Source organism: Giraffa tippelskirchi, chromosome 7 (genome assembly GCF_054371585.1).
Source record: "Giraffa tippelskirchi isolate mGirTip1 chromosome 7, T2T-mGirTip1v1.2.pri, whole genome shotgun sequence".
NCBI classification, from domain to species: domain Eukaryota; kingdom Metazoa; phylum Chordata; class Mammalia; order Artiodactyla; family Giraffidae; genus Giraffa; species Giraffa tippelskirchi.
Genome location: NC_137281.1, coordinates 134,825,656 through 135,114,013, shown reverse-complemented (window position 1 = coordinate 135,114,013; position 288,358 = coordinate 134,825,656). Strand labels below are relative to the sequence as shown.

The 288,358-nt window shown below is 38.5% G+C and overlaps 1 long non-coding RNA gene and 1 other non-coding gene across 2 annotated transcripts; both read right to left on the bottom strand.

The window, feature by feature from the left end:
• Positions 1-96,022: 96,022 nt before the first annotated feature.
• Positions 96,023-282,021, bottom strand: LOC145513442 (uncharacterized). Its single transcript, XR_014059398.1, has 7 exons — positions 281,905-282,021; positions 173,411-173,547; positions 171,864-171,927; positions 126,685-126,947; positions 124,231-124,356; positions 123,098-123,259; positions 96,023-96,179 (listed from the first exon to the last, which is right to left on the bottom strand). It is a non-coding gene; the product is annotated as an uncharacterized LOC145513442 (long non-coding RNA).
• Positions 205,728-205,799, bottom strand: TRNAQ-CUG (transfer RNA glutamine (anticodon CUG)). Its single transcript has one exon. It is a non-coding gene; the product is annotated as a tRNA-Gln (tRNA).
• Positions 282,022-288,358: the final 6,337 nt, after the last annotated feature.

Below are 288,358 nucleotides of genomic sequence, written 5' to 3'. Positions count from 1 at the left end.
AATGCTGAGATGGATAAATCACAACTGGAATCAAGATTGCTGGGAGAAATATCAGCAACCTCAGATGTGCAGATGATATGATTCTAATGGCAGAAAGTGAAGGTAAACTAGAGAGCCTCTTGATAAGGGTGGAAATGAGAGTGAAAAACCTGCCTTGAAATTCAACGTGAAGAAAACTAAGATCATGGCATCTTGGCCCATCACTTCATGGCAAATGGAAGAGGAAAAAGTGGAAGCAGTGACAGACTTGATTTTCTTGGGCTCCAAGAAAAGACCACTGTGGATGGTGACTTCAGCCATGAAATTAAAAGACACTTGCTCCTTGGAAGGAAAGCTATGACAAACCTATGATAGTGGGTATTAAAAAGCAAAGATAACACTTTGCCAACAAAGGTCCATATAGTCAAAATTATGGTTTTTCCAGTAGTCACTATGGATGTGAGAGTTGGACTATAAAGAGAGCTGAGTGCCAAAGAATTGATTCTTTTGAACTGTGGTATTGGAGAAGACTCTTGAGAGTCCCTTGGATTACAAGGAGATCCAACCAGTCAATCCTAAAGGAAATCATTCCTGAATATTCTTTGGAAGGACTGATGCTGAAGCTGATACTTTGACCACCTGATGCGAAGAACTGACTCATTTGAAAAGACCCTGATGCTGGGAAAGATTGAAGGTGGGAGGAGAAGGGGATGACAGAGGATGAGATGGTTGGATGGCATCACTGACTCAATGGACATGAGTTTAAGTAAACTCCAGGAGTTGGTGATGGACAGGGAAGCCTGGCGTACTTCAGTCCATGGGGTTTCAAAGAGTTAGACACGACTGAGCTACTGAACTGAACTGGTCTTTATACCATTTCTATTCCAGTCTTCTTTTCCCCTTTCTATTACCACATTAAAAACCTGAAATATCAAGAGTGGAAATATTAAATTTTAAACATTGGGAGAAGGAATGTGGAGTTAGTTTTCTACCTTTAATACAGAAAACTGGTTATTACGCTTAATGTATTGATGTGGGGGAGGGAAATAACTTTAAGATGTTAATATAGCTTTCTATAATTTAAATATAATTACCAAATACCATTCCTTTAGCTATAAGGATATATGTGTATCAGCTTCACCTTTAACATTTATCCTGCTGGCTTCTACCTAGAAAAGTTTTCAGAATGCTCAAAAGCATTCTAATCAGTTCCCACGATTAGAGTTCTCTTAATGGACTTAAGCGCAATGCTAAAGAGAAATTAACTCCCTACCACTATCTTTTAATGAAAGTTACTACTTAATTTCAGGAAGACTTCTACCACATTTCTCTGCAGCTATGATGCTACTCTACATTTTTAAAGAGACTTCTCCCTGTGACAAGAATCTGTGGAGGCAAGTTCTTTTAGAAAAAGGTATTTGACTTCCAACAGGGAAGAAGATATGAGGGAGATATGAGAATCATGAGTCCATATAGTGAGCATAGAGCCACTTATTTAGTAAAGCTAGGTGGCAGGACTCTTTCAGAACTATAGAGACAGAGTTTTCTAAATCGCTTTCCCTGACACTTAACATTATTACTAAAGTTTTGCCAATGTTTTAAATTTAAAATTTAAAAGTTTTCTTTTTGGATGCAAAAGAAAAATCTATTTCCATCTTGAGAAATTATTTAAATATATCTCAGATGTGAAAATGCACTTCTGCATTTACTATGGTGCAATGTCCTATGCAAAAAGTGAAGGCATTTAATATCACCACAAATCTTAGTGTCTTTCATACTATTAAAAATAATTGCTGTAGGAAAGTGTAAAGATGATAATTGCTTACAATCTCACTCTGCAATTAGCCAGGTTATATTTTATGGGAGATCTTTTGAAAAAGACAAAGAGTGAAATAAAATATGAATATATTTCACATATTCAGTTTTTCTCTTACTTCTGTCATATATGTATTTCAAATTGTTGTTATTCAGTCACTAGGTCCTGTTTGACATTTTGCAACCCCGTGGACTGCAGCTTGCCAGGCTCCTCTATCCTCCACTATCTCCAAAAGATTACTCAAATTCACGTCCACTGAGTCAATGATGCTATCTAACCATCTGATCCTCTGCCACCCTCTTCTCCTTTTGCCTTCAATCTTACCCAGCATCAGGGTCTTTTCCAATAAGTCAGCCCTTTGCATCATGTGGCCAAAATATTGGAGTTTCAGCTTCATCATCAGTCCTTCCAATGTATATACAGGTGGATTTCCATTAGGATTGACTGCTTTGATCTCCTTGCTGTCCAGGGATTCTGAAGAGTCTTCTCCAGCATCACAATTTGAAAGAATCAATTGTTCAGTGCTCAGCCTTTTTTATGGACCAATTCTCACATCTGTACATGACTAATAGGAAAACCGTAGCTTTGACTATAAGGACTTTTGTCAGTAAAGTGATATCTTTGATTTTTAATACACTGTCTAGGTTTGTCATAGCTTTCCTTCCAAGTAGCAAGTGTCTTTTAATTTCATGGCTGCAGTCACCATCCTCAGTAATTTGGAGCCCTGGAAAATAAAATCTGTCAATGGTTCCACTTTTTCCTCTTCTATTTTCCATGAAGTGATCGGACCAAATGCCATGATATTAGTTTTTTGAATGTTTAATTTCAAGCCAGCTTTTTCACTCTCCTGTTGCACACTCATCAAGAGACTATTTAGTTCCTTTTCACTTTCTGTCATTTGAGTGGTACTATCTGCATATCTGAGGTTGTCGATATTTCTCCTGGCAACCTTGATTCCAGTTTTTGATTCATCCAGCCTAGCATTTCGCATGATGTACTCTGCATAGAAGTAAAAAAAAGCAGGGTGTCAATATAGAGCCTTGTTGTACTCCTTTCCCAATTTTGAACCAATCAATTGTTCCATGTCTTGTTCTAACTGTTGCTTCTTGACTTCCATACAGGTTCCTCAGGAGACAGGTAAGGTGGTCTGGTATTCCCATCTCTTAAAGAATTTTGGCAATTTGATCTCTGGTTCCTCTGGCCCTTTAAATCCAACCTGTACATCTGGAACTTTTCAGTTCATGCACTGCTGAAACCTAGCTTGAAGAATTTTGAGCATAACCTTGCTAGCATGTGAAATGAGTGCAAATGTATGGTAATTTGAATATTCTTTGGCATTGTCCTTCTTTGGGATTGGAAAGAAAACTGACCTTTTCCAGTCCTTTGACCACTGTTGAGTTTTCCAGTTTTCTGACATATTGAATACAGCGCTTTAACAGCACCATCTTTTAGGATTTTAAATAACTCAGCTGGAATTGTGTCACTTCCACTAGCTTTGTTCAGAGTAATACTTCCTAAGGTCCACTCAACTGCACATTCCAGGATGTCTAACTCTAGCTGAGTAACCACACTATGAGGATTATCTCATTCATTAAGGCTTTTCCTGTACAGTTCTGTGTATTCTGGCCACCTCTTTTATCTATTCTGCTTCTGTTAGACCCTTACTGTCTCTGCCCATTATCATGCCCATCCTTGCATGAAATGTTCCCTTGATCTCTCCAGTTTTCTTAGATCAATCTCTAGCCTTTACCCATTCTAACTTGTTCCTCTGTTTCTTGCATTGTTCATTAAAGAATGCCTTCTTATCTCTCCTTGCTAGTCTCAAGAACTCTGCATTCACTTGGGTATATCTTTCCCTTTCTCCTTTGACTTTTCCTTCTCTTCTTCCCTCAGCTATTTGTTAAACCTCCTCAGACAACCACTTTGCCTTGTTTGCCTTGTTTTTTCTTTGGGATTGTTTTGGTCACTGCCTCCTGTACAATGTTAGGAACCTCCAACTATAATTCTTCAGGCACTCTGTCTACCATATCTAATCCATTGAATCTATTTGTCACCTCCACTGTATAAGCATAAGGGATTTGATTTAGGTCATATCTGAATGGCCTAGTAGTTTTCCCTACTTTCTTCAGTTTAAGCCTGAAGTTTGCAATAAGGAGCTTATGCTCTGAGCCTCAGGCAGTTCCAGGTCTTATTTTTACTGACTGTACAGAGCTTCTCCATCTTTTGCTGCAAAGAACATAATCAATCTGATTTTGGTATGGACCATCTGGTGATGTTTATGTGTAGTTGAGTTCAGTTCAGTTCAGTTGCTTAGTCGTGTCCGACTATTTGCGACCCCATGAATTGCAGCACACCAGGCCTACCTGTCCACACCAACTCTCGGAGTTTACCCAAACCCGTGTCCATCGAGTTAGTGATGCCATCCAACCATCTCATCCTCTGTTGTCCCCTTCTCCTTCTGCCCTCAATCTTTCCCAGCATCAGGGTCTTTTCAAATGAGCCAGCTCTTTGCATGAGGTGGCCAAAGTATTGGAGTTTCAGCTTCAACATCAGTCCTTCCAATGAACACCCAGGACTGATCTCCTTTAGGATGGACTGGTTGGATCTCCTTGAAGTCCAAGGGACTCTCAAGAGTCTTCTTCAATACCACAGTTCAAAAGCATCAATTCTTCTGCACTCAGCTTTCTTTATAGTCCAACTCTCACATCCATATATGACTACTGAAAAAACCATAGCCTTGACTGGGCGGGCCTTTGTTGACAAAGTAATGTCTCTGCTTTTAAATATGCTGACTGGGTTGGTCATAACTTTCCTTCCAAGGAGTAAGCATCTTTTAATTTCATGGCTGCAATCACCATCTGCAGTGATTTTGGAGCCCAGAAAAATAAAGTCAGTCACTGTTTCCACATCTATTTACCATGAAGTGATGGGACTGGATGCCATGATCTTAGTTTTTTGAACGTTGAACTTTAAGCCAACTTTTTCACTCTCCTCTTTCACTTTCATCAAGAGGCTTTTTAGTTCTTCTTCACTTTCTGCCATAAGGGTGGTGTCATCTGCATATCTGAGGTTATTGACATTTCTCCCAGAAACCTTGATTCCAGCTTGTGCTTCCTCCAGCCCAGCGTTTCCCATGATGTACTCTGCATATAAGTTAAATAAGCAGGGTGACAATATACAGCCTTGACGTATTCCCTTTCCTATTTGGAACCAGTCTGTCGTTCCATGTCCAGTTCTAACTGTTGCTTCCTGACTTGCATACAGATTTCTCAAGAGGCAGGTCAGATGGTCTGGTATTCCCATCTCTTTCAGAATTTTCCACAGTTTATTGTGATCCACACAGTCAAAGGCTTTGGCATAGTCAATAAAGCAGAAATAGATATTTTTCTGGAACTCTCTTGCTTTTTCAATGATCCAGCAGATGTTGGCAATTTGATCTCTGGTTCCTCTGCCTTTTCTAAAACCAGCTTGAATATCTGGCACTTCACAGTTCACGTATTGCTAAAGCCTGGCTTGGAGAATTTTAAGCATTACGTTACTAGCGTGTGCGACAGTTTGAGCATTCTTTGGGATTGGAATGATAACTGACATTTTCCAGTCCTGTGGCCACTGCTGAGTTTTCCAAATTTGCTGGCATATTGAGTACAGCACTTTCACAGCATCGTCTTTCAGGATTTGAAATAGCTCAACTGGAATTCCATCACCTCCATTAGCTTTGTTTGTAGTGATGCTTCCTAAGGCCCACTTGACTTGACATTCCAGGATGTCTGGCTCTAGGTGAGTGATCACACCATCGTGATTATCTGGGGTGTGAAGATCTTTTTTGTACAGTTCTTCTGTGTGTTCTTGCCACCTCTTCTTAATATCTTCTGCTTCTGTTTGGTCCCTACCATTTCTGTCCTTTATTGAGCTCATCTTTGCATGAAATGTTCCCTTGGTATCTCTAATTTTCTTAAAGAGATCTCTAGACAGCTGAGTGTCATTTCTGCTTTGGTCTAGCCACCTCATTCTTTCTGGATCTATTAGTAACTGCCCTTTGCTCTTCCCCAGTAGCATACTGCACACCTTTTGATCTGGAGGGCTCATCTTCTGGTATCATATCTTTTTGCTTTTCACGTTGTCCATGGGGTTATGCAGATAAGAACACTGGAGTGGATTGCCATCTCTTCTTCCAGTGGACCACGTTTTGTCAGAAATTTTCACTATGGCCTGTTCATCTTGTGTGGCCCTGCATGGCATGGCTCATAGTTTCATTGAGTTATGTGAGCCCCTTCACCACAACAACCTGTGATCCATGAAGAAGTATTTCAAATTGTATTGTAAATGAAGAATTTTGGTACCTCTATGTCAGAACCAAAATAATTTTCATTCATAGTTACAAGTGATAGCTTATATAACTGATAGTAAGCTCTTATATTTATGTTGTTTCTATTGCTCTTTTTAAACTTTGATGGTCATTTTATTTTCCATTTTCACTATGTGGATTTTTGTCTATTTGTGCTTATCTTCATATATGTGAAAGGAATATAGATAGTCTTAATTCTACTAGTTGTTACCTAAAAAACCCTACAAATCCATGTGTCTTGAAAATAGCACAGTAAAAAATGAAGAAGCACACTCCTGCATAAAAATGTTTTCATTTATAACAATTCAACTAAGTTACTGGATCTTTTTATTATTTTACTCTTTTATTAAAATATAGTTGATTTATAGTACTATATTAGTTTCAGGTATACAACATAGTGATTCCATATTTTTATATATTATACTTCATTAAAACTTATAAAATATGACTATATTCTTTGTGTTGTACAAAATATTCCTGTAACTTATTTATTTTATACACAGTGGTTTGTACCCCTAAACCTTTACCTCTATCTTGCTCCTCCTTTTCTTCTCTCTCCCCCATAACCACTAGCTTATTCTCTGTGTCTCTGAGTCTATTTCTGTTATATTCATTTGTTGGTCTTATATTTTAGAGTCTACATATAAGTGAAACATAACAGTATTTGTCTTCCTCTGTCTGACTTACTTCACTAAGCATAGTACCTCCAATCTATCCACACTTTTGCAAATGAAAAAATTTCATCAATTTCTATGGCTGCAAAGTAATCCAATGTATATAAATACCACTTCTTTATCTATTCATCTGTTGATAGATACTTAGGTTGCTCTCATATCTTGGCTATTATAAATAATGATACTATGAACATTAGGGTGCATGTATCTTTTCAAATTAGTGCTTTCATTTTCTTAGGCTATAAATACAGACGTGGGAAGCCTGGATCATATAGTAGTTCCATTTTTAGTTTTTTGAGGAACCTTAATACAATACTGTTTTTTATAGTGGTTGCACCAATTTACATTCCCACCAACAGTGTGGAAATGTTCTCTTTTCTCCACACCCTCACCAGCATTTGTATTTGTGGTCTTTTTCTTATATTTAAAATAATTTAAATGAAGGGTAATGCTTTACAATGTTGTAATTGTTTCTGCTGTACAACAATAGCAATCAGCTATAAATATATATATATATTTATATATATATGTATATATATCCCCTCTTTCTTGAGTCTCCCACCCATCCCCCCTCCTACCCATCTAGGTCATCACAGAGTGTGGTCTTTTTGAGGTAGCCATTCTGACAGATATGAGGTGATAGTATTTGATTTTTATTTCTCTGATGATTAGTGATAGTGATATCTTTTCATGTGCCAATGGCCATCTATATGTCTTATTTGAAAATGTATCTATTCAGGTTTTCTGCCCATTTTTAATTGGGTTATATGTTTTATTAATTTTTCTTTAGTTTTACAAGTTGCTTATACATTTGGATATTAACCCCTTATCTGTTATATCATTGGCAAATATTTTCTCTCTTTCCATGAGTTGTATTTTCATTTTACTGATGGTTTCCTTTGCTGTGCAAATGCTTTTTTCATGTTTAAGTATGTTCTACTTGTTTTCCTTTTATTTCCTTTGCCTTAAGTAGATTAAAAATATTATTACAGTTTATGTCAAAGACTATTCTGCCTATATTTTCTTCTAGGAGTTTTATAATTTCTGATCTTACATTTAGTTCTTTAGCTTACTTTGAGTTTATTTTTTACATGGTATGAAAAAATATTCTAATTTAATTCTTTTACATGTAGTTTGTAATTACAATTTGAGTAATTGCATTATTCATTTCTGTTTGCTTACTTTTTATTTATTCCATATTCTTGGTAATTGTATTAACTGCGTTAATTATTTCTTGCATTTTCTCTGTTCTATTTTCAAGTGTTCAGAACATCTTTCTTATCATTATTCTGAATTATCTTTCAGGTAGATTGCTTATTTCCTCTTTGTTTATTTGGTCTTGTGAGTTTCTACCTTGTTCTTTCATTTGTGGTGTATTTCTCTGTATTTTCATTTTTTCTGACTTGCTCCACTTGAAGTCTCTTCTTCCCAGGATTTAGGGTTGTACTCCTTCTTCCTTTTGGTTTTTGCCCTTGGAGCGAAAGGTTGGTTGAGTGGTTTGTGTTGACTTCTTGTTAGAGGTGACTTATTCCTGTATTCCGGAGAAGGCAATGGCACCCCACTCCAGTACTCCTGCCTGGGAAACCCCATGGACAGAGGAGCCTGGTAGGCTGCAGCCCATGGGGTCACGAAGAGTCGGACGCGACTGAGCGACTTCACTTTCACTTTTCACTTTCACGCACTGGAGGAGGAAATGGCAACCCACTCCAGTATTCTTGCCTGGAGAATCCCAGGGACGGAGGAGCCTGGTGGGCTGCCGTCTATGGGGTCGCACAGAGTCGGGCATGACTGACATGACTTAGCAGCAACAGCAGCATTCCTATATTCTAGTGGAAAGAGGTGAGGTGTTTTTTTGTTTTGTTTTGTTTTTCTTTTTTATTCCTCTGATGGGCAGTGCTGTGTGAGGCGGTGTATTTTGGAGTGCCTGTGGGACTCTTGTCTGTTGATGATTGCTTTTGTGTTTTTATCTTTCTTCTTGTTTGGGTAAAGTGTCCTGGAGTGGATCCTGTCAACAGCTGGGTGATAATAAGTTTTGTGTACAGGTGTCAAAGTTCTCAGTAATTAATAGCCCCTGGGGTTAGGAGTTCTCTGGCAGTCTGGGATGTTGGACTCAATGCTCCCACCACACTGGTTCAGGTACAATCCTTGGTCGGGGGATCAGGCTACATAAGTCACTTGTTATGGGATTAAAGGGGGTTAGAGCAAACACACCAAGACAAAAAGCAAAACATGACATGAAATAAAAGGTGGATGCAGATAGATGGTAAATATAACATCAAGCAGGTAATTAACAGAAATAATGGGACATATACATACATTTCCAAACACATAGTTATAACTAAAGTATTCTAAAGATAAGAGTACAGGAGATTTCCTTGGTGAACAAGGGAAACCAAAAGTGATATCAACCAATCAAAAGCAGAGCTAATTGATGCTCAATCTAGAAAACTGAGCCTGAGCAGAATGCCAACCAGGGAATATAGCAAAGAGAGCACACAATTTAACTTACATGGTGAAAAAGAAAGAGGGAAGGGTAAAAGGAAGAAGAAAAAGGAAAAAAGGAGAAGGGAAAGAAAAGAGAAAAGGAAGGTATGGAAGAGAAGATTAAAAGAGAGATAGAAAAGAAAAAATAGAAACACAAAGATAAATAGATGCATGTGAAAAAGATTTATATACATTCAGGAATAGCTACAGCCAGTACTATAAGAAAAGCAGTTTAATATATCAAAAACAAACTCAGAAAAAACAGAAAAAAAGGGTGAAAGAAATATCTTAAAAAAAATTTTTAAGAGGAAAATTCCACAGCACCACAAAAGGCTAATGAGAAAGCAGAAATATGTAGGAGGAATAAACAGCATGATTTAAAAGAGAGAAAAAAAAAAGTTCTCAAGATTGTAGTTCTTCTTGGTTGTTGAGTCTGCCCCTGTGGATGGGGTTGGGTTAGTGTCCTGTGATGTTTTCCTGGTTGGGGGAGCTTGTGCCTGTGTTCTGTTTGATTAAACTGGATCTCCTCTCTCTGAAGGGCAACATAATGTCCAGTAGTAGGTTTTGAGGGTGTCTATGGGTTCAGTATATCTTTGGGCAGTCCTTCTGACTTTTGCAGTGTTAGACATATATATTTCCGCAGCCTCATCAAAGTGGCCCACTCAGCATATCTTCACTGCCGCCAGCCCCCTACTTGGCTCTGGAATCTTTGCCGGCCCTTCTGTCCCCTGGTCCTGCCCTGCACTGCAGGCTGAAGCTTACTAGGTAGGGGCTTGTGTGGCTCTTTTCTTGTCTCCTTGACCCTGCTCTCTTCATCATGGAGACTTGTGTGGGCTTCCCTCAGCCCCTTGATCTTGGCCTCTGCGTCTCAGGTCTGGTGTGCACTTGTTTCAGCTTACCAGGCCCTCCCTCTGTGTTGCAGGGCTTGTGTGTTCTTCTGTCCAGTCCCCAGGCCCACCCTCTGTGCCACAAGGTTTGTGTTCCCTGTAGAGGTTTGTATGCTGTGCCTCTCTCATTACCCCGGGCCCGCCCTCTGTGGAATGGGGTTTCTGTGGGTTTCTCTTGACTCCCCATGCCTGCCATCTGGCCAGGGCTACAGTCCTGGAGCTGTTTATGGGCTGAGAAATGCAGCCTTTTCTGATTTCTGCCCTCTAGGTCCCTGCTTTGCCCAGCTTTCCAAGATTCCACAGCTCCCCCTTGGACCCACCTGTGAGGGAATTTCCCAATGCACAGGAAATCTTCCTCCTTCATGACTCTCTCCTTCCCTTGGGGCACAAGCTGCTGTCTAGAAGTTCTCCATCTCTTCCCTTTTTAAATCTCCATCCTCTCTCCTACCTCATTCCAGGGATCTTAGTCTGCCCCACAGGAGATCCAGGGTCTTCTGCTGTCACCTAGAGGTGGCTTTGTAGGAGTTGTTCCACTTCTTGATGAGATTTTGATGTATTTGTGGGGAGGCTGGTGATCTCCTGGTCTTACCACCCCCCACCATCTTCTTCTGTCTCCCTCCTATGTTTACTTTTGTAACTAACATTTTACCAAACCACTTCAGTTCAGTCACTCAGTCGTGTCCTAATCTTTGTGGCCCCATGAATTGCAGCACGCCAGGCCTCCCTGTCCATCACCAACTCCTGGAGTTTACCCAAACTCATGTCCGTCGAGTCGGTGATGCCATCCAACCATCTCATTCTCTGTCGTCCCCTTCTCCTCCTGCCCTCAATCCTTCCCAGCAGCAGGGTCTTTACCAATGAGTCAACTCTTCCCATGAGATGGCCAAAGTATTGGAGTTTCAGCTTCAACATCAGTCCTTCCAATGAACACCCAAGACTGATCTCCTTTAGGATGGACTGGTTGGATCTCCTTGTAGTCCAAGGGACTCTCAAGAGTCTTCTCCAACACCACACTTCAAAAGCATCAATTCTCTGGGGCTCAGCTTTCTTCACAGTCCAACTCTCACATCCATACATGACCACTGGAAAAACCACACCCTTGACTAGATGGACCTTTGTTGGCAAAGTAATGTCTCTGCTTTTTAATATGCTGTCTAGGTTGGTCAGAACCTTCCTTCCAAGGAGTAAGTGTCTTTTAGTTTCATGGCTGCAGTCACCATCTGCAGTGATTTTGGAGCCCAGAAAAATAAAGTCTGACACAGTTTCCACTGTTTCCCCATCTATTTGCCATGAAGCGATGGGACCAGATGCCATGATCTTAGTTTTCTGAATGTTGAGCTTTAAGTCAACTTTTTCACTCTCCTCTTTCACTTTCATCAAGAGGCTTTTTAGTTCCTCTTCACTTTCTGCCATAAGGGTGGTGTCATGTGCATATCTGAGGTTATTGATATTTCTCCTGGCAATCTTGATTCCAGCTTGTGCTTCTTCCAGCCCATTCTCATTATGTACTCTGCAAATAAGTTAAATAAGCAGGGTGACAATATACCTCCTTGACATATTCCCTTTCCTATTTGGAACCAGTCTGTCGTTCCATGTCCAGTTCTAACTGTTGCTTCCTGACCTGCATACAGGTTTCTCAAGAGACAGGTCAGGTGGTCAGGTATTCCCATCTCTCAGAATTTTCCAGAGTTTATTGTGATCCACACAGTCAAAGGCTTTGGCATAGTCAATAAAGCAGAAATAGATGTTTTTCTGGAACTCTCTTGCTTTTTCAATGATCCAGCGGATGTTGGCAATTTGATCTCTGGTTCCTCTGCCTTTTTGAAAACCAGCTTGAACATTTGGCACTTCACTGTTCATGTATTGCTGAAGCCTGGCTTGGAGAATTTTGAGCATTACTTTACTAACGTGTGAGATGAGTGCAATTGTGCGGTAGTTTGAGCATTCTTTGGCATTGTCTTTCTTTGGGATTGGAATGAAAACTGACTTTTTGCAGTCCTGTGGCTACTGCTGACCTTTCCAAATTTGCTGGCAATTATGAGTAAATTCTGGGGATCTAGTGTATAGCATGGTGATTATAGTTAATGATATTTACTATATACCTGAAAGTTTCTTAGTAAGTAGATCTTTACAGTTCTCATCATAAAAAAAATAGATAATTATGTAAGGTGATGGAGACATTAACTAACACTATTATAGTCATCATTTTGCAATATTTATGTGTTTCAAACCATCATATTGTACTTGTTAAACTTGTGTGATGTTGTATGTTAATTATATCTCAATAAAGCTGGAAAACATTTAATTGGGTATACAAACTTTGAAAGCACCTAGTACAGATATATGTATATGTGTATATATATATATATATTCCCTGGTAGCTCAGCAGTAAAGAATCCACCTTCAAAGCAGGAGACACAGGAGATGCGGGTTTGATCCCTGGGTCTGGAAGATCCCTGGAGGAGAGCATCTCCAGTATTCTTGCTGAGAGAATCCCATGGACAGAGGAGCCTGGCAGGCTACTGTCCAATGGGTCACAAAGAGTTGGACACAACTGAAGTGACTTAGCACACACACACACACATATATATATCTGTATATATGATTGCAAGTTTTATTTTGTTGTTTGAAGGCTATGATTTTCAATGGCATAATTTTAATGGGGCTCTCAAAATTCTGATGCAGACAAGTATTAAGTGAGTTTTGCTGATCTCCGCACCTACCAGAAAATCCAGAGGAGAATTTTTGTCTAACATTGTTAAGAATAAAAATCTCATATAATGAAATAAAGGGTGCTATTAAAATTAGAAGAAATAGTATAGACTAACTTTTAATTTCAATGGTTACATAAATATGATAATTCTGTAACTCCAGAGTGTTTACATTTAGGCAACTATATGCAGTATAAATGAGCCAATGATTTAGGGGAGCTGATTTATCCATTTCAATGCGACAGATTTTGAACTTAATGGGATTTTCTTATTATGTCAATGTTATAATGAGAAAATCCACATACAAACAAGAAATCGTAATTGGAGATAGATTAACATGTATTATAAATAATTACCCCTAGGAATTAGGGGATTGTCTTGTAAATATTAGGGGGATGTCTGTGTAATGGAGGAAAGCTGATATCACAAGGAGGTCTGACATCCATTTTTTTAGTCTTTGAATTGTGAAAGTGCTTCTGTACTGTTGGAGCAAAGTTCTTGCCTTGAACTTCTGTCTCAAGGGGCATGCTTGGACTTACCCATGATCCAGTAAAGTGGAAAAGTGGAGTCGCTCAATCGTGTCTGACTCTTTGCCACCCCATGGGCTGTAGCCTACTAGGATCCTCTGTCCATGGGATTTTCCAGGCAATAGTACTGGAGTGGGCTGCCATTTCCTTCTCCAGGGGATCTTCCCAACCCAGGGATAGAACCCGGGTCTCCCGCATTGTAGACAGACGCTGATCCAGTAAAGGAAGGGCTAAACTCTCACAGCCTTCCAGTCTCTGCTCCAGCGTTAGAGCCTGCATCTATTTTGACTGACACCAGTGCCATTGTTCAAAATCATTCAGTACAAAGGAGTGGACCTGCGTTGTTAATCAGAGGAGTTAAATTTGTTAAGCTCTTGGGTATGTCCATATGACATGATCATAGTGTATAAATAAAGTAGGCACTCGTGCATTTACATTTTCTTTTCTCTTCTACCTAGTAAAACATGGCTGTAAGGGGTGAAACATTTTAAGCACCAGGAAATGATAGAGCTAATTTTCCCGGTTGGAGTGGCTTTTGTAAATTGGATAGAATTGCTAGGCATTGAATCGAAAACCCAGATCACTGTGCTTACCACTGTTGTCACCAAGGAAAACAGAGACTATCTAAAAGGTGTGAAATAAGCATAAGTGGGAGTCAACAAGGATGATCTTTTTTTTCTTTCCCAGTAGGACAAATCAGCAGGAACATGCCATGTGCTAGTTACAGGAATAGCTGATGATTTTATTTTCCTCCTAACATCTTTTACATATTTAGATGACATATGTTGTTACTTATCCTGGTGAGAGCCTTTTCACAAAGTTTATTCAAGGTGAAGTTTCCTAGTTTAGATACTAACTCCTACTTCTGTTGGAAATCTGTTCTAAGATCATTGTAATAAAGTTGCATGCCAGTCTAAGAGATTTTGGAAAGCAGCCAGGAAGAAAGCAATACAAGTTACTGAAAAAGATACAGCTTAATGATTTTTGTTAATGGTTTTTTTTTTCTGAGATATACATTGCAATAGAAAAATATAAGAGCAGGAAATCACTTTAGTACCTTAAAATAAAGCTTTCTCACTAAACTACCAGTCTATGGTAGAAATGAAATGAGCACCATAATTTCTTCAACAGAAACATATGTTAAGTACTTACTTGACTGTGGGAGTATAGAGAAAATGACAGTATTTCATATCTAATGCAAACTGGATAAAGTAAATATAGGTCTGTTGTTGGGGAATCTATTGGACAGATTAACAAGCTGGCAAATTACATTTTTCCCACTTGTATAGAATTTAAATTGGGAAGATATAAATGAAGTTCTAGTTAGCTGCTTAAATCTTTATACCTGGTATAACTGTATACCAGGGGTGTCTTGGTCTCATATGTACACATGCCTGACTCCACACATACACCTATAGCCAGCTCTAGCAATATCTACAGTCAGATTGAGAAGCATGGGGTCAATTTTTATTATCGATATCAAAAAGCAACTTTTGAATTTAATGTCTAAGTGGAAGAGTCAAGTCTATATTTAGATTTCAGATCCAGTTGAAAAGACAGCATTACCCGAAATGATGAATTTCCTAGATTGCTTGCTATTTATTCATTCTTACCAAGGATAAGAAAATCATTGCAGAGGAAATGAAACTCAAAGTTTGCAAGATGATCTAATCAATACTTTCCTTTTGCCCTCAATACATTTTTTTTTTACCAGTACCAGTAAAAAGAAAACATTCCACAAATGTGGAGAAGTTATAAAGAACCCCTGAGGTGTCCCCTTGGGCCAAGTTCTAATATTACTCCAGAATTCAACTATTGGGATGACATTGCTAAGTGATTTACCTCTTAGATTTTTTCCCCATTAGCTTAAGATTCCTATGTTGAAATGCCATGAAATTTCTAAAGTGTCCTTTTTTTTTGACTTGTAAAAATGCCTGTTCGTAGTCAAACTTCACCATATCTAATTTATAACTGAGATTTATATTTATTTTACATACTAGTCTCTGCTGGATCCAGTGTCATAGATTCAGAAGTGAGCAACACAGTCCTCCTTCAGTTTCTGTGACCATACTGTAGGCAAGAAAACGCAGGCCAGTATTAACAACAAGAGGTTTAACAAGAACCGCACCTCCTGTGTGTATTGTCTTTTTAATTGCATTATGATAAATTTCACTTAATCTTCAACATCAATTTTATGAAATTTTACGAAAGGAGTATCGTTAATATTGGGCTTCTATGGTGGCTCAGTGGTAAAGAATCTGCCAGTGCAGCAGATGCAGGTTCAATTCCTGGGTCAGAAAGGTCCCCTGGAGAAGGAAATAGCAACGGATTTCAATATTCTTGCCTGGGAAATCCCATGGACAGAGGAGCTTGGTGGTCTACAGTCCATGGGATTGAAAAAAGAGTGGGGCATGATTTATCGACCAGACAATAACAACAACCAGCTTAATATCAGTCCCATTTTGCTTCAGAGGAGTGATGTAATTTGCCCAAGGACACTCTGCTGGTAAGGGAAGAAAAATCTGGAATTAGAACATGACTAGTCTGATCCCAGTGCTTGCTTTTGACCTTTCTGTTCTACTGCATTGGTAGAGCATAACTTTCCCTTTCTGCATCTCATAGCACTACTACAGAAATAAAGCACTTATGAGTCTTTTGAGGGTGCTCCCCTCTATTCTTCTATCCAAATGCAAGGCTTCCATTTTGAAATAAATATTTGGAGTGACTCTTGCTTGTCTTTTCTCTTCCCACTCTGTCCCTCAAACCTACAAAAATGTTTAAATCATTCGGTCCTAAAACATATCATTCAATCTTCTTCCTCTCCTCCACTGCTAGCTCCCCCGACTCTTTGCTCTTCCCTACCTGGGTTCTCACAAGGCAAGTCACAGTGACATGCATCCCATTTTACATCATCTGCTTCTTCTTTACCCTTTGACAGTCAGGCTTCTGCTTCCTCCACTTTATGGGAAGTGCTCTGTGGAGCATGACTAATGATCTTCAAATAAAATGGCCTTTTCTCACTGCTTGTACTTTCTGAACTTTTCTACAACACAATTTAATTTCCACCATTTATTTTGAAATTCTCTTTTGAGATGCTGTATGATCATGGTTCTCCTGTCTAAGGCAAGAATCGACAAACTGTGACCCACAGGACAAATTTGGCTTTCTGCTTGTTATTTGTTGTTGTTCAATCACTAAGTTGTGTCAAACTCTTTGTGACCCCACGGACTGCAGCACGCCAAACTTCCCTGTCCTTCACTTTCTCCCAGATTTGCTCAAATTCATGTCCATTGAGTCAATGATGCCATCCAACCATCTCATCCAAAGCCCCCTTCTATTTTTGCCCTCAATCTTGACCAGCATCAGGGTCTTTTGCAATGAGTCAGCTCTTTGCATCAGGTGGCCCACATACTGGAACTTCAGCATCAGTCCCTCCAATGACTATTCAGATTATTTTCCTTTAGGATTGACTGGTTGATCTCCCTGCTTTCCAAGGGACTCTGAAGAGTCTTCTTCAGCATCTCAGTTTAAAAGCATCAAAGTCTCCTGCATTGTAGGCAGATTTGTTACTCTCTGAGCAACCATGGAAGCCCACTCTTGTTATTTAAGTAAATGTTTATTGGAACACAGCCATGTGTGTGTAGTGTCTGTGGCTGATTTCATACTACAATGGCAGGCAGTAGTTGTAACAGAAGGCTTTATGAATAACAGAGCCAAGAATATTTCCTAAAATATTTCTGGTCATTTGCAGAACAAATTTTATGACCCCTGCTCTAAATGATCATTTTAGATTTTTCTATATTCTTTCTGTGCTATAAATGTCTACATACCTCAAAAGACCATTTCTGGATCTTTTCTTTTTTCTATACCATGTTCCACAGAGAATTCCTTTTCCTAATTCTATCCCAACTTGTCTGCAGTCACTATCCAAATATCCCTCTAGTCCTCGGTACTCCTTGAAGCTCCAGACCTGCACCACATTTTTATCTGCCTTAAGGACACTACCACATAAGTGTTTTACTAACACCTGACACTGGAATATGTACATAACCTTTCCCGTGAGGAAGGTCACCTTCTGATCTCCACCAGTGTTTATTAATGATGCCACCAGCCATCTGTTTTTACCATAATGTGTATAATTTACAAAACACATCCACGCTTTTATTTAAGTCCTCCCCATCATTCAGTCTTTTTCACTCTGCCCTTGTCTCTTCTCCTAGATTCTCACATTCATTAAATTCCTCTACCTCATTCGTACACTCACCCATTGCCTTATTCAACCCCTTAAAACCTTTTCCTAAAAAATGACAGCTCCTGTCTCCCTCCACAGTGCTTGACTCAACATTTCAGAATTCATCATTTTATTAAGGGCAGTTGTGATTGGATCTTTTCTCTGGTTGGTAAGCTTCAGTTTCTATTGCTTATCAAATGGTGTATCTCATTCATGAGCCTGCCATTCATTTGTACTCACCTAACCTTTCCAGCTTCATCTCTATTTCTCTAAGTGCACTTTACATTCCCACTCAACTGGACTGCCCCATCTCCCCAGAACACACTCACTTCTCCACATCTTTCCAGTCTGCTCCTTCTGTCTAAAAAGTCATTGTCTTATCTAGTCAGATCCAGTTATTTTAAGGCCCTTTTTGAACATAATCTACTCTATTCAAGTTTTGCTAAACTCTCCAAACAAATGAGATCCACTCTTGCTTTGAACATCTACAGATCTGGTATTACTCTTTTGTTTGACTGTTGCATTTTCTTTTCCTATTAGTATACATTTGTGTATTTATTTCCCTTACCACACTCAAGGTCCTGCTGTTGGGGACTAGGTCTCAACTATCAAGAAGCTCCATTTTAACCTATAGACAATATAGATAAATCCAAAGGAAGTCACCTTGAATTTTTTCCATAGCAAGTTTCAAAAATAAAAATAAATAAAGTATAAATTCAAATGCATTTGGAGGACAAGTACTGTTGAAAAAATAAAGTTCTTTCACTTTCCATTTCAATTTTCCTTATCTGTACAGAATGTATAAGTTTACATAATAAAACCATGTTCTCAAAATGGCCTCACATGGTTAGCAATGTCAATATGCCAGAAACATGGTCAAATGTCCAGAACTTGAGGCTTAGGAGTCCCATAGTTGGATGTGAAGAAGGCAGATACTACCTACACGCTGTGTTTCACCATGGTGCTCTTTTTTTAATGTTATGTGAATGTTGGTGTTTTCTGTTAGATTTTTCTCAGGCTTTCATTTTACTATTGTCATTAGGTCTATCTATGCTTATGAAAGCTGAAAATATAAACATCATCTAAAAAGCCATATGTCTAGTAGATCTGCTTCACCAAATTGGATAAACATATAATTTTATGCCTTTATATTTCCAGTTGATTACTAAAGCCCTTACCTAACCTTAATGAAAAAAGGTCACTCTGGAAGACTAAGTTGTACAAAAGCATTTAGGACAGGTAGTAGAAGAAACAGATGGTCTAATTAGTCTGTTTACAACTGTTATTACTTCTTATGCCATGCAGTTTCACTGCAGAAACCTGGTCTATTATAACCAACTCGGCAGCTGAGTTCAGGCCTCTATAGATTTCATTCATATACAACTCAGGCTGAGGCACTATTTCCCAAAGTTCAGCAATATCTCTTGGTATCTGAATTGTAAGAGCCTTTTGAATCTGAACCATATTATATTATATGACTGTATTGTATTTGAACTAGCTTTTCCCACAACACATTCAAGTTGCCCTTCAGGTCTCCTTTTGAAGGGGAAGGTAGAGTAAGATGATCTTGAAGTTACCAAGAAATGTAGGCCACACCTGGAGAAGGGAGGGGAAGTTAGGTGAAGTTTAGGATAGAGGTCCACTGTGAGAGCTCTATGTATAGTGGATATTGTTGCTGTTCAGTCGCTCAGTCATGTCCGACTCTTTGCTACCCCATGGACTGCAGCCTCCCTGTCCTTCACCATCTCCCAAAGCCTGCTCAAACTCATGTCCATTGAGCTGGTGATGCCATCCAACCATCTCATCCTCTGTTGTCCCCTTCTCCTCCTGCCTTCAATCTTGCCCAGCATCAGGGTCTTTTTTAAAGAGTCAGCTCTTCACATCAGGTGGCCAAAGTATTGGAACTTCAGCTTCAGCATCAGTCCTTCCAATGAATATTCAGGATTGATTTCCTTCAGCGTTGACTGATTTGAGCTTGCAGTCCAAGGGACTCTCAAGAGTCTTCTCCAACACCACAGTTCAAAAGCATCAATTTTTCAGCCCTCAGCCTTCTTAATGGTCCAACTCTCACATCCATACATGATTACTGGAAAAACCATAGCTTTGACTATACAGACCTTTGTTGGCTAAATAATGTCTCTGTTTTTGAATATGCTGTCTAGTTTGGTCATAGCTTTTCTTACAAGGAGCAAGTGTCTTTTAATTTCATGGTGGAAGTCACCATCTACACTGATTTTGGAGCCCAAGAAAATAAAGTCTCTCACTGTTTCCACTGTTCCCCCATCTATTTGCCATGAAGTGATTATTGGCTGTTTTATTAAACTGGGGTCAGTTGGATCTATGGGGACCCACTTCCACTTAGAACGATTCATAGACAGTTTCCTATCATTAGTCCTTTCATATTAATCTCGTACTTGGTACTCTCATCTCTCACAATTGATGTGAAATATTAAAGTGCTTTGTGGATAAACTGCATCTACTACAGATGAAATTCCATAATAAAGATTTACTAAGTTTCAGGTGCTATGCAAAATTTTTTATATGTGTGATCTTATCTAATCCTTAACACTACGCCATAGTAGTAAAAGCATTGAAAAGCACTGAAAGCTGAGCGCCGAAGAATTGATGCTTTTGAACTGTGGTGTTAGAGAATACTCTTGACAGTCCCATGGACTGCAAGGAGATCAAACCAGGCAATCCTAAAGGAAATCAGTCCTGAATATTCATTGGAAGGACTGATGCTGAAGCTGAAACTCCAATACTTTGGCCACCTGATGCGAAGAACTGACTCATTGGAAAAGACCCTGGTGCTGGGTAAGATTGAAGGCAGGAGGAGAATGGGATGACAGAGGATGAGATAGTTCGATGGCATCACTGACTCAGTGGATGAATTTGAGCAAGCTCTGGGAGTTGGTGATTGACAGGGAAGCCTGGTGTGCATGGGGTCGCAAAGAGTCAGACATGACTGAGCGACTGAACTGAACTGACTATGCCATAAGTTAGAACTTCTCTCCATTTACAGATTTCATGGAGATTTCTCCATTACAGTTTTACGGAGACTGGTGAAATTTGCTGACTCAGCCAAGGTCAATGTACAAAGCTATTCCTAGTGGTCTGCAGACATAGGTGAACCAAACTCTGCCCCAGTTTAGGGTTTTGTTTTTGTTCTTTTAATCTTCAATTTGTCTTGTATTTTGGACAGAGCACTTCAGTTCAAAAGTGAGAAGGACTTGTGACCTCCCTTCCAGGCATCATGTGGGATGGTAACTACATTAATATAAGCATTCAGAAACTGCCTTTAAGCAGTTCTCATTAGGGACCTAATTAGGCATTTGATCAGTCCTTGTAGTTGACAGTGGTGTCCCTTATTCAATAGTGTAATTGATGGTGGCTGGATGCAGATGAATCAGCCTTCCTCATTGCTCCTACAAACTTCTGCAAGTTCGTTAGTGTCAGGTTTGGTGGGCTAAACAATGTCTCATCCTCCACCACAATGCCACAGAGAGGAAATGAGTATCAAGGAAATATGTCCTTCAGAAAAGCTTTGTAGGGCAGGATGACAACCAGAGTCACTCTCACAATGAGTAGAGGAGCACAGCCCATGGCAGGAGAGAGCACATTAAACACTAGGATGTGGTGGAAGAATGACTTCCAAAGCCAATAAGTAATAAATTTCAGAAAAAATTTGTAGGGTGGCAATTAGAAGAGGTCACACTGTACTTGTTAAGTTAGGAAGGACAGAGGTATTATAAGACTGAAGAGGTAGAAAAGAAAATATCAATAGAAGGAAAGCCTTTGGTATGCATCAGGGTGTAGCCTTATTTTTAAATCCAATAAACTTTCTTATTTTTAATACTTAAGTACTGGAAGAAATGGCAGGGATATGAGTAGAATAAGGGTGGTTTGTAAAAAGGCTGAAGAAAAAATAATTTGAGGCAGAATGGCAAATGAGCGGGTTTTATTAATACCTGATTGCTGGCTGGGCTGCTTCCAGTGTGCATGATTCTTTCACTCTTGACCCTCACAGTCGATCTGTCAGATAAAGAGAGCAGAGAATCTTAGCCACATTCTGAATGTAAAATGAAAAAATGGAGAGACTGGAGCTGAATAAGAGTACGGATGACTTGATACTTCTCAAGACACTGCAGCTCATTAACTCATTTTTTCCAAATATCTCAGGCATTTCATTTTCTGTTGCTGTTAATGGAGTCCATGTCCCTTCACCAATGCATATCCACACAAATAATTGGGAACCTAAACAGAATCAAGAAAGAGAATGTTGAAGTCTGTGATCAAAAGTGAAAGCAATGATTAGCTGGGCTGGAGTTTAAATACTCAAACCCCAAACTCAAAATAATATGCTCAATGCAGTCTCTTCCATACTGGAGTGAAATAGTAGATAGAAATGTCAGCTTGGCTAAAATTTGTTTAATACAAAAATGTCATTAACTAGTTTATGAAAAACATCTTTCAGCATTGCTGTCAAGGTGTTTCAGAGGATTTAACTCTTCAGGTTTCTCTATGTGTAAGTACAGTCTAAAGCTTATTGAATAGTCTTTTTTTTTTTTAACCAGGGCATTCTATTGTCCTTTGTATGTGGGGGAATATCCATTAAAGGGGAACAGCAAGATCATTTACAAACTGGTGATAGATTGTGATAATAAGTAGGGTTGGCACAGGATCCCAACACAGTCCCGGAGCTGACCTGGGCTCCTCAGGATGCCATGGGGAGCCAGGCTTACAGTTGATCACAGGCTTATCTGCTGTGTACTTCCCTCCCCTGAAGTTTAGTGTGTCCTCTGTCCTAAAGGCTTCTATAGGGAGTAATTCCCAAGTGATATTAATTACATTAAAGGAAAATGCTAGAATTTGATAAGAATCTTCTATTCTCAAAATTATCTTGAAGTTTTCAAAAGCAAGAAGGGCAATTGAGAACTAAAGAGAGAATGAAGGAGGAACTGGAGGGAGTGCCTGAATGGTGGGAGTTAGAGCTAAGTCCTAGCCATGTAATTGGGCTACAATCTGCCTAAGAAACTCTTAACATGAAACCATCTGCCATGCCTTTGGGTAAATGACATCTTTTTCCCCTGTTATTGTTGAACTCAAGGCAAGGAAAACAACAAATGAATGAAAGTCTGACTGTTACTACATTTCTGGTAGTGCTTATCAATTTTGTCCTGTTTTCACATATTTAAAGGGAATCCATACAAGCAATTTCCAAAGCAGGAGAAATTCAACTTGACAGAACCCCTAAAAATCTCTGCCTCATCAGGGAATTTTTCTTTTTTCCTACAGAGAACATTACTATTTTGGACTCATCGTATGTTTTAGTATTTTAATCCTGATCCTGATTCTGCTGGGCAGGTCCTGAGTCCAGTTCTCTGCTCTGTTTTGTGTGCTGAATATGTTTGGCGCTTGCTGGCATTATTACTGTTAACAGTAAACTTGATGGACGTATGTCTGCACAGAGATTATCAGTCAGATTCTACTCAGAATCATCCAATTAATGAGCTATGGAGCTGGAATGCAGGAGATGGTGGGAGTGACAGAATGTAAACATGTAGACAGAATGTAAACATTTAAACATGTAAACAGAATGTAAGTCATGTAAACATGACTGAGAGGAGGCTAAAGAGTCCTACCTGAGATAGTTCGTGCACAGGCAGGGTACTAGAGCAGCCTAAGACTTCACCATGTAGAGTTGGAAATGTTCTGGTGTTTTTATTTCAAATTGGAAAATTTTACATTTGCAAGTTCAAAAGTGGCCTGGTTCATTTTTGTCTTATTAATTGGCATCATTTTAAAAATGACAAAAGTGGAAAGGGTGTTTCATCAGTGAGAGTCAGATCTCAGCCACCTTTTAGATTAGTGTCCGTGGCAACAGCACATGATTTTTGTCATGTTGGTTCAAAACACCAACTGAATATGATGAGATCAGAACTGTTTTAGTTGGGTGTCTCACTGTTCTGGTTGGAGGTTGCATGGCAGTCTTCCAAGAGCTCTCTGATAATTAAAGCAGCTCTATTCTTACTTCTTTATAGTGTGAATTTCTATTAACAGGAGAAAAAGGCCCATGTAGAACTGTCCATGGTCCTGACAAAGTTACTTATACAGAAAGTGCTCAGTGAAGTTCCCTCAGCCCCCAAGCATTAGGTTACAACTCAAAGTATAAAATATGTATGAGTATATTTTGTATATCATATGAGTATATTAAGTAGAATAGGCAACATTACCCTGCAGAAGAATTATAAATAATTTATTCACACACTTTGCCCTCAAGGATGTGGATCATAACTCCTTGCTCATTAGGTGTGACTCCACATAGTGACTGCCTTCCAAAGAAAAGAAGTAAAAGAATAACTTTGCAGTGAATAAACCTGATAAATACTATCTTAGCCACATGATCAAGGTTAACATCAACAGTAATATGTCATGCAGATATTATGTTCCCTTGATATGACATCATGAGAATGGCAATATACCACTGGCGTCTTCCTTCCAAAAACTCTCAACCCCAGTCTAATCATGAAGAAAACATCAGACAAATGCCAAGTGTGGGAAGTTACACAAAATATCAGTATTCTTCGAAACTGTCACAGTCATCAAAAATAAATTCTGACAGCAGAGAGGAGCCTAAGGAGACATGATGACTAAATGTAATATGGTATCCTGCATGGGATCCTGAAGTAGAAAAAGAAAAGTAGGTAAAATCTAAAGATGTCTGAATAAGGTATGGACTTAAGTTAATACTAATCTATTAATATTGGTTCATTAATTATTAAATGTGCCATACTACTATAAGATGATAATATTAGAAAAAATTTGATATGAGAACTCTCTGTACTATCTTCAATTTTTTTATTAATCTAAAACTTCCAAGATGAAAAGTTTATTAAAACTCAAAACTTAGAAAAAGGTAAAACAAAAGGTGATATCTTACTCTTCAAGTAAGTAAGTAATTATCCCTTCTTTCATCAGTTCAGTTCAGTTCAGTCACTCAGTCGTGTCCAACTCTTTGCAATCCCATGAACCGCAGCATGCCTAAAAAGAAATATAGGAAAATTAAGACCTTTATATATAATGCTGTGAATTTGAATTTTTGTAACCTTTTTAAATTCAAAATAATAGTGATATATAATGTAGTGTATACTGATGTATAGTGTATACTGATGAAAGAAATTAAAGTAAAGAAAAGAACCTATCATGATGCCAAAGTCCCCTGCCCCCATGGAATCCTGCTTTTTAGGAGGATTAATTTCAACTCTTATTCTTGAGTTTATCACCATGTCTGGGATTTTACATATTGACTCTTGATTTGACAGATCAGGAGAACATTCACTTTGACTTCTCAACTCTTTTCATTTTTTCCTATCTATATATTTTTATTGCTGTTTTTAGTCCTTCATCATTCACCTTTGTGACTTGGGGTAGTGCACATATATATTTCTTGCTTTTTTATGTGTCATTCACTTAGTTAATGACATTGTTAGCACTGTTTCCTTTTATCAACTCTCTTCTTTTTTTCCACTTCTCATCATTTTATTGGAATATTATTTTATCAATATTTTTAATTATACAATAATACATGACCTCTGTTATTTTTAATTTCAGAATGTTACTTAAATTTAAAATCCTGTAGATGATATGGAGTTCCCTTTGATACAACCCTGATCTGTCTCCAATCCTGATATCTTTTCTGCTTTCACAAAAATAACCCTTAGCAGTTTGATGTGTCACTTTCCAGATAGTTTTGTATGCATTACTATGCCTATATATTTATATTCTATTTGAAAATATAAAATAGTGTTTTGAATGTTTTTAGTTTTCCTCCAATTCTATAGCTTGTTTTTGTATTATTCTGAGACTTTTATTTTTACAATTAATAGTGTGTTTTTGATACCTAACTTATTAAATGTGGAAGTGTTTCAAGTTTTCCCCTACTACAGTAAATATTCCATAGTATACTTACATAGTGCTATTCTCAAACAGCAAGTGTTTAGGTCACTTTAAATTTCTTTGTTATTACAAAAAATACTGCAGTGACTATTTCAATATAGACGTTGAAACATTCACTTTGATTTCTCAACATGAACTTTGACTTCTCAGCTCTTCTCATTTCTTCCTACCTATGTGTTGTACACATGTGTACATGGTTTTCTATGTTAGGTATGAAAGATGGTATAACTGAAGCTTGGGGTAAGGATAAGCATGTATTAAATTATCCATGGATATTGCCAAAGTTGATTTGTTCCTACTTTGTTAAGAATTTTTTATCTAAGTGAATATCCTTTTCTTTTATTGTAATCTCATTGTGAGATTTTGGTATCTGGGTTATACTTGCCTCACAGAATATGTCAGGAAGCATTTCCTTCTCCTACATTTTATTAAAGAGTTTGCATAAGAGAGATATTCTTCATCCCTTAAATACTTGATAGAATATATCATTGAAACCACCTAGAAGGAGAGTTTTCCTTTTGGGGAGGTTTCTCATAATGAATTAGATTTCTTTAATAGATTTAAAGTTGTTCACATTTTCTGTGCTTCTAGGGGCTGTTTTGATAAGTTGTGCTTTTTGAAGAATTTGTCCACTTCACATTTCATATATGTTATTGGAGTTCCTATGAGAAGCTTACTCATGAATCCTTACTTATCCTTTAGTGTCTATAAGACCTCCAGTAACATTCCCTATCAGCAGATTTTCTTTTTTTTTAATATCTCAATAGTCTTGTCAGAAATTTATCAACTTCTATTAATCTTTCAAAGAATCAATTTTGGTTTTGTCAACTTTCACTATCGCTTACTTTCTATTTTATTGATTTCTGCTCTTAATAATGTTTTTTTCCTTCTACATCTTTCTATTAAATTGATTCGTCGTTTTAGCTTCTTAAGATACAAATTATGATCTGTGATTTTAAGCTTTTATTTTTTGTAAAATTATTATTCAAATTTATAAAATATTTCAGAGGCACTAATTTGACCTCGAAGGCCAGTGGGATTTGATCTCAGAACTTCCACAGGATTTGGGAAACAGACTCTTGGGGGCACAACACAACCTTGTGTGCACCAGGACCCAGGAGAAAGGAGCAGTGACCCGACAAGAGACTGAGCCAGACTTGCCAGTGAGTGTCCAGGAGTCTCCGGTGGAGGTGTGGGTCAACAGTGGCCTGCCGTGGGGTCAGGGCACTGACTACAACAGTTCTGAGAGCCATGGTGTGCTTTGGAGCCCTTTTGAAGGAGGATGGCAGAAAGTGAAGAACTAAAGAACCTCTTGATGAAAGAGAAGAGTGAAAAAGTTGGCTTAAAGCTCAATATTCAGAAAACTAAGATCATGGCATCCGGTCCCATCACTTCATGGCAAATAGATGGGAAAACAGTGGAAACAGTGGCAGATTTTATTTTTCTGGGCTCCAATATCACTGCAGATGGTGATTGCAGCCATGAAATTAAAAGACGCTTACTCCTTGGAAGGAAAGTTATGACCAACCTAGACAGCATATTAAAAAGCAGAGACATTACTCTGTCAACAAAGGTCCGTTTAGTCAAGGCTATGGTGTTTCCAGTGGTAATATATGGATATGACTGTTGGACTATAAAGAAAGCCGAGCACCAAAGAATTGATGCTTTTGAACTGTGGTGTTGGAGAAGACTCGTGAGAGTCCCTTGGATTGCAACGAGATCCAACCAGTCCATCCTAAAGGAGATCAGTCCTGGGTGTTCATTGGTAGGACTGTTGCTGAAGCTGAAACTCCAATACTTTGGCCACCTGATGTGAAGAGCTGACTCATTTGAAAAGACCCTGATGCTGGGAAAGATTGAGGGCAGGAGGAGAAGGGGATGACGGAGGTTGAGATGATTGGATGGCATCACCGACTCAATGGACATGGGTTTGGGTGGACTCCGGGATTTGGTGATGGACAGGGAGGCCTGGCATGCTGAGGTTCATGGGGTCGCAAAGAGTTGGACATGGCTGAGCGACTGAACTGAACTGAACTGAATCATTGCTAGCATTACCCCTACCATAGTTTGGCCTCTGGCCAAATCACAGGGAGGGAACACAGCTCCACCCATCAGCAGAAACCTGGATTAAAGATTTACTGAATATGGCCTTGCCCACCAGAGAAAGACCCAGTTTTCCCCACAGCCAGTCCCCCCACCCCCAATCAGGAAGTTTGCACAAGGCTCTTATCCTCATCCAGCAGAGGGCAGACAGAATGAAAACCACAATCACAGAAAACTAATCAAGTTTTTCACATGGATCACAATCTTGTCTAACTCAATGAAACTATGAGCCATATGGCATAGGGCCACCCAAGATGGATGGATCATGTAGGAGAGTTTTGATAAAATGTGATGCACTGGAGAACAGAATGGCAAATCACTTCAGTATTCTTCCCTTGAGAACCCCATGAACAATATGAAAAGGCAAGAAGTTGACACTGAAAGATGAGCTCCCCAGGTTGGCAGGTGCCCAATATGCTACTGGAGAAGAGTGGAGAAATAGCTCCAGAAGAGGAGAGGCTAGGCTGAAGTGTAAAAAGCATCCCATTGTGGATGTGTCTGTCAGTGAAAGTAAAGTCTGATGTTGTAAAGAACAACATTGCATAGAAACCTAGAATGTTAGGTCCAAGAATCAAGGTAAATTGACAGTGGTAGGTAAAACTGGAGATGGCAAAAGTGAACATTGACATTTTAGAAATCAATGAACTAAAATGGAGCAGAATGGACAAATTTTAGTCAGATGACCATTATATCTACTACTGTGGGCAAGAATCCCTTAGAAGAAATAGATTATTCCTCACAGTCAACAAAAGAGTCCAAAATGCAGCACTTGGGTGCATCTCAATAACCACAGAATGACCTCTGTTTGTTTACAAGACAAACTATTCAGTATTACAGTAATCCAAATCTATGTCCCAAACACTGATGCCAAAGAAGCTGAAGTTGAACGGTTCTATGAAGACCTACAAGACTTCCTACAACTAACACCAGAAAAAGATGCCCTTTTCATCATAAGGGACTGGAATACAAAATTAGGAATTCAAGAGATACCTGGAGTGGCATGCAAGTTTGGCCTTGGAATACAAATGAAGCAGGGCAAAGGCTAACAGAGTTTTGTGAAGAGAATGCAGTGGTCATAGCAAACATTATCTTCTAACAACACAAAAGATGACTCTACACATGTACATCACCAGATGGTCAATACCAAGATCAGATTGATTATATTCTTTGCAATCAAATATGCAGAAGTTCTATACAGTCAGCAAAGCCAAGACCAGGAGCTGATTGTGGCTCAGATCATGAACTCCTTATTGTAAAATTCAGACTTAAATTGAAGAAAGTAGGGGAAACCACTAGACCATTCAGATGTGACCTAAACCAAATCCCTATGATTATACAGTGGAAGTGACAAATAAAGGGATTAAATCTGATAGAGTGCTTGAAGAACTATGGATGGAGGGTTGTAACACTGTACAGGTGGCAGTGACCAAAACCATCCACAAGAAACACAAAAAGGCAGAATGGCTGTCTGGGGAGGCCTTACAAATAGCTGAGAAAAAAATGAAGCAAAAGGCAATGAAGAAAAGGAAAGATACAACCATCTGAATGCAGAGTTCCAAAGCATAGCAGGGAGAGATACTCTTCCTAAATGATCAATGTAAAGAAATAGAGGAAAATAATAGAATGGGAAAGACTAGGGATCTCAAGAAAGTTAGAGACACCGAGGGAACATTTCATGAAAAGATGGGCACGATAAAGGACAAAAATTGTATTGGACCTAACAGAAGCAGAAGATATTAAGAAGAAATGAGAAGAATACACAGAATAACTATACAAAAAAGATCTTCATGACCCAGATAATCACGATGGAGTGATCACTCACACAGAGCCAGACATCCTGGAATGTGAAGAAAAGTGGACCTTAGGAAGCATCACTACAAACAAAACTAGTGGAGATGATGGAATTCTAGTTGAGCTATTTCAAATCCTGAAAGATGATGCTGTGAAAGTGCTGCACAATATGCTAGCAAATTTGGAAAACTCAGCAATGGCCAACAGGACTGGAAAAGGTCAGTTTTCATTCAAATCCTAAAGGAAGGCAATACCAAAGAAAGAGAGCAAGGAGAGCAAGACAGCAAGGAAGCTTTATAGTGAACAGAAAGGAAAAGCATGATCAATTCAAGCATGATCTAATTGGGGGTTATGGCACAAGGGAGATGAAATGGGCTATCTAGCAGCAGAGCTTCTTTCCTTTATGAGGTATGATTGACAGACAACATTGTATTTCAGATATACAACATTTTATTTGATATTTGTATATATTACAAAATAGTCATCACAATTTAGTAAACATATATCACCTTAAATAGTAACAGTCATTATCTTATCATAAGAACTCTTAAGTTCTACTCTCTTAGCAACTTTCAAATATTCAACAAGGTGTTAACTATAGTCACTATGCTGTATGTTACATCCCAATATCAGAACTGGAAATTTATCCCCTTTAATTCCTTTCAGCCATTTTGCCCATTCCTCACCCTTCACTTCTAGCAACCACCAATCTGTTCCCTATATCTATGAGCTTTTTGTTTTCTTTTAGATTCCACATGTAAGTAAAATCATACAAAATTTGTCTTTGATTTATTCCACATGATGCCATCAAGGTCCATCCATGTTGTCACAAATAGTAAGATTTCATTTTTATGGCTAAATAATATTTCAGCGTGTGTGTATGTGTGTGTTTGTGTGTGTGTGTAATATTTTCTTTATCCATTTATCTGTCAATAGATATTTAGGTTGTTTTCATATCTTGGCTATTGTAACCAATGCTGCAATAAACATGGGAGTGCATATATCTTTTCCAATTAGTGTTTTCATTTTCTTTGAATAAATACCCATAAGTGGAATAGTTGAATCTTAGGGTAGTTCTATTATTAAATTTTTTCAGGAATCTCCATATGTTTTCCAGAATGGTTGCACCAGTTTACCAGCACTGCTCTTTTCTCTATGTTGTCACCAATGCTTGTTATTTCTTGTTTTTCAATAATAGCCACTCTAACAGGTATGAGACGATATCTCATTGTGGTTTTGATTTGCATTTCCCTGATGATTAGTGATGTTGAGCACCTTTTCATGTGTGTGTTGGCCATGTTAATGTCTTCTTTGGAAAAATGTCTATTCAAGTCCTCTGTCCATTTCTTAATCAGATTTTTTGCTATGAAATTGTATGAGTTCTTTCTGTTTTTTGGATGGTGGTGGTGGTTTAGTTGCTAGGTTGTGTCCGACTCTTGCGACCTCATAGATATTAACCCCTTATCATTTAGAAATGTTTTCTTCTTTCAGTATATTGTCATAAGACTTCTGACATGATTGTTTGAGGAACACTCTGGTTGGTCCTGGGTTGGAAACAAGGACAAAATATAGAGAAATCATTGATCAGGCCCTGAGTGTTCTGGGTCTATTGCAATAGAGGTAGTATCTGGTTGGCCAAAAACTTCATTTGGATTTTTCCATAACATCTTATGTAACATTTCATATTACAGAAAAACTCAAATGAACTTTTGGCCAACCCAATAGTTTCAATTGGTTGCTGAAACTTTGGGCAGAGTTCTGTTGTCATACATTGTCTGGTCATTTGTTATATATTTGGTCCCTCAGCTCCCTCTTTGGTCATTCTCACAGTTGTGAAAATTTGACCAATTTAGGGAATAATAGAGATTGAGAACTTCACCATTTAGCAATTATTCAGTTTCTCCAGAGTCAACTGTATTTCGAGGTCTTCCTGAGTTTTTGTTGTTGTGTCTCCATGGTGACCTGTCATTAAAGAATAGCTGAATGGAGCCATTAGAGACCCTGGGTAGCATGCACCAGATGAACATGGTGATGCTATGACAAAAACAAAACAATAATCCTGTAAAACGTTTCAGAACCAGGAACTCTAATTTCTCAACATATACCAAGAGAACAAATTTGATAGGACATGAAGTTCAACATAAGCAAAGGAATGTTTTTGCTTAGGTGTTGGATAGCATGTTCTAACTTATCTACTTCACTGACCCTAATACAGCAAGAAATATTTACAGTGGGATAGATGCTGTCATTATTAGCCAAGAGGAAATCTAGATTCTCCATCACTGTTTATATCAATGAATTCAGCTAACTGGTAGCCCATTCAGGGAAGAAGTGATATCATTAATAACTTCAGCCTGAGTTTTTTTATTTTTAATGATTCCTACTGTTGGTAATTGAGTTAGACAAGGCTGTGGTCCATGTGGTCAGTTTGGTTAGTTTTTTGGATTGTGGTTTTCATTCTGTCTGCCCTCTAATGGATAAAAATAAGAGGCTTATGGAAGCTTCCTGATGGGAGAGACTAACTGAGGGAGAAACTGGGTCTTGTTCTGATGGGCGAGGCCATGCTCAGTAAATCTTTAATCCAATTTTCTGTTGATGGTGGGGGGTGGGGGTGAGGGGGGGATGTGTTCCCTCCCCGTTGTTCAACCTGAGGCCAAACTATGGTGGAGATAATGAAGATAACGGCGACCTTCTTTAAAAGCTCCCATGCATCACAACCACACTCAGTGCCCCCCAACCCTGCATCAGGCCACCATTGACCCATGCCTCTGCCAGAGACTCCTGGACACTCACAGACAAGTCTGGGCCAGTCTCTTGTGGGGTCACTGCTCCTTTCTCCTGGGTCCTGATGCACACAAATTTCCAGAAAAACATCTACTTCTGTTTTATTGACTATGCCAAAGCCTTTGACTCTGTGGATCACAACAAACTGTGGAAAATTCTTAAAGAGATGGGAATACCAGACCACCTGACCTGCCTCCTGAGAAATCTGTATGCAGGTCAAGAAGCAACAGTTAGAACTGTACATGGAAAAACACATTGGTTCCAAATCGGGAAAGGAGTATGTCAAGGTTTTATATTGTCACCCTGCTTGTTTAACTTAAATGCAAAATACATCATGTGAAATGCCGGGCTGGATGAAGCCCAAGCTGGAATCAAGATTGCCAGGAGAAATATCAATAACCTCATATATGCAGATGACACCAACCTTAAGGCAGAAAGGGAAGAAAAATTAGAGAACGTCTTGATGAAAGTGAAAGAGGAGAGTGAAAAAGTTGGCTTAAAGCTCAACACTCAGCAAACTAAGATCATGGCATCTGGTCCCATCATTCCATGGCAAATAGATGGAGAAACACTGGAAACATTGAGAGACTTTATTTTCTTGGGCTCCAAAATCACTGCAGATGGTGACTGCAGCCATGAAATTAAAAGACTCTTGCTCTTTGGGAGAAAAGCTATGACCAACCTCGACAGCATATTAAAAAGCAGAGACATTACTTTGCCAAGAAAGGTCCATCTAGTCAAAGCTATGGTTTTTCCAGTAGTTGTGTATGGATGTGAGAGTTGGACTATAAAGAAAGCTGAGCACCAAAGAATTGATGCTTTTGAACTGTGGTGTGGGAGAAGACTCTTGAGAGTCACTTGGACTGCAATGAGATCTATCCAGTCAATCCTAAAGGAATATTCATTGGAAGGACTGATGCTGAATCTCTAATACTTGGGCCACTTGATGCGAAGAACTGACTCATTTGAAAAGTCCCTGATGCTAGGAATGATTGAAGGCAGGAAGAAAAGGGGACGACAGAAGATGAGATGGTTGGATGGCATCACTGACTCGATAGATGGACATGAGTTTGAGTAAGCTCTGGGAGTTGGTGATGGACAGGGAAGCCTGGTGTGCTGCAGTCCATGGGGTCACAAAGAGTTGGACACGACTGAGTGACAGAACTGAACTGAACTGAACTGAACTGTTGGTAATACTGCTGTGATTGCTTGAATAAACAATGAGTCAGTAACACCCCCAGGCTGAGTCCCTGAATAATCAAGGAAGGCTCTGTTTTGGAGTTTACTTCTGAGCTGGAATTTCCAGACTTGGTTATTTATAGAATGAAGGCTTCTGTGTCCAGATAAATCTTAGAATATTCTTCCTGAAGTGCATTAAATGTTAGTCTGAGGAAACAGAACCAGACATCCTGGTTATCAAGGAAGTAGCATCTGATAATTCCATGGAGAACCAGGGTAAATAGTAATTGTTCAAAACATGAATTCAGAACCAAATACATTAGCTGGGTTACATATTTGAATTCTGATAGCAAGCAATTGGCTTATTGCTCTATGAAGGTTGTTGAAGTCAAATTAGAATCACCTATGGTTGAATAGATTGCACTAATGTATTCTTTTTCTGAAAGGGAGGAACATTAGCAAAACCATAGATTAATTTTTAAAGGTCATATGTCCACCTAGGTGCAAGTGAATATACTGTCAACTCTAGCTCCCTATGGTTTCATTTGATTAGACTGGAATTACCCAGAGGTTTTTATAATTGGGATATGGTGACAAATGATATACCCAGCAGTTACTAAGTTAACAGTAGCTAGAGGAGCCTGGCGGGTGGCAGTTCATGGGGTCCAAAAGAATCAGGCATGACTGAGTGATTTTCACTTTTTGAGAAGAAAATGACAACCCACTCCAGTATGCTTGCTTGGAAAATTCCATGGACAGAAGAACTTGGTGGCTACAGTTCATGGGTCTCAAAGAGTCAGATGACTGAGCACACACATACATACAGTTTGAAATAATCTGATACAGGCCTTACAATGAATGTAATCTGACCTAACCATTAAAATAGAGAGAGAAAAAGAGTCAATATGGGTGGACAACAACTTGTTGTTGTTCCATCACTTAGTCTTGTCTGATTCTTTGTGACCCCATGGATTGCAGCACTCAGGCTTCCCTGTCCTTCCTCATCTCCTGGACCTTGCGCAAAATCATGTCCATCGAGTCAGTGATGCCATCCAACCATCTGGTCCTCTGTCATCCCCTTCTCCTCCTGCATTCAGTCTTTCCCAGCATCAGGGTCTCTTCCAGTGAGTCAGTTCTTTGTATCAGGTGGCCAAATTATTGGAGCTTCAACTTCAGCATCAGTCCTTTCAATGAATATTCAGGCTTGATTTCCTTTAGGCATTGATTCTTTAGCCCTCAGCCTTCTTTATGGCCCAACTCTCCATACATGAATACTGGAAAAAATATAGCCTTGACTATAAGGACCTTTGTTGGCAAAGTAATGTCTCTGCTTTTTAACATGCTGTCGAGTTTAGTCATAGATTTTCTTTCAAGGAGCAAGCATCTTTTAATTTCATGTCTGCAGTCACCATCTGAAGTGATTTTAGAGCCCAAGAAAATAAAGTCTCTCAATGTTTCCATTGTTTTCTCATCTATTTGCCATGAAGTGATGAGACTGGATGCCATGATCTTCATTTTTTGAATGTTGTTTTAAGCCAGATTTTTCACTCTCCTCTTTCATTTTCAGCAAGAGGCTCTTTAGTTTCTCTTTGCTTTCTGCCATAAGGGTGGTGTTATCTGCATACCTGTGGTTATCATATTTCTCTCTGCAATCTTGATTCCACCTTGTGCTTCACCAGCCTGGCATTTCTCATGATGTATTCTGAATATGTTAAATAAGCAGGGTGACAATATACAGCCTTGACATACTCCTTTGTCAATATGGAACCAGTCCATTGCTCCATGTCCAGTTCTAACTGTTGCTTCTTGACCTGTACACAGGTTTCTTAGGAGGCAGGTAAGGTGGTCAGGTATTCCCATCTCTAAAAATTTTCCACCATTTGTTTTGATTCACACAGTCAAAAAGGCTTTAGTGTAGTCAATGAAACAAGTAGATGTTTTTATGGAATTCTCTTGCCTTTTCTATGATCCAATGGAAGTTGGCAATTTGATTTCTGTTTCCTCTACCTTTTCTAAATCCAGCTTGCACATCTGAGAGTTCTTGGTTCATGTACTGTTGAAGCCTCACTTGGAGAATTTTGAGCATTACTTTGAAGCCTGTGAAATGAATGCAATTGTGTGATATTCAACAACTAAAGATCTAGAAAATGAGAAGAATGATTATAAGCTGATGAAAAATAAAATAGGAATTAGACAGGGATCTTAGTCTGATTTTTGGAAGCTTACCCACTATTGGAGATCATCTGCTTATTTCAAAGATATGCATCTTCCTGTCTACTTCTGAAGGTCAAATACCTCTAGGCTAGGGGATCTCTGCAAATCCTGAGTTTGAATCCTCAGTTGGACTAGTCTTCCAATGTGTGATATTCTGGATTGTTACTTAAGTTGTTAGCATGAATTCAAGGATAGACTCTACAGAGTTTCATGGCTGTATTGTTGTTAACAATACTTCCAACAAAGTTCAAGAGCACAATTTTTCTCTGATGTGTTTTCAAGCAGATAAATCTCGTGGTTAAAGATCATATAGAGGTTGTTTAGGAAGATGTTGGAGGGCAGTCTTAATCTGTTTGTGGTAGGAATGGGTAAGTAAATGAGTCCCTTGCAATATTTTTTTTTTTGGCATGCTTGTATGCAGCAAGAAAGAGTCAACTATCAGAGAATTCCCTAAACACATGGTTCATTATAATATCTACAATGTCATGTGCTCCTTGATATCTTTGAGTACTATAGGAGCCCAAAGGCCTAGCTATGAGCTCTCCTGCTCTTTCCAGATATATCCCTCCTTGTAGAGGAGGAAAAGCCTTGAAGCCTTGGCTTCAAGGAAAGCCTCTCTTCCCAGCTAGTTCTTATCAGCTGGAAGAGCTGCAGCCCATCCAGTCTTCAATTTAATGAATTTCACCTCCCTGATAGCCTGTGAAATTATTCAGACAAGCCAATCACGTGACTTCCTGTGGAATTATTCTAACAAGCTGATCACATCCTCCTGCAGGAACAAAGGGTCTCCTAACCTGCTTGTCACTGCGAAGCCTGCCTCCCACCACTCCTGACTGCCCTCTGTTCCCAGGTCAGCTGTGGTACGGCCCTGCATAGAATGTGATATCGTCCTTCTCCAGGCTGTGAGTATATATAACTAATAAGCTGCTGCAAATCTCGTTTTTCAGTGCCAAGTGTTATACATTCAGTCATCTCATACTATTGGGGGTAGAGGATCCCTCCTTTGCCAGTGAGGTGACTAGGAGGCGATGAGAACCTATGGGCCTTCTAGTTACCACTTCATAGGTGGCAGATAACCGTGTGTCTCTGAGGGCCATTATGGTTATGAAAATGCTTTTGCTGAGGGAGCTCAAGGGTTTCTGAGAGTTGCCTAATTTTATTTACTGTTACCATTTGTTCTTTCAACCTTTTCAGATTACAATTGATAAAGGAGGTATGTTTTTGGAGGAAGGGGTTAAATATTAGAGTTGTTTTGGTTTTTTGTTTTTTTTTTTTCCCTGTGACATATCCTTAGTCACTTAATATAAAAGTCACTATACCTTAGGTTGGAAGTGCAAAACCAATCAGAATTTTAGTAACCATAAGGGAGGTAGCTCTTGGACAAGAAATAGACCAAAAAATAAATAAATAAAATCCTAAAACATATTTTGGAAGATGGAAGCTAGTTTAAGGGGCTTCCGACTTCTACTGGAAGATCTACTGGAAGATGTTTAAAGGGCCCTTGTAGTTCTTGCTCTAACTGCAATTTTTCCAGGATTATATTGTTGACAGGTATTTCCTTAACTGACAAATAACTTTATCTGCCTTTTTTAAGTTCCCTCAGCAGTGTTGATTTAAGATAGTAACCATGATGATGATGAGTAGTTTCACAAACAAATGTAGCTAATGTTCATTGAGATCATCTGTTATCACCAAGTGGCCATCTTGGGAGACCCAGAGATGGTCTGAGTGAAGGGTGCAACCACATTTTTTTCATGTTTGGAATCAGGAGTCATTTTTTAAATGACTCCTTTGAATCTCTCCATGGATTTACCCTTTGAGAATTTATTTAGAATCAAAACCTTAGGTAAGGCTGTCTTTTGGGTACAATCATCTGCTAGAGCCTTTCTTTTAGGTTCCATATTATTTCTGTTTGCATAGGTCTCAACTTTTATAGTAGCCGTCTCTCTAGCAAGTAAGAGTATAGCTGCAAGAAGAACCATTAGTGCAAGTAAGGATCCTAGAATAAGCTCAACAGAAGCATCAACCACTTTTACAGCAGAAGTTACTGCTCTAAGACAGGGGGTTAAACCTTTGCAACTCGGTCAAGGGTGAGGCTATAGTAAGTAGTGGATTTTTGATGGGTTCTCATAAACTAACCTCCTAAATGCTTATCCAGATTGCTCATACATAAGTAGACATAGGTGCTTTTAGTACTTCTGGATATCTAGGGAAGTAAACTGTTGTTGAAAAGCCTTCTTCAGGCTATCAAAGTCCTGTTTACATTTGGGTTCTCAAAACAGAAAGTGACTATTACTGAAGATTTAGTCAATTAATAAAAGGTGTTGCAATTTCAGAAAAATTTAATCCCCACAGTCTGCCAAATCTAGTTAAACCTAGAAATCTTCTCAATTATTGTTTTGTGAGGGGTCTGGGAACGTTTGGGTATCTTGATTAGGAGAGAGTGAATCTCTACCTTAGTGGGTTATGTCTGAAATAATAGACTGAGTTTTGACAAAATTGTAATTTCTCTTTTGAAACTTTGTCCTTTTTCTGTTATGACTGAGAGCAAGTAAATGGAATTCTAGTTACAGGCCATTTTTTCCTAAACAAAGTGGGAGATCCATCTGCATATTGTATCAGAGCTAAATCACAAGGGAAATTTTGATAACTTCTAAATCTCATTTGAGGTCCTAGGAAAAATCAGAGGGGGTTTCAGTGAACCCCTGGGGCATGCTTGTTCAGGTATATTTTTGTCCTTTCTTGGTGAAGTAAAAAAGATGTTGATTTTCATGGTTTGGGAGCACACAACAAAGATCAATTAACTATAATGAAACAAATAACTTCAGATATAATTGGCAACAGATGTTTATTTGGGTTAGGTACTACTGGGAGTAGAGGAATAATAATTTAGTTGGTGAATGGCCCTGAGATCTCAAAAAGATGTCCTCATCCTTACTTGCAGAGTAGCAACATTTAAGAACTAGTCCAGGATCTGAGAATGCCTTGGGACATAAAGCTTTCAACTGTAGTTGAGCCCTTCTTTTGCTCTGGCTTCAGGGAATACTGAAGAAGTTTGGGCAACAAAGTAATGGATCTCTATGAACTTCAATGGGTTCTTCTCTAATGAGTTTTCTATTTCAGTGGAATTTTTAGTACATAGAGTGAGGTATGGTGTCAAGAACTTTATTTTGAAGATTCATCAAATATAATGGAGCAAGCAAAGATATATCCAGAGCAGGAACTGCTAGATTATGAATGAAAGAATCCTCTGATCTCTAGAAATAGCCCCTTTGGCGTGCATTTACTATTATACTTGTATTTGCAAAATAAGTCTCTCCGTATGAAATTTTCAGGTGTGGAATCACAAAGTAGGAAGGAATGTTTTTCAATCAAGGGCCAAGGGTTAGAGTTAAGGGCTCGGCAATAGAGAAAATCTGTGGGTTTTTTGAAATACTTGCTGCCTGTTTCTATGTTTACTCCTGGGAAGAGGTTGAGCAATGATGTTAGACTTTAATGAAAAGTAGCAGTTGTATTTACAAGGAATTGATGAGGTTGACTATCCATATTCATAGTTGATGCACTAAGTATTTGAAGGGTTAGACAGGAATTGGATGTGTTTTTCCTTTCATAGAGCATTCTCACTGATAGAAGTGGAGAGATTTTGCTTTATTTTGTTTTTTCTTTTGTCAGATGGAACAATCTCTTTTTTAGTGTCCCTCTGTTTGCAGTATCTATAAGCATCCTTGTCGATAGGTGATTGGTTGGGAACTAGACCACCTAGCTGATCTGAGGGACCATAAGGTTATTTTGGGTGCTGTCTTGTTTTTGTTCCAAAGTCCTTTCAAAATGTTCTGCCAGGTGTTACAGTGAAGCACCATGGTGAGCACAATATAAATGCAAGTGAGCAAATATAAAATGAAAAAGATACCATCTCTGTTTTCCAGGACCTTAACATCTAACAGATGTATTGTAAAGCTTTTTAGTTCAAGGAAATGCAGTATGGACAGGTGGATTCAGATCTTGATCAAATATTTAGACTTGGGCTGAAGAAGTAGGCAGGCTTGATGGTCAGAAAACAAGCCATGTATTTGCTGTAAACGAACATGTAATTCATTAAAAAAAAAAAAAAGCTATCCTAGTATGACCATAATGTGTTCATGCTCAGATGTATCTTTTCTGTTTTTTAAATAAGGTGTCTCATGCCATGGACTTTGCTTTTTTTCAGTGGTTCACATCCAGAGGTCTTTTTGCTTCTCAAGGGACATTTGGTATTTTCTAGAGACATTTTTGGTTATCACAATTTAGAGGTAGGAAAGGAGGGGTGGCTAGTGACATCTGAAAGGTAAAGGCCAGGGATTCTGAAATGTGAAGGACACTCTCTCCCCAACAGGAATTATCCAGCCCAAAATGTCAGTAGTACTAAGGTTGAAAAGATTTGCTTTGTTTAGAAAAGGTGCTGAGATTCTGGAAGCAAATCTCTCAATCACCTCTTTCCTGCCTACTTTCCAGTGCCAGAAGGATAGCTTGTGAGTTATTTTAATCTCATGCAATTTAGAGTGGAGGCTGGGCTGGGTGGGCCAGAGGGATCAGGGGTGGTATGGGGTGGGACAATGATGACTTCTGGACTAATTTATTAACAGAATAATTTAATTATTTGAAAGGAAGAAGAGCTACTCTGTAAGACCTAGGTTACCATAGTAGCACATGGCTTCAATCACTCCTGATTAATTTCCAGCAATTAGAATAAAGGGTAAGCCTTTACTTAAAAATCTTGTCATGAAAGAAAAATAGCATCAAGTGAATTATTCTAAGAAACAAGGTCTTGACACAGTCAATTTTAAAAGTTGGAATTTGTTTTAATCCCATGCCTGGCTCAGAAATGACAATGCTGTGGCTGTACACTGTGAGAGCCCCCTTTCCATATGCTTAGGATAAAATGATTACTGTTGGCATCACTGGACCATCTGTTGCTGGAATTTCAGACTGTTAAGGTGAAATGGGCTTAGAGTTACACCAAGGAAATGAGAGACTCTTTCGTTTTTATTCTATTTGTGTGCTCTATGTATTTACTTTAAGCTGCTGAAAGAGTAGAAAATATTCACGCTAAATTTTCAATGCCTGCTAAGTTGCTGTCTGTATTTGTAACAGATTGTCAAATCCCAATAAGTGTTTATATCCTTGGTGCCATGGGTAAGGCTATTTACACTTTAAATGTATTACTTACTGTTCAAATTTTGCAACAGCTCTAGAAATAAAACACCCACAAGCCATAATACTAATATCTCTTTAACCAAATTTAATATTTTGGTCCAGTAGTTTTACACAAATATATGGCCTAATATGATTGTGTGCTATTTTTTGGCACCTACTTGTAAGAAATCGATTGTTCTGCTTTTCCCCAGGTTTTATAATTATTACTTTCTATCTGAGCTTTTTCTGAAGTAGAATTTCTGAATTCTTGGGGAAAATGCTTTGTTTACTACACACTTGGCTGATTGGATCGCCTCTCCTGAGTAAGGGCAAGACCTATTGCAACACTCTATGCTGTGTTACCTCTGAGCTCTGAATATCCAGACATGACTTATAAGAACCAGAAAGACTATTTCTGTTCAGTATACTTTCTATAATTGCTATAGTTCTTAGACAAATATGTGTTGAGTGTTTTGTGGCAGGCTTTGTGTTGTCCATGAATAAAAAGTGAACACCAGCATATAGGAACCCCATTGTCTTGTTTATTCACTAGTGTGATTGAAGTTGGGAATAGTAACTGGATCTGAACCTGTAGATCCTGCCCTCTCTTTTCACCATGCTGATTATACCACTGGCAAACAGAATACATTTTGGGGTTTTCTTTTTCTTTGATTCCTATTGCCTGCAAGATCCCCCCTCAGTTTTTCATGAAACCAATTCTCTTTAAAAGAAAAAAAAAGCCCAGAGATTTAGTGTTTCCATTACAGAAAGCCACCTGACAAAGAACCTGCCTTAGATGATCTATTAAATATATTAAACCTGTTGGATTCAGAAGTAACAAAACATTTTAATTCAAACTTTTATAGTTTGAAGTGGGTGATGATTGCGTCTTTGCATACTTGATTTGAAACATGTAGCTGAAAGGATGATTAACATAGTCAACTGCCTTATGAAAAGCCTTTCTAGCAAGTGAAATATTTATACATAGGTATTCAGGATGCATGGTCTTATCATCCATTAAAGCATATCCAGATGCCTCTGGTGCCCAAGTTACAGCCTCTCAAACCACCTCTAATTTCAGCCACAGTGCTAGCTAATTTCAGTGTCAGTGCTTCATGCTGGCAACCTCCTATCCTGAGGACTTGGTGCATTTTCATACTTGCTGCCACACAGCCTACCTGAAGCCAGGGGAGTCTGCTTCTCCTCTCCCAAGTCTATTTTCCTGGCGTCTTCAATTTCCTTTCCTTGCCTGAGATCAATTTCTTCCAAAACTTACTGCCACCCAAGTTCTAGTCTCAGGTGCTACTTTCAGGAGGAAATAAAACTCAGCTCTCAATTTGGAATTTTTGTGTTTGCCTACTGTATGAAAATAATAAAATTAAAAAAAATGATTTATTTAATGTATTTAAGGTTCAGAGATTTTCATAGCTTCAGCCTGGCCTTACCCAACTTTATTTAATTATATAGGTTATTATAATAATATGTTTGACTTTGGATTTACATGAAATCATAGAAAGAAAGCTTGTTCGTTTGGGTTTGTTTCTCTTCTCGTCTCTCAACAGACTCGTCCTGTTTTTACATAATTGGAGACATGGAGCTGATTTTGGTTAGGGCTTTTACAAACTAAAATCATCATGGTTTAAAAAAAAGGGGAAATAGTAGTGGAGTTGTGGTCATTGAATCTGACCCTGTATAGTAAGTGATTCTTATGCTGAACTGTGGCCTTATTAAGACATCTATGCTCTATTAGGATTTATGGAAATAAATTCAAAGTGAATGTGAATGTTCACACACCATTCTCTAGGGATGATATGAACTCTGAAGTTCAAAGGCTATAATACCCAATACAAATCTGGGATTTGTAAGCCTTCTTTCTAACATTTATATCTACTATTTCTGGTCTTTAAGTAAAAAGGGAATATAAAGAACAAATTTCTTATTTGGTCATAAGAAGTTATTTTTAATCAGGGACAACTTTGAACCTGAACTCTTTGATATATAAATGAGATTGAATTTCCTTGCCCTTCACATCTCTAGAGGGCTCTTTCTTTTTACCTGATTGTCATATAAGTTAATTGCCAGGAACTCCCAATCCCACCATAAACTCAGGGAAGTTCCACATTAGACTAGTTAATGCATCCAATGACTTCTGATGTGCTTTACATGATACTTTTAAGACACATGGAGCTTGTTATATACTATCTCCTAAAGTCCAACGAGTCCATCCTAAAGGAGATCAGTCCCGGGTGTTCATTGGAAGGACTGATGTTGAAGCTGAAGCTCCAATAGTTTGGCCACCTGATGTGAAGAGCTGACTCATTTGAAAAGACCCTGATGCTGGGAAAGATTGAGGGCAGGAGCAGAAGGGGACAACAGAGGATGAGATGGTTGGATGGCATCACCAACACAATTGACATGGGTTTGGGTGGACTCCAGGAGTTGGTGATGGACAGGGAGGCCTGGCGTGCTGTGGTTCACGGGGTCGCAAAGAGTTGGACACGATTGAGCAACTGAACTGAACTGAACTGAAAGTCCATTTAGTTGACTTCATTGTAGGCAATAGGTGACCGATTTAGTAGAATTTAATCCAAGGTTTTCATGCCGGGTGAGTCCATCTACTGTGCACCCTGACTCAGAAAATATTGCACAGAATGACTGGGTATGGGTTAAGGATAGGCTTTATTGGTAAAACACAAAATTCATATAAATCAAGGGTGACCAGGAGAAAACAATACACCTTTTCCTCATCTCACAGTGAGGTATGCTGAAACCAGGGCTCTGGATCCTTACTTGTGAGTCTGTTCCTTGGGTTGAGACCTTCCTTCCCCCTCAATGCCCAATACTGTGTGCAAGCCCAATCACGGTGTGCAAGCACAATAGCAACTTTCTTGGAGAGAGGATGGACTGCTAGATGTAAGAAGGCTGTATTTGGAATACTGAGTTTTACCAGAAGAGCCCATAGCCTCACAGCATTCGGAAACCTTGAGGCCCATAGGAAATTGGAATCCCTTTCTGGAAGAAAGGAGCCTCTAACTCTGTGGAGGACAGAGTTTGGTGAATCCGCTCAGATTGAAAGCAAGAACAATGCAGATCCTATCAGCTCTTTGTCCAGGGCAGCCAAGATCTCTCAGAGGATGATTCTTGGACAATCCTCTTTTATACTGGAAAAGCAAGATTAAAGGTAAAAACAGGTCTACCTCTAACCAGAAAGGTGTTTCCCCTTACCAAACAGTAGTAAGAGCTGCTGCTGCTGTTGCTGCTAAGTCTCTTCAGTCGTGTCCGACTCTTTGCGACCCCATAGATGGTAGCCCACCAGGCTGTGCCATCCAGGCAAGAATACTGGAGTGGGTTGCCATTTCCTTCTCCAGTGCATGAATGGGAAAAGTGAAAGTGAAGTTGCTCAGTCGTCTCCGACTCTTAGCAACCCCAGGGACTGTAGCCTATCAGGGTTGGGATTTTCCAGGCAAGAGTACTGGAGTGGGGTGTCATTGCCTTCTCTGAGTAGTAAGAGCACCCAGTAGCTAATCAATCCAGCTGAGTCAATCCTGACAACCACTGAAGTGCAAGTTACATTGGCATGACTATAATAGTTACATTGGGATGACTATCCTCCCCCTGCCTCAACTGATGTCTGATGTCTGAGGACTCCTTTATCTGATACTAACAGATATTTCATCTGTTTTCTTTGTGGTAGTGTGTGAATGGCAGTTCTTAATTTATCCTTGGACTTTTAACCTATGCATGCATTTGTGAGTTTCTTTTAAAGAGCATATGGTTGGGTCTTGCTTTTTAAATCCAACCTAACAATATTTTTCTTAAAATTGATATGTTTAGAGTTTAGACCATGCACATTTAGTGTAAGCATGATATGTTTGGGGTAGAATATACCACATTGCCAGCTGTTTTGCTATTTCTCTCTGTTCCAGCTATTCTTTTTCTGTCTTGGGATTACTGAACATTGATTATGATTCAATTTTATTTCCTTTATGAACTTAAGATTTTTCCTCTTTTTGAAATTAATTTAGTAGTTGCCCTAGTGTTTATAAATACAGTTTTAATTAATCTGACTCTACCCTCAAATAGTATGTTCCCATTTCCTCCCCGCCAATCCTTTGTTCTATTGTTGCATACATACTACTTCCACATAGATTATAATCATACATTACTACTCTTTTATTTAATTAGACAGTTTATTTTTAGAGCAATTATACATTTAAAATGATATTTTATTCTATTTCCAACATTCCTTATTTATTTGTGAAGCTTCATATTTTTGACAGATCCAAATTCTTTTGCTGAAGAAAGTTTTAAAATTTATTGTGGAGTAGGTCTGTTACCAACAGATTTCCTTAGTCTTTGTTTGCTGAGTAAGTTTTTCTCATTTAAAAACTTGTATGTATGTATGTATATATATATAATTTCTGCTGGTCTAGAATTCTGAGTTGACAGATTTTTTTTCCCTTAAAAGCACTCAAAGGAGGTCCTCACTTCTTTGTCTTTTTGGTTGCATGCTATTTGACAATAAATCCACTGTAATCCTCCTTCTTATTCTCCTGTAGGAAATATGTCTTGGTTTTTTAGTTGCCTTTAAGGTTTCCTCTTTGTCTTTGGTTTTCAGAAGTTTGAATATTTCTTTGTCTTTGGTATTAGCTCAGCATCTTGGATCTTTAGTTTGATATATATCATTAATTTTGGAAGAGGCTTAGCTGTTATTTCCTCAAGTATTTCTCCGAACTTTTTATATCTCTACTCTTTGTGGGATTTCAATTGCATTTATGTTAGAACTTTTGATATTTTTCTACAGCTCTTGAGTGTCCTACTCAGTTTTTTTTAATTCTTTTTTTTTCCCTCTCTTTATTTCAGTTTGAGTAATTTCTATTGACCTATCTTCTGGTTCACTGATCTTTCTTGACTATATTCATTCTACTTATGAGCCTTCAAAGGCATTCATTATTTCTATCCGTTTCTTTTTCATTTCTAATAATTCCATTTGATTCTGTCTTACAGTTTCCATGACTGCTGAAACTACCCACATGATATTACATGTTGTCTTTCTTTTCAACTAGATCTTTCAACACATTAGTTATTTTACATCCCTTGTTTGATTCTAACATCTGTGTTATATCTGAGGCCTCTGCTGATGATTACTTTCTCTTGTGGTGTTTTACTTGCCTTTACATGTGTCATATTTTTTTGTTGAAAGCTGGACCTCTCGTACAATAGGGAAAGAGATACTGAGGTAAATATCTGAGGTAAATATTTTTTTATGCCTGAAGACAAGTGTACCTTACTTTCTGCTAGATCTTAGTATGGAGGTTTGTGTTAATCTTGACAGTAGTTACTCTGGATTTGAGGTTTTTTGGTTGCTATGGTTACCACAGACCTCAAATTTTTCCAGTGATACTTTTGTTCACATTGTGGGTTGCTTTGTAAGAGATTATTTTCCCAATATCTGCTTACTCTTAGTGTCTTCCCTTTGGGCTGCGCCCTAGAGAGAAGCTGTCTCTTGCTATTCTCCCACCTGCATTCCACTGTTACTATTAATTCATGTTTGTTAGCCTGCTGGTTGATGTTTGCACAGAGGAGGATTTTCTGATGTTCCAGTTATGTCTATGGCTCCTGAAATTACTGTGGCCTTGTGTTTCAGGAGTTTTGCATTCACAAGTATTCCTGACTCCCCTTCATACCTATACCCAGGTTTGTCATGTATTTCTATCCCTTCCACAATGTTTGAGCTTTTTCTCTTTTATTCTTTTTCTCCATCTTCACTGGGCTTCTACCAGTGTCCTAATACTACAATTATTGTTCTTTGACCCCAGTAAATTAAGGCTTTTGTTCCATAAGGGATAAGAGAGAAATTGTTCTGGGAAAGGAGTCATCAGGTTGGCTGCTGTTTTCCTTCCTCAGCCAACATCAGGAGGAAAGCTTTTCCACAGTCTCCCATATTTTCCTTTTGAGTGCTCCATGGGTTTATGGAAAATGAGTCTGAAAGTGTCAATCCCCCTCTACTTGTGGCTCCCAGGGCTTCATACTTTCTTTGGAGCCTTCAATTCAGTACAGTTCAGTTCAGTCGCTCAGTCACGTTTGACTCTTTAAGACTACATGGACTGCAGCATATCACACCTCCCTGCCCATGACCAACACCTGAAGTTTGCTCAAACTCTTCCATTGAGTCGGTGATGCCATCCAACTATCTCATCCTCTGTCATCGCCTTCTCCTCCTGCCTTCAATCTTGCCCAGCAACAGGGTCTTTTCCAATGAGTCAGTTCTAAGCATCAGGTGGCCAAAGTATTGGAGTTTCAGCTTCAACAAGAGTCCTTCCAATGAATATTCAGGACTGAGTTCCTATAGGATGGACTGGTTGGATCTCCTTGCAGTCCAGGGGACTCTCGAGAGTCTTCTCCAACACCACAGTTCAAAAGCATCAATTCTTCAGTGCTCCGCTTTCTTTATAGTCCAACTCTCACATCCATACATGACTACTGGAAAAACCATAGCTTTGACTAGATGGACCTTTGCTGGCAATGTAATGTCTCTGCTTTTTAATATGCTGTCTAGTTTGGTCATAACTTTTCTTCTAAGGAGCAAGTGTCTTTTAATTTCATGACTGCAGTCACCATCTGCAGTGATTTTAGAACCAAAAAAAATAAAGTCTGTCACTGTTTCCACTGTTTCCCCATCTATTTGCCATGAAGTGATGGGCCCAGATGCCATGATCTTAGTTCTCTGAATATTGAGTTTTAAGCTGATTTTTTGACTCTCCTCTTTCAGTTTCATCAAGAGGCAAGAGACTTTTTAGTTCTTTTTCACTTTCTGCCATTAGGGCGGTGTCATGTGCATATCTGAGGTTATTAATATTTCTCCTGGCAATCTTTTTTTTTAATTAGTTTATTTATTTTAATTGAAGGGTAATTACTTTACAATATTGTAGTTGTTTTTGCCATACATTGACATGAATCAGCCATCGGTGTACATGTGTTCCCCATCCTGAACCCCCCCTCCCACCACCCTCCTCACTCCATCCCTCAAGGTCATCCCAGTGCACTGGCCCTGAGCACCCTGTCTCATGCATCAAATCTGGACTGGCGATCTATTTCAAATATGGCAATATATATGTTTCAATGCTATTCTCTCAAATCATCCCACCCTCGCCTTCTCCCAGAGAGTCCAAAAGTCTTCTTTGCATCTGTGTCTCTTTTGCTGTCTTGCATATAGGGTCATTGTTTCCATCTTTCTAAATTCCATATATATGTGTTAATATACTGTATTGGTATTTTTTCTTTTCTGACTTACTTCACTCTGTGTAATAGGCTCCAGTTTCATCCACCTCATTAGAACTGATTCAAATGCATTCTTTATAATACCTGAGTAATATTCCATTGGGCATATGTACCACAGCTTTTTTATCCATTCATCTGCCGATGGACATCTAGGTTGCTTCCACTTCCTAGATATCATAAACAATGCTGCCATGAATATTGGGGTGCATGTGTCTCTTTCAATTCTGGTTTCCTCAGTGTGTATGCCCAGCAGTGGGATTGCTGGGTCATATGACAGTTCTATTTCCAGTTTTTTTAAGGACTCTCCACACTGTTCTCCATTGTGGCTGTACTAGTTTGCATTCCCACCAACAGTGTAAGAGGATTCCCTTTTCTCCAGCACTTATTGTTTGTAGGCTTTTTGATAGCAGCCATTCTGATCGGTGTGAGATGGTGCCTCATTGTGGTTTTGATTTGAATTTCTCTGATAATGAGTGATGTTGAGCATCTTTTCATGTGTTTGTTAGCCATCTGTATGTCTTTGGAGAAATGTCTGTTTGGTTCTTTGGCCCATTATTTGATTGGATTGTTTATTTTTCTGGAATTGAGCTGCATGAGCTGCTTGTATATTTTTGAGATTAATTCTTTGTCCGTTGCTTTGTTTGCTATTAGTTTCTCCCATTCTAAGGCTGTTTTTTCATTGTGCTTATAGTTTATTTCGTTGTGCAAAAGCTTTTAATTTCTATTAGGTCCCATTTGCTTATTTTTGCTTTCATTTCCATTGCTCTGGGAGGTGAGTTATAGAAGATCCTGCTGTGTTTTATGTCAGAGAGTGTTTTGCCTTTGTTTTCCTCTAGGAGTTTTATAGTTTCTGGTCTTACATTTAGATCTTTAATCCATTTAGAGGTTATTTTGGGGTATGGTGTTAGAAAGTGTTCTAATTTCATTCTTTTACAAGTAGTTGACCAATTTTCCCTGCACCACTTGTTAAAGAGATTGTCTTTTCTCCATTGTATATTCTTGCCTCCTTTGTCAAAGATAAGGTGTCCATAGGTGTGTGGATTTATCTCTGGGCTTTCTATTTTGTTCCATTGATCTATATTTCTGTCTTTGTGCCAGTACCATACTGTCTTGATGACTGTAGCTTTGTAGTATAGTCTGAAGTCAGGCAGGTTGATTCCTCCAGTTCCATTCTTCTTTCTCAAGATTGCTTTGGCTATTCGAGTTTTTTTTGTATTTCCACACAAATTGTGAAATTATTTGTTCTATTTCTCTGAAAAAGATTGTTGGTAGCTTGATAGGGATTGCATTGAATCTATAGATTGCTTTGGGTAGTATACTCATTTTCATTATATTGATTCTTCCAATCCATGAATATGTTATATTTCTCCATAATTTGTGTCATCTTTGATTTCTTTCATCAGTGTTTTATAGTTTTCTATATATAGGTCTTTTATTTCTTTAGGTAGATTTATTCCTAAGTATTTTATTCTTTACATTGCAATGGTGAATGGAATGGTTTCCTTAATTTCTCTTTCTGTTTTCTCATTGTTAGTGTATAGGAATGCAAGAGATTTCTGTGTATTAGTTTTATATTCTGCAACTTTACTATATTCATTGATTAGCTCTAGTAATTTTCTGGTAGAGTCTTTAGGGTTTTCTATGTAGAGGAACATGCCATCTGCAAACAGTGAGAGTTTTACTTCTTCTTTTCCAATCTGGATTCCTTTTATTTCTTTTTCTGCTCTGATTGCTGTGGCAAAAACTTCCAAAACTATATTGAATAGTAGTGGTGAGATTGGACACCCTTGTCTTTAGGGGAAATGCTTTCAATTTTTCACCATTGAGGATAATGTTTGCTGTGGGTTTATCATATATAGCTTTTATTATGTTGAAGTATGTTCCTTCTATGCCTGCTTTCTGGAGGTTTTTTATCATAAATGGATGTTGAATTTTGTCAAAGGCTTTCTCTGTATCTATTGAGATTATCATATGGTTTTTATCTTTCAATTTGTTAACGTAGTGTATAACATTGATTGATTTGCAAATATTGAAGAATCCTTGCATCCCTGGGATAAAGCCCACTTGGTAATGATATATGATCTTTTTAATATGTTGTTGGATTCTAATATGTTGTTTGCTAGAATTTTGTTAAGTTTTTTTTGCATCTATGTTCATCAGTGATATTGGCCTGTAGTTTTCTTTTTTGTGTGTGGCATCTTTGTCTGGATTTGGTATTAGGGTGATCATGGCCTCATAGAATGAGTTTGGAAGTTTACCTTCCTCTGCAGTTTTCCGAAAGAGTTTGAGAGGATAGGAGTTATCTCTTCTCTAAATCTTTGATAGAAGATTTACCTTCACCTGTGAAGCCATTTGGTCCTGGTCTTTTGTTTGTTGGAAGACTTTTGATTACAGTTTCGATTTCCATGCTTGTGATGAGTCTGTTAAGATTTTCTATTTCTTCCTGGTTCAGTTTTGGAAGGTTATACTTTTCTAAGAATTTGTCCATTTCTTCCAAGTTGTCCATTTTGTTGGCATATAGTTGCTGATAGTAGTCTCTTATGATCCTTTGTATTTCTGTGTTGTCTGTTGTGATTTCTCCATTTTCATTTCTAATTTTGTTGATATGATTCTTCTCCCCTTTTTCCTTGATGAGTTTGGCTAATGGTTTGTCTATTTTATTTATCTTCTCAAAGAACCAGCTTTTAGTTTTATTGATTTTTGCTATAGTCTCCTTTGTTTCTTTTTCATTTATTTCTGCCCTAATTTTTATGATTTCTTTCCTTCTACTAACCCTGGGGTTCTTCATTTCTTCTTTTTCTAGTTGCTTTAAGTGTAAAGTTAGGTTATTTATTTGATGTTTCTCTTGTTTCTTGAGGTAAGTTTGTATTGCTATGAACCTTCCATTTAGCACTGCTTTTACTGAATCCCATAGGGTTTGGGTTGTTGTGTTTTCATTTTCATTCATTTCTATGCATATTTTGATTTATTTTTTGATTTCTTCTGTGATTTGTTTGTTATTCAGAAGTGTGTTGTTTAGCCTCCTTATGTTTGTATTTTTAATAGTTTTTTCCTGTAGTTTATGTCTAATCTTACCACATTGTGATCAGCAAAGATACTTGAAATTATTTCAATATTTTAAAATTTACCAAGACTTGATTTATGGCCCAGGATGTAATCTATCCTTGAAAAGTTTCAGCGTGCACTTGAGAAAAAGGTGAAATTCATTGTTTTGGGGTGAAATGTCCTATAGATATCAATTAGGTCTAACTGATCTATTGCATCATTTAAAGTTTGTGTTTCCTTGCTAATTTTCTGTCTAGTTGATCTATCCATAGGTATGAGTGGGTTATTAAAGTCTCCCACTATTATTGTGTTGCTGTTAATTTCCCCTTTCATACCTGTTAGCATTTGCCTTATGTATTGCGGTGCTCCTATGTTGGGTGCATATATATTTATAATTGTTATATCTTCTTCTTGGATTGATCCTTTGATCATTATGTAGTATCCTTCTTTGCCTCTTTCCATGGCCTTTATTTTAAAGTCTATTTTATCTGACATGAGTATTGCTACTCCTGCTTTCTTTTGGTCTCCATTTATGTGAAATATCTTTTTCCAGCCCTTCGCTTTCAGTCTGTATGTGTCCCTTGTTTTGAGGTGGGTATCCTGTAGACTACATATATAAGGGTCTTGTTTTTTTATCCATTCAGCCAGTCTTTGTCTTTTGGTTAGGGCATTCAATCCATTTACATTTAAGGTAATTATTGATAAGTCTGATCCTGTTGCCATTTACTTTGTTTTGGGTTCGAGTTCATAAACCTTTTCTGTGTTTCCTGTCTAGAGAAGATCCTTCAGCATTTGTTGAAGAGCTGGTTTGGTGGTGCTGAATTTTCTCAGCTTTTGCTTGTCTGTTAAGTTTTTGATTTCCCCTTTATATTTAATGACATCCTTGCTGGGTATAGTAATCTGGGTTGTAGGTTTTTCTTTTTCATCACTTTAAGTATGTCCTGCCATGTCCTTTTGGCCTGAAGAGTTTCTATTAAAAGATCAGCTGTTATCCTTATGGGAATCCCCTTGTGTGTTATTTTTTGCTTTCCCTTGCCTCTTTTAATATTTGCTCTTTGTTTTTGATTTTCATTAATTTGATTAATATGTGTCTTGGGATGTTTCACCTTGGGTTTTTCCTGTTTGGGACTCTCTGGGTTTCTTGGACTTGTGTGACTATTTCCTTCCCCATTTTAGGGAAGTTTTCAACTATTATCTCCTCAAGTATTTTCTCATGGCCTTTCTTTTTGTCTTCTTCTTCTGGGACTCATATGATCGAATGTTGGGGCGTTTAACATTGTCCCAGAGATCTCTGAAGTTATCCTCATTTCTTTTAATTCTTTTTTCCTCTCTGCTTCATTTATTTCCACCATTCTACCATCCACTTCACTTATCCTATTTTCTGTCTCAGTTATTCTACTGTTGGTGCCCTCCAGTTTTTGATCTCAGTTATTGCGTTATTCATTATTGATTGACTGTTTTTTATTTCTTCTAGGTCCTTGTTAAACATTTCTTGCATCTTCTCAATCCTTGTCTCCAGTCTATTTATCTGTAACTCCACTTTGTTTTCAAGATTTTGGATCATCTTTACTATCATTATTCTGAATTCTTTTTCAGGTAGACTCTCTATCTCCTCCCCTTTTGTTTGGTTTGGTGGGCATTTATCATGTTCCTTTACCTGTTGAATATTTCTCTGCCTTTTCACTTTGTTTAGATTGTTGTGTTTGGGGTGGCCTTTCTGTACGCTGGAAGTTTGTGGTTACTCTTTATTGTGGTGGTTCCTCCCTGTGGGTGGGGTTGGACGAGTGGCTTGTCAAGGTTTCCTGGTTAGGGAAGCTTGCATCGGTGTTCTGGTTGGTGGAGCTGGATCTCTTCTCTCTGGAGTGATATGAAGGGTCCAGTAGTGAGTTTTCAGGTGTCTGTGGGTTTGCTGTGACTTTTGGCCACCTGTATTTTAATGCTCAGGGTTATGTCCTTGCATTGCTGGAGAATTAGCATGGTATGTCTTGCTCTGAAACTTGTTGGCTCTTGTGTGGAGCTTGGTTTCAGTGTAGGTATGGAGGCTTTTGGATGAGCTCTTGTTGGTTAATGTTCCCTGGAGTCAGGAGTTTCCTGGTGTTCTCAAGTTTTGGATTTAAGCCTCCTGCCTCTGGCTTACAGTCTAATTCTTACAGTAGCCTCAAGACTTCTCCATCCATACAGTACCAATGATAAAACATCTAGGTTAATGGTGAAAAAATTCTCCACAGTGAGGGACATCCAGAGAGGTTCACAGAGTCACATGGAGAAGAGAAGAGGGAGGAGGAAGATAGAGGTGACGAGGAGGAGAAAGGGGGGAATCAAAAAAGAGAGCGCGCTCTGGCCAGAAATCAATTCCCTATGTGCTCTCCACAGTCTGGAACACTCAGAGAGGTTCACGGAGTTACATGGAAAAGAGAAGAGGGAGGAAGGAGATAGAGGTGACCAGAAGGAAAAGAGAGGGAGTCAAGAGGGGAGAGACCAATATAACCAGTAATCAGTTCACTAAGTGTTCTCCACAGCCTGGAACACCCAAAGAGATTCACAGGGTTAATTAGAGAAGAGAAGAGGGAGGGAGGAGATAGAGGTGACCTGGGGGAGAAAAAGGAGAGTCAAAAGGGAGAGAATAGTCAAGCCAGTAATCACACCCCTAAGTAAAAATGGGTATTGAAGATTAGATACTTAAAGGTACAAAATTGATAACCAATACCAAAAAGCAAAGATTAAAAATCTAGAGTAGAGGTTAGACTCTCAAAAATACAATATTAAAAATACAATACAAAATCACAAAAATTATAAAATATATATATATATGAAATTTGCTTTAAAAATATGGTCTTTTTTTTTACAAGGTAATAGGTTATAAAAATGAAAATTAAAGGAGTAATAAATAACTTTAAAATATTAAAAATGATACTAGTAAAATATATCTAGGAATTCCTCTGGAGCTGTTGAGGGCAGTGTGGGGTCAGTTCAGTTTCAGATAGTTCCTTGTTCCAGCTTATACTTCTTCTCAAGGTTTATAGGCCCCTTTCAATGCTTAGTCAATGCTAACTACAGGATTTTAATCTGTTGCACCTGTCACTTCCAAAGCATTTCCCTCTTTGTTTCTTTTGGCTTCCTCTGTTTGCAAGTCTCTTCAGTGCCTAATTTCGGCCGTGACACAAGGGGGTGAAGGTGGTCACTTATTTAGGTTCACTTATTCAGTTGTGCTGTGAGGAGGGAGGAACACTGCAAACAAATATCACTGGCATGTGTGGGGAGTGCTCACAATGTATGGACCACACTGGGTTTGCCCCAGGTCACAGTGCCTGTGCTTTCCCAGTCTACACTGCTCAGGCTCCAGGTTTCTCTGCAGGGGAACTGTCCAAAGTGGGCCCTGGGTTTCGTGCACTTCCTAGGTCTAAGCTGCTCAGGTTCAGGTTCTCGGGTACTCCACAAAGCACAGACTCGGTTGGGCATGCATTTTGTTCCCTTCCCAGGTCCGAGCAGCTCGGGCAACCAGGTGCTTGGCAAGTGCACCGTCCCAGGTTGTCTGTGCATCTTAATCACCTCCCCAGTCCCAGCCACTCAGTTTCCTGGGTGCGCTGCAAGAGTGCCGTCTTATGTGTGCCATGTGTCTCCTCTGGCGAGCTGATCTCTGGCTGCGACCCTCCTGGCAAATGTCAACCGTCCAGGATCCCAGAAAGATTTGGTTAGCAACTGGGAGCCTGCTCACAATTTGGTGGAGGATGCCATTTCTGGGGCCCAGATTGCCCCTTGCCTTCTGGCTCTGGCTGTTGTCAGCCTGACTTTCTGCCTCCGGTTGGAGGATGGGTCAGTCCGCAGTCTGCTAGGTCAATCCTATGTTCTGTGAGCAGGTCAGGCTGTGCCTTAGGTTAGAGCTTTTTGTGGGAAAGTTCTCTCTCTCTCTTTTTTTTTTCTCTCTCTCTGGCTATCCTACAGTTTGGGTTGCTATCTCACATTAGCTCCCTCAGATTGCCCTCAGGGCATTCAGGTCTGGTCCTTTCCCTAAGCATGCAACCCACGCCTCCCTGTTCAGCCCCCACTTGCTGGTGGCAGACGCGAGTGTCTGGACTATTTCTATGCTGGTAGTTGCGATTTAGCACGTATTCTTTGGGTTTTTCTTTTCTTTTTTTTTCCTCCTGGTTATGTTGCCCTCTGAGATTCCAAATCTCCCCCACAGACCCGCCAGTGAGAGGGTTTCCTGGTGTTTGGAAACTTCTCCTCCTTCACAACTTCCTCCCCTGGATGGGTCTCCATCCCTAACTCTTCTGTCTCTCTTTTTGTCTTTTATATTTTGTCCTACCTCCTTTCAAAGAGAATGGGCTGCCTTTCTGGGTGTCTGGTCTCCTCTGCCAGTGTTCAGAAGTTGTTTTGTGGAAGTTGTTTAGCATTCAAATGATCTTTTGATGAATTTGTGAGGGAGAAAGTGGTCTCCCTATCCTATTCCTCTGCCATCATAGGACTGCCTCTTTCTACTGGCAATCTTGATTCCAGCTTGTGCTTCCTCTAGCCCAGGGTTTCTCATGATGTACTCTGCACATAAGTTAAATAAACAGGGTGACAATATACAGCCTTGACGTACTCCTGTCCCTATTTGGAACCCGTCTGTTATTCCATGTCCAGTTCTAACTGTTGCTTCCTGACCTGCATACAGATTTCTCAAGAGGCAGGTCAGGTGATCTGGTATTCCCATCTCTTTAAGAACTTTCCACAGTTTGTGGTGATCCACACAGTCAAAGGCTTTAGCATAGTCAATAAAACAGAAACAGATGTTTTTCTGGAATTCTCTTGCTTTTTTGACGATCCAGCAGTTGTTGGCAATTTGATCTCTGGTTCCTCTGCGTTTTCTAAAACCAGCTTGAAAGTCTGGAACTTCACAGTTCATGTACTGTTGAAGCCAGGCTTGGAGAATTTTGAGCATTAATTTACTAGCGCGTGACATGAGTGCAACTGTGCTGTAGTTTGAACATTCCTTGGCATTGCCTTTCTTTGGGATTGGAATGAAAACAGGGATGTGCTAGTCCTGTGGGCACTGCTGAGGTTTCCAAATTTGCTGGCATATTGAGTGTGGCATTTTCACAGTATCATCTTTTAGGATTTGAAATAGCTCAACTGGAATTCTATCACTTCTACTAGCTTTGTTTGCAGTGATGCTTCCTAAGGCCCACTTGACTTTGCATTCCAGAATGTCTGGCTCTAGATAAGTGATCATACCATCGTGATTATCTGGGTCGTGAAGATATTTTCTATATGGCTCTTCTGTGTATTCTTGCAATCTCTTCTTAATATCTTCTGATTCTGTTAGGTACATACCATTTCTGTCCTTTATTGTGCCCATTTTTGTATGGGCATATTTGCATAAAATGTTGCATGAGATGTTCCCTTGGTATCTCTAATTTTCTTTAAGAGATCTCTCATCTTTCCCATTCTATTGTTTTCCTCTATTTCTTTGCACTGATCATTGAGAAAGGCTTTCTTATCTCTCCTTGCTATTCTTTGGAACTCTGCATTCAAATGGGTATATCTTTCCTTTTCTCCTTTGCCTTTTGCTTTTCTTTTTTTCACATCTATTTGTAAGACCTCCTCAGACAACATTTGGCTTTTTTGCATTTTTTTTTCTTGGGGATGGTCCATTCAAGTATGATCTAAATCAAACCTCTTATGATTATACAGTGGAGGTGACAAATAGATTCAAGGGATTAGATCTGATAGATAGCATGCCTTGTGAACTATGGATGGAGGTTAGTAACCTCATACAGGAGGTGGAGATCAAAACCATCCCAAGAAGGAGCCTACAATTGACCTTTAGTTATTCATCTAAGGTTTTACCTGAATGCTTCTTCCTGGCCAACATGTGGAATATGTGCCTCAGATGAAAAATTCTTAGGTCCATTTTCTCCTATAGATGCCTATCCTTCTCCAATTTTTTAAGTTAGTTGTTTGATCTGTGACATCAGTTTATTTAATGTGGTCAAAACAAGTTATTAATTAGCATTTTCCCAGCTTTTTAAGTGTTACAAGTGTAGGAACAATGTTCTTTTCAATAGTTCATTTCTCTGAGCTAAAACTGGAATCACCAATGTCTATTGGAAAGTAAAGCTCAAAAGTTTCCCAATTCTGAGCTTGGTAGATCAATAAAACACATAGATCAATAAAACAGAACAAAGAACTCAGACCCACACAAGTATCCCCAACTGAGTTTTTTAACAGACACAAAAGCAATTCAATAGAATAAGTATATCCTTTTCAAGAAATGACACTGCAGCAATCAGATATTTATAAGCAAAAAATGAACCTCTTCCTAAATGTCATGCCTTGTACAAAAATTACCTTAGCATCAATCATGGGATAAAATGTAAAATGCAATGCTAAAATTTTTATTAAAAATACAATAAACTTCAGATTTTAAGGCTAGCCAGAGAATTTGTAAACCAGATACTAGAGAACAATCCATTAAACAAAAATTGACAAATTGGATCTAGTCAAAATAAAACTTTTGTTCCTGGAAAGAAGTTGTGAAGAGCATGAAGAAATAAGGTACTGACTCAAAGCAATTTTAAAATCTCATATCTAATGAAGACCTTGTATATAGGCTAGAAAGAATTCTAAAAACTCAATAAATTAAAAAGTCTATTAGAAAAATGGGTCAAAGAAATGAGCAGACATTTTACTAAAAGGCATGCAAATGAATAGCCCTGTGTAAAGGTGTTCAACATTATTAGCCATTAGGTAGATGCAAATTAAAAGCATGATGAGCTATCACTACAAATCTATTCAATGGTTAAAATGAAAAGTATAATGATATCAAATGACACAAAGTGCAAGAATTTGCAGAAATGAATCACTCATAATTTACTGATGGAAATGTAAAATGATAGTTATTTTAGAAAACAGTTCTGCAGTTTCTTAGAAAGCATGCATTTTCCATATGATCAGTCTTCCCTGGTAGCTCAGCTGGTAAAAATTCCACCTGCAATGAAGGAGACCTGGGTTTGATCCCTAGGTTGGGCAGATCCCCTGGAGAAGGGAACAGCTACCCACTCCAATATTCTGGCCTGGAGAATTCCATGGACAGTATATGTCCATGGACAGGACTATTCCATAGTCCATGGAGTTGCAAAGAGTCAGACATGATGAGCGACTTTCACTTTCACTTTACCATATGATTAGCAATTTTATTCTAAGGCATTTATTTTAAAGAAATGAAAACTTATGTTCTTACAAAGACCTGTATTTAAATGTTTATAGCAGCTATACTCATAACAGCCAGAAGTAAGAAGAATTTCAATGTCCTTAACCTGTGAATGCTTAAATTGGAATATATACATTCCATAGGATATTATGTAGCTATGACAAAGTATGAGTTATCAACAGAGGCAACAACCTAGATCAATTTCCAAACAATTATGCTGAAAGAAAAAAGACAATCTCAAAAAGTTATATACTGTGTGATTATATTCACATACCATTATTGTAATTAAATATCAATATTATGGTGAAGAACATGTTAGTAGTTGCCAAGTGTTAGGAATGAGGTTGGGAGGTTGGTATGGCCATAAAGGAATAGTAGGAGGGAGATATGTCTGATGGAACAATTCCATACCTTGATTATAGTGTTGGCTACACAAAGCTACACATATGACAAAATTGCTTAGGGCTATATGCGTATGCTCACGCATATACAGGCACACACACACACATGCACAGTGAAATGGGTGCATGTTGAAATCTGAATAAGATTGGTGGATTGTGTCACTGTCAGTTTCCTGGTTTTGATACTGTGCTATAGAAATGCAAGGTGTTGCTATTGAGATAAGTTAGGTAGTGTGCCAAAGAGCCTCTTTTACTTTTTTTTTCGTAATTTCCCCTGAATCTTTAAGCATTCAAAATAAATAGTTAAGAAAAGATCAATACAAATTATATAAATTATTATTTTACAACCCATTACCTGTTGTGTATACTTTTAATCATGAAATAAGTAATATAATCTAAAAGTTCATTTCCACTGAAAAGACTAAAAAATTATGTAGGTTTATTACAGTATAAATAGCCATATAATGTATCTTACACCAAGGAAAATTATTCAAATGTCCAAAAGTGTTGAAAATTCAAAAGAAACATTCCCAAAGGCTAATTAGAAGATTTGAGTAATTCAGTCAAAAGAAACCTTTAAAGATAGCTGAATTAAAAATCTAAAGTATTTTCAAATCTAGTGCTGGGTTTATAAAGGTGTTAAATACTTTGTAAAGTAAGCATCTGGTTAGAATATGTGGAGAAGATAGAGACTGATTAGAAAACAGAATAAGGCAAACATTTAAAAATATTGATAATATATAAAGATTAGATTAAATATAATTCCCTTTGACACTTGATTTCCTACTCCTGACAATTTCTAAATAATACCAAAAAGACTGAGGGCTTCCCTGGTGGCTCAGACTGTAAAGAATTCACCTGCAATATAGGAGACCAAGGTTTGATCCCTGGGTCTGGAAAATCCCTTGGAGAAGGGAATGGCAACCCACTCCAATATTCTTGCCTGAAGAATTCCATGAGCAGAGGAGCCTGACAAGCTACAGTTCATGGGGTCACAAAGAGTCAGATAAGACTGAGTGACTAACAACACAAATTAACCTAACATTTCTTGAGAATGAATACATAGCTTTTAAAACAAATTTTATAGATGCATAGTTAATTTACACTGTTGTGCTAATTTCAGGTATATATCAAAGTGAATCAGTTACACACACACACACACACACACACTTTTTTAGATTAGATTCTTTTCCCATATAGGTCATTGCAAAGTATTTGAGTAGAGTCCCCTGTGCTACCCAGTAGGTCCTTTATTAGTTATCTATTTTACATAACGTAATGTATATATGTCAATTCCAATCTCCCAAGTTATCCCTTCCCCCATCTTTTTCCCCCTGGTAATCACAAGTTTTCCCTTCTGGGAATCAGAAGGTAATTCAGCAATACATGAACCGTAAACTTCCAGATATTCAAGCTGGTTTTAGAAAAGGCAGAGGAGCCAGAGATCAAATTGCCAACATCCGCTGGATCATCGAAAAAGGAAAATATTTCCAGAAAAACATGCATTTCTGCGTTATTGGCTATGCCAAAGCCTTTGACTGTGTGGATCACAATAAACTGTGGAAAATTCTGAAAGAGATGGAAACAACAGACCACCTGACCTGCCTCTTGAGAAACCTGCATGCAGGTCAGGAAGCAACAGTTAGAACTGGACATGGAACAACAGACTGATTCCAAATCGGGAAAGGAGTACATCAAGGCTGTATATTGTCACCCTGGTATTTAACTTATGTGCAGAGTACATCATGAGAAACGCTGGGCTGGAGGAAGCACAAGCTGGAATCAAGATTGCCAGGAGAAATATCAATAAACTCAGATATGCAGATGACACCACCCTTATGGCAGAAAGTGAAGAAGAACTGAAGAGCCTCTTGAAGAAAATGAAAGAGGAGAGTGAAAATGTTGGCTTAAAGCTCAACATTCAGAACACTAAGATCATGGCATCTGGTCCCATCATTTCATGGCAAATAGATGGGGAAACAGTGTCAGACTTTATTTTGGGGGGCTCCAAATCACTGCAGATGGTGATTGCAGCCATGAAATTAAAAGATACTTACTCCTTGGAAGGAAAGTTATGACCAACCTAGACAGCATATTAAAAAGCAGAGACATTACTTTGCCAACAAAGGTCCATCTAGTCAAAGGTGTGGTTTTTCCAGTAGTCATGTGTGGATGTGAGAGTTGGATGGTGAAGAAAGCTGAGTGCTGAAGAATTGATGACTTTGAACTATGGTGTTGGAGAAGACTCTTGAGAGTCCCTTGGACTGCAAGGAGATCCAACCAGTCCATCCTAAAGGAGATCAGTCCTGGGTGTTCATTGGAAGGACTGATGTTGAAGCTGAAACTCCAATACTTTGGCCACTTGATGTGAAGAGCTACTCATTTGAAAAGACCCTGATGCTGGGAAAGATTGAGGGCAGGAGAAGAAGGGGATGACAGAGGATGAGATGGTTGGATGGCATCACCGACTCAATGGACATGGGTTTGGGTGAACTCCAGGAGTTGGTGATGGACAGGGAGGCCTAGTGTGCTGTGATTCATGGGGTCGCAAAGAGTCGGACATGATTGAGCGACTGAACTGAACTGAACTGAACTGATATATATATATATATATATATATTTGATTGCTTTAAGTTGCTGATCTCTTAAGTTCAAATGTGTTTTAAGATTCCTAAATTTTTATTCTTCCCACAATATTTACTGTTTTTGACATCATGTCACACATCATGTCACATCATTTCCACACAGCTACTAAGCAGTAAATTCAGGATTCAACCCAAGTCTAATTGAAAAGGCAATGTTTTTTTTTCTTTTACTTGCTACAGAACCCTTCACAATGCGGTCAGATAGAAAGCCTTCAGTGGTATTTGTTGGCTAATGAGTACTGTGAATTTTATCTTCAAGTGCATTAGTTCAGTAATTTGAGTCCCCTAGCCTAGGGCTCATGTCAACTGCCATAGTAACAATGAATACACATGAATCAGTGAAGTTTTTCAAAGCATGTCAATGCTACAGCCTGTGGTTCAACTGTGATCACCACATCCTGGGATTTTCTTACAGAACACTCTGTAAAAAACCAATGCAAATTGGAAGTCTTTCTACCAGAGACAGATATAAATCTGCAGGATCCTTTTTGGCCATGGTTTTCCCTGTGATGAGCCATCCTGCAAGCTTCTGGTGCTTGATAGCATAAGAGCTAATCCGACATCAAATTGAAAATGACTGAGAACTCACAGTGCCAGCATAATTGCAGAGTGAGGCTGTTTCTTCCCTATTTGTACAAGGGCCAACACTGAGCAGTGACTCAGAGGCAGCAGGGGAAGTGGTACTACGGTGAGCCATTACTGTGGTAGGAAAGGGTCTCTTCTGTGTTTTCACATGGACACAGCATCTACTTTCCAACTGAACTGACAGTGTAATCAATGAATCACTGACAAGTTCTCACTTACTAACTTGATTGAATGGTCATTTCAGTAGGACCACTTAACTGGCTATGTTGTGGGCAGATTCACGATTCTAAGTATTAATACCACCCTTCCCAAATGTAAACACATCCCGGCATCTGTACCACTGACAGGTGGCCATTCCCTGCCGTGTCTGTTGTATGTGTATTTAAGAACATATTTAACACATACCTGCTTCTGCCATAAAGACAGTTGTATATTCATGACTTTGAATAAAGAATGAACAGTTCAAAATGGTTAAAAGGATAAAGAAATGACTCCATTTCATCAATTTAATTCAGCAAATGCCTAATATTAAATGCCTAATATATACCAGACAGACTTCTACCAGCTCAAGATAAAGATTTGCAAAAGATTAGATATGAATACTTTACTCACAGAGTTTATATTCTCCTTACTAAGGTATACTTTCTCTTCCCCCCTTCTAATTTACCTTTTAGTCTCCCCCAAGACTGAAAGTTATGGGAGAGACTCTCCAAAGAACAGAGTAGTATCTAAATGAGGAGGTCATATTTCATAGAAGATCAGACTACCCATCTTAGACTCAAAGCAGATATGGGTTTGAAATGTGAATTAAATCTCTCCTTTATAAGCTCTGTGATTTTACACAAATATCTTAAGCCTCCTGAGTTTTAGCCTTTATACATATATATAAGATTATTATTCTAATTTTAAAAAATAATAGCTCAAAGAGTAGAAATAAGGTTTATAGAAGTGTACAATTGAAGTGCTTAGCCCAGTGAGTGGTATATATAGGAAGTATTCAATAAATGTTAATGATTTTAAGTACAAATGCTTACCCTCTGTGTGCTTTGGCACAATAAGAGTATTTGTGTAAAGCCTCTTTCTGATTCTATCCTTGCCTCTGTGTTGCATAGCAGTGCTCTTCCTCCAACACTCCCCACTGTGCAAGGTGTGAACCAAGTGCTTGCAATGATTACAGAAAATAGGTGCGAATTGTTCAATATTTATGTGCTTTAACTAACAGTGTCCTCTTCTGAAGTACATTAGCTCTCACACAGTTTGAAGCAAAAATAATTGATGGGGTTGAAGAATCAAATGATCCCCTCTTTTCATCCTTAATTAAATATTAAAGACAAAGCCTGACTGATGCAAGAGATGGCTGCTTTTGGCCTATGCTTTCAGTGTTACCAAGATAAAAAAGGAAATCAAAGGTTTAAAAAATGGTGCTGATTAGGAAGTTGAGTCTACATTTCAAGGGCCTGTGAACATCCAAATCTCAGTTGTTCTTTGGGTGGAGAAGTCCTTTCAGTTTATGGTTGATATTGCTGAATAAATACACATAAGTTTGAAATTATTATGGTTTCTTTTTTAATAGTTTTATTGAGTCATACTTGAGATATAGTAAATTGCACATATTTAAATTGCACAATATGATAACTTTGGACATATGTATACACCCTTGAAACAATCACCATGCTCAAGATAATGAACATCTACAACTTCAGAAACTATTTTCCTGTGCCTCCATTAATGCCACCCTTCCCTTTCCTGTCCCCAAACCTCAGGCACCCAGTCAATAGCCTATTTTCTGAGAGATTAGTTTGTACTTTTCAGATTTTTGATAAGTGAAATCATAAGCTCTGTACATATCTGGATTTTAAAAATCCAATGTAATTATTTTGAGAATTATCCATGTTGAGTGCACCAATAATTAATTCAATTGCATTTTTGTTGTTTCTCTTGAAAAATATTTTTATTTCATTTTTATTTTATTGGATTATAGTTGATATACAACAGTGTTAGTTTCAGATGTACAGCAAAGTGATTCAGTTATACCTGTGTTCAACAGTTCATTGCTTCTAATGCTACATAGAATTGGATGCATATGCTGTAATTGATCTATTAATATTCACCTGTTAACGGATATTTGAGTCTTTGACTATTACAAATTAAGCTGATTTGAACATTCATATTCAGTCTTAAATTAGAGATATGCTTTAATTTCCATTGGGTAAATTCTTGGGAGTAGAATGGCTAGATCATAAATTGTGTGTTTAGCCTTATAAGAAACAGCTGAACTCTTTTCCAAATTGAATGTATCTTATTAAATTTATACTACTGGTGTATGAGGGTGTTAGTTCCTCTTCATCCTTAGCAAACTTTGTATCATCTGTCTTTTAGCTCTTTTAATAAATGTGTAGTGGTATCTCATTGTGGTTTCAGTTTGCACTTCCCTACGGCTAGTCATGTTGAGCATCTTTTATGTTTATTGGCCATTCATATAATCTTCTTTGCTGAAGTACCTGATTATGTCATTTGCTTATAATATTACTGAGTTGTTTGTTTTCTTAAGGTTGAGATTTAAGAGTTCTCTGTATAAGTTTGAAAAAAATTCTCTATCAGATATGCGATTTCCAAATATTACCCCCATCTATGGATTGTTTTTCATTCGCTCAAATCTTAGTTTAAAAAAGTGCTACTTACTGATTATAGATTATGTCTTTGTTGTACCTAAAAACCTACCATAAAGGTCACAAAATTTTTCCTATGTTCTCATCTAGAATTTATGCTTTAAACTTTTCCATTTAGATGTGTGATCCACTTTGAGCTAATTTGTGCAAGATGTAAGATATATGTAGAGGGTTTTTGTTGTTGTTACTATGTCCAATTGTTACAGTATACTTTGTTGAAAAGAAAATTCTTAATCTTTTCAATTAAGACCATCCTTAATTGAATTAGTTTTGCAACTTTGTAAGAAACAAGTTGATGATGTCTGTGTGAATCCGTGAATCTATTTCTGGACTCTGTATTCCTATTCATTAATAGACATTTCTAAACTTTTGTCAACACCACACTTTGTCTCTCTTTCTTTATACCTTAAATGTCTTACAATTTTGTCAATTATATCTTAATAAAGTTGAATAAAGGAGAAAATTTTAAAAGTATTTGAAAATATGCTTAGTAATTAAAATGTTTTAGTAATTTTACAAGCTAATAAATAAGGTTTTCTCACATTAAGAGAAAAATGAATTTACAACTGTAAGGCAGAGTGTTTGAGTACATCATGACTCTATTAATGGTAACCCTACGTAAATTTGGGTGTATCGTTTGTTTGTTTTTTTTTTTTCCCTTGCTTTCCCAAGTTCACTGTGAAAATCAAATGAGCGAATACATAAAATGCTGAGAATTTTAAAGTGCAGTATTACTAGGATATTATTATTATTACTATTCTTTTTTTCTTCTAGTTTTATTGAGATATAGTTGAAATACATCACTGTATAAGTTTAAAGTGTACAGCACAGTGATTTGACATAGAGATCATGAAATGATTATTGCATGATAATAAAAACAATGTTTAGTGAGCATCTAACTCACATATATAGAAAATTAAAGAAATACAAAGTGTTTTCCCTTGTGATGAGAACTCTTAGGGTTTACTCTCTTAACAACTTTAATTTATAACTTATAGCTGTGTTAATTATATTTGTCATGTTGTAACAAGTATTGCTACATCAGCTTGCATTCCATTTCCATAAAATACCTTTTTCCATCACCTCACTTTCATTCTGGGTATTTTTATAACTGAAGTGAGTCTTTTCTAGGTACTTTATGTATGGGTCTTGTTTTCATGTCCATTCAACCATTCTGTGTCTTATGATTGGAGCATTTAGCCCATTTACACTTAAAGTAATTATTGATATGTATTACTTATTGCCATTTTGTTTGGGGATTATTTTTGTAGCTCTTTTTCTGTTCTTTCATTCTATTCCCTTGTGCTTTTTTTTTTTTCTTTACTGTTATGTTTGGATTCTTTTCTCTTTTGTCTGTATGTATCTAGTATAGATTTTTGCTTTTTTGTTGCCATGAAGTTTATATGTAAATATAGAATACACTGTGTGGATCACAATAAACTGTGGAAAATTCTGAAAGAGATGGGAATACCAGACCACCTGACCTGCCTCTTGAGAAATCTGTATGCAGGTCAGGAAGCAACTGTTAGAACTGAACATGAAACAACAGACTGGTTCAAAATTGGGAAAGGAGTACGTCAAGGCTGTATATTGTCACCCTACTTATTTAACTTATATGCAGAGTATATCATGAGAAACACTGGGCTGGAGTAAGCACAAGCTGGAATCAAGATTACTGCGAGAAATATCAATAACCTCAGATATGCAGATGACACCACCCTTATGGCAGAAAGTGAAGAAGAACTAAAGAGCCTCTTGATGAAAGTGAAAGAGGAGAGTGAAAAAGTTGGCTTAAAGCTCAACATTCAGAAAACTAATATCATGGCATCCGGTGCCATCACTTCACGGCAAATAGATGGGGAAACAGTGGAAAGAGTGGCTGACTTTATTTTTCTGGTCTCCAAAATCACTGCAGATGGTGATTGCAGCCATGAAATTAAAAGACACTTACTCCTTGGAAGTAACCTAGACAGCATATTAAATAACCTAGGAAGTAAACTAGACAGCATATGCTGACCAACCTAGACAGCATATTAAAAAGCAGAAACATTCCTTTGCCAACAAAGGTCCATCTAGTCAAAGGTGTGGTTTTTCCAGTGGTCATGTATGGATGTGAGAGTTGGATTATAAAAAAAGCTGAGCGCTGAAGAATTGATGCTTTTGAACTGTGGTGTTGGAGAAGACTCTTGAGAGTCCCTTGGACTACAAGGAGATTCAACCAGTCCATCCTAAAGGAGATCAGTCCTGGGTGTTCGTTGGAAGGACTGATGTTGAAGCTGAAACTCCAATACTTTGGCCACCTGATGCAAAGAGCTGACTCATTTGAAAAGACCCTGATGCTGGGAAAGATTGAGGGCAGGAGGAGAAGGTGACGACAGAACATGAGATGGTTTGATGGCCTCACTGACTCAATGGACATGAGTTGGGTGGATTCCAGGAGTTGTTGATGGACAGGGAGGCCTGGCGTGCTGCAGCTCATGGGGTCGCAAAGAGTCGGACACGACTGAAGCGACTTAGCAGCAGCAGCAGCAGCATGCCTATTATAAATTTACATACACATGGTGGTTTTTAAATTTTAAAATTTGTTACAGTTTTCCATTGTAGCTACCTAGGACTATGACCTTGTATCTTGTGTTCTTGCTAAATTTACTTACAGGTTCTAGGAGACGACCTGCAGCTTCTTGGAATTTTCTGAGTATAAAATCACATTATCTGAAAATAAAGACACTTCTTTCTTTCTTTCCTTCTTTCTTTCTTATATGTATGCATTTTGTTTATTTTTATTGTCTTGTTGTCCTTTGAGGGCTTTTTATACAGTATCAAAGAAGATTGGGGAAAACGAGTATCCTTACCTTTTCCCAAACTTAGGGGGAAAACATTCAGCATCTAACCATTCAACATGATATTATCTGCAGGTTTTTATTTTTAGCCCTTTTTAATATTTACTTGTATTCTTATTTTGCTCAGAGATTTCATTAAGGGAGAATTAAGAATTTTTAAAAATTCTTTTTCTGCATCTATTAATACATTATGTTGTTTCTTTACTTAGTCTATTAATATAGTTAGTTACATGAAGAGCTGACTCATTTGAAAAGACCCTGATCCTGGGAAAGATTGAAGGCAGGAGGAGGAGGGGGTGACAGAGGATGAGATGGCTAGATGGCATCACTGACTCAATGGATATGAGTTTGGGTAAACTCCGGGAGTTGGTGATGGACAGGGAGGCCTGGCATGCTCCAGTTCATGGGGTTGCAAAGAGTCGGACACGACTGAGTGGCTGAACTGAACTGACTTTGATTTTTAAAGCAGAAAATTTTCTAAAATTTAGAAATTGCGTTTTTGGTATGATTCCCACTTTGTCATGCTGCTGCTATTGCTGCTGCTGCTGCTGTTGCTAAGTCGCTTCAGTCGTGTCCGACTCTGTGCGACCCCATAGACGGCAGCCCACCAGGCTCCGCCGTCCCTGGGATTCTCCAGGCAAGAATACTGGAATGGGCTGCCATTTCCTTCTCCAGTGCATGAAAGGGAAAAGGGAAAGTGAAGTCGCTCAGTCGTCCGACTCTTAGCGACCCCATGGACTGTAGCCTACCAGGCTCCTCCGTCCATGGGATTTTCCAGGCAAGAGTACTGGAGTGGGGTGCCATTGCCTTCTCCGTTTGTCATGCTACTCTTTGCTTTTAGTGTAATGCAGTTTCTGATTGGCTAGTATGTTGTTGAGAATCGTTGTGTCTGACTTATTGAAAGATATTGGCTATTAGTCTAATTTTCTTATAACGTTTCAGGCTTTAGTATTGGAATGTTGCTGGGTTGATAAAATGAGAAAGTGTTCTTTCCTTTTTACAGAAGACATTTGTAGAATCTGTACTATTTCTTGCTTAAATGTTGAAAGAATGTGTCAGTGAAACCATCTGTGACTATAGTTATCTTTTATGGAAGATATATAGCTATACATTAATTGATTTCATCTATACAAGACTATGGGTTATTTATTTCTTCCTGAGTTAATTCAGGAATAGAAATGGTCTATTTCATATAAATTATTGAATTTATCAGCATGTATTAATTTGTAATATTCCCTTATTCTTTTAAGTTTTGTAGGATCAATAAAATTTTCTCTTCATTCATTTACGGTACTAGTAATTTTTTTCTTATCCTGGCTAGAAATTTATAAATTTTATTGAACTCTTCAAAGAAAAGCTTTTAGTTTCATTGATCTTGTTTTTTACTTTATGTATACCTTTAAGATTTTGCACTATTTCCTTCTTGATGCTTGTTCTAGGTGTAACTGCTCTTCTTTTTCTCATTTCTTAAGGTTTAAACTTAAGTTATTGATTTTATATCCATCTTGTTATCTAATATATACATTTAATGGTGTAAAAGGTCCTAAAAACTGCATCACACACATTTGGTATATATTTATTTTTATTCCATTGAAAATATTTTAAAAATTTCTTTTAGTCTTTTGCTTTTGAAAGAGTTTTGAACCATAAGTTATCTAGAACTGTATTACTTGGTTTCCAAATATTTATGGATTTTTGCAGTTCTCCTTTGCTTTCTAGTTTAATTAGTTTATCTGTTTATCTCTAATTTAACTCCATTGTGAACACATTTTCTGTTCTTGTATTCAGCTTTCTATTAATGCCAATTTAGTTTATTTCATTGATAATTTTGTCCACATGTTTTCTATCCTTAATGATTTTCTTTATACTTATTCTGTCCATCACTGAAAGAGGAATTTTTACAACCACAAGTGTAATTGTAGGTTTGTCTATTTATCATTTCAGTGTTTGCTTCATTTGAAACTCTGTTGTTTTCATAAATATTCATCACTTTTTTATATGTAATATTTTTAATTCTGCAATTAGTAGGTCTCAAATTATTATAGCCACCTCAGTTTTCATTTTCATTAGTGTTGAAATGGTGTATGTATTTCCACCTCAGAACTTTTAACCTGTTTTTGTAGACACACTATGATGGGTCTTGTTCCTTTATCCAGTTTAATAATTTCTCTCTTTTAAAACTTTAGTATAGACAACTTTGTTATATGTAATTATTGGTATTGTTGGATTCCACCACATTTCTGGTTATTCTGTGTCACTTTCGTCTATAGTGTTTTCTGTTTTTCTCTGCCTGATTTCAAATTAATTGTATGTTTTTATTTCAATTAACCTCCACTATTGACTATTATCATTATTTATACTTCTTGAGAAAACTAATTTTAGAAGTTGTATGGTTTATAATTTGTTGTTATTTAGTTGCTAAGTTCTGTCTGACTCTTTTGCAATCCTGTGGACTGTAGCCCAAAAGGCTCCACTGTCCATGGAATTTCTCAGGCAAAAGTACTGGAACAGATTGCCATTTCCTTCTCCAGGGAATCTTCCTGAGGCAGAAATCAAACCCACGTCTCCTGCTTGGCAGATGGATTCTTTACCACTGAGCCACCTGGGAAGCCCATGGTTTATAATACATATCTTTAATATCACAATTTTCCTTTAAATGTCATACTTCTTTATGTATAGTTAATAACTTACAACAATATATATTTAAATCATTTATGCAGTCTTTTGGGCAATATTTTATATTTTATTTTTGTATCTGACACAAATCTACAATATATTGTTGCTATTTTTGCTTGTATGCTCAGTTGTGTCTGATTCTTTGTGACCCCATGGACTGTAGCCCACCAGGCTCCTCTCTCCATGAAATTTGCCGGGCAAGAACACTGGAGTGAGTTGCCATTTCCTACTCCAGGAGATCTTCCCTACCCAGGGATCGAACCCACATCTCTTGCATCTCCTGCAATGTCAGGTGGATTCTTTACCGATGCACCACGTGGAAAGCCCATTTCACCTTAGACAATTATCTCTTAAAACACTTAATAATGAGAAAACAATACAATTTTATATTTACATTTATTTTAATCATCATTAGAATTCTTTATAATCTTTTTGTAGACACAAATTTATGCCTAGCATAAATTTCCTGCTGACTGAAAATATTTCACTAAAATATCTTAAAGCACAAACTCAAAGCAATTCTTATTTGATTTTTTGAAACAGCTTTTATTTTGCAGTCATTTTTGGAATATATTTTTGCTAAACATAGAATTCTCAGTTGATGGTTTTCTTTCATTGCTTTAAAATATCACTTCTTTTTTTCTGGCTTGATTAGTTTCTGACAATAAGTATGCTTTAATTCTTATTTTTGTTTCTTTATAATGTGTCTTTTTTCCTCTAGCTCTTTTGAAGATTTTATTTTTAAATTTTGGTTTATTTAAATATTTCTGGTTTTGGCCTTCTGTGAACTTCTTGTGTATATAGTTCACGTATTTCATGACTTCAAAAGTCTCCAGTGATTTGCTTCAAATACTGATTTTGTTCCCTTCTGTAACTTTCTTCTCCTTCTCAAATTTCAGTTACGTATGTTAGATTATATGATATCATTCCACATCCCTTGAATTATCCCAATCTCTTTAAAAAAACACTTTGTTTTCTTTGTGTTTCAGTTTGGGTAATTTCTGATTACCTGCCATCAAGTTCACAGATTCTTTCTTTTACTGTGACAATTCTACTGACAGGTCAACCAATGGGAGGGAATTCTTTATCTTAGTTACCTGATCATCCTCATCACCATTACTGTCATCATCATCACCATTTTCCCCAACTGCTGCTGCTGCTGCTGCTAAGTTGCTTCAGTCGTGTCCGACTCTGTGCGATCCCATAGACAGCAGCCCACCAGGCTCCGCCGTCCCTGGGATTCTCCAGGCAAGAATACTGGAGTGGGTTCCCCAACTGGCTATATTATATAATTCAAATTGAAATGCACTGGAAGTTCATGAAGAAAATTTATACTTTTACTCAGATAGAAACCTGACATCAAATATGTCAGATTTTTTTCAATAAACACTTTTCTACCTGCTTATGTACAGAAATTATTCAGATAGCTCTTATTTTTAACTAGATAATACTCATACTTTTACAAATGAATGTGCATATCTTTTAGTGTACACATATTTTAACAAATACACTGGAGGAATGGAATTTATATAACTTAAGTACTCATGCCATTCACTAGAGTAATGCCCAGCTTACACTGGCATTCCTATTAATGACATATAGACTCAAGACTTTTTCTCATATAGCATGGCAAGCTACTTATAGCCAAGAATCTTTCTTGTTCTAATTTTTCTATTAACTGTTATTTCAATGTTTATTCAAGCTAGAGAATACTAAACATGAGTATTTTTATTGAATGAAAGATTTTTTAAATTCTATACAGATTTACAATTATCAAAATTTTCACATATATGATTTCATATAATCCCACGTGTTGTGCTGTACTTTGTTGCTCAGTTGGGTCTGGCTCTTTGAGACCCCATGGACTGCAGCCCACCAGACTCGTCTGTCCTTGGGGATTCTCCAGGAAAAAATACTGGAGTGGGTTGCCATTCCCTCCTCCAGAGGATCTTCCCAACCCAGGGATCAAAACCAGGTTCGATTGGAGGCTGATTCTTTACCAACTGAGCCACCAAGCATGTCCAAGTATACTGAAGAGGGTAGCCTTTCCCTTCTCCAAGGGATCTTCCCAACTCAGGAATCAAACCAGGGTCTCCTGAATTGCAGGCGGATTCTTTACCAGCTGAGCTACCAAGAGAGCCCATATAATCCTATAATAACTTTTTTTCTTTTACCCCTATATTTCTCCTCTCCTCTTCCCTCTCCATATTGGTAATCACTAATTTGTTCTCTATATCTGTAAGTCTGCTTCTTTTTTTTTTTATTCACTGGCTTGTGTTTTTTTAGATTCCACATATGTGATACCTGTCCTTCACTGTCTCCTCAGTGACAGTTTGTTCAAACTCACATCCATTGAGTAGGGGATGCAATCCAACCATCTCATCCTCTGCCGCCCTCTTCTCCTCCTGCCTCCAGTCTTTCCCAGCATCAGGATCTTTCCAATGAGTTGACTCTTCGTATCAGGTGACCAAAGCATCAGAGCTTCAGCTTCAGTATCAGTCCTTCCAGTGAATGTTCAGTGTTGATTTCCTTTAGGATTGACTGGTTTAATCTCCTTGCTGTCCAAGGGACTCTCAAGAGTCTTCTCCAGAATCACAGTTCGAAAGCCATCAATTCTTCATTACAGAGCCTTCTTTATGGTCCAACTCTAACATCACACATGACTACTGGCAAAACTGTAGCTTTGACAATAGGGACTTTTGTCAGCAAAGTGGTATTCTCTGCTTTTTAATATGCTGTTTAGGTTTGTCATAGCTTTTCTTCCAAGGAGCAAGTGTTTTAATTTCATGGCTGCAGTTACCATCTGCAGTGATTTTGGAGCCCAAGAAAATAAAGTCTCTCACTGTTTCCATTGTTTCCCCATCTATTTGCCATGAAGTGATGGGACTGGATGTCATGATTTTCGTTTTCTCAGTGTTGAGTCTTAAGCTAACATTTTCACTCTCTTCTTTCACTTTCAGCAAGAGGATCTTTGTTCTTCTTCACTTTCTGCCATAAGGGTGGTGTCATCTGCATATCTGAGGTTTTGACATTTCTCCTGGCAATCTTGATTTCAGCTTGTGCTTCATCCAGCCTGTCATTTCACATGATGTACTCTGCATATAAGCTAAATAATCAGGGTAACAATATACAGCCTTCACGTACTCCTTTCCTGATTTGGAACCAGTCTGTAGTTGCATGTCCAGTTGTAATGTTTTGCATTAACGTATCCCTAATTCCACTCAATAAGGACTTCCCTGAAGCTCAAACAATTAAGAATCTGCCTGCAATACAGGAGACCCGGCTTTGATCCCTGGGTCAGGAAGATCCTCTGGAGAAGGGAATGGCAATCCACTCCAGTATTCTTGCTTGGAGAATCCCATAGACAGAGAAGCCTGGAGCTCTACAGTTCATGGAGTCACAAAGAGTCATACACACTGAGTGACTAACACTTAATTCCATTCAATTGACTGAGATATTAGATTTCTTATTCCAAATGCTCAGTAAGCTGCTTGAAATCAACTATTCTTGCATAAAATTTTTCTCTTAAAATGAAAACTGCCATCATCTTGATACTGCTCCTATCGGTGCACATTCTTTTGCTTCCCTTCTTTGTTTTTGTAATTATGAAATTTTTACTAATTCTGGTTAAAATCTTGTAGTACTCTTTTCCTTCCACTTCCCACCTAGCCCACATACATGTACCTTAAATGATAGTGTGATAAAAAATAATTTACTTTAAAATTGTAATGCTTGGTTTCTTGGAATCTGCCAACTTATTTCAATGAAAGTCATAGAGTGCTTACCTTAATAGTTTTTATTTGACTACATGGATCAAAGAAATTGAACGATATTCATTCTATTAAACAATAAAAGAGAACTTTTTAGGGACTCAATGCATAAATAAAGAAGCAATAGACCCATTGCCTGCCTCATCTCCTGCCTTTTGTTTCAGTAGCAGGATTTTCCTACAGCAGTGTGATCTCCTTTGAGTAAAGGCTAATAGCATTGGGTATGATAGTAGAGTTGCTTTTGTAAATGTGAACAAAGTTAAGGCAAAGAGTAGAGTCACGTATCAGGTGTATCATCCAAATAAAGCAAGTGACTCTTCAGCATCGCAATTCCATGACCATGGCCAGTAACTCTTATGGTCATTTCTGACCATTCTTTTTATTGCAGTCAGTAGAAGTTCATATTTTCTAAGATGACCATAATAATTTCTTCCATCTGGCCAGCCATTCTTTCTGCAATATAATCTTGCTACTTCATCATGTGGTGGAATCTAATTTTCTTCCACTTGAATCTGAGCTGCCTTCAGTGGCAAACTTGCTTGTTATTGAATGCAGTGGAAGTGATGCTACACGAATCTCTAGTCTGAGTTTTAAAAGCTTTGCTGTTTCCAATTTAGTTTCTTACAATGCTCACCCTACAACTAATATCTCTCTAGACACCTTTTCTTGGAACCCATCTGCGATTGCAAAATAAATCTCAGCCACATGGAGAGACCAGTGGTTGGTCCTCTTGGTAAAAGTCCAGCCTTTGAAGTATCTCGCCCAGTTGCCTGATAGAAGTGAGAAAACCTCCAGATAATTCCTGTTCACAGCTATTTTCTCAGGAATTCAGGTGTTCCCACCTGAGACTTTTTACCCTATGAAGCAGAGATATGTCACCTATGTAAAATTCTTGACCTACAGAATCTGTGAGAAAAATAAAATGGTAGTTGATTTATACCACTCAATTTGTTGGTTGGTCAGTCATAAATACATGGAGAAAAGCAAAAGGCCTGATCCTTAGTAGCCCATCTCCACAATTTTATTTTATATAAGACATTAACTTATTTCTTATTGGCTAACTTAACACTAAGACCTGTGTATTTGAAGCAGAAATAACTTTTAATTGGCTCGAATGAAATATCTTGCTTAGCAAAACAAAAGACAAGTACTTTTGCTGGCTTATCACATGTGCTACCTAAAAGACAGCACTCTATTTTTTCTCATCTTCAGAAACACAATAATCACAAAAAGTACTTAGACAATTTTCTAAATGACAGAGTTTGGTAAAATTTATATAATGATTCATTGACCAGTCATTTCACTTAGGTGTTATTACCGTTAATAAATAGAACTGACAAACTATCTCTTTAACTTCTTTCCAATCCCGTTTTTAGTGCTCTAGACCAAGCCCCCATTACCTCACTGGCTCTATTGCGGTAGCCTCTTAAGAGTCTTCCAACTCTGCCCTTCCTCCAGTGCAATTTATCCTTCACACTACTTTTAAAGATAACTATTTTACTCAGTTTATAGTTAACCCTTTCTCTTGCTTACAGTTCTTTCTGTTCCATGTTGGAGTCTCCTATAGAAGAACTCTGATCCATTAAATGAAACTTATGGAAATTTAAACCATTCCTTTCTTCTCTCGTCTGGTTCTAGAATATTAAAGCCATGATTCCTAAATAATCTCTAAGAATTCAGCTCAAATCACTGTAAGAGACAAATATTGCATTCCCTCTTTAGATGTATGAAAAGAAAAAAAAAAAACTCAAAGTTCAAAAGAAGAGTAATATGAAAAAAAAAATTGTCATCAAACTAGATGTAAATTGAGACTCACTGCTACAGAGAGAAAAAATTTACAGAAACATATTTTTCCGAGTTTTATTTCTAAATTAACAATTAGTTCAGAATAGATTAATTTTGATAATTTTCATACTGTATGTAAATTGAATTATACTATAGATGCTTATATATATATTTTTCTCAAATGTGTGTGTGAGAGATCCATAAGTGTAAATTATTCACTCTAACTCCTTTATATCTTAAGAGAGCAAACTGCTGCTCTCAGGCCAGATCTGTTTTGCTGTTTGCAGTTATTTAATTTATCTAATCTTTTGATGAAATATAGTTGTTTACAGATGTACAACATAGTGATTCAATATTTTTATAAATTATATTCCATATAAAATTTATAAAAAGGGTGTCTTATTTCCCTGTGCTGTCCAATATGTCCTTGTTGCTTATTTATTTTATGCATAGTATTTTGTATATAATTCCCTATGCCTATATTGCTCCTCCCCTTTCCCTCTCCCCAATGATAGCCATAGTTTTTTCTTTACATCTGTCTGTTTCTGTTTTGTTATATATATAGTGATTTTAAATTTTTTCCATATATAGATGATAGGGTAGAATATTTGTCTTTGTCTTCTTATTTCACTACACATAGTACTGTCTAACTCCATCCACATTGTTGCAAAAGGCATAATTTTATTCTTTTTATGGTGCTTTTTAGTCACTAAGTCACATCTGACTCTTGCTATGCCCATGGACTGTAGCCCACCAGGCTCCTCTGTCCATTGAATTATCTAGGCAAAAATACTGGAGTGGGTTGCCATTTCCTTCTCTAGGGTATATTCCCAACCCAGGGATCCAACCCAGGTCTCCTGCATTGCAGGAAGATTTTTTTATCAACTGAGCCACCAGATCTTTTGTATTCTTTTTATGGCTGAGTAATATTCCATTTTGTATATTTACCATATTTTCTTTATCCTTTCATTTGTAGATAGGCACTTAGGTTGCTTCCATATCTTGGTTATTATAAATAATGCTGCCATGAATATTGGGTGCCTGTATCTTCTAAAGTTAGTATTTTAATCTTCTTTGAATATATACCCAAGATTGAGATGACTGGGTCATATGGTAGTTCTAGTTTCAGCTTTTGAGGAAACTCCGTACTGTATTTAATAGTGGCTGCATCAATTCACATTATCAGCAACAGTGTACTAGGGCTCCCTTTTCTCTACATCCTCATCAACATTTGTTATTTGTTTTTGATGATAGCCATTCTAACAAGTATGAGGTGATATCTTACTTTAATTTCCACTTATCTGAGGATAAATGATATTGAGCATTTTTGATGTGCTTGTCAGGTATCTGTATATCTTCTCTGGAAAGTTGTCAATACAGGTTTTTAAGCCATTTTTAATTGAGATTTTGGTTTTCTGATATTGCATTGTTTAGCTTATTTACTTTGAGCATTAGCTCTTTATTGGTAATATTATTTATAAACATTTTCTCTTTTTCAGTAGGTTGTCTTTATATTTTATCAATGATTTTCTTTCCTATACAAAGATTTTAAGTTCAGTTAGGTCACATTTGTTTGCTTTTGCTTTTGTTCCTTGTGCCTCAGGGGCTAGATCCAAAAAGTACTGGTAAGATTTATGTCAGGAAGTGCTCTCCCTACGTACACTTCTAGGAGTTTTATGGTTTCTGGTCTTACATTTAGGTCTTTAATTCATTTTGAGTTTAAATGTGTATTTAATGTGAGAAAACATTCTAATTTCATTCTTCTACATGTAGCTATACAGTTTTCTTGGCTCCAGTATTTGAAGAGACTGTCTTTTCCCAACTGCATAATCTTGCCTCCATTGTCATAGATTAAATGACCATAAGTAGGTTTATTTCTGAGCTCTCTATTCTGCTCCATTGACCCATATGTCTGTTTTTGTACCAATACCATTCTGTTTTGATTACTGTGCTATGTAGTATAGCCTGAAGTCAGAGATAAAGTTCAAAAACATGACATCACTAATTTGTCCTTTTTTCTCAAAACTACTTTGACAATTTAGGGCCCTTTGTGACTCCATATAAGTTTTATGATTATTTGTTCTAGTTCTGTGAAAAATATCATCAGTATTTTGATAAGAATTTCATTAAATCTGTAGATTGCTTTGGATAATATGGATATTTAATAATTTTAATTATTCCAGTCTTTGAATATGTGATATCTTTGCATCTGTTTGTATCATTGTCTATTTCCTTTATCAGTGTTTTATAGTTTTTAGAACATAGATCTTTCACCTCCTCAGTTAAGTTTATTCCTAGTTATTTTGTTGTTTTTGATGAGATTGTACATAGGATTGTTTTCTTCCTTTCTTTTTCTGATAATTTATTATTAATATAGAAAAAACAGATACCTGCATATTCATCTTTTATCCTGCAAATTTACTGAAGGCACTTAGTAGTTCTAGTAGTTTAGTGTGGAGACTTTAGAGTTTTCTATATATTGTATCATTTCATCCATGAATAGTGACAGTTTTGTTTCTTCTCATCCAATTTGATATCTTCTGCTTCTTTTTCTTGTTTTATTGCTGTGGCTATGTCTTCCAATACTATGTTAAATAAAACTGGATAGAGAGAATATTCTTGTCTTGTTCTTGATTTTACAGGAAAGGCTTTCAACTTTTCACCATTTATGTTAGCTATGGGTTTGTCATAAGTAGCCTTTATTGTGTTGAGAAACATTCTGTCTATGCCAACTTTAAGTTTGTATCATGAGCAAATGTTGAATTTTTGTCTACTGTTTTTTATGCCTCAATTGTGATTTTTATCCTTTTAGTTAAAGTAGTATATCACATTGATTTTTTTCTTTTTATGTGTAGATACTGAATCATCATTGCATACCCAGAATAAATTCCACTTGATCATGGCATGTGATCCTTTTTACATATTGTTGAATTCTGTCTTCATTGTTTTTTTTATATATTTTTGTCTTCTAATCTTTGCAACAGCTTAAGTAGCTAGTCCTCACCTTTAGTATATTAATTGCCTTTACTGGTGTGGTTTTTCCTTTCCCATACGTACTTCCTGTTATAACCTTTTTGCTTCCATTTAGACCATTTAGCATTTGTTTAGGGTAGGTTTAGTATTGATGAACTCTATTTTTTGCTTACCTGAGTTGTTAAGCTTTCCTTAAATTCTAAATGATAATCTTGCTGAGTAGAGTATCCTGGGTTGCAGGTTTTTCCCTTTTAGTATTTTGAATATATAATGCCACCTCTTCTGTCCAAAAGAGTTTCTGCAGAAAAATCAGCTGATGACCTTATGGGATTTCCTTGTATATGACTCTTTGTTTCTCTCTTATTTCTTTTAGAATTCTCTCTTTAACTTTTGCCATTTTAATTATGGTATGTCTTGGTGCTTGTCTGTTTGGGTTTATCTTCTTTGGGACCCTCTGTATTTATTTTACCTGGATATCTGTTTTGGTCGGGCTTGGGAAGTTTTCAATAATTTAATCAAATACATTTTCAACCCCTTTTTTGTTTCTCTTCTTCTGGGACCTCTGTAGTATGAATGTTGGTACACTTGATTTGTCTCAGTGTTCCCTTAAACTATTCTCATTTTTATTGTTTTTATTTTGCTGTTATGATTGAATGATTTTCATTATTTTATCTTTTATATCACTTATGTGTTTTTTGTGTCATTTAGTCTGCTGTTCATACTTCCTAGTGTGTTTTTCATTTCAGTTATTGTATTCTTCAACTCTGACTGATTCTCTTTCATATTTTGTTGTTCTTTGTTCAAATTCTCACTATAGTGAGACCACTATATGATTTCTAACTGCTAATACCCAGGCAGGTTTCGTATTTTTGCACCATCCTGTTGTACTATTTTCTAATACTTCTCACACTTGGGCACACACAAAATAGTACTTGTATAAAAGTTGGCTTAAAGCTCAATGTTCAGAAAACTAAGATCATGGCATCTGGTCCCATCACTTCATGGGAAATAGATGGGGAAACAATGTCAAACTTTATTTTTTGGGGCTCCAAAATCACTGCTGATGGTGATTGCAGCCATGAAATTAAAAGACGCTTACTCCTTGGAAGGAGGATTATGGCCAACCTAGATAGCATATTTAAAAGCAGAGACATTATTTTGCCAACAAATGTCCATCTAGTCAAGGCTATGGTTTTTCCAGTGGTCATGTATGGATGTGAGAGTTGGACGGTGAAGAAAGCTGAGTGCCGCAGAATTGATGCTTTTGAACTGTGGTGTTGGCGAAGACTCTTGAGAGTCCCTTGGATTGCAACGAGATTCAACCAGTCCATCCTAAAGGAGATCAGTCCTGGGTGTTCATTGGAAGGACTGATGTTGAAGCTGAAACTCCAATACTTTGGCCACTTCATGCGAAGAGTTGACTCATTGGAAAAGACCCTAATGCTGGGAAGGATTGAGGGCAGGAGGAGAAGGGGACGACAGAGGATGAGATGGTTGGATGGCATCACCGACTTGATGGACATGGGTTTGGGTAGACTCCGGGATTTGGTGATGGACAGGGAGGTCTGGCGTGCTGCAATTCATGGGGTCACAGAGAGTCGGACACGACTGAGTGACTCAACTGAATTGATAACCCACTTAGATAAAGCTACAAAGACAGTAAAGGAAGACATCTTAGAGCACGTATTATAATACCCATATTCATCAGTAATTTTTCTGAGACTGAAGGTATCATAAAACAATTCTGTTTTATATTTATTCAGAAGTGTGACTTTGGGCAGTTAAAGTCTCTAGCATATTAGAGGAGAGAGGCTATATATTTCCGCCTTCCAACCAAAATTTGAATGAGATAAGATTTCCATTGATGTAAGATCAACATTTGCATTTATTATACTACAAAAATATTCTATTCTCTGACTTGCACATTTCCTGAGGTTAATTTTATGTTTGTCAAGACAAGAGATCACAGATTTTTTCAGTTCAAAGAAACATCACTGATCCTCTTATAGAAAAGTTGAATGCTTCCAAAGTTGCCTAACTATTTAGTGGGGACAAAATAAAAAGACCAAGAACTAAAATGCATGTCAGAATGTTTGAACCCCAATCTTTTCATTGTATTTTATAAAGTATGAGTTTTGCTAGTTCAAAAAAAAGTAGTATTAAGTAGTCCTCATGGTGCATCATTTGAGAGGATAGCTAATGTCAATGTTTATACTGCATTTTTAGAATTTCTGATTAAATTCAGAGCCTATTCCTGCTTCAGGAGCAGGCTAGTTTCAACTTAAATCATAGATGTTTGATTAGGGAAAGCATATGTAACTAATCTACACTTTTTTTTTTTTTAATAAATTTATTTATTTTAGTTGGGGGCTAATTACTTTACAATATTGTAATAGTTTTTGCCATACATTGACATGAATCAGCCATGGGTTTACATGTGTTCCCCTTCCTGGACCCCCCACCCACCTCCCTCCCCATCCCATCCTTCTGGATCATCCCATTGCCCCGGCCCTGAGCCCTTGTCACATGCATCGAACATGGAATGGTGTTCTGTTTCACATATGATAATATACATGTTTCAATGCTATTCTCCCAGAACGTCCCACCCTCACCTTCTCCCTCAGAGTCCATAAAATTGTTCCATGCATCTGTGTCTCTTATTCTGTCTTGCATATAGGGTTATCGTTACCATCTTTCAAATTCCATATATATGCATTAGTATACTGTATTGTTGTTTTTCTTTCTGGCTTACTTCACTCTGTATAATGGGCTCCAGTAATCTACACTTTTTAAATACCGCATTTTCATTTCCTAAAGCAATCTTCTGGTACAAATGTAGCTGAAGCTGGTACAACTGTTTTAGGCTAGAATTTATTAGACTTAGGAACTCTTTCATCACCTCCCAGGAGGCCACTGAGGTTGCTAGTAATTGTAGAGAACAGATTTACCCTGGATCAAAATTTAGATGTACTTAAAATTCATTGTAAAATCATACTGCGTTTTAGAGGTTGAGTGACTCTAACTGCTAAATCTGGTTAATTATAATAGCCCACAGTCTTCTCAAGCTATCCTACAATTAACATCTCTTTCTTGGCTTTGCAAGTACTGGATGGTTAAATTATGTTTATTTTGTGATCGCTTTCCAGAGGCAGAAGGGTCTTGCACTTATGTCAAAGTTTAGTTTGAATGTTGAGATTGGTGACAACAGATTACGCTAAGAGGGTTTGAAAAAGTTTATTACTCTCCTATGCTGGTGTCTGGGTGAGAATAGAACAGGCTCCCAAGTAGGTTCAGAAAAGCCTGAGAAGTGAGAGAATAGCACTGAAACATGTATATTATCATATGTGAAATAGATCTCCAGTCCAGGTTCGATGCATGAGACAGGGTGCTCAGGGCTGGTGCACTGGGATGACCCTGAGGGATGGGATGGGGAGGGATGTGGGAGAGGGGTTCGGGGTGGGGAACACATGTATGCCCATGGCTGGTTCATGTCAATGTATGGCAAAAACCACTACAATATTGTAAAGTAATTAGCCTCCAATTAAAATAAATACATTAAAAAAAAAAAAAGAAAGAAATGGCCTGAGAGAGCAGAAATAGGAGATTGGCTTGATTTTTATTGTAACTAGGATGTAAAGCTGAGCTGAGGTTTCCTGCATGTGGCACAGGCCTTGATTGGTTTGAACTTCTCATCAGGGCCAAAGGAGTAGCACCTTAACTTTCTTATCAGCTTGCCTAGATGTGGGACAGAAGAGGAAGGGGTCACCAGTAGGACTTGAAAAGTGCCTGCAGGCAAGCATCAAAAATGGAGTCAGACTATATCAATTTCATAACTTTTAAGTGACCACCAATACATTTAGTACTAACTGTACTAGTATGACTAGCAAGATGTAAAGAACTTATGGAGAAATACACTCTTTACCAATTCTGGCTAACCATATAAGAAGTACCAGAATATATTCTTGGTTCTTTTTCACAAGGCTCTGAAGCAGAGAACAGTATCATCCTTAGACAGGGGTAGGTTGGCCCCTGTCCCAGCCCTGTGCTTTAAAGTGCCTTCCTCTTTGAGTCCCTCCTGGCACCTTGTACTGGCCTCAATCAGCAGTGCTGTCTATGCAGCAAATCCCAGCCCAGTCCAGGGCCCATGTGTTAGGATGCTCTCCAACCCTCTACCTCAACTCCTAAAATGATTAGCTATCCTAAGAGCTTTTGCATCTTGTCTCGTTGCCAGTATTCTTTTCTTGGAATTAAATGATGCTGACCAACTGAATTTCAGTGATTTGGTTTTTTACTCATGTCAGACCAAGGGACAGAAAGCTCAGGATTGTGGGCTAGTGGTTGTCCACTCCTCCATGTAGGCCTTGAGCTGTGCCTGCAACCTCAAGGTCTCAGTCCTCTATGTTCATCAGTATTGCCTCAGGTCTGCAGTACCTAAGAGTGGCAGAGGTGGAAGCAAGTGTCCTTTACCCCATGTTGCTGGCACCCAGGAGAGTCACCCTACCCCTTCTGCAGGCTCTACACCACTTACAAAGCATTCTCCTGGAGTGGACTTATCTGTGTCCTTTGAGGACTTCTGAAACCACAGCTCTGCAATGTCAATGGGCCCTGGTGACACTGTGAGTGGTAAGTCTTGCCAGATGAAAGACAGACTTTCCTTGATTAAATGTGGCCACTTGACTCCTGTTAACCTCTCTTCCCCTCTGGTGGCAGTGTGTGGAAGGCAGGGTTGTGATAAGCAGTGAAAAAGATCATATTCTTGGAATGTAGTGGTTATGGCTAAAGAGTTTAAGAGAAGACATGGTTGGAAAATATCTTCTCCTGCCTTTTGGCTATAAAATTCTAAATGGCAAATTTAACAACAGAAAAATAACTTATACTCTGAGTAAGATTTGCATTTGTGGTTTTATAAAAAAAAAAAATCAGTAACAACCTTTGAAACAGTCCTTGGAAGCCAATATCCAAGGGTGGCATGATGAAATGAGGGCATTTCATGGTTAGAGATATTACTGGTGTTAGCTAGATGGTTTGAATTGCTTGCAAAGGCAAGCAAGCAATTCAAGACAGTTTCCTAAAGCTGTGGCTTCTTGAGTCAATAGTATTGCTATCTTGTTCTTGTGGTGGTAGATATGAAATTAGTTGGAAATAACACATTGAATAATAAAAAAAATGAAGAAATGGTTTCTGGACCTAAGTAGAATGACATAGCTCCTATACTCTAGAAAGAATCTCCATATGTACTGACTAGACAGTAAGCAAATACATAAGTACTACTCTCTATTATTCTATAATAAATCACTATACCTCACAAGTACCTGCTGAAACTCTGCAAAAATATTTTTCTAGGACCCACCCTGTACCTTAGAAATAATTCTAGAGAGCAACTTCTAGCAAGAGAATTTGCTTTAGGGGCTTTGTAACAACCTAGAGGGGTGGGATGGGGAGGGAGATGAGAGGGAGGTTCAAGAGGGAGGGGACATATGTATACCTATGGTTGATTCATGTTGATTTTTGGCAGAAACTAACAAAATCCTCTAAAGCAATTATCCTTCAATTAAAACATACAAATTTTAAAAAAGAGAATGTGGTGTATAAACTAGTAAGTCTATATTGTCAATACAAAAAATAGGAAAAGAGAAGTTATCCATTCCTACTTAGTAAAATAATATGAAGTGAGAAGTTAGTAGAATATGCTGCTGCTGCTGCTAAGTCGCTTCAGTCGTGTCCGACTCTGTGCGACCCCATAGACGGCAGCCCACCAGGCTCCGCCGTCCCTGGGATTCTCCAGGCAAGAATACTGGAGTGGGTTGCCGTTTCCTTCTCCAGTGCATGAAAGGGAAAAGTGAAAGTGAAGTCGCTCAGTCGTCCGACTCTTAGCAACCCCATGGACTGTAGCCTACCAGGCTCCTCCGTCCATGGGATTTTCCAGGCAAGAGTACTGGAGTGGGGTGCCATTGCCTTCTCCGTTAGTAGAATATAAGTGATATCAAAATTTTAGTATCCCTTCATTGGCAGCAGGGTGAAGCCCATTGTGAAATGCACACCAGAATGCTTACATTCATGTATAAAGCAGGAATAATAACAAAATTGATAGGTGACATATGTGTACAAACTTTCAGAGTCCTCATTTCTCAAGGGTCATGCTGAAAGGAAAAAATGGTATAAAAGATTTATCTTCAACTCCAATGTCTTTTATTTATCACTTTTTCATAGTCTTGCATAATTTCCATGAAAAATAATTCTGCACTTTTCAACTAGGATATTTACAAAATTTTTAAGCATCACTTTACTCTGTCATTCAAGAATTTTGTGCTTTGATCCAGATGGTACAAATGACATGGTTCCTAGGGTGAAAAAATAATTTTAAAAATCAATAAGAGATGCATTGTTTACTGGTAGATAAAAAATGGTCTAAGATATTGACATCTTTATTCTTTCAATTCTTTGTTTCCTGGAATTTTTTCTGTCTAATATTTCTATGCAAAATTGACATCCAGAGAATAAGTAGTTAATATTAGAGGAATATTCTTGTCATTATTATTGAAATAATTGCAGATTAAGGGAATGGAAGAAATATATTCTTAATTATGCTCATTATCATAAGTAAAATTAATCAGCCTAGTGTATTAGAATAATAAAACTTACAGTAAAATTTAACTGCTATAGGAATCATTCACATGGAAATACAAATATTTTAGCTGGTTAGATATAGAATTGAGGCATAAAAAAAAATCACACCATGCTGACAGATTATGACACGTCAAAAAAATTAAAAATCATAAAATCGTTGTCTGATTCCTTAACCTTCTTTAAAAGAAAAAACTAAAACACATATATCACATTGTGTGATATGTATAGTATATATCATATATATCACAGTGATGCTGCTTAAATTATCCCACAAAAGAACACCTTACTACATATTTAGAAGAATCAAAATACTTTTATTACACTTGTCATATGCTTCCCTACTGGCTCAGTTGGTAAAGAATCTTCCTCCAAGGCAGGAGACCCAGGTCAATCCCTGGGTCAGGAAGATCTCCTAGAGAAGAGAATGGCAACCCACTCTAGTATTATTGCCTGGAGAATTCCATGGGCAGAGGAGCCTGGCTGCCCACAGTCCATGGAGTCACAAAGAGTCAAACATGACTGAGAGATTTTCACTTCACATGTATTCATTATGCAAAAAATTAGAAGAAAAAAAAACACATAAACAAAACTAAATTTAAACCAGCCACATCTTCCCACAACCCATTTTGTAATGTTATACCTATTACACATGTGTATTTGATGAATAGGCACTATTTATTTTGTATATTTCATTTGAGGTTGTACAACTGACATTTTTACTCATTACATTAACATCTTTCCATGTAAATTATATGTATCATTAATATCTTACATTATCACCTTCAATGGTTTATTGAGTTTCCCTGTACAGGTGTGGTAGTGCTGTTCTTCAGTCACTAAGTCATGTCTGGCTCTTTGTGACCCTGTGGACTGCAGTATGCCAGGCTTCCCTGTCTTTCACTATCTCCCAGAGTTTGCTCAGGTTCATATCCATTGAGTCGGCGATACTATCTAACCATCTGATCCTCTGCCGCTCTCTTCTCCTTTTGCCTTTTATCTTTCAGAGCATTTGGGTCTTTTCCAATGAGTTGGTTCTTCACATCAGGTGGCCAAAGTATTGGAGCTTCAACATCAGTCCTTCCAATGAATATTCAGAGTAGATTTCCTTTATGATTGACCAGTTTGATCTCCTTGCTGTCCCTTTCAAGAGTCTTCTCCAGCATCATAGTTTGAAAGTATCAGTTCTTCAGTGCTCAGCCTTCTTTACAGTCCAACTTTCACATCTGTACATGACTACTGGAAAATCCCTAGCTTTTACTATATCGATCTTAGTCCTCAAAGTGGTGTCTCAGCTTCTTAATATGCTGTCTAGGTTTGTCACAGATTTTCTTCCAAGGAGCAAGCATCTTTGAATTTTATGGCTACAGTCACTGTCCACAGTGATTTCAGAGTCCAAGAAAATAAAATCTGTCACTGCTTCCACTTATTCTCCTTTATTTGCCATGAAGTTATGGAACTGGATGCCATGATCTTAGTTTTTTGTATGTTGAATTTTAAGCCAGCTTTTTCACTCTCCTTCTTCACCCTCATCAAGAGTCTCTTTAGTTCCTCTTTGCTTTCTGCCATTAGAATGGTATCATATGCATGTCTGAAGTTGTTGATATTTTTCCCGGCAATCTTGATTGTACACCTGTATATGTGTAATATAATTTAATTATTTCCTTTTTCTGGGAAATTTGGACCATTGCCAAATAACCTTGCACTAAAGATCATGAAAATTTATCTGTGTTCACTTGTTTGATCTTTCCTTATGATAAATTCATAGAAAAGAATTTGTTGGGTCAAGAGGTAAAACATTTTGAAGACTTTTGACACATGTCACTACTTTGTCCTCCAGAAATATTTTTTTCTGGGTTCTCATTCAGTTGAGAGATATGATTCTTGTATGCCTAACTTACCATTTTGTTTTGTGAATAAAGCTATTTTACGATAAGCTATTTTATGTTCTGGATTTCTCACTGATTCTTTGATACTGACTTCCAAATTTTGATATATCAGTTCCTTTATTATTTTTCATGTTCTTATCTGGAAATAAATACTAATTTATACAAAGAAAGGAAATCTGCACTAAATAATTTATTAAAAATTAAACATTTTTGAAATGAAAATAATTCAAGTTAAATTGATATGTAAATGCCAATGTCAGCATTAATAGTGTCTTTGGAAAAAGCTTTTATTAATAATATTCTATATTTTTCCAATTGAGTTTGTAACAGCTAGTATGTAACTTTCATTCAGAAAAAGTCTTGATAGTGGATATCCAACTTTTATCAAGGTTTAAATTTTAAAATTCTCTATTAAGTTTTAAAATGTTAACAGTAAAATATCCTAGATTTAACCAGTTCAGTCTTCTGAACCATCAGTCTAAGAATTATGTGTCAAGGGCTTAATGTTACTGAAAAGATAATTTTCTGATTCTGTTGGAGCTCATAATTTATTATTCAGTTAAAAAATAAGAAACTGACATGCAGATTTTTTAACAGTCAAATATTTTTGAAAATTAATGAAAACAAAATGAGCAGATTTTAAGTTTCAGTGCCATCTGTTCAGAGATCTGAGTAACATGCTTCAAAATTAAATTACTAAATAATGGTTCAAAGATATTCAAATTCTGAGATTTCCATTACTTGTTTTAGCTTTTTCCATTCTCAGAAGCATTTTCTAAGAAATTAGGTTACTAGGAATTACTAAGAATGGCTCAGGTTTACTGCTGGTATTTTGGTTTGAAGCAACTTTTCCTCAATAAGAACAAATTACAGTTCTGCCTAATATGTGTCTTATGACAGAATATTGATAAGGTTTTTAAATAAACATATTTGGGAGAAAATTGCCTGGAACAAGCAATATTTAAACTAGCCAGATAAATTCAGGACTTCTGGTTATTTTGTGTGTCTGGTTTCACTTTTCACATCAGAGTCAGTTAGCAACAGGACAGAAGTTCAAGATTCTTTAAGCAAGACTTCTGCTGATCCTCTTTAGCGTATCAATAGATGCAGAATGAGAAGGGGTCATGAGCTTCAAGCTGCTTCTTCTCCTTCCCTGTGCACTCACACAAGTGAGTATGTGCACACAGATATGCACAGATGCATACACAGGCTCTACCAGGCAGATCCTGCACATCTCATTCAAGTGCCCCCTAAAAGAGCACAATGATGCTTTTGCTGCCTTGAGAGAGGGCAACAGAGAGTGTCCTAATTAAAGCACATAGGAAAGACATATATGAGTTGGTCCACATGATATTTGTTTTTAAAAATGGCAAACCTAAGTGAAATCAGTTAACAGACTTATACAAATGTAACATTTGCAATATTTTACTGGTGATTTTGAATTTTATTAAGAGCCTTGTCAGGTGATTTTGAATTTTATTAAAAACATTGTCAATGGATGAGGGCTCAAGAGATCATTAAATGTGGTGGTTTAGTCGCTAAGTCATGTCCAACTCTTGCGACTCTGTGGACTGTAGCCCACCAAGCCCCTCTGACCGTGGGATATTCCAGGCAATAATAATGAAGTGGTTTGTCATTTCAAGAAATTTTATCTAATGAATATGAATTTGTTACGTAGTTAGAATAGGAAAGAGTCCAGAATGGCAGTGGCTAAAAGACAAGGAAGGGAAAAGCCCACGAAAATAGAACAAAGGAAGGTCTGAGGACCAGAGTGAGGACCTCAGGTAAAACAAACAGCACTCCTGGCTAGCCCAATTTACACAGGGCAAGCCCAGGGGGGGGAGAAAAAACATAGAAAGAGGAGCCAAAGGGCTGGGGGTCTCTCGCTCTCTCTCGCTCCCTCTCCTCTTTTCGTCTTTTGTGTCAGCACACCCTCACGCCTCCAGGATGCATTTTCCTTTATTTTCTAAATAAAACTGAGCTGTAATACGGAACTGTAACACTGGTCCATCCGAGAGTTGTGACACTGGTCTGTTCAAGGGCTGTAACTGTGACCCATCCGAGGGCTGTAACGCTGGTCCGTTGCTTCAAATTTTTGTTGTGATGAGACAGAACCAAGGAAATTACACACTCCCCTGACATCTATGGTGCCGTTTCTCCGATTTAACCTGGCTGAAACAACTTTGGCACGCCCCCGCAAGGAGGAGGCCAAGCACAGCAGGAGCCCAACTCCGGAAAGCTCCCCCGGTAGGAGCTGAACATGAAGAAAACACAGCGCAGGTGAAGTGACAAGAAGCCCTACGTGCTGGAAACTGGGACAGCGAAAAATGAACTCAGCAGAAAACTCATGCGGCTCAGTCTCAGATTCCAGAAGACCTCTGGTTAAGGTAGGAGGTCCTCATTCCTATGGCTAAAAGGACATACGCCTAACAAAATCTTAATTCCTTTACAATCTCTTGTTTCTTGTTTTCTTGAACCCCCCTGTGAACAGGTGAGCAGCAGTGGGAGTAATTGAGGGACTGTGGCAGGGCCTACTCCTCAGTATGTCCCAAAGGCTCCACTATCTGCTGGGCCCCAGTAAGCTGTTACCCAAGCCGGTGGGGGTTCTTCTGTCTTTAATCTTTGTGCCAAGGATCAGGCCAATGAAAACTGTGAGCACAGGTCAGATAGTTAGCAGATTTTCCACCGGATTATGAAGGGGATTCCTCAGCACGTTTTTCCCACTGCAGTTTCCTCCCGTCCTTCAGCTCCTCTCTCCTGGGACTTGAGCCCAGTAAAACCCATGATGCCTGGATTCAGGATCTAATGAAGCTCAGGCTCTGATATCTCATTGCAAAGATTCAGTTAGAGACACAGCAATAGGTAAGAGGTGGATTTGTTCAGATTCAGAGAGAAGCACACTCCACAGGGTGTGGGCCATAACAGAGGGCAAGTGCAGAGGCCATGCAATGTGGTGTGGCTAGGTTTTGCAAGCTGAGTGAATTCATATGCTAATGAGTGGGGGGATCATCACAACCAGTGGGGAACCACCCACTCCTCCGTCTTTTGACAGTGCCTTGGAACTGTCCTGTCACCTCTGGGTGTGTCATTTAGCTTGCAGATTGGGGATCAAGGTCTAGTTGAATTTGACTTGTCATCTTGGACCCATTTGATTTTAATCAGTTTATGTTATATCCTTGTGCTAAGTAATTCTTTCAAAAGTTGTGCCCTGCCCCCTTTGCTCCTTTTTCATGCTCTTTTCCTGAGCCCCATCCAGACCCACAATGTTGCCTCTACAATCTTCTGGAGGGACAACCAGAAAATAGCTGGCCCTTGGGAGGGAAATTCTGTATACTATCCAATCCCTCTAGATACTCAGGCCTTCATCTTCCATGTTTTCTACAACATATGCAACATCAGCATCTCTCAGTGAACCTGCTAGGGAGGGAGACAGGCACAGAATGCCTGTTAGAAGTCCATCTGTTGGCATCCCTTCAAAGGCAATTGGGCTTCCAGGGATAATGTTTGCCACTTTGGAAGTTAGCCCTGCAGGCTGTTTGGGTCCAAATCCTTACCACCCTTCTAAAGTTACAAACAAACCCCCAGATCAAATCTCCACTCCACTTTTATGTCTGTTGCCTCTTATCAATTTGTTCTTAAGCCACTTATTAACTCCTACAACCAGGATCCTGCCCCCTTGTAGGCAACATTGCTCCATCCCGCCTATTACTAAAATAATCTTAATGCCCCTAACAGGGTCAGATAACCCACTCCTTTGTCATTACTTCTGTTATTACCTAAAGTGGGTCTATGACAATGAAATGTTTACCATTGGAGACACCCTAACTTGCTCTTATGGAGGACTAGGGGAGGAAATCAGTGAATTACATTCTCTCAGAGCAGTAAGAGGATAAGTCTTATGACTGTTTCACCAGGTTCCCAGTCTCAGGGCACAGGCTTGGATTGCTTTACACCATGATATCTATTCCTATATGCAGTGAAAAAACTGGCAATGAGTTAAAACTACAACCCCTTAATACTACCCAGCACTGGTCATGCTGGAGACCTTGGCGATGCCCAACTCCAGCCCAGGAGTCCTAGAGGTCAACCTGCCTCAACCTGCCTAGAAATCCAGTCCCCAGAAGGTTGTTATGCCTCAGCCTGCTTGGGGATTCATCAGCCTGGGATCCCAGGAAGTCGACCTGCCTAGGAATCTGGTCTCTGGGAGGTTTTCAAGCCTCAACCTGCTCAAAGATCCACCAGTCCAGGGGGTCCCAGGAGGTCGACCTGTCTCAACCTGCCCAAAGACCCAATTCTCGGGAAGCTGATATGTCTTGACCTGTCTGGGGATTTGATCTCCAGGAGGCTGTCACGCCTCAGCTTGCCTGGGGATCTGCAACCTGACCCAGGGATGCCTTGCTCTCAGGTTGCAACAGTACTGGGTAGGATAAGTTTCAAAAAGACTCACCACTAAGGAAGTCCACCCATGGAAATAGAAGGAAACCTATTACTTGTGGGACTATGCCCAGTCTCAGCAATAACTCAGGAGCCCAGTGAGAATCCCATTGCCTTTCTGGAAACGCTAAAAGAGGCCCTCCAAAAGTTTACCAATCTGGACTTAGGCTCTTATGAGGGACAGGTGATTTTAAAGGACAAATATCTGCCCCAATGTACATCAGACATCAGTGTAAAGTTACAACAACTATAGCAGTAGGACCCTGCTGCCTCTTTAGATGAGATGGTCCGGACAGCCACCAATACCTTTTATAAGAGAGAACAAGAGAGGGAGGCCAAGGCCCAGGAAAGGGAGAAAAGGAAAGAGACAAGGCATGCCCAGATGCTGGCAGCCCTCCAGGGAAGCTCTATGGCAAACCCCGAGTCCTTGAAGGACAAGGGACGAGGCAAAATGCCTAATCTGTAGACAGGCGGGGCATTGGGCCAAAGAGTGTCCAAACCGTGACAAGTCTCCTAAAATGGCTTGCTACAAATGCCATCAATTGGGACATTGGGCGGCACTCTGACCTCGGGACCCAAGAGCCTCAAGGTCAAGCGCCAACCCTTCCCTCACGATGGTTCAACAGGACTGAAGCAGCCCACTCCAGCCAGCCCACCTGTCACTGATAACTATCACGGGGCTGGAGCCAAGGGTGCAACTGGATGTGGCAGGTAGGTCTGAGAATTTCTTGGTTGACACAGAGGCTACCTACTCTGTCCTGACCTCCTACTCTGGAGCCTTCTCCTCCCAAACCTGTACCATTTTGGGTGCTATAGGAAAACAGTTACTAAAAGATTCACCTGAGCACTTCTTAGTTGCTGGGATGGACAATCATTTTCCCACCAGTTTCTGGTGGTTTCTGCGTGTCCTCCTCCCTTCTTGTGAAGAAATCTCCCCCTGCCTTTGAAATCTTACAGCTATTAAAATCCTGATAGAAGATGCTTTAAAACTCTCTTTTGAGGGCAAATTAACTTGTTACCAGCCACCAAGTGAAACAGCTCCTAAATGGGAGAGGCCATTTATGGATGTCTGATCAAAGAATCCTCAGATATCAAGTAGTGCTGATGGAAAATCCAGGCCTCACTATATCCCCTTGTGAGGTTCTTAACCCAGCCACCCTCCTGCCTACACCCAAGGGCTCTCTCCCCTTTAACTCTTGCCTAGAAACCTTGGACCCCTGGACAAAATCCCGAGAGGGACTATCAGAAGATACTCTGACCAATCCTGAGGAAATCTGGTACACTGATGGAAGCAGCTTTGCCTTGGATGGAAAAAGAAGAGCTGGATATGCAGTAGTCTCCAATTTTGAGACCATAGAGGCTAAACCTTTGCCACCAGGGACTTCAGCCCAATTAGCTGAGCTCATAGCCCTGACTCGAGCTTTAGAGCTAGGAGAAGGAAAAAGAGTAGCCATTTACACTGACTCCAAGTATGCCTTTCTGGTGCGGTGCTACATGCACATGCTGCTACTTGGAAAGAAAGAGGCCAGTTGACCACTCGAGGGTCCCCAATCAAATATGATGATCAAATCCTTAGACTCTTGGAGGAAGTCCATCTGCCCACTGAGGTTTCAGTCTCCCACTGTAAAGGACACCAAGAAGGGAGCATGGAAGTGGCACGAGGGAATCGAGCAGCTGATCAGGCAGCTAAGAGAGCAACATTACAGAACAATGACCTAATAGGGGTTCCCACCTTAGTTCCACAGACTAATTTGCCAGAAACTCCTTCATATACTGAAGGTGAGACTCTTAAAGCTAAGACTGAGGGCTTTCAAGATCATATTGGGTAGTTCCAAAAGGAGGGACTCCTTTTTCTGCCTGGGAACCTCCAATGGAAGTTGGTTAACTCCTTACATGCAACCATTCATTTAGGGGGAAAGGCCCTCCAAAGATTACTGGAAAGGTCCTTCAGAGAAACAGGGCTCCAAATGACTATAAGGCAAGTGGTCTCCTCTTGTTCCACTTGCCAGTTAAACAACCCTAAAGGAGCTTGAAGACCCCAGCTGGCCCAGCCTGTCTAATGACGTGGGACCTACCCAGAAGAGGACTGGCAGATGGACTTCACCCAGATGCGTTTCTCAAGGGTATAAATACCTATTAGTCACGATAGATACATTCACAGGATGGATTGAAGACTTTCCCACACAGACTGAGAAAGCTGAGGAGGTGGTAAAAAAATTGCTCCATGAAATCATTCCAAGATTTGGTCTGCCCAAGTCATTACAAAGTGACAATGGGACAATCATTTACTTATAAGTTCACCCAAGGGATCTCTAAAGCATTGGGCATTACTTACTATCTCCATTGTGCCTGGAGGCCTCAGTCTTCAGGAAAAGTAGAAAGAGCCAACCAATTCTTAAAATCGGCTATAAAAAAGATAACCCAGGAGACCTCCCTGGGATGGAAGGAGGCTTTACCAATAGCTCTCCTCTGCACGGGTATTGCTCCCAAGGAACATGTTGGTCTTAGTCCTTATTAGATGCTATATGGGAGACCTTTTGTTTATGTCAATGACCTCTTCCTAGATCCAGAGGCTCAGACCCTCTGGTCTTATACCATGGCCATTGGGCAATTCCAACAGAATATATGCTTATGGGGAGTCAACCAAGACCTAAAAGATTCTAAAGAGTCACCACTATATGCTCCAGGGACTCAAGTCTTAATTAAAGTCTGGAAAGACGGGTCCTCAAAGGCTCAACTCCAGCCCACATGGAAGGGCCCCTACCCTATAACACTTTCTACCTCCACACCAGTCAAGGTACCAGGACATGACTCCTGGATTCACTACTCACGAGTCAAGCCATGGAAGACAACAGAAGAGCACACTCAATACACCTGTGAGCCCCCAGGAGATCTCAGATGCCTCTTCAGAACTACAAATGAGTGCCATTCTAATGAACACCCCCAAAATTAAGTTTCTGGGGATAAGATTTTCCAGAACAGCTCTAAAGAGACAACACAGCTTGGGAGGGGTTGTATTCCAAAACAGACAGACAGATCTTCCGATCCCTGAACAAGGAGGGATGAGCCATCTTGAATAAGACATATTGTTTCTGGGTAAATACTTCCAGCTAAGTTAAAGAAAGTCTCACAGACCTCAAGAAAAACATTCAGACCCGACATGATCTCAAAGAACAAGCTGGAGAGTTCTCTGGGTGGCTTCAATCTCTCTTTGGGGGATCTTCCCAGTGATAGAAATTTGGATTTGGCTAACACCCACTGGTCCTTAGTATCACCATATTGATGCTACTTATGATTGCTCCATGCGTTATCAATTGTCTAACCTGTTTTGTCTTTGCCCAGGTCAACAAGCTACAACATGCAGTGCCAGTTCAACAAGGATATATAAAACTATAGCCAACCAAAGAAAATATCACTCACCCTTGGATGGACACCACTATAAGGACTCTTAGGCCTAAGACTAGCAATCTGGGGAGGCCCAATGCCCCTCACCGCCCCAATTCAGCAGGAAGTAGCCAGAAAGACCTCAACACCCTTATTCCCAAAGAATTGGGCCTCCTATCTCTTAAGAGGGGAATGTTAGGTAGTTAGAATAGGAAAAAGGAGTCCAGAATGGCAGTGGCTAAAAGACAAGGAAGGGAAATCCCGCGAAAATAGAACAAAGGAAGGCCTGAGGACCAGTGTGAGGACCTCAGGTAGAACAAACAACACTCCTGGCTAGCCCAATTTACATCGGGCAGGCCCAGGGGCAGGAGAAAAAACATATAAAAAGAGGAGTCAAAGGGACGGGGGTCTCTCACTGTCTCTTGCTCTCTTCTCTTCGCGTCTTTTGGGTCGGCATGCCCTCATGCCTTAAGGATGTATTTTCCTTTATTTTCTAAATAAAACTGAGCTGTAACATGGAGCTGTAACACTGGTCCATCTGAGAGCTGTGACATTGGTCTGTTCAAGAGCTGTGACAGTGGCCCGTCCGAGGGCTGTAATGCTGGTCCGTCGCTTCAAATTTTTGTTGTGACAAGATAGAACTGAGGAAATTACACACTCCCCTGACAAATTGAAAGTTTCACAAAATTATTTCAAGATAGCTACACAAACACATGTAAACATTTAAGTTTGTAACCTTCCTTCAAGCTTATTTAAAATGACTTAGAAGTATATTAAATCATTTTGACTGCATAAGAGGATGCAAAATAAGAAAAGTAATTACTGTAGATTAAATAATGGCATATGATTCATTCCCATGATTTTTGAGTGATGTACTCTAAAATTTGTATGCAAAAGATTTTATGTGTGTTAAATTTTCATTTGCACTGGAGACAGTAAAGGTATTTGTCAATTCATGAGCATATTCTAGGTAATTTCCCAAACGATACACTTCTAATTACAACACTTTGTTAAATCATGTTGTGCTTGGTCCCATGGCACTCCTGCTCTGCTGGTGGCATCCGCTTGAATTACTTCATTTGCAAATGTAAGGCGGCTGTTTTATTAATGGAAACTCCTTCTGTAATACACTAAGATGAAAAAAAAAACACTGATTCACAAAAGAAATAAAATTGCATGACAAAATATTTTGACAGAGTGAAGAATAGAAAAGTAAAAGTATAATAGGAAAACTCTTCACTCTTGTAGCCTCTCTCATAGTTACTTTATCACAGTAATATTGAACATTAATACTTTTAGAAGCTTATTTCTTTTTAATGTTGAAAGAGTAAGTGAACTAAAGATGTTTTCCCACTATAACATGCTGAGTACTGGAGACCTGGGAGAGCAATCAGTAGGAAAATTTTTGCTTTTTCCTCTTTCTAGCTCATCAGGGTTAAAATAATTCTCTGCCTTTGTTTTGTTCTGTCATTTTGTACATAACCAGCACATATGGCCAATCCTTGGGAGAGTGGCACGTTTAGGGCTGAGAAAGAGGGATTACTTTGTTTCTGCTCTATAGCAAATGGCAAGTAAACAACTTGTAATTCTTGGGCCAATAGGCCTTTTGATGTGTTAATACCATATCTGTGTTACTGTTGGCATAAGAGATACCAATGTAAAATGAAAAATCCCAGTGTATTTCATGACTTGACATTGCAGTTTTGATAGTCACTGGGATATGTTAAAGTCTTCATTTATTCACTTTCTTTGTTCAATATTGTACCATTTTAAAGATGAGAATAATGTTAAATGTGTAACATCTATTTTGGACATGCCTAACTGATATCATCTTATTAAGGTCAGTGTTTTAGAACCAATGGGAGAATAGAATCAAATGTGATGGAAAATATAAATTAACTTCTGATAAAATTAATATAAATACTCCAAATTTATGACATTTCATGCTGATTATTTTCTGTGCTGACTGAAGAATATTGCACAATGTGAGAGTTGTAAGCTAAGTTTTATTTGGGGCTAAATGAGGACTAAAGTCCAGGAGGCAGTCTCTTGGGTAGCCCTGTGGTTAATGTATGTATGTATATATATATATATATATATATATACACACACTATATATATATATATATATATGATTAAAGTGAAGGGGGAATACATCCAATCAAGCTTTTCTAGATAGGCAAAGATGTAAGAAATTGGGCTTATAATAATAATTTTATCCTGTAAATACCTTTCTGAAGGTTGGTTCTGTCAAGTTTTTCCTAGAGCACAGAGTGCCTCATTCCTGATCTCCACCCTGAATTTCTTTCAGAGTGTGTTAAAGTCAGCTAGGACAGTGGCTAGTAAGTTCATTCTTGCAGAATTTTGTGTGTGTTAAGTCGTTTCAGCCATGTCTGACTCTTCGTGACCCAATGGACTCTAGCCTGCCAGGCTCCTCTGTCCATGGGATTCCAGGCAAGAATATTACAGTGGATTGCCATTCCATCCTCCAAGGAACCTTCCCAACCCAGGAATCGACACTGCCTTTCTTATGTCTCCTGCATTGGCAGGTATGTTCTTTACCACTAGGGCCACCTTGGAAGTGGTAAAACACATACATACAATGAGTTCATTCTTGCAGAACCAGATGACAAACAATAATTTTTAGTTGGTAAATGTCTACTACTTACAAGCTCTATCCCTTATTTGCAGTACATCCTTGAGAAAGCTACTGAACCTCTTTATGTTGCAACTTCTCATCCATAAAGTAGAAAAAATAATTATATCATATAGTTGTTGTGATGATTAAATGAGATAATACAAGTAACCAGAAGAAAAAGTCAAAGAGGAAAACATGATCAATACAATATATTCAGTTTTCTTCTAAAGTTCCTGCTGTTATGTGCTGACCCAGTTTGATTGCCTCAGGAGCAAGAACAAATGTGTGAGTTACATGAGGATGCAAACGTGCTCTCTGAAAGGTCACTGAAATACTGCCCAAGTGACCATGTGATCTGAAGAGAAATAGGGCTTTATGGAATGTGGCTTTTTGCAGTGTTGACTCTTTCTGCAGGTTTAAATATTCTTCCAGACAGATCATATGTTTCTGGATTTAGGAAGCAACAGATGGCAAGTACCATACTGTTCTAGTTAGTGAGGAGTGGTGTACATTTTCTTAGCTCTCCTACATCTCAAGTCAACAATAGATTGTGTCAGCACTTCATGAAACAAAATTTTTCCTAAGGAAGAAGAAACTATGATATAGTAAAGTATGTATTAGCATAAAGGCATAAGTCATAGTCTTGTGGGAATGATATTCCTAAAACCTCTTCCAATTTTCTTTTTTTTATAAAATATAAAATAACACTAAAGAATAGAAAGATGAGAGTTCAAATCAAGCTGTCTGCATGGAGCCCATGAGAGCACTAGATATAGATCAACTTCAGAGAATAGAGATAAGATTTTCAAACCCAGCCTTTGGTTAAAATCATGATATGAATGATACTTATCATTTAGACTTTTCATAATGAAGTACCCCTTTTGTAATTCGTTTTTAGTATCCAGAACCCTGAAGTATTATTTATCTAAAAGTCACAATATTAAAATGAATATTGAATAAATGACTGAAGTTAGGACAATGTAAACTGATTATATAGAGGCCACTTATTTTTTCCACTGAGAATGAAAGAAATAAAGGACAAAATAGAATAAAATAAAAATGTTCAAGTGGCCAAAATTGTTTTTCATAATGCTTGTAGGACATTCACCTGATGACAGGCATAAAAGCTTAAAACCATTCAACTCAGGCAAACAAAGTACCGATTTATGTTACAAAGGAAGGATTATGGCACTTTTTTTTTCTCAGTAGGGAAATGGAGCTTCTGGTGAAATCTCCATCAAGAAATTACTCCTGAATACAACCCCCATCCATCTTAGTACAAATCAAGGATGGTACATAGACACAAAAATAAATGAAATCATTTCCAGGAAGTAAAGACAGAAGGCTGACTTTTACTATTAGTTTTTTCTTTTGTTGGGCATGGACAATGTTAAGGACTCTTACTTAAAAAGAGCAAGTAAAGAAAGATTTTAAAAATTGACCAATAGTCATACCCCTTGAGTCCTTGCTGGACAAATCATCAAAGCATAGGAAAAATTATTTGGAGGATAGACATTTCGGTTAGCTGGGAGTGTTTACTTTTTTGTTCAGGTAGTCATGGAACAAAATATTTATGTAAGAATATCTGGCTCATATATATAAACATTTCAAGTTAACTATATATTTAACCAGCATCTTAGAATGTAGTTTCAAAAATTCTTAAACTCATATGATGTTGATGAAGTTATCATTAGCTAATCTGGACATTATATCTAGAGTGGATAAAAACAGGCAAACAATATGCTTTATATAATATTTCTTAACAAAGCTTATTTCCATATATAGGTGCTAGCATTTTTTTTTTTGCCATTTTGAAAAAGGACTCATTACTTAAAAGGACTCATTATTTTGATTTAAGAGGTCTGCTACTCTTAAACCAAAATTCACAAATACTCTATATGTGGTTCCAAATATTATGTGGATTTGAACTGAAAAACTACTGAAAATGGAGGTGGGGCCTTTTAGTGGTGAGTACAAAGTCATCTCTATAAGTGGCCACTGACGTTGAAGGAGGAAAGATGAGAGGCAAGAGAAATTATACAAACTCAAAACATGGCAGGATGGGGACATTAAATATTGAGGCCAACATTTCATGTGTACAGCAGTTCCTGAAGACATCAGATTGAGCATCACTCAATCACTAGGAAACATTTTAAATAATATTGGGATAGTCTATTCATCATGAAGACAAAGAACATACATAAAACTATAACATGATAGAAATGAGTTGGCACATTGTTGTTTACAGGTTAGTTAGAAGAAATAAAGCAATTACTTGGAAACTACAAACTACCAAAATTCAACCAACATGAACAATGCCACCTGCATTGCTGTATATTCATCAATAAAAACCAAATTGTATTTAAAGGACCCCAGAGAGAAATCACCAAGTACAGCTGATTTCACAAGGAAATTTTACCAAAGATTTAAAGAAGAATTACTACCAAATTAACACCTATTCCTCAAGAAAACAGAAGAGGATGGAACACTTCCCAACATATTTTATGAAGCCAATACCCTAATAGCAAAATCAGACAAAAGGGTGAGAGCATGCATACAAATACACACAAAGCACCAGTAACCACAGAACAATATCTCTCATGAATTTAAGCCAAAATCCTTGACAAAATATTATAAAGCCAGTGGGATTTATGAAAATATTAAAATGTATAAAATTAATACCAAATATTATAAATCCAATGTATGAAAATATTTAATATTAAAATATTAAATCACTACAACAAAGTAAGTTACTCCAGCAGGCAATATTGGTTCAATTCTAGAAAAACAATTAATGTAATCTACCACATTCAGAAATTAACAAAGAAAAAAAATCATATGATCATATGCATTTATGCAGAAAAATCATTTCACAAAATTTAGTACCCATTCATGGTAAAAAGAAACAGAAAAAAACCTTCAGCAAACCAAGAACAGAGGAGAATTTCTTCAATCTCATAAACAACATGTACACAAAAACTACAGCTAGCAGCACACTTAATGTTGAAAAACTGAATTATTTCCCTTTAAGATTAAGACAAAACTATCCACTCTCACCATTCTTCAGCAAAGAATTAGAATTTCAAGCCAGTGTAGTAATGTAATAAAAATAAATAAAAGCCAATAAAATATACCTAATGTTTTACAATAAATGTTAAAAATGAAGTATAACCTGTAAAAATTAGAAATCACTTTATTGTATCCCTGTTGACTCAGACGGTAAAGAATCCACCTGCAATGTGGGAGACCTGGGTTCAGTCCTGGGGTTGGGAAGATCCCCTGGAGGAGGACATGACAACCTGCTCCAGTATTCTTGCCTGGAGAATCCCCATTGACAGAGGATCTTGGCAGGCTATAGTCCATGGGGTCACAAAGAGTCAGACATGACTGAGTGACTAAGCACACAGCACAATATTTTATATATATATATATATATAAAGATTAGATTTGGGAAAAGAAAATAGAAAACTGTTTCTATTTATAGACACATGATTGTCTGCATAGAATATTTGAGGTATCTACCAAAAATTCTTGGAATTTGTAGGGTCAGCAAGGTAATAGGATGAATGATCAACACATAAAAATCAGTTCGATTTCTATTTACTAAAAAAAAGCAATTTGAAACAAAAACTAAAACTCCAGTATTGTTTATAATTGCTCCAAATAAAATTAAGTATTGATACTTATGTACTAAATATAAACATATATTTCCTATATGATGCAGCAACTATACGCTTGGGCATTTGTCCCTGAGAAATGAAAATTTATGTTCACACAAAAATCTGCATATAAATGTTCACAGTAGTTTTAATGCTGAGTAATTGGAAGCAACCTAAATGTCCTTAAATGATGAATGAATAAAAAAATTGGTGCATTTATACCATGAAATGGTATACTTCAATATAAAGGAAGGAACTATTTGCATAGCAATGATCTTGGTGAATTTCCTGGAAATTTCATTGAGTGAATAAAGCCAGTCTCAAAGGTACAAACTGTATGATTTTATTTATATAATATTACTGAAATACAATACTAGAGAAAGAGAACAGATTAGTAGTTGCCATGGTTTAGGGATACAGAAAGGGCAGTGGTCGTGGCTAAAAGTAGTAAAAGAGAGCTCTATGGTGATAGAATATATCGGTTGATTGTAGTAATGGTTGCACAAAGCTATATATGAGAAATTAATAAAAACTGTGTAACTCTATACATACACAGACATGAGTATATGTTATGCCTGTGAGACCTGAATAAGATGGTGGATTTTACTGAAGAGAACATTGATTTTGTATGCTTTGTACTCTTTGTACATTTTAGGACATCTTTCTTCATTCTACAATTAGTGATTGAATTATAGATTAATTGAATGAGCCTTTTAAAATTTAAGGATTTACTAATGATTATATCAAGATTGCTGGGAGAAATATATATCAATAACCTCAGATATGCGGATGACACCACCCTTATGGCAGAAAGTGAAGAACTAAAGAGCCTCTTGATGAAGGTGAAAGAGGAGAGTGAAAAAGTTGGCTTAAAGCTCAACGTTCAGAAAACTAAGATCATGGCATCTGGTCTCATCACTTCATGGGAAATAGATGGGGAAACAGTGTCAGACTTTATTTTTTTGGGCTCCAAAATCACTGCTGATGGTGATTGCAGCCATGAAATTAAAAGACGCTTACTCCTTGGAAGGAAGGTAATGGCCAACCTAGATACCATATTTAAAAGCAGAGACATTACTTTGCCAACAAAAGTCCGTCTAGTCAAGGCTATGGTTTTTCCAGTGGTCATGTATGGATGTGAGAGTTGGACGGTGAAGAAAGCTGAGCGCCGAAGAATTGATGCTTTTGAACTGTGGTGTTGGAGAAGACTCTTGAGAGTCCCTTGGACTGCAAGGAGATCCAATCAATCCATCCTAAAAGAGATCAATCCTGGGTGTTCATTGGAAGGTCTGATGTTGAAGCTGAAACTCCAATACTTTGGCACCTCATGCGAAGGGTTGACTCATTGGAAAAGACCCTAATGCTGAGTAGGATTGGGGGCGGGAGGAGAAGGGGACGACAGAGGATGAGATGGTTGGATGGCATCACCGACTCGATGGACATGGGTTTGGGTAGACTCCGGGAGTTGGTGATGGACAGAGAGGCCTGGCGTGCTGCAATTCATGGGGTCGCAAAGAGTTGGACACGACTGAGTGACTGAACTGAACTGAACTAAATGATTATATTGATTATCATTCTCAAAGCTATTGTGTTACAAATAGTTTAAATTATGAGATAAATAGATAATGTAATCTAAAAGATCCTTTGCCTTGAAAAGCTAGAAGATCCAAAGATGTAAAAGATTGATTTTGATTTAAGTAGTCATGGAGCCTATTTTGCAAAGAGAAAAATAATATGAATAATCAAAGTTATAGGATTTTCAAAAAAATATTTCTGAAAGGTGAGTTAGAAAATGTAATTCAGCTGAATGGAAACCCTAAGCCTCTATGGTAGCCAAGTTAAGACTGTGTTTTGACATCTAGCTCTGTTAAATGCTTTGTATATTAAACATGAAAAAAAATTACAAATAATTGGAAAAGTAATTACTAATAATTGGAAAAAAGAAAACAAAAGTAAACATTTAAAATCTAATTGATAACTTTTATCTATTTTTAACTTCTATTTTATATTGAAATATAATTGATTTACAATATTATGTTAGTTTCAGGTATGCTAAGTCGCTTCAGTCATGTCTGACTCTGTGCAACCCCATAGACGGCAGCGCACCAGGCTCCCCCGTCCCTGGGATTCTCCAGGCAAGAACACTGGAGTGGGTTGCCATTTCCTTTTCCAATGCATGAAAGTGAAAAGTGAAAGTGAAGTCGCCAGTCGTGTCCGACTCTTAGCGACCCCATGGACTGCAGCCTACCAGGCTCCTCCATCCATGGGATTTTCCAGGCAAGAGTACTAGAGTGGGGTGCCGTTGCCTTCTCCGGTTTCAGGTATATACCAAAGTTATTCAGTTACACATATAAATAGTGAAAGTGAACTCGATCAGTCGTGTCCGACTCTTTGAGACCCCATGGACTGTAGCCTACCAGGCTCCTCCGTCTATGGGATTTTCCAGGCAAGAGTACTGGAGTGGGTTGCCGTTTCCTTCTCCAGGGGATCTTCCCAACCCAGGGATCGAACCCGGGTTTCCCTCATTGCAGGCAGCCGCTTTACCATCTGAGCCACCAGGGAAGCCTGCATATATACATATACATACAAATACAGCTCTTCTTTTCAGATTCTTTTCTCATTTGAGTTATTATAGAATATTGACTAGAGTTCCCTGTGCTATACAGTAGGTACTTATTGATTATCTATTTTATATATAATAGTGTGTATATATTAACCCCAAACTCCTAATTTAATCCCTTCCCACTCACCTTTCCTCTTTGGTAACCATAAGTTTGTTTCCAAAGTCTGAGTCTATTTCTGTTTTGTAAGTAATTTCGCTTGTATCATATTTTTTAGAATCCACATATAAGAGATAACATATGATATTTGCCTTTTTATATGACTTACTCCATTTAGCATGATAATCTCTAGATCCATCCATGGTGCTACAAATGGCATTACTTCTTTCTTTTTTATGACTGACTAATATTCCATTGTAGGTCTGTACCACAACTTTATCCATTCATCTGTCAATTGACATTTAGGTCATATCCATATCTTGGCTATTGTAAACACTGCTGCAATGAACATTGGTGGTTTAGTTGCTAAGTTGTATCCAACTCTTGCAACTCCATGGACTGTAACCCTCCAGGCTCCTCTGTCCATGGGGTTTTCCATGCACATGAACATGAATATTAGGGGCATGAGTATTTTTGATTTATGGTTTTCTCCTGATATATGCCTGGGAGTGGGATTGCTAAATCATATGATAGCTCTACTTTTAGTTTTTTAAGGAACTTCCATACTGTTTTCCATAGTGGCTATGGCAATTTACATTCTCACCAACAGTGTAGTCGGATTCCTTTTTCTCCACACCCTCTCCAGGATTTATTCTTTGTAGAAATTTTTTTTAATTTTTATCTTTTATTGAAGTTAAGTTGTTGTATAATGCTTCAGATATACAGCACACTGTTTCAGTTATATATTCTTTTTAAGATTCCTTTCCATTATAGTTTACTACAAGATATTGAATATATTGTGGTTTGTGAACTTTTTGACAATGGCCATTCTGACTAATGTAAGGTGATACTTCATTGTAGTTTTTATTTGCATACCTCTAAATAATTAGCTGTGTAGCTCAACTTTTCATGTTCTTCATGGCCATCTGAATATCTTCTTTGGAAAAATGTCTATTTAGATCTGCCCTTTTATTTTTTTTTTTTTTTGGATTGGGTCTTTTTTTTTTTTTAGTGAGAGCTCCATGAACTGTTTGGAAATTAATCTCTTGCTGGTTGCATCATTTGTGGGTTTTCTCCCATTCTGTGGGTTGTCTTTTGATTTTTTTATGGCTTTCTTTGCTGTGCAAAAGCCTTTAAGTTTAATTAGGTCCCATTTGCTTATTTTTGTCTTTATTTTCATTACTCTAGAAGGTGGATCAAAAAATATATTGCTCCAATTTATGTCAGAATGTATTCTATGTTTTTCTCTAAGAGTTTTATGCTGTCCAGTCTTACATTTAGGTCTTTAATCAATTTTGAGTTTATTTTTGTGAATAATGTTAGGGAATGTTATAAATTCATTCTTTTACTTGTAGTTATCCAGGTTTCCCAGCATCATTTACTGAAGAGACTGTTTTTTCTCCATTGTATATTCTTGTCTCCTTTGTCAACCATCATTTGGCTTTAGATTCATGGGTTTATTTCTGGGCTCTCTACTTCATTCCTTTGATCCATATATCTGTTTTTGTGCTAATACCACTCTGTTTTGATTGTTGTAACTTTGTAGTATTGTCTGAAGTCTGGAAGTTATGTATCCAGCTTCTTTTTCTTAAGAATTGCTTTGTCAGTTCTTGTCCTTTTATGATTCCATATAAATTTAAGATAATTTGTTCTAGTTATGTGAAAAATGTTTTTGATAATTTGATAGGGAAGGCAATGGCACCCCACTCCAGTACTCTTGCCTGGAAAATCCCATGGATGGAGGAACCTGGTAGGCTACAGTCCATGGGGTTGCTAAGAGTCACATACAACTGAGCAACTTCACTTTCACTTATCCCTTTCGTGCACTGGAGAAGGAAATGGCAACCCACTCCAGTATTCTTGCCTGGAGAATCCCAGGGACGGCGGAGCCCGGTGGGCTGCCGTCTATGGGGTCGCACAGAGTCGGACACGACTGAAGCGACTTAGCAGCAGCAGCAGCAGCAGCATTAACTCTGTAGATGGCTTTGAGAAGTATGGTCATTTTAACAATACTAGTTCTTCCAGTTCAAGAACAGAGGATATCTTTCTATTTCTTTGAATGATCTTCAGTTTTCCTTTATCAATGTTTTATAGATATCAACAGATAAGTCTTTCACACCCTCAGTCAGGTTTATTTGTAATATTTTAGTTTTTGATGTTATTTGAAAAGGAATTGATCTTTTGCTTTCCCTTTCTATTTCATTGATAGTATAAAGAAATGTAACAAATTCTGTGTTTATTCTTATATTCTGAAATTTTGATGAATTAATTTATGAGTTTTGTGTGAAATCAGGGTTTTCTATAATTATAGTATATGTCATTTGCATATAATCATAATTTTACCTCTTCTTTTCCATTTTGGATACCTTCATTGTTTCTACTTCTGTCATTGGTATGGCTATGACTTCCAATACAATGTTGAATAAAAGTAGTGAGAACGGGCATCTTTGTTATGTTTTAGATTTTAACAGCAAGACTTTCAGCTTTTCATCATTGAGAATTATATTGGCCTTGGGTTTGTCATAAATAGCTTTTATTATTTTGATGTAGGTTCCCTATAAACCCACTTTGGTGAGAGTTTTTGCCATGTTGTATTTTATCAAGTGTTTTTTGTGCATTCATTGAGATGATCATGTGGTTTTCAACTTTTCTTTTTAGATGTAGTGTATCACATTGATTGATTTGTGTACATTAAATCATCCTTGTGACCCTAGCACACATATAACTTGATTATGGTGTGTGATCTTTTGTATGTATTTTTGTATTCTGTTTTCTAATACTTTGCTGAGATTTTTTGCATCTATATTCATCAAAGATATTGGCCTTCAATTTTCTTTTTTGATATTGTCTTTGTTTGGTTTTGTTATCAGGATGATGGTGGTTTCACAGAATAACTTTGAGCATGTTCCCTCCTCTTCAATCTTTTGAAAGAGTTTAAGAATCAGTATAAGTTCTCTGTATGTTTGGTAGATTTCCCCAGGTGAAGCCATTTGTCCTGGACTTTTTTTGCAGGGAATTTTAAAATTACAGATATTCTATTTCACTTCTAGCAATCAGTCTGTTCAAATTATGTATTTCTTCTTGATTCAGTTTTTGTGGACTGTTTGTTTCTAGAAATATGTCCATTTCTTCTAGGATGTCTAATTTGTTGGCATAAAATTGTTCATAGAATTCTATTATTTTTTTGTTTTTATTTTTGCAGTATTGGTTATTATTTCACCTTTTTTATTTCTTATGTTGTTGTTTACCTTTTTGAAAAACCAGCTCTTAGTTTTATTATTTTTTTATATTTTTTAAAATCTCTATTACCTCCCTGATCTTTATTATTTCCTTCCTTCTGCTGAAGTTAGGTTTTGTTTGTTCTTTCTCTAATACTTTTAGGTTAGGTTATTTATTTGAGATTTTTCTTGTTTTTTAAAGGAAGGTCTGTACTCTTCTTAAGAACCTTTTTTTTTGCTGCATCCCATAGATTTTGTATGGTTGTGCTTTCAACTGTCATTTGTTTCAAGGTATTTTTAAATTTAATTTTTGATTTCATCATTGAACTGTTAATTTTTTTCAGTAGTGTATTGTTTAGTCTCCATGTAATAGTTTGCTTTTTTTTTTCTAGTTTATCTTTCTGTGGTTAATTTCTAGTTTCATGCTATTGTGGTCAGAAAAGATGTTTCACATAATTTCTGTCCTCTTAAATTTGTTGAGGCTTGTTTTACATCTTAGTATATTATCAGTCCTAGGGAATGTTCCATGTGCATTTGAAAAGAATTATGCATTTTTTAATGTAATGTTCTGAAAATATCAATTGTCTTACTGTTTTATTATCATTTAGAATTATCAATGCCTTAATTATTTTCTGTCTAAAAGGTCTCTGCATTGATGTGAGTGGACTACTAATTCTTCTACTATAATTGTAATCCTGTCAATTTCTCCTTTATGACTGTTCACTTTTTTATGTATTTAGGCATTTCTATATCCAGTACATATTTTTTTTAATTTAATTTTTGCCATTTATTGATTTTCTTCCCATGCCATGAATGTGGGTGCATACATGTTAACAAGTAAAATAACCTCATCTTGTATTGATCCTTCTATCATTATACAGTGCCCTTATATAGCATCCTTCTCTGTCTTTCTTTATGGCTTTGCTTAAAGTCTGTTGTGTCTGATTTGGATACTGATACCCCTGTTTTTTTGGTCAATTTTATTTTCATGAAACATCTTCTTCCATCCCTTTACTTTCAACCTCTGTGTGTCCTTATCCCTAAAGTGGGTCTCTTGTGGCAGAATATTGCAGGCTTTTGTTTTCTATACAATCTGCCACTCTATATCTTTTAATCAGAGCCTTTCATCTCTTGTTATTTAAGGTAATTATTGATAGATATGTATTTACTGCCATTTTAAACCTTGTTTTCCAGTTGATGTTGTGTTTTTTCTTTGTTCCTTTCTTTTTTGTTTTTCCCTTTGTGGTTTGATGGCTTGTTCTTATAATATGCTTGTGATCTTTTCTTACTGATTTCTATGAATCTATTGTATTTTTCTGATTTGTGATTACTCTGTTTTTCAAGTATGTTAATGCTTTAGACTGGTAGTCATATAGGCTCAAACATAGTCTAAAAAAGAGTACATTATTTTACCCTCCACTCTCACATTTTATGATTTTATGATTTTTGATGTCCTCTTTTATATCTTCATGTTTATCATTTGCTGTTCATTGTAGTTAACATTGCTTTCACAAAATTTTTTTTTTTTTAATCTGTGTACTGACACATTTAAGTAACTTACCTTCCAATTGTGATTTTTCTCTTTCCTGTAAATTCTTGCTTCTTTTCTATTTAGAGAAGACCATTCAATATTTCTTTTAAAATACATTTAGTATTGTATTATGATATTCTTTTAGGTTTACTTGTCTGAGAAACTGTTCCTCTCTCCTCTATTCTAAATGATAATCTTGCTGAGTAGAGTATCCTAGGTTGCATGTTTTCCCTTTTAGGACTTTGAATATATATTGCTACTCCCTTCTGTTCTGCAACATTACTGTAGAGAAGTCAGCTGATAGCCTTATGGAGGTTCCCTTGTAGTTAACTATTTTTCTCTAGCTGCATCTAGAATCCTCTTTTTAATTTTTGCCACTTTGATTATAATATGTCTTGTTGTAGGTCTATTTAGGTTCATCTTGCTTGGAACCCTCTGTGCTTCCTGTACCTGGATATCTGTTTCCTTTAGGTTTGGGAAGTTTTCACTCATCATTTCTTCAAATACAGTTTTGATCCCCTTTTCCTTCTGGGATCCTATTATGCATAGCTTGGGATGCTTTATATTATTGTATGTGTGTTAGTCGCTCAGTTGTGTCCGACTGTTTGTGACCCTGTGGACTGTAGCTCACCTGGCTCCTCTGTCCATAGAATTCTCCAAAATATTGGAGTGGCTTACCTTCCCTTCTCTGGGGGATCTTCCCAACCCATGGATTGAACCTGGGTCACCTGCATTGCAGGCAGATTCTTTACCATCTGAGCCACCATGGAAGCCCCATAGGTGTCATAGATTGCTTTCTTTCTTTTTTTTTTCATATATCTTTCTATCTGTTCTTCTGAGTGAGTGATTTCTATTACAGTAAGTCCCCTACATATGAACAAGTCTCATTCAAGAGCATATTCATAAGTCCAATTTGCTCATAATTCCAACAAATTTAGCCTAGGTACCCAACTAAGAGAATCAGCTACATAGTACTGTACTGTAATAGGTTTATAATGCTTTTCACACAAATAATACATAAAAAGCAAATATAAACATTTTTAATCTCACAGTATAGTAGTTTGAAAAGCACAGTAGTTCAGTACAACAGCTGGCATACAGGAACTGGCATCAAGTGAACAAGCAAGAATTACTGATTTGAGAAGGGAGAAGGGATGGAAGATGGTAGAGCTGAAGGATCATCAGCAATAGGAGATGGAGGACAAGTTGCATTTTCACTCACATCTGACATAGATGGCACAGTTTCTAGTTCCTTGCTGGTTTCAATTCTATGTGCTCTCTTAAAAAACCAATCCAGTGATATCTAGGTAGTTGTTTTTGTTGTTCAGTGGCTCAGTCATGTCTGACTCTTTGCTACCCCTTGGACTGCAGCATGCCAGGCTTCCCTGTCCCTCACTATCTCCCAGAGTTTGCTTAAACTCATATCCATTGAGTTAGTGATGCCATCCAACCATCTCATCCTCTGCTACCCTCTTCTCCTCCTACCTTCAATCTTTCCCAGCATTAAGGTTTTTTCCAACAAGTTGGCTGTTCCCATCAAGTGGCCAAAGTATTGGAGCTTCAGCATCAGTCCCTCCAATGAATATTCAGGATTGATTTCCTTTAGGATTGACTGGTTTGATCTCCTTACTGTCCAAGGGACACTGTCTTCTCCAGCACCACAGTCCAAAGACATCAATTCTTCAGTGCTCAGCATTTTCCTTTTTTTAAATCTATGTAGTAGCTCTTTCATTTTCTCATCATTGATGACAGGGTAGCACTGGACTGAGTTCTGAATGGCTGCTGCAACATTCATGTACCATTCTATGTTCAGGTCCTGTCCTCAATAACTAATAATGCTCCCTCAAGAAACAAAAGCCCCTTGCCATTTCCTGCATTGTGAATCTCTTCAATTTTTCAGTTACTTCTTCTTCCTCTTGTCTGTCTTCTTGCCCTGTGCTCCCAATTCCAGCAGGTCTTCATTAGTAATGCACATTCACATCTTTGAAACTTCATAACTTGAAGGTTCCTATGTAGGGAACTTAATGTGTTCTATCTTCTAGATCACTTATTCCTTCTTCTGAATTATCCACTTTGCTATGTATTGCCTTTAGCTCAGGTTTTGCTTCAGCAAATGAGTTTTCTAATTTTAATTGGCTCCTCTTAAAGTTTCTAGTTCCTTTTTTTACAGTAATCTGCATTTCTGCTAATAGCCTTTCTTAATTCTTCAGTAATTTCATTGCTTCCTTTTTGAACCCAGGATCTAGTAGACTGGAGAGGTCTGTTTCATTATTGTTTCAGAATTCTCTTTATCTTTTAATTGGAAGTGGTTTCTCTCTTCATTTTACTTATATTTCTCTAATTGTATGAATTTAGGAGAAACAATTGTCTACTGTGGTCTTGAAGGACTGTTTTTATGTGGGAGTGTCCTTGTGTATCTTCTGTGAGTTTAAAGTTTTGATCAAGGCCTGTTTTTAGTGTGAATGCCTGCCTCATCTTTCCTCAGTGTGTGTTCTCCATAATCCCCTTGACAAGGGGTGTGAGTACTGTTGTGGTGACCAGCTCCTGCACTGAATGTTGAGGTCAGGCCCCTCTATACTGTGTAGTTGTCTTAGCCCTTTCATTGACAGAGTCTGCTCCCTAGTTGTTGGGTAGACACACTCAGATGCATTTCTGAACTGTGGTGTGAGTTAGGTGGAAATGAAATTCTTCCATTGGAAGAGAAGCCACTGATTATTATTCTCCAGGAGGTGTACACCAGAAAGAGCACTCTGTGATGTTGCCTGTCACCCATTGTGTAGGCTCACAAAATACACTGTTTTTTGCGTACTGCTCTCACCCTGGCTCAACCATGGAAATTCAGGCAATTGGCCTTGGTGTCCCTCGAATTCTATGCTCATAAAGCCACTAGCACAGATCTGTTAAAACAAAACTGCTGAGGTCAGGCACCTAGACTACTTAGTCATGCACCCAGACCCATCATGGGGGTTACTGAGTCAGCCCAGATCCCAGCCTGGCCTTTGCATGCATGTACCAACAGTGTTTGCAGCCACTGTCATTGGACCCAGTCATGGGAGCACTACCAATCCACTCAGATGTCCTGCAGGAACTGAGTTTACAAAACCACATGTAGTGTGTATGTCCAGAGATCACACAGCCTTTAGGGCACTCAAATTTCAGCCCTGCATCTGAAGTCATGCATCCCATGGGTATCAGCTTGGATTTCAGCCCTGCCTTTACATGTGGGCAGCATGCCAGTGCTTGCAAGCTCCCAGAGTTCATAGATGTGGAGCTGCACCCTTTGTGAGCACTTTGAGAATGAGGCTGCTATAGCAGGCTCCACCCATCCCTTTGGGCATGCACATTAACGATGGGACTTCAGTGGTGGATCTGGGCTCTTTCCTGTACACACCTCCAGTTTTGATTGGATTGGACCACACTTTAGCCATGGCAGCTGTCTCGCACAGATAATCCCAGTCTTCTCCCTGGGTCTGTCTACTGAAGTTGGAGTTTAGCACTCTGTCCTTGAGCATACCAGCAGTCATGCATCCCAGATTGATGGTGGCACAGAACCCCCGTGCTGGTTTCTCTGTTTCGCCTGCCGCAAGCCAGCTGCTGTGCTCACCTCTGAGCCTCTGAAGCTTCCTTTCTGTCTTGGCTTATCTCCCCACCACTGAAGGGGCTTCTCAAGGTGAGGGAACATTTCCTCTTCATAGCTCCCTCCCAAGGGACAAGTCCTGTCCTGATTCCTGTTTTTGCTTTCATCCTATCTCGTCACATGGTGATCTTTCTTGCATTTTTTTGTCTTTTGAGATTCTCCCCCAGCATTCAGTAGGTATTTTGTGAGAATTATTCCACATGTAGATGTATTCTTGATGTATTTGTGGGATGAGGTGAGCTTCACATCCTTCTATTCCCCCATCTTGATCTGGCCCCTCAAGCTTTTAAATACACTTTATACAAACTAAAAATTAAAACCCATGTTTATTAATACCTTACTAAATAATGAATTATTTTTGTTCATTCTTAAAAATAATTAAACTATCTTCATTGTTGTTCAGTTGCTAAGTCATGTCTGACTCTTTGCGACCCAATGGACTGCATGCAGCATACCAGGCTCCCCTGTCTTTGACTATCTCCTGGAGTTTACTCAAACTAGTACAAACTATTTGCTAAATTATCTTATAAGTTTGTAATTAGTAGCTGCATTGTACAGATGAGAGAGCTAAGGCTCAGAGTATAGATGTCTTACCCAATGTCACACAACTACTAATTAGTAGATACAGAATTCAAACTTTAGTGTGATTCCAAAGTCAGTGTTCTTTTTAACACAGTATGGTCTTTTTTTTCTTTCTTTCCTACAGAACCATTTTCTGGGAGCTATCAGAAAGAAAGTTCTCAATGATATTTCTTGTTTAACAAGCATATCTCTTGTAATCGTGAATTTAATCTTTAAGTGCAATTGGGTCAACAATATGGACTAGGACTAAGAAAGCCAAAAATGGTGAAATAAGTGTGTAAGGAAATTAAAAAGGAGGAACTGAGCATCTTAGGTTACGATATCTAAGTGGTATCATCTGTTTGAGAAACATGTATAAACAGGTAAGGTTCTGTTTCTGACCTTATCTTAGAGAAGACATTGGGGAATGAGAAGACTTGTATACAGGGTTTCTGGAGAGGAAGTTCCCTGTTATGTATTAAAAAATATTCCTTTCATCTTTTCTACACTGCCTGTGTTCAAAACCAGCTTGCTCTTTACTGGCTGAGTAACTTGTATAAGTTTTGACCTTTTTAAGACTCAGTGTCTATAAAACTGAGGTAATAATACGTTAGTTCCTCAAAAATAATTTTTACCATTAAATAGCATAATGAATTTTGGGAGAATCACCTAACAAAAATTCAATAAATGATGATGACATTGATAATAATGATGATAATTCCTTTCTCCTCCCAAAATGTATTTCTTGTGATAGGAGCACAATATTTCAGAATTGAGAGCTTGCAATGTAAACACATAGGTGTCCTATAAAGGTGAACTATGGCTAAAATAAAGAACTTCTTGGGGTTATCCCTCCTTCCTTGAACCAATCACCTTGATCTCTCTTCCCCAGACAGTACTCACATTTCTCTTGGGACTGTCTCACTACTAACCTGCTTGATTCTTCTAGGTAATTTAAGATGCTCATTCTTTCATATATAATGAGGCATACATTGCCATTTCTAATTAAGGTATTGGTTGGTAATCAGGAGTTCTTGACATAATGAAATACAAACTATATCTTATAGTAGGAATTTGACATGCTTCAAAGTCTGCTGGTAATAATGTTGGTATTGTTTGTTTCTGGTACTGTAAATATAACTGACTTAAAACCAAAATGAATTTATTGGTATAATATTAAGTAGCTCATAGGATCTTTGGGTGGAGAAGGAAATGGCAACCTATTCCAGTATTCTTGCCTGGAGAATCCCAGGGACAGAGGAGCCTGGTGGGCTGCCATCTGTGGGGTCGCACAGAGTCAGACATGACTGACGTGACTTAGCAGCAGCAGCAGGATCATTGGGAACACTGGAGAACTAGACTTGGGAAACAGGCAGAAATAAAAGGAGGATAGGCAGCAGGAACAGACATACCAAAGAACCTATCCATTGAGACCACGGCTTCTCTTACATAGATCCTGTAAGATCTGACATGATGTCAGCACTTGTGCTATTATATGTGAATGTCACTACAGAAAATGCTTCTGTTGCTATTATATATGAATGTCACTACAATCAATGCTCATCTGTACAATGCAACTGCCCCAGGCATTGATGTCTCTAACCCAGCCACAGCAGCTGAAAATAATTCTGTATTTAAAATCTTATCAGTACATACAAAAAGCTAGAAGACTTTGATGGGAGAAATTGAAGAAGGCACACATAAATGGGAGGATATATCATGTTCATGGGCTTCCCTGGTAGCTCAGTTGGTAAAGAATCTGCCTGCAATGGAGGAGACCCTGGTTATATTCCCCTGGAATAGGGATAGGCTACCTACACCAGTATTCATGGGTTTCCCTGAAGGCTTTGCATTGATCACTGAGGAAGGCTTTCTCATCTTTCCTTGCTATTCTTTGGAACTCTGCATTCAAATGGGTATATCTTTCCTTTTCTCCTTTGCCATTCTCATCTTTTCTTTTCTCAGCTTTTTGTAAGGCCTCCTCAGACAACCATTTTGCTTTTTTCATTTATTTTTCTTGGGGATGGTTTTGATCACTGCACCCTGTACAATGTCACAAACCTCCATCCATAGTTCTTCAGGCACTCTGTCTATCAGATCTAATTCCTTGAATCTATTTGCCACTTCCATAAACGTAAGGGATTTGATTTAGGTCATACCTGAATGGTCTAGTGGTTTTCTCCACTTTCTTCAATTTAAGTCTGAATTTGGCAATAAGGAGTTCATGATCTGAGCCACAGTCAGCTCCTGGTCTTATTTGTGCTGACTGTATAGAGCTTCTCCATCTTGGCTTGCAAAGAATATAATCAATCTGATTTCAGTATTGACCATCTGGTGATGTCCACATGTAGAGTCTTCTCTTGTGTTATGGAAGAGGGTGTTTGCTATGACCAGTGCATTCTCTTGGTAAAACTCTGTTAGCCTTTGCCCTGCTTCATTTTGTATTCCAAGGCCAACTTTGCCTGTTACTCCAGGTATCTCTTGACTTCCTACTTTTGTATTCCAGTCCCCTATAATGAAAAGGACATCTTTTTCCAGTGTTAGTTCTAGAAGGTCTTGTAGGTCTTCATAGAACTGTTCAACTTCAGCTTCTTCAGCATTACTGGTCAGGGCATAGTCTTGGATTACCGTGATATTGAATGGTTTGCCTTGAAAATGAACGGAGATCACTCTGTCATTTTTGAGATTGCATCCAAGTACTGATTTCAGACTCTTTTGTTGACTATAATGGCTACTCCATTTCTTCTAAGGGATTCTTGCCCACAGTAGTAGATATAATGGTCATCTGATCCTCAGTGATCAATGTAAAGAAATAGAGGAAAACAATAGAATGAGAAAGACTAGACATCTCTTTAAGAAAATAAGAGATACTAAGGGAACATTTCACGCAAAGATGACCACAATAAAAACAGAAACAGTATGAACATAACAGAAGCAGAAGAGATTAAGAAGAACTGGCAGGAATACATAAAAGAACTATACAAAAAAGATCTTCATGACCCAGATAACCACGATGGTGTGATCACTCACCAAGAGCCAGACATCTTGGAGTGCGAAGTCAAGTGGGTCTTAGGAAGCATCACTACAAACAAAGCTGGTGGAGGTGATGGAATTCCAATTGAGTTATTTCAAATCCTAAAAGATGACACTGTAAAAGTACTGCACTCAATATGCCAGCAAATTTGGAAAACAGCAGTGGCCACAGGACTAAAAAAGGTCAGTTTTCTTTCCAATCCCAAAGAAAGGCAATGCCAAAGAATGTTCAAACTACTGCACAATTGCACTCATCTGACTTGCTAGCAAAGTAATGCTCAAAATTCTCCAAGCCACGCTCCAACAGTACATGAACTGTGAATTTCCAGATGTTCAAGCTGGATTTAGAAATGGCAGAGGAACAAAAGATCAAATTGCCAACATCTGTTGAATCATCGAAAAAACAAGAGAGTTCCAGAAAATCATCTATTTCTGCTTCATTGTCTACACCAAAGCCTTTGACTGTGTGGATCACAATAAACTGTGGAAAATTCTTTAAGAGATAGGAATACCAGACCACCCTACCTGCCTCCTAAGAAATCTGTATGCAGGTCAGGAAGCAACAGTTAGAACTGGACATGGAACAACAGACTGGTTCCAAATTGGGACAGGAGTGTGTCAAGGCTGTATATTGTCATCATGCTTATTTAACGTATATGCAGAGTACCTCATGAGAAACGCTGGACTGGATGAAGCACAAGCTGGAATCAAGATTGCTGGGAGAAACATTAATAACCTCAGATAAGCAGATGACACCACCCTTAAGGCAGAAAGTGAAGAACTAAAGAGCTTCTTGATGAAAGTGAAAGAGGAGAGTGCAAAATTTGGCTTAAAACTCAACATTCAGAAAACTAAGATCATGGCATCTGATCCCATCATTTCATGGCAAATAGATGGGGAAACAATGGAAACAGTGAGAGATTTTATTTTGGGGGGCTCCAAAATCACTGCAGATGGTGACTGCAGCCATGAAATTAAAAGACGCTTGCTCCTTGAAAGGAAAGTTATGACCAACCTAGACAGCCTATTTCCTGGAGAAGGGCATCATAACCCACTGCAGTATTCTTGCCTGGAAAATCCCATGGACAGAGGAGCCTGGTGGGCTACAGTCTATGGGGTCGCAAAGAGTCGGACATGACTGAAGCGACTTAGCATGCATGCATGCAGATAGCATATTAAAAAGCAGAGACATTAGTTTGCCAACAAAAGTCCATCTAGTCAAAGCTACGGTTTTTCCGGTAGTCATGTATGGATATGAGAGTTGGACTATAAAGAGAACTGAGCATCGAAAATTGATGCTTTTGAACTGTGGTGTTGGAGAAGACTCTTGAGAGTCCCTTGGACTGCAACGAGATCCAACCAATCCTGAAGGAAATCACTCCTGAATATTCATTGGAAGGACTGATGCTGAAGCTGAAACTCCAATACTTCGGCCACCTCATGCGAAGAACTGACTCATTGGAAAAGCCCCTGATACTGGGAAAGATTGAAGGCAGGAGGAGAAGGGGATGACAGAGGATGAGATGGTTGGATGGCATCACTGACTCAATGGACATGAGTTTGAGTAAACTATGGGAGTTGTTGATGGACAAGGAAGCCTGGGGTGCTGCAGTACATGGGGTCACAGAGTCAGACACGACTGAACAACTGAACCGAACTGAACTGATGGCTCAGACAGTAAAGAATCCGCCTTCAATGTGGGAGACCTGTGTTTGATCCCTGGGTTGTGAAGATCCCTTGGAGAATGGCACGGCAACACACTCCGGTATTCTTCCCTGGAGAATCCCCATGGACAAAGGTGCCTGGTGGGCTATAGTCCATGGGGTCACAAAGAGTCAGACATGACTTAGTGACTAAGTATACATTATGTTCATGGATCAGAAGAATTAATATCATTAAAGATCCATTTTGGCCAAAGTCATATATAGTTTCAATGAGATCTCTACCAAAATTCCAATGGCATTTTTTACAGAAATAGAAAAAAAATCCTAAAATCTGTATGAAACCACAAAAGACCTGGAATAGCCAAAGTAATCCTGAGAAACAAGAATAAATCTAGAGTTATCATACTTTCTGATTTCAACTGTGTTACAAAGCTATAGTAATCAAGGTAGTATGGTACTGGCACAGAAAAAGTCATATAGATCAGTGGACCCAATCTGAGTGCCCAGAAATAAACTCTCACATATGCAATCTAATATTTAACAAGGGAGTCAAGAATATATAATGAGGAAAAGATAGTCAATAAACAGTGTTGGAAAAACTAGATATCCACTTGCAAAATAATTTAACTGGACCTCTATCTTAGTATTACTTACAAATTACTAGAAATGGATTAAAATTTAACATAAACCTGAAACTATAAAATTCCTAGAAGAAAAGATAGGGGAAGGCTCCCTGACACTGGAGTTGGCAATAACTTTTTGGGGGGGGGGGTGACACCAAAAGGATAAGAAACAACAACAAATAAGTAGGGCTATATAAAACTGAAAAAATCCTTCTGCACAGCAAAGGAAATGATCAACTAAGTGAACAAGCAGTCTACAGAATAGGAGAAAGTATTTGCAAACCATTTTTCTGTAAGGAGTTAATATCCAAAAAATATAGGGACTCATGTAACTCAATGCAAAAAAAAAAAAATCTGATTAGAAAATGGGTAGAGGCCTGAATAGATATTTTTTCCGAGAAGTATAGACAACCAAGACACATGAAAAGATGGTCACCTTTTTTTTTTAATAGGAAAAATATAAATTTAAATCAGAATGAGGCATCACCTCACATCTGTTAGAATGACTGCCATTAATAAGATAAGAACTAAATGTTGGCAAGAACCTTTACAAAAGGGAAACCTGTGCATTTTTGGTGGGAATGTAAATTGCTGCAGCCACTATGGAAAATAGTATAGAGACTGCTCAGAAAATTAAAAATAGAATTTCCATATGATCTAATATTTGCACTTCTGCCTATATATCTCAGAAAAATACAACTGGAATCTCAAAAAGATATAGTTCCCCCATGTTCATTGCAGTGTATTCACAATAACAAAGATATGAAACAACCTTAAGTGTCCCCCAATGAGTGAATTGATAAAGATGTAATATAGTTAGCTAGCTAGCTAGCTATAGATTTAATATTATTATATATAATTTTATTCAGGTATGAGAAAAAAGGAAACCGTCATTTGTGATGAAATGGATGGATCTTTAGGGCATTATGCTAGGTGAAATAAGCCAGATAGAAACTGATTATATGATTTCACTTTCACATGGAATCTAAAGAAAGCTGAACTTCTAGAAACAGAGGAGAATAGTTGTTGTCAGGGATGGTGGGGGGGCGGGGGAGGAAACAGAAATTGGTTAAAGGGTGAAAACTTCCAGTTAGTTATAGCATAAATGAGTTCTGGGGATCTAATGTACAACATGGAGACTATGGTTAATACTGTTTTATATACTTGAAAGTTGCTAAGAGAGTAGATCTCAAATGTTCTCACCACACTTAAAAGTAGTTATGTGAGATGATGGAAGTATTAACTAACTTTATTATGGTAATCATTTCACATTATATGCGTGTTTCAAATCATCACATTGTACACCTTAAACTTACAAAATATTATATCAATTATATCTCAATAAAGCTGGAAAAAAGAAATTCTATCAGGATGTATCAATATCTAAGCCCTAGTCTAGTTTTCAAGCTCTAGCTACAAGGAAAACTGGCAGCATAGTATCTACTTTTTGCAGCTTCTATGGTGAGAGACAGTCGCCTTCCACAACATTAATAAGATGGCGAATTCTCTAAACCTAAGAAGAAATAAGATGCTCAGAACTCTGGCAAATCTCCACTGAGAAGGGTAGAAATTAGAGGCCTGTGAGACAATAAGTCTGAAAATTACAGCACTTAGGTTCATTTATACCATTTTTCTAGATTCCACATATACATATTAATATACAATATTTGGTTTTCTCTTTCTGACTTATACTTCACTCTGCATGACAGACTCTACAAATCCACATCTCTACAAATGACCCAATTTGCAGCAAAACTAACACAAACACAACATTGTAAAGGAATTATACTCCAATTAAAAAAAAAAAACTACAGCATTGTTAGTGCTTACCCTTAGCTTCCTCTACATGGCACATGTACTTGTAACTTGTTTCTTATAGTAATATCCCCTATTAGAAGTCTTATTACAATCTCAACTACACAGTTGACAAATAAGATTCAGGTGTTTTTATTTGTTGTTGAAGGTTAGATTCTCATTGTGTCTCTTAATTCACTGGTGCTTGTGTAGAATGAAATATGAGGAGGAATTGAAGCAGGAATTAATGGATAGATTTTGAGTACACAGGAGCTGAGCTCAGAGAGCCTCCCTGTCATCTGATTGTATGACTTTGCAACAACATTTAATCTCTCTTGGTCTCAGTTTCTTTCTCTATAAGGTGGGAATATTATCACTCAACTTGAAAAAAAAAAAAAGGTCCAAAGATAAAAAGATGATGTTCTTAAACTTCTGCTATAATGTCTAATATAAAATAAAATTCTAAAAAATAGCAAATGGTAATCTTTCTTTCCCCTTCCTTAGAGAGCCATTGGCTATAAGGGCTTTAGTGTGTCTGTGATGTTTAAAATTATTTCCCTTGTATCTTCCTGTTTCACCTCTTTCAATTATTTGTCATTATATCTACTAAGCTTATTTTATAAGCTACTATTGTTATAGTCAGCCATCCAGACCATTTATTCTTCTGGTTGGACAGGAGCAAAACCATATCCCTAGCACCTGGGAGGTCTCTTGCTACAAAAAGAAAACAACGAAAAGGAAAGAAAATGAGAACTGGGCAGTGATGTATTTTGCAGCTCTGCTAGTGAGTAGCACATCAGTAGAACTGGACAGAACTAGCAATGCATTACCGTTCAAGCTGGTAACACTTCATCCAGAAAAATACACTACACAAATCCTTGTACTTCTATTAAGTGTAGTTGCATTCTTGGGAAGCTGAATGACAATCTGAAACCTTCTTCTCTGATTAGCTAGGTAAGAAAGCTGCCCAAGGGAAATAAACTCACAGCAGCGTATTCTCTTAAAAGTATAAAGTGATATAAAGTCAACACGTGTCAACAGCATGGATTGAATAAAGATGTAAGAATTCTCTCCGGATGACCCTGACCATTAAGATAACTGCAAGGCATGATATTTCATCATGTAGATTTGAATTTAGGAAATAACTTTTATTTCCCCAATTTCTGCTAACAGCATTTCCCCGATTTCTGCTATCAGCATTTGAGAGAACCAAAACAGTTGAGGATAAGCCCTGACTTGTATAAACTTGAAAAGGAAATAAGATGGTCTGCTTTCAAGCACTTACAGATTAAATAATAGCTCTCAGAATATATGTTAACTTGGGTCCTGTTTATACTACTATTGCCAACCCAAAGTTCTTTCACTCTTTACAGTCATTTTGCCTTCAAGTAAGAGAGACAGTACTTAAAAACAGAAGGTATGTGAAAATGTGTTCTTGTATGAATTGTAGTCTGCAGTTATAACAGTGTCTCTTACTCAACATGAAAATTGGAATTCTCAAGGCAAAGGATTTAATCTAACAAATAATTATATTTCTCAATAGGACTATAAAGGGAATTCTAATTAATGTGCTAATAGCTACTCCCTATTTACAGGGCATTATCCCAGGTCATGAACTGTAACAAAGACACATGAAAATTAATGTTCACAAAGCAGAGAAAGAATACCTTTCATTTCTAGAACTCTGCCTGTGACACTTTTCAACAAGAGAGATTGTACAAGAAGTGAGTCTTTATAAGTTACCTTCCTGAAATCTGATCATAGGATTAGTTAATCCTTGTAAAATAATTTTAAGCTACCGACATAACTCAGAGGTCCTCTGAGTTATTCCATTTTCTCTTGGAATTAAAGAGTCCTGAAATCTCACTTCTTTGAGACTCTAGAGGTCAACTAGCCCATTTCATATCCTACATATGCATCTTGGACACATCATTGTTTAATTACCTGGATTTATCCAAGGCTAAGCATCTGAATAGCTCTTATAGCAAAGTTTCCCAGTATAACAATCTAATCATTAGCATGTTTTGTTTTAAATTATTTTCTTGAAATGTAGCATGTTTCTTTATGTTCTAGGTTCTGAAGCCACTTAAAAGAAGTAGGGATTCTTTTTCCCGTGACAGCTCTTCAATTTTAAATTGATATCATGCCTGTCTCATCTTAAACCACACATCCCCCTTTCTTTCAAATGTTACTGACATGATCTGGTTCCCTAGAATTAAAGAATCATGGGTTGGAGGATATGTTAGCTTAGATAATTCTGACCGAAGTTGCAACTGAAACATCTAAACGTCTTGAGGGAAAGATTAGAACATTTTCTACAATACATCAGTATGACCAGACCAGAGAGGTAAAAAGACCTGGAGAGGTAAAAAGAAAAGATACTTGGTGGGTTTTGCCCTAGGGTCACTTGTCTATGCATAAGAGACAGTTGAGACACTGAGCTGTGCTTCTGGGGACCTCAAAAGTATAGAGAAGCAAAACTCAATATCTGGGACTCACCAATGGTGCAGGTTCTGATAAATGTCCTCTCTCTGGTCCTGAGTGCTATCCAGTGAGAGCAAGTGTGGACTGGGAATAAGCAGGCCCTAGAATGGTATGCGGTCAAGATTCAGATCTTTCAAGTGATCTAGAAAATCTTAATACTTAGGTTTGTATTGAGATGGTTCTGGACCGCTAGTGCCACCAAGCATCAAATGAAAATATTTCATGAAGGAAATGAAAACTATTCCCTGGAGGAAAACATTATCATCTTAGAAACCAAATTATTTCTACAAATAAATTTTCAAATATAGCTTCCAGTGACTACTTTAAAATAACTAGTATATGAGGAGATAAGGTAATATGAGAAAGAAGCATAAGATAGACAACAGAAATATAGAGGTTAGCATATCTGAAGTCTCTAGAGAAACAGAACCATTAGGTTCTCTCCTCTCATATATAAGAGGAGATTTGTTATAGGAATTGGCTCACGTGGTTATGCAGCTGAGAAGTCCCACAGTCTGCCATCTGCAAGTTGGAAAATCAGGAAAGCCAGAGGTGTAATTCAGTTGAAGTCTGAGGTCTGAGAATAGGGTGCTGATGGTGTAAATCCCAGTCTGAGTCTGAAAGCCCAAGAACCAGGAGCACCAGTGTCTGAGAACAGAAGAAAGAAGCCTCAGCTCAAAAGCAGATTTGTCTTTCCTCCACCTTTCTGTTCTATTCAAGCCCTCAACAGATTGAATGATGCCCACTCATGTTGGGGAGGACCATCTGCTTTGTTTGATTAGCAATTCAAATTCTAATCTCTTCCGAAACACCCTCACAGACACACCCACAAATAATGTTTTACCAGCTATCTGGACACCCTTTAGCCCAGGCAAGCTGACACAAAATTAACCACCACAATTAGAGATATTGAAATTATCAGGTGAAGACTGTAAAAATAAGCACTTTTACTATAAACATGTAGATAAAAGCAAAGTAAAAAAAAAAAAAAAAAAAATTGGCAGGAAAACAGAAACCGTAAAAAAAAAAAAGTGATACTTTTTGTTTAAAAAGAGCAACAAAAATAAATTTCTAGAAATGTAAAATCAGAGAACATTGAAACAGTTATAATAGTATCATTTATATTCAAGAAGGTAAAGAAAACTGTAAACATGTTAAAGAATGACAGGGAATAAAAATCCAAATACAACTTCTAGAGGTGAAATATCCATGATTTAACTCCTTGGTTCCCCTATCCATGTATTTTCCTATGAAGAACACAGCACCATGTAGAGGTCTGTAATGTTTATGCTACATCCTGAAGGATGGCATCCCATCCTTTCAGAATGTTACCTCTGAGCTGATAATACAGTGATGCTTTTGGAAGGCCTTTACGGAGCTCTAGGGTATTTGCTGCTACTGGGTTGTGTAGTATGTAGTCTAAACAGAGGACCCTACAATGGATGTGATCCTATGATGGCCAACTCCCAATTCTCCTTTTCTGTAAAGTGGGTCCCTTAACTGGATGCCATGCTTTGTGGATTCTATGCCTATGAACAAGGCATTCTGTAAATCCTAGCCGTTAGTATTGGCTGAGGCTTTGTGGACAGGAAAGGAAACCATGTACATAGAGTACTTACCTCTTTCTGTTAAGATGAACCATTGGCCTTTCTGGGATGGAAGAAGCACAGTGTAGTCGATTTGTGCCAAGTTGTCAGTTGGTCTCCTTCAGGAAGTTTGCCATATTTGAGGGTCAGCATTGGTTTCTGTTAATAACAGGTAGAATACCCAGGGGAATCAATAACTGGATTTGTTTTGTTAAGAAAAGTCCTTACTGTACTTCATACACAGCTCCAGGCTCTGCTAACGTGGCATCACTTACATGTGCCAATAGTGTTGGTTCAAATGTGACCAAGAGAAAATGCCAACCAACATCAGTGGTCTAGGATATTGACAACATGGTTATCCGTGGTTGCCCAGTGTGTTTTCAGTGGTAGATGCTTTCTGGTGGATGCTGATAACTTAGTGCCCAATCCCATCTGTTCACCCATATGTCTCTACAGCAGAACTTCTTATCTCTGTTCATGTAGTCTTTTCTCTTACAGGTCTCTGACCATTCAGCCAGGCCATTAGATACTGACCAGAAATCTGTTAGCATTCTCATATAGAGTCACTTATTCCATGGAAAACGAATGACCAGGTGTACTGTTTGTGGCTCTGTCCTTAGGAAAGATTTTCATCTTCAGTCTTTCAAGACCACACTTGAAGGAGGCTTTAATGCAGCCACTTTCCATTTTTTCCTTGTACCCACTTACTAACCCAACTTATTCTAAACTAAATTTGACCAAGGATATGAGTTGGGACAGGGGTTTTGGTCCATCTGTGTCAGGTGATATGAGAGCATGTATACCTATTTATATAGTTTATTCATGCTCTCTGGTCTTCCTTGGGCTCAATTTGAGGTGTACATTTCCATCTTATGAAAAATTGAAGCTGGAACTATCCAATTTCATGATGTGGGGGGAGGCTTCTAACAGATCCTGCTTATGATGGATAGTCTCATGGTCATCCATTTTCTCTCTTCTCGCGTCAAACTTACATATCAGTATTGTTGTTGTTCTTTGTTGTTTAGTCACTAAGTCATGTCAGCTTTTTTGTGATCCCACGGACTGTAGGACCCCAGGTTCCTATTTCCATGGGTTTTCCCAGGCAAGAATACTCGAGTGGGTTGCTATTTCCTTCTCCTGAACTTCCTGACCCAGGGATCGAACCTATGTCTCCTGCATTGGCAGGCATGTTCTTACCACTGAGCCACCAGGGAAGATGCGTATCAGAACCATTTCTCAAAAGGTATATAATTCCCTTTCTCCAGAATCCTAATGGTCTTGGTGAGTGATGTGTCTTCAGTATTCTCCCATGGACACAATCTTCCACTGTGCCTTCTGGTTTCACTGTTTATTCACACCATCATGCCCGTGTCCCTTTATTTTCTTCTATTCTTTTCTTCTATATGATAGGGCAACTCAGTCGTCTCCACTTTGGCCTTTCTTTATCCAGTTTTCAGATAACTTCCTTAACAATGACTTTGTTTAATCCCCTGTGATCGCTGCCCATGCAATACTCTGAGAAATTGCCTCAAATTGATTGTTGCTTACCCCATCTTACATTCAGGATTTGTTGAGCAAGGTCCTTCAAAATCCAATCCCAATGATACTCACCTGGATACTTCCAGTGTATAGTACCTAATTCTTACCCTCCCCTTTGGCATATGGCTTTTACCTTCCCTTCCCAGGCTTAATACCTCAGCAGGCTGATGCTGGGATTTAACCCAATTACTTTCCTAGCTATCTGGAGAGCAGACGGAGGTAGCACTTGTAGAAGAAACTGCTGCTTTGCAGAGAGAAGACTCTGCAGCCTCTTCTAATGGAGGAGAAATACTAGCTGTTACTAGAAAAGGGCAGATGCCATCTGCAAGCCCTGTGGGACAACCACCCAAATATTCCCATCCCATCCCTTGTTGCAGGGTTCTAGGCTTTCTCAACCAGGACCTTACCCTTGGCATTGCAGATCCACCTAGACTGAGGATTCAAATATCTGTGCTTTGTCACTTGATCAAATCTTCAGTTTGCTGCTAAGAAGTGTCTGCTCTTCTACCAGTGAAAGTGAACGTGTTGGTCGCTCAGTCGTTTCCAATTCTTTGAGACCCCATGGACTGTAGCCCGCCAGGCTCCTCTGTCCATGGAATTCTGCAGGCACAAATACTGGAGTAGGTTGACATTCCCTTCTCCAGGGGATCTGCTTGACCCAGGGATCGAACCCAGGTCTCCTGCATTGCAGGCAAATTCTTTACTGTCTGAGCTACCAGGGAAGGCCTCTTCTACCAGAGGAGGTAATATTTTCTTTGTAGGCTACCAAAGAGGCTCTTGTTTTAGACATGAACTGCTTATTAATGGCCTTCTGTTTCTCATCTCTCTACAGAGAAACAATACAACATTGTAATAACCAACCAAGTTTGGTTATTATTATAGGCATTGCCCACTGTATTGCCCAGTGCCCTCCTCTCACATGGCTATCAAATGCCTGAATCATCTCACCTGCAAAAGCCTGGATAAAGCATTGACCCTCCACGAGGATATTTTCCTAGGTCATCACCAGTGAATGGTACAATTGAGCACCAGTTGAGCTGTCTGCTCGTGCCAGGAACTATCAATATTCTACTTAGTATGATGTCCTCTTCACTGCTGGACCTTGAGTGGTCTTAGTATGAACATAGTTGGGAATCTGGAGGAGCAGTAATTGGAGTCATCAGTCCGTCATGGTCCTTGTGGCAGGATTTCTGACCGTTGTGTTTACATGGCTAGAGCACAAGACAATATATTAAATTGTTTGATGATATCTTATTATTGGGCTTCTCTGATTGTTCAGACAGTAAAGAGTCCGCCTGCCATGCTGGAGACCTGGGTTCTATCCCTGGGTTGGGAAGATACCGTGGAGGAGGGAATGGCTACACACTCCAGCAGTCTTGACTGGAGAATCCCATGGAGAGAGGACCCTGGTGGGCTACAGTCCATGGGATCTCGTAGAGTTGGACACGACTGAGCAACCAACACATATACACATATCTAGTATTATTACCAGTGCCACAGGATATAATCTTTCCTAGTCTAGTTTAGAGTTTGTAAATACTCTTTTATAATCTCTTTATTGACAGTGGGCTTTAATTTCCTCCACACAAATTTTTTTGGTTAACATTTCAAAATGGAGATCCCTTTCTTTAAGAAGGAAAAAAAAGTGTTGTTTTGTCTCTTTATTTGTTGTCACCGAGCCTACTCTTTTATCTGTGTTTATTTCATGTAAAGCACATGGCTCCTATGACATTGCATTGTAGGGATCATTGTTCCTCTCTCAATAGGTAGATAGACAGACATTTTTAAAAAGCAGTGAGTCTTTGAGAGTTGAGGGAAAGAAGAAAAGATGACTGTGACTTGGCTATCATAGCTATAAATCTTCTTTTTGAGGAAAACTTTTAATACTCACACAGGCTTGTAGAACTATCATGGAGTCAATGTCAAAATAAAATTAAAGTAATTTCTTTCAGTGGTCAGACCATCTATCATTCAATACTACAAAGTTAACAACAGCAACTGGAGTAACCATGAAAATCCAAGAAAAAAATTTTAAATGAAGACAAAGTGGGGGAAAGAAAGCAAAAGCTCAAGTGTTTTTAGTTGATAAATGTTCCTCGTCAAAAGAAACATTTAACTTTATAAGAGTGTGCCACTGTATATTATTCATTATGGAGGACAGGATCCAAGAATTTGGGAGCAATTACATTTTCCTCAGAGTGTATTTATATGTATAATTTAATGTAAGGAGCCAACACTGGATATTTTTGAATTCTATTAAAAATTTTAGAATATCAGAAATTATACCATTGTAACATAGCCATATTGTATGACATTTCACATTTTAGTTTTAACTAATCTTTGCTTTACTAATGCAATATTGTTTATCTTGAGGTTTAAAGGTCTTTTAAACTTAACTCACAAATGCCAGTTGCTTGAGGCAATTTATTGTCTGCTTTTGTTCTTGTTTTAATATGTGCTCTGTATGGTAGGGATGGTTGACTATTTGATCACCAGGTCATTCTCAGTTGATTTCTATAAGGACAGTAACCACTTTTCTATTAGAAACTTCATATTTGGGGGGGGGAGGGAAAAATAGACTTAGGATCTATGGATCTATGGCTACCAATATCTTATTTAACAAAATTTCTCAAATAGAAGTTGGCTAATTCAAGAGTGATATTTTCAGACTTCTGAAATGTTCTCATATTCTGTCGAGACTGTTATGTTTCCTCATAATGTCTGACACAACTCTTTCCTTCTCTGATGAACAGGTTTTAGAGCACAGTAACCTACTGTTAAAAATTAAACCATTAGAGAAGCACAGCTTGCCTCAATTCCTCATGTCACACAAAAGGCCAACTGGGTAGGCTGAGTGAGGAATCCTTCTCAGAGAATGACATGCAGTCTGAACCAAACTGAAGATTAAAATAGCTAAAACTGATGTGAATAAATTATCATAATAGGTTTGCACAGCTTGTTAGCTAAATTCTTAGACAGTAAAGTCCATGTTATATACTTGTTCTACAGAACTTTTGGTTGATTCAGAATTGTTTTTAAAGAAAGCTATACATTTTGATGGGTATTTTAGGAGCATTTCTATCTATTCTAACAAGACCAAAGTCACTTACTCAAACTGCATAGAGGCACTTGTTAGTATTGGAGAGCAGAAATTTTTTTCCTTTGCCCTGGGCTTACACTAAAATCTAGTATCTTCCAAGACTGGACTCCCAGACACAAAGAAGGCTAGGAAAAATAGAATGCATTTCTCAGTGTGAGCCACTCTTACAAGGAGCACTTTCTATTTATAGTGAATCATTTGTGTCCGCTCTTTAAATAAAAGGCAGCAATTTGCAATGATGTGGCTTGGGTTTGCCTTGTTTAGTGGCATTTATTTTAAAAACTCAAATCAATATTCATGTGAAAATACTTGTGCACATTAGGTTCCTGTTGGGTGAGCTGCACTGTTTAATAATTAATATTTGCTGCCATGTCACTGAGTTAATATGTTTTGTGTTATAGAATACAAAGTTACTTTAGAAGGTAAAAAGGAACCATTCCATTGGGCTAGACAAGTGAGAGGGGCCAGCAGTGAATTTACCTGGGTGATAGAAAGAACCCAGGGATTAGCGTATTATTATATTAATGAGGCTCACTCCATCCGGAACTCTTGGAGATTTGTTGCTAAGCAATACCCACTACAGCAGTGCAAAAAATATGAAAACATAATTCAGTTATGGAAACAATAAGAGCCCTTACTGTTTCCAAAGGAGGTTGTGATAATGCACAATTTCAGGCCAAAACTATTCTAGAGCTCACACAAGTGTTGCTGAGCTGCAGCAAATTATTCAGATTTATGAGGGATTGGTGTGAGATTAGCAAGAACTTGATGTAAAATCAGGTTAAGCCTCATTGCCATCCATCACTCCCCTGGAGCATGAAAACAACCATAAGCACAATAACATTACAGGGAACCACACATACATAAAAGATTTATCTCACCAGTATAATGCTATTAGATCACAACCGGGTTTAAAGTTCATTGTTTGTAGATAGGATATTTCATTCAAATAAAATTGTTTCTAAAGTGAACAGGCATTTTCCACAAAATAGAACAATATTAAAGACATCAAGTGGTTCAATATTTTAATTTTACATACATAAATGTGTTTCTTTTAAACAGCAAATATTTTGGGCACAGAACTCAAAATTACTAGAATTATGTCTGAGTTAATTTTTAGGATCAGTTTTTCAAAAGGGGGTATACTTGGTTTGTATAATTAAGTTATTTGGAGGCTGAGCTGTGGATTCTCTTTAATGTATTTATAATATCATAAGTTCTAACTAAGAGTAATGAGTTTATAAAGAGAAATTAGTCCCTGAAGGGGGATATATTGGTATTTATAGTCATGCAGGGTCTATCTGAAGTGTGTTGAGAGATTATGAGACGTGCCATAGGGACGAAGGATGTTATTACTCGGGCCTGTTGCTCAGATGTAAAATAAACTCGGCCTCCTAGATGGCTGAATGTTGAAGTTCTCTCTAAATGGGAATGATCCGTTTGTACTATTATATATGCTTTACATCTTGTAATCATCCCTACATGTAAGCCTGCCCTTTGTTAGGGTTATTAATGGTTTCAGATCTCTCAAATACTACTATTCTCAGAGAGGGAATTACTTTCTGAACTAGTCTAGAAATTTTTGTTGAGTGCCTTAACTCTATCAGGATAAGTAAAATAATTGTGCTTTTGTACTTCTACCCACATGCCACCCGTGTTTATGCGGGAAAATGTGACATTGTCGTTTGTCTCAGGGGAGAGTGGTTAGGATTATATACTTCTGGCATCTATAATCAGTTTCAAGAGTTCACTTGAAAGAGGAATTTAAGAAGAAGAGTATATCAGTCACCAGCATATCCATCACCCAGACTGGGGAGAGATCTCTGAGCTGGGGAAGGGTGAAGTAGAGTTAAGAGGGGAAGTAGGAGTTCACTTTGAAGTTTTTCCTCACTCCCTTGGGAGAGTTCTGATAGAAGGAAGCACAGGGGGAAAAGACCTAGTAGTTGAGAATCTGAAAGTAGAGGACTATGTATCTCCAGACTTATTGGATCTCTGGTAAAAAGTAGCCTCATTGAAGTCTCATATCTTAGCATGAGGAGGCTGAAACTGCTGTCATGTTTCTAAGAGAAGAGTGAGACCTCACTGACAAATGCATCTTCTGCTGCTTCAGGAAGACATGGGTGTGCAGTAAAACCATTTCTGAAGAAAAGCTATGACAAATCTAGACAGGATACTGAAAGTCAGAGCCATCACTTTGCCAACAAAGGTCAATTTGGTCGAAGCTACGGTTTTTCCAGTAGTCATGTACAGATGTGAGAGTTGGACCATATAGAAGGCTGAGCACTGAACAATTGATGCTTCTGAATTGTGGTGCTGGAGAAGACTCTTGAGAGTCCCTTGAAAAGCAAGGAGACCAATTCAGTCAACCCTAAAGGAAATTAACCCTGAATATTCATTGGAAGGACTGGGGCTGGAGCTGAAACTCCAGTATTTTGGCCACCTGATTTGAAGAGCTGACTGATTGGAAAAGACCCTGATGCTGGGAAAGATTGAGGGCATGAGGAGAAGGGGTGACAGAGGATGAGATAGTTGGATGGTATCACCGACTCAGTGGACATGAGTTCGAGCAAACTCCGGGAGATGGTGCAAGACAGGGAGGCCTGGAGTGCTATAGTCCATGGGGTTGCAAAGAATTTGACATGACTTAGCAACTGAATAACAGCAATTCCTGGGAAAGGCATAGAAGGGCTTAGGGAGAACCAGCGATCGTGAAGAATCCAGTGGTCAGGTGTAGGAGAGAGCAGAGAGGCATACATGACCAAGGCTGGCCAGAGGCTGGGTGAGATTCAGGGGGACTCCACAGGGATAGAGGCCGAAGAATGGAGTCCATGACCAACATTTGTGTTCCTCACACAGTGCCCAGCCAGGGAGAAAGACAACAAAAACCTCTGCTCCTGAAGGGGAGGTTATATCCCAGTTATTGAGCAATTTCAACTTGGAAGTATGTATAATGGAAATAAGTTACTTCCCTCGCCCCCCAACAACCACTTCCAACTTCATGAAGACAGTTAGCTCCTTTGATAGGCAGAGCCTTCAAGAATATGTAAAAATACTTAACATTTTGGTCATGCAATTTAAAGCTTTTATTTTCACATGCTGCTTAAAACTTCCTCTCCACTCTATCCTCCCACACCTAATCAAAGATTCTATCAAGGGAGAGGAATGGAATATGTCTTATTATTCTCCTCAAAGCCCTGGGTTTTGAAGTAGAAGAAACCATGATGTAGGTTGGGCCAGCTCCTTCTCCCACTCTCCTCCTTCCCTCCCCTCCCCTCCCACTCGTCCCCTCCCTTTCCCTTACCTCCTCCTTCATTCCTTCCTTACTTTCTTCCTTCCTTCTTCATTCCACCCCTCCCTCTTTCCTTCCTTTTTCCAGTGGTCATGTATGGATGTGAGAGTTGGACTATAAAGAAAGCTGAGCACCGCAGAATTGATGCTTTTGAACTGTGGTGTTGGAGGAGACTCTTGAGAGTCCCTTGGACTGCAAGGAGATCCAACCAGTCCATCCTAAAGGAGATCAGTCCTGGGTGTTCATTGGAAGGACTGATGTTGAAGCTGAAATTCCAATACTTTGGCTACCTGATGCAAAGAGTTGACTCACTGAGAAGACCCTGATGCTGGGAAAGATTGAGGGCAGGAGGAGAAGGGGACGATAGAGGATGAGATGGTTGGATGGCATCACCGACTCAATGGACATGAGTTTGTGCAAGCTTCAGAAGTTGGTGGTGGACAGGGAGGCCTGGCGTGCTGCGGTTCATGGGATCGCAAAGAGTCAGACATGACTGAGCAACTGGACTGAACTGAACTTTGCTTCCTTCCTTTTTATCTTTTCCTTCTTCCTGACCTTCCCTTCATTCTTTCCCTTTCTTGTCTTTATTTTCTTTCTTTTTCCTTACTTTTCATTGCCTTCCTTTTCTCCATCCTTTTTTCAGTAATTTCTTTCTTGTTACATATAATACAGATGATCATGCGTCCTGGTTTGCTAGGACAGCCCTGGGTTATGCCTGCAGTCTTTATGTGATAGTGCCTGTCCATCACCCACTTTACTATCAAAGGTATATGAGTTTTGATCACTAATTATATAGTCAGGCTAAGTGATACACATAAGGAAAAGTGAAAAACAGCATAGATGCATGAGTCAGTGAACAACCACAAGATAACAGTTGTATAGGTCCTAAATAAGTTAAGAAATAGAACATTGCCTGGTGGCTCAGCATTAAAGAATACACTTGCAGTGCAGGAGACATGGGTTTGATCCCTGGGTCAGGAAGTTCCCCTGGAGGAAGAAAGGACAACCCATTCCATTATTCTTACTGGGAAAATCCCACTGACAGATGAGCCTGCTGGGCTTGAGTCCATGGTGTCATAGTCAGACATGACTGAGCATGCTTGCAACCCCAAATATTTGGAAAGCTTCCTTCCATTCTTCTCCAAATCATTATAAAATGTAACCACCACCCTTACTTCCAACACTATTATTAGTTTTGTTTGTTTTAAAATTTGTATAAATTTGTTCTTTTATGAGATTCATTAATGTTGCTGAGTACAGTTAGAAGGCATCCATTTTCACTGTGGTGTAATAGTCCATTTGATTATGCCACTTTTTTTAATGTATTCTATTTAAGGCAGTCAGGTGATTTTTAGTTTTAGGCTATGATGAATAATGCTGCTATGAACATTTATATACATATCTCTTAGTATAGAGACTTCTGTTCAGTAAATACCTAAGAGGGGAATTGTTCAGATGTAACATATGAATATCTAATGTTAAATAACTTTCCAAAGTGGTTGCTATTATATAATAATGTAGCTAATTTTTTGTACATTCATGCAAACATTTTTTGTTTTTATTTAATTCTCAAACAATCCTTTCAGAGATGCGTGATAGACAGATATACGGATAGATAGATAGGATTTACAAATGAGAAAACTGAGACTTAGAAATATTATATATGATACCATAGATCATACAACTTGTAGGTGGTAGAACAATCTAAATGTTAAGTAATCTGACTCTAGAGGCACCATGCTTAAACATTAGGCTTTCCTGACTCTCATATATGGAAACAACTTCTAGCTGCCACTCCACCACCTATTTCCTTGTCTTCCTAATCAGCAGAATTCTGGTATCCTCCAGGAAGCTAAGACTATATTTCTTAGTCTCCCATGCAGCTAGGGGTGTTAAATGAAATATAAGCAGAAGTTCTGGGCTGGAGATTCTGGGAAGGGCACTGAAAAGGGCCTGACTTTGTTGGGGGAAACAACCTTTTCTTCTTTTTGTGCTTCCTTTTTCTTCCTTTCCAAAAGTTGGAGGTGATGGTTGGAGTTTCAGCAGCCATTTTGGACCATGAGGAGCCCTTAAGAAAGAATAGATTTCTGTATTTCTCCTTTCGGTTCTATTGGTTTTTGCTTCATATATTTGCAAGCTGTTATGCAATGCACAATCACGTAGGATTGCTTTGTTAATTAACACTTTTATTGTGGTAGAATGAAGCTTTGTACCTGGTATTTTAATTTTCTAGACTGCAGGAACAAATTACCACAAAACAGGTAACTTCAAATAACAGAAAATTATTTTCTCACAGTTCTAGAGGGTAGAAGTCAGAAATCAAGGTGTTAGCAGAGCATACCTTTTCATAGCTGTAGTGAAAAATTCTCCCATACCCCTTCTGTCTTCTAATGGTTGCCAGCAATCTTTGCTGTTTGGGGGCTTGTGGCAGCAGAAATCTAATCTCTGCTTTTGTCTTCACATGGCCATTTTTCTTCTGTGTTCCTATGTCCATATTCCTCTCTTCTTCTAAGGATGCCAGCCATGTTGGATTTCATAGAGTTCATCTTAAACTTACTAATCTGCAAAAATCCTATTTCCAAATGCTATATTTACAGATTCCAAAGTGAATTTTTCATTTTTTAAAAATTTAAAATAAGAGTAGCTTAAAAAGATAGAGAGTTGTTTTTCCCTTAGCGTTCAGAGTAGATGCAGCAACTCCATGGCCAGCAGGGACCCAGGCTCCTTTTATTCTGCTATATCATCCTTAGCATATGCCATCTATCCTCATGGTCAACACATGATCACAAAATGGCCCCTGCAGCTCTAGCCTTCATGTCCCTATTGAAGGTAATAGGAAGGAAAGAGGTATGACCCAAAGCTTCCCTGCTAAATCATCTCTGCTTTAATTTAAAGAATTTGCCCAGCAACATCACCCAATGACTTCTACTTTCTGCTTTCAGTTGCCTCTGCAAGGGAGTCTTTCAGCCATCTTTCTCTAAAAACTAAAATATCATTTTTTAAATGAGTATATCTTTTCAAATTACAGTTTTCTCCAGATATACACCCAGGAGTGGGGTTGCTGGATCATATAGCAGCTCTATTTTTAGTCTTTTTAAGGAATCTCCATACTGTTCTCCATAGTGGCTATACCAGTTTACATTCTCACCAACAAGATACATACACTCCAGCATTCACTGCAGCACTATTTACAATAGCTAAGACATGGAAGCAACATAAATGTCCATCAACAGAGGAGTGGATAAAGAAGATGTGATGTGTCTGTGTGTTTGTGTGCGGTGGGGGCTGTGAGTATGGGTGTGCAATGTGTAATGAAATATTACTCAACCATAAAAAAGAACAAAATAATGCCATTTGCAGCAACATGGATGGACCTAGAGATTATCATACTGAGCAAAGAAAATCAAGGAGAGAAAGACAAATATCATATGTTATTGCTTATTTGTGGAATCTAAAATAAAGGCTTCAAATGAACTTGTCTACAAAACAGAAATAGAGTTATAGATGTAGAAAACAAACTTAAAGTCACCAGGGGGAAAGGGGGGAGGGGTAAATTGGAAGACTGGGATTGACACATACACACACTATATATAAAGTAGGTAACCAATAAGGACCTACTGTATAGCACAGGGAACTCTACTCAAAACTCTGTAATTGCTCTATATGGGAAAAGAATCTGAAAAAGAGTGGATGTATGTATAACAGATTCACTTTGCTATACACCTGAAACTAACACAACATTGTAAATCAACTATACCCTTATAAATATTTTTTAAAAGGAGACTATAAGTCATACATGGAAATAAAGAGCCTATCATTGACCAAAAAGAAAAATGAGTACATTAGTGCCCTGGTAGTATAGGGGCCTGTTACATAGGAAGACATTGGGAATGGATAGAGGATAAGTAACTACTAAGCTTTGCCATACAAGGATCGCTGTTCATAAAGATACATTTAAGTGATCACTTAATCTCTATCTCAACTTTAGAGTATAGCTAATAGAAGGCAAAGATGGTGTTCATTTCTTTTATCAGCACCTATAATAGGAGACTCTTAAAAATATTTGTTAAACGAAGTTGTTGATCTATTATATAATGTTCAATTGTCCTCAGTGTAGTCTCCCCTTCCATGTTCTTGTAAATTGGGTCATATAAAGCCACTCTTTGGATGATTTCCAAAAATAGACACCATGGCCCAAGTGTGATTTAGCCAATGAGGATATAAATTATTTTTCTTTTTATTAAAAGACTATGGCAGGGAATTTATGTAAGGGCATTTCATAGCTCAATAGGTATGCATTCAAATTTTCCAGTGTCTATAAAGTACCTGACCCACCCTCAACTGCTTTGGCATTCTGAATCTGTCTCACATTGATATTCACATCAGGTTTCGAGAAAGACATTTTGCTAAGTTTAGAACCTGCAATAATTCATGAGCTAAAAAAATTTTTAATTAAGCACCAAACTTTGTGGGCCCAGTTCATTTACCCTTGGCAGAAAGCAGCTTCCTACTGGAACAGCTTACATAGCTGATTATAAAAGCTGTAAGAGTTCCCAGGACAAAAGATGAGTCCAAGAAAGAAAATATAGCAACGTTGGTCGGATGACCTAACTGTGAAACCCTCAGATGTGTAATAACAGACAATTTCTTCCTCCAAGATGCAGTTTTTAAAATCTAATGGAAAAACGACACATTAAGCCTATTCTGAAATTTAGCAAATTCAAGTCTAGTTAAAAAGACTTTGGGTGAGGCCAAACATAGAACACTAATTAAGGACCTTTTCAGGATCATAACATCATATGCATAGCCTGCTTCTAGGGACAGTATTGTTCTGGCCCATAACAGTTTTAGTGCTTTAATTTATGAATAGACTGCTAACTAAAAAGATCCTAGAGTTCACCATTCAAATGCTGATGAACAGAGGCTGAAAAATGAAATGGTATCATTTTGGCCAACATATAACTGGTGACCCTGACAGTCACTTTCACCTTTCTTAGCTTTAAATCTCTAAGTCATCTGAAGCAATGAGAAGAGAATCAACCACCACCAGGAAGAGTCTGATACAGGAATTTTAATGAAAATGAATGAACAAAATTAAATAAATGAAACTTCCGAAAAGAAACTCACATTCTAGCACGGATCAGATCACGTGCTCACTAGATACTGAGCACTGACAGGTACTGGGACAACAGTGATGGATAAAACAGACATGATTCCTGCCATCAGGGATTTATATCTGCCGAGAACCAGGATACTAGAGAAGGAGAAGAAAGCTCAGAATCACCTGGTTTCCAGACCAAACGTTTCATTGTTTGGCTCAGTATATTTTAAACAAAAAATGTTAAAACAACAACAAAAGCTTCTAATAAGTGCCAGTGAAAACTGCTTCCCTATTGCCCTGAAAGGGTGGATTTTGAAGCTAATAATTTGTTCATTAAAAAAAAATCCTAAGAATTTAGAGCATAAGAACCTGCATGAAGAACCAACGCCTTATTAGGCTATGTGAGAAAAATTTTGTGAATTCTAATTAATGATGCCATTTGGGGGTTACATAGGCTTTGGTCCTGTATCTTCATGAGGATAAGTCTAATAAGTAAAACAAATCAACAGAACCTAGGACTGAGATGGCATGGCACCAGTAAACCCCAGGGAGATGCCACGGACAGAGTTATTTTGCTTCAAGCAGAGATTTCTAACATTGCCTAATTTGTTTTTTTTTTGTTGACAGAGGCTGATAAATTTTAACACTTTATTAAATCCATAAAAAGAAAATTTGTATGCTTCATGAATGCTTTATTCAGTCATATTCAGACCCCAGGTTGTTCCATAAAGAGGACTTTATAAACTCTGCTTATCTCATAGGGTCATATTTTCAAAGGAAGTTGTCCGGTCTCATCTCATCGGCCAAGATAGCTCACAGGATCCACCACCCACAGAATGACCACAAAAGAGAAATGGAGCCCAGTTACTTTTTATTTTAAAATGAACCAGTGGACAGCAAGAAATGTCCCTTGTTGAACAACACAGTGCTACAATGTGGGTTGCATGGGTTCAGGTTTAAAGGTACATGTGTGTTTATGGGGGAAATGATAAATTCTAGTGTAAAAGGACAGGCATAAAAAGTCTTTCTCCCTTTTTATTTGGATGGAAAGAAGCTAAACACAATACATTTAAAAAAGTAAACTTCAGCAAATCATTCTATAATGAAACTAGAAGAATATAAAGAAATATTTGGCTTATTGCTTTAGTTTTCCGAATCCACCACACAGAACAGAATTTTCAGCTTGAATAGGAAACAGTGCACCTCTTAGATTTCAAGGACATCCTTCTCATCAATGCAAAACTACAGCTTAAAGTACTTTACCACTTTTTGTAATAGAATTGGCTGAAGGCATGGAAGGCCTTTTCCTCAGTAAAAGTAGAATTGTTTCACAATTAGCTGATATGTTTTCTAAGTCCTTCTAGCTGAATAGAGTCTTACCTTCAATAAATCTGTAGTTTTCAAATCCTCTGAAAAAGCTCATTAAGCCAGCAGACTTTAAGATTCAGGTCTATTATTTCTCTTGTATTTACTAGATGATCTTCTCTTTCTCATATTTCTTTTCTGAATTATCAGAATCACAGCTTCTGAGGCTTGTGGACTAATTTTAATGACATCATTCAGAATCATTGTTATAGAATGAAGACCATTCTCCAGAGACTTGCATACAGGAAAAAAGAATTCTGTTGTCAGTAGGGACACTGCCTTACCACGAAGCCAAGAAAAACATCTAGAGTAGCTGTTGTCATTTTAAGTTGTGAGAACTTTTAATTCACGGTGATATCATTTGAGAATATATATTATGCTAATAAAATCTTGGATGTGTCCAATTAACAGTTATGAAGAGGTAGCTTTGATCCCCTTTCATCATTCCTTTTATTTTTGATGCTTAAAGTTAGAAGGAAAAGTTTACAGCAACCTAGTAAGTGAATGAGTGAAGTCGCTCAGTCATGTCTGACTCTTTGCAACCCCATGGACTGTAGCCTACCAGACTCCTCCGTCCATGGGTTTTTCCAGGCAAGATTACTGGAGTGGGTTGCCAGTTCCTTCTCCAGGGGATCTTCCCAACCTAGAGATTGAACCCAGGTCTTCCACACTGTAGGCAGACGCTTACCATCTGAGCCATCAGGGAAGTCCTTACAGCAACCTAAGTGGAACTTAATTATTAAACTTGCAAAGTATACAATGCATTTAAAAACAATTGTTGAGGAATATTTTTCTTCCTGATAAATTCTAACCATTAGAGTATCTGACTGGTAAAATTAATGACAGTTATTTGCATAATCCATGCAGCATTAGAGTATCTCTTTAGGCAAAAGTGATTGATATGAATGGATATGAAATCTAGGTTAAAAGATTGTACTGTGTTTTAAATTGATTCACAGTTTGACAGAGTAAAACAATCCTTATCAAGAAAACAAAATTTCAAAGCTCATCTTATATTGAAGAGCTCACTTGTATTCACTTATACAAGTGAAAAAGGAAGGATTAGGGTAGGACCAGGGATAATGGGGTGGGTATGGCTTGTAATTAAGACAGGTAGACAAATATGTCTCCCAGACTTATTAGACAAGAGAACTGAATTTTTAATTGAAATTTTTGTTGAGACAAATGTAAAGTCACATATAGTTGTAAGAACTAATACAGAAAGCTTCCTGTGCATTTTCCAAGTTTTTCCCTATTATAGCATTTTGCAAAACTATACTATACTATCACAAGCAGGTTAAAGATACTATATAACAATATAGTTGGTTCTATAACACAATATAATTATGGATAATATCACAACCAAGATAATGATACAATGATTTTATTCCAATTTCCCCAGTTTTCTCTGTACTGAGTAGGGTGCACATTATCTGTCAGTGTGGTTATATGTAGTTTTATCCCCCATATAGGTTCGTGTATCCACTACCTTTCCCACATATGAGGGAAATTATGTGGCATTTGTCTTTCTCCTTCTGAATTATTTTTCTTAGCATGATTCCCTCAGGATCAATCCATGTTACCACAAATGACAAGGTTTCTTTCTTTTTTATGGCTGAGTAATATTCCATTGTGTTTATATACCACATCTTCTTTATTCACTTATCCATTTATGAATATTTAGGTTGTTTATATATCTTTACTATTGTAAATAATCCTGTAATAAAACAGGTGCATAAATTTTTTTTTAATTCATGTTTTTGTATTTTTCAGATAAGTGCACAAAAGTGGACATCTGCAGCATGTGTATGTGTATGTGTGTGTGTGCACTCAAATGTGTCCAACTCTCTGTAGCCCAATGGACTGTACCCCACTAGGTTCCTCTATCCATGGAATTTTCCAGGCAAGAATACTGGAGTGGGTTGCCATTTCCTACTCCAGGGGATCTTCCCAACCCAGGGATTAAACCCACCTCTCTTATGTCTCCTGCATTGGCAGGTGGATTCTTTACCACTAGTTCCACCCAGAAAACTAAACTGCATCATATGATAGTTCTATTCTCAAATTCTTGAGGAACTGCCATACTGTTTTCTATAGCAGCTGCATCAATTTACATTCCCATCAATAGTGTATGAAGACTTCCTTTTTTCTGTATCCTCTCTGACACTGGTCATTTCTTATTTTTTTATAATAGCCATACTAACAGGTGTGAGATGATATCTTACTGTGGTTCTGATTTGTATTCTCAATAACTGGTGATATTAAACATCTTTTCATGTTTTGTTTTGGTTACTTATGTCTATGTGGAAAAATGTCTATTCAGATCTGCAAATTTTTTAAACATTTTTTGTTATTGAGTTGTATGATTTCTTTGTATGTTTTGTATATTATCACTTATTGAATATATGATTTTACAAATATCTTGTCCCATGTGGTAGGTTGCCTTTTCATTTTTATGATGGTTTTCTTCACTATGCAGAAGTTCTTTTTAGCTTGATATAGTAGTGCTGTTTGTTTTTTAGTTTAATGTAGTAGTCTTATTTATTTTTACTTTTGTTTCCATTTTCTTTGGAGTCAGATCCATAAAAATATTTCTAATATTAATATCAGTTAGATTATTGCCTATGTTTTTGTCTCAGAATTTTATGAATCCAGGTCTTACATGCAAGGCTTTAATCGGTTTTGAGTTAATTTTTGTGTGGTGTAAGATTGTAGTCTAGTTTCATTTTTTTGCATGTAGCTGTCCCATTTTTCCAACACCATTTATTGAAGAGATTGCCTTTCTCCATCTGCTGTTCTTGGTTCCTTTGTCATTCGTTAAGTGTTTATGTATGTATATATTTATTTCTACGTATTCAGTTCTGTTCCATTGATCTATGTATCTTTCTAGTGCCAATACCACACTGTTTTGATTACTATGACTTTGTAATATAGTCTGAAATCAGAGAACATAATACTTCCAGCTTTGTTCTTCCTCATGATTATTTGAACTATTTTGGATAGTTTGTGTTTCTATACAAATTTTAGAATTATTTGTTCTACTTCTGATTTTGATAGGGATTGCATTGAATCTGTAGATTGCTTTGGGTCATATGGATATTTTAACAATATTGATTATTGTAATCATTAACATTAAATATAATTCAACTTATTTCTGTTTTTCTCAGTTTCATCCATGTATTACTGTACTCAGTGTACATGTCTTTCATCTTGTTAAATATATTCCTAGATACTTCATTCTTTCTCATGAAATTATAAATGGTGTTGGTTTCTTAATTTTTCCCTAGTTTGCTATTACTGTATACAGATTCCATGGATTTTTGTATATATATTAATTTTGTATCCTGTGACTTAATAAACACATTTGTTAGTTATAATAATGTTTTTGGTGGGGTCTTTAGACTTCTCTCTATATGTTTCCAATGATATATACTATGTCATCTATCTTTCTAATTTGGATTTTTAAATTTCAGTTTCTTGCCTAGTTGCTGTGACAAGGACTTCCAAGGCTGTGTTGAATAAAAATGGCAAGAGCTGGAATCATTATCTTGTTCCTGATCTTAGGAGAAATGCTTTCAACTTTTTATCATTTAGCATAATATTAACTGGAAGTTTGTTATATGTAGACTTTAATATGTAGAGGTACATTCCCTCTGTACCCACTTTGTTGAGAGGTGGGTCTGTCTTAAATGGATGTTGAATTTTGTTATGTTTTTTCTGCATCTACTGAGATAATCATGAGATTTTTATCCTTCATTTTTTAAAGGTGATGTAGTACATTAATTGCTGTGTGGGTTTTGAACCATCTTTTCATCCCTGGGATAAATCCCACTTGATTGTAGCGTATGACCCTTTTAATGTATTGTTGAATTTGGTTTCCTAATATTTTGTTGAGGATATCTGCACCTATATTTATCAAGGATACTGACCTGTGATTTTCTTTTTTGTGGTGTCCTTGTCTGCTTTTGACGTCATAGTAATGTTGCCCTCTTAAAATGTATTTAGAAGGGTTACCTCCTCTTCAATCTTTTGGAAAAGTTTGAGAAGGGTAGGTTTTCAGTCTTCTTAAAATGTTTGGCAGAACTCACCACTGAAGCTGTCTTGTCTCGGACTTTTATTTGTTAGGAGACTTTTGATTATTGATTCAATTGCCTTACTAGTAATTGGTGTGTTCAGGTTTTCTATAATTTTTTTGTGTGTATTTCTGTGGTTATTGTTGTTGTCATTCAGTTGTTAAGTTACATCCAACTCTTTGCGACCCCATGGGCTGTAACCCTGTAGGCTCTCCTGTCCATGGAATTCTTCAGGCAAGAATACTGGAGTGTGCAGCCATTTCCTTCTCCAGCGGATCTTCCTGACCCAGGGATTGAACCCAAGTCTCCCATATTGCAGGCAGATTCTTTACTGTCTTAGCCCTTGCTCTACCTCAGTTAAATTCAAGGAATGAAGGTAATTATCCAACCCAGCATTCTCTGCCACACTTCACTCAACACTATTACCACATGGCTAGACTACGCACTCCCTAGGCTCAGCCCCACATTTTCAGCTACATTTTCCGTATTCCTTTTTTCTAAATCCTTTTGCCAGGGAATTAATACTGTCCAATCCACACGCTCTGCTCAAGCCCTTTGAAAATTTGGCTTCTATGAGGTCTGAGGAGAGTGTGTGGGTGAATGTGGTAATTAAGTCATCATCAGCAGGCAACAAGGCATAAACAAAAAAACAAGAATGTTAAACCTAGACAGGCCTGCATTCAAATCATGCAGTGTCTTATCTTACTATCTGCATAGCTTGGACAAGTTATTCATGTATTCTGAGACTCCATTTGTTTAACTAACAGAAATGGGAATAAATATGCTGCTTCCACAAGATTGTTTTAGAGAGGATATGAAATGATAAATGTGAAATCACAAAGTAAGAATTAGGTGTTCAATAAATTCCAGTTCCCTCCCATGCCCTTGCTGTCAGTATAAACCTAGAGGCAGCAGCTGTAGACAGTCAATGATTAAAAGCAATTGCTCAGCAAGCTTCCCTGATGGCTCAGTGGTAAAGAATCCGCCTGCCAATGCAGGAGGCATGGGTTTGATTCCTGAACCAGGAAGACCCCACATGCCACAGAGCAACTAGTTGAGCCTGCCACAACTACTGAGCCTGTATTCTAAAGCCCGGGAGCCACAACTATTGGAGCCTGTGTGCCCTAGAGCCCATGCTCTGCAACAAGAGAAGCCACTGCAATGAGAAGCCAACACACCAACTAGAGGGTAGCCCCTGCTTGCCTCAACTAGAGAAAAACCAGTGCAACAAGGAAGACCCAGCACACCCACAAATAAAAAAATTTTTTTAAGCAATTGCTCAGAAGACTTCATATTCCTCAGGGAACCTGACTGAACACTTTGAAAAACTATTTATGTAAATCATACTTCACTAAAGCCAATTTCAAAACTGGGATACTTGGAAAAAACCTAAACCCAAAATATCTCTACAACCCTCCTGCTATCTTCTTTTACTAATGAATGAACATCCTCTTTTTTTTTTTTTTTACAAGCACCTCTGTTTTCTTAACCAGAGATCAGAGAGTAATTTATGTACAAACTCAAAGAATAAAAAGGCCTTCTTGCAACTGTCAAGATATAGATTTATCTTATGACTATTGCTAGGACCCTTATTTTCAAGGTGAAAAAAATGTTAGCGTGCCATCAAGAATATCATAGGTCGATTATTGGCTCCTGGCTATTCTCTTTTTTCTATTCTTCAGTCAGTAAAGAGGTACACTAGAATGAATAAGGGAGTGATTTCAATAAATTTTACTAGTTGGTCATTACTCTGGAAAATATATAATATATTGATGACTCAGAAACAAATGAGTACATAATATATTTCAAATGGCTCCTGTGTTAGACCCATGGTCTCCCTCTTTTCCATTATTCAGGTGAAACACTTCAATGGTATCAACCAGCAAAATGTAAATGCATTCTATAAAACATGATACTGACTCACTCTGATACTTTTTTTTTTCCTATACTCAACCTGGATGTTGGATCTCTCATTTTTTCTATGTTAGTGATATGTGTGTATCTATTTACCTTTTCTTTGAGATGAAATCTTTTCATAGCACTATCAACAGATTTTACTACACAATTGAGCTTCTCTATGTTTTCTTATGTTTAGGAAGATTTCACTGTATTTTTTTGGCACAAAGGACTTATTTTTCAGTTGGAATTGTAAACCAAAAAATATTTTACAATAAATTTTTCTTTTTTTTTTTTGTTTTTTCTTGCCTAGAGATACACTCGGAGAAGGCAATGGCACTCCACTCCAGTACTCTTGCCTGGAAAATCCCATGGACGGAGGAGCCTGGTAGGCTACAGTCCATGGGGTCGCTAAGAGTCGGACACGACTGAGCGACTTCACTTTCACTTTTCCCTTTCACGCACTGGAGAAGGAAATGGCAACCCACTCCAGTACTCTTGCCTGGAGAATCCTAGGGACGGTGGAGCCTGGTGGGGTGCCGTCTATGGGGTCGCACCGAGTCGGACACGACTGAAGCGACTTAGCAGCAGCAGCAGCAGCAGCAGAGATACCCTATGACTTATCTCATTCCTCTTGTGGTTATATGACTTAAAGATGCAATACATAAAACACGTTCTAATGCAGTCTTTCCTGTGCTTGCTTCTTCTTTAGAACAGCTTTTATTTAATATTTTTTATATTACTAATCCCAGGTAATATCATTTTTGTTTCCAGTTCTCTAAGCTGTGGATAAGCAGTATCTTAAACTTTGTTCTGATAAAATAAGATCTAGATTTTCTATACTATATTTTGGATAATTTGGGTCTTAGTCTATATTTTGTATCCTGTATTTAAGATAATTTAACAATGGATGTTGACATGAGATTGATAAGAATATCAGTGATTGATATTGAGAGTATCAATATCAATCATTAATAAGAATATCAATTATTTTTCAAGGTAAAAAAGAAAGTTATTAATATCTCAGGGGAGGCCAGTTTCCACTCTCTATGGTGGAAAGGTGTCTGTCTATGAGTCAGGAACTCTAAACTATACATCTGTCTTATTTCTATGTATGCTAATTCTATTAATTTATTAAGATAAAGCTTGTATATTATCTCCTTCATAAAACCTCCTCATTCTGGCCATAACTGCTTTTTTCCATCTGCTGAATTCCCATAATCTTGGTTTATCCATCCTGTATGGCACCCATCCTGATCAAAATCATATGTTTGTCAACATGCAGAATCTGCCTCAGTAGATTATAAAATTCTTTAGCAAGATAACCATTTTTAATCTACCATCTGGACTCTTTACAGTATCAAATATACCACTTTATATGTATGTTACTAAATGCATGTTCAGTTCAGTCACTCTGTTGTGTCAGAATCTTTGTGACCCCACGGACTGAAGCACACCAGGCGTCCCTGTCCATCACCAACTCCTAGAGCTTGCTCAAACTGATATCCAACCAGTCAGTGATGCTATCCAACCATCTCATCCTCTGTTATCACCTTCTCCTCCTGCCTTCAATCTTTCCCAGCATCAGGGTCTTTTACAATGAATCACGTCTTAACATCATGTGGCCAAAGTATTGGAGCTTCAGCTTCAGCATCAGTCCTTTCAATGAATATTCAGGGTTGATTTACTTTACGAAAGACTGGTTTGATCTCCTTATAGTCCCAGGGACTCCCAAGAGTCTTCTCCAACACTAAAGTTCAAAAGCATCAATTCTTTGGTGCTCAGCTATCCTTATGGTCCAACTCTCACATCCATACATGACTACTGGAAAAACCATAGCTTTGACTAGATGGACCTTTGTTGGCAAAGTAATGTCTCTGTTTTTGAACATGCTGTCTAGCTTGGTCATAACTTTTCTTCCAAGGAGCAAGTGTCTTTTAATTTCATGGCTTCAGTCACCATCTGCAGTGATTTTGGAGCCCCAAAAATAAAGTCTGTCACTGTTTTCATGGTTTCCCCATCTATTTGCCAGAAACAGATGAGACCAGATGCCATGATCTTCGTTTATTGAATGTTGAGTTTTAAGCCAGATTTTCACTCTCCTCTTTCACTTTCATCAGGAGGCTCTTTAATTCCTCTTTTCTATGTGCCATAATGGTGGTGTCATCTGGTTATCTGAGATAATTGATATTTCTCCAGGCAATCTTGATTCAAGCCTGTGTTTCATCCAGCTTGGCATTTCCCATGATGTACTCTGCATAGAAACAGAGTAAATAAACAGGGTGACCATATACAGCCTCGATGTACTGCTTTCCCAATTTGTAATCAGTCTGTTGTTCCAGGTCCAGTTCTAACTGTTGCTTCTTGACCTGTATACAGATTTCTCAGGAGGCAGGTAAGGTGGTCTGGCATTCCCAACTCTTTAAGAATTTTCCAGTTTGTTGTGATCCACACAGTCAAAGGCTTTGACATAGTCAATAAAGCAGAAGTAGATGTTTTCTGGAATTTGTTTTCTTTTACTATGATTCAGCAGATTTTGGCAATTTGATCTTGGTTCCTCTGCCTTTCTAAATCCAGCGTGAACATCTGGATGTTCTGGGTTCACATACTTTTGAAGGCTAACTTGGAGAATTTTGAGCATTACTTTGGTAGCATGTTAGATGAGTACAATTGCACAGTAGTTTGAACATTCTTCGGCATTGCCTTTCTCTGGGATTGGAAAAAAACTGACCTTTTCCAGTCCTGTGGCCACTGCTGAGTTTTCCAAATTTGCTGGCATATTGAGTGCAGCATTTTCACAGCATCGGCTTTTAGGATTTAAAATAGTTCAACTGGAATTCCATCACCTCCACTAGCTTTGTTTGTAATGATGCTTGCTAAGGCCCAGTTGACTTCACATTCCAGGATGTCTGGCTATCTAGGTGAGTGATCACACCATCGTGATTATCTGGGTCATGAAGATCTTTTTTGTATAGTTCTTCTGTGTATTCTCATTACCTTTTCTTAAAATCTTCTGCTTCTGTTAGGCCCATACCATTTCTGTCCTTTATTTTGCCCAATTTTCTGTGAAATGTTCCCTTGGTATGTCTAATTTTCTTGAAGAGATCTCTAGTTTTTCCCATCCTATTGCCTTCCTCTATTTCTTTGCACTGATCAGTGAGGAAGGCTTTCTTATCTCTTCTTGCTGTTCTTTGGGACTCTGCATCCAGATGGGTATATCTTTCCTTTTCTCCATTGCCTTTCACGTCTCTTCTTTTCTCAGGTATTTGTAAGGCCTCCACAGACAGCCATTTTCTGTTTTTTTGCATTTCTTTTTCTTGGCGATGGTCTTGATCACTGCCTTGTGTACAATGCCATGAACCTCCATCCATAATTCTTCAGGCTCTCTGTCTGTCAGATCTAATCCCTTGAATCTATCTCTCACTTCCACTGTATAATCATAAGGGTTTTGGTTTAGATCATACCTGAATGGACTAGTAGTTTTCCCTACTTTCTTCAATTTAACTCTGAATTTGGCAACAAGTAGTTCATGATCTGAGCCACAGTCAGCTCCTGGTCTTGTTTTTGCTGACTGTATAGAGCGTCTCCATCTTCAGCTGCAAAGAATATAATTAATCTGATTTTGGTATTAAGCATCTGGTGAATGGATAAATGGGTGAGTAAAGCATTTTAGGTAGATTTTTTCCTAATAAGGTGATATTTGTAAACTACTTTATGTATAAAAAACATGACATTTCAAGTTATTCTTATAGCAATTATTCAAATGCCTATTATTAATTGTCCAGGCAAGTATAATCAATATAAATGCCAGATCTCTCAAGACTCATTTTCAGTATGTCACATTTAAAGAAATATGTGTCTGATTATTCAGGCTGTGAAGAAAATTATGGAATTTTATTGTACCCTGAAGAGTTTCACAAGAGTTTTACACAGTACATCATGTAATAAGAGTTCCTAAAAAATACTCTAGATATTTCTTTCCCATCCATGATTTCAATTAAGAACTTTTTATTTTCTCCATGGAGTTCTTTCACAATTAGGACTGCCAAACTACATAGTTAGAGAAGCTATGTGCATCATTGTCTATATGAAAACTTTTGTTTGGAACTGTGCCATGTACCACCTGACCAGCCATTTACAGCATGCCTGCAGTCATGCTATTCCACAATCATTTATATCTTTTCTATGTCATAGACTTGTGCACAAAATCCTTACACATGACTCAGCCATCTGCAACCCCTAAGAAATTCAGTTCCTTGAGTAACCAGCTTTTCTCTTGAGATTGGTGTCCTTTGCCATTCTGGTGAATAAGGGTCTCTACTTAAAAGACAAAACTCAATTACAAGCAACATTCAACAAAAATATTCCAGATTTGCTTTCTGACCCTAAGCCAGGACAACCAATTCATTCATTTACTCAATACCTGAAAACCTACCAGATATAGAAAACTATACTATATTAAGAAAATAAAACAATAGCCAAACAAATAAATATATATGCTAAGTGCTATTAGAAGAATAGGCAAGTGCTGATATAGAGATATAAAAGAATGAATTCATCAGGACATGAAAGTCAGAGAAAGCATTATGAAAAACTTTATTTATTTAACAGTATTTAATAAATCAGGTATGGTACTCGGTACTCATCCTACAAAGATGAGAAAATAAAGTCTGGTCCTTGCCCCATCTGATGGAAAGTTCTCTAGGTGAGATTCTGAGAGGATTAGTAAGGGTTCAACTCAAGGAGTCTGGACTTTATCCCAAGGGAAATGTGGGATTGTTATTGGTTTTAATGGTTATTAACATTGTAAGGTTGACAAAATGTGGTCCACTGGAGAAGGGAATGGCAAACCACTTCAGTATTCTTGCCTTGAAAACCCCATGAACAGTATGAAAAGGCAAAAAATAGGACACTGAAAGATGAACTCCCCAGATCGGTAGGTACCCAATATGCTACTGGAGATCAGTGGAGAAACAACTCCAGAAAGAAGAGATGGAGCCAAAGCAAAAACACCACCCAGTATGGATGTGACTGGTGATAGAAGCAAAGTCCGATGCTATAAAGAGCAATATTGCATAGGAACCTGGAATGTTAGGTCCACGAATCATGGAAAATTGGAAGTGGTTGGTCAAACAGGAGATGGCAAGATTGAATGTCAACATTTTAGGAATCAGCAAACTAAAATAGACTGGAATGGGTGAATTTAACTCAGAAGACCATTATATATACTACTGTGGGCAAGAATCCCTTAGAAGAAATGGAATAGCCATCATAGTCAACAAAAGAATCTGAAATGCAGTACTTGGATGCAATCTCAAAAACGACAGAATGATCTCTGTTCGTTTCCAAGGCAAACCATTCAATATCATGGTAATCCAAGTCTATGCCCCAACCAGTGATGCTGAAGAAGCTGAAGTTAAACGGTTCTATGAAGACCTACAAGACCTTCTAGAACTAACATCCAAAAAAGATGTCCTTTTCATTACAGGGGACTGGAATGCAAAAGTAGGAAGTCAAGAAAAACCTGGAGTAACAGACAAATTTGACCTCGAAGTACAGAATGAAGTAGGAAAAAAGCTGATAGAGTTTTGCCATGAGAATGCACTGGTCATAGCAAACACCCTCTTCTAACAACACAAGAGAAGACTCTTCACCTAAACATCACCAGATGGTCAACACTGAGATCAGATTGATTATATTCTTTGCAGTCAAAGATGGAGAAGCTCTATACAGTCAGCAAAAACAAGACTGGGAGATGACTGTGGCCCAGATCATGAACTCCTTATTGCCAGATTCAGAGTTAACTTGAAGAAAGTGGGGAAAACCGCTAGACCATTCAGGTATGACCTAAATCAAATCCCTTATGATTATACAGTGAAAGTGAGAAATATAACCAAGGGATTAGACCTGATAGACAGTACCTAATGAACTATGGATGGAGGTTCGTGACATACAGGACACAGGGATCAAGACCATCGCCAAGAAAAAGAAATGCAAAAAGGAAAAATGTCTCTCTGTGGAGGCCTTACAAATAGCTGTGAAAAAAAGAGAAGTAAAAGACAAAGGAGAAAAGGAAAGATATACCCATTTGAACTCAGAGTTCCAAAGAATAGCAAGGAGAGATAAGAAAGCCTTCCTCAGTGATCAGTGCAAAGAAATAGAGGAAAACAATAGAATTGGAAAGGCTAGAGATCTCTTCAAGAAAATTAGAGATACCAAGGCAATATTTCAGCAAAGTTGGGCAAAATAAAGGACAGAAATGGTATGGACCTAATAGAAGCAGAAGATATTAAGAAGGGCTGGCAAGAATACACAGAAGAACTATTCAAAAAAGATCTTCACGACCCAGATAATCATGATGGTGTGATTACTCACCCAGAGCCAGACATCCTGGAATGTGAAGTCAAGTGGGCCTTAGCAAGCATCACTACGAACAAAGCTAGTGGAGGTGATGGAATTCCAGTTGAGCTATTTCAAATCCTAAAAGATGATGCTGTGAAAGTGCTGCACTCAAATATGCCAGCAAATTTGGAAAACTCAACAGTGGCCACAGAACTGGAAAAGGTCAGTTTTTCTTCCAATCCCAAAGAAAGGCAATGCTGAAGAATCTTCAAACTACTGCACAAATTGCACTCATCTCACATGCTAGCAAAGTAATGCTCAAAATTCTCAAATCCAGGCTTCAACAGTACACGAACCATAGATTTCCAGATGTTCAGGCTGGTTTTAGAAATGGCAGAGGAACCAGAAATCAAATTGCCAACATCTGTTGCATTATCAAAAAAGCAAGAGAGTTCCAGAAAAACATCTATTTCTGCTTTATAGACTATGCCAAAGCCTTTGACTGTGTGGATCACCACAAACTGTGGAAAATTATGAAAGGGTTGGGAATACCAGACCACATGGCCTGCCTCTTGAAAAATCTGTTTGCAGGTCAGGAAGCAACAGTTAGAACTGGACATGCAGCAACAGACTGATTCCAAATCAGGAAAGGAATATGTCAAGGCTGTATATTGTCACCCTGCTTATTTAACTTATTTCCAATGTACATCATGAGAAATGCTGGAGTGGATGAAGCACAAGCTGGAATCAAGATTGCCGGGAGAAATATCAATAACCTCAGATATGCAGATGACACCACCCTTACGGCAGAAAGTGAAGAAGAACTAAAGAGCCCCCTGATGAAAGTGAAAGAGGAGAGTGAAAAACCTGGCTTAAAACTCAACATTCAGAAAACTAAGATCATGGCATCTGGTCCCATCACTTCATGGCTAATAGATGGGGAAACAATGGAAACAGTGGCAGACTTTATATTTTTGGGCTCCAAAATCACTGCAGATAGTGACTGCAGCTATGAAATTAAAAGATGCTTGCTTCTTGGAAGAAAAGCTATGACCAAGCTAGACAGCATATTAAAAAGAAGAGACATTACTTTGTCAAAAAACGTCCATCTAGTCAAAGCTATGGTTTTTCCAGTAGTCATGTATGGATGTGAGACTTGGACTATAAAGAAAGCTGAATGCCAATGAATTAATCCTTTTGGACTGTGGTGTTGGAGAAGACTCTTGAGAGTTCCTTGGACAGCAAGGAGATCCAACTAGTCCATATTAGAGGAAATCAGTTCTGAATATTCATTGGAAGGACTGATGCTGAAGCTGAAACTCCAAACTTTGGCCACCAGATGCAAAGAACTGCCTCTTTTGAAAAGACCCTGATGCTGGGAATGATTGAAGGCACTAGGAGAAAGGGACAACAGAGGATGAGATGGTTGGATGGCATCACTGACTCAATGGACATGAGTTTGAGTAAGCTCCTGGAGTTGGTGATGGACATAGGAGCGCGGGGGTACTGCAGTCCATGGGATCTCAAAGAGTCAGACACAACTGAGCGACTGAACTGAACTGAACTAGCAATTGAACAACAAATTTAAAAAAGAGAGAGAGGGAAATTCTGGAGCTAAAGAATGCAACAAATGAAATGAAAAATGTAATACAGAACATTGATAGCATACTTTATCAATTAGAAGAAAGACTAAACAAATTCAGAGACACGGCATTTGAACTTATCTAGTCAGAGAACAATGCTTCCCTGGTAGCTCAGTGGTAAAGAATCTGCATGCATTGCAGGGGATCCGGGTTCAGTCTCTGTTGGGAAGGTCCCCTGGAGGAGAGCATGGCAACCCACTCCAGCATTCTGGCCTAGAAAACTCCATGGACAGAGGAGCCTAGTGGGCTACAGTCCATAGTGTCACACAAAATCGGACACAACTGCAGCAGCAACATTCAGAGAACAAAAGAAAAAAGTAGATTACCTAAAGCATGGCATTCCATGAAACAAATCCTTATTTTCAGCTTACTAATTGCATCCTTCTGGGCAAGTTACTTACCTCTGTCTTAGTTTTTCCTATATAAAGTGGACATAATAATAAAAGTTTGTCTCAAGGGTTTACATTCCTACAATAATGTTTGTTCATGCTCTAAAAATATTAGCTACAATTATTATTTTAATGTAATTATAATGATATTGTTAAAACATTTTTGTATTTTATAAGTTTCTGTTGCTTAACCAAAATTAAACAAAAGAAATCTGAAATACCTATCTCAGTTCCCACCATTGTAAGTGTGGTGAGGACTAGAGAATATGTTGTAAATTATGATGGCAAGTCTATGCCTCATAACAAGAAGTAAAGACTCAATTTCAGCTTCATGGAAAACCTTTAATTTAGGATATAAGTGCCATATATATGTTATAGTTGTAGATTAAGTACTGGTTTAGCCCTTAAGAGCAAAAGTGTCACCACTAAGAATTTTCTCAAAGCCTCTGTGGATTAGATTTTTAACATCAGTAATGAAATTAACTATTGATAGTTCATTCACATTGGGCTATTATCTTGGTTTATTATCACTAAGTGAAAAACTAGCTCATGAGTCAATAGCAGAAATGGCTCATGAATACTTTGATTTTCCATCAGGCTGGATGACTCAATTGGCTAGAACCTTTGCCGTGTTTAGATCTTTATAATTGTGTGCTAACTAACTGAAGTGGTTTTGGCCCAAAACAATCTGAGGAAATGGCCAACTAAGAGTAAAAAAATACCCCTAACAATGGCAAATGATTAAAAGTAAATAGGTTGACAACACTACCATTTCCATGAGCTAATTCAAAGCTTGTATTCATCTGATTAAAATGGAATCAAATTAATTCCCCTGACTTCCTACCACAATTGAATTCCAAAGGCTGAAGAATTGATACTTTCAAACTGTGATGTTGGAGAAGACTCTTGAGACTCCCTTGGACTGCAAGGAGATCAAACCAGTCAATCCTAAATGAAATCAACCCTGAATATTCATTGGAAGGACTGATGCTGAAGCTGAAACTCCAATACTTTGGCCCCCTGATGCAAAGGGCCGACTCATTAGAAAAGACCCTGAGGCTGGGAAAGATAGAAGGCAGGAGGAGAAGGGGACAACGGAGGAGGAGATGGTTGGATGACATCACCGACTCAGTGGATTAGTTTGAGCAAGCTCCAGGAGATGGTGAAGGACAGTGGAGCCTTGCCTGCTGCAGTCCATGGGGTTGCAAAGAATCAGACATGACTGAGTGACTAAACAACAAAAACAAAGAACTTAGTGATCTTAAACAGTTAGCTTGCTTTTTTAAAAAATGATTTTATTTATTTCTGGCTGCCCTGGGTCTTCATTGCTTTCTCTGATGGCCATGAGTGGAGCTCTTCTTCATCGCAATGCTCAGGCTTTTCATTGCTGTGGCTTCTCTTGTTGGAGAGCACAGGCCCTAGGGCACCTGGGCCTCAGTAATTGTGGCACACAGGCTCAATAGTTGTGGCATGCAGCCTTGGTTGCTCTGCAGCATTTGGAATCCTCCCAAACCAGGGATAGAACCCGCGTCCCCTGCATTGGCAGCCAGATTCCTATACACTGTGCCACCAGGGAAGTGCTCGCTTACTTTTTTAAAAAAATTAGGTGTGGGGAGGGGGGGAACTTATGTCTGACAAAATAGAATTACTGTTTATTTTTCAAAAAATATAATGTTTTAAAAATCATAGTTCTCTTCTTATTTTCAGAGAAACAATGGTAAGGGTGGCTAATAGGGCCCACATGGGGTCTCATTGATAAGATGGCTCATTATGTCGACCTCACAAAGAATAAAATCACAATGATCTGTGAAACTGAACAAATTGCCCAAATGGCATCCTGTTATCTCACTGGCATCTATCTTCTCAAAGCTGTGAGACCATGGATTCCAGACCTCTGGCTACATGACCATCCCTTCAGAGAATTTTTCTTTGGTGGGGTATAAGAAGGACTCCGTCAGAAAGGGAGGACACTGGTTCTCCTTAAAGGCCAGTCACCCTCTCTTTTCTCTCTAATAAATTTCCCTTTTCTTGCCTGACTGCCCAGCTCTCTCTCTTTTTCTCTGCACTCACCTTACAGTGGCTAAAAGGCTTATTGAAATGATTATAGAAAATTTATTTTGGAGAAATACTCTTAAGTAAATACAAAGGATCATATTAAATTAACTTAAAAGATCTCTGATGAAAGTAGTTCATTACTGATAATCATACATTCTTGAAGCTCATGTCTAAAGTTATTTTAATGGTGGGGGCAACTGTTAGTTGTCCTTACGTAGTCTTGTTTTGTGTGTATATGTATGTGTATTGGTGTGTTCATTGGTTGAATTATAGGCCATCCCTAATTTTTATGCAAAATGCATTTTAAACATTCCATACTATTTTTGGAATTTGAGAAAGTCAACTTGACTGTGTATGTGTTGGGGGATGAGGTATAGGACAGGGATTATCAGAGAGGGGCTAAGGATGTTCTGTTTGAAAAATGAAAAAGAAATCCTTTATTTTTTTCTATGTTCTTAGATACAATAATCAAGGATATTTTTCCAATATTATATTCATGCTCTTTTAATTATTTTACTGTTTGAAGTCCAATGTTTCTTCAAATGAAACTAAAGTTTCATCAATTCTAGAATACCTAAATGATTTTTCCATCCTTCTCCCACATACAAGTTCATGACATGTAGAGGTTTAATTTCTAGTATCAAATATTTTACTTTTCCACTTCTTTTTTTGTTTTATAAACTTATTTCATTAAAGTATATTGATTTGCAGTGCTATATTAGTTTCTGTTTATACACACACACACACATATATATATACATGTGCATACACACACATTTCTTTATGCATTTTCCCATTATGGCTTATTACAAAATATTGAATATAGCTCCCTGTGCTATGCAGTAAGACCTTGTAGTTTTTCCATTCTATATATAATAGTTCATGTCTGCTAATCCCAAACTCCTAACACACCCTTTGCCCTTTCTTCCCCTTGGCAACTACAAGTCTGTCTCTATGTCTGTGAGTCTATTTCTGCTTTGTAAATAAGTTCATGTGTATCATTATTTTAGACTCCACATATAAGTGATATCAAAAATATTTCTGTTTCTGACTTACTTCACTTTGTATGATAATCTCTAGGTTTATCCATGTTGCTGCAAATGGCATTATTTCATTCTTTTTATGGCTGTATAGTATTCCATTTATATATTACATATACCACTTTTTTATCCATTCATCTACTTTCTACTCCTTTTTAAATTAATAAGATCAATTAGGATAATCAGCAATTTCACAATCACTGCTGAACAAACAAAATGGTCAAGATTCCAAATCTGAACTATTTGGAGACAGCCAATGCCATCATGGGAAAGCCCCAAAATATCTGTTTCACCAGGGATGGAAAGAGCAAAGATTTGGCATATGAAAGGCCTTTTACAAATAAAAGATGCAAAAACACAGGCTATTCACAAGTTAATTATTGAACGTTAAAACATTTGTGAAAATGCTACATCATTACCTATTTATAAAAAAACTATATTTCAACATATGCTTTAATTTGCTTTCTTTAGTATTTACACCTTATTGAAGTATGTTCCCCATGTGCTTTAATCTTTTTCTTCAATATTTCTACACTGGAATCCCTGGTAGATGGCATTAGAGACAGTGACTTTGTGTGGGATCATGGGTTCTGTTTTCCTCTTTATTCCCAGTAACAGTCAAGTAAGTGATGGATCACCTTAACACTGACCACTTGTGGAATATGGTGTTTTGCTGTTCAGAGTTTTGGACTTTGGCCTTGCTATATTGTTGTTTATAAACTCTGCTGCTAATCCTCTAAACCTTTTCCCTCTTTCTTCACTTTTTGCATCTGGATTTTGGACTGGGAACAGCTTTTGTGGGTTATCCTCATGGTCTCAATAGGATTCTATGCATGCCTCCTTTGGCTGACCTAATTGAATATAGCTCCTACTTGGACCTGAAAACATGTCTGTTTACTTTTCCCTTTGTCTCTCTTGGATGCTATAAGCCCCCTATTGTCTGGGTAAACTTCTATCCTCATTTGTTCTGGCCAAAATCGTTTCCCAAAGTGACACATTTAAGAGCTTCTTCTTTATAAAATAGACTATATGAATTTAAATAAAACAACATTTATCTTTTACAAAATGGATCACTCTAATTTTATACAGAAGCCTACGCTCCCTAACTAGATTTAGACAAGTGTAGACTTAACCCAAAGTAAGATAGTTTGTAGCAAGAATATCCATGTAACCAACAGTAATCCAGTAATACAAGTAGTTGTTTTGATAAGAGCATTTTCCATAATGATTACATCTGTAAAAACTAATTCTTTCATATTTTTCAGATATACTGTCCTTAGAAAAGAAATATATAGGCAGGAAGAAGTGAAGCAGTTAAGAAAGCTTGCACAGTGAGGTAAAAGACTTAAGAGCATGGACTCTGGATTCAAACTACCTATGTCAGTGAATGTCTTTTCTTTTTTTTTTTTTTATTTTTTTTATTTTTTTTTTATTTTTTATAAATTTATTTATTTTAGTTGGGGGCCAATCACTTCACAACATTGCAATAGTTTTTGCCATACATTGACATGAATCAGCCATGGGTTTACATGTGTTCCCCCTCCTGGACCCCCCACCCACCTCCCTCCCCATCCCATCCTTCTGAATGTCTTTTCTTAGACACTATGCTTTAGTAACTTTAGGAAAGTTGCTTTGTCTGTTCTTATTTCTTCATCTAAACCTCTTAGTGTCTTTGTATTAAATGAGATTAAAAAATGTAAATTGCTTAAATTTATGACCAGCACAAAGTTAAGTGCTCCATTAATGTTAAAAACAACTAACATTTTCTGAACACTTATTCTGAGTCAGGTACTCTTCTATGCACTTTTCGTATTTTAATTCTCACAATGATCCTATAAAATTGGTGTTGTTATTCCTACATTAGAAATGATAACCCTTAGGCACATGTGTGTGCTCAGTCGTGTCCAACTCTTTGCAGTCCCCTGGACTATAACCCACCATGGTCCATGGGATTTTCCAAGCAAGAATACTGGAATGGGTTGCCATTCCCTTCTCCAGGGGATATTCCTGACCCAGGGATCGAACCTGGGTCTCCTGCATTGGCAAGTGGATTCTTCACCACTGAGCTACCTGGGAAACCCAACCCTTAGGCACAGAGAAGCTAGTTAATTTCATCCACAATAGAAGTGGATATTTAACTTGTGCCTCTGAGGCTTCCTGAATCCATACTTAACTGTTCCACAATACTGACCTGACTATTGACTAATGTCAAGTGTCTTTATTATTCCAATTTCTAGATCTCCATTTTTGGAAAAAATAAATTTCTAAATTCTTTGCAGTCTATTTTCTTTACAGTTTTGGGGTCTCTGCAACTTCATTAGAATAGCATTTTCATCATTGACTTTCACTCTTCTCTTGACTTTCTAATTCATTAACTTCCTTTGCTTTGGTATCTACTTATACTATAGATAATATGCAAATTCAAGTCTTTTTGAGGAGGGTCAGTGCTACTTAATCAGTGAAACTGTAAGTTCCTTGACAGTCAAGAACATAGGAACCACAAGTGCTGCCCTGAGAACACATTATGGGCTCCATAATATTTTCAGAGGGATGATTACATAACTAATGACTTCAGTTTATTTTAAATACAATGTAAGAGGTTTGAAGCCTCTTATGAATACAGAAAAGCTATCCCAATGCATTATTTAGTATATTTTCTGATGAGGTTTATAGAGAATCTACCTTTTCCTAATTTCTTCTCTGGTTAAGTAATAAAGAACAAATTGATCTTTATGTAATGGCAGGAATATGAATTCAGTCATGCCTAGAACACTATCTCAACCCTGGCTCTGATTCTGCCCCTTAGGTGACAAAGGAACCCAGGAAGTATAGATACTCCAGGAATTCTGACAATCTAAATTATTCCAACCATCTGGTATGGTCTGCTGACACAATGAGGTCATATAAACTCAGGCTCTGCACTCTGATGCTTACTTACTAGGCTGTCTTTAATTCACAAAAAGGTCATTTATGCATGAGGAAAAATTCAGCTGAAACTGGAGCATTTTCACTGATAACAGCACTTGAGGGTGATAAGTCAGAGAGGTTTGTAGTTTCTTAGCACCAGAACTGGGTGTTACAGAACTTTCTCTTACTTATTGATAGCTTAGCTAGACTTTTCTTACTAGTGATAGAGGAACATATCATCATGCGTATTGAACAACCTGAATGTAATAATCTTTAATCACATTAGATGGTTTCTACTTGTGATGCCATCTTGACAGTGTGGATAGGACTCAAATCTCATTTTTTTTCTGAGTGAGGATTTCTTTTTTTAGCTTTTTATCAAACCAAGGGACAGAAGAGCAATGGATTTTCTCTGACAGATATGAGATATTTGTTCTTGGAACCAGTCTATTGTTGCAGGTCCAGTTGTAACTGTTACTTCTTGACCTGTATACTGATTTCTCAGGAGGCAGATAAGGTAATCTGGTATTCCCATCTCTTTAAGCATTTTTCACAGTTTGTTTTGACCCACACAGTCAAAGGCTTTGGAGTATTCAATGAAGCAGAAATAGATGTTTTTCTGAAACTCTCTAGGTTTTTTGATGATCCAACATATGTTGGCAATTTGATCTCTGGTTCCTCTGCCTTTTTGAAATCCAGCTTGAACATCTGGATGTTTATTGTTCATGTACTGTTGAAGCCTGGCTTGGAGAATTTGGAGCATTACTTTGCCAGCATGTGAGATGAGTGCAATTGTGCGGTTGTTTGAACATTCTTTGGCATTGCCTTTCTTTGGGATTGGAATAAAAACTGGCATTTTCCAGTCCTGTGGCCACCGCTGAGTTTTCCAAATTTGGTGGCATATTGAATGCAGCACTTTCACAGCATCATCTTTTAGAATTTGAAATAGCTCAACTGGAATTCCATCACCTCCACTAGCTTTGTTCATAATGATACGTCCTAAGGCCCAATTGACTTTGCATTCCAGGATGTCTGGCTCTCTAGGTGAGTGATCACACCTTCGTGGTTATCTGGGTCATGAGGATCTTTTTTGTACAGTTCTTCTGTGTATTCTTGCCAACTCTTCTTAATATCTTCTGCCTCTATTAGGTCCATACCATTTCTGTCCTTTATTGTGCCTATGTTTGCATGATATGTTCTCTTGGTATCTCTAATTTTCTTGAAGAGATCTCTAGTCTTTCCCATTCTATTGTTTTCCTCTATTTCTTTGAATTGATCACTGAGGAAGGCTTTCTTATCTCTCCTTGCTATTCTTTGGAACTCTGCATTCAAATAGATATATCTTTCTTTTTCTCCTTGCCTTGAGCTTCTCTTCTTTTCTCAGCTATTTGTAAGTCCTTCTCAAACAACCATTTTGCCTTTGTGCATTTCTTTTTCTTGGGGATAGTCTTGATCATTGCCTCCTGTACAATGTAATGAACCTCCATCCATAGTTCTTCAGGCACTTTATCAGACCTAATCCCTTGAATCTATTTGTCACTTCCACTGTAAAATCATAGGGATTTTATTTAAGTCATACCTGAACAGTCTAGTGTTTTTTCCTACTGTAAGATATTCTAGAACAGAGAAGTTATTCTTTATAAATAAAATGTGATACGAGCCACCCTTAAAACCAGAGAAGACATATCAATTTGCTTTTGTCTTGTGCCAATATCAGTTTCATATCTTACTGAGAGTGATCATATCTCAAGAACATATTAGCTCAGGATCAGTAGTCACAGTGAGTTTGGTTTAGTAAGCTTCTGGAAGTAGTGCTGGATGTGAGGGAAGAGCACATTGTCAAGTTTTCTAAAGCTGTTGCGGAGAATGATAAATTGATTCTTTCATTTTTATAGGTGCTACCTTTAACAACAGGTTTTTAATAGAAAAGAGATAATTAAAAGGTTGGATTATGTGCTTTATTGCAGCTTGGTTACCCCTACCTCTAGAGAAATACACCTGCATATGCTACACAGCACAGTCAGAGGGGCATGTAGATTAAGGGCTACAGGACAAGAAGGAGACCAATGAGACATCAGAGCATAATACAATGACCTACTAAAGGTTTGTACTCAAAGGCAAGTCATGGCTCCAAGAGACAGATAAGCAACAAATGACCCAAGCATCATAAGATACATATTAGCCAATACAAACAAAACCGAGTTTATGATTATTCAAAGTCTGTTTGGAGACTCTATGTTTTTTTCCCCTGGGACATTTTGGAAGCTTGAGATGATGAAGGGCCCACAGGGGTGGAGAAATGATGGATGCACATTGAGAAGGAAAAAAAAAGAATGGCCTGGTATCATGAACCCATGAGTTCACAAATCATTGCCTTTTATTCTCACGTCTCTAGGTCCTATCTAAATGCAGCATTTGAGCAGTAACCCCAACAAAGTCTATCATCCATAAGGCTAGAAAATTTATTTTAGTACATAATGTTTTCAACATTGAATAATATTCCACTTTATATTGTTTGAGAGTTAGGCTTCTTTTCCTAACTAAATAATAATCTTATGAGGAAACAGACAGTGTTATATGTGCATGTGTTTATGTACTCCAGAGCACCCAGCAGTACATGATTTCCATAAGAGTTTCTTAAAAAATGCCCATTGAATTAAATTACACAAATATTGTTAAAGAGTTAAGACTACTGGGCAGTTTTAAAGAAGTGATACAGATGGTAAAAACATTATGAATATGAACATGTGAGTGTAAATATATTAGAGACTTCAAAAGGAAGCCATGACATGTACTTTTAAATTATTTCTTTTTGGTGAGAAGTACTTGCCTAAGCATCTAGGCTATTTACTATGAATAAGTATCACAATACTAAACATTGATTAATACTATCAGCATGATTGATCCTTTTTATACAGATCTACCTTATTCCTCTAAGGATCACTTTTAGGGAAATGAAATAAGGAAATGACAAACAACACAAATGTTATATTCATTTAAGCATTCAGAAAAAGAATGGAAACCAGAACTCTTATCTCAACTATGTAACTATTACAATGTTAAATTTTAATGAATTACTAGCAAATCTAATATTGATTTAAAGCGTTCATTTATTATACCACTGTTTCTATTAGGGAAGAACATAATGTACTCAAATGTGTCTTATGTTACAATTAAGAATCATATTTGGTAAGATTCCACCAGAATATAAAAAATTGCCAACATTCTCCTTGCTATTCAAATGTCTGCACCCCGAAGTGGGCAAAATAAATGAAAACTGAATCAAGAAAGATGTAGAACATGTGAAAATATGTAGCTTAGAAGTATACTAAACTTTGAACTGCCCTCCTAAAATATGTGGAAAATTGTAATCAGAATATGGGAATCAAGGTTGCTATTTTGTTATAATAATTTTATTGATTTGTTTTTTGGTTTTAGGCTTTTCTGGTACTCATAGTAAAAAAAAAAAAACCTGGAAGAATAATTCTGATGTGCTACAGTAGAGTTGCATAATTGTGTTGTGTACTGGTGTAGTTGCATGGATTTATAGCATCCACATAATGGAAACCATAGCAACAGCTTTCTTGATAGCACTGAAATTGCAGTCCGTGATGCCATGGCTCCATTTAAACCCATGTGGGGGAATTTATTTTATCTATTTGTAAGGTAAATATACAAATCATTTAAAGAACCCACAGAATGAAGGCTGATAATTTCCCTCTTTAGTCTTCATTCAATGTTAATCCCTGGTATCGGTGTTTTAGACTCATCAGATGCAGGCTGTATGTACTGTCTGCTCATTCTACCTCCTCCCCTGGTTCTTCACACCCCACTGGTTCTGCACCTGGACTTTAGGCAAAGTAGCAAGGGTTGGCCACACTGCTCACATATGAGATCTTTCTCACTATCATCATCACCACCACTACTAGTACCCTCATTGCATGTTGAGTTTACAAATATCTTTTGTTCCTCATACTGGCTGTAATCAAAAGAGAATGGTTGCAAAAGCAGTGGGAAGAGAGTATTTAAACAAAAGATTCCACTTGAAAATGTTCTCAAGTGTATATTAATCACAATTCTATGCCAAATGCATAGAATTTCATGAATTGTTAACATGAGTTAATTGATTATAAATGGAAGCTCTCAAGGTCTCCCCTAGGGAAGTTTGTTCACTCCCAGGTTTAAGGGCCTATAAAAACACCATTAAGAATTTTTAATAGTGTGGTTTTTATATACCAATCCCTTTGTCTGGAAAATCCACTTCTTAACAGTTTTTCCTGGCCCTCCCTTCTCATTCAATCCCCTTTTTAGCACGTTGTCTCTTCCATGATGCCATCCTTGCCTCTGCCTTACTTTTCCCTGTGCTATGCTTCCATTCGTTATGACCTTTATAAGTGTATAACTTATTCTATACATTTTTTCTCCCAATTAAACTGAAAGACACTTTAGAGCAACAGTCTTATTGGCTGCTTCTTTATAGCACCCTAATCTGAACTAATCAGATTTGTTAGTGTAAATCGCAGATTTTGTTATAGATGTGGTTTCCAAATTCCTGTTCTCAGTTTAGTGCTGGATTGAGAAATTTTTAGAAAGACTGATTTCTGAGCCCTATCTTTAGATATTCTAATTTAGTTGATTGAAAGTATGTATAGATTACACAATTTTTAAAAGATATCTCAGCTTTTAGTCTCTGAAATTATACTGGTGGAACAGATGTCCCAAATATTCCTGTCCTGGGTATCCCACATTCAAACTCAAAAGCAAATATATATTTAGCCAAAGTTAAGCTATGAGGAAAATTGGGTAATGGGAGCTATTCTGGTAGTCCCAAGTATCTTAATCTCCTAAACATCCTCCTTCTCCCCTGAAATAGTTAAGAACAAAATGATCTAGAGAAGACATGTATGTGGTCAACAGAGACTTAACTCTTCCCCAAAGTATTTTCATGTCTGTAGTTCATGCCATTTATAACTATTAAGATTTGTATTTCAAAAATTTGTAAATCAACTGGGATATTCAAATATTTCATGTCTAAATATGCATTTTTTAATTTTATTTGATCAAATAAAAATTTTGTGTTTATAATTTATGTTTATTTCTAACTTCATTATTAGGATTAAGATTTTTATTTATACAAATAAAATTATCTACTATAACAGAGTTTCTACCTGGGATCATTTTCCTTTTGTTTCATAATCACCTTAAGAATTTTCAGTTTGTGTTTACTGATAAGATATTCTCAGTTTTGTTTGCTTTGCTTTTTGATCTGAAAATATCTTTGATTTCATTCTTCCAGGGTATAATCACTAGGTAGAGAATTTTAGCTTGTCAATAACTTTCTATTAGCTTAGAGGTCTTTTTCTATTGTTCTTCTAACTTCCAAAGGTCGTAGAAAGAAATTAGCCATCAATCTATCATGCTTTCTTTTTTTTTTTTTTAATAAACTTATTTATTTTAGTTGGGGTCTATCATGCTTTTGAGTGCAACTTATCGTCTAGTTGCTTTTAAGATTTTTCATTGTCTAGTTTTCAGTTTCCTCTGTCTTTGAGTACTTTGTTCATGCATGCCTGAACCCACATATTATGTTTTTTAAATACATCCTCCTCAAATCTTTGAATTTATGTATTTATCAGGTACCAGAAGTTCTTAGCCATTATCTCTTCAAATATTATTTCTGCACTACTCTCTTCTTATTTACTTGGACTCAAGTGTATCTTAGACCTTTCTACTGTATCAACTATAGCTTTTACCATTCTGTATTTTTCATCCTTGCCTTTAGTCCTTAATTGTAGATAATTTCTTTAACATCTTCAGCTTATCAATCTGTTGTTAAATTCATTCATTAATTTTTAATTTGTTATTAGTGGTTATAATTTCTACTCAGGTCTTTTTCAGTGCTTTAATGTTATTTGTATTAGTTTCCAATTTCTTGCTGATGTTTTTAAAGTATGATTTTAATCTCAGAAACAGAGATGTTGTTTTAAGTCTGTATCTGATCACTTTTATTATCTAAAGTCCCTTGGTATCTTCTCTTGTTTCTGGATCATTTTATCTTGTCACCAGGTATGATTTATAGTATTTTCTGAATATATTATTAGAAAAATATTTTCAGAGATAACTTCAAATCTAGGACGATGAAACCTTCTTGAGGGAGGATTTTGCCTATTTTTGCAGGGCATCTGAGGGCAGTAACATTCTCAGAACCAAGGGCTGAGAATTTCCTTGTTCAACTAGATGACTATTCAGAGCGTAGTCAAAAAACAGCTCTCCAGAGTCCCAGTCCAGGTTAGGACTGTTAACAATGGAGCTTCTGCTGTTGGTGGGCACAAAACTCCAAATCTCATTTCCTCTACCTCACAAAAACACCAAGAATATTCATCCTTTCAGCAACTTCCCCAAAATTGGAAAATGGCCTCAGGGCAAAAACCTTAGATGGCAGGGAGTGTTATGAACAAAAGTTCTTCCCCTTTTGCTTAATCCGTGTAAGCTCAGACTCAGCCCCCTACACCTCACATCTCTTACCCTTTACCAGAAACTGTCTCTGAGCTGCCTTTTCTATATGGGCATTTGCTCCTGAGGCACAAACAGTTCTGGTTCAACTCTGAGGTGTAGTTCTCTTCCTATTTTCAGTCTCACAATTTTTCAGTCTCTTGTTAGGTCTCTGAACTTTTTAGAAGGTGATATTTTTGTCAAGCCATTTTAGTTGTCGTCTCCAGGATTATTGATCCTATTTACCAGGACTGTTAGGACTAGATGCTTTAATGATGTATCACTATGTATTTATAGTCATTTTTTATTTGATGTTGGTTCATGTTTTTTTCTTTTCCATATTTTTTTCAGTTTGATCAAATTGTTATTCATATCCTTTTTCATTTCTTAATTTGAGAGTTTCATTAAGCTTTTCATTGCATTAACTACTATGTTCTTTTCTCAATGCTTACTGTCAAACACATATTTCTTTACTATTTTTTAAATTTTTTAAGTTAAAATATAGTTGATTTACAATTCTGTACCACTGTAAATGGCACACTTTGCCATACAGCAAAGTGACTCAGTTATATACATATATACACTTTTAATATTATTTTCCATTGCTTTACTCTCATATACAATCAAGATTTCCAAAACATTTTCAACCAATATGTTTCTGCCAATAAATTGTGACTTTTAAATATTTTTACCTGCCCATTTTTTTCCTCCATGACATAGATGAGACTTGGGGATTCTTTTACTAATTTTATCTTTTCCAAATACCACCCATCCTCTCTTCCATGTGCTAAGTTTTGCTGATATAGCTGAGTAATATTAACAATTTTTTATTTACAGTTGGTCCCTTATGCTTAAAATATCATTAAGTCACTTCTTCCTAGACAGTTTTCTACATATGCATTGTTTTAATGTGTATGCATTGAAATGTTCTTTACTCCACAGTGTCCTTTCTTGGAATTTTTGCACTGATCCATTTATTGCTTCTCCAATGTTTCACTCAAATAGGTTATGCTGCTGATGGATTCTTTCAGTGCTTACATTATCTGTGAATATCTTCCTTTCACACTTACATATTCACTGTATCATTTTGGAGTTGGGAGTCAGAATTTCGTAAATCCTAATTAATAAGTACCCACTATAGGCATAGTTCCTTCCCAAGTGGTGCTAGTGATAAAGAACCCGCCTGCCAATGGCAGGAGACATAAGAGATAAAGGTTCAACCCCTGGGTCAGAGAGATCCTCTGGAGAAGGAAATGGCAACCCATTCCAGTATTCTTGCCTGGAGAATGTCATGTGCAGAGGAGTCTGGGAGGCTGTAGTCCATAAGGTTGCAAAGAGTCTGACATGATTTAAAGCAATTTAGCATGCATGAATAAGCATAGCAAAGTCATCAATGCCAAACTATACTGATATAATCTCATTTCTTGAAAATTACCTTTATAGATTTAAGTGTGTTGCAATGAGGGTGGGACATAGTTGTATAACATTCAAAGAATATAAGTTAAAGTGAGAAATAATCTAATACTAACCAGAAGTCTGAAGTTCTGTGATTACTTTTCCTTTGTAAATAGCTTTTTAAAAAAATTTAGAAGTTTGTCAGATTGTGTTTTGTCCTTAGAATTTATGAATTTTATAGGTATATATTCTTGGTCTTTTACTCTTTGGATGTAGTACTCCCTCAGGAGTGTTGTAAGTTTTCTTTGTCCACTAATTGTGTCTGGCTTTCTGTGGAAATAGAAAGTGGAAGCTTTCTGTGGAATAGAAAGAAGTTTCAGAAGTCTCTGTCAATCTGGATCAGAGGAAAGACTCTCGGTTTATAATATCTTTGCTCTCTCTAAGCCTTAAAGATGGAGTAGTCTCATCTCACATCATCATTTCAGCTCCTTCTCAGCTCCTAAAGACCAAGGGAAATTCTTGAGGAGCCCCTCCCTCAAGGGTAGGAGTGTGTCCATGGGTCTCCAGGATCCATGATCATCTCTTCTTCCCCAGCCCTTGTACACCCCAGAGAATAGAGATACCGCAATGGTTCTTCTCCTGCACTCATGCTATCTCATCTTGTCTCATCTTATGCAGCCTTCTCAGGCTTGTTTACTCCGAAATATTGATAGATGAGTGGGATTTGGAGTTGGGAGTAGAAAAGATGAAAATGACATAAGAATCAACCTTTGCTAAAACCCATATGATGTATTATTTCCATACATTGTTGAATTCAGGTAACTAATATAAGGGCTTTTGCATCTATACACTTAAGTAAAATGAAGTAGAAATATCTAATATATAGATATTTCTACTTCATTTGGTTTGAGATCAAATTTTATCAGCCTGTATTAATTTTCTATTGCTGTATAAAAATTTACCACAATCTTGGAGGTTTAAAACAAATGTATCACAGTTTTTGTGGGTTAAGAGCCTGGTGTTTTTTAGCTGAGACTTCTGCAGCAGACTTCCCTGGTGGCTGAGATGGTAAAGCATCTGCCTACATAGATGTGGGAGACCCAGGTTCAATCCCTGGGTTGGGAAGGTCCTCTGGAGAAGGAAATGGCAGCCCACTCCAGTACTCTTGCCTGGAAAATCCCATGGATGGAGGAGCGTGGTAGGCTACAGTCCATGGGGTCGCAAAGAGTCGGACACAACTGAGCGACTTCACTTTCACTGTTTCACTTTCTGCACAATTACATAGATTATAAAGAAGGCCTGATGCACCCTCGTCTGCAGGCTTGACTAGGGAAAGATCTACTTCCCATATCCCTCAGACTGATGACTAAATTCAAACTGTTAGCTGCAAGTTAAAGTCCCTGTTTGTTTGCTTGATGGTTGTTGGGCTGGCAGCTTACCCCTGCAGGGCTTCCAGAGACCATGCCCTAACCACCTGGTCCTCACAATATTGCAGCTTGCTTCTTCAAAACAACAGGGGGATCTCTTTTTTTGAGTGCTTAACTAATTAGATCAGGCCTACTGGGAACAATCTCCCTTTGAAATAACTCAAAGTCAACTATGGAGCCGGAGAAGACTCTTGAGACTCCCTTGGACTGCAAGGAGATTGAAACAGTCAATCCTAAAGGAAATCAACCCTGAATATTCATTGGAAGGCCTAAAGCTGAAACTCCAACACTTTGGCCACCTGATGCAAAGAGCCAACTAATTGGAAAAGACCCTGATGCTGGGAAAGATTGAGGGCAGGAGGAGAGGGGGCGACAGATGATGAGATGGTTGGATGGCATCACCAACTCACTGGACATGAATTTGAGCAAATTCCAGGAGATAGTGAAGAACAAAGAAGCCTTCTATGCTGCAGTCCATGGGATTGCAAAGAGTCAGACACAACTGAGTGACTGAACAACAACAACAAAGTCAACTGATGAGGGGCTTTAAATTAAATATGCAAAATTCCTTCACCTTTGCTATATAGTATAACCCAATTAAGAGAATGACTGTCTTGTCATATTCCCTCACCTACACTGAGGGAAGGGAATTTTGAGGAGAGATAGGAATTTAGGAGAACTTCTCAGAATTCTGTTTATCAGGTAGCCTCATATATATATACCTTGATTTCTTTTTGTGTATGTGTCTGTTTCTTCTGTAATTCAGAAACAACCTGAAATCTTATAATTTTTATTCTTTTTAGACAATGTTTTATTCAGGGTTTTGTTTGTTTTTTAGCTTCTGGACATACGGAAAATTTTTATTATCACTGTTGCACTGATTCTAATTTTACTGCATTATAATTTAACAATTCTATGATGTTGACTTTATGCTATTTATTAGAGATTTCTTTGTGGCCTAATATTTGGTCATTTTAAAACAATATTCCACATGTTCAAAAAGAACAGAGATTTTCTGCTGTGTGGATATTATGTTATATGCACATATGATGTGAAGATAGACTTCTGTTAGATTAAGCCACTGAGTGACCAGCGTTAATTTACTATCTCAGCAGAGCCTGACTAATACTGTATAACATGAGGAGGTTTACTTATTTAGAAAACAGTAAAATTCACCAAGTTATTTGTTCAGCATTCTTTTAATGCATCTCAGAGTGTGTTCATGGGTTTACTTCTCCCTTCCTGGAGAACTGCCACTAATAATGTCCTCAAAGAAGACTCTTGTGAAGTAAACTTTTCAGGCCTTATTTGACTGAAAATATTGTCTCTTACATTCAAATTACTGTTTGGATCTATAGCTATAATCTCAAAATTACTTGATGTTCACATTCTGAAAATGTTACTACATGGTCTTCTCATCATCAATGTTACCGATGATCCAATGAAACTATGTTCTTACAAGAAAACAGCAATGTGAAGCCTGAAGCAGGAGCAGGAGCTTTTTTCTGTAAAAACACTGATTATTCAGCAAAAAAACAAAAGGAGAAGACAGAAACAAAAATCCTGGTCATTTGCAGTATCTATCAGCTTTCAATTTGGCTCTCCTGTCCAGAAATGTTTCATGCAAGAATCCATCTTTCCGGTTCTTTTTCAGAATTTTACTGTCTTCTTTACTTATTTTAAGCTTGTGGTCTTGGAAGCTCTGGAATTTCTTTACATAACTGATTTCACACTGTTTGACATTTCCTTTGTCTTCTTCTGGAATATCATCTTTTTTCTTAGTTTCTCTTTCGGCGCAGGATCTTATCTTTATCATTTCTTCTTCTCCTGCCGTTTTACTTTTTGCTTCTATATCACCTGCTTCATTGCATCTAATAAAACAGCTATTGGAGGCCAGTAAAGCCATTTTCCCATCTTAAGCCTTAAGCAACCAGGGAGAACACCATTTGATGGCAAAGACAGAGACTGGAATTGTAAAGTTGCAAGCCAAGGGACACCTAAAATTTCTAGAAAACCATTAGAAGCTAGGAGGAGACAAGGAAGGAGTCCCTCTAAGTTTGCACAGAATATATGGCTCTGCCAATACCTTGATTTCAGACTTCTTGTCCTTCAGAAATGTTAAAACAATAAATTTCTGCTTTGAGCTATTAATAATTTAATGTATCAATTTATTATTCAGTTCAGTTCAGTTCAGTCACTCAGTCGTGTCGGACTCTTTGTGACTCCATGAATCAGAGTACGCCAGGCCTCCCTGTCCATCACCAACTCCCGGAGTTTACCCAAACCCATGTCCATTGAGTTGGTGATGCCATCCAGCCATCTCATCCTCTGTCGTCCCCTTCTCCACTTGCCTCCAGTCCTTTTCCTACTGGAAAAACCATAGCCTTGACTAGACGGACCTTTGTTGGCAAAGTAATGTCTCTGCTTTTAAATATGCTATCTAGGTTGGTCATTACAGCATCATTTATTCAAAAGTCGATCGTTTCTTAGTGAACTACCTTTTTTAGCAATCCAATGACATTTATAAGTTGGACTATTTCTAGCCTATCCTTTCTATTCCACTGATTTATGTGTCCATTCTCTAGCAAATAATATACTTTCTTGGTTACTATAGCTTGATTAATTCTTAAAATCATATTGTATGAGATCTCTAACTTTGTTCTTTTTCAAAATATGTTTCAACTATTCTAGATCTTTTTCCTTTTCCATTGTCAATTTATACGAAAATTTTTGCTCGTATCTGAACTGTGTATAACCATTTATAGATTAATTTGGAGATAATTGATATCATGACCATAGTTTGTCTTTCAATCTAATAAATAGGTCATATGCCTTCATTCGATCTAAACCTTCCTGATTTCTCTCATCACTGTTTTATAACATTCAGCATGAATATTTCCTAATTATTTCATGTTTTATATTACTACTCTAAATGATACTATTTTTTAAATTCAGTTTCCGCTTCTTCATTGCTGGTGTGTATAAATAAAATTGAAATTTTATATTAATTTTGTACCCAACAAACTTGTGAAAATATTTGTTAGATTTAGTAGCTTTTTCATAGATTATTCTGATTTTTTTGGTAGAAAACTATACAGTCCGTGGAATTCTCCAGGCCAAAATACTGGAGTGGGTAGCTGTTCTCTTCTCCAGGGGATCTTCCCAACCCAGGGATCAAACCCAGGCCTACCGCATTGCAGGGAGATTCTTTACCAGCTGAGCCATGAGGGAAGCCCAGAAAATTATGCCATTTATGAATTAAAACAATTTTAGTTTATCCTTTCCAATCCTTTTTTTTCTTGCTTTATTGCACTGAACAGAACCCCTAGTATGATGTTGAAGAGGAAAGATGAGAGCAGACATAATACTTGTTTCCTGATACTAACAGAACAGTATTCAGCCTTTTACCATTAATTATTAGTTGTAGGATTTTTCTGTAGATTCCCTTTATTGGAGCGAGACAGTTTCCTTATATTCCTAGTATAACAAGAGTTTTCATCACAAATGAGTGTTGGATTTTGCCAAAAATTTTTTCTGTATCTATTGATACGATCATGTGATTTTGTCTTTTAGTTCATTAATATCTGCTATCCCATTAATTATTTTATGAACCAACCTTGTATTCCTGAGATAAGTCTCATGTGATCGCTGTATAATAATTCTTGATGTTGCAGGACTATCTAAATATGAAGATTCAGATGGTTTAAAAAATAAAAGCATAGAAAATATATACCAAAATACTAATAAAAATGAGTCAAAATGCCTATACTAATATCAGCATACTATATTAATACGATAATAGACTTCAGAGCAAATATTACATGATAAATAGGGACATTGTGAAAGTGAAAGTGAAGTCGCTCAGTTGTTTCCGACTCTTTGTGACCCCATGGACTGTAGCCTACCAGGTTTCTCCGTCCATGGGATTTTCCAGGCAAGAGTACTGGAGTGGGTTGTCATTTCCTTCTCCAGGGGATCTTCCCGACCCAAGGATCGAACCCCAGTCTCCCACATTGTAGGCAGACGCTTTTAACATCTGAGCCACCAGGGAACACATTACATAATAATGAAAACAGATCAGTTTATTAAAACAACTATGCTAAATATGTATGCATATAACAAGAAATCATTCGAATATATAAGGCAAAAACTGATATAGCTGAAATGGAAATTAAAATTTCTACAGTTATAGTTGGACTTCAACACTTCTCTTAGCAACTTATAGAGCTAATAGTCTGAACATGATTTTTAAAAAGAAATAATATTAATCTACATACTTGTCCAAAAATAGAGGACAATATAGTACTTCACAATTAATAGAAGGGCAATAATGGTAAAGAACCCACCTGCCAATGCAGGAGACATAAGATACACGGGTTCGATGCCTAGGTCAGGAAGATCCCCTGGGGGAAGGCATGGCAACCCACTCCAGTATTCTTGTCTGGAGAATCCCATGGACAGAGTCAGACGTGACTGAAGTGAATTAGCATGTATGCATGCATGCAGTATTACCCTAACATCAAAGCCAGGCAAACACATCGTAAGAAAATAATTAGAAACCAATATTCCTCATGAACATAGTCATCAAAACTCTAAGAAATTCTAGCAAACTGAATTCACCAAAACTCTGCCTTCTATCCACCATTGGTCTTGCTTGGGAGTTACTTGTCCTTTCCATTGTATCAGGAGATTTCTGAATGATATTTCCTACCTGATTTTAGACCCATAATGGTTTCTTACCTCCTCACGGAGTAAAGGGCTAACTTTTTGCCCATATTCAGCTGCAACATGTCTTTTCTTGTGTGTTCTGTATGTGACTAGCCTTGCTGCCACTCCTTCAGCTGCATAAGGCTTTTTCTTCACAGATATGCAAAACAAGACTTTGTGCCTCCTCGCCCTTCTCTGTAGCCAGTGATCACTACAGGCAATACTAACTATAGTATTTTTTACTATCTCCTGACTTGACATTGGGCATTCCAGGTGGCGCAGTGGTAAAGAATCCACCTGCCAGTTCAGGAGACACAAGAGCAGTGGTTTCAACCCCTGGGTTCGGAAGATCCCCTGGAGTACGAAATGGCAACCTGCTCCAGTATTCTTGACACTAGTCATTATTCTGAGCACACATTTTTCTGAGAAGGAACTTGCATGTGATAGCAGACATACCTTTGTGAAGTGTCTCCTCCTCTTGTACTTGGTCACAGATGAGGCAGTTCTCGGGTCCAGTTTTCTTCTTGGAAGGGTTTCTCCACTTTAGGATTTCAGGATTGTTGATTACCTTGTGATGTCAGCTCCTTGATGAGCTTAAAGAAACATGATTCTTTATAGCTCTTGCAGATTTTCTTCATTATTAGGTTGCTAGCACAATCTTTGCAATTTTGTACATCCTGAGTGCACAGCAAAGTTTGGTTTACAATTTTGACATCTGTTCAAAATTTTTCTCAGTCATAAGATCAACAAAAAAACACTGATGTTTCCTAAATATAGAAACTGAATGTCTTCCTCTATCACTCTGGCTCTACTTGTTCTCATTGTATATTCTGGTCAATTTTCCATCATGCATTTTCTTCCCTCTTCATCGTGCCTGTCCACTGTTCTTTAACATCTGCCCCCTCCCCATTGTCCTTTTGATCTTTCTGTCTCATCTTATATACAGCATCATTCTAGTGACTTGATCAACTATCCTTCCAGTTTTTTCTTGGTTTAACCCCAAATTTCATCAAAACTCTCTGCTCTCTATTTATCCAGCCTGGGAAGAAGCCTTTTCACCACATCCTCACCCTCCATCACACAATACTGTATGTACCTCTTTGGCATCGCATAACCTAGTAAGCATGAAAATTACTATTATATAAACACCATTTGATACAAGTTTATTTCATTGTAATTTATCTCCGTTTCACAATAGGTTGACATTGTCCAAATGTATCATGATTTCATTGTTTCGGGGTTCCATTACACAGATTTATGTTTCGACAACACCAACCTACTAATGTTAAGCTAGCAGATCAACAAACTGGCAGAGTTTGAATATTTTGATTCTCACTGATTAAAAAAAAAAAGCCATTTTCTTTACTATTTACATTTTAAAGCAACCACCAGATTTAATACAATTAATGTATATTACATAAAAGTGATAATGGTCTCATCATGGGAGTTTTATAATTTAGCAGCTTGATTTTCCATGACTTAGTCTTCCTTCTCATCTATGACCCCCCAGGGAATGATATCCTTATTTTATACACCAGTTTTTTCAAATCTCGGCACTTGAATAATTTCTCTTTTTGCCCAGTAGGGTTGCTTCATCTTGATCTGTTTTCTTCTTTCCTAGTTCTCCTTCTTGCTCTTCTTTGTCTCCTCTAAGTCTCAAACCAATTATGTTTTTTCTCTTCAGGCTGCTACTTAAGATTGTTTCTTAATTATGTTCAACATTCCATGAATATACAGAGAAGCCCCTGGCCAAATGTTTCCAAACTTTATTTTAAAAATAAATGATTAAAACAAATAAAATAATACCAAGCTTACACCCTCGTAATACCTGAGTAAGATCTATTTAAGGAAATGGTAAAACTCTTATGTTGCCCATATGCACAAGAAAATCCTGAAATCCTAAAAGAAGCAATAAAATGGAAAGTTTGACTTTTATGACTCATTTAGTCCAGTTCCTCACTCATAGACAAGAGATGTAACCTCAAATATATTTAAATATCTTTTGATTATATTTTGAACTTAAGAGAAACTTACAAACTATATCATGACAGAAGATGTGATTTGTTTTACTTATATAGTATGTAACAACTTTTGAACTAGTGGTCAACATTTAAAATTTTGGACATTTTACATAAAATTCTGATCTTAGTTTTTCTTTTCTATTGAAGTATGTATGATTTATAATATTATGTTAGTTTCAAGTGTACAACATAGTGATTCAATATCTTTATATGTTACACTCCATTTAAAGTACTTACAAAATAATGGTTATATTTCACTGCACTGTACAATATATCTTGTTGCTTATCTATTTAAAAAAAATAGTAGTTGCTATCGCTTAATCACCTACCCCTATCTTGCCCTTCTCTGCTTCCCTGTCCCCACTGGTAAGCACCAGTTTATTTTCTATGTGAGTCTCTCTGTTTTGCTGTATATATTCATTTTATTGGTTAATTTGATATGTAAGTGATGAGCATTTGTCTTTCTCTGACTTATTTCCCTATGTATGTATGCTAAGTTGCTTCAGTCGTGTCCGACTCTGTGCGACCCCATAGACGGCAGCCCACCAGGCTCCTCTGTCCCTGGGATTCTCCAGGCAAGAATACTGGAGTGGGTTGCCATACTATGTATAATACATTCTATATTCATCCACATTGTTGCACATGGCAGAATTTCATTCTTTATGAAATTACTGTTCTATAATTTGCAAATATTTTCTCCTGTTCAGTAAGTTGTCTGTCTTTCTGTTTTGTTGATGGTTTCCTTTACTGTGCAAGAGGTTTTAAATTTAATTAAGTCCCATTTGTTTCTTTTTCCTTAGGAAGCAGATCAAAATATATATATATATATGTACATATGTCTATATATATGTGTGTGTATATATATGTGCTAGTTTATGTCAGAGTTCACTTCTAGGAGTTTTATGGTTTGAGGTCTGACATTTGGGTCTTTAATCCATTTTGAGTTTATTTTTGAGTATGGTGTTAGAAAATGTTATCCTTTCATTCGTTTACATGTAGCTATCCAGTTTTCCCAGAACCACTTATTGAAGAGACTGTCTTCCTCCACTGGTTATTTTTGCCTTCTTTGTCATAGATTAATTGACCACAGTGTGTGTATTTGTTTCTGGGCTCTCTATTCTATTCCACTGGTCTTTCTGTGTCAGTACCATATTGTTTTGATTGCTGTGGTTCTGTAGTATAGTCTGAAGTCAGGAAGCTTGGTACCTCCAATTTTTTTTTTTTCTCAAGGTTACTTTGGTTATTCAAGGTCTTTTGTGGTTCCATATAGATTTCATGGTTATTTGTTCTAGTTCTGTGAAAAATGTCATGGGTATTTTAATAGGGAATACATTAAGTCAGTAACTTGCTTTGGGCAGTATGCATATTTTAACAATGTTAATTCTTCCATTCCAAAAGCACGGAATATCTTTCCATGTCTTTGTATCATCTTCAGTTTCCTTCATCAGCATCTTATATTTTTCAGAGTGTAGGTCTTTCATCTCCTTGGCTAAGTTTATTCCTAGATATTTTATTATTTTTGAGGCAATTCTTTCTTTTAGAGTCTTATTTCTTGTTATAGCCTTTTATTTTACACTTAGAAAACACTGTTTAACATTTTTTTAAGGTTCATTTAGTATTGATGAACTCTTTACTTTTTACTTGTCTGAGAAATTCTTTAGTTCTCCTTCAATTCTAAATTACAATCTTGCTGGGTAGAGTATCCTGAGTTGTAGGTTTTTCCCATTTATCACTTTGAATATATCACACCACTCCCTTCTGGCCTGAAAAGCTTTGGCAGAAAAATCAGCTGCTAGTTTTATTGGGATTTCCTTGTATATAACTGTTTTTCTTTTTACCTTTAGAAGTCTCTCTTTCCCTTTTGCCATTTTAACTATGGTATGTTTTATTGTGTGTCTGTTGTATTTTGCCTTGTTTAGTATCCTCTGTATTTCATGTGGCTGTATATCTGTTTCCTTCAGGTTTGTGAAGTTTTCAGCCAAAATTTTACCAAATACATTTTCTATTTAATACATACCTGCTTCTCTCTGTGTGTTTCTGCTGGGACCCCTATAATATGGATGCTAGTATGCTTGATGTTGTCCCAGAAATCCCTTAAGCTGTTCTCATTTTTTCTAATTTTTCCTTCTGTTCTTCTGATTGGGCAATTTCCATTATTCTGTCTTCCAGATCACTTGTGCATTCTTCTGTATCACCTAGTCTGCTGTTAATTCATTCTAGTATGTTTTTCATTCCACCGATTGTAGCCTTCATTTCTGACTCATTTTTAAAATATATTTTTCATTTCCTTTAAAAAATTCTCACTGTGCTCATCAATTCTTATCCCTAGTTAACATTCTTAGTACTAATGTTTTGAATTCTTTAACTGGTAAATTGTTTCTTTTTCATTAGATTTTTTTCCCTATGGTTTTTTTCTTGCTCTTTCAGTTGAGACAAATTCATCTGTCTTCTCATTTTCTTTAACTTTCTCTGTTTCTATGAAGTTAGATGAAACTCTTACCTTCTGTGGTCTTAAAGGGGTGTCCTTAAGTAGAAGCATCCACATGGTCTGCATATGCCCACTGGCTTTGGTAGGAGAGCTGTATTTGACATGGACACAAATCATCTCTTTCTCCAGGGCATGCTGGCAGTTATGATCTTCGTAGGAGACATAGTGGCTAGGCAAGGATCCACGTTTGAGCCAGGCTCACTGGCTCAGTGGCCATCACTGCCCTTTTAGGAATGGAGTAATGTACCAAATAGGAGCAAAAGCCCTGAGGATCAAGTTTGGGCTGGCTCCATTCATTTTAAGTGTAATTCTCTCTCCCCTTCCAACACTGACACCTTTGCCCCAGAGGGTAGCAATGCTTGAGCAAAAGGGGCTGGTGTGGAAATTCTGCATGGTTTAGGGAATGAGCTGTAGTGGTTTGCCCAGGGTCAGAGAATAGATTGCTCCTGATGTGTTGCCTGTGTAAGTAATAGTAATGGTTACCAATGTCCTGATCAGATGCTGCTTCAGGTCTTCAGGCCTCTTTTGTCCTACAGCTGAATGCTCCACTAGAACTGTGTTCCCTTGCCCTGGTTTGTTGCCTCTCCAAAGGGTACGGGGTACTTGTGTGTGCTCTTGGTGTAGGACAGGGCAAAGTCTTTGGCAGTCCAGATGTAGATACAGATTTGGTCTGCTTCTGATGTGCTGACTAAATTTAGGTGTCAATGATGGCTGCTCCCACACTGCTCAGAAGCACATTGGATCTGAGCCACCTGTATGTCTCACAGTGAATTCTCTCCTTGGCCATAGCAGCCCTCACGCCAGTGTGGAGCTATGTCATGAAATAAGTGAGGCTGGAGCATTTGCTCAGCTCAGGCTAGAGTGCACACTGGTACAGTCCTTCAAAACTGAACAAACAGATGACCATCAACCCTCTCTGCCCTGACTCAGGAACAGACAAGCATGTGTAAGCTCCTCAGGAGTGGAGTGCAGGCTCTCCACAGTTCTCCTGTTAGTCCCACTGGCCGTTGAACCAGTCAAGGGGGCTTATCTTCCCTGGGTCTGACCCAGGTCTGGGATGCCCAGTAAGTGTCTCAAACTGTTCACTCCCCAGGGAGGATCTCCACCCACGTAATCTCGCTTTTCTTCTGAGTCCCACCTCAGAGACACAGGTCCCAACTTGATTGCTTCTCTTCCTAAACTAATCTGTGTGGATCTTTCTTATAGCCTTGGTTGTATATGAGTCTTTCAGTCTTCAACTGATTGTCATTGAGAAGGTTTGTTCCACACGTTGGTATATTCTTGTTGTGTTCATGAGAAGTAGTAAATTCAGCATTTCCTCTTATCTTGTTCATATTTTAAATAAGACCATTTTGGTCAAATTTGTCTTTTGCAAATGTTTTCCCCAATCTGTGACTTTTGTTTAATTCTCTTGACAGTGTATTTTGCAAAAGAGAGTGTTTTTATTTTAGTAAAGTCTATCTCATCACAATTCTATCTCTCATGGATCATACCTTTGATGTTGTGTCTAAAAAATCATCACAATATCAAAAGGTCATCCAGGTTTTCTCATAGGTTGTTTTCTATGAGTTTTTTCTTTTGTGTTTCATATTTGTCTGTAATCCATTTTGAGTTAGCATTTTTGAAGGGTTTACAGTCCATTTCGGGATTCCTTTTTTTTTTTTTCTTTTGCATAATATGTCCAAATGTTCCAGCACCATTTGTTGAAAGGACTGTCTTTCCCCCATTGCCTTGCCCTTGCTCCTTTGTCAAAGATAAATTGACTGTATTTATGAGAGTCTACTTCTGGGATCTCTATTCTGTTTCATTGATCTGTTTATCTATTCTTTTTAGCAGTATCACAATGTCTTGATTACTGTAGGTTTATAGTAACTCTTGAGGTTGGGTACTGTCAGTCCTTCAACTTTATTTTTCTCTTTTGACATTCTTTACTATATAAACTTCAGAATCAGTGTGTTGATATGTATAAAATAACTTGCTGGAATTTTGATTGGGATTGCATTAAATCTATAGATCAAGTTGAGAAAAACTGACTTTTCACAATAATCAGACTTTAAATTCATGAACATTGACTCTCCATTTATTTAGTTCTTCTTTGATTTCTTTCAGAGTTTTGTAGTTTTCCTTACATAAATCTATAAATATTTTGTCAGACTTGTACCTAATTATTTAATTTTGGGGGAAGTTAATGTAAATGGTAATGTTTTCAATTCAAATTGTACTTGTTCATTGCTGATATATAGGAAAGAAACTGATATTTAAATATTGACCTTATATCTCACAACCTTGCTATAATTAATTATTTGTTCTGGAGGATTTTTGTCAATTCTTCCATATTTTCTACATAGAAAGTCATGCCATCTGTGAACAAAGTTTTATTTCTTCCTTCCCAAACAGTATACTTTATTTCCTCTTTTTGTCTTACTGCATTAGCTAACACTTCCAATACTGGATGTTAAAAAGGAGTACTGAGATATCATTGCTTTGTTCCTAATCTTAGAGGAAAGCTTCCAGTTTCTCACCTTTAAGTATGTCAGCTATAGAATTTTAAAATCTTTATCAAGCATAGGAAGTCATCCTCTGTTTCTAGTTTACCGATTGTTCTAACCATGAAAAGTTGTTAGATTTGGTCAAAAACTTTTCTGCATCAGTCAGTCAGTCAGTTCAGTTGCTCAGTCGTGTCTGACTCTTTGCGACCGCATGAATAGCAGCACTCCAGGCCTCCCTGTCCATTGCCAACAGCCGGAGTCTACCCAAACCCATGTGCGTCGAGTCGGTGATGCCATCCAGCCATCTCATCCTCTGTCATCCCCTTCTCCTCCTGCCCCCAGTCCTTCCCAGCATTAGGGTCTTTTCCAATGAGTCAACTCTTCGCATGAGGTGGCCAAAGTACTGGAGTTTCAGATTCAACATCACTCCTTCCAATGAACACCCAGGACTGATCTCCTTTAGGATGAACAGGTTGGATCTTCTTGCAGTCCAAGGGACTCTCAAAAGTCTTCTCCAATACCACAGTTCAAAAGCATCAATTGTGTGGTGCTCAGCTTTCTTCACCGTCCAAATCTCACATCCATACATGACCACTGGAAAAACCATAGCCTTGACTAGACAGATCTTTGTTGGCAAAGTAATGTCTCTGCTTTTAAATATGCTACCTAGGTTGGTCATAACCTTCCTTCCAAGGAGTAAGCGTCTTTTAATTTCATGGCTGCAGTCACCATCAGCAGTGATTCTGGAGCCCAAAAAAATAAAGTCTGACACTGTTTCCACTGTTTCCCCATCTATTTCCCATGAAGTGATGAGACCCGATGCCATGATCTTAGTTTTCTGAACGTTGAGCTTTAAGCCAACTTTTTCACTCTCCTCTTTCACTTTCATCAAGAGGCTCTTTAGTTCTTCTTCACTTTCTGCCATAAGGGTGGTGTCATCTGCATATCTGAGGTTATTGATATTTCTCCTGGCAATCTTGATTCCAGCTTGTGTTTCTTCCAGCCCAGCGTTTCTCATGATGTACTCTACATATAAGTTAAATAAGCAGGGTGACAATATACAGCCTTGACGTACTCCTTTTCCTATTTGGAACCAGTCTGTTGTTCCATGTCCAGTTCTAACTGTTGCTTCCTGACCTGCATACAGGTTTCTCAAGAGACAGGTCAGATTGTCTGGTATTCCCATCTCTTTCAGAATTTTTCACAGTTTATTGTGATCCACACATTCAAAGGCATGGCATAGTCAATAAAGCAGAAATAGATGTTTTTCTGGAACGCTCTTGCTTTTTCGATAATCCAGCAGATGTTGGCAATTTGATCTCTGGTTCCTCTGCCTTTTCTAAAACCAGCTTGAACATCTGGAAGTTCACGGTTCACGTATTGCCGAAGCCTGGCTTGGAGAATTTTGAGCATTACTTTACTAGCGTGTGAGATGAGTGCAATTGTGCAATAGTTTGAGCATTCTTTGGCACTGCCTTTCTTTGGGATTTGAATAAAAACTGACCTTTTCCAGTCCTGTGGCCACTGCTGAGTTTTCCAGATTTGCTGGCCTATCGAGTGCAGCACTTTCACAGCATCACCTTTGAGGATTTGAAATAGCTCAACTGGAATTCCATCTCCTCCATTAGCTCTGTTCATAGTGATGCTTTCTAAGGCCCACTTGACTTCACATTCCAGGATGCCTGGCTCTAGGTGAGTGATCACACCATCGTGATAATCTGGGTCGTGAAGATCTTTTTTGTACAGTTCTTCTGTGTATTCTTGCCACCTCTTCTTAATATCTTCTGCTTCTGTTAGGTCCATACCATTTCTGTCCTTTATTGAGCCCATCTTTGCATGAAATATTCCCTTGGTATCTCTAATTTTCTTAAAGAGATCTCTAGTCTTTCCCATTCTGTTGTTTTCCTCTATTTCTTTGTATTGATCGCTGAGGAAGGCTTTCTTATCTCTCCTTGCTATTCTTTGGAACTCTGCATTCAGATGGGAATATCTTTCCTTTTCTCCTTTGCTTTTTGCTTCTCTTCTTTTCCCAGCTATTTGTAAGGCCTCCTCAGACAGCCATTTTTCTTTTTTGCATTTCTTTTCCATGGGGATTTTCTTGATCCCTGTCTCCTGTACAATGTCACGAACCTCTGTCCATAGTTCATCAGGTACTCTGTCTATCAGATCTAGTCCCTTACATCTATTTGTCACTTCCACTGTATAATCATAAGGTATTTGATTTAGGTCATACCTGAATGGTCTAGTGGTTTTCCCTACTTTCTTCAATTTAAGTCTGAATTTGGCAATAAGGAGTTCATGATCTGAGCCAATATAATCATGTGGTTTTTCTTTTTTAGCTTGTTGATGTAATGGATCATAATGGTTGATTTTCAAATGTTGAACCAGCTTTGTATATGTGGGATAAATCCCACTTGGTCAAGGTGTACAATTCTTTTTTATTTTATTATACTTGATTTTGTTGAAGATTTTCATATCTATGTTCATAAGAGATACTGGGAGAAGGAAATGGCCACCCACTCCAGTATTTTTGCCTGGAAAATTCCATAGACAGAGGAGCCTGGCGACCTACAGTCCATGGGTTTGCCAAGAGTCGTACATGACCTAGTGACTGAGGACACATAAAAGATATTGGTTTGTATTTTTCTTGTATTGTCTTTGTCTGATTTGGATATTATGGTGATGCTTGCCTCATAGAATGAGTTTGGAAATAGTGTTATTTTCTGAAAGTGACTGTAGATAATTCCTTAACTATTTGATAGGATTCACCAGTAAACTCATTTGGACCTGTGCTTTCTGTTTTGGAGTGTGATTAATTATTCTTTCCATTTAATACATATGGTTCATTCTATCTATTTGTTTTTCTATGAGTTTAACAGATTGTGAATTTCAAAGAATTTGCCTGTTTCATCTGTTATCAAATTTGTGGGCATAGAAATGTTCACAGTATTCTTTTTATTTTAATATTCATGAAATCTGAAGAGATAGCCTCTTTGTCATTTCTGGTATTAGTAATGTATATCTTCTCCCTTCTTTTTTATTTTCCTGACTAGAGATTTGTTGTTTCTATTAATCTTTTGAAAGAAATGGTTTCTAGTTTCATTGATTTTCTCTACTGATTTCTTATTTTCAATGACATTGACCTCCTATCTGGTTTTTATTTATTTGTTTTCTTCTGCTTCCATTGAATTTGCTGATCATGCTCTAGAATCCTAAAGTATAAACATTTTCTTTTAGATTTTTCTTCTTTTCTAAAATATACATTCAATGCTATAAATTTCTTTCAAAGAACTCCTTTCACTGTTTCCCAAATTTTGGTGAGTTGTATTTTCATTTAGTTCAACATATTTTCTAATATCTCTTGAGATTTCTACTTTGCTCCATATGTTATTTAGAAGTGTAATGTTTAATTTGCATGTATTTTTCAGGTTTTTCTAATCATCTTTCCATTGCTAACTTTTAGTTATTTCCATGGTAGTCTGAGAGTAGACATTGTATGCTTCTTAAAATTTGTTATGGTGTGTTTTATGGCCCAGAATGTGGTCTATCTAGGTGAATGATCCACAAAAGCTTGAAAAGAATGTTTCTTCTGCTGTTATCAGAATGAAGTAGTTGATAGATACCCATTACATCCAGTTGAGAGTCTTGTTGAGCTCAACTATGTCCTTTCTGGTTTTCTGCCTGGTAGATCTACTTCTGATAGAAGGGTGTTGGATTAATCTAGTTTTCACTTATTCCTGAGAGTTTTTACCTCATATATTTTAGTGCTCTGTTGTTATCACACATATACTTTATGTATTACTATGCCTTTTTGGAGAATTTATCCCTTTTCATTAATGTTCCTCTTTATACCTGATAACATTCCTTGCTTTGAAGTTTTCTCTTTTGAAATTAGTACCTTTCTCTACCCACTTAAAAGAAACCCATTTTAAATATAAAAACACATAGATTAAAAGTAGACAAAATATACTTGGGTCTTGTTTCCTGATCCATTCCCACAATCCCTGCCCTTTATGTGGTACATTTAGACCATTAACATTTACAGTGGATGCGCATAGCAGCACCTGATGGCCCAGCAACGGCCACTGCTCCTGCTCAGAACAAGATGTAGAATGAGCTGTGGGAGGCTACACATCTCCCAGGGAAGTCCAGTCCATCCTAATGAACTTGAGGAAAGCTGTAACCAGCCAGCAAACATGAGAGACATTGTTAAGCAGCTACAGAAATGGCCCATGCATGGAATTTCAATGAATGCTTCTGAGGGAAGCTGGCATTGAATTCCATTTTAAATGCATGAGGCTGTCATATTATTGAAGCAGTTCTCTGAACTTTCCTGACCCAGAGTGCTGTTCTAATAGCCAAAGAACTTCCACAACCCAGAAGGAGAAAACCTGCCGAAAACTTTCAAACATTTTACTTTCTTAATGAGGCTGTGTGGCTTAGAAGAAAAGAAGGCATTCTTGCATTTCTGTACATCTACCAGTGTTAATTATGGACATAGTTACACCAGACTGGGTGGCAGCAAACTGGTGCTAAAGCAGCTTGGAGGAGTTCTTTCCCCAGACTAAGCTTGAGGTAATGTGAAGACAGAGAGAGGTCTGATCAGTCCCCAAAGGAGCATTTCCTCTGGTGGATATTTTCATTGATGAATTGCTTTTGCTTAGCTGGCTAGAATAGGGTGATCAAGAAGTCATGGGGGTCAACACCACTCTGATCATATTAGCATTACAGTTGCATAGTTACAGGTTGTAACCTAGCCCTTGCCAACTATTTTGAAAAGAAGTCCTATGGTCATATATCCAATCTGTAGAAACCTATGCCAAAAGAAAAAAAAGGAAAAAAAGCTCTATTTACAGTCAATCATCAAAAGTTTATATAGAAAACTGTTTATATAAGAAAGTGTTATACATTATTTTTCCCAATTATCTTATTTTCTTCAATCCCAGATTGACAGAATTCTTACCTAAACCTTACCCAGTTATTTGGAGAAGGCAATGGCACCCCACTCAAGTACTCTTACCTGGAAAATCCCATGGACGAAGGAGCCTGGTAGGCTGCAGTCCATGGGGTCGCAAATAGTCGGACACGACTGAAGCAACTTAGCAGCAGCAGCAGCAACCCAGTTATTTAGGTTCTGGTTAGTTTCCCTTGCAGGCAGGCCTTACTAGGAATAACATGGTGCCCTAGCATAATTCAAAATGACTTTTTTCCCCCCCTTTCTCCTGCTAGAATCACAAGAAAATTACTGCAGGGGAAATGGTCAAGCTCCTAAAAGTATATCTCATAATAGTGTGGCCCCTATAACTGAGCCCCCAGCAATTAACCCATTACAAATCCAGTTTTCCTATTCCAGCACTGGTTCCCATGGCAATTTCAGCTCATGAGTCTCTACTCTCTTGAGCTATGATGACCTGTCTGTCTCTCCAATCTTGGGGGAAGCAATTTGCACTATGTCCACAATCTTCTCTTTTAGATCCAATAAGAGTTGTTGATTTTCTAGTTGCTATTAAGGTAGAGTGGCAACTTCCAAGTTTCTTATATGTGGAGCTAGAAACCAAGTTTAACCTTTAATAGTCTTCACTCTACTTTCTCCCTCCTGAAGACTCATTATTTAAAGGTGATGTTCCTTGAACAATCGTGTGCTTAGTTGCTCAGCCGTGTCCAACTCTTTGTGACCCCATGGACTGTAGCCCATCAGGCTCTGTCCATGGGGATTCTCCAGGCAAGAATACTGGAATCGGCTGCCATGTCCTCCTCCAGGGGATCTTCCCAACCCAGGGATCGAACCCAGGTCTTCCACATTGCAGGTGGATTCTTTACCATCTGAGCCACCAGGGAAGCTCTCTTGAACAACTATATTTTCATAATAACTTGCATGGATTGGACACAGAAATCTCTTAAGCATGAAAATCCAAAGATACTTCATCACTACTGAAGCAAAGAAAACAAGCTTGTCCAGATAACAGTATTTAAAGAAACTTTCTATTTTCTATTTAAAAGTAAGAAGCACAGATTATTTTTACCCCTTAGTACAACTTGTTGAAATATATTCATGAATATACAAGAGGAGATAATTTATCTTAGTCAGAGAGGTGGTAAAAGTTATGTTACTGAGTGCAAGCTCATATTGCTAACCAAACAAGAGGCCAATAAGTCAACAGATGAAGTGTTGGGGCACAGAGTAGTGACTTCCCAACAGATTTCCCAACCTGGAGATCTGGAAAAGGGACTGAGAAACCCCAGGGAATTTGACTTTGGAGGCCAGTGGGATTTGATTACAGAAATTACACAGGACTGGGGAAACAGACTCTTGGAGGACACAAACAAAACCTTGTACATACCAGGACCCAGGAGAAAGGAGCAGTGATCCCACAAGAGACTGACTCAGACTTGCCTGTGACTGTCCAGGAGTCTCTGGAGGAGGCATGGGTTGGCAGTGACCTGCTGCAGAGTCATGGGCACTGAGTGCAGCAGTGCATGCATGGGGCCTTTGAAGGAAGTCCATTATCTTCATCACCCCCACCACAGTTTGTTCTCAGGTCAAACAACAGGGGAACTTTCCTCGTAGCTCAGTAAGAAAAGAATCTGCCTGCAGTGCAGGAGACCTGGGTTTGATCCGTGGGTTGGAAAGATCCCCTGGAGAAGGAATAGCAACCCACTCCAGTATCCTTGCCTGGAAAAATCCCATGGACAGAGGAGTCCTGTGGGCTGTAGTTCAAGAGGTCACAAAGAGTTGAGCATGACTGAACAACTAACAATTCACTTCAAACAACAGGGAGGGAACACAACAGAAAATTGCCCATCAGCAGAAAATTGGATTAAAGATTTACTGAGCATGGCCTTGCCCGTCAGAACAAAACCTAGTTTCCCCCACAGTCAGTATCTCCCATCAGGAAGCTTCTATAAGCCTCTTATCCTTATCCAACAGAAGGCAGACAGAATGAAAACCACAATCACAGAAAATTGATCAAACTGATCACATGGCCTTGTCTAACTCAATGAAACTATGAGCCATGCTGTGTAGGGCCACTCAAGATGGACAGATCATGGTGGAGAGTTCTGACAAAACGTGGCACACTGGAGAAGGGAATGGCAAACCACTTCAGTATTCTTGCCTTGAGAACCCCATAAACAGTAGGAAAAGGCAAGATATGACACTGATGTTGAACTCCCCAAGTCAGTAGATGCCCAATATGCTACTAGAGAAGTAACTCCAGAAAGAATGAAGTGACAGAGCCAAAGCTAAAACAATGCCCAGTTGTGGATGTCACTGGTGATGGAAGTAAAGTCCAATGCTGTAAAGAACAATATTGCATAGGAACCTGGAAAGTTAGGTCCATGAATCAAGGTAAATTGGGAGTGGTCAAACAGGATATAGCAAGAGTGAACATCGACATTTTAGGAATCAGTGCACTAAAATCAACCAGAATGGTTCAATTTAATTTGGATGACCCTTATATCTGCTACTATGGGCAAGAATCCCTTAGAAGAGGTGGGGTAGCCCTCACAGTCAACCAGAGTCCAAAATGTAGTACTTGGGTGCAATCTCAAATAAGAAAGAATGATCTCTGTTTGTTTCCAAGGCAAGCCATTCAGTATAACAGTAATCCAAGTCTATGCCCTATTGACTGATGCTGAAGAAGCTGAAATTGAATGGTTCTATGAAGACCTACAAGATCTTCTTGAACTAACACCCAAAAAATGTTGTCTTTTTCATCATAGAGGACTGGAATGCTAAAGTAGGAAGTCGAGAGATACCTGGAGTAACAGGCAAATTTGGCCTTGGAGTACAAAATGAAGCACAGCAAAGGCTAACAGAGTTTTGCCAAGAGAATGCACGGTCATAGCAAACACCCTCTTCCAACAACACAAGAGACAACTGTACACATAGGCATCACCAGATGGTCAGTACCCAAATCAGATTGATTATCTTCTTTGAACCCAAAGATGAAAAAGCTCTATACAGTCAGCAAAAACAAGACTAGGAGCTGACCATGGATCAGATCATGAACTCCTTATTGAAAATACAGGCTTAAATTGAAGAAAGTGGGGAAAACAACTAGACTGTTCAGGTATGACCTAAATCAAATCCCTTATGATTATACAGTGGAAGTGACAAATAATTCATGGGATTAGATCTTGTAGACAGAGTGCCTGAAGAACTATGAACAGAGGTTCATAACACTGTATAGGAGGTATCAAAAAAAAAATATGGAAGGAAAAAATGTTAGAAAGCAATGTAGTTGTCTGAGGATGCTTTACAAATAGCTGATAAAAGAAGAGAATTGAAAGGCAAAGCAGAAAGGGAAAGATATAATGAACTGAATGCAGAGTTGCAGAGAATAGCAAGGAGAGATAAGAAAGACTTCTTATGTGAGCAATGCAAAGAAATAGAGTAAAACAAGAGAATGGGGAATACTAGAGATCTCTTTAAGATAACTGGAGATACCAAGGGAATTTTCCATATACGGATGGGTACAATAAAGGACAGAAATGGTATGGACCTAACAGAAGCAGAAGATATTAAGAAGAGGGGACAAGAATACACAGAAGAACTATAAAAAAAAGTCTTAATGACTCAGATAACCACGATGGTGTGGTCACTCACCTAGAGCCAGACATCCTGGTGTGTGACATCAAGTGGGCCTTAGAAAGTATTGCTACAAAGTTAGTGAAGGTGATGGAATTCCAGCTGAGCTATTTCAGATCCTAAGAAATGATACTGGTAAAGTGGTATACTCAACATGCTAGCAAATTCAGAAAACTCAGCAGTGGCCACAGGACTGGAAAAGATCACTTTTTATTCCAATCCCAAAGAAGGACAGTGTCAAAGAATCTTCAAATTACCATAGAGTTGTGCTCATTTCACATACTAGCAAGGTAATGCTCAAAATCCTTCAAGCTAGGCTCCAGCAGTACATGAATCAAGAACTTTCAGTTGTACAAGCTGGGTTTAGAAAAGCTAGAGGAATCATAGATCAAATTTCCAACATTTGTTGGCATGGAGAAAACAAGGGAATTCCAGAAAAACATCTACTTATACTTTATTGACTATGCTAAAGCCTTTCACTGTAGGGGTCACAGCAAATTGTGGGAAACGCTTAAAGAGATGGGCATATCAGACCACCTAACCTGCCTCTTGAGAAACCTGTATGCAAGTCAGGAAGCAACAGTTAGAACTGGACATGGAACAACAGACTGGTTCCAAATAGGAAAAGGAGTACGTCAGGGCTGTATATTGTCACCCTGCTTATTCAACTTTATGCAGAGTACATCATGAGACACCCTGGGCTGGAGGAAGCACAAGCTGGAATCAAGAATGCTGGGAGAAATATCGATAACCTCAGATATGCAGATGACACCACCCTTATGGCAGAAAGTGAAGAAGAACTAAAGAGCCTTGCGATGAAAGTGAAAGAGGAGAGTGAAAAAGTTGGCTTAAAGCTCAACATTCAGAAAACTAAGATCATGGCACCTGGTCCCATCACTTCATGGCAGATAGATGGGCAAACAGTGGAAACAGTGGGTGACTTTATTTTATTGGGCTCCCAAATCACTGCAGATGGTGATTGCAGCAATGAAATTAAAAGATGCTTACTCCTTGGAGGGAAAGTTATGACCAACCTAGACAGCATATTAAAAAGCAGAGACATTACTTTGCCAACAAAGGTCCGTGCAAAGAAATAGTGGCAAACACAGTCATCAAGACAGTATGGTACTGGCACAAAGATAGAAATATAGATCAATGGAACAAAGTAGAAAGCCCAGAGATAAACCCAAGCACCTATGGACACCTTATCTTCGACAAAGGAGGCAAGAATATACAATGGAGAAAAGACAATCTCTTTAACAAGTGGTGCTGGGAAAACTGGTCAACCACTTGTAAAAGAATGAAACTAGAACACTTCCTAACACCATACACAAAAATAAACTCAAAGTGGATTAAAGATCTAAACGTAAGACCAGAAACTATAAAACTCCTAGAGGAAAACATAGGCAAAACACTCTCCGACATAAATCACAGCAGGATCCTCCATGACCCACCTCCCAGAATATTGGAAATAAAAGCAAAAATAAACAAATGGGACCTAATTAAAATTAAAAGCTTTTGCACAACAAAGGAAACTATAAGCAAGGTGAAAAGACAGCCTTCAGAATGGGAGAAAATAATAGCAAACGAAGCAACAGACAAACAATTAATCTCAAAAATATACAAGCAACTCCTGCAGCTCAATTCCAGAAAAATAAACGACCCAATCAAAAAATGGGCCAAAGAACTAAACAGACATTTCTCCAAAGAAGAAATACAGATGGCTAACAAACACATGAAAAGATGCTCAACATCACTCATTATTAGAGAAATGCAAATCAAAACCACAATGAGGTATCATTTCACACCAGTCAGAATGGCTGCTATCCAAAAGTCTACAAGCAATAAATGCTGGAGAGGGTGTGGAGAAAAGGGAACCCTCTTACACTGTTGGTGGGAATGCAAACGAGTACAGCCACTGTGGAGAACAGTGTGGAGATTCCTTAAAAAACTGGGAATAGAACTGCCATATGACCCAGCAATCCCACTGCTGGGCATACACACCGAGGAAACCAGAATTGAAAGAGACGAATGTACCCCAATGTTCATCGCAGCACTGTTTACAATAGCCAGGACATGGAAGCAACCTAGATGTCCATCAGCAGACGAATGGATAAGGAAGCTGTGGTACATATACACAATGGAATATTACTCAGCCATTAAAAAAATACATTTGAATTGGTTCTACTGAGATGGATGAAACTGGAGCCCATTATACAGAGTGAAGTAAGCCAGAAAGAAAAACAACAATACAGTATACTAATGCATATATATGGAATTTGAAAGATGGTAACGATAACCCTATATGCAAGACAGAATAAGAGACACAGATGCATAGAACAATTTTATGGACTCTGAGGGAGAAGGTGAGGGTGGGACGTTCTCGGAGAATAGCATTGAAACATGTATATTATCATATGTGAAACAACACCATTCCATGTTCGATGCATGAGACAAGAGCTCAGGGCCGGGGCAATGGGATGACCAGAGGGATGGGATGGGGAGGGAGGTGGGTGGGGGGTCCAGGAAGGGGAACACATGTAAACCCAGGGCTGATTCATGTCAATGTATGGCAAAAACTATTACAATATTGTAAAGTAATTAGCCCCCAACTAAAATAAATAAATTTATAAAAAAAAAAAAAAGAAAAATTAAAGTTTTCAAGGAATGGGAGAGGAAAGAGGAGCCCCTCCATTCAGTGAGTCCGTCTCAGGTGTCTTTCTTGGGTATCCAGGTACCCACAGCCCATACAGGCGCATGGCTGGAAATAGTGAGAAATGGAAGGAACCTGAATGCCTATCAATTAAAAAAAAAAAAAAGAAAGAAAGAAATAGTGGCAAACAATAAAATTGGAAAGTCTAGAGATTTCTCCAAGAAAATTAGAAATACCAAGGGAACATTTCATGCAAAGATGGGCTCAATAAAGACAGAAATGGTAGGGACCTAACAGAAGCAGAAGATATTAAGACGAGGTGGCAAGAATACACAGAACTGTACAGAAAAGATCTTTATGACCCAGATAATCATGATGATGTGATCACTCACCTAGAGCCAGACATCCTGGAACGTGAAGTCAAGTGAGTCTTAGGAAGCATCACTAAGAACAAAGCTAGTGGAGGTGATAGAATTCCAGTTGAGCTATTTCAAATCCTGAAAGATGATGCTGTGAAAGTGTTGCACTCAATACGCCAGCAAATATGGAGAACTCAGCAGTGGCCACAGGACTGGAAAAGGTCAGTTTTCATCCCAATCCCAAAGAAAGGCAATGCCAAAGAATGCTCAAACTACCACACAATTGCACTCATCTCACATGCTAGTAACTGCTGCTGCTGCTGCGGCAAAGTCGTTTCAGTCGTGTCCGACTCTGTGCGACCCCGTAGACGGCATCCCACCAGGCTCCGCCATCCCTGAGGTTCTCCAGGCAAGAATACTGGAGTGGGTTGCCATTTCCTTCTCCAGTGCTTGAAAGGGAAAAGTGAAAGTGAAGTCGCTCAGTCGTGTCTGACTCTTAGCGACCCCATGGACTGTAGACTTCTAGGCTCCTCCATCCATGGGATTTTCCAGGCAAGAGTACTGGAGTACATGCTGGTAAAGTAATGCTTAAATTCTCCAAGCCAGGATTCAGCAATACGTGAACCGTGAACTTCCATATGTTCAAGCTGGTTTTAGAAAAGGCAGAGGAACCAGAGATCAAAATGCCAACATCCACTGGATCATGAAAAAGCAAGAGAGTTCCAGAAAAACATCTATTTCTGCTTTATTGACTATGCCAAAGCCTTTGACTGTGTGGATCACAATAAACTGTGGAAAATTCTGAAAGAGATGGGAATACCAGACCACCTGACCTGCCTTTTGATAAACCTGTATGCAGGTCAGGAAGCAACAGTTAAAACTGGACATGGAACAACAGACTGGTTCCATATAGGAAAAGGAGTACATCAAGGCTGTATATTTTCACCCTGCTTATTCAACTTATATGCAGAGTACATCATGAGAAATGCTGGGCTGGAGGAAGCACAAGCTGGAATCAAGATTGCTGGAAGAAATATCAATAACCTCAGATATGCAGATGACACCACCCTTATGGCAGAAAGTGAAGAAGAACTAAAGAGCCTTGCGATGAAAGTGAAAGAAGAGAGTGAAAAAGTTGACTTAAAGCTCAACATTCAGAAAACTAAGATCATGGCACCCGGTCCCATCACTTCATGGGAAATAGATGGGCAAACAGTGGAAACAGTAACAGACTTTATTTTTCTGGGCTCCAACATCACTGGAGATGGTGATTGCAGCCATGAAATTAAAAGACACTTACTCCTTGGAGGGGAAGTTATGACTAACCTAGACAGCATATTAAAAAGCAGAGACATTACTTTGCCAACAAAGGTCCATCTAGTCAAGGCTATGGTTTTTCCAGTGGTCATGTATGGATATGAGAGCTGGACTATAAAGAAAGCTGAGTGCCAAAGAATTGATGCTTTTGAACTGTGGTATTGGAGAAGACTCTTGAGAGTCCCTTGGACTGCAAGAAGATCCAACCAGTCCATCATAAAGGAGATCAGTCCTGGATGTTCATTGGAAGGACTGATGTTGAAGCTGAAACTCCGATACTTTGGCCACCTGATGCAAAGAGCTGACTCATTTGAAAAGACCCTGATGCTGGGAAAGATTGAAGGCAGGAGGAGAAGGGGATGACAGAGGATGAGATGGTTGGATGGCATCATCGACTCGATGGACATGAGTTTGGGTGGACTCTGGGAGTTGGTGATGGACAGGGAGGCCTGGCATGCTGCAGTTCATGGGGTCACAAGGAGTCAGACATGACTGAATGACTGAACTGAACTGAGCTGAAACTTCTAGCTATAGAGCAAAATGCATATAAAATGTTAGTGTATGATGGAGATAACACCTCAGTTCACTGGAGTAAGAATGGGCATTTTAAACAATGGTTCTGAAATAATTGGTATTTAGTAAAAAAAAACAAAATTAGATCTATGCCTTACTTCCCACAAGAATAAGCTCCACATTGTTCAAGAATCTAAACACTAAAAAAAAAAAAAAAAAAATGAAATGACAAAAGTACCAGTAGAAAACAGATGAATTCCTATATGAATTTCTATAGTACTTGGGGGTAGAAAAATGTTTTCTAGTAGTAACTCAAAATCTAGAGAAAATTAGAAATTGATATATTTGACCACATAAAAATGTGAAACTTTAGCACAGCAAAAAAAATCATAAAGTCATAAGACAACACACTAGAAGAAAATATTTGTAACATCACAGGTAATACTTATGTTAGTATTAGTTACTAGCTAATAGTAGCTAGTATTAGTTACTATCTAATAATATTAACAGGAATTTCCTGGTGGCTCAGATGGTAAAGAATCTACATGCAATGTGGGAGACCTGGGTTCAGTCCCTGGGTTGTGAAGTTCCCCAGGAGGAGGGCATGAAAACCCATTCCAGTATTCTTGCCTGGAAAATCCCCATGGACAGAGGAGCCTGGCAGGCTACAGTCCATGTGGTCACAAATAATCTGACATGACTGAGTGACTGAGCACAACACAATAACATTAATATATGGAATGCTTAAAATTCTGGGGAGAAAAAACCAAAATGCTGAGAGTAAAATGACTGAAAGAGAAGTGGGCTATACAAAAGGGTTTAAATGTCTTTAAACATGTGAAAATAAATTCAATCTTATCTATATTAATATAAATGCTAATTAAGACTATTCTGAGATATCATTTCTCATTAAGCAGATTGGTAAAAGTTCAAAAATCTAGTAGCACACTATTTGCAAGACTGTGGGGAAACAGACTGTCATATATTGCTGATAAAAATGCAAAATGGTGCAACCCTTATGGATGAGAATGCAGCAGTATTTGATGAAAAATCAGTTCAGTTCAGTTAAGTCGCTCAGTCATGTCTGACTGTTTGCGACCCCGTGGACTGCAGCACACCAGGCTTCCCTGTACATCACCAACTCCCGGAGCTTGCTCAAAGTCAGGTCCATTGAGTCTGTGATGCCATCCAACCATCTCATCCTCTGTCGTCCCCTTTTCCTCCCTTCTTCAATCTTTCCCAGCATCAGGGTCTTTTCAAATGAGTCAGTTCTTTGCATCAGGTAGCCAAAGTATTAGAGTTTCAGCTTCAGCATCAGTCCTTCTAATGAATATTCAGGAATGATTTCCTTTAGGATTGACTGGTTGGATCTCCTTGCAGTCCAAGGGACTCTCAAGAGTCTTCAACACCACAGTTCAAAAGCATCAATTCTTCAGCACTCAGCTGTCTTTACAGTCCAATTCTCGCATACATACATGACTACTGGAAAAACCATAGCTTTGATTAGAAGGACCTTTGTCAGCAAAGTAATGTCTCTGATTTTTAACGTGCTGTCTAGTTTGGTCATAGCTTCTCTTCCAAGGAGCAAGCGACTTTTAATTTCATGGCTGCAGTCACCACCTATAGTGACTTTAGAGCCTCCCAAAATAAAATCTGTCACTGTTTCCATTTTTTCCCCATCTATTTGCCATGAAATGATAGGACCAGATGCCATGATCTTACTGTTTTGGAAGCTGAGTTTTAAGCAAGCTTTTTCACTCTCCTCTTTCACTTTCATGAAGAAGCTCTTTAGTTCTTCGCTTTCTGCCAAAAGGGTGGTGCCATTTGTGTGTATGAGGTTATTGATGTTTCTCCTGGCAATCTTCATTCCAGCTTGGGCTTCATCCAGCCCAGCATTTCGCATGATGTACTCTGCATATAAGTTAAATAAGCAGGGTGACAATATACAGTCTTTATGAACTCCTTTCTCAAATTCAAGCAAGTCCATTGTTTCATATCTGGTTCTAACTGTTGCTTCTTTACCTGTATACAGATTTCTCAGGAAGCAGGTCAGGTGGTCTGGTATTCCCAGCTCTTTAAGAATTTTCCAGTTTGTTGTGATCCACACAAAGGCTTTGGCATAGCCAATAAAGGAGAAGTAAATGTTGTTTTGGAACTCTCTTGCTTTTTCTCTGATGCAACAGTTGTTGGCAATTTGATCTCTGGTTCCTCTGCCTTTCCTAATGAAAAATAGTGTTTACAGCTTGGGAGTCTGGAGGAAGTGTTTAAGGGAACACTTTGTCCTATTTTTACAGCTTTTCTATGAGTCTGAAATTACATCAAAATTAAAAATTAAAGGTAAATATTGTTCTGTATGCTCTTGAAAGTAGACTATAGGAAATAGACAAGAGCAGGGAGAACTTGCCATATTGCAAGGAATGAATGATATTAGTCCCAACCAGGATAGTCACAGCAGACGAAATGAGAATGAGATGATTTGATTCTGGATATACCTTGAAGATAAAGCTAATAATATTTCCTGATAGACTAGATGTAGAGTGGGAGAGATTGAGATGACCAAAGGTGACTCCAGTAGTTTGGCATGAGCAACTGAACAGATGTACTTGGCATCAATTGAGATGGGAAAGACAATGGATGGTACAAGTTTGGAGGATAGCTCCAGAATGAGACTTGTTAATCATGAAATATTTATTAGATATTTAAATGGGGTGGTAAGCACTACACTTAATACTTGGTATAGCTTGTACCCATCCAATATCTCACATATTCTCATGTTTTGCAGTGTAGAAGGACAAGGAAGAAAAAGAGAGTGAGAGACTTTCCTTTTCTAGCTTAGAGAGTGAGCCAGCATAATATCCTCTCGATTATCCTTGGCTCTAAATTGACTAGCATGTTTCTGTGCACAAACACTCTTAAAACTTCTAGTGACTCCTCCCCATTTCGTGTGAACTGAGAGTAGAGAACCGAGGCCACTGTCCATTACTCCACTCTAGCAAACCAGGTTTGACTAGAATAAAGTGATTACATTTTGGAAGTTGCCATAGTTCTTTTACTGGTAAAATGCTATTCAGACTTTAAAAGTGCTGATTAGGAAAGCTGACATTTTTTGGTGTGGCTGAAGCTTAGACCTAATTATGTCAGCCTAAGTATGAGTTTCATTAATTTAAGCCTTTTAATCACCTTAGATTTTTCACAGTGTCTATTTTTAGTGAAAACATCTTTACCATTCAGTGCATTTTGCAGTGTGGGTTACCTAAATAGTATCTGAATCTACTGTGAGCATACAGTAGGCATTCATTAAATACACAAAACTTATTCCTTAGTTAACAAAGATAACAATGGGCTTTATTTAAATAGGGAAACAAAACAAATGCTTTCAATAAATGCCTAGTATGCCTGATATTTTTGTGATCCAAAAGAATGACTTCTTTTAATGACTTATACTAGGAATGATCTGGACCTTGACCTATGAATACTAAACGTTGTCATTTACCAATAAAATGTTTCCATTTATTTTTTCTTTTGTCCTTCTTTTATAGTTTTGGAATCTGAATTAGATTTTATGAGAGAAAATGCTCCCAAGGAATCAATGCAGATAACTATTTTAGTTTTGAGCTGAATAACAAAAATTCTTGGGAGATCAAGATGGTGGACTAGGAGGATTACTGAGTTCACCTCCCCCAGTGAACACATATCAAAAGTGCATCTGCATGTAGAGCAATTCTCACTGAAGACAAACTGTAGCTGGCAGAGACTCTTATGCAACAGAGAATTTAAAGAAAGAGTTAAGAGGGAAGGGAAGAAAAGTGATTAGGTCAAGACCTGTGCCCCTAGGATGGAACAGAGAAGAGGAGGGTTACTGGGCTCAGAGATCTTCCCAGGGGAGTGAGCAGTTTGAACCACTTATTGGGCACCTCAGGCCTGTAATCTAACACCAGGAAGATGAGTCCTCTTAGATGGCTTGAAAAACAGTGGGGATAACAGGAAGGCTGAAAGAAACCTCAATTCCACCTATGAAAAGAAGACACGTGCTTGCTTACTCCCAGAAACAAAGTGGAGGGAGAAGAGTGAAAATGCCTGATACTCTGGCCTTTTCCAGCACCAACCCTGCAACATGCCCCAGCCTACACTGAGCACCAACTTCAGCTCTTCTTGCTCTAACATGATCCCTTCTGGGGTGAAGGTACCATTGCTGTGAGAGGGAGAATATGCACTTAGAGTGAAGAAGAACTCAGACCCAACCCACAGAACTTCTGCTCCAGCACCTTGACACATGATCCTGACCTAGACCCTGCCTCCATTAGAGTGATGACAGCCACTGAGAATAGAAGCCCCAGCTCACATCTGGCTCTGCCTCTAGCCCCTCCATCTCCAGACTTACTTCTTCCACCAAGGTAATGGATGCAAGTACAGCCTGGAGCAAGTGGTGACCTATCCTCACATCAGATTCAGCTTTCTGACCAAAACAACGGGGCACACATAGATTGCATAGGGATGCTCCCACACAAGGACACACATGCAAGAGAGGCATGGATAACTGCTCCATCCAAATTCAAAGAAAAAGTTAAGCAAATAAGCAAAATGAGAAGACAGAGAAATTTGTTCAGAATGAAAGAATCAGAAAGAACAAGTGAAAAAACAACTAATAGATGGAAAGTGAAGGATGGTAAAAAATATTTCAATACTCAGTCCAGATGAAGTAGACACTGAAACGAAGTCTATAAAAAATACAAAGAAAGGCATTATATAATGATAAAAGAATCAATACAAGAAGAGATATTATAATCCTTATCATATATGCACATAATACAGGAGCACCTAAATATATAAAGAAAACTAGTAGATATGAAAGGAGAAATTCACAACAATACAATAATAGTTGAGGATGTTAACACCACATTTACCTCAATGGACAGATAATCCAGACAGAAAAATCAATAAGGACACAGTGATCTTAAATTTGACCGGTTGGACTTAATAGATAAGTAGAGTGTATTTAATCCTGAAACAGCAGAATACGTTTTTCAAGTATACATGGAACATTCCCCAAGATAGATAACGTGATAGGTCATAAAACAAGTCTTGGCAAATTTAAGATGAAAGAAATTATGTCAAGCATTTTTCTGACCACAATAGTGTTATCGTTTTTGTTGTTCACTCACTAGGTCATGTCCGACTCTTTGCGACTCTATGGACAGCAGCTTGCCAGGCTTAGTTGTTCCTTGTCTGGTTCTAACTGTTATTTCTTGACCTGCATACAGGATGCAGGTAAGGTGGTCAGTATTCCCATCTCTGTCAAAATCAATTACAGGAAGAAAAACAGGAAAACACAGACATGGGGAGACTAAATAATATCCCACTAAAAACCAGTGGGTGGATCAAGAAATAAAAGAGAGAATCAGAAAATATCTCAAGGAAAATAAAAATAAAAACACAACTTTACAGAATCCATGCAATGTAACAAAAGCAGTTCTAAGTGGGAAGTTGATAGTGATACAGGCCTACCTCACGAAACAAGAAAAAATAACCTAACCTACCACCTAAAGGAATTAGAAAAAGATTAAGCAAAGCACAAAATCAGCAGAAGATAGGGAATAGTACAAATTAGAGAGCAAGTAAATAATATAGAGACCAAAAAAACAATGGAAAAGATCAATGAAACCAAGAGTAGTTTCTTTGTTTCTTTGTTTGTTTTTTAAGATAGCAAAATTAAGAACCTAAACCAGGCTCATCAAGGAAAAAAGAGAGATGACTTAAATAAAGTCAGAAATGAAAGAGGAAAAATAACAATCTATAGCATAAGGATGAAAAATAAGAGAACACTACAAAGTTATAAGCAAACTGGACAACCTATAAGAAATTAGTGTATTTCTAGGAAAATGCAATTCCAAGAGTGAATCAGGAAGAAATAAATAATCTGAACAGATCAATCACTATTACTGAAATTGAATTAGTAATCAAAAACTCTCAGCACAGACAGTCTAGGATCAGACATTTTCACAGTGGATTTCTACAAAACATATAAAGAAGAGCTATTTCTTCTAGAGCTACTTTGGAATAGTTCTCAGACTATGTCAAAATATTGAGGAGGCAGGAACATTCCCAAGTTCATTTCACAAAGCCACCATTACTCTGATATTGAAACCAGACCAAGACACTGCAAAAAGATATTTCAGGCTAATATCTCTGATGAATGTAGATGCAAAATCCTTGAAGTAATTAGCAAATGGAATTTAACTATAAAAAAAGGGTCATTCACCATGATCAAGTAGGATTTATTCCAGGAATACAAGGATGGTTCAATATCTGTAAATCAATCAATATGATACACAACTTTAACTGAAGAATAAAAATTACATGATCATCTCAAAAGATTCATAAAAAATTGACAAAATTCAAAATCCATTCATGATAAAAACTCATCAGTTTGGATATAGAGGCAACATGCTAGATATATCTCAACATAAGAAATATCATTGATAATAAATCCATAGCTAACATCATGACACTTCTCACAGAGCTGGAGAAAATAATCATAAAATTATATAGAACCACAACAGAACTTGAATAGCCAAAGCAATCTTAAGAAAAAAGAACAAGGCTGGAGGCATCATGCTCCCTGACTTCAAGCTATACTTCAAAGTTATAGTAATCAAAACAATGCCATACTGGCACAAAACAGACATATAAATCAATGAAACAGAATAGAGAGCCCAGAAATAAGCTCATGCACTTAAGGTCAATTAATCTATGACAAAGAAGGCAAAAATAATCAGTGAAGAAAGACAGTCTCATCAATAAGTGGTACTGGGAAGACTGGACAGCTACATATAAAAGAATGAACTTATAATATTTTCTCACACTATGGAGAAAAGACCTAAATGTAAGACTGAAAACCATAAAAATACTATGGAAATCATAAGCATAAAAGTCTTTGACATAATTTGTAGCAATATTTTTGGATATGTTTCCTAAGGCAAAGGAAATAAAAGCAAAAATGAGCAAATGGAACTGAATTAAACTAAAAAGCTTTTGCACAGCAAAGGAAACCATTGACAAAACAAAAAGACAACCTATCGAAATGGGAGAAAATATTCACAAATGGCATGACTGATAGGTACTTTCCAAATTAAAGATTAAATCAGTATCATCAGAAAAATGCAAACCAGAAGCAAAATGATTACCTCAAATTTGTCAGAGTGGCTGTCATCAAAAAGATCACAAATAACAAATGTTGGCAAGGATTTAAAGGGAGCCCTTGTACACTGTTGGTGGGAATAAAAATTGGTGTAGCCACTTTGGAAAATAATTTCCTGGAGCTTCCTAAAAATACCAAAAATAGAACTACTATCAGCTCAGTTCAGTTACTCAGCCATGTCCGACTCTTTGTACCCCCATGGACTGCAGCACACCAGGCTTCCCTGTCCATCACCAACTCCTGGAGCTTACCCAAACTCATGTCCATTGAGTCAGTGATACCATCAAACCATCTCATTCTCTGCCATCCCCTTCTCCTCCTGCCTTCAATCATTTCCAGCATCAGGGTCTTTTCAAATGAGTCAGTTCTTTGCTTCAGGTAGCCAAAGTATTGTAGTTTCAGCTTGAGCATCAGTTCCTTCCAATGAATATTCAGAACTGATTTACTTTAGGATGGACTGGTTGGATCTCCTTGCAGTCTGAAGGACTCTCAAGAGTCTTCTCCAACACCACAGTTCAAAAGCATCAGTTCTTTGGCACTCATCTTTCTTTATAGTCCAACTCTCATGTCCATACATGACCACTGGAAAAACCATAGCTTTGACTAGATGGACCTTTGTTGGCAAAGTAATGTCTCTGCTTTTTAATATGCTGTCTAGGTCCATCATAACTTTTCTTCCAAGGAGCAAGCATCTTTTAATTTCATGGCTGCAGTCACCATCTGCAGTGATTTTGGGCCCCCCCAAAATAAAGTTTGTCACTGTTTTCATTGTTTCCCCATCTATTTGCCATGAAGCAATGGGACCAGATGCCAAGATCTTAGTTTTCTGAATGTTGAGCTTTAAGCCAACTTTTTCACTCTCCTCTTTCACTTTCATCAAGAGGCCCTTTAGTTCTTCTTCACTTTCTGCCATAAGGGTGGTGTCATCTGCATATCTGAGGTTATTGATATTTCTCTCGGCAATCTTGATTCCAGCTTGTGCTTCTTCCAGCCCAGCGTTTCTCAGGATGTACTCTACATATAAGTTAAATAAGCAGGGTGACAATATACAGCCTTGACGTACTCCTTTTCCTATTTGGAACCAGTCTGTTGTTCCATGTCCAGTTCTAACTGTTGCTTCCTGACCTGCATACAGATATCTCAAGAGGCAAGTCAGGTGGTCTGGTATTCCCATCTCTTTCAGAATTTTCCACAGTTTATTGTGATCCACACAGTCAAAGGCTTTGGCATAGTCAATAAAGCAGAAATAGATGTTTTTCTGGCACTCTCTTGCTTTTTTGATAATCCAGCAGATGTTGGCAATTTGATCTCTGGTTCCTCTGCCTTTTCTAAAACCAGCCTGAACATCTGGAAGTTCACAGTTCATGTATTGTTGAAGCCTGGTGGACTGTAGGCTTCCCTGATCGTTCAGCAGTAAAGACTCTGCCTACAATGCAGGAGAAGCAAGAGACCTCAGGTTCAATCCCTGGGTTGGAAAGATCTGCTGGAGATGGAAATGGCAACTGACTCTAGTATTTCTGCCTGGGAAATCCCATGCACAGAGGAATCTGGTGGCCTACAGTCCATGGGTTTGCAAGAATCAAACATGACTCAGTGATTAAACCACTACTAAAATATTGAATCACTATGTTGTGCAATAAAACAAATATAATATTGTAAATCAACTATACCCTAATAAAATTGTAAATAGAAAATTCTTATTATGGTATAGTCCTAAAATATACATATTATAAAGATGCATTTATAAGCCCACCTCTTGTTGCCCTGGTGCACTTGTTTAAAATGTATTTAAATATTTGCTCTTTTCTTAAATCTTAAAACTGTACAACTGAGATGGTCAGAGTTCCTTGCCCAATTGGAAATTAAGGTATGATTGGCTGATTGCTACCAATTCTCTGCTTTGTGATGGCTGAAACCTTTGAGATTTCTGTTCACAGATAGAGTATTTGATAAAGCCCATTTAGTGGGGTGGCAGGTTGATTCTACACAATGAATGTGCAAGATAAAGCATCTGAGGAAGGAAGGGGGAAAGGAGGCAGGCATGGAGGGAAAACAGGAAAGAGACAAAGAAGAAAAGAGGGAAAGAGGAAGAAAAATGAAAATAAAGGATCAAGAAAAGGGATGTCAAGAATATTTGCATGCAGAGTGGCAGAGTTGTGGTATTATGAAACTGGATGGTGACCCAATGGCAGGTAGGCTCAAGAGGCCCAACAATATGGATTAAGATAGAGAGCCATCTAGATCATTATCAGAACAGGATTTGTAATCAAAGGAAGCTTCATATTTATGTAATGAATTTGTAATTAATTCAAATGCTTTACTTAATCATTTAGTACAGGCAATTGTTTGAATTCTCTATTTTCCATCCTGTTTATTTCAAGATCCAATAAATACCCCTAGCTAGACACTGTACATATCAAAAATTATTCTACCAATCACTAAGCAGAAGCTTAACAGGAAAAAGTAAACCTGAAGCCACATATTAGGCAAAGCGACAATGGCAGGCATTTTATAGCATCTGAGTTCTCCATGACTGCTGTATTAACATAATGCATATTATGTTATATGCATATATTAAGTGCAATTTTTTGAATAAAAAGGTCACCACATTGTTCTCTCTCTGGACCACACATAGGAATAACAGCAGCAGAAGTCTGAAATCACAGCTCCCTGTAGCACCCTGGTTTCTCTGTTGCCATGACAACTACAGAGAGGATGAAATGAGGTTTCAAGATATGATCAAATTCATTGATTTAAAAAAAAAATCAGGTTATGTATTTCATGAATAGAAAATCTCAAATACCAAGTTAAAATTAAATTATATTGCTTGGATTTTCTTATTATACATATTCAAGAAAGGACTTCACAATCTTGAATTCAAATAGACTGTATCTCTGGAGTTGCTGAAATAAACCTGGTATCCTCTCTATTATGATCTTAGAATGAACATTGAATCATCTGAATGGAAACAATGAAGGGATTCAGCTGTCTGCAAAGACAAAGAGTTGTCACTTTCTACCACCAGTTGCATCCTAGAAAACAGGTGTTCAGTAACCCAATATCACAGCTCAGTGTTTTAATACACTATTGGAATGATAAACAGTATTTGAATATCTGGTGAAAAATACGCATTACAAATTAGAACAAATCACAAATAACTAATTTTGGAAAATATCAGCTAATAGATAACAAATCAATACACTGAAGCATAAATATATATAACCTTTACTGCCTGATAGTTCAGAGAAGGCAGTGGCACCCCACTCCAGTGTTCTTGCCTGGAGAATCTCAGGGACGGGGGAGCCTGGTGGGCTGCCATCTATGGGGTCGCACAGAGTCGGACACGACTGAAGCGACTTAGCAGCAGCAGCAGCAGCAGCCTGATAGTTAAGGCCACTTCTGTTAGAAGAAATCTGTGAAAAACAACTTTACTGAAAATTTTATTTTGGATTTAGAAATATATTTTATGTTCTCCATCACCCTGTAGAAGTTTCCGTGGAAATAGTAAAAATGTCAGTTACTACCGAAGTTGCCAATATCTGATGTGTCTAATGACAATACTTTTTTTATTAAAGAGTATTAAGAAAGAGAAACAATGTTATACTTTCATTATTTTTTTAGTTACAAGTAGGTTAATTTCCTCTAAGTCTAGACTCATTTGTTTTCCAGTCTACTTCATAAGTTAGGCTTTGTGAGACTTATGACAAATTAAAGGCTTTTAGCTTCCCCATTTCATAGCTGAGAGTTTTATGTGAAGTGTGAAATGAGGTCAGTTTGCAAGAAGCACTTATGAAGATTTAAGTGGGACAGTGTGTAAGAGAAAAATATCCCCTGGTTCTTTATAAAATAATAATGAGATTTTATTTATAGTTCAGGGTAAATTAAAAATATGTCAAGATTCTATTTATTCTGAGAAACAGAGCAATAGTAAAGAAGTCTCAGTATCTGGAAACAGTATGGTTTTGATGGTTTACTTCATTATTCATTGTAAATTATGAACAAGGCAAACTGTACATAGCCAACTGTTATGAACTTTTATCTCCTACAAAATTCTTATGAGGAAGACTTATCTCCTATCAATACCTTGACTGCAACTGTATTTTGAGATAGGTCCTATAAAGAGGTCATTAATGTTAGATAAAATCATAAAGATGGGCCCTTATCTAATGCAACTGGTATCCTTAGAAGAGAAAGAGATAAGCACAAAGAAAAGGGCATATTAGTACTTGGAAAACAAGAAGTGATGGCCATATAAGAACACAGTGAGCAGGTCGCCATCTGCAAGACAAGGAGAGAAGCCTCAGTAGAAACCAAATCTCTGACACCTTGATATTAGACTTCCAGGCTCCAGAACTATGAGAAAACAAATTTCTGTTGAAGACACCCAGTCTCTGGCATTTCATTATAGCAACCCTAGTAAACTAATACACCAAATATGAGAAGTTAGAGATTAGAGATGATGAGAAGCAAATCACTTCTCTGACAGCTGGCAGTTAAAATCAATCCAGATGACTTTATTTTGGGGGAATTTCAATTCAAGCATCTCAATTTAGAGTACACAGGCTTTTCTCTTCGTTATTCCTTACCAAGTTAGAGGGAAGAAATTAAAGACAAATGGGTTTCTTTATCTAAAATGGTAAGGACCAAGATCAAGAGGCTCCATTTTGATTCAGACGGTAGAGTCCACCTGTAATGCAGGAGACCCAGGTTCATTCCCTGAATCGGTAATATCCCCTGAAGAAGGAAACAGTAACCCACTCCAGTAAGAGTTGGACAGGACTAAGCTACTAAAACTTTTTTCTTCCTAGAATCTCTTGACTGATGCCTAGAAAATTGCCATGGCAGAGGGGCAGCTGAAACAACTTGAACCTTGAGAGTCACTTATAAACAATTAGTTAAATTTGTGAGGCTATTCTAAAGTTGATGAAGTCCCTACGATATCCAGAGAAAGTGAGGTGAAGCTTAGAGAGGTTGTTCTGTGCTTTGACCTTAAGTGGGGCTTCCCAGGTGGAAGTGAAGTGAAGTTGCTCAGTCGTGTCCGACTCTTTGCGACCCCATGGACTGTAGCCTACCAGGCTTCTCCGTCCATGGGATTCTCCAGGCAAGAATACTGGAGTGGGTTGCCATTTCCTTCTCCAGGGGATCTTCCCAACCCAGGGATCGAACCTGGGTCTCCCGCATCAGAGGCAGACGCTTTAACCTCTGAGCCACCAGGGAAGTCCTGGTAAGGACCTAGTTGTAAAGAACCCGCCTGCCAATGAAGTCTAGATATAAGACATGCCAGTTCCATCCCTGGGTCAGGAAGATCTCCTGAAGAAGAGAATGGCAATCCATTCCAGTATTCTTGCCTGGAGAATCCCATGGACCAAGGAGCCTGGCAGGCTACAGTTCATAGGGTTGCACAGAGTCAAACACAACTGAAGTGACTTAGCACTGCATTGGGTATGACCTTTAGCAGAGTGTCTAAACAACTCAACAATCAAATTTGTTTGTATCATTCATTGTTATATAGGTATTCTAAAGGAAATGAGTGGATAGGATGACCATCATACTTATGTGGAGATTTTAACTGAAAAAGCCATGAGATGTCTTTTTAAAAAGGCTAGGAATTCAAAGTGAATGGTAAAGGAGATGAAGCCCATTCCTGCCCTAGGAATTGTTGTTGTTTAGTCACTAAATCGTATCTGACTCTTTGTGAGCCCATGAACTGTTGCCCCAAGCTCCTGTGTCCATGGGATTTCCCAGCCAAGAATACTGGAGTGGGTTGACATTTCCTTGTCCAGGGGAATCCTCCTGACCCAGGGATTGAACTTGCATCTCCTGCGTTGGCAGGTGGATTCCTTACCACTGGGCCACCAGGGAAGCCCACCCTGGGAATGCAGGTATATATTTCTGTGCTGAAAGTCTAGGTGGAGGTAACTTCTGGCAATAAAAGCTTTAAAAGTCACATGCATCATCTCTAATCTGTGCCATTTAATATAGAGGAACTACTCTTCCCCTACAGCATTTTAGTCCTAGGTTATATCAACCTTTCTGTGGCAACACACATGATTGTGTCTGCAAGACTCCTATCAGCCCAATTCCCACAAATATTATTAATAATTCATAAGTTTCTTTCTAAATTCTCACTCTCATGTCTTATTTCAAAGTAAAGTCAAATAGATCTTCAGAGAATGGGGCACTATAAACTCAAACTGCCATCCAAATATGAGAATAGTCATGATGGTCTTCAGGGGTGACCAGTTCCAGATGCATTCTCCCCCGCAAATGCAGTGTTACACATGGCCTTGGTAGAGGTATTTCCACCTCCCACCAGCCCACTGATGCACTAGCCAACTGCCAAGCTCACAGAAGCTGTCATCACAACTGCTGTTATCCTTGCTGTTAGTTCTGAGGGACAGGAAGAGATGCAGGAAGTACGGTAAAAGGAAAGAAATAATTCATGATGTGTGACAGATGCATTGGATTTAAATAGCCTTTTATTTACTAGCACACTTAGTTATGCATGGATTTCATCCTTTTAGAAATTATGTGCACTCCTTATTTTAGCTTTTAGGCTAAAAGACAGAAAGTGCTCACCAGCATCCAATTTCTATGGCAACCTTTTTATCCCTCAGCTAGAAATTGGATTTAGGACATATTGTGCATTACTCCCAGTGCTTAACATGTGTAGGGGGCCTCCTGAGCAAGAACTTTCAATCTTGCTAACCTAATTCACCTATCTCTCATATGACTTTAGTTCAACCAACATCTAATGTGCCTCTTATACATACCTTGGCTATGTTCTAGGATTCAAAGATGACTGTAGCATGCTGACAGTCAGCCCAAACATATATCCCTAGAAACACACTGAAAAAGCATCACTCTGTTCTTTTTCAAGATTGCTCCTAAGCCACTGTCATAAGCCATCTTTTCCCTCTCCTCTACTTCATTAGGGTGTGCATTTTAAATATTTCCAAGGATAGAGTCTATACTTAGTTGTTATATTTTAAATAATTATTATGAAGTACTGAATCACAAGGCCCTCATTAATACTTAGGAACAAGCCTAGCCATGACACAGTTACATGGAACATGGCACAAATAGTGAACTCATGCATGCATGAATGAAGTAAATAAATGAATTGACAGACTCCTGAATCATTTTTAGGTAGATCAATTCCTGGACACATGGCTCCTCCTATCTATATTGGTTCTTAGCTTCAATGTCAGAGAATGGTAAATTGGGGCTTGTACTTAAATTGTGCAAGGCTAGTGGATAACTGCAGGAGAAGGCAATGGCAACCCACTCCAGTACTCTTGCCTGGGAAATCCCATGGACGGAGAAGCCTGGTGGGCTCCATGGGGTCGTGAAAAGTCGGACATGACTGAGCAACTTCACCTTCACTTTTCTCTTTCATGCACTGGAGAAGGAAATGGAAACCTGCTCCAGTAATCTTGCCTGGAGAATCCCAGGGACGGGAGCCTGGTGGGCTGCTGTCTACGGGGTCACACAGAGTTGGACACAACTGACATGACTTAGCAGCAGCAGCAGTGGATAACTGCATCCTCTTGGAGTCAATGAACCTCTTGCACAGACTTCAGACTAACTCAGAGCTGTTGGCAGAAACCAGTATCTTTAGCTCTTTCTCTCCAGTGCCATTTGTACTACCCTGCCAAAGAGCAGAGTGAAGCAAGCAGCACCCTAAAACAATGAAAACCATGTGTTGCACGTGGTAGCACAGTCTGGGAAGTGCACTATATTGGCATTTTTTGAAACACAAATGAAAAGTTGGAAAGCTAGCTACTATTTTAAGCTTTCTCTTAACAAGGAAATTAATTCTTTTGTTATAAAACCCTGCAGTCACTCACTTGTTCATAATCATTACACAGACTATCTCGTTCTGGTAGAAAAATAAGATAGCACTCCCTGCTTAGGTGTTCAGGGCCCTCTGCATTCTGGCTCTCAACTAGGCTTCGCTTTTTCCCTCCTCACCACCACCTTCTCTCTTAACTAATGTACTAGAGCCTTGCTCCATTCTGCTGATACCATTCACTTTAACCAAAAAGCTTCCACACTCCTCTGGACTATGCCTATAATAGCTGTTCTCTGAGGATCACAAGAAGTCTCATCTCCCTCTGAAACTTCACATTGCTATGTTCCTGCTCAGCCCTGAGCTGCAGTAGTCTCTCTACTCTCTGGATGACTCTGTTGACAAACATATCATCCTGCCTTGAGATACTTCTTATCTCAAAACTGCATAGGTTTATTTTTATCCTGAATGACTTAGCCTCTAAAATGTGTAGGACCTGGTCTCCCAAATTAGTCTGATTCTCTTTGAAATCAAAGACTTTATTATCCTCCATACAAATCAAACACAGCACAGCATCCAGCATTGCAAGAAAACATATACATATATATATATGTGTGTGTATATATATACACACACACACACACATATATACATATATATATATATATAAATTCCTGAGAAACCTATATACAAGTCAAGAAGCATCAGTTAGAACTGGACATGGAAAAATGTCCAAGTTGGGAAAGGAGTATGTCAAGGCTGAATAATACCCCTTTTATTTAACTTATGTGAAAAGCACATCATGCAAAATGCTGGGGTGAATTAGAGCTCAGTCTGGAATCAAGATTTCCAGGATAAACATCAATAACCTCAGATATGCAGAGGACACCACCCTGATGGCAGAAAGCAAAGAGGAACTCAAGAGCCGCTTGATGAAGGTGAAAGAAGAGAGTGAAAAAGCTGGCTTAAAACTCAACATTCAAAAAACTAAGATCATGGCATCTGGTCCTATCACTTCATGGCAAATATATGGGGAAACAACGGAAACAGTGACGGACTTTTTTTTCTTGGGTGCCGTATGGATGTGAGAGTTGGACTATAAAGAGGGCTGAGCGCCGAGGAATTGATGCTTTTGAACTGTGGTGTTGGAGAAGACTCTTGAGAGTCCCTTGGACTCCAAGGAGATCCAACCAGTCCATCCTAAGTGAAATCAGTCCTGGGTGTTCATTGGAAGGACTGATGTTAAAGCTGAAACTCCAGCATTTTGGCCACCTGATGTGAAGAGCTGACTCATTTGAAAAGACCCTGATGTTGGGAAAGATTGAAGGCAGGAGGAGAAGGGGACGGCAGAGGATGAGATGGTTAGATGGCATTACCGACTCAATGGACATGAGTTTGGGTAAACTCTAGGAGTTGGTGATGGACAGGGAGGCCTGTCGTGCTGTGGTTCATGGGGTCACAAAGAGTCGGACACGACTGAGCGACTGAACTGAACTGATCTGAAAATCACTGCAAATGGTGATTACAGCAAGCACCAAAAGATGCTTGCTCTTTGGGAAAAAAGCTATTACAAACGTAGACAGCATGTTAAAAAGCAGAGACATCACTTTGCCAACAAAGGTCCATATAGTAAAAGCTATGGTTTGTCCATTAGTCATGTATGGATGTGAGAGTTGGACCATAAAGAAGGCTGAACCCTGAAGAATTGATGCTTTCAAACTGTGATGCTGGAGAAGACTCTTGAGAGTCCCTTGGACAGCAAGGAGATCAAACCGGTCAATCATAAAGGAAACCAAGTCTGAATGTTCACTGGAAGGACTTATGCTGAAGATGAAACTCCAATACTTTGGCCACCAGGTGCAAAGACCTGTCTCACTTGAAAAGACCCTGATGCTGGGAAAGATTGAGGGCAGGAGGAGAAGGGGCCTACAGAAGATAAGATGGTTGGATAGCATGATCGACTCAATGGACATGAATTTGAGCAAACTCCAGGAGATAGTGAAGGACAGGGAAGCCTATTGTACTGCAGATCATGGAATCGCAAAGAGCTGGACATGACTACCCAACAAGTCCATCCTAAAGGAGATCAGTCCTGAATATTCATTGGAAGGACTGATGCTGAAGCTGAAACTCCAATACTCTGGCCACCTGATGTGAAGAACTGACTCATTTGAAAAGACCCTGGTGCTGGGAAAGATTGAAAGCGGGAGGAGAAGGGGACAGACAGAGGATGAGATGGTTGGATGGCATCACCAACTCAATGGACATGAGTTTGAGTAAACTCCAGGAGTTGGTGATGGACAGGGAGGCCTAGCGTGCTGCAGTCCATGGGGTCACAGAGTCCGACATGACTGAGTGACTGAACTGAACTGAAGCAACTGAAGAACAACAAAATATATATTTGTATATAAGATAAAAGTTTTAAAACTAAGATTAATCATATATATGATTCTGAGGTATAAAAGGTTACATTTTCATATACTGAACATTTCTTGGAGACACCTTAAAAATCACATTATTAAGTGTATGTGTTAGTTGCTCAGTTGTGTCAAACTCTTTGTCACCCCATGGATGGTAGCCTGCCAAGCTCCTCTGTCCATGGAATTCTCCAGGCAAGAATACTGGAGCAGGTCACCATTTTCTTCTCAGGGGATCTTCCCAACCCAGGGATCGAATCTGGACCTCCTAACTTGCAGACAGATTTCTTTACCATCTGAGCCACCAGGGAAGCCAAAACATAATTAAGGGCTGAATGTAAAAGAAATGTAAGCATTTAGGGGAGAGGAATACTGTGAACATTTGGAGGAGAGAATACTGTTGATTTGGGATGCTTCACATGATAAACAGGTCTGTCTGTTCATTTGCAGGTGGGTAGATGTTTGAGAAATTATATAAGGTGATGTACTTCATATTTTATGGAGAGGCATTTAATGAGGGAGGTACAAAGAAATATTGTGAGTGCAGGAACAAATAAATATTTTTAAAAAATTTATTTTTTAACCTGGAAATAATTAAAAACTACCCCCTGAATCCTGAAATGAGGAATTAGATATTTTGATGCTCTGATGAATCATCAAAATGAAGGAGTCAGTAAGTCTTTTATATCATATTGCTTTTGCCATATTGCTTTTGCTGCTCTTATCTACCCAACCCTGGATTTCTTTATGGTTGCATTTATGACAGTTTTATGGATTTCCATTAAGATTATAAATATCCTTAAGATCAATATCTGAAATCTCTTATTTCCTTAGAATATTGTCAGAGTGACACACAGTAATGTTCAGTAGCTATTGACCCTGGTCAAGTGATTAAACCATGAAATCTGAGTTTCCCTATTTTAAAAACAGACGATCATGTGTATCTCATAAAAACAGTAAGCATTGTCTGAATGATAGTGTATCTGGCACATAACTGGTACTCAGAAAGTTTCTGTGGAAAGTAAGATGGGAGGCAAAGTGGAGGAAAGGAGAGACAGTATGACATGCTCTGTAGTTTCTGGTACAGAATATAAACTGTACATTACTGCCATTAAAGGCAATATGTTACTAGATATAGATACAAATGGGGTACATAACATGTCCAGGTTGAGATTAAGAATCCCTACTCTTTACTTTCTGTTTTTATTCAACTAATATTCATCAAAATACATAGTATCAGCCTCCCCTACCCACCTATTTAGATATCAGCAAAGCTGTTTTCATTTCACCTCTAGTAGCAAAGACATTATTCAAAGTAACCATATTTTATTAGCAAAAAGAACACTTAACAAATAACATTTTGCATTAGGGAAACAATCAACAACAAAAATGCCAAATTGCTGAATAGCTGATGTAAAGTATTAGAAGCCAAAAACATGCTGAAAATTTGTAACTGTGCCCAGAGCTACATTTACGCAAAAGAATCATTACTTCTACTTTGAAGAAAAAGCTTCTAAATCAGCAAAGCAAAGAAAGTCAGCTGAATCTTTCTCTGAATTATTTGGCAAATAGCATATTTTGTACACAAATAATGCCACTTTTCTAAGGTGCTCAAAATATTTTACAAACAACCAGTCAGCTTCAGAACATCATGATTAACCAAACAGTAACATGTGTACCTTTCTACAGGAATAAAACTCCAGGCCCACAGTAATCAACTTGTGTATCAAGTCAGCCAGATCTTTCCCTCATCCCTAAACTCCCCCTCTGCTCTCCTATATGTCACCCATTTCCAGATCCTGGGCTAAAATAGAAACAGATTTTCCAACCTGGGACTCCTCATGAAAGATAAAAAGAACAAACCTAGGCAGCTTTGGCTGTCACTCAGGAAGAGATCAATTCCAAAGGTGAGTCTAAGGACATTTTCAACTGGAGCAAGGTACAGCTGGCTTTTTAGACAACAATTACTCACTGATAATTGTTGCATTTGCAAATAACTACTGCTTCCAGGGATATCCACAATTCCTCAGGCTTTCCAGTTCTCAGAGGAAATGGCTGGCAGTCTCTTTTCCATGATGTGGTAAAACAGAGCTCTTAAAACTCACTCATCACTGAAACTTGACAGCAAAGGAGCATATGAAAAGATGTCCTACATTATATGTCATCAGGGAAATGAAAAATTTTTAAATGAGATACTACTACACACCTATTAGAATGACCAAAATCCAGAATACTGACACCTCCAGATACTAGTTAGGATGCGGAGCAACGGGAACCCTCACACAATACTGGTGGGAATACAAAATGGTTTGACCACATTGGAAGAAAATTTGGTGGTTTTATATAAAATTATGAAAACTGCCCACACATACAAATACACAAACTTGCACACAGATGTTTATGCTAGCTTTGTTCAAAACTTGAAAGCAACCAAGACATCCTTTAGTAGGTGAATGGATAATCTATGGTACATTCAGACAATAGACTATTGTTGTTCAGTCACCCAGTTATGTCCAACTCTTCACAGCCCCATGGACAGCAGCACACCAGGCCTCCCTGTCCCCAAGTTGATGTCCATCACATCAGTGATGCCATCCAACCATCTCATCCTCTGTCACCTTCTTCGCCTTCTGCCCTCTATCTTTCCCAGCATCAGGGTCTTTTCCAATGAGTTAGCTGTTCGCATCAGGTGACCAAAATACTGGAGTTTTGGCCTCAGCATCAGTCCTTCTAATGAGCCTTCAGGGTTTATTTCCTTTAAGAATGACTGGTTTCATCTTCTTGCTGTCCAAGGGACTCTCAGAAGTCGTCTCCAGCACCATAGTTGGAAAGCATCAATTCTTCGGCTCTCTGCCTTCTTTATGATCCAGCTCTCACAACCATACATGACCGATGGAAAGACCATAGCCTTGACTATATGGACATTTATTGGCAAAGTGATATCTTCGTTTTTCAGCACACTGTCTAGGTTTGTCATCACTTTCCTGCCGAGAAGCAGTCATCTTCTGATTTCATGACTGCAGTCACCATCAAGAAATGAGCTATGAAGCCATTAAAAGATATGGAGGAAATTGAAATGCATATTACTGAGTTAAATAAGCCAATCTTTAAAAGATACATACCAGGTATATGACTTTCTGGAAAAAGTGGAACTATGGAAACTGTAAAAACAATAGTGACTGCCAAGAGTTAGTGGGGAGAGAAGAGTGAATCAGTAGAGCACACTGGAGTCTTAGGGCAGGGAAACTTCTCTATATGACATTATAATGGCAGATATTGTCATTATAAGTTTGCCCCAACTCAGAATGTGCAACACCAGGAGTGAACCCAAATATAAACAAGGCATTCTGGGTGATAACGATGTGTCAATAGAGGTTTGTTAATTGTAAATTAACACACTTCATGGCAAATAGAGTGGGAGAAGGTAGAAGTATGACAGATTTCCTCTTCTTGGGCTCTAAAATCACTGCAGATGGTGAGAGCAGCCATGGTCAGAAGACATTTGCTTTTTGGCAGAAAAGCTATGACCAACCTAGACAGTATGTTGAAAAGCAGAGATATTACTCTGCCAACAAAGGTGCGTATAGTCAAGGCTATGGTCTTCCCAGTGGTCATGTATAATTGTGAGAGAGAGACTGTAAAGAATGTGGAGTGCTGAGAGATAGATGCCTTGGAACTGCGGTGCTGGAGAAGACTCCTGAGAGTCCTTCGGACAGCAAGGAAATCAAACCAGTCAATCTTAAGGGAAATCAACCCTGAATACTCATTAGAAGGACTGATGCTGAAGCTGAAACTCCAATGCTTTCATCATCTGATGTGAACAGCTGACTCACTGGAAAAGTCCTTGATGCTGGGAAAGATTGAGGGCAGAAGGAAAAGAGGATGTCAGAGGATGAGAAGGCTAGATGGCATCACCTATGCAATGGACATGAACTTGGGCAAACTTCAGGAGATGGTGAGGGACAGAGAGGCTTGGCATGCTTCAGTCCATGGGGTTGCAGAGTCAGACATTACTGGGTGACTAAATGTATGAATTGTAACAAATGTACCATTCGGGTGAGTGATGATGATAATGAAGGAGACTGTTTATGGAGGCGATAAGAGATAAATGGAAAATCTCTGTATCTTCCTCTCAAATGGATTATGAATTTATTTGCCTGAAAAATAAGTTCCATTAAAAATTAATCCTTACCCACGCCCATCATCTTCATACTAACCACTGACAACAGAAGCTATGGAAGAGAGTGACCCCTTCCATTGCAAACACCCAAAGGGATGCTTGATCCTGGTTACTCCAGCAGTCTCACCTAGGATCCAATAGAGCCTACTGGAGCTCACTCTTCTGAGTCTTTCCTAGGGCTGTTCTTTCCTACTCCTCCCTGAGAGAAGACCCATGATGCTCCCTCCTGATACCCCTTAACCAGATCCCTTTAGTATCCCACCCACCTAAAGCTAATGAATCAAAACTATGTATGTGAAAGCAATTCTACTTCTGAGACTACACCAGGACAAAACTATAATTCAAAAAGATACATGTACCCCTATGTCTATAGTAGCACTGTTCACAATAGCCAAGACATGGAAACAACCTAACACACAATGAAATACTAGTTGGCCATTAAAAATAAAATAACGAAATACTGCCATTTGCAGCAACATGGTTGCAACTAGAGATTATCATACTAAATGAAGTAAGACAGAAAGAGAAAGACAAATACCATATGATATCACTTATTTGTGGAATCTAAAATATGGCACAAATGAAGCTATCTACAAAATAGAAGCAGACTCACAGAAATAGAGAACAGACTTGTGGCTGCCAAGGGGGAGAGGAGAGGAGAGGGGTGGACTGGGAGTTTGGGGTTGGGAGATGCAAACTATACTTTTAGAATGGATAAACAACTAGGTCCTACTGTATGGCACAGGGAAATATATTCAATATCCTGTGATAAAACATAATGGAAAAGAATATTTAAAAGAGAATGTATATGTGTATATAACTGAGTCACTGGTGTACAGCAGAGATTGGCACAACACTGTAAATCAACTATACTTAAATTAAAAAAGTTGTGTGTGAGATCCGGCTAATTAGGGATGCAACATTCAAAGTTGACTTTACTATCACTGCACTTTTGCTATTCCCTACCTCCTGTTGTCCTTAGCACTTTTTTAGTATTTTTATTTAGTATTTTATGTCATTTTTTTAATTTTATAAATTTAGTATTTGATGAATGGACTCAAGGTTATAAGATACTGCTTCTAAAGTTCTGCAACCTGTAAGTTTGAGATGAATTTATAAGTATAGATCACTCCATTGTAAATGGAAGGGGTTGGGGTCAGTTAATTTGCTAGGCATGAAGATTAGTCCAATTTCCAGATAAGCTAAACTTCAGACTTTTATTCTTACAATAAACAAGCTAGTACTCAAGGTTGGTCTATTTTAGAATGTTGGTTAAAAAACAAAAAGTGAAGTCTTCCCAGGTGGCTCAGCGATAAAGAATCTGCTTGCAATGCAGGAGATGCAGATTCAGTCCCTGGGTGGGGAAGATCCCCTGCAGAAGGAAGTAGCAACCCACTCCAGTATTCTTCCCTGAAAAATCCCATGGACAGAGGAGCCTGCTGGACTACAGTCCACAGGGTCACAAAGTGTTGGACGTGACTCTGCAACTAACACAAAAAGAGCAAAAAGAGGTGGATAAACTGTAATTTCCAAAACCTAACCCTTATCTTTCAGTCTCACTCTGCACAGGAAATTTTCCAATTGCTTTTCTAATATTAGAAATATTTAATTTGGTATAATATCTGGTGCTTATCTTCCTCATGCACAACGACATTGTTTCAGAATTAAATATCTATGAGTCTCTCTTTCTTTCTCTGGTTCCTTCCTCTCTCTCTCGTCTCTGAACTCCCAAAGGCAAACACTGTGTGTTATTCTCTCAAGGTCCATGGCAATGCCTAGCACATGGTAAATGCACAATTGATATCTGTAAACAGACCCATTCAAGGTGTGAGTGAAAAATTTTTTAAATGAATAGCATGTTCTATAACACATTCACTAAACACGTGTCACCTCTGTATTTTACTTTTCTCTATGTGTGTGCTTTTCAATTACTACCAAAACATTTTGAACACATAAAAAGAAACAATGTAGATAATAGTGAATGATGAGGTTTTCTCAGTGTGGGTTTGGCAGGGATCTTAGCAGAACTTCTTGAAATACTTCTCTGAAATCCAAGCTAAGAGGAAGGATGGGCATGGCTAAATTATGTCCCCCAGCTGCCCCAAAAATAATTTGTTAAAGTCCAAACCCCACACCTCAGGATATGATGGTATTTGGAGATAGGGCCCTTAAAGAGGTAATTAAACTAAAATAAGGTAATTAGAGTTTCCCTAATTCCACTTGACTGGTGTCCTCACAAGAAGGGAAAATATGGACACGGATAGTGGACAGAGGGAAAACTACATGAAGAAACAGGGAGACGATAGTGACATGTGTGCCAGAGAGAGAAGCTTCAGAAGGAGACAATATTTCTGACACCTTGATCTTGGACTTCTAGTCTTTGGAACTTTGAATAGATTTCTATGACTTAAGCCATTTACTCTGTGGTACTTTGTTAAGGCAGCCCAAGCAAACTTATATAGAAGTGCATGGATGCTTTAGAAGGCATTAGTGCTTCATGCAACAAAGCATAGTTCATATAAAAAAGATGTGAAAGAAACTATCATGATTGCATACCATATGCTTGAGTACAGTGCTAACTCTTCACAAGGATCACCCTTTGAGCTCCCCTCAGCCATTATAATGTAGCATTATTAACCTCATCTTTAAACAAGTTGAGTTTCAGAGATTAGGAAGTTTTCTAAGGATACTTGGCTGATATATTTCAGGAACAAGGTTTCAATACATGTCTATCTGATTTCAAAATCAATGTTCTTTGGGAATTCCCTGGGGGTCCAGAGGTTAAGACTCTACGCTCTCACTGTTGAGAGCTAAGATCCCACAAGCCCCGCGGCCCAGTCAAAAAACGAAACAAACAGAAAAGCCAGTGTTCTTTTACAGTGCTGTGAACCCTACAGGCTAGGAGATCTCTGAAGCTGCCGGTTTGGGGAAAAGCTACTACTGTGTACACAGGCCGAAGAGCAACGCCATGCATGTTCTAGAGGGGAAAGCATGTAGCTTCTTATTTTTAATCACACATTTAAAGGCATAGTATTTGTCAGGATACAAAATGCTTTTTTCCACACATACACAAAAAAGAAAGAAAAAAAGAGTGTGGGGAAGGGAAGGAGGAAATAATCCAAAATCTACCTTTGGGTAATTGCAGCTCTGCAGCAACTGAGCTGTTATTTTAAATGGAGGGCAAGCTCTCAAGGCCAGGAATAGAATAAATTAGAAGTATTAATAAAGCCCAAACATCACCACTGTGAAGTTTATGTTAGCAGTAATTTTCTTAACAACAACAACAGAAAAGAACAGTGTTCACCATCCTACCTGAGATAGGATTATGTTATACTGGAACATATCTAAATTTGTTGTTACCATATTCTGTGAGTCAAAAGTAATGGAGACCCTGCTATATATCTATACAAATGAAACTTTTTCTGTTATTTGTTATGTATTGGTTATATGCACACACACACACTTGTTAGTTTTTACTGAAATATTTAATATTTTTTCCAGAAGGATTTTGCGCCTCCCCCCCGCCAACTCCTGGGAACATTTAGCAATATCTGGAGACACTTTAGTTGTCACACATGAGAATGGTGCTACTAGACTCTAGTCAAGAGAAACCAGCAATTAAACATCCTTCAATGTACTGAATAACCCCCACCCCTACCTGACAACAAAAAATTATCCAGTCCAAAATGTCAATAGCACTGATGGTTCCTGCATAAGAATTCAGTCAGATTTATTGTCCGTGCCAGCTTACTTTGTAATCTATTAGTCTTGGTGATATATTAGTTTTGACTCTATGTAATGTATGTGATACAGAGTTCATTTAATGTATTTACATAACCTGGCTTGCTTTTTTGAATTAACCACATTATTCCTCCAATGCACCACCAGTATTTGTTTTTGTAAAACCACACATATGGTATGAAACTTCATTTGCCAGTTAACCTATTATGTTTTGTTGCCTGTCATATTTAATACACGGTGACTACATTTCTTTTTAACTATATGAATTTACACCTTTTTCAGAATTAGTAGAATAGTAATATCCAGAAGATCACACTATCATATCCAGAACATATGATTTTGCACCTGGACTACAGTATAAAGTATGATATATAAATGAATAATATATTTCCCATAAAATATATTTATATGGCTGTATCATGAAATTTAACTTTTCAAATATATCTATGTTTGGAAAATTGAGGTGTATCTTTTACAACTTTGTATCATATATAATATGAAAAGTGACAGTAGGGAATTAAAAATTAAAACTTTAAATTCCCCATCCATTTCATTTGTGCATATTAGATTTGCACAGATTGATTTCAATTCAGCAAACATATACTGAGCACTGGAGAAATAATGATAACTTAGATAGAATGGCTAGCTATGAGAAACTCACTTCTGGCCAAAGAGAACCAGGACAGCAAAACATTTCATGTTTTGGTTGGAAATATAAGGTACAATATATGTATAATAAAGCTTCCTTCTTTATATTTATTTTATTCTGCTTTCATAAACTATCTATCAGACAGCTTCCCTGTTTGCACATAGTCTTAATGATTACCAATTTTAATAATTTTAACATTATATTGAATCAAGATCCATAATTTGCTAAAGCAAATTTTGAATCATTTGGTACATTTTGATTCTTTCCAATTGCCCTTTATAGATAACATTAAAATGGAAATTTCAAGTATATGGATTTTATTTTTCTTTTAGAATATTTCCTTAAAAGAAATTTCAGACAAGTAGGATTGTTAGGTTGAAATTCTGTAACAAGTTTTTTACTCTATATTATTTTTTTACTTATAAAACCATTGTGCCAACTTCCACTGCAACTAGAGTATTATGGTGAAAAAAAAAGTCAAGGCATACATCCCATCACTCAGTTTTATTTTTTGAAATAAAACTAAATAAAAGATAAATTTGAATGAGATTTTAAATGTACTTTAAATTTCATTTACCTTTTAAATATCTGATTACTGGCATAGATACAGGCGGTGATAGCTCCGTCTATAACAATTCTGCCTGCAGTGCAGGAGACCACGGTTCTATCCCTGGGTTGAGAACATCCCCTGGAGAAGGAAATGGCAACCCACTCCAGTATTCTTGGCTGGAAAGTCTCATGGACAGAGGAGTCTGGAGGGCTACAGTCCATGGGGTCGCAAGAGTTGGACATGACTCAGCGACTAAACCACCCCCACTGTCATGGGAGAAATTTCCCTATATTCTAATTTGTATTTTTTTCTGAAAATGAATGTGTATGTCCCACGCTGATTTGTCTGAGTCCTAAGATTTCTTCATAAAGTTAAGCATAGAATTATTATTTATTAATCAAACAGTCCTATCTCTTGGCTTATATATCCTTGAAGGATTGTTATACTTATATTTACCAGATTTTGAAATACCAAAAGAAACTGAAATCCTGAGGTACTTTCCACAAAGAGCTTAGATTTAGGTGGGAAAAAGTTTAATAGCTATGACAACAAAAGCAATTAATGCCAGTTATCCACTTACAAAAGCAGCACGGTTTGTTTTCAAAGTGATTTTAGTAGCCAAGCTTAAATAGGGGGAAAAAACAAAAGATAACCATCTGTTGAGAAATTTCTTTTTGTCTTTTCTTCCCTCCCACCTTCTCTCGGTGAGCAGTTTAAGGGGATTAATGCAGTGATCTGAACATGCTGTTTTGCACTAAACTCACTTAGTCTTTCTTCTCAAGTCCTTGACCCAGATAAAGAAAGATATGATTTCCAAATTCAGTGAAAGCTTAAATTGGAGGGGAGGGGAAAAAATGCTATTTTAGCTCAAAGTCTGATTTCTCTGCTGTCCCACAGCTGTAATTGTAAAATAGAGCTTCATTTAAAAGTACCTCTCTTTTTCACCCAGGCCTCATAGAATGTTTGTGTGGGAAGGCACCTTAAGAAGTCATTTGACGTTGCAGACCACATATTCTGAACCAAAACTCAAAACAAATAGCCTAACAAGACTTTTTTTTCATTATTTGCCAATGTATTTATAATGATCTTATAAGTGCTTAAAAGGTCATATGAAAATTGTCTGTCTCACTCATCTCCTCTTGGTCCACATATCAATAGGATTTATATGCTATTCCTTCCTATTTCTGTGCTTTCAACCCTTCTCTCTCTAACTGATTTGGTTTGTTGAAGAGCTTGATAAGCTTCTCTTCACACATATCCCACAGGTATTTCAAACTCAACACATCCAAAATTGAAATCATCTTTTCTTCCAAACCAGTTTCTCCACCTCTCATCTTCTCATCATGAACAGTAATGCATAATTCATAACCCAAGCCAGAAATCTTAGGGTCCACACAGCCCACCCCAACTCTCTCCCTGACCCAATCACTGAATCCAGTCAATTCTATCTGAAAAGAATCACAGTCTCTCTTAAGCATTTCCTTGTCTTCATCCTCAACTCTGCTTCCTTAGTTCACAACTTTATGGACAAATTACAGAAATCATCTCCTTGTTGGTCTCCCTGACACCAGTGTTCATCACGATGCCCCTACCCTTCACGCCATCCTCCTTATCTCTGTCGGAGGTCTTTAGAAAATACATATCTCATCATGTAACATAGGACCACCACTCTTCCTTTATGATTTTATTTTAAAGATCAGAGTTTTCTGCTATAGATGAGATAGTCAGGAACAAAACTCATATTCATAATGGGGCAAAATGAGAAAGCCTGAATTGTTTTAAAGGAAAGTTGCCAAGATGATTCTTTTTCCTAACACAGGATTTCTAGGGTTGAAAACTGCCAAACAGCTTTGTGATCCTGCTTGTATTGACCTCAGCCTGCTCCCCCACCAACTCCATCCTTCAGTTTCACTTCAGAGAGTTTTGTGTTCAAAACACAGATTGTGAACCCAGTGTTGGAACAGACAGAAGCAAGGAAAATACATGCAGACTTCAAACAGCTATGAAGTATAACTAACTGTTCAGTTAAAGAAACTGACAGACCCTTAAAGACAGTCTTCCTAAACCAATATCAATAATATTCAATGATTCTTTCTCCTCTGAGGTGCTCTGAGCTTTTTGTAAAAATCAACTCTGGATATACAAGCAGAAATCATAGAAAGAGCGAACATGAGAAATATATATATTTTTTGTCTCTTTCTCACAAAGACAATTTCTTAGGTATCAAAACCCAGGAGAAGAGGATTACTTTACTTATATATGCATAAATTCTTTCAAAGGTATTTTTTAATTATAATGGGTCAGAAAGTGTGCTATGGAAACCTACTGGTGCCAAAGACAGTACTTCATTTTTCTAGTGGTTGCTGAGCACAGAGACTACATCCATCAGGAGAACTAACACCAAGGCAGTATTCAATATACTAATATATTGAAAATTAGAGAAAAATAGTTGCAAAACAAGATAATGCTGAAATAAAGGCATTTAACAAGTGCTTTAGAGGAGGGGGCCTGATCACATCTGGCCCAGTGGCATGAGCTGGTATCAGGAAAGGTTTTTGGACAGAATGTTTTAGACAAGGCTCTTTGAGTTACAAGACAGCTTGTGCTATTCCTATTTCAGGAAATCTCCTTTGCAATTTCTCTACATACCTACTGAAATCTCACTCATCATTCAAGATCCAGATTAAGTCTCAACTCCTCAGTGAAGCCACTCCCAACCATCACATCAAAATCTTCTTACTCCAAGTTTCCAGAGTGTTTTATTTATACCCATATTTACATCCACATTCTCACACTATGTCCTTATCACACATTAATGTCCTCTCGTTTACTTATTTTGTGGAAGCCCATGTATAGCCCTTCCTATGTGCCAGTCAGTGTCTTAATGGCTTTGCAATATTAATTCTCTTAATCCTCATAGCAATCCTATGTGTAGTTTTACTATTATTCCGACTTAACTGAAGCCCAGTTTTCTAAAATGCTATCTTTTGCACTGTAGGGCAAGGTCCCCTGGAGAAGAAACGCATTATCTTCATCCTTATAACCTCAGCTTGTAGAACATGACTTAGCAAATTTTAGACTTTCAGTTTAATAAACAAATGCATATATATTGTTGAATAAAGAATGTTTGACAGACACCAGTTCAGATCAAAGAGACGCTACTCATTTAGGAGATACTTAGTTGAATTCATTTTTATATAACCTCACCTTAACATCTATAAAGTTTAGAGAATTTTGTTCTTAGGGGGAAAAGCATAGAAATGATAGCTAGTAACAACTATTGTTCTGAAGCCCAAGGAAATCTCATTAAGATCTGGTTAACCCACTTACTTCAGAAAGACAAATTGCACATCGCTCCAAAAAAATAAAGAAGAAGAAGAAGATAGGGAAAGGAAGGTATAGTATAGTACTTGCAATTTTTTGGTAAGAAATCTCAGTTCAAAGTTCAGTGTAAATCTCACTGTTTAATGTGTTCCCCAAGAACAAAGGACATCTCCTGTTAAAGCTGCTGACGGTGAGACCAACACATATCCTCATTGCCAATCACATCCCCATCAGGATGGGGTAAGACCCAGAGCAGAGGAGTAGGAGTGATGGGGGCAAATCCTCCTTACCCACCTGCCTCCCACCATTTGGATGGACAAGATCTGCTCAAATGTGAAAAGGATGATAGTCACAGATGGTGGCAGAGACCTTCAAGATGTTTAGAACTGTATGAATGGTGAGCACTGTGTCTGAACCACAGTAAAATGTTATTAGGTACAAAGAGTCTGGCCTCTGGATATCCTGAAACTTCCACCTCACTGTTTATTTTCAAGCACTGAAAATTAAGTCTGGTCTAGAGAACAGAGGAATTTGATTTTGGAAAATGCCAAAAGAACACAACCTCAGTTTCTGTGATTACAACTTCATTCATTTGGGGGCAAGTCCCATTGTAAAATGCCAGCACCCCATAAGGAGGTAAACCTTGAGTCCTTATCCACTAACACATGGTTTATCCAATAATTCCCTGTAAGAGACTAGTCTGTCCACAGGTAAAGATAAGAGAAGAATCCGGATGGTGCCAGAGAAAAGGAGAGCAGTGCTAGGAGAGGAAAAAACACAACCACTGCTAAGAGTCAGGAAGACCTGAAAGACCTACATTATGTTCTTCCAGTTTTCCCAGGCTGGCTGTGTCACCAGGACAGGGTAGAGCTGCAGGTATATCTAGGGCATTGGAAATCATACACAGTTTCTACTGAGGAAACATTTCGATCAGGAGAGAGAAATGCTGCTTTACCAGTCAGTGTCTGGTTAAAAAAAAAAGAAAAAATTGAGCGAGTGTGGTAAGAGGCTACCAGGACAGCACCCATGACATCTAGAGAACAAACAAACAGCCCGGTGAAGGCACAATGCTCTATGATCAGGGCACATGGCTAGATAGAACTCAGGGCTAAAATTACCCAGAACTGCTCAGCGATTCAGTGCTCTATTCTGACCCCACAGAAAGACAAGCCACCTTGCTGCTCCCTGCACACCCTGACTGGAAATGCTTCATAAATAGCATGAGTAAGTAAGCGAGATGATGTTGATGGTTTATCTCCTAATCAGACAGTCAGGTTCTAGAAATAAGAAATGTAAAAAGACCTGCATCGCTGCTGCATTCTCATCCAACTAATTAGTGGACGAAAGCTACCCAGTAACCAGAACTTTCGAAATGACCAAGGATGGGTTTGGGCTCCAGTGCATGAGAGATGTAAGAGGCTCTTGGTTTAGCTTAAAATGAAGGTAAGTTAAGGGATCCAGGACACCAATGTTGCAGGAGGAAGGAAAGTAGACTTTATGTTCTCAGTTCTTCCCTTTGCAGTCAGGCCTAGAGCCTGGGCTGCCCTGTTCAGGCTGTGTCCTGAAGAAGGACACTGAGTTCAAGTGAACTTGAGTGAGAATTCAACTCCTTGCTGCAAACCAAGCGATTGGGCAGAATTATGCCACCTCCAAAAAGGGTACCATTTTCTAGTGGGGCTACCCAAAATGGGTGATTTTTTAAATAATTAACCCACCCAGCAGAAGTACCTTTATCTCAACTTGTATGGCCAAGGCAGAGGCCATACCAAGCCCAGTTTAATTGGGTGTGAGCAGTAGCAAAATAAAGAGCTGAGGGGAACAGCAGCTCACCTGCACTGCACCTGCAATTTCTTCCCACCTACCCACCCTGCACTCAACCTGGAATTTCAGCTTCGATCTCACAACAGAGAGGTCACAGGAAGCCCAACAGGAAGCCCAGAGATCTAGCTGATGTCCCATGGGCATGGATGAGTTTATTTAAGTAGCTCCAGAGAATCTAGATGAGGATGGAACAGAAAGTATCCGTGCAGTGTTCCCCAAGGAGCAAGAAAAGAGAAATCAGGGAGCAGAGATGGTACACATACTTCTGGACACATGTTCAGTTGAGAAGTGGGCCAGGGTGGATTTGGTTGGAAAGAGCTAAGTGATGGCACCACCTTGTAGAAGGTCATGTTCTTTTGTCACATGTAAAGAAATGAGAAGTTGAAGGGAAGTTGGAAGAACCTATGTGTTGAGCAATGGGAGTGGAATAAAGTAGTAAAGATCATTTCTGCCCAGTTCTCAGGTTTCCCCAGGGTTGAATGCAATTGTCCTATTTGCTTGTGATCTCCAGGCCCACATCTGAGCTCTTTGTCTCCTATCCTTGGGGGTTCTTGGTGAACTCATAGATTCATCTTCTCATGAGCCTGGGGCTACCCTCACCTGGCAGGAGGTGGCCCCACGTGATTTCTCCTATGGCTGAATGCAGCCCCTAAGCTCCTAGCTGGCATGGACGTGCAGAGGAGTTGAGCCCTTTAGAAGCTCCTCTCACCTGGGATAAGTCTCATTCTTTGGTCCTGTGGAGCTGGCTCCACTAGAAGGAAGGAGACTTTATGGCATGACTCAGTTAAGGTTCTGGAACAGAAGAACATCCTTTGCCAGCCTCAGGCATCAGCCAGCTCGCCTGTGAATTTTGCATTTTAAGCACCTCAGATCTCAGCTTAATTAAGAGCATCACTGCTCCCAGAGCGATCTGCTGACACAAAAGCAGGAGGAAAAAAAAAAAAAAAAAAACCACAGTTTGGCTCAGCAAGCTGAGTTCCATTCCTTCAAGCAAGCATTTAGGAGAAGCTGCTCCTGCCCAGCAGGACACAAGTGCTGTGGGGGAGTGGGGGCAGGGCAAGAGAGTCAGGCAGAGGTCCCGAGGCCACAGCCTAGGGAGAGACCAGAGACACAGCCAGGGAGCTGGAGGGCAGCATTATGACAACCTAGCGCCAAGAAAGCAACATGCAGCCTCTCCACAAATGCACAGGATCACAGGTGAAGAGGGCCTAGCAAGAGAGCTGGTCCTAAAAATAAGTGTGGGGTTACTGGGACAATCAAATGTAAGGGTGTCTGGAAGATGATGAGGGGAGACCTGACACGTTCGGTGATTAGTAGCTACTACTGTTATTACACTGCAGCCCTCAGCCTCACCCCACTCAGCTCCAGGGCTGCCAACAAAGACCCCCAGGAAGGACTGTCCTGGCAAGTCCTAGCTAACCCAGCCAGAACTTGCTTTCTTCAGGTGGACTCAACCCCTCCCCTCCTGGAAAAGCTAAGGCCCCGGAGAACTGATAGAAATGGTTAAACTGAGTCTCAATCTGTGCCTTCCTCTCTGACAGCTGCCTCTTGGGAGCACTTAGAAATGCAAAGAGCCCAAATGAAAGATACCTGGTTAAGAATCACAATACATGAAAAGATGCTCAACATCACTCATTATCAGAGAAATGCAAATCAAAACCACAATGAGGTACTATCTCACGCCAGTCAGAATGGCTGCTATCAAAAAGTCTCCAAACAATAAATGCTGGAGAGGGTGCAGAGAAAATTAAACCCTCTTACACTGTTGGTGGGAATGCCACTATGGAGAACAGTGTGGAGATTCCTTAAAAATCTGGAAACAGAACTGCCATACGACCCAGTAATTCCACTGCTGGGCATACACACCAAGGAGACCAGAATTGAAAGAGACACATGTACCCCAATGTTCATCGCAGCACTGTTTACAATAGCCAGAACATGGAAGCAACCTAGATGTTCATCAGCAGATGAATGGATAAGAAAGCTGTGGTACATACACACAATGGAATATTACTCAGCTATTAAAAAGAATGCATTTGAATCCATTCTAATGAGGTGGATGAGACAGGGGCCTATTACACAGAGTGAAGTAAATCAGAAAGAAAAACACCAATACAGTATATTAATGCATATATATGGAATTTAGAAAGATGGTAACAATGATCCTATATGCGACACAGCAAAAGAGACACAGATGTAAAGAACAGACTTTTGGAGAGAGTGGGAGAAGGCGAGAGTGGGAGGATTTGAGAGAACAGCACTGAAACATGTATATTACCATATGGAACTAGGTTGCCAGTCCAGGTTTGATGCATGAGACAGGGCGCTCAGGGCCGGTGCACTGGGATGACTCTGAGGGATGGGATGGGGAGGGAGGTGAGAGGAAGGTTCAGGATAGGGGACACATGTACACATGGCTGATTCATGTCAATGTATGGCAAAAAAAACACTACAATATTGTAAAGTAATTAGCCTCCAATTAAAATAAATAAATTAATTTAAAAAACAAGAACCATAATACATCTTTCTCTCTCCTGCCGCACCTCTCGGACCCATGCAAGGGGATATGCCTTCAGAATACACTTTTCTCAGTTAAAAAGATGACATTTTGTCTTAAAAGGAACTAAGCTGGACTCATCTGGAGCTATGAGATAGGAGGAGAGAGTGAGGAGGAGGAAGAGGAGCTGGTGCTTCATTGGAGAGGCTGGATAGCAAGGGAGGTGAAGAAGGTGCACACTGGAGTCAGTCCACCTGAAGCTGAGCCCCAACCTTATCTCTCTTTAACCATGGCTTCCAGCAATTTTTAACCTCATTTTCCCAATAAGAACAGCATTACATACCTGATAGGGTTTTGTGAGTATTAAAAGAGCTAATACATTAAAAGTGCTTAAAAATAGTAGCACAGTTTCTCTCCTTATGTATTAATATCTATTATCATTGAAAATTATGGATCCATAACAATACTTGAGTAGATGCTATGATAACCCTCACTTTGAAGATGAGGAAACTGAGGCATTGAGCCCAAGTATCACAGTTAGTAAATGGCAGACCTGGGTACTGAACCCACAGTCAGTGATGTCCACTGAGTAACAGGTGCTCCGAAGCACTACCCTTTACAAATTGGGTGGAGGGGCTCTTGTTCAACATCACATTAAGTAAATGATTATTCCTCAGGTACCAAGATTTTTATACAGACTTATTTCCTGGTAATAAAATCTACCCATGTAAACCAAGCCATTTTCACAAACGCTTGCCCTCTTGGCCCATATGCCTGCTATCTCTTTCTGAATCTGAAAATTAAAGTGCAATTTCTAGTCCCTCATCCCAAATATAAAGTCAGTCTTTCTGAAGTGGAGCCCAGGAATCTTCATTTTTAACCAATACCCCCATGTGTACACATTGGTCTCATGACCACCCTTCCCATTACAGTTCTCCTGCACTCCAAAGCTGGGAGCTATAGCTGCAGGTTGTATCTCCCCAGTTTTGTTTAGTTTTCCACACATCTTGAATAGGTCCCTGAAATGTTATCCATAGATTTCAGAACATAAGATTTTTTTTAAAAGGGGGTGGGGTGGGGGGAACTATAGCACTCCTTGATTTGTCTTTTATAAGCAACACACTTAGCTGATGTACAGATGCAGAATTCGTGGAAGGTGCAGGTTGAAGGAAATCCCACAGCTGCCATTTATCCAGGCTGTTTCCATTAGGAAAGAAAACATTAACTTCGTAATTATCCCCACAACTCCAGGTCTGCAATGGTTCTTTTAATCACTTGTTGAGGATGGAAAAGTTAACACTTTCCAGGGAAGCAAAAGAACTTATCCTTGTCCTAAGAGGTGCTGTGTGGTGATCTGTGATCTGGAGGTCAAAGTTCTGTGAACACACCTGCCAGATATAAATTCTCCCTTCCTCCTTCATTGGAAAATTACCACAAAGAGCTTTTTCACTTTTTATTCCTAGGGCATGCTATTCCAAACAAAACATATTGTTTCAATCACTCAAAAAGCATAAAGACTAGGTGATCCATGAACACCCAGTCTCATGACCTCCCACAAAACTCTCAATCCAGCCATGCAGCTGAACTCTGTGATAGTAAATCACCATGTGTCAAGGGAAGGTTTGTTCTAATAATGAAGCAAAAAGTAATAATAACGAGCATTCACTAGCACTTAATTCCTAAGCTCTGTGCTCACTGTTTTTCATAATTAACTGACACAAAGGAAAGAATCATGAAGAAGAGGGAAGCTGCTCACCTTTGAAAAACTACAAGGAGTTCACAGCAAACTTGTCCTGGTGAAATGTATAGTATGCAATTTACCAGTTGTCACGGTCCTTCCCCTCAGTGTCTAGTAAGCTGTTCCTGGCCCCCAACCACCTTGATTGTGACACCCCTCCAGCTGCCCAGCCAGATGGTCTTTGCTGGTCAACTGCAGGATACATGAACAGATAATTCCTTCGGTCTGCTGGAAGCTCTCTGTAGGATATTCTACCAACACAGCACTTACAGGATTTTAGCTGGGGGTTGGGAGGCAGGGAGAGGGTGGTAGAATTACTCCAAGTTGAAAATGAAGAGAAACAGTACATGCATCTGGCCATCTCCAATTAAACACCAGCTCCTGGTTTAGGAGCGGTCTGAGCCTGCAACATTTGTGTTGTTTTTCCCCTGAGCTATTAGGATATTCATTATTTCAAATAAAAATCTACAAGCAAGCTGCAAAATAAAGAGAGTGAATCTTGCTTCTCTACCAACCTGATTGTGGAGTATGTTTGGCTTATTATATTATTTAATTGTCTAAGGGAACTAATTGTTTTGGCTCATTTGTTGAAATTTATAATACTTGGATCCTTTTCGCTGTTTGCAGAGCAAGGCAAAACATTTTGGCATTGAAGAATGCATATTTGATCTATGAAGTATATAGTCTTTTGAATATGTATCTTCACTACAGTGGAGAATTTATTTATTCAGAGGCTCATTAGTTTAAAAGTAGAATGTCCTTTGGATGGGAATCAATAAAATATTTATTCTATAAGAAGAAGTGCCTTTGTGCATAGGGACAGAGGGAGAGGAGCCATCCAACTCATTGGATAAGGAATCTACTCTGCCCCAGAAGTAGATTCTTCATAGACAGTACTGTGGTGGTGGTAATGATAATGATAATAATGGAGGGGGGGAGAGCAGCAGAAGGGGGAAGAAAAGGGAGGAAGAAGAGAAAAGAGGATTAAAGAAACAAACAAACTGGACTTTTCAGCGTCTCAGACCTGGGTTCAAATTAAATTCTGCTACTACAGCTCTGTACTTCATTTTTCTTATTATAAAATCGTTATTACTTCACAAGGTTATTGAAAGAATTAAATGGGCTAGTTGTATATAAGGCTTCTGACCCATAACAGCTTACAAAATTAGTTCTTGCTAGAATGAAGGTTGCTAGGTAAAATACAGGATACCAAGTCTGTCAGTTTCCCATTGCAGGGATAACAAATTACCACAGCTTAATGACTTTAAACAACATAAATACATTATCTTACAATTCTGGAGGTTAGAAGTCTGAAATGGGACTGCATGGTTGTGGCTTCTTCTGGAAATTCTAGAGGGTAATTTTCTTGCCTTTTCTGGCTACTAGAGGCCACCTGCATACCTTGACTAATAGCCTCTTCCTCCATCTTTAGAGCCAGCCACAAAGCATCTTCCCTATTCTTTGACCCCTGATTCCATTCTTCAATCTTCACCCTTAACAAGTACCCTTGTGATTATCTAGTCCACTCAGACTATTAAAGAAAATCTCACCTCAAGACTCTTATTCATATCTGCTAAGTTCTTCTGCCATATAAGGTAACATGCAAATATTCTGGGACTTCAGACTTGGAAAACTTTGGAGGCCACTGGTCAGCCTAGTACAATCCACCCTCTGGTTCCCAAAGATTCACAGCCATCTCTTATGCAAAATACAATCACCTAATCCTAACATGTCTCAATGCATTGCAGCACCAATGCAATTTCAAAACCTCATTTAAATATCATCAACTCAAAAGTCCTAAATCTCATTCCATAAATTATGTTTGGGTCATAAATCTCAGTATAATTCATTTGAGGCAAAATTTTTCTCTCTGTGGATCTATGAAAATAAAAAACCAGTTATTCAGTTGCTCAGTCACGTCTGACTCTATGACTGCATGGACTGCAGCACACCAGGCTTCCCTGTCCTTCACTGTCTCCCAGAGTTTGCTCAAATTCATGTCCATTGAGTCAATGATGCCATCCAATCATCTCATCTTCTATCATCCCCTTCTCCTCCTGCCTTCAATCTTTCCCAGCATCAGAGTCTTGTCCAATGAGTCAGCCCTTTGCAACATGTGGCCAAAGTATTGGAGCTTCAGCTTCAGCATCAGTCCTTTCAATGAATATTCAGGGTTGATTTCTTTTAGAATTGACTGGTTTGATCTCCTTGCTGTCCAAGGGACTCTCAAGATGTGATTCTAAAACACAGTTGTGGGACAGATATAAGATTTATAGTCATTTTTGTTCAAAAATAGAGGTGAAGGATGGAACAAAAACAAAAAAAGTCACTGGTTGCAAGAAATACTGAGATCCAACTAGGAAAAAATCATTAGGTTTCAAGCCCTGAGAATAATCTTCTGTGGTTGATAGCTCTGCCCTCTGGGCCCTCTGTTCCATCCTCTGGGCATGAGGCTCTGCCCTCAGCTTCACTGTCTGGGTCATTCTTCCTCTTTCATGAAGGATAGAACATATTTGCAGCTGAGTAATTTTTAAGCCTATTTCCTGCACGTAGAATTTTCAGAGTCTGACTACTTTCTTTCATTCCCTCTTGTAATCCAAGCAGTCAGTATTTCTGATGCTATAACTCAGGAATATTGCGAGTCTCCTATACGTTTTTCAAGGATTCACTTCATTAGACAGAAGGCTCCTCCAGAGAGCCTTCGAAGCCATCTCATCTCTATTTTTGACTTCCCCTGAGATGGCTGAAGGGATCCATGAGTCACATGTATAATCTCTTCAAAGAGACCTCATCTGACTGAACTTGGACCTAGTGATCCTTCCAAGGAAGGATTAAAAGGTTGGTGAGCCACTCCTTTGCTTTTTTTTCTCCAGTGCATGCTTTCCTGTCATTAAATCTATTGTAGCATCTTTGCAATCTGAATAGCCTGAGAATTTCCCAGATCAAGTCTTGGCTCTTTTTTGCTTAGAGTTCTTCCCTTAATCTAGCTCTTTCCTCTCACATTTTACTGTAAGCAGCAAGAAGAAACCAGGCTACACCTTCAACACTTTATGCTTAGAGATCACAGCTAAATATTCAAGTTCATCCCTCACAAGTTCTGCCTTTCATATAGTAGGACACAACTGAGCTGAATTTTCTTTCACTAGATGTATAAAAGAATCCCCTTTATTTCAGTTTGTAATAACACCCAGCTGAACTCAAATTTCATATTAACAATAGTGTTTGGTACAAGCATGCCCCAAACACTATACACTTAAACAATAATAATTTTAAATTTTATGTAAAATTCAAAGGTACTGGGCATCCTGAATTTTTATTTGCTAAATCTGATTTCAACTAGGTGATCCAGAGGGTTCTGAGAGAATAGGATACAGAATGGGGAAATACTGGAAGTAGAAAAGAAAATAGAAGAAATGTACAGCTTAAAGCTGTCTGGAAGGGCAAGCCTTATTCAGGAGCTATGGCAGGGGGCTTTGAACAGACAGGGAGGTAACTAAGGCTTCAGAAAAGGTGAGATCTGGAGGGAGGGATGGGTATTAATCTGGAAGAACTGGAGCACTGAGTATGAACACATCTCACCTCATTATTTTGCTAAGGGTCACACCTGCCAACAGAACCTCATTTTATCAACACTTATCTCCAAAGGAGGAAAGGTATTTTTCATCATTCTCTTGGCTCCTTGTGGCTAGACACAGAGAGAGAGAGAGAGAAAGAGAAAAGGGAAGCATGCAAGTACATCTACGTGCATGGTGGCGCCATAATGATTTCAGTCAAACTTATTAATGAAAACTTCTTCCTTGATGGGGAGCCAATTTTATGGACCACAGTAAATCATTTTTTTTTTTCACTTAGCTAACTACCTTGAATGTAAGTATGGGTCAGGTTGTCTCACATGAAAAATATATATTGCTAATACCACCCTGTATAGAACAACTGATTGGTTCAGGATTGAGAAAGGAGTGCGACAGGAAGGTCTGTTGTCACCTTGTTTGTTTAACTTATATACTGAGCACATCATGAGAAATGCTGGGTTGGATGAGTTACCAGCTACAATCAAGTTAGGTGGGAGAAACATCTACAACCTCAGATATGCAGATGATACCACGCTAATGGCAGAAAGCAAAGAGGAATTAAAGAACCTCTTGGTGAGGGTGAAGGAGGAGAGTGAAAAAGCAGCTTAAAACTAAATATTAAAAAGACTAAGATCATGGCATCCAGCCCCATTACTTTATGGCAAATATTAGGGGAAAAGTGGAAGCCATGACAGATTTCCTCTTCTTGGGCTCTAGAATCACCGTGGATGGTGACTGCAGCCATGAAATCAGATGACGATTGTGTCTTGGCAGGAAAGCTATCACAAGCCCAGGCAGTGTGTTGAAAAGCAGAGACATCACTCTGCTGACAAAGATCAAGACTATGGTCTTCCCAGTGGTCACGTACAGTTGGGAGAGCTGTACTATAAAGAAGGCAGAACACCAAGAATTGATGCCTTTGAACTGTGGTGCTGGAGAAGGCTCCTGAGAGTTCCTCGGACAGCAAGGAGATCAAACCAGTCAATCTTAAAGGAAACCAACCCTGAATACTCATTAGAAGGACTGATGGAGAAGCTGAAACTCCAGTATTTTGGTCACCTGATGTGAACAGCTGACTCACTGGAAAAGTCCCTGATGCTGGGCAAGATTGAGGGCAGAAGGAGAAGAGGGTGTCAGAGGATGAGATGGCTTGATGGCATCACTGATGCAAATGGACATGAACTTGGGCAAACTTCAGGAGATAGTGAGAGACAGGGAGGCCTGGCTTGCTGCAGTCCCTGGGGTCACAAAGAGTCGGACATGACTGGGCGACTCAACAACAAACAATACCACTTTACATGTGACTTTTCCAAAGCAAAAAGGACTTTCAAGTTTATCAGTGGTGTCCACTACACTTCATGGTTTGCTTCACTGCCTTCCTTACCCCACCACCAAAAGCAGGAAAGCATTTCAACCTGTAATGTTTTAAACTTCCCAATTCTCTTAAGAGGTTAGCAGTATGGCACTTAGCTTCCAGGAACTGTATCACTATTTCAGCTACAAACCACTTTGCCTAGTCGTCTTCACAGTAGAAACTGAACAGGAGTTGGGATGGGAAGATTTGGCTGGTGCCTCTCCTGATTTCTTCCAAATGTAGCTTTCAGAGGAAGCTTCATCTTAATAATAACAGCAGCACTTGTATAGTTCTCTGTGTCAGGAGTTTTTCTAAGCGCTTTACATCTATCAACTCACTTCTCAACACAACCCTGTAAGGAAAAGACTAGTCTCAGCATTATGTTATTAATGAGGACTGAGCACAGGTATTTAATAATTTGCCCAGGGTCACAAAGCTATAAATGGCAAACTGGTTCCAACACCTGTGCTCCTTAGTACTCTGCTCCCTGCCTCTCTCACTATTTGAAATGAATTTCAAAAATATCAGGCACATCTATAAGCAAACACTAATGAAAAGACTCATCCAGCAGATATAAGTGGAAAGAATGCTAGTATATGTAAGAACACCTTGGCTTGAACATACTGGCTGATTTAATATCATGGAAATAGTCCTCAGTTGGTTAAAAACTTCAGTTCTGGAGTGAGATTCACCTGTGTTTCCGTTCTGGTTCTCCCCCTGATCATGCAACTTTGGCTAACACTTAATCACTCTAAGCCTTGATTTTTCTCATCAATAAATGGGAACAATACTAGAAAGTATTTGTAGAATTGATGTTAAAATTATAAATTATTATCATTGACACTATTATTTTTCTAACACTCATACAGTGCATTTGTATGAGAGAATAATACACTTTTGTATTAAATAATACTGGGAGTAGCAATGAAGAATATGTAACAGACAGGAATTCTTCAGATTCAGTGAGAGCATTTCAAGAATCCAAAGGCAAATATGATGGTACTGAAGGAGACATATAGATCCTTAGAGGAAAAATAAGAAAAGAGCTGCAGTGATTTAATCTTCAGAAGGTTAAAAAAAAAAGATGAACTAGCAGTGCTAGTGAAAGGCATAAAGGATCCTCATTATACAGCTGCCTCTTATCTTCATTAAGCCCAGAAAATTTAATTTGGATATACATTCTTGCTGGAAAAACTTCAGGTCACTGATAAAGCGTAGGAGTAGGTCATCCTGAGAGACTAATTCCTTTCCTGGTGGAAATCTTCTAAAAAAGGAATTTTACATCTACCTGGAATAATATGAGTACAATCTGGCCTAGAGATGAGGAAATAAATGAGCCAGAGGATTCCATTTATTGAAAGAACATTTACATTACAATGTTAAATAATTATCATTATAGAAAAAAGATTCTTTATATACAGTTTATTTTTCTGGCAATGTATTGAATGGTTGTGAGCTGATTTCTTTTTCTTGTTTTAGTTGATAGAAGTACTTTTAAAAAAAATTTAACCAATATATCCATCCCCTATTTCTTCTTCAGTAATGTAACTGTCTCATGGCTATCAGTTTTATTTAGTTGCTTATGTTTAACCTTCTTAATTCTTAATTCTGCTCTTAAGTTTGGAGGTTAAATTCTTTTTAAATTATGTTTTCCATTTTATGATTGGAAAAATATGTATCTTCAATATAAACATTTTTTTTAAATAAAGGCTAAAGTCAAAAGAATAAAACACTCATAATCCCAATAATGGAGAAGGCAATGGCAACCCACTCCAGTACTCTTGCCTGGAAAATCCCATGGATGGAGGAGCCTGGTAGGCTGCAGTCCATGGGGTCACACAGAGTCAGACATGACTGAAGCGACTTAGCAGCAGCAGCAATCCCAATAAAAATATTCTGGCTCTTCAAGGAATGTACAAATGCTTTTCTTCTTGAACTGTGAGAATGCTTCATGTTGGAGATAGTATGGTAAACTAGGCAAGTTTATCCACTGCTGGTCAAAGTGCTGGTGCAGTGGATTCTATCATTTTGGAAGATGCTTTGCCAGAATCACTCAACAGTATTAAAATTTTCATACCCTTTGATTCAGTAATTCTAATTCTGGGACTGTCTTTAAAAAAAACTATCCTAAAGAAAGAATGAGCTTTTTACATAAAGATGTTCATCAAAACATTTTAAGCACATTGAATAGACAATAAACTAAGCGTACAATTTTTATCCTCTACATTAATTAAAAGTTATGGGCTCTGATAATAATACTTTAAAAATGGGCCTTTTGCTTAAAATCATCCCTTGGCTTTCTCAATATCACTGAAGGCCAGGACTCATTGCAGTAAGATAGTGATCAACCAGCGTCGGGGACTTTGTGTTAAAGAAATTACTTTGTTGTTCTCTTCTTTTAGAAGAAAGAGACAAACGACAGGAAAATAATATTGAGTGAGGAAATTTGTTTTCAAAGGAACCTCTTCCACAAAATATCCTGGAATCACTGGTTTCACCCTAGTCTCCTATTCTGCCTTCATCTTTGTTTTAACACCAAAGAGCCTTTGTGGTCAGAGCTCAAGTCTGCAAGATCCGCCGTCAACAAAGGAGCCTGACATTCTACACAGCAGGCACTACAAGAGGGAAAGCAGAAGAGTCAGCTTTACAGAGATTTCCAGTGTGCACTAACAACTTTTAAAAAGGTGGTTCTGGTCAAATCAGAGTTACAAAAACACTCTTTTTCTGAGCTGTTCATATTTCTTCTAACTTGGATAAAGGGAACGTATACGTGGGAATGTTAAATGCTTAGCAATTTTCAGGGAAGACTGAGATTAGAAGTCCATACTTCAGATTATTGAAATCTCTAAATTCACATCAACATAACACCCCTCCTGTCAGTGTACATGTACAAAGTACATATCCAAAGGGGAAGGAGGGGTCTAATTCTCTATTGGGGATAATACAGTTGGTACTTCAAGAAAGGATTGTATCTTATGCAAACAGTGGACTGTAAGGGACAGCGGTTTCTCTCAGTCCTTCCTCTCTGAGCATCAGAGCATGTATCATTTGATCCATTAAAGTTAGTGATCCTGTGTATATTCCCATATGTGAAATAGATGACCAGTCCAAGTTCGATGCATGAAGCAGGGCACTCAAAGCTGGTGCACTGGGACGACCCAGAGGGATGGGATGGGGAGGGTGGTGGGAGGGGGGTTCAGGACAGGGAGACACATGTACACCCATGGCTGATTCATGTCAATGTATGGCAAAAACCACCACAATATTGTAAAGTAATTAGCCTCCAATTAAAATAAATTAATTTAAAAGAAAAAAATTTAATGATCCTGGAGAGGATATCCATACTCCATGCGTTATAGCAACCAAAACTTTCCAGCAAATGGGTGATTCTTTCCTGTAAAATGTGCCCCATGCATTTTTCTAAACTGTGAATTTATTTATTCTTACACATACACTCATACATAATATAGGGATGGTTATGAAATTAGCCTGGGCTCTTCCTTACCAGGGAACTGGTGAGACCCATTATCAGCTATGATTCCGAGAACTGTCTCGACCCAGACCCCATCCGAATCTTCTTTTGTTCCTCATTCTGGTTTTCCTTTCATTATCTCTCCCTTCCGCTTCTGCCACTCCAATCTGATCTCAGTTGAAAAGGACTATTCCTTAGACCAAGACTGATCAAGATTTTTTACACCAGTTTACATGAATTCCTCTTTCCTCTGTCTGCACTTTCATGAATTCAGAGGTTTAATTGACACACTTTTGCAGCTCTAGTCCTTCCTCATCCAAGGTCCCTTCTATCCTGGTATATGTTCTGCAAAAGACTTGCTGCTGCCCATTACCAAAGGTTTCTCACCACCACCTCCACCATGTCAGGAATTTGCCACATAACCACTATAAGTCCATTTCTCCTTGACTTTTAGTTGTCCTTAATTTTAGTTAAGCACTGGATTTGTTCTGAGTAAAATTTCATGCAGCCTGAGGGTCCCAGGAGAATACAAATAAGATTGCTTCCAAAGTAGGCCCATAAATATATTGTGAACAATAAGAATTTTCTCTACCATAGGGAGTATAAAAGGAAAGAAAAGAAAAAGTTGTTAAGTTCCAAAGTTAGAACACTTCTGGAGGACAATTTTTCCTGTATTTACTCCAACAAAGGAAGGATGACACCCCTGCAGATTATTTGGCATTTTCCATGGTGCAGAAAGCAATTAACTAATTTTAGAATCTCAGTTTAGAAGGTTGTTTTACTAATCAGTGGCAGTTATATCTATAATAGATTACCTTTAATAATTACCATCAAACCACATGGAAACATGCTAAACACAAATGTTTTGAGATAATAAAATAGTAATTATATTAAAAATAAATAACACTTATTTAATTCCTATCTTTTACTATAGATTAATTTTAAACAATCATACAAAAGGATGTCATTTATTCATTCACTTATTCAACACATATTTACTGGACTTCTACTGTATGCCAAGCACTGAGCTAGGACCCAAGTTACAAAGGTGACTATGACACAGATCTTGATGAAGAGAACAGAGTGGACACTAAGAGATGTTCATGTAAGGTTCAATCACAGCCAGAGGAAGTGCAACTCACTGGGGAGATCAGAGTGGAGGAGGCAGCTGCTGAGCTGCCCGAGGCTGCATGACCAAGAGGAGCCTATTGCAGAGTCCAAGCACCAGATGACTAGAAGAGAAATGAAGACATGAGTGGTTTGAACCAGGAGTTCCTGGTAGCTAACTGGATGTAGGAAAAGAAGAGTAGAGGAGTCTTAGCCTAGGAAGCAGATGGCAATACTGACATCCCAGACAGACTTTGGGCAAAGTTAGGGGTAAGGAAGATGATTTCACCCTTATTTTACATACAAGGAAACTAACTCTCAAAATGTCTAAAGACCTACCCAGAAGTCACACTAGTGATTAAAGGCCAGGCTGGAATTCAAGTACATTTTGGCTGCCTCCAAATTTATGCTCTTTTCATTGATCCAACCTGCTTTTTCAGTCCTTTTGTAGGAAAACTAAATGGGTAGCAGCATGATTTTGTTGAGGAGACAGTAAGGAGTATTTACCAAATGAAACGTTAGTTCCTTTCTATTCTTGTGATCACCAGAAAAGATACCAAATCTCAAGCTATTTTTCTCCTCCTCAGCACTCCTTCTCCCCTTTAATCCTACTTTTCCTATTAGATTCCCTACAGAACATTAAGCCCTGGAAAGGAAAAGTGCTAAAAGGCCTTCATACAACTCAGGATAATTACCACTATCTGCAAACTACATAGTTGTCTACATCACATAGTTTTAAAGGCTTGATAAGATTGTTTTTGTAGTGTAGCTTTCATGGTATCTCCAAAAGCAGATGCAGCCTGTAAAGTCAGCAGGGGAGCGGACACACATTTTGCTGACAGTAGAACTCACTCATAAATCTTACATACTGAGGAGAAGACTAAATTTAGATTTTAAATCAATTGACTTCTCCAGAGGTTGGGATTATTGACCAAATGAGAAAAGACACATTCCTTTTTAAACTCATTTTAAGAAATTGTTACAATCCTTTACACTTTACTGGAAGATGGAAAGGCACACATTTTTAACCATCACACATTTTTTATGTTGAACTTCAAGTATAAATAGAAGATGAGAGTAAATTGAATTTAAACATGTTCCTTATTTACCCCAAATCTATTTGTGTAAATTATGTGTGTATATTTAAGTTCTTTGCTAAAATTAGAGATTGTCCAAAAGGGTTGTACAGAATTTCAAAACTTTAATACCTAGAAGTTTTTAGAAAACATTTGAAGTCACTATGGCAATCTCTTAATAAATAAATTATCCAGTGTTGAAGAAATTATTCCACTGACCCCTATAAATTTCACCACAGTTCATTTATATGAACATAGTGCAAAGGCTGTCATTTTTATTCTCCTAATTGATTGATACTGATTAGTTCAAATAGTGCACTGAAAATGCACTGTAAAGGAAATGTCCCAAGGAGAATTACAAAACATTTCATTTACCAAGAAAATTACTCTTATCTCCAGAGAGTTCTCAGTAGAAAATAAAGGAAAACCTTCTAATAAAATCCAAAACCCGAGGAACACCATTGTGACTTGCAGTACACCTTGTGACTTGTTCTATTTCATCCATGTGAAATAGTTTCTTCTTATTGTTTTTATTTTTCCAACAAATATTTACAGAGCTTATACTTACTTTACTAAGTTCATCTCTTTCTTCATGATGTATTTCAGCCAGTGTGAGATATTTTGCCTAAACAATTCATTTCTGATATTCACCTAAGACAATGGACATGAAGTATTTGGACACTGTAGCTGCTTAGGCAAGTTGTTTTGGATGACTAATGACGAACACCCTTAAGGAGTTTATTGTCTAGTAGAGAAAAAAGCTTTCCAGAGGTCATGAAGTCTTCAAGAATGGAGACCAGGTCAACATGAATGAGATCTAAGAATGGTACATCAGTGTAAATCCTAGGTTTGCTCCTGAGGGCCAGTGTAACTTTCTATTTTCTGGGATAAGGATGCTAAAATGAATAATGGTAGATTTTTCATAGGAAGCTTATCTTGAAATTAACCTGTCAAGCCCTTACTTAAAATTAGTATTATAAAATCCTAGTCCCCAGGGACTGGGTAACAGAAACTGGAAGCATTTTTGCAGTAACAGATTGTTTTTTCCTCTGTGTACAAACTTACCCCACCAAGCATCACAGTTATTCCAAATCACCAGGTATTATGGGAGAAGTACTGCTCGGTATACAGATTCCCACTAGAATACTTTCAGAGAAAGAGACTTTTAGAGACCATGCTTATTGTGATGTTCATTTAGCTGTAATCCAAAGTCCACACTTACTTCCAGGGAGAGCCAAAACTGAGTTAACCAAATATTATTAAAAGTGAGATAGAAGTTTCTATGAGTAAGAGTTAATAATAGCATGTTTCATTTCTGCCTCACTCCTAAAATTCACCTGGGGATGTAGACATTAGCTGCAGAACCCACGACTTACCTTTTTTAAAATCTTCAATAAGGATTTTTTTTCAAAGAATAGGGAAATGCTTTTGAGTAATGGCTCACTGTCACAGTAGAACATCACCAACATTAAAGTTTAGCAATTAAATGTGATGGACGTCAATATTCATAATATTTTCTTTCTTTATATAATAGGTGAGTAAACTTTTTTTTCTATATTATTCACACCCTTTTTTGTATGACTGAAATATAGTTCTGGAAGGGTGATTCTGGGTGTGATGGAGTATGTTTACTCTGTCTCTTCCAGTGAATGGTGCCATAAATCTCTATAACATGTATAAAAGAACTATTTAAGGAGTCTGGAAAGTGAATATCTTAATCAAAATCCTAGAAAGTATACAACGTTGAAAAGCAATTATATTCCAATTAAAAAACACACCAAAAAAATCCTAGAAGTTATTTTGTGGATATCAACAAACTGATTTTAAAGTTTATATGGAAAGATAAAAGACCAGATAACCAACACAATATTGAAGGAGAACAAAGTTGGAGGGCTGATGCTACCTGACTTCAAAACTTACTACAAATATACAGTAATCAAGACAGTTTGGTATTGGCAAAAGAATAGATCAGTAAAACAGGATAGAGAGCTCAGAAATAAACCTCCCTAAACATAGACAACTGATTTTTGACAAAGAAGCAGAGGCAAAGCAATGAAGAAAAGATAGTCCTTTCAACAAATGGTGCTAAAACAACAGGATATCCACATTCCAAGACAATGAAACTATACACAGGCCTTACACTTCTCACGAAATCAACTCAAAAATGTATCATAAACTTCATAAAACACAAAGCTATAAAATCCATGGAAGATAATATAGGAGAAAATCTAGATGACTTTGGATACAGCAATGAATTTTAGATATAACACCAAAGACACAATTCATAAAGCAAAGAGATAACCTTATTTCATTCAAGTTAAAAATTTTGTCCTATAAATGAAAATGAGAAAAAAGAGAATGAAAACACAAGCCATAGAGTGGAAAAAAAATGTTTGCAAAAGATTCACGTGATAAAGGATGGTTATCCAAAATATACTAAGAACACTAAAAATTCAGCGATAAGGAAAAACAATCCAATTTTTTTAAAATGAGCCAAATATTTTAACAGAGAAGAAAATCAAGCACATGAAAGATATGCTACATCGTATGTCATCATATTCATCACTCAGTCCTCTCTGACGCTTTGCAACCCCATGGACTCTAGTTCCCCAGGCTCCTCTGTCCATGGAATTCTCCAGGCAAGAATATTGGAATGGGTTGCCATGCCCTTCTCCAGGGGATCTTCCCAACCCAGGGATTGAACTCAGGTCTCCTGTATTACAGGCAGATCCTTTACTGTCTGAGCCACCAGGAAGCACCTCATATGTCATCAGGGAAACGCAAATTAAGACAATGAGATACTACTTCACATCTATTAGAATGGCCAAAATCCAGGGACTAACACCACCCAATCCTGCAAGAATGTGGAGAAACAGCAACTGTCACACATTGATGGTGGTGCTACAAAATGATACTGCTACTTTAGAAGACGTTTGACATCTTACAAAACTGAACATACTCTTATGATACAATCCAGCATCACTTGACTTAGAACTTACCCAGTAGAGCTGAAATTTGTGCCCACACAAAAACTTGCACAAGAATGTTTACAGCAGCTTTACTCATAATTGTCAAAACTTGGAAGCCACTAAAATGTCATGCACCTATTTTTGATCACCTATTTTTCCGTAAGTGAACAGAAAAATAATCCGTGATACATCTGGAATATTGGGTGCTGTCCTGTGCTTAGTCACTCAGTCATATCCAACTCTTTGCAACCACATGAACTTTAGCCCACCAGGCTCCTCTGTCCACAGGGATTCTCCAGGCAAAAATACTGGAATGGGTTACCATGCCCTCCTCCAAGGTGCTGGAATATTACTCAACACTAAAATGAAATGAGCTATCAAGCCATGAAAAGACATGGAAGAATCTCAAATGCATATTACTAAGTGAAAGAAGTCAATTTAAAAACCCTATACACTGTATGATATTAACTACAGTTGGCCCATGAACAACATGGGGGTTAGGGACATCAGCCCCCCAAATTGTCAAAAATCTGCTTGTATACTACTGTATCCATGTTTCTTTCTTCATATCCACAGATTCAATCAACATCAGATAATGAACTACTGTGGTATTTACTGTTGAGAAACGTCTACATATAAGTAGACCCATGTATTTCCAACTTGTGTTGTTCAAGGGCCAAATGACATTATGGAAAAGGCAAACCAATGAAGATAGTAAAAAATACAAAATACTAGTGATTGTCAGGGGTTGCAGTGTGGGAAGGGATGAACAGGTTGAACACGTGTATATTTAGGACAGTGAAAATACTTTGGATGATACCACAGCAATGGATACATATCACATAAATTTGTTGAGATCTACAGAATGTACACATTAGGAGTGAACACTCAGGGAAACTATGGATTTTGGGAATTATGATTCCCAATTATGATGTGTCAATATAGGCTTATCAATTGCAACAATATACCACTGTGGTAAGTAATGTTGATAATGTAGAAAGATATGCATTTGTAGAGGCTGAGGATACACAGGAAATTTCTGTCCTTTCCTCTCCATTTTGTGACTAACCTAACCTGCTCTGAAAAAATAAAGTCTTTAAAAGAAAAAAGAAAAAATAGTAGCAGGTAGATTGGAACAGAACACCAAATTTTGAAGTACTAATGAACTGATAGTGAGTTTACTAACTTTCCCCCAGGGACCCCCCTGCATGGATTTAAAGCAGCTTACAAATAGCTGAGAAAAGAAGAGAAGCAAAAGGAGACAAAGGAGAAAAGGAAAGATAAACTCATCTGCATGCAGAGTTCCAGAGAATAACAAGGAGAGATAAGAAAGTCTTTTTAAGGGAACAATGCAAAGAAATAGAGGAAAATAATAGGATGGGAAAGACAAGAGATCTCTTAAAGAAAATTAGAGATACCAAGGGAACATTTCATGCACAGATAGGCACAATGAAGGACAGAAACGGTATAGACCTAACAGAAGCAGAAGATAATAAGAAGAGGTGGCAAAAATACACAGAAGAACTTATTAAAAAAGATCCTAATGATTCGGATAACCACAATGGTGTGATTAGTCACCTAGAACCAGACATCCTGGAGTGTGAAGTCAAGTGGGCCTTAGGAAGCATCACTATGAACAAACTAGTGGAGGTAATGGAATTCCAGGTGAGCTATTTCAAACCCTAAAAGATGATGCTGTTAAAATGCTGCAGTCAATATGCCAGCAAATTTGGAAAACTCAGTAGTGGCCACAGGACTGGAAAAGTCAGTTTTCCTTCCAATATCAAAGAAGGGCAATGTCAAAGAATGTTCAAACTACCATACAAATGCAATCATTTCACATTCTAGCAAAGTGATGCTCAAAATTCTTTAAGCTAGGCTTCAACAATATGTGAACCAAGAATTTCCAGATGTACAAACTGGATTGAGAAAAGGCAGAGGAAGCAGTAGTCAAATTGCCAACATCCACTAGATCATAGAAAAAGCTAGAGAACCCCAGGAAAACATCTACTTCTGCTTAATTGACTATGCTAAAGCCTTTGTGTAGACCACAACAAACTGGAAAATTCTTTAGAGATGGGAATACCAAACTGACTTACCTGCATCCAGAGAAACCTGTATGCAGGTCAAGAAGCAACAGTTAGACCTGGGCATCGAACAACAGACTGGTTCCAAATCAGGAAAGGAGTACATCAAGGCTGTATATAGTCACCCTGCTTATTTAATTTATATGCAGAGTACATCATGCAAAATGCCAGGCTGGATGAAGCACAAGCTGGAATCAAGATTGCCGGGAGAAATATCAATAACCTCAGATGACACCACCCTTATGACAGAAAGCAAAGAAGAATTAAAGAGCCTCTTGATGAAGGTAAAAATATGTGGAAGAGCAGAAGGGATCATCCAGATTGAAAAAAAAGAAATAAAGCTCTTCCCATTCACAGATGATATAAGTGTATATAAAACAAGAAAGAAAAGAAACTAAAATAAAAAACAAAGGAGGGAGAGTGGGAGGAAATGAAGGAAAGGAAGAAAGATGGGAGGGAGGGAGAAGAGAAAAAGAACTGCAAATAATAAATGTGATTGTTTACGAAGATCAAAGACTACAATTTCAACATAAAATATCAACCAAATTTCTATATATTAGCTGTGCTAAGCAGAATAGTGGTTTCAAAAAATGTCAACAGCATTATCTTTGTAACATGTGAATATATTATTTTACATAGAAAAAAAGACTGCAGATGTGATTAAGCTTACAGATTTTGAGAGGGGGAGATTATCTTGGATTATCCAGGTAGACCCTGTATAATCACATGAGCACTTAAAGTTGGAGAACACTTTCTAGCTAAGGTCAGAAAGAGATGAAAGGAAATATGCAAGGAGAGAAGGTGATGGCCACTGCTGGCTTTGAAGATGGAGGAAGGGGGCCAAACCAAGGAAAGTGGTTGACCTCTAGAGTCTGAAAAAGGTAAAGATGGTTCTGTAGAGCCTTCAGAAAGAAATGCAGTCCTTCTGTTACCTTAATTTGAGTCCCATGAGACCTGTGTTGTGCTTCTGACATATAGAATTGTAAGATAATAAATTTTCATCATTGAAAGCCATTAAATGTAAGATAATTTAAAAATCTATTAGCAATGAATAACTGGAAAGAGATAAAAAAATCTAATCGCACTAACAGTTCCAAAAATATATCATACTTTGGAATAAATCTAACAAAACATAGACAGGATCTACATGCTAAAAACTATAAAAACATTGATGAAAAATTCAAAAGCCTAAGTAGAGAGACACATTTTTTTTCAAGGACTAGAAGACTCAACATGGTAAAGATCTCAATTTTCTCTTCCCATATTGATCTATGAATTTAATGTAATTTCAATAAAATCGACAGCAGAAATTTTGTAGAATTAACCAAGAGGACTTAAAATTTTACATGGAAAGGAAAAGGAACTAGAATAGCTACAACAGTTTTGAAAAAGAAGAATAAAGTTTGAGGAATCACACTACATATTATTGAGAGTATACCATAAATCTCTAGTAATTAAGACAATGTGATATTGGTGAAAGGACAGACATGTAGATCAATGGAATAGAGTCCAGAAGTAAACTCCCAGAAAAACGTCCAATTGACTTTTAATAGGTGCAAAGCAAATTCAACAGAGAAAGGTCAGTCTTTTCAAACAATTGGTTGATAATCTATATGTTAGAAATAAAGTGAATTTTGACCTAAATATTACTCCTTGTACAAAAATTAAGTCAAAGTTATTGCAAATGTAAATATAAAACATGCAACTATAAAACTTTTAGAAGAAAATATGAGGAAAATCTTCATGATCTGAGTTAGGAAAAAAGATTACAGATATGACACCAAAAAGTACAAGCCAGAGAAGAAAAAAAATAGACATATTAGACTACAAATTGAAGGGTTTTTTGTTGTTTTTGTGCTTAAAAATGACAGTAAAGAAAATAAAAAGACAAGGTACAAACTAGTGGAAGTTTTTTGCAAATTACATACATAACAAAGTCTTTGTAACTTGACATATATATTTAAAAAAAAAAAAACTCTCAAAGCTCAATGATAAGAAAACAAACAACCCAGTTTAAAAACAGACGAAAGGAACTTCACTGGTAGTCTAGTGGTTAAGAATCTGCTTTTCAATACAGGAGACACTGGTTTAATAGCTGGTGGGGCAAATAAGATGCTAGATGTTTCAGGGCAACTAAGCTCATACACTGCAACTACTGAGCCTGCAAACTTTAGAGCCCACACCACAACAGAAAAAAGCCCACACACTGCAAGAAAGATCCACGTGCCACAACTAAAACCTGACACAGCCAAAAATATTTTTTTTTTCAGTTTAAAAAATAAAAAGACAAAGACTTCACAAAGATCATAGATGGAAGGCAAATACACCCATAAAAATGTTTAATGTTACTAACCATTAGCTATCTGGGAAATCAAAATAAAATCATGATGAGATACCACTCTATACTAATTAGAATGGGTAAAATGAAAAATACTAACATTACCAGGTGCTGACAAGAACACAAAGCAATTGGAACCCTCGTATATTGCCTGAGAAAATGCAGAATATTACAAGCTGGACAACAGTTTGGTAGTTTGCTATAAACACACATGTACATATGACTTAGCAGTTAACTCCTAGGTATTTATCCTAGAGAAATCAAAACCTAACATTGACACCAAAATCTGTGTATCTGAGTATTTATAACAACTCCATTCACTGTCACCCAAAAAATAAAAATTAAGAAGTGTCTTTCAGTACATGAATGGATAAATACACCACTGTACTATGCCCATACAATGCAATACTACTCAGCAAGAAAAAAAAGGAAGTACGGTTACATGTAACAATATGGATGGATCTTAAAGACATTATGCTAAATGTAAAAAGTCAGTTTCTAAAAGTTGCATACTCTGTGATTCTGGGAAGATAACATTCTGGGAAAAGAACAACTTTAGAGAGAACAGATTACAGGTTGCCAGGGGCTAAGATTGGGAAGGGAGTTTGACTACAAAGAGACAGCATGAGACTTGGAGATGGAACTTTTCAGAATCACGATTTTAGTAAGAGTTACATAACTCTATACATGCATTAAAATTTACAGAACTTTACAACCCCCAAAATTCAATTTTACTGCAGGTTAAGTTAAAAATAAAATTTAAAAAGTAAAGACTATTCTCCAAAGGACTGAAAGCCTAATGGAATGAGGAAGATAGTCAATTATATACACAAACACACACACAGTCTAATGAGACTCAATTCCAGCTCAACCCTTGGGACAGAGAGCCTGTCTTGTTGAGCTTTGTATTATCCTTCTCAAACTCTAACATTATTCTCAGTAAATATTAATGGGACTGTATAACTGACAAATGTTGCATGTGACAGCCAGGTTCACTGGCACAGAATTTATTCCATGGTGCTTTATTATTAGTGGACAATCGGTGTTAGGAGAAAGAAAGTAATATCTGTATCTCCCTTCCTGCAATCAAAGATCACTGTGAATGTGATGGATTCCCAAGCAAGAGTATATACCACATCACTGAGGGATGAGATCGGAGTGGACAAGAGAGTGCACGTTGTGAATCCTCAAAAACTATGTACTGGATGAATTCACTGAGGAATGAAGAAAGGGATGTTGAGGCATCTGACTTTGAATCCATTTTTCAGGACACATTGGCCAGGCTCTCCCACTAATTCTAGCTAAGGAAGAGAAGAGGCCCACTGGTCCTTGTAATATAATCTCGTCTCTGAATATAGGTCCTTCTTTCAAAAGCAAGAATGGTTCCAAGGTCTCAAGAATATACTTCAACTATTAATATGTTTTCAGTTTGATTACTAAAGATACTCCTTTCCTTTCTAATAGCAATTTGCTAGAATAATTTAGCTTGCTGAGTTCTTCAGTTTTGTGTACATAAACACAGTGGAATTAAAACACAAAACTTTGCTCTGTGGGAAAACAAACCTCTATGACCTTATTTTGAAGTTGTGTGCTGGTAAGACCTGGACCATACAGGTTACAAAAAAGAAAATGAATAAGGCAAATATCCAGCCTTAAGGGCTTAGCAAAGGACGAATAAATACTCTAGATAGACTATAATTAAGTGCCTGAGAGAGGAATGAATAGCTACAGGAGAGGTATATCTGGAGGAGGTGGGTGGGTTAAGGTGGGATCAGAAAAGCTTTACTGAAGATAATCTCTTTTCCTCTTTCCTTTGTTCTAACAATTGCCACTTGTGGAGTATTCTCTAATCTTTCCCACACAGAGCAGATGAGGACTTACAGTGTCCATTCAAACTACACTTTCATCTTCCAGAAGGTAACTCTTTATGGTTTGTGCAACTGCCCTTTTTCCAGAGGTAGCAAAATCAACTTCTTTCCTTTTGAAATAGTGATACTTCTTAGGAGAAAGATGGATGCTTGGGATTAAAACTGGTGGTAAAGTCATCTCAGGCTTCATAAGACACTGTGTGAATCAGAGAAAAGACAGATGACTACCCACTGTCTGAATTATTGCTAACTCTCTGTTTTCTTCTATCTCCTAAATTCAGTTACATTATTTTCCTTACACAAATGCAGAGAGAAGCTATTTTTTATCACAGCCTAAGAAAGGTCATTCTAACTTCAAGTTTTCATTATATAATAACAGCAATTAAAAAGAAAATCACATGCTATGATATATGCTACTCTCCAATCCCCAGAAGAAATTCTCTAATTTCCTCTGTATCAGCCCCTGGCAGGGAAAACTTTGGAGACTATCTGTAGCTGAATTCCTTTGAGATCTGACACCACTGCTTTTTCTACATTTCTCTAAATAATATATATTCTTGCATATCAATCGGATAACTGTTCATAACTGACTATTCACATATCAAAGTTACATACTCAATTGTTCTTTATCATTTGCACCTTATATTTAATAATTAAAATCACAGTTAGCCACATTGAGTTGCATTCCCACCAAGTACCAGTCGTTATACTAAAATCCCTACAGCAGCCCTTCAAGATAATTATCATTTTGCCCATTTTACAAATAAGGAAACAAAGCCCCAGAGAAATGAAGTCATTTTCCCAAGCTAGTATATTGTAGAGCTCAGATAGGAACTCAGATTCATCTGACCTCAATGTTACTGTCAATGAAAAATAATCAAAATCAATTTAAGAAAGAGTTGGAAATTTTATTCAAGCCAAATTTGAGGATACAACCTAGGAAGAGCATCTCAGATAGCTCTGAGAACTGTTCCTCCCATTAGAAATCAAGACATACTTTGTATAAGTTTTTTGAGATAGAGGGCTGTACATTAAAAGATGTATTATTGATAGGTTACATAATCCATATTTAAGCAACATCATGGTGGGTCATGTGACCCTTTTCAAGATCAAGAAGAAATGTTACCATTTAAGAAGATGTCTTGATGCTAGGAGAATGTTGCTGTTTAGGGTTGAGCAGGTATTCCTACTGACACAGGAGGTTGGGTCAATGCATAAGGTGGACATACAATGCACAGTGGGAGGTAAGGTCAAAGAACAGAGAATTTTTATGTTTAAATTTTTCTTGTCTTGCCATAAATATGAATTTTACTTCATAGTACTTATTAAACTTGATGTGTGAATGAGATTTTGTTATTGCCTAATAATTTTGCTAAAGACCCAGTAATGAAGGTAGTAGTCAGGACATTCTAAAGAACAGCTGCTAAACACATTTCTGCAAAACTAGTAAACGTCTGCAGAGACCGTCCCCTCACTATATACCTCCAACTGATAGAAGGCTAAATACTAGAAAAGAAAATTACTGTGCAGGTGCCACCAGAGGCATGGGGCTTCCATACGGGCTCAGTGGTAAAGAATCTGCCTGCCAATGCAGGAGACATGAGTTTGATCCCTGGGTCTGGAAGATCCCCTGGAGGAGGAAATAGCAACCTACTCCAGTATTCTTGCCTGAAAAATCCCATGGACAGAGGAGCCTGGAGAGCTACAGTCCATCGGTTCACAAAAAGTCAGACACAACTGAGCAAGCAGGCAGACACCACCAGAGGCAGAAGCGGAAATAGAACAAGGTACAGGGATACAGATAATCTCAGCCAGAATATGTATCATCCACATCAGAGAGCTCTAGTGTAGGGGCCCCAATTATACAACTCACAAAGAACTAGCGTTTGGACTCATTCCATAGAGAGCTCCATTCAGCCAATATTAGTCAAGTAAGAACCTTAATTATAGGACTAGATAAGAAAAAAAAAAAGATTTTGCTTCTTTCATCTAATCTCTTCTCCCCTCCAAATACTGAAATGTAGGTAGAGGAAATATAGAGAAATTGAAGGCTATCACTTCCCCTCTATAAGTCCCAGCTGTGAGTGTGGCCCAAGACTGGAAGGGAGGAAGAAAGCTAGGAATTAGATGTGAGACTCAATTTTTTGTTTAGACTTGGTAAGAATTTTAACCATTGAAACCAATTCATAGAGGCCAAAAGACCATTTTCACAATTGAAAGGGTCAAAACTACAGGATTTCCCCAAGGTACCAGAAAAGAGAGGCTACAGAGCATGTTAAAAGATGGGGACTGGGGCTTTCCTGGTGGTCCAGTGGTTAAGAATCTTTCTTGCAATGTAAGGGAAACTGGTTTGAACCCTGGTCCCGAAAGATCCCACATGCCTTGGAGCAACTAACCCCCTGTACCACAACTACTGAGCCCACACTCTAGAGCCCGGGAACCTCAGCTACTGACGTCCCTGTGCCTAGAGCCTGTGCTCCACAACAAGCCAAGCCACTCCAGTGAGAAGCCCTCACACTGCAATAACGACTAGCACCCATTCCCTCTAGTTAGAGAAGGCCCATGTGCAGCAAGGAAGATCCACCACAGTTCAAAAAGAAAGATAAGGGTTGGATCGGCGGTGGCGGGAAGGGAGAAATAGGGGGAGGAGAATGTATGCAATTTTCACCCCTCAACAACACTTCAAATATGAAGCAATATTTGAGAACATGATACTGATTAGGGCTAAAGATAACTATCTAAAGTAACATTAAAGTTAAAAAAAAGATCCAAAGTAATGTAGTAAGTGTGTTTTTTTCTTTTTCTTTCTTTTTTAAAATACATGAGAAACAACAGTGCTTATCTGTGAAGTGACGTGTGATAAGTGAGGAAGGGAGAGTAACTTTTCGATTTATATCCTCCAACACCATTTGGATTTTTGCCATGTGCCTCTGCGTGTGTGTTAATCAGTTGTGTCCAACTCTTTTGAAACCCCATGGACTGTAACCCATCAGGCTCCTCTGTCCATGGTACTCTCCAGGCAAAAATACTGGAAGGGGTAGCCACTCCCTTCTCCAGGGGATCTTCCCAGCCCAGGGACCGAACCCAGTTCTCCTGCACTGTGAGCAGATTCTTTACTGTCTGAGCCAACAGGGAAGTCTACCATGGGCCTATATTACATTTATAGCTAAAATGTCAAAAAATTAAAAGCAATGATTCATGGTATTTCTAGATGTAATAGAAATCTATTGTTTGGAAAAAATTTTTTTAAATGTATTTGGGATAAGTCTGCAGTTACTTTACATACTTTTGAAGAATCCGGGCAAATATAACTATTTTCACAAAGCAATTGTATATTCTTCCTTTTACCCATCAGTAGTTAAGTAGGAAGAAATCACCCTGGTTTATTCATGAAAATGCTCCTTTGTTCTGGACTGTGTCTGAGATTTTTAACTCTCGTGTACAATTTTGGCAGGTTTCTGAAGCAGCCAGGCCTGTGGGCTTTCAGCTTTATGCTTACCATGCTTGCCATGAGGGCTACAGAAAGCAAACTAATTGGTGTGTGTGCAGAAAGATCCCATCTGCTGACAAGGGAGTTCCAGAGTAATGCCAACACTGTCACTGAAACTTACAACACAGATCTTCAAACTCCAATTATCACTCATTTTCTCCACCTTCTTATCACTTGTGTTTGACAGCTGTTCAGTGGCAATGAAAGAAAGGTTTTCCATCTCCAGGTATTATGCTGGTTGGCCAGATTAACCTTTGGAAAGATTTAATTATCTTTGAGAAGGCAGTTCCTCTGACAACATCCCTTTATCTATCTCGTCCAAATTGGTATTTGCTTCAGTGATTCTCATCCTGAGGCTTAACTTCCCTGTCACCTCACACTGTGAGTGGGAGTCATCAAACACCAGAAGTTGAGCCTCTTTTCAGGAAACGTTAATCCTGTGGTTGCCTATTTCCAGCTGTATCTTGATATACAGAAACATGCTTGAAGTTGTCTATCAGCATAAGAATTAAAATTAGGTCATGGGAAAAACAGGTTACAAAACAATCAGTGTGGAATGAGCCCTTCAGATGGAGTAAATGTGTGCATGGCAATGTGGTTTAGAAAAATACAAGTGACTACCAGTGACTATCTCTGTATGGTGGGATTACTGATTGTCTTTACTTGCTTCATGCTGATGCGCTTTCTGGTTTTTCAGTCTACATATATTGCCCCTTTAACCCCACAAAATAACAAGGCTATTTTAAAGAATGAAATGTAATTTCAGAGTTAGGGAATTTTAGAAAGATGATTGAGTATGACCCCTAACTTAAAAAAGAGCTCTAAAACAGTCTTATTTTGGAATTGGTAGACATGATACTCTACTTTTTTCCAATTTCAATTCATTTGATTGTTGAAACTGTTTGTTTGAAACAAGCTCACTTTTTGCTTCCAGACTTAATTTCTATGCTGAAGGGAATAGGAGATTGTGTGGCATCAATAACTGAATAGCACAATACCTCGGCTAGATTTCAGTATCTTTGTAGACAAATTGTCCATGTACTTGTATCTGTGTGTATATGTGCTTGTGTACATACAAGTGTGTGTGCACATGTGTAAGACCTTGTCTAACAGGTCCAGTGGGCAAGGGTTACAATCAAAGCAAATCAACTTCCCCAGGAGCCCTCAGCTGAAGACAGTAACAAACTCAAGACAGGGGTTTCTTCAGTAACCTCCTGACTGGCTCTCTGCACATAACAGTATACTCTGGTGGTAGATCATTAGGTGAGCCTAGAACTTTCAAAGCAGGAATCTCTTCTCAGAATGTTGGTGGTGTATGAATCTGCCCAGAAGCACAGAAATGAGGAAAAAAGTCATAGCCATCACTGGTCCATCCATCCTCTGATGCTGATATTTGGGGCATCTGGGGTGTCTTTCTGTAGCCAACATAAAAAGGATTACTGCTCCTCCAAAAGACAACAGTTTATGTTTAGGAGTTATAGAGAAAGGCAACAATAATCCTTTTCCTTGACTGACTTCAAGATTTACAGTGACTTAGAAGCTGAAAAGATGAAAATTAAAATGTGCACTTTATTTTTGAAAAAACTATTGGAGAACATTCTTTAGGCATGGCAATATTGAACTTCCTAACACTGAACCCCAAAACTAGACAGCTCTATCATAGGCAATCGGACATAGGAACTTCTGAAATTGCAGGCCTGTGTGTGTTGGAGGCATCTCAATAAATCTGGAACATAGAGGAACACATTAGATTGCTTGCCCACTACTGTCAGGACTATCCCTCTTAGAGATCGAAAGAAAGAGAGATGGTAACTTGAAGGCACATAGCTCCTTTTCTCAACTTAACCAACTGATAGAAGTGTGTGAGGGCAGGTAGAGAGATCAGGAGTGGAGAGAAAATCCTTCTGGATGGAAGCAGAGTATGAGGGAATAAGCTGCTCACCCATTGTGTTGGGTCTTACCTGTATTCTAGTCCTCATCAACACTATCTCTGTAAATCTGGCAGAGGGAACCTCTTACTGAAGAAACTGGACCTCACTTTCTTCATCTTTACCCATTGGCCTAAATTAGTGATAACTCAATGAGACTGATCTGTTGTAATCATCAGAGAAGGATTTTGTCCATATTCAAGTGGCTTGAGAACCGCTGAATACAATCACCTCTGGTCTCTTTCAGGTCTGAAACTTGACTCTATTGTGTCTGTCACTTTTTCCATGCTATAACCACCCATTACATATGTTAAACAATTTTGAAGTTAAAACAAAAAGTATGCAAATAGGGTGAAAAATGGGCCAAAACATTTCAGAGCAATTTAGTGTCATTAAAACCCAAGGAAAAAATCTGAAAAGCTAAATGCTAAATCATTTGTAAAAGTTGATTAATTAAACATTCAAATAAGAGCAACGTTAAGCCGTGATTTATAATTCTCTTCTCTATGAAAGCACAGTGAACTAGAAGATAGCTTAGCTATTTTATCCATATCATGCAATTTGCTCATATCTATTACTCTAATGGATTATTCGTTTTGAAACTTGAGTCACCTGGGACAGAATATAAATAAAGAAGACTGAGAATAGCTGCCAAATTTGGAGCCCAAGCTTGGATGTGAGCCAAGCAGAGGTGGTGAAGTGCAGATATTACCCTACAGTAAAAGCTTGAATGTGCCAAAAGAACGCATTCCCGTTACTATGGTCTGAATGTGTGTACCCCCCTAAAAATTCATATACTGGAATCTTAGCACCAAGTGTGACAATGTTAGGAGATGGGGGCTTGGGGAGGTAATTAGGTTATGAGGATGGACACCTCAGAAATGTGATTAAGACTTTATAAAAGTGGCTCCAGAGAGATCCCTAGCCCCTTCCACCGTGTGAGAATACAATGAGAGGTCTGAAACTCAGAAAAGGGCCCTGACTCAACCATGCTGGCACCTTGATCTCCAACTTTCAGCCTCCAGAACTGTGGAAATAAATGTTGTTTATAAGTTCCCCAGTCTGTGGGGTTTTGTTATAGTAGTCCAAACTGACTTTGATATCCATTAACATACTTATCGCATGGCCTTCAACCAAAGGGGAAATTAATTCATTTCTTCTTAATCATCTTTGTTTGCCCATATTGAAATGATCCCATTGGACAACCACAGATAAACTGAAGCATTAAGTCACAAACTGGCCAAGCAGGAGTTATTTTAAAAAACAGACAGGCTTAATCTTTCATTCACTCGTTTATTCAACAAGAATTATTTGAGTAAATAACTATAGGAAATGGCAACCCACTCCAGTATTCTTACATGGGAAATCCCATGGCCAGAGGAGCCTGGCGGGCTACAGCCCATGGGGTTGCAAAGAGTCAGACACGACTTAGCAGTTGAGCATGAGCACTGTATGCCAGGCACTCACTGTGTTAACAATTAAGGGTTATGATCATAAATAAGGTGGAGTTCTTATTTTTGATTTTCTCCTCACACTGACTTAAACAAAGTGAGCCATTTTAAGCAGGACCATGGTAAAGGAAGCATGATGGAGTAGCATATTCCAGGCAGATTAATCTGGTATGCTACTGGTTCCTAACAAACTTTCCCAGGCCACAGCAAAATGAAAAAGAATCAGATGTATGTGAATGTGGGGTGGGGAGAGATGGGGTTGGGACTGGGAGTTGGGTAAGGTGACCTCCTTGGAAAAATTATTCTGTAGTCTAACCACAGTCCCTCCAAATTTGGGGTATTAAAAAAGGTTTTATGAAGTATAGTATTAATAAATGCTTGGGGTTCCTTAAAATATCCTCATTTTGCAAACTCAAAAGCTAGAAATCCTATGTCAGTCCTCAAATTGTTTTGGAAATTTTACTTGCTCTTGATTACTGAAGGCTAGGGAATTCTGTGCTAAAAAGAATGAGGAAGATGTACAGGCTGAGTTGGCAGATGTAATACACCTTGGAAGAAAACGAGCGCTATTAAATCTCAGATTAATAGATGTTGACATAGTAGGAAAAGCAGGCTGACAGGCAGTAAGTGCAAAATCATTGAGTCAGCTCTCTCTCTACTTTGTTGGTTGACTCTCAAGTCTGGGTTAAGGCTTGATTGTATCACAAGCTAGTTGGCGTATATATGACATGTTTTTCTTCAGGAGCTCAGTATGCTCTGATCAGTAGTGGTCATTTCTTACTATCCTGTCTCCACCTCTATTTGAGAAAAGACTAAGGAAGAAAGAAGCCGACAATGTTCTCAATAGGAAATACACAGCACTTGCTCTGAACTGAAGAAAACCTTACTCCTTCTGAATAAGGTAAAATAAAGTTAATTATAAGAAACTAGAACAGCAGAAGTCTAGAGATCCTGTTTGGAAGGTTACCAAGGGTCCGTATGACTTTGGGGAGATCTCATACAATGCACCTTGCAGAGGTAAGCTCTTTCCTGGACTATGTGCAATCCTGTCCCTGACAGTGTTCTCTATTCAATCTGAGAGGAGGTCAGGAGAAAGACAGAAGACCAGCAGTGAGGCTGAGGCGGCCGAGTAAAACAAAAGCAATGCTGAGTAAACCAAAAGCAATACAGAGTGGATGAGTCACAGGGGTCTTACACCAAAGACTTTAAATGCCTTAATACCCTTCTGCCCAACCACTCACCTTATGACCCTATGTTCAAGTTCATAATTAATTCCTATCTTCCAGGAGCAGCTCTGCCATTTATTTAGTCCCTTTCCTTTCTCCCCCTCTTCAAAGTACATTAGTTGCCATGGAAACCATGATGATAATTCTAGAGTTGGAGTCCAGAGAGATCAACAAACAGAAGAAGAGAGATTTAGTCTCAGGGTTTGCAATACAGACCCTGAGTTGGAAAATTGCACAAGCTGAATAAATGCCATGTGACTTCAACCTCACAAGTACATGTTACTTGGACCAACTCACTCTTGAACCAATTAATAAAATTCTAACAGCAAAATCAAACCTGCGTAGAAGCTTCTGGGCTATTCTTCACTGGAGCTTTCATATAAACTAATCCATCAAGGAAAGCGGTTCCTGTAAAAGCATCTAACTGAAGGATTTATGTTTCCCTGTCTCTCAGGTAATAGCCAGAGTCAGGCTCTTACAAACCATTGCCTCTTTTCTTTGGCACCAGTGTTATACACTGCCTTTTCCTAAATGTTCTCTAATGAGAGCCCTCAAACCTTTTGAACTTTCTTGCTTACCAAGAGAATATTTCTCCAAAGAACCTATCAAAACCTGTGAGGTCTGAAGGACTGAGATTACTGTCCTCTCAGTGGTAGACCGCTGCCATCTCTCTCTCTCCAACCTGTCTTCTAGCTATGAGCACCAGAACACCAACACTAGTCCAACCCAGACATGCTATTCTTGGCCTTTTCATTCAACGGGCACTGAATGTTTGTATCAATACAACAGAATTAATGTTCAGAAGTCCCTTTATAACCCATGGTATTCTAAGAGTCATAATAATTCATTTATTCATTTAGTTTTATTTAGAATTTAACCTTAATTCATTTAGTTCCTCTTTTACACCTTGGGTTTTTACAATGGAAAGAATAGCGTTTAACTATCTAGTAAATCAGTGTCCTGGTCTTCAAGCAGTGTTCTCCATATTCTGTGTAGCTCTATTTTGAAAGGGTTGAATCTGAACCTTGATATTATAGGGTCAGGTTAAAATATTCCAATTACTTCCATTCAGTAAGTAGGTACGGAAACATCAACCTTATCAGTGTGTACCAGTTCCCTCAACAGATGGAGCTGAAGGGCATTCAGTAAAGGGAGGATACCAAGAAATGTCAAAGATTAAGGGAAAAAGCAGGGGACAGTACCTAGAACTAGCAACAGTGAGAAGTCCTTTAGATCTAGAGCAGCTACTGGAACACAGCAGTAAGCTGTAGGAGAAGAGCCATTTGGGAGGAGTTGTGGCATTTAGCAGAGGAAGGCAGCTCTCCCTGACTACAGTCCAGCTGAAAGGAAAGGGAATGGGATGCGAGGAATCTGAGAAGGATGAACAAATACTGCAATCTCTCATCCTGCTGTCTCCTTGCCTTCCCTTTGACTGAACCTAATCAGAAGAGAGAAGACATGGGATCTAGGAGATCCATAGAGGTTGGTCTCCTTGGGCAAAAATTAGGTGGAGAAGGATTAAAGGAAATCTGGATGGGTAAACAAAATATTCAGCATACAATACATTCTGTATGTAGACTAGCAAATAAGCCAGTGCCCACCGAGGAATAAGAAGTTTCTCACATATAATCATACAAGTCGTGGGAGCTTGAAGCATCTACTTTGTTGTAGAAAGAGGGAATATACACAAACCAACTAGAAAACACTAATGAGCACACAATAGATTTACCACCAAGAGATGTGACTCCCACATACATCTAGGAAATTAGTTGTCATACCACATCTTGGAGGAGTGACTCTTCCTGTCTTTCCTTTTCACAGATAAGAACTCAGATTCCATGAGAAATCATCACCATCACAGCTTTAATAGCTAACATTCAATGGCATACTATGTACTGGACTCTGTTCGAAATATATAACCCAAATTAATGCATTTAATTCTAACAACTCAATAATGAGCATCATTATCCCCATTTTCTGAAGAAGGAAAGTTTGATGATTCAGAAGTTACATATCAAGTCAATGGTGACACCAGTATCTGAATCCTGGCAGCCTGACTCCAGAGCCTACACTCTCAAACCATACACTTAATTGCCTCCCAATTTATTTTCAATAGAGTTACACTAGTACCCATTATTTTCATGTTACTAGCATCTAAAATCCGGAGAAGGCAATGGCACCCCACTCCAGTACTCTTGCCTGGAAAATCCCATGGACGGAGGGGCCTGGTGGGCTGCAGTCCAGGGGGTCGCTAAGAGTCGGACACGACTGAGCGACTTCACTTTCACTTTTCACTTTCATGCATTGGAGAAGGAAATGGCAACCCACTCCAGTATTCTTGCCTGGAGAATCCCAAGGACGGGGGAGCCTGGTGGGCTGCCGTCTATGGGGTCACACAGAGTCGGACACGACGGAAGCGACTTAGCAGCAGCAGCAGCAGCATCTAAAATCACATCCAAACAGGTGTGAAAGTAACTTCACAGAGTTACACAATTTCTGGCAGAAATGGTCAGTAGCAACTCACTTATTAGGAAGGAAATACACTCAGGTGGCTACATGGTATGATTTAGCTGAGGTGAGAGTGCTATGTGGTGCCAATGCCAAGATTAGAACTCAACTCTTTCAACTTCATCATGGCTTCCTCTGTTTGCAAAGAAATCGTACTAGGCTCTACACAGACCAAAAAAGAAGTCACACAAGACTGCCTTCCAAAAGTGACCAGAGTAAACTTAGTGGACAAAAGATGGACGTCACCACTAGAATCTAAGTAGTCTTGCTGAAAACTGTGGTTCTCTATAAAATGATGGAGTTCAAAGGAACTGTTTTTCAGAGGAGCATCTGGCAGGATCTGGTAGAGGAGATGACCTCCAGCTTATGATTTTCAGAATAGCTAATAAATAACAAATAATTTCTAGCCCATGGAGTTTGCACAGGGCCATCATACAATCAATTTAGAGGCAAAATTGCTACTCTCTAGAAACCTGAGAAGCACTGAAGTTTATGAGTTTGTGGGGAAATAATTTGTCGATACTAACACACCAAGAATACTTTGCCTTTATCTCACCATTCTAGATTTTTCATCGAATCACACATATGTGTGCCATTATTCAGGAGTTCTTCCTTTAAGAATTAGCAGTGGATAGAAATCAGGTTTGAAATAATGGAATGAATTAGGATCATCACTAACAGCAATTGCAGAATGCTGCTGGGTACATTTCTCATTGCTGGAGTCAGAGTGTGGGTTTTAGTGTTCAGTGGAATAGGGAAATATAACTCTCTAACTTAACAGAGACTTTCAGAGAAGGCAGAAGTAGTGTCTTCACTTGAAAGAATGTGCTCCAGCACCTGAGACTCACACAAAGGCCCCAGGTGGAATGCAAAGCCGGATCTGTTTTTACTCTGTAGACAGGTGAGCCAGGTGAAGGGTGTTCAAGCTGCAAGCATTCCTATTTTCTCTCCTATTGTCTCTCGACAGACTAAACACTCACCACTTCTGTTGCCTTCTCTCATGATCTCTCAGAATTTCTTTTGAAACTCAACTGAACCACTTGGAAGATAAATGTGTCCTTCATGAACCCTTCTTTTTTTTTTTTTTTTTTTTGGTCACCCCACACACCTGGCATGTGAGATCTTAGTTCCACAGACAGGGATGGAACCTGAACGCCCTGCCGTGGATGCACGGAGCCTTAACCACTGGTCTGCCAGGGAAGTCAGGAGCCCTTCTAAGATTCAGTTTCCACATCTACAAACTCCTGACCACCGCAGCCTGAATTCTTCCAAACTTCACTGACCCTTCCTTCTCCTTCCTTTCTCATGCCATCCCCTCCATGGCATTTGGTTGGTTCCGTCTCCATGTACAACTATCCCATGAGCCTCACGGGGGCAGGTACGGGACATTCTATTTCAATATATCCCATAATGCCTCCTCACAGCCAGTGCAGAGTAAAGGTCTATTAATTAAATATGACTTAATTACCTGCTGGAAGATAGAATAGAGGACTCGTAAAATTCTTGCCAATGTTTTTTACTTTTTTCTTTAAAATTCCTGGTTTAGTAATTTCCACTTTGTTCTGAAGAAAACACACTTGGCTGTCTCCAGAGGCATTCTATATTGAGTGAACCAGTTATCTGCTCGGGTATAACAAATCTCATTGTTTCTGCACTTTTCCTCAAGAACTAGGGCAAACCCTGTTTCTGATTGCTGTGAAGATTCCTTCAGACAGAGGGAGCTATTCCTGGAACTCGCTAATACTGATCTCATCATAATTACTTGGGTGGCCCTGATGGCCATCCAGCAAACTCCCATGGTGCCCAGTGAGATTTAGTGAGCTGTGCAACTATCCAACACCAAAATCTGTACTAGGTCCCAGTCTCCTTGGACAACTTCACCCTTACAACTCCATTCAGAGTCATAGAAACCCCCCCCCGCCCCCGTTTCCCTGCAGAGCAATGATTTAAGCACAGTTTGGCGTGGCCTCCTGTAGGGGTCAAATGTAAATGTATTAATGAGAATACCTAATACTAATGAAATATTTCTAGACTGTCACGTTTTTATCCAAGGTCTCAGCCTCTGGGTGGACATAGAGGGACATTTTTATCATTAACACTTGGAAGAATTAGATCCTCCAATAAGAACATTAAAAAAAAAAAAATCCAAGAGCATATAGTAAATAACCAATGACAGGAAGGACCAGAATGGTACCAGATTCAGAGGGAGGGCTCCCCTGCAGACAGAGGATGCTTGAAGCTGGTCTTTGGAGGACAGGTAGAATTCTGTGCTAAGGAGAGCAAGCAAGAAGCCAGTCAAAGAGAACAGGATGGCCAGGAAAGGAGAGAATGAGGATCAGAGTGTAAAACATGCCTTGTTACTGGAGAAAGGTAGGAGATATGACTGAAAAATGCAGGTGAGTCTCAAGATCCTGGAGTGCACTGAGAATCAGGCTGCAAATTTTGAGCTTTAAGACACAGAGGTCTCAAAAAATTAGCTATTGATAGCTATCGACTGCTCTTAGTGTCCTTCCATCATTACTGGTGTGTCACGTAACACTAGATCTCCTAGGGGTGAGCAATTAGAGGTCGTCTGCCCTGTGTCATGGAATGAAGGATTGGATGATCCAGCAGAGACATTGATACAGAGGAAGTTAAAACGTGGATGGAGTCAAAGACCTGGACTTTTGTCACCTTGTGATTATCATCAAGAGCCTCATTTCATCAAGTGTAAAATAAGCATAATAGTATCTACCTCACAGAGTAATTAGACATTCAAAGTGCATGCAGTGTGGGAATCTACTTTGTAAGTGTATAATACATTATAGTTAGTATTAAGGAATGTTACCCAACTCCACTCCAACATTTAATTTCTTGGTTATACTCTGGAAGTGTTATGGTTCAAAAGAATGTGTCATGATGAAAATTATATTGTAAAAATCATGGGATATTTATAAGGCAAGTAGGATGGGAATGTAGAGAAAGTAGAAGTGGGGAGTGACTTGTTCGTAGCCTAGGATGCCGTCGTGGGGTGGGGAAAGACTGAACTGAGATGCGAGCAGTGGAGTAGAGAGGGCATGGGATAGTAATTTTAAAAACTGGTGATGGAAGAACTTTGTAAGAAGAGTGTTTAGGAATTAAAGATGATTCTGAATTACAGGAGAAACAGCTTATTTGAAACATCTCAATTCCAGATAAGAGAAAAATTTATTCAGAATAGGAGAAAAACTGTCTGGCGCTTCCTTATGCAACACAATAGCCACTGGCCACAGCACTTGAAATGCAGCTCATCCAAACTGAGACATGCTGTAAGTGTAAACCACACATTAGATTTCAAATATCTAAAAGAATGTTGAGTATCTCAATAATTTTTATACTGCTTACATGTTAAAGTGATATTGTTTGGGATGCGTGTGTGTGCTCAGTTGTTTAGTCACCTCCAACTCTTTGCAACCCCGTGGACTGTAGCCCACTAGTCTCCTCTGTCCACGGAATTTTCCAGGCAAGAATACTGGAGTGGGTTGCCATTTCCTTCTCCAGGGGATCTTCCCAACCCAGGGATCAAACCTGTGTCTCCTGCTTTGGCAGGTGGGTTCTTTACCTTGGAAGCCCTTGAATTAAATCAAAGTATTTTAAGTTAATTTCACCTGTTTTACTTTACTTTTTATTGTGGCTAATAAAAAAAATTTTAAATAAAGATGTGGCTGGTATTACAGTCCTATTGAAACTGCACTGGTCCCATGTATAATTCTCAGTAGAATCATAATGGAGCTTTTCCCAACTCAACATTCTCTCCTAGGCTGCTTGAATCAGCAGTACCTGTAAGCAGCCCTCTGGGTTTTTTTTAGAAGCTCCCTGTGATTATTCCTTCGTGGCTCAGATGGTAAAGAATTTGCCTGCAATGCCAGAGACCCAGGTTCAGTCTCTGGGTTGCGAAGATCCCTTGGAGAAGGGAATGGCAACCTACTCCAGTTTTCTTGCCTAGAGAATTCCATGGACAGAGGAGCCTGGCAGGCTACAGTCCATGGGGTCACAAAGCATCGGACACAGCTAAACCACTAACACTTAGTGATTATGAGGGCCACAGAGCTTCTGCCTTAGAACACTTTAAGTGTATTTAAGCTTTATTTTAGTTTATATAATCATCACCAGGGGAGCTCTTTAAGAGATTCTAGCCCCAGATATTTTGATGACTTAGACCTAGAATTCTGACTTGAAGTCCCTTGGAATCTTAATTTATCATGTGATCTGATACACATGAGCCAAGTACTGTGGTTGAAGAAATGCCACTCTTGGGAGGGAAGGGCTGTGTCACCAAACAGGTAGGTTAGGAATAGGCACCCAGCAGAACCAGGAGAGCAGGGGCAACAGTTGGGAGGGGAGGATGAGGGAAAAATCAGACCTATTTTTGACTTTTAAAAAGATTATCAAAATGGTCTGATAGGAAATCCTGTTTACGTTGCTTAACTTTCTTGCATTCTGCTTTAGAATTTTCCTCCATTATTTCAAATTACACGACAGGGGTGTGTATGTGTGCTCAGTTGCTTAGCCACCTCCAGGGAATACTATCATCTTTTAAGGGCTTGCAGACTCTAAAAACCTCATTCTGGCCCTAGGTAAGAATAAAACTAGTAATACCCTATCCATGGAGGCTGCTGTGTCTTCCTCTGTAGGCCACTAGAATAAGAAGGTTGTGTACATACACCAACCTTTTCTTTCATTAATCTTGAAGGCAGAAAGCCTCACCTTTTGGTCTTGATGCATGGCTTTTTGGGAAATCAGATTTTCCTTGTTAAAGGGTAAAAATACTACTATATTCAGAGGAAGATGGATCTTCTAGTAGGAAATGGCATCTGGCAAGAGGCCTTCGACTTATTAAATACCCTACTTAGGTCTCCCTTGCAGGGCCTCCAGGACTGGCTGGTCAACAGCACAGCACAAGAATCAATACCTCCAGCAACCAGCTTCCTGCCTACCGGAAGTAGCTGTTGAAAGGCTGATTCTAACACTAATTAAAAGCCCACCGGCCTTGAGCTGCTGGGAACCCAGGTCCAGGCCATATGCACCATTTCTGCATTCTCAGAACATGTAAATCACACCATGAGCTGGAACCCTCTTCTATTATATCTCAAAACATTTCCCAAGAGGTCAGAAATCTTATCCCTGGTATGTTTTGCTTCCTCCAACTAGCAAATTTCTTGCCCTTAACGAACAAATTGCTTTGAGCCAATTTAGAATCCTAAGATTTAATCAAATTCCTATACCACTTAGTTTAGCAAATTGCTAAGAAGCAGACAGTAATCAACAGGCAATGACCTCCATGATAAGTGGTTCCCTGGAAGATGACACTCTCCTTCTCACACTTGGGCAATTTGATGGGCTGAAACTTCAGCATCAGGTGATCCGCTTCTCCCATCTTTCTGTCCTTCTTGAGAAGTCAGGGTGGCATGGCTGAAAACCCCATGCTTCCAGAAGTGCTTGTCAGACATACAATTGAGTTCAGACAATCTTGAAATACAAAATTCTGAAAATTGCCCTTGAGATGGAAAACCCAGCCACACAGAAATCAAGCCTATGATCCCAGCCTCTCCAACTCCAGACTCTTAAAACCTCAACCAGGGGGCAGAACACCCCTGCTGCACTGTATGAAGGCATCTCATGGGAAATGCAGGCTGTTAGTGCCAACAGATATTGAAGCAATTGTCAGACCCTACACTACTCAGCTCCCCTGGTGGCTCAGATGGGAAAGAATCTGCTGCAATACAGGAGACCCAGGTTTGATCCCTGGATCAGGAAAATACCCTGGAAAAAGGAATGGCTATCCCACTCCTGGGGAATTCCATGGACAGAGGTGGGCTATAGTCCATGGGCTCACAAAGAGTTGGACATGACTGAGTGACTAATACTTTCAATTTCCACAGTTCTCAGCAGGTAAAGGACTAAAACTTAGAGAAGTTCAGCGACTTGGAAAAGGTGATATAACTAGTTAGTGACAAAGCCAGGACCAATTACCCAAGGTAGAGTGATTGCAGCTCTTAGGTTTAAACTTGTATTAATTATGAAAGTAATTAAGAATGATATGCCTTCAGAAAAAATTAAAACATCCTAAATACATATAAAGACCCTTTTGCTATCACACAATGCACAAATAATAAAAATATTCACATCATCAAGTTTTCCTATGGAACCAGCTTTATCACAACAACTACAATTCACTGAATATTTACCACATGTAAAGCACTGTGCTACAAGTATGGATATTGCTAACCCCATTTCAGAAATTAAGGCTGAGGACTAACTGAGTAACTGTATAACTAAGTAACTGGATATGGATACAAAGTGAAGAGTTCATTAACTAATAATGGCAGAGTCTGAATCCAGGTCACTTTGTGTTCAGAGTGAACCCTCTTAACCATAATGCTATATCACCTCCTAGAACCACGTCGCCCTCTGTGGGTGGCCAGATTTCTTTAGAGTCCTGCAGCTAGCTCAAAATTCTTCAAAAGTAGACCCGCCTGTTCCTGTGATCCGCCTCCAGTCCCCACACACACCCACATGCTGCTGCCCAATTCCTGATCTCCAGGATCCACTCTCAATTTACCACTGAAAGAACCTATACACTGTCTAACCAGGGCAAACAACACTCTTTCCTAAAGGTTACTTGATGGCTAGATTGTCCCCACTGGATGACAGACCTTCCTATAGACTTCAAATGTAGATACTTAATATCAACTGAAAAAAAAGACAAACTGCACAACGTGAGAGTTGTGAGTTAAGCTTTGTTTGGGGAAAAATGACTACCATGGCCCAGAAGACAGCATCTCAGATTGCTCTGGGGTACCAGTTCTGAAGAGGTAGAGGGAGATGTCCGTATTATATATGATTTTAGTGAAGGGGTTAAAGTGAGTGAAGTTGCTCAGTCATGTCCGACTCTTTGCAACCCCATGAACTGTAGCCTGCCAGGTTCCTCCGTCCATGGGATTTTCCAGGCAAGCATACTGGAGTGGGTTGCCATTTCCTTCTCCAGGGGATCTTTCCAATTCAGGGATTGAACCAGGGTCTCCCACACTGCAGGCAGACTCTACCATCTGAGCTACCAGTGGGTACTTGCAGTCAAACACACATTTTGGCAGAGGCTTGCTGCTAGTCACGAGGAGCAGATGTCATTGTTAATGATTTTAGTGCTTTTCTAGGTATGAGAAGATGCAAGAATTTGGGCTCATAAATCTTCTCCTGAAAATACTGACCTATATGCAGGACTCTTCTGATATTTTGTCCCAGGGAACAGAGTGCCTCATTCCTGATCTCCACCCTGAGCTCATTTCAGGGTGTGCTAAAGGTCAGAGGCTGCAGTGGCTCATGACTTCATCCTTGTCAAGAGGCAGATGGCAAGTGTCAGTTGTTAGTTGGTACCTGGGATGTCTTCAGCAGGAAACAGGAAGCAGCATGCCATACTGGAGGAGAGGGCAACCTCACCATCTCCCTCACAGCTCTGCCACAAACCAGCCCAACTTCGAAGACAAGAGAAGAAAGACAGTGTCCTCAAGCCCAGGTTCTCCTCTCTTGAGGAATCTCCCTTTTATACTCTGACATCTCCTCACCCAACCTCTCAAGTCCTAGAGTCTTTCCCACCCCCTTTCTTAGCAGATAACCTAGCTGAAGACCACTCACCACCTCATTTATCATCTAAACAAGGACACTTTGATAAGTGCAAGGGGGTATTGATAAATATGTTGGGACATTCTGACATAAACTATCCTAGGCCACCTCGATGAAGAGTCACCCTGTAAAATCTCCCTGTTGCCTTCTCTGCAAGACAAATTTTTAATGGGCAGTGGAGGCAAACGGCCCACTTGCAGGAACAGGCCCTTTCCCAATGGGGGTTCTGTCCAGAGTGTCCACCCCCTCTGAATCTCTCCACCATCCCTGGCACAGGGAATTTAGGAGGGCAACAATTCGCCAAGCAGGTTGGCTGGTCTTAATTCAAATTTAATTCCTTCTTTAAAACGTTAATTTCTTCTGAAGTGGGTGATGGTCGAGGGTAACGGGTATGGAGGTGAATTTCTTAGCAAACTAAGGCGTCAAATAGAAAAGGTGGGTCACTCGTGAGCCTTCAAATTTGGCTGGAGACGCTTTCACATCGGAGGCGAGCAAACGCAAAGGTTTGCTGCCCCCTGCTGGTGAAAATGAGTCTCTGCCAAGGAAAGGACTCCCTGCGTTTGAGTGCTTGGGGATGCCTTCAGGAATCCGGACTCTTCAACTTATACCAGTGGCGAACCACAGAGTGACCATTTCAAGCATTCATTCAGCAAGCACCTACTGTGAGCCGGCTGCACCCTAAGCCAGGGGAGGAAACAGTAAGATGATTAAGATTCCTGTCCTTTGTGATTTTGAATAGTTGAAATTTATTTCATGGGAGCACAGAGGGCAGAAACATTGTGTAATCATCTTTGTATCTTACACACACACATACATACATACATACACAAGAGCCTATCCCTTGACATGTTGAAATGTTTAGGAGATGCCCAAGAATGATACACGTTCTAGTAATTTCTCTCAGCTCATTTTGATTGGGAAACAATGAATATGCCACACAGAAACTAATCCTAGGGGTTATCTTTATTTCTACTTCTTGCTTCTACTTTCCTTATGACCTCTACCTTTTGTCCTATTACCATCAGACACAAGTACCCAATTGTCTCAGATTGAAAGGAAGCTAAATTTGCAAAATTATTTCTAAATTATAAACATTAAACCCTTTCCAAGTATGTTTGCAGTAAAGGAATTGGAGGGGGAAGAAGTGGAAAAAGCAGAACAAAGTAAGCATAATACATATTAACTTAAAGAGCAAAATTCCATGAGGTCTCAAATAGGTTTTGTTTTTTGCTTTGTTATCTTAACGGCTGCTTTCAGGGACTGAATTGAGAGGGCTTCTCAAATTGGATTCTATAGATGATTAGTACAGACTTCAAGGTATGAACTTTATCTTGACTGCCTAGGAATTATGTAACCTTTGACAAACACCTACCTTTCTGTTCCTGTCTCATTGCTTATAAAATAATGGTAAAAATATAGCCTTCCTCAGAGGTGAAGATACTTTGAAAGTGCAACTGTTGTTGTTTAGTCACTAAGTCCTGTCCAACTCTTTTGCAACCCCATGGCTGCAGTCTGCCAGGCTCCTCTTATCCATGGGATTCTCCAGGCAAGAATACTGGAGTGGGTTGCCATTTCCTTCTTCAGGGGATCTTCCTGACCCAGGGATTGAACTCACATCTCCTACTTTGGCAAGCAGATTCTTTACCACTGAATCAATCAGGGAAGCCCTTGAAAGTGCAAGGGGCTAGTACTCATTATTATTATTCTGACGGAAATAATCAGAGAATTAGAGGAATTAAAATATGTCAAGTAGCTAAAACAGTAGCTGGAATATAGTAAACACTCAAATTGTTTGTGCTTGTATATGCCTGTATGTTTGTGTATTTCCCTAATGCCCATTCTGTCAGGTACATGCAATCAGGGAATGAACCAAAATTTCTATTGAGAGTTCAATGACTTCTTCATATTAACAAATGGTCAAGTGGATGATGGAACCTATAGTCAGTATAGCACAGTCTGTAGCCTAGAATATCCTCCGCACATTATTTACCACTTGCCTCTTAAGAGGTCTCTATCCTGAGAGTTTATGGATCACAAGCAGAGGATACATCAACTGATTAAGAAGCAAAACCCCATGAAGTAGCAAATGGGTCATTTTAAGTGCTGATGTCAGTTAGGGAAACTGATAGAGCGAAACAGAAATAAACTTCAGTGTCAGGCTGGGAGAGATCGTTTTAGATGTACTCTGGCTAAAAGTCATTCCCTCCTCCAAAAACAACAGAGGCTTATAAAGCCTGTCCACCTCTGCAGAATACATATTTTGTCAGCAGCATCTACAATAAGCATTTTATAGGGTCAGAGAGGAGGTGCCTTTAAATCCCCAGTTTTATGTCCCAAAACAGAGAAACACAGCTGGTAAAAGCTCAATTTAAAGTTTAAGTTTTGAACAATTGCAGACAGAGAAACTGAGAATGCTCTGGAATTGGTAAACTGATCCCAGCAGTTGACTTGTTGAATATGAGTAATTTCAGACCACAAGGCAAAACAGAAGAAAATCAGGGCAGGACCAGAAGGGCCTGACAAGGGAAGAAGATGCTCAGAGAGCCACAAATGAGACATGTCCTCGGGGTGAAATTCTTTTCCCGAGTTTTAGTGAGGGAGGAACTAAATGTAGATGTACTTATAGCTGTGTGTTATTTATAATGCGTTTTCTGGGTGTATTTAAGTGAGTTAAGGAAAATGAACATAAATCTTTCCAAGGTCTCTTTCCATCTCAGTTCGTCACTTATTTGGTCTTCATAAAAATCCCAAGTTTAAAATAATTCCATGAAATTTAAAAAGATGTGTAAAACAAGTCCATTCCTGCTTGGGTATGTGACACATTATACTTACCCTTCACTGACTATGTTTTTATTCCCAAAGTGCAATTTTTAAGTCATCAGACTGATAAACAAATCTCAGTGACCTAGTAAGAAGCAGTGGATTTCTGATCCAGTGAGTGTCACAGAAACTGGTCATCAATGTGACAGGAAAAGAAATAGAAATTAGTGCCTAGAGAATGTCAACTTCTTAGCTTCAGACTCTGTACTAATGGCTTGACAATTTGTCCCAACATTGCTTTTTTATACTAAATAAAGAAATAAGCCCCTTCTCAGATCACCTGAAGGATGACAGATTTTTTCCCAATTCTACTGAGGTTACCCACATAATAGTTCTCAGAATCGCCTACCACTTTATCACCTTCACCCTGAATCCTAATAGACTTTCACATTAAATTTTATATTAAAATATTTATTGTGGTCCTAGCAACATTTCTAATGAAGGCAGTTACTGGAAATGGAGGGAAATGCCAGACTCCAAGTCATCATTTTCATCATAAAGAAGAGCTGATGTGGCATTGCAAGAACAGGTCAACCTGCTTCATGTTCATTTAAAATAATACAGGAAACAGAAAAATTGCTATCAATTTAGACTGAGCAAGAATTTCCAATTTGAGAGTGTGAGGTAAAAGCGCCCACTAATGAATTGCTCAGTCAAACTTGGTTGGTGAATACTCTTGACCTGTAACAGGACTGAGGAAGGCTCAGGATAGCGTTCATTTCCTGACCTGAACAGAGTCGAGTTCATCAACTGAATAACTGTCCTGCACATCTGAGATGAATTGCCCCCAGCTCGCCCTCCAGCATCAATACATCAGAGCCCAGATACCACATGTCACAAAGCCCTTGTTAGAGGTTCAGACGAAAGGAACCTCAGACTCTCCAATCCAACACTGTTTCTTTCAGAGAACCCAGAGGAAACATGCTGAGGGGAAAAAATATTTCAGTGGAAGGAAAAGAAAAGCTCTATTAACTTTTCTCTTCCTCTCATTAATTAGCACAGCCACTAACTCATCATCTCCTGGCAGAATGCCAACTGTAATGCCACGTGGATTGTGAGCGGGATGAGATTCCAGTAGGTCTCTGGAGTTCTCCTCCTTTAAATGCCACTTTTGAAAGATTCTGCCCAAAGATTCTTTCCAGTGTCCTGTTCTTTCTCATCTCCCACTTATTGCCTCTTCTTTATAGAAAAATCTCTAAAATGGGGGTAATCTAATCACATGAGGAATTAGAGATAGGGGCTAGGACTGATTTTTCTTCTAGATTCACATAATACAAGGGCCTGAAAGGTCAGCCTAAGTTGCTTCTCCTCCTAATGCCTACGTGTTTGATGGCAGAAGGAAGGAAAGATGCAGACAGCTACTATAGACCTGATAGAGCCTAATAGTGGAAGTCTGTCTTTACTGAAATATTTAAATATGCACTAGAAAGCAAGAAAAAATGTTCTGCTCTATCTTTAACAGCTGGCAGTAAATGAAGACTTCTACAATGAGGTGACATTTATAAGTTCACAGTGACACTAATTCAGATGAGAAGTCGTTGATGAGAGTTAAACTAGCCATTTGGCATCTTGTACATGATGCATGTGAGCTGCTAAAGAAAAGAGATTCCTGTTCCAATCCAGAGAAGCAAGTATCAAAAGCAGCGAGCAGTCCTTCCTGGGATGGAGAGTGAAGTTTTTGATGGCACACAATTTTTTTTTTTTGTACTAATAACTAGGCTCCATGCCCTACATTTTTATCCCCTGAGATGGCTATTTTTGCCTAAATGTCCCTTCCATCCTAGCACTTTCAAAGCTTTGATCTATTCTTGCATTTACTAATTCAACCAACAGCTGGGCAAGATAGGGTTCAAAATGCTAGAAGGGATGAAAAGATCCAGAACACACCTGTAAGTGTCTCACAATATAATAGCTCTACAAATAATTTCATTTCAGAAAGAAAATCATTCCTATTATATACATACATATATACACGTATATAAACATACACACACACATATACACACACACACATATGTACACAAACACACACATAGAGGGAGGGGAGAGAGAGGGTGAACAAAGAGCACAGACAGGAGTCTCTGTTAGCCTAGGAAGTTGGGGAGGTATCACAGAAATGGGAAGGAATGTTTGAACCAAAACCTGAAGTGCAGGAAGATTTTCTCAGGTCAGCAATGGAGGGGGCAAGGCAAACCACATTCAGCTAAAGGAACACCGTCTGCAGAGATCCAAAGGCATAAGATAGCAGAGCTCTTCAGAGAACTGAAACCCTGTGACCACTCTCAACATTTTCTTATTTCCTCTTTAGTTGACTCTAGATGGACAACGATCATGCTCATGGAATGATCCCAACGCATTCACCTAAGATAAAAGAGTAAAAGCACTGGGCTCAGAAGGTTCTTTTCATGACCATTATAGGTGATGGTTGTCCATTAATTCAGTGAGCTGACGCAGTGAAGAACAGTGGCCCTCAAGGCAAGTCACTGGAAGGGGACGCAGGGCAGAGGATAGGAATGTGGGCTCTGGAACCAAGACGCCTGTGAGCATTATGCAGGATAACGATACAATGAGGTAGTTAGCATAATGTCTGGCACAAAAATCACTTAAAGATCAGGTGCTATCACTATTATTTATATAATTATAGTTGTTATTTAGACACTGACTTTGTGGTAGCAATGAATTTTGGTATTCATCAAGACATTTAAATCTACAGGACAAGAGTATGAGTTAGCATGAGTAAAATGAAATTATCTAGTAATATATCAAAAGAACTTAAATCTACAATTAGATCTACAAATTTATGTAAATTTTCATAATAAATTCATAGACTAAATTATATTCTGTATAATGAATATATACATATATGTGTATTTCCACCTGCAGCAAATATTCATAGTATAAAAGAAAAATACGGGATAGATAGGTGTGATTTTTGTTAAACAACAGTTGTTTGTGAACAAATTTTTGTAATGTTGCTTCCTAAAAGATTTTCTACATTTCTACTTTTACTACATTTCTTTATTAGGTTGACAATACCTACCAGGAAAGCTATTTTATGTCAGTTTGTATATTTGCCCCCTCTTTATATAAAATGAGTGTTATCAGTTGGCTATCTTACCAAAATGATTTCTAAAGAGGTCAGGTATTTTAAGTCTAACACAAGTTGGACTTTCCATTGTGGATGCTCATTAACTCTAAAAAATGAAAGAAAACTTAGCCACATGCATTCAAATGAATTTTAAGTTGCCCAGTAATCTTCAAGCAAAAAAAGCCAGGAATAACACTGACTCAGTCATCTGAATAATGTCTCAGAAAACAATTTAAAAAATCAGAATTTTTTTCCAGTTTAACATCTGTTGGTACATACTAACTTACTAACATCAATATATAATGGTTTGAAATTGATAGCCAGACTATGTATGGCCATGGGAAAATATCTTATTTAGAAGTAGTTCTGCCTGAAATTGTGAGAAAGCACACTACGTACTACGTCAGCATCTACGAATTCAAGAGTGACAAGCACTGATCCATGAATCTTTCTGAAGCCTATGCTACAGGGCAGGCAGTGTTCTCGGTGCTAGGAAGAAGGCAAGGTACAAAATAAAAATCACCGTCCTCACGTTATTCACATTTGAAGGTCATCGTTTTCATCCTGGCTTAAACTTGTCCATGCTTAGACAATACAGTGTCCACGTCCACTGTATTTGGGTGTGGAGCTTGCTCTAACAAGTCACTCAGATCCTCCTTCATGGATAAAGAATTGGACTCTGAGCACAAACTCCCACTTACAAGATGAATAAGTTCTGGAGAGCTAATGTATAGCAAGGCAACAATAGTTGACAATACTGTACTGTATATTTGAATGTTGCTGAGAGTAGATCTGAAATGTTCTGATCACAAAAGAGAAATTGTAATTGTGTAACGTGATGGAGGTGCTAATGCTATAGTCGTCGTCATGTTAAAATATACAAGTGCATGAGCTCAACACTTCCTACATCTTAAACTTAATACTCTATTGTATGTCAATTATATCTCAATAAACTGAGAACAAAATAATAAAGGATTTATTCCTCAGTTGCTGAGCATGAAGCTGTTCACCTTCTTTAGAGATTTGAACTAGCTTAAGAAAACCGGTTCCCCTAAAATCAGACCTTCTTCTGGGAAAGCCCATAGCCAAAGACCAATTAATGATAAAATTCAGGACATGGGACAATCAGCAGAGACTTTTTTATTGGCTCTACATTGGGGTTCAACTATCCCTTCTCCTTCATTCCTTGAGAATTGGTCCCAGCAGCGTTACCAAATACAATCAGTAACACGCCTCCTATATGCCTTTCTCTGTTTAACATTTGGCTTCCTAGGGAACTCAAACGGCAACACATTTCGTATCAGGAGTGAGAAAACAAAAATGCCAAGATGAGAATTTCAAACAGAATCACCCGCCCAGCTGCTGGCAATGCAGATCCATCTCTGACCATAGGAGCAGCAGAGACAGTCCCTGGCACAGGGTAACAGTGCAATTGTTGAAACTTCTACACCCGGTGAACAAGAACTGTGGAAGGAAATGCATTAGCTAAGTTTGAGGGAAAATAGCAACTCTAAGGACAGTAAAGGGCTTCCCTGGTTGTTCAGCGGTAAGGAATCTGCCTGCCAATGCAGGAGATGTAAGATCGATCCCCCAGTCAGGAAGATCCCCTGGAGGAGGAATTGGCAACACACTCCAGTATTCTTGCCTGGAGAATTCCACGGACAGAGGAGCCTGGCAGCTACAGTCCATGGGGTTGCAAAGAGTCAGACATGACTTAGTGACTAAAGAACACCAACAAAGGAGGGTGAAATAGGGTGGCTGTTGCCATCTCTTAATGCTCTGGATGAGGACAACAAAAAGCTGAGATGGACAATTTGGCAGTTAAAAGCTAAGTGTAAAAGGCAGAGTACGTCTTTGGTCTTGAATGAAGTGGCCCTTATCGCCTCAGCAGGAGAGCAGAGAACGCTATGGATCTCACTTAGGAACAGTCAAGTTTCATAGACTAAACTCTCAACTAGGGTAGATTAGGTGTGCCACAGACAGAGCCCTGATTTCAAAGGAATGAGACGCTGACACGTGGAATGGCGACATCTACCCTGATGGACTCAAAAATCCTGAATCACTGCTGCAAATTCTATAAGCCTGCTTAAGTAGCCCAATCCTCCAATGAAGAGTAAACCCTCATCTTTTGCTTGAAAGTCACACAGAGATCTCATCCATACCAAAAAAAAAAGTGCCAGCTCAGGATCTGACTCCATTCTCCCCACCTCACCCACTTGACCAGTAACTATGGTAAAATCACAACATAACTCAGTTGGATACAGGCTAGAAGGAGGGAGACAATACCCCAGAGTGAGTAACTGCCTAGTGCAGTTGTAGCCAGAAAAGCATAAACAGGACTGGATTCTGAGTGTGCTGGGCCATGGTGGCTAAAACATAAATGGGAATAGAAGTAGTGATACTGGAGTCCTCCTTCATGATACAACAATGAACAATCTGACAAGAACCATTGGAAATGATGTAAACACATCTAGGATAGCCTCTGTTGTTATTGCTCAGTCACCCAGTCGTGTCCAAATCTTGGCAACCCCATGGCACACCAGCCCTCTAGAGGCATGAAAAAGGCGATGGCCCAGACTAAGTGAGATAGAAATAGCAGAATTACTGTGCCAGACAATGGAAAAGGGATTTGAAAATGTAGAGAAGTTGTTATGTCCTTGTGGATATACTACATAGGAGAAGAAAATCCACCAGATCACTTTGTTTCTCAGGAGAGCTAGAGGGGATACCATTTATTAAAGAAACAAGGAGTGACTGGTGAGAGGGACAAGGACTTCACAAGAAGTTTGGTGGTGGCTCCCTTATGAAGGCCAGAGAAGGTGGTAGGAGGTGAAAACATGGGCTCACATCTGATGACCACTGAGCATGCTAACTCGAAAGCAAGCCAGCCCCCACATCAGCACTTAACCAGTAGAAGCCAGAGGGATGCGTGCATTGTGATGAGGGGCAAGGTCAATGTGGTGGTGGACAGAGGGCTGACCAACTGGGGGATATGTAGATCCTTAATAGAAAAGAGTTTCACTAGGGGTGAACTAGATGGTCAGTCAACAAGGGTGCTTTTCAATCTGTATTATTCAAAGAAATCCAAGATGGTTAATCAAGAATCTGAAGGCAGTTACCCCAATCAGAGTCATGATTCCTTTATCAGTTTCTAAACCTGAGTCAGGTTTCAGAATCAGAAACCATTGATTGAAAGAGATGCTGGGTTTCCATGAGAAAGAACCCAGTGACATTGTGGCAAGTATCAAGAAATGATTCCCCTCAATTTTCCCCCAGAGACCTAAGCAATTGATTCAGGGAACTGAACTCTCAAGAAAGGGAAATCCAAACCTTTTAAGGACCTTTGCAAGGGGTCTGAATTCACAATGACACTTGGATACTCAGTCTGCATCCAGTGACTGATCAACACAGTTAAAACATGACCAGGGGACCTCCCTGGTGGTCCCGTGGTTAAGAATCTGCCTGCCAATGCAGGGGACACAGGTTCGATCCCTGGTCCAGGAAGAGTTCACGTACTGTGGAACAACTAAGCCCAAGCAACACAACTACTGAAGCCCACGCACCCAAAGCCTGTGCTCTGCAGCAAGAGAAGCCACCGCATCGAGAACCCTGTGCACCACAACAAAGAGTAGCCCCTGCTCCCGGCAACTAGAGAAAATCTGCACAGCCATAAATGAATAAAGCGTGTAAGTTAATGGTTAAAAAAAATTACCAGGCCCTTACTCCAAACTCAAGGGGATTCTGGAGGGGCACTGAAGCCCAGAGCTCCCCCTGTGTTTGGATGAGGCCTTCCTTGGGATGACTCTGCATCTCATCTTTCTCTGCCCAGTTCTCCCTTCCCTCCCATCCATGGGTATCAATTGCAAAAACACCTCATACCGAATACCCTGCAAGTTCATCTTCTCAGAGTCCACTCTCAGGTTAACCACGGCAACACTGGGCAAGTCAGGGAAACTGGTGGGAAATGAACGATTTCTTGTGTGCAATCTCCTCCAGGTCTGTTCTCCCTGCTTCTGTTTGTTCTCTGGACTGCATCCTCTAAGCCCCTTTTGCCCACTGGCTTCTCAAGGGAGAATAACAGGAGATCAAAGGATGGAAAGGAAAGCAATGAAAGTATTTGTCCTCAGGTTTTGCCACAGACTGGGTCATGGGCCACACTCATCAGGCTGCTTGCCCCACAATTTCCTCATAACTGGGCCAGTTGCCATCACCAACGACATTCATGTTGTTAAAACAGTGGATTTATTCCATTCCTAGTTTCATATGACTTCTAGGAAGCAGTCCACCCGTCTCACCTCTCCCTTGTTTGTCTTCTGTGGCTCCATACTTTCCCAGTATTTCTGCAACAACTCTTGTCACTCTTTAGATCCTTTGCTTACTCATCCTCCTCTACAAAACTGCTCCGTGTTCGAGAGTTACTCTACTAGTTTTCAAGTATTAGCATGAATCAGAATCACCTGGAAGGTTTCTTAAACTATTTCTGGGCTCCACCCCCAGAGTTTCTGACTCACTAGGTCTGGAATGGAGCCCAAGAATTTGCATTTCTAATCCCAAGTGGTGCTGCTGGTCTAGGAATCATACTTCAAGTATCATCATCCTACCTGACTCTTCTTCTGGACTGCAGATATATGTATTTAACAAAACTATTTGGATACTTCCAGGCGCTGCAGATGCTACTTGTCTAAAGCTATTGTCATCATCTAGTACCCACATCTGTTTCTCATCCAGTTATGTATGTCTTAATCAACTCAACTACTTGCTGAAGCCAGCCACCGGATGCCATCCTTGATTACTCCCTATCCCTCACTCCCCACAGGGTTTCCCAGGTGGTGCTAATGATAAACAACCTGCCTGCCAATGCAGGAGACATAAGAGACATGGGTTCAGGGTTTGATCCCTGGGTCGGGAAGATCCCCTGGCGGAGGGCATGGCAACCCACTCCAGCATTCTTGCCTAGAGAATCCCCTGGACAGAAGAGCTCGGCAGGCTACAGTCCGTAGGGTCGCAAATAGTAGGACATTGACTGAAGCGACTTAGCATGCACGCACGTACTCCCTTCCCCAGAGGCATGTCACAAAGAGCTAATGCCGAGATAGAATTCTTGGAGTCCTGGACTTGAATAAACGCTTTAGAGACAAAGTTTATGTGACCACTTCCCCACTGTTGTCTCTCTTCTGTTTTAACAGATTCATATACAATTGCATAAAACTATCCTCTTCTCTCTGTGTAGTTGCAGAGCAGGCTTTCAACGTGATGAAACATCGCCATCTAGAGTAGAAGAGCGTGCACTGCAGCATCTCACCCCAAAGCGGATCTGACCGCAGAATCCTAGAAACACAGTTCATAACCTTGCAGAGAGCAAAGGGGCCATATGGAACGATGTGAAAATCCTTACCTCTTGGGTCTCCTTTGAGATGGAAATGCCTCCATTCAGAAATGTATTCAAATGGATTTATTCACAAGCTGAGGTCAACAAACCACCAGAAATCATAGGTGTGTACAGGTGTGTAAATTCTAAAGTTTATGAAATGATCTTAAATTTTAAGCAACGGATACACACAAAGATTTATACATTTCTTATCAGAGATATGCTTGTGACATCAAAAGAACCAAAAGAATAGCAATGTCCAACAATAGAGGCATTTAAAAGTTGTGGAGCACTTTGAGACCAATAAGACAGCATGTGAAGATAAAGGAATTTGTTGGATTATATCAGGCTTCAAATATTGGAGGAAAATGTACAAATTTGCCTAAATGCTTGTTCCCTTTTGTTCCTATCATTGGTGCTTGTTGCCCTTTTTGATGGTGCCATTATAATTTTTAATGCCACAGTCGGTGATACTGACTATTCCCTTGTAGTATTAGAAATGTTACTAGTCTTCTTTTTGCTGCCTTTAGAATTATCTAGCTTCCTCTATTTGCCATTTGACTTTATGGAGTCTTAGCATTTGCTTTGTCTATGGATGTTGCATGCTGGGAAGCTCACCCAATGCTCTGAACAGTGTCCCCTGCATCTACAGCGCTGAAGGAGGCCATCAAGTGCTCCTTGGCTGTGATGTAACCATGCCTAGAGCCCAGGAGAAAATAAAAGGTGCTGTAGATGGGCTTCCCAAGTACAAACGATGCCAAGGAAGGGAAATTTGCCTTTACAGGATGCAACACAGATCAAGTTACCAGTGGAATCATCAGCTTTTACATGGGAGAAAATAAAGAGAGCTTTTTGTAAGACTTTTATAAGTTTTAATAATTCACGAAGATTATTTGAAAATGTCATAGACTCTACCACTGCCACAATTTCAGACTTAACAAAAAGAGCAGGTGATTAAATTCAGAGATATTAATCCACTAGTCCAATTCACCAAATATCATTGATTGCTTTGCTTATCATGCACCAGCTTGTGGCCTAGCGATGAAAAACAAGACAGACATTGTCCCTGGGATCAGGAGTCTAATAGTCTAATAGTTTACTGGGGAAACTGATGTTTTGAATGCAGAGCTCTACGAGTTATAATATCCGTGGTTTCCAGGCATGCCACTTTCATGTCCTGATTTTTGTCTGGCATCTATTCCACCTCACAGTCTATCTGAGGGTAGGACATGTGACCTAGAGCCAACTCAGTCAGCTCATTTCGTTCTTCTCTGTTTAGGGATAGGTCCTGGATTGGGTTCAGAGTCCAGGGAAAGCCAGTCAGAACTAACAAGACACAAATTCCAAACTTTGGTTTGAGCTCTCAGAGAGGAGGGCACTCTTTTCTGGCTGGACGGTGGCAGCACGTTACCACCACCAGAGGGAGATGTTGGCAAGCAGAGGCAGCACAGTGGAAGCCTGCAGGGCACCAGTGCCTGTGTCTTAGAGGTTGTCTGAGCCCTCATCAGTTCCCCCTGCAAACCCAGCTGTAATTCTAGCATTTGTGTATCATTTAAGTCAATATTTTCCATATTTGGATTGTGTGAAAATGTTCAAATGGATAGGTGAAGTTCATTCAGCATGCCATTGCGATTTACAGTCACCAAAGAAGTTTTCCCTGAAGTCCCTAAAAGTTCATCAGAGTAAGCAGGGGAGGGGAGAAATGTTCCCAGAAGAGGGAACAGCATACACAGGCCTTACAGTCAACAGAGCAGGGAGCCTGGACTATCATTTGTCACCTGTTACACACTGCCTGCAACTGTTTTCATCTATATATGTACTAGGAATTGGGCCTCATGTGCTTTCCTCACTTTCAGATGAAAAAAAGCAAGATTTTGAAGCCCCCAAACAATTTCATCATTCTTAATGAGTGTGAAAGTGTGAGAAGTCCATGTGGTAAAAAAGGAAAACAAACAAACAAAAAAATAAGAAAGAAATCAGAAGCAAGTCACAAAGAAAATACACATATACCAGACTCCCACTGACAGGCTCTTTTCCCAGAATAAATAACAGATAGACATATTCTCACCACACTTGTGCACACATGTACATATTCCAGGGTTGCTTCGTGCTCTAACAGTGGTCATTTATTATGCTTTTTTTCAATGAAAGATATAGAAATACTGAGGTGTGCTGATATGAGCACTTTTAGATGCTGTAACACAACCATTCTATAAAATAATTTGAGAATACATATTAAGAGTCTTCGGAGAAGGCAATGGCACCCCACTTCAGTACTCTTGCCTGGAAAATCCCATGGATGGAGAAGCCTGGTAGGCGGCAGTCCATGGGGTCGCAAAGAGTTGGACATGACTGAGCTACTTCACTTTCACTTTTCACTTTCATGCATTGGAGAAGGAAATGGTCACCCACTCCAGTGTTCTTGCCTGGAGAATGCCAGGGATGCCGGAGACTGGTGTGCTGCCATCTATAGGGTCACACAGAGTCGGACACGACTGAAGCAACTTAGCAGCAGCAGCATTAAGAGTCTTATAAATATTAACTTGGCTTAGTAATTCCACTCCTAGAAACTGAAAAAGCTTTAGGTATGATACAGACAACATCACCATATTTGTAATATTTTGATATTTATAATATTAAAAAAATAGAGTAATTTAAATATCCAACAGAAAGGTAACATTATTGAACTTCTAATTGAATGAATATTTTATACCAAAGGATGTTTATCAAAAGTTAAGAATAATAGAATACATTTTGCTACAATACGTGAAAAGAACTGAATACAAATTTGCACGTATGGCATAATCTTGACTCTGGGAAAACAAGCTATGCTCATTTCAATCTCTTTGTTGATTCAGCTTTTAGTTTATAAGGATAAGATGAGAAACGGATTAAATATATTTCCCAGTGAAACAAATCTTAGCTTTTCAGGTATGATCAAAGTAGTCTGCTCAGTTATCTGGATGTTCATTGTGGTCAGCTGCCATGGGTTGTTTTACTTATGGAGGAGCCTTGATTGCCCAAGATTGAGTAGCTGACCAGACAGCAACAGGCGTCCAGGCTGGGCTTGACAGAATTTGTGTCAGTTATCAACAACTGAGTAGCTGCTGATAATTGACATGATTTCTGTTAACAATGTGATCACATGCACTGCTTAGTGTTTAAAACATATCTTGTAGTTCATATCCCCATTCCTTCCCTTCTTTTAAGGGAACATTATAGATGTGAGTGACCAAGAAACTTCATTACTTACATTCAGTTACAGTCACCTTACTTTAAAATAGATGTTCTTTCTTCCAGGATGTGAAAAAATTATCCACTTGGCAAATAGTCCAGATATCTGGTCCCTACGTTGAAATTAGGCAGCAGGCTGTTAAGAGAAGAAAAAAGAGACAGCCAATTCAGTTCCCTGACGTACTGATACAAGCAGCCATTGGTGAAAGACATGTCCTTAAGTCACTTCAGAAGACGTTCTGTTACACTCTGGAAAGTGGGAAGGGACAATCAAGTTGAGAGTATATTTCACAAACAATAGTTTTCACTTGACGGAGGGAAAAAATAGCATAGGCTTCTACTATAATTGTTGTTTTTTTTTTAATCACACAGAAAATGCCTTAAATTTTTAATCTCTCCAGGGGGTCTACCCGACCCAGGGATCGAACCTGGGTCTCCTGCATTGCAGGCAGATTCTTTATCATTGAGCCACCAGGGATGCCCAATTTTCTTTCCTACTTATAACTAATTTTGTATTTTCAGTGAGTTCTTCTTTCAATAAATTTCCTATATATAGTCCTACCACAGCAGGAACTCTTCTTCAAAACCCAGCCTCTTACTTTTGGCTTCCCAGTCTTCCTCCTTCCGGGTAATGGAAACTTTTCTTCATTTTGAAAAACCACATCTCCCCCATCTTCTATCTGTATGATTTGGAGAACCCTCTCAACCCTGAATATTCATCGGAAGGACTGATGCTGAAGTTGAAACTCCAATACTTTGGCCACCTGATGCGAAGAACTGACTCATTAGAAAAGACCCTGATGCTGGGAAAGATTGAAGGCAGGAGGAGAAGGGGACGACAGAGGATGAGATGATTGGACGGCATCATCGACTCAATGGACGTGAGTCTGAGCAAGCTCCGGGAGATGGTGAAGGACAGGGAAGCCTGGCGTGCTGCAATCCATGGGATCGCAAAGAGCTGGACACGATTGAACAATGACAACAACCCCCCGGCTCATCTTGCCTTGCCAATCACCTCCAACTCACATAATAAAAGTCTACCCTTCTTTTGATCTTCTAGCAATTTTGGAGCTATTCTAGATTCTCTTCTCTTCTTTCAATTCAATCAACCTATTACTTATCCAGCAGTTGCTTCCTCTGCAAAGGCTCCCCCCTCATGCCATTGCCTCTGTTCAGCACTTGACTCTGGGCTTGACAGGTGATGCCCTGCTGGTTCTCCTTACTATCACTTCTTCAGCTCAGTGCATATTGTACACTATTGTCAGACTAAACATCCTTACAAAATCATTGTCATCCTGCTCGCCCCTTGCTCAAGAAGCTACAGTGACTCTCTGCCATCTGTCACCTCGAGCATAAATTCCTCTCCTTTGCCTTTGTGCTGTGCTTAGTCGCTCAGTCATGTCTGACTCTTCGTGACCCCATGGACTGTAGCCCACCAGGCTCCTCTGTCCATGGGATTTTCCAGGCAAGAATACCGGAGCGGGTTGCCATTTCCTTCTCCAGATCTTCCTGACCCAAGAATCAAACCCACATCTCCGGCATTGCAGGTGGATTCCTTACCACTGGATCGCCAGGTTTCTCGGTTGGCGCAAGTGGTAAGGCATCCACATGCCAATACAGTCCATGGAAGCCCATTGAAGGAGATGGCCCACATCAAAGCAGATAAGAGGTTCTGTGACACAATCTCATCAGAAACCCCACTCCTGGTGTGGATGCCCACAGTTGGGAGGGACCTCAAAACCCAGAGCTTCTCTCTGAGGAGTCAAGGGTTTCAATCCTGCATCCAGGACTCCCCAACTTTTAAGACATGTACTGCCAAAACATTGAAAGCCAATGGGGCTCACACCCCTGAGACCTACAGTCTGTAGCAATCTGAGAAACAGCTATTAAAAGGTTTACTTGCTCAGACACACGGGCCCAGCATGGGAGCAACCAATGGAGGAGTGCCCAGACTTTTTAAGAGAGGCCCATTTGCTTGTCTTGGAACCTTAACCTGAGGGGCAGGCATCTCATTTGGTGCATATTTGGGGGCCAACTGGGGTGCTCTATAGTAGTTCTACACACATCCCGTGCCCCAGTTTTTATATCTGATGCTCCGGTTTTTGCTGCTGCCAGGGGATGCCTCTACATCTCCTGGCCGTGTTGCCAGTGGGACACACTTGTGGGTCCTATAGGACTATAAACAATGGAGAAAAAGTTCTCAGACAGCTACCACCCGTGGGGCCAGCCAGCAACAACAGACCCAGGAGTTTAGTCTTCCTGTGAGAGAGGCCTATTAGAGCTGCAGCCTAAGGAGCAGGCTTCTAATTAAATACACATCTAAGGGCTGGCTATAATCCCTACCACAGGTTACAGCAAATGGGCACTCTCCCTCTGCTGCCCTCCAGAGCACCAGTACCTCCCAGACTGGAGATTATACACTCATCTGGAGCCCTAGTTTTTTGACAGTCACCCAGAGGATGCCTCTGGATCACTTGACATTGGTGGCCAGCAGGGCTGATGCCTGTAGGACTTACAAGGTTTATGCAGCCTATAAGACTACATATATTTGACAACATATTTTCATACTCTAAAAATTGCTGCCTGAAGGTCTGGCTTCCAGTCAGCCTGAATCTAGATGCTAAATGACATCCTTCCCTTTGGGACACTGACAGGTCTTGGCATACCCTCAATTACTGGAAACCATTAAAAATGCGATAGGCTGCTTAGACAATCACAAAGCTTTGAGAGACGAGCAAGAGCTAGAGCAAGGTTAAGCAGTAAGTTTCATCTCCTACACAAGTCCACTCCCTCAACACTGGGAGAGGTGGCTGTTTTATCTAACTCATAGAAAGCAATACAGAGAATCAAGCAAATGGGAAAAAAAAAAAAAAAAAAGAGGACTATGTTCCAAATGAAGAAACAAAATCAAAATCTCAGAAGAAAAACCTTAATGAAACAGAGATAAGTAATCCATCAGATAAAGAGTTCAAAGTAATGGTCATAAAGATATTTACCAAACCCAGGAGAAAATGGATGAATACAGTGCAAACTTGTACAAAGAGATTTTTTAAATATATGAAAGTCCCAAATAGAAGTCATAAAAGAAAATGAAAACACTGATTGCAAAATACATATTCACTCCCATGTTCATTGCAACAATTTTTTAATACCGTATGATCTATGTGGAATCTAAAAAAGAAACAATAGAAGAGCTCTTAGACACAGAGAATTGACAGTTGCCAGAGGAAGGGTGTGGAGGGTGGATGAAATAAGTGAAGGGGATCAAACATATGAATTTCCAGTGACAAAATAACTAAATCTTGGGAAATAATGTACAGCATGATGACAATAATTAATAACACTGGATTGCAAATTTGAAAGTTGCTAAGAGAGTAGATCTTAAAAGTTCTCAACACAAGATGAGTGGAGAAATGCACACTGTATGTATATGGGTTAATATATTCAGTAAGATAATTCAGTTAATATATTCAGTAAGATAATTAAGATAGTATCAATTATGCCTACATTCATCAACACAATTCCAATCAAAATTTTGGCAGGTTTTTTAGCAGCAATAGATATATGAAAATGCAAAAGGTCTAGGATCACCAAACAACTTCAGGAAAGAAAAAAAAAGTTAGTGACAGATACTACCTCATTTCAAGACTTTTAATAAAGTTATACAACAGTGTGTCACTTTTGTAAACATAGGTAACTATGTAGCTGGAATAAAAAAGAGTCCAGAGTTAGACCCATATCTATGCAAGCAACTGAATTTTGAGAAAGATAAGACATTTATTCAGTGAAAAGTATAGTCTTTGTAACCAATGGTGCTAGAAACATTGAGCATCCATATGCAAAAAAGAAAAAGAATTTTTATCCATCTCTTATATCATATAAAAATTAACTAAAATTAATCATAGACATAAGTAAATCTCCTAGATGAAAAAATAAAATGAGAATTTTGGGATCAGGCAGATGTTTCCTATAAAAGACACTAAAAGCTTGATTCATAAATCCAAAAGTTAATAAACTAGATTTTATTAAAATGTAGCTATGTGTGGTGATGCATGTTAGCTAGTTTAGACTAGCTAGAAGTGTGATTATTTCATAATATATACAAAAGTTGAACCATTACAGTGTACATCTAAAACTGTGCTGTGCTGTGCTAAGTCGCTTCAGACATGTCTGACTCTTTGCGACCCCATGGACTGTAGTCCACCAGGCTCCTCTGTCCAGGGGATTCTCCAGGCAAGAATATTAAAGGGGGTTGCCATGCCCTCCTCCAGGAGCTCTTTCCAACCCAGGGATGGAACCCACATCTCTTTATGTCTCCTGCATTGATAGGCAGGTTCTTTGCCACTAGCACCACCTGGGAAGCCAACATGTGAAACTAATAGGATGTTATATGTAAGTAGGCCTCAATCTTAAAAGAATTAACTATAATTAAATTAAGCTGGTTTCCTGATGTCCAAACTACTGATTGGATATGGGGACTGCTGCTGCTGCTGCTAAGTCGCTTCAGTAGTGTCTGACTCTGTGCGACCCCACAGACGGCAGCCCACCAGGCTCCCCCGTCCCTGGGATTCTCTAGGCGAGAACACTGGAGTGGGTTGCCATTTCCTTCTCCAATGCATGAAAGTGAAAAGTGAAAGCGAAGTCGCTCAGTCATGTCTGACTCTTCGCGACCCCATGGACTGCAGCCTACCAGGCTCCTCTTAAGCATGAATAGAGACAAAATTGTCCCCATATCCCGGAGAAGGCGATGGCATCCCACTCCAGTACTCTTGCCTGGAAAATCTCATGGAAGAAGGAGCCTGGTAGGCTGCAGTCCATGGAGTCGCTAGGAGTCAGGCACGACTGAGCGACTTCACTTTCACTTTTCACTTTCATGCATTGGAGAAGGAAATGGCAACCCACTCCAGTGTTCTTGCCTGGAGAGTCCCAGGGACAGGAGAGCCTGGTGGGCTGCCGTCTGTGGGGTCGCACAGAGTCGGACACGACTGAAGCGACTTAGCAGCAGCAGCAGCAGCATGCTTAAGATACTCTTCTCTTAAATGTAATAAATAATCTTCAATGTGGAAATAAACAGGAAAAAGAAGAGGGTCTATGGTGTCTCCAGTAGGATGTGCTTACAAAATAGGCATTAGTAACTGTTATTAAGTTCAGTGAACTCAGAGTCTCCAATAATCTGGCAAACATGAATGAAAAAAGAATTGTTTTCCTATAAGTCTGAATAAATTTTGTGAAAAGATAAAACAAAAAATCATTTTATTAAAATGCTATTAAACATAAATTAATTTGGGAAAAACTAAATGTTCAGAGTTTTCAGGAACTCCCACTCAAATATATGGTTCCCAGCTCTTTCATACATCCTTTTAATACTATGGTAACTCTATTATACAGGATACGCTCATTAATACCTTAAATATTTGTTTTTATTGCTATTCTAAATGGTATCTTTATTACACGATCTTTTTTTTTCTAGCTGATATTTACTAGTTAATCAGAAAGGTAGTTTTTTAACAGCTACTTATTTAGATGTTTTCTTTACTGATAGTGGCTTTTTAATAGATTATCTTGTATTACGTCTGTAGAAAAATGCCATCTAAAAATAATAATGTCTATCTCTTTCTGTACCCATACCTAGAAATTCTAGGGCAATATTAAATAAAAGTAGACTATAGTAGACATTCTTGGCTCACCCCCAATTATAATGAAAGTGTTTCTGGGGTTTCATTAAGTACCTAATGTATGGATTTTTGATAGAATGATATTCAGTTCAGTTCAGTTGCTCAGTTGTGTCCGACTCTTTGCGACCCCATGAATTGCAGCACGCCACGCCTCTCTGTCCATCACCAACTCCCGGAGTCCACCCAAACCCATGTCCATTGAGTCGGTGATGCCATCCAACCATCTCATCCTCTGTCGTCCCCTTCTCCTCCCGCCCCCAATCCTACCCAGCATTAGGGTCTTTTCCAATGAGTCAACCCTTCTCATGAGGTGGCCAAAGTATTGGAGTTTCAGCTTCAACATCAGCCCTTCCAATGAACACCCAGGATTGATCTCCTTTAGGATGGATTGATTGGATCTCCTTGCAGTCCAAGGGACTCTCAAGAGTCTTCTCCAACACCACAGTTCAAAAGTATCAATTCTTCGGCACTCAGCTTTCTTCACCGTCCAACTCTCACATCAATACATGACCACTGGAAAAACCATAGCCTTGACTAGACGGACTTTTGTTGGCAAAGTAATGTCTCTGCTTTTAAATATGCTATCTATGTTGGCCATAACCTTCCTTCCAAGGAGTAAGCGTCTTTTAATTTCATGGCTGCAATCACCATCAGCAGTGATTTTGGAGCCCCAAAAAATAAAGTCTGACACTGTTTCCACTGTTTCCCCATCTATTTCCCATGAAGTGATGAGACCAGATGCCATGATCTCAGTTTTCTGAACGTTGAGCTTTAAGCCAACTTTTTCACTCTCCTCTT